This window comes from Scomber japonicus, chromosome 5 (assembly GCF_027409825.1).
Source record: "Scomber japonicus isolate fScoJap1 chromosome 5, fScoJap1.pri, whole genome shotgun sequence".
Lineage (NCBI taxonomy): Eukaryota > Metazoa > Chordata > Actinopteri > Scombriformes > Scombridae > Scomber > Scomber japonicus.
In genome coordinates, this window is record NC_070582.1 from 23,161,528 (window position 1) to 23,384,071 (window position 222,544).

Consider the following 222,544-nt stretch of genomic DNA (forward strand, 5'->3'; position numbering starts at 1 on the left):
TGTGTGTGTGTGTGTGTGTGTGTGTATGTGTGTGCGTGTAGAATTCTCTTTTCTTTTTACCATACTTTCACTGAACATATATGTCTTCTCCCCAACGTTGAGGTGTCTCCACCCATGACCTCCAAAAGTTAATCCTGGAGCAGGAAATGAAACTGATATTTACCATTTCTTCGAGCATGAAATAAAATATATTTCCATAGGCCATCCTAGCTATAATTATTTCAGAGGATTTATGACAGTGTCATTGTTATTTTTCTAAAGACAGTGTATACACTGTGTTCCAAGACTGTGGCAGGTAGCTTCACATTCTTTAACATGTTACTGGAGAAGCTCTGCGAGGCTTCTGTCTCCCAGTCCAGTGACCTTAACACCTGTGATTGATATGGGAGTGGAGATGTGCAAGCATAGTCTATCCCGTGTGTGTGGGTGTGCATGGACACATGTGCGTTTGCGTGCATGAAGGGGTAAGGTTAATTGAAGTTGTTAGAGTGAAAATGATTCCCTCAGGGGGACATAGCAGGTGGAGGCAGTGGGTGGGTTCAGCAGTGGGTGACGGAGAGAAATCAGGGGAGAGGGATGAGACGGAGGGGTAAGCGGGGTAGGGGGGGGGGGCAGAGGGGGTCAAAGGAATTGATCCTCACCCCTAGTGTTCAGAGGCAGTGATACTAGAGGACAGAGAGATGAAATGATTCATCTAAAGGTCAGGTGTGTCTGTCCTTTCCTCCATCCAACCCCTCACCCATCCTTGTGTTTGCCTTTGATCCCTCTGTCTGTCTTTGCTTGTTTTTCCTTCAACTAAATGTGGACTTCATTTTCCACATTATGTCCTATTAATTTACACCATAGCCTTTACTAAACCAATTTGTGTGCCCATCCCTTACTCTCTCTGTCTCATGCATCCATCTCTCTATCTCTGTCTGTCTGTCCCCTCATGTGGCCTTTCCCCTCTCCTTCCATACTAGCCTTCATTTCACAGATGACAGGTTGGCTGACTGTAATCCAACAGATGCTGGGGTGGGGAGGCCTGACCAACTGTTTTAACTCCAATCAGCTTTTATTGCTCTCCGGAGGAACCCTACACAACCCCCTGCCAGCCTGACATTTCAAAGAGCAGGAGAGTGGAGGAGAAAGTAGGAGAGAGAATAGCCGTTATATGTGTATATGTATCTCTGCGTACATGTGCCACTGTGTGAGTGTGTGTATGTATGTGTGTGTGTGTGTGTGTGTGTGTGGCAGGGGGCTGATGGGGAAAGAAGGTGACAGTCATTACCCCCTGTGCCTGGTGAGGGGCCAAACTGCTGGCTTCAATCAACTTAGACGCATGTGTTTGTGCGCGTGTGTATGTGTGTGTGTGTGGCAGAGACAGAGTCCAGTGTCAGTGGGGATGGAGATGTCGCTGGTAATGCATCTGCCACTGTTGTTTGCCTCTGACAGCCTGAGCCACCCCTGCATCGTCCACGTCTGTTGCCTCCTTCCTATTCTCCATCCATCTCTTCTTCTGCACCTCACCTCCACTTCTCCCCCTCGGGCTCTCTCCATCCCTCCCTCTGAGACAAAGACAAAAGCTGCTGCAAGTTACTGCTCTGTGACTTTGAAGCTGCTGTTCAAACAAGATCATGGTATGTTCTTGTCATTTGAACAGTCTCCAGTCTGAACCATTGTACCAGTCTCTCTCTCTCTCTCTAAATGCCACTGTACAAATTGTTATGATCAGAATTGTGGCATGTATAGCACATTACCTGAAGAAGCAGCACAACCTGTTCCTTGAATTGTTAGGTCCTAGAGGATCTTTCAAAGAAAGATTAGCCTAATTTCCATGGAATTATGCGAGCAATTTAAGCTATTATCACACTGCTCCTGTGACAGCTATAATACAGTTACTTTAACTAATGTTTAATGCCAAAGGTGTGGGGATAAGTAATTCAAGCTCTGTAATTTAGTTGTGATTTGTGTTCACATTTATATTCTACTGATTTAATAGAGTCCTTTTGTGGACTGTAAAACGGGATCCCTCATAGTTTGTGAAGAGCTAAACAAAACACCTGATTTCTACTATCATTCTGTCCTCTGACTGTCAGAAATACTTGTTTTGTTCATTTTAAAAGCACAAAAGCAGACATCCAGAAGCCATCAGTCTGTTTATCTGATGATTAATGGGTTTTTACTGCTCTCTGCAGAGCTGCAGGCCACTTGAACTCTGTAGCCTGACCTGCAGACTATTAAGCTAGTGAAGACCATCGAAACATTAATAGAGAGCATGTGAATCTTGTCTCTTCTAATCACTTTTTACTGCTGCTGCCACAAAGAAGTGATGTGACATTGGCCATGGTGGTGTTGTTGAACAGGACGCTGATAGCATACAAGAGTGCTTTAAACAAGACACATACAGACCTCCTCTCAAACATATCCACTTTGTTACATGCCTTTGTTCATCTATAAACCTGCCTTGCAGGCTGACTGGTTTTGTAGAGGAAACACCAACAGCTATAGTTAACAGTAATTGTTCTTCAGTATGAATGTCCTGCTTACACTGACTCTAAAGTCAAGACAAATTATATCTTTAACTGATAATGATAATGAATAAACAAATTCATAAAAGTAGCTGAAATGACTAAATGATAAAAAGATTATGTCTCACAGCCTGTACGCTGTAAAAGTGTTTGTTATACTACACGAATAACAACCATTATGTGTGCCTAGTGCTGCTCAAATATTGCCTAGTAATTTGTTGAGTAACATGTTATAAATTTCTTTTTTTCTTTCTCAGAACTCAGTGTTTGACCTGAGATTCAATGATTGAAGCTGAAATGCTGGGCTGAGTCACAGTGAAACCTGTCCTAGGCTGTCAGCATCAGACTGTCACAGGAACAAATCTGAGTAATTCTTCCACTCTTTATATTAGATATGTGCAAAGATCTTGGAATTTTGATATATATTAATTAAACATCTTTGACACCGGATTATACAACTCCAGTTTAGCATAGAAGAGAAGGTTATACCCTCTAACTCTGTTTCCCATGTGCTTCAGCCACAGACAGACTCCACAGGCTTGCCCGCTCATTTTAACATGTAGGCCTACTAATTCATTCTGGACTTAAAAGAAAAGGATGGCATCAGTCATATTGTAGCAACCATTGCATTCTCCACTCAAGTGGCTGACTTTGCCAGAAATGAAATACAGACAGCATCTGGAGGTGAATTTCCTTGAAGGGCTCATATGCCTCATATGAATGAACCCTAAGCAGCACAGGAAGCTCCCACTGCGAGAAAGAAAGGTACACAATCAGCTTTCATCTCCTTTGTACCTTTTGAAAATAATTTGCTTTTACAGTATTCTACTTTCTGCAATTACAAGACAGGTTTAATGTCCCTAAGGATAATTTCTTTGGATATCTGCAAATGAGGCATTTCATTTCTTCTCAGGTAACTCATTTACCAATTAGAATTGTTACACGTATCATGGAGAGATTCATTTGTGAGCCTCAAAGTGGAGAGCATTGATACAAACCTATGTCATATGTATGAGCTGCTAAATATTTCCAACAAATGTGACATAGAATATGTTTCTGATTGTTGTCAGAAGGCCGAAGATGTGATCAAATCTACTTTTACATGCAACAGACTAAGAGAGAATCAGTATATGATTCTCCACACACCACATACAACCCCTGTTATTTGGCACAAAATGAATCTCTCTCCTCTATACATTAAGTGCCATTCAGAGCTCAGGAGGATTTTTTCAAGCTTCTTGATAAGTTCCATCTGATTGCTCACAAGTGCATTTTACACATTTGGATCACAAGAACCTCAACTATTACCCAGTGGCACAAAGAGATCTTTAATACACCCACTTCTCAAAGAATACAAGAAGACTTTTTTCAAAGTCATTCTTTTTTCTTTTTTTTTTTGGAAGGTTTGGTAAATGTTTTTAGATTGCTATCTATCATACATGATATAGTCTGATCTCTGATAGCTGGTAACGCTGAACTCAGAATCTAGAGGACTAGAGACTTGTTTTGATTGAATTAATTTACTCTTCATTGACAGATTCATTTATTTTGACATTCCTGAGTAAAATATACATATCTTCCACTGCTGATTATGTGGAATGAAGAGAAAAATAAGAGAATGGATATGCAGCAAAAGTGATAAGATAATAGCTGATAGCTCAGGTTTCGTTGAGGTCAGCCATTGCTTTGAAACCATTTACAGTTACTGCTGCCATACATTTGAAGTCTGTCTCCTCCAGGAACAGTATGTGTCCCATCAGATTAGGTCCCCCTATTCTCTCACATCCTTCTGCTTACCCTCAATGCATGAGAGAGATTTGTGTCGTGGGTAAAAACAGGCTCCATGCACCCTAATGTACATGATGTATTTCTCTTTCAAGTAAGTCCAGTAGATCATTTAGTCTGCACACATAGCAGGGTCCTGGAGGCTTGAGTCAATGACATTGCCAGAAGCAGATTTCCAATTGGCTAGAGAGAAAGGCTTGCTTTGTGTGAGTCATTTTCAAGGGTACTCGGCCAGTGTATGACAGATAATAAGGTAAAGGTCACCTATGCAGCCAGACCCACAAGCAACTGCTCTTAATGGTGGCTAAATGGGTATTGGCAAATAGTTGTGATTTTAAAATGGTGTTCTTTTTTGTTTATTCAGGAATCAAAAAAAAAAAAAAAAAAAAGGAATGACTGAGGGCCAGTTGGGGGATTAACTGGCGCTTAAATTGGAAAAGTGTAAAGACATAAATACTGCTTAGTCAAATAGCTAAGATATTTAAAGCTTGTATTCAGCAGTGCCTGCAGTTTACAGCACTGTACACAGCAACAGCAACAACTCCAGTAAATGCACAACAAAGCTTGGAAAATGCAATGACCACCTGTTAAGTAATTCTCATCTGGTGCTCAATATAGCTAATACAAATGTAAACAGCAAAAGATGCCACTGACACATTTTAATGAAGCCCACACAATGGAGTGATGACAGAGGAGGATACTGTTCTATTCTTGCACTCCATATTTGTTGTGTTTCTCAAGGCTCAAGCTGATAATGAGGCAGAGAGACAACAGGGATTGTGCATGCTGAATGAGTGATTAGTGAATTTATTACAGCTAAATGTAGTTGTTTTAGTCCTTCACCCCACGCTGCCATTAAATGTCCCTGTGATTAGTGAGGCGCACGCAGCCAACCTAATTATCCAACGCCAGAGCCAAACCCTCTACATGATTACTAACAGTTTGCTTCTTATACTGCAATTATGTTCTTTGCAATGGTAAAAAGCTATGATTAAAGAGGAAATGCTTGTTTTGTGTCTGTATGTGTGTGTATGTGTACAGGTGTATATGGATGAAAAATAACAAATATGTCTTCGCTGTTTTCTTCTGAAGCTAACCACTTTAGTTACATCTGCATTGTCTGCTCCTTTTCTCGTGTTAAAGGTAGAATATGTAGAATGAGCAGAACAACGCCATCTAATGTCTCGAGATCGTAGTCGCAACAACCAAAAAGTAATTCCAGCAGTCGGGTTGCCAGGTCCGGTGCCGGATTTTAATTTAGCTCTAACTCTGTAAATATACCACTTTATCCACATGTCTAACCTTTTTAGGCGAGAAAGTAGCCCTTTAGATCCACAATGTGACGCTAATTTGTCCAAATAACATCTGCTTAAAGTTTTGTTCCTGCGAATTCGGAGCCGCTCGAGTTAGCCGTAGCGAGTAACGCACTTCCGGTCATTTTCACAAAATAAAACACCCGTTGCCTTTTATTATTAAGAAAACCATAACGATAGAGTTGGTGCTTTTATTTTGAAAACAGGAAGCGAACATATCCTCGCTGTAATTGACTTGAAACCACCGAGGTACATTACATTGTGGGAGTAGCAGCAATGTCTCTGCCATAGACTGTATATAAGAAGGTCTCTGCATGTACTGCCTAATCCTAAGCACTGATTGGCTTGTGTGTGGTGTTGTCAGAAGCAGAAGAGGCTCACGGTCGTAAACATCTAGTCACGTGTACTCTGAGATAAACGCACAGGTCAGGAAATGACGTAAACGGACCGTACATGGTTTGTTATTTGTGTTATTACATTACGTGTTGGACTAAATACATGTTGACATATTGAGGAAAGTATTCCGGTTAGAAGGAAACGGATTTCATATTTCAGCAGAATGGATACTTGGCGAGCTGTACAGAAAGTCCTGAGTCATAAGATGAACGTTGTGGATAAAGGGAAGACTTTGAAGGTATGTAGGCATTATAGCTTTTCTTACTTAGCTCAGGGGCTAGCCGAGCTAATCGCTAATACTATTACGGCTGTGAGCAACCATATAAGTCGTGAGTGGTCTTGAATGAATCAGGACAATCTAAGCTTTCCAACTATGTACGGCATGAATATATATGTTTAAGGGTTGGTGTTTAAAACATTCAGAAGAACGTGTGGCTACTTCCTAACATCTGTCCCGTCCCGTGAACGGAACAGCGTGCGTTAAGAGGTCAATGATCAAATATCAAAATCCGAATAGCGTCAGAAAGTCAACCCACTCTCCACATTTCCATTTCTACCGTTTTGATACTTCATGGTACACAAACAAATAGCATCTCATATGAAAGCTAAGACCCTGGCGAGTTCAACAGTACCACTATTATTGCGCTAAAAACTCAGTGAACCAGCAGCCAAAGAATACAAAGGTAAACAACCACTTATTTACAGCGACTAACAGATATTCTGTCTTACCTTCGAAGTTTTGTGATGAAAAGTTGTACTTGAGAGCAAAAAACGCTGGTTTTAGTAAGTCCAACACGGCTCTGCTTGTTTACAACTCCATTTCACCCAGTGCCAGCCTACAGTAGCTGCACCGGAACAACAGATAACCCTGGCAACCCGCAATTCCGGCCGCTAATTGGCTGGTACAGTGTACACAGAATGTCATTGTCGAACCCGTCAAAATTAAAAAAAAATATTAATTCAGACTAAATTTTTTTTTTTTATGGAAAAACAATACTTTCATTCTGTACCCCTCAAAACGCCCCGTGGCTGTATTATTTAAAAAATATATATAGCTTTTAATAAATATTCTACATATTCAACCGTTAAGTGCTTCAATGTAAGAAAAAAAGTCAGATTTGTTGAAGTGGTTCATTGCTGTGCAGCGCAGGGATCCAATTTTCTGTCTTAAGACTCATAATGGGGTACAGAAATCCATCTTTATTCTAGGCTCCAGCATATTTCACTGTTAACAGAAACTGTGCTGTCTAGAGCTTGAAGGCTGAAGTACCACTGAGAAGAAATAGAAGCAAACTGGGTCAGATGACTGTGGATGTGATTTCATTATGTCAGTAGAGAGAGGTGAGATGTGGGAGACAGTGTGAGATGTCTGTTGCTCTGCAGAGATTATGCCTGACAAAATTTGGATGAAAGTGTGTATTGTCGTAATTGCAGAGGAACAGTCAAGTGTTTCCATATCCATATCCATTATGAAACTGTGGAGAAGGTTGGGGGGATGGAGTGAAAACATTTTTCTAACCAGCAGGGGGCAGTGGAGTTGCAGCTCTCTGTCCAAGTATCTGTGTGTGTGGGGGTGTGTGTGTGTGTGTGTGTGTGAGAGAGAAGCCAGTTTCCACTGGTGAGTATTCACTTCACCGCCTCTCTCATGGGCATGTCACTGTACAGCCAGCATACAGTAGTGACATTTGAAATGAACACCAGCCGACCACTGATCATGATACATGAACATGCTGGCCAGTGAAACATATGTATGTGCATGTGAGAGCTCATCCATTCGCATACAGAAGTGGCAGGGGCTCAAGTGTACCACACTCCAAGTCCTCACACAGCCTTGGAGACATGCACAAGTGTTCTCTTGTGTCTTGATAATTATGAGACTTTATCCCCATGTGCATATGACTACAAGACACATTCATACTCTGCACATGTAGCCATCCTTCTTGTGTTACCCTACCAGCAACGTCTTTGTTGGGTGCATGGATTTGGTTACCTTTTCTATTTCTCCATTTATGTCTATAGGAACATCTCTGTACATGCATTCAGCAGCTGCACTAACATCTACATGAAATGCACGTGAAAGATGGAAATGAGAGCCAACAGACGCCTCACTGTCTGCCATGTGCCTTTTACAGAGATCTTTGAGACACTAACACGTAAGTGGCCTGTACTATTGTCTCCTTTGGGCACGCCCTTCCTACCCCCAACCATAAATCCTTTATGTCCACAATGGGTGTCATAAGAAACTGCGTTACCTGAGCAAAGATACATTATGAATAGATTCTGTCTTTCTTCTGCTGTCACTTTTTTGTCCCTGATACCTTTTTCCTCTCTTCTAATATTTACTACCACCTTTCTCTCATTCCTCTTCCCAAGCTCTGGAAGGTGAACAAGCAAAATGTGACTTTTATATCTAACATGCAGAGGTCATTGCCTTTCATTGCCCTTCCATTCATTCGTCTCCTCTCCAGCTTTCTAAATGTTTGCAGATGAACACTAATAGTCTCTTCTGTATGTGGATGACACGCTAATTAATCAAGCGCACCATGCTGGCCAATCCAGTGGCAGCCAACAGCTTCCAGCACGCGGCTAGTTGGCAATTGCCAGTTTGTACAACCCTGAAGGGCCAAGAGTTCATGTGCATGTGTTTTGTAGTGTTTGTTTCTGGGTGGAAACATTGTAATACTAGCAGAGTGTCAATTTGTGTGTGAGTGAGTTGAATGTGTACACATTTAGTGTAAGGTAATGTGTTTAAGGCCCCCTGTTGAATTGACTGTGAAGCTATTCATTATATGGTAGTGTAGTAGAGATATTATGCAGTGTGGGCTCCCTCTCACATTTGGAGTTCATTGGACTCTTGTCTCTTGTAGATATGTCCCACTTTTTCATAAATGCTTTCCTCTTTTTACCTATCTCTCTCAGGGCTTTTCTCATCTCATTATCATTATTATCCCTCTATCTTAACAGATTTGACTTTTAAAAAAAGGTTTAGTAATATATACTTCCATTCTATGGCTTGATTGATGTCCAGCTCTTCATTACAGCATTGTTTAGTTTGATCAGTTTTTTGGGAGGAGACTATTAGTATTCACATCCTGTGGAGTACTGGAACCTGCAGTTACAGCCAATTGCTATCTGGCCAATGGAAAATTTGTGTCATCTAGCAGAACTCTTTGATAATTCTTGCCTTGCTGAATATTCCACAAACATCCACAAGAAAGGAGCTGTTCTGAATTTTGTTTATCCTGTTGATTGAATTTTGCAGCTTGGTGGCTCTGTGGATAAACGTTTGTAAATATGCACATAAACATGTTCACAAGCACACACTAACACACAAGCTCAAAGACAAACTAAGACGGCTTCTCATTAATTTCTTTGCAGGGAAGTGGGAAAGAGGGATATAGGCTGTGAAGGAGTGGAGACGGATTGATGGGAAGCAGGGAGGTACAGGCAAGGTGATTAAAAACTCAAGCTACAGATGTTTCTGGAACACTTCAAAGTGGTGTGCCTGCCAGTGCCAGAGCTGGGCATGATGCATTATTGAGATGATGCCCACCTGGCACCTGGCGCTGACATCACATGCCCGGTCCACCTGGCACCACGCAGTCACGTGGGTGACACTTTGGGTCACACCTCCCTGCACAACCCAGCTCCCAGTGTGATGAAGGGCATCAGGGGAAATGGCACACATGCTCAACAAACACCTCAAAGGCGCTAAACTGGGGCATGTGTTGTTTGTAAACTTAGCTGCATTAATGAAAAGTGGAGGAGGAGGCAGGAAATGTTCTTGTCAAGCATTGCAGTGCATTTCCTCTTTCGCTTTGTGTTGATATATTATCTCCTACCCACAGGATATATAACTTGAATTAAATTTTATTCCCTAACTCGGCTTGTAGCTGCCCATTTAAGTTTACAGCACAGCACAGTTGTGTAATTTTAAGAAATATTGTGTTTTGTCTTGCATACAGAGGGGATATGAATGCAAATTAGATGATGCACTATGGCAATGTAATGTCTTATTATATAGATTATTGAATTTGAAAAGAGGTTATATTGAGCAATATTAAGGGGAAAAGCTTGGGAATATTTCTGGAATGTCATCAGCTTTGAAGTAGCCTCCACTGGGGTGTTGATGCAATTCTTTCTACTTAATATTTCAGCAGCCCCCTCAACCTTGTACTCTGTTTAAGAATATTTAAAGGTCACAATGTGTGTGTTTGTGTGTGTGAAGAATGTGCATATGTGTGTGTGTGTATTTCTCCAGCATGTGTCCCCTGACACCTGTACTCTCTCAGGGTGTGAGGAGCAGACAGAGGCCAGAGCCACAGTCACAGGTCTCAGACCAGTGGGGTGTGAAATGAATCAGAGGGCCAACACACTCTACCCCTGCTGCACACACACACACACACACACACACAATCACTGTGTGGCTGTGTTTGTGCGTGTGTATACTGCATGTGTGTTTGAGAGAGGGGTAAAAAAAGAGGAGAGCACTGGGAAAGGACATAAAGAAAAAAGAAAGACGAGAGGGGGATGAGACTAGAAACTCTCCTACACTGTGGTACTGATTCTCCTTGGCTGCAATAATAGTACCTCAGTAAATAAAGTCAGTATAAATATTTATGAATGCAGTAACACTTTCTGGTGAGAGATGGTACTTGGAATATTGATGGTTTAGCTTCAACAGTTCTGTTCAGCTGGGTTTTTATTGTCCTCATGACCGGATTACCAACTGCGGAAAGCACCCCTCAGGTCCACTGCATGGCAATTGTTTTTTGTATTTTAATTAATTGAACATTTTCTTGGGAATTTGCACCAACACAATGGATGAAAATGGATGTCACTGAAGTAGGAAGACATCTTATGTTTAGATTTTGAACTTTTGAAACAAATATTTGCCTATTGAGATTTTTAAATAATTTTAAGGTCATTGAACAATTGTTGTGGAAAAACATCAGATAATTTGATCTCATAAATAAATAAATTCATAAAGTTTATGTGGATCTAAAGTCGGGGTTACAACCTGCAACTCTTGTGGAAAAAAGACTAGATCCTCCAGCAACAAGAAAGTGGGCAGCAGCATAGAGGGCGTCCGGCTCTCTGGTTGGCTGACTTCGCTGTCAATCACTTGCGACGGCTCCGCAGCACCTCCCACAGACGCACAGCGGCAGTGCAGCCTCCACCGACAATGATATTCAAGGCACTTGCGGCTCGTCTGCAGCTATAGGAGAAAAAGAGGAGAGATAGAGAGAACCTCACCTCCTCAAACAGCGGGTGAGGTAGGAGCAGAGACCGAAAAAGCTACAGAGGAAGAGTGAGAGGAAGAGAAGAGGCTGTGGAGTAAAAACCGAAAGACAACAGCGGCTTGGACCTCCAGCGAGGAGTGTTTAATTGTCTGCGCTTCATCATAAAGTATTGATTTTCACACAGATTCGACATGTCATCGTCCGGTAAAGACAACAGCGGTGCCCAACATGCCAATTATGTGGGACCTTACCGTTTGGAGAAGACGCTCGGGAAAGGACAGACAGGTTAGTTGGGACAGCTTGCTCGCTGCATCCTCTTAAATGGCACAATTTATTTTCGGAGCGCTCCGCAGCGAGTTGAAATTTGGCCGGCTGGGTGTCTGCAGGTGATAAATAACTAACCGTTTAGTTACAAACACCTGCCCAGCCCGGTGGGGCAATTTTCAGGGGTTGTTATTTTGCCGGTGAGCTGACATAATTATTGTTCACGCAATAGGACAGAGGGGATTTTAGGTGATGTTGCTTTACATTGGTTTGTTGGCTGTGCGTTGGCGTTGGACTGGGTGTGTGTGTGTGTGTTTGTCTGTGTGTGTTTCCAGCACCAGAGCAGCGTGGAGACCATCCAACACCAAAAACGATGACAATGTAATGGGCTATGAAAATGAACTTTTTGTGTACCGACTCTCCTGTGTGTACATGTGTGTGTCCTGTGATTGGAGCACAACGCCGTTAATCCCGATTTGCCTGATACATTGATCTATTCTTAGTTCCGCAGGCAGGCAGGCAAGCAAGCAGGCGTTTCTCTTATAGGCTCTGAGTGTTGGCTCTGCAAAATGGGTTTCCTCAGATATGGAAAAGGTCCCACCTTGACAGATTACAACATGAGCAGAGCTGGGAAATAAGAGCTACACTGATCTACTGTATATTCATATATCCCAAGGGGTGTAATTGGGCTTTCTGAATCAGGAGCACATGCTGTATCTTAGTATAAACAGCAATGACACTGCAGTTTGTTAAAGTTGCATGGTAAACAGGACTCCATTCCATAATATTTGATGCTATTTTAGGTGATGTTTGCATGCTGGTTTGTGTATGAGTGAATGCTGTAGTACTTCAGTCCTGTTGTAACTGGGCAGTGAGAATCTTCTGCAGGCAAATACATGCAGCCAGTGGAGCCATGTGAAAGGGGAGGCAGGCACAGCCCTGTGTAGGCAGAGGTGGCAGGAGTGATGCAGCATGCACTGAGAGCTTGCCACCCTTAAAGAGGGAGAGAGAGAAGAGAGACAGTCAGAGACTTTTCCCCACCTCTCCTCTCCTCTCCTCTCTCCTGTTGAGAGATTTTCCTCCCATCTGTTGTCTAAAACGGCTACAATAGGCGTTACTTCCCCTACCCGGTCCAGCTGGTCATGCTGGGCAGCCGTGTGTGCGTGTAAATGTTTTTGAGTGTTCTCTCAGACAGTATGCTTTCTTGAAATTTTCTCCTGGTCAATTCATTCACCTGGCCAGCCCACTGTGTTCATTAATGGGACATATTTTTGTGTCTTCCCATGGTGTCAGTGTATGAATGCCTTCATAACTGATGCCCCTCTTTGACTGTAGGGCAGTACAACACATTTTAAATGCATATGTTTCCAAACCATGTTGTACCCGTAGGCAATTTAGTTCCACTTGTAATGCAAGATATCTGCCATATCTGCAGTGTGATGAGTGTAGTAATGGGATCTAACAATGGAAATGACTGTTCCAGTTGGTTCTCTTATAACAGATTAATAACAAATGCTACTCATATGTAATCATTTGTGCTTACAGGGGGATCTCTCACTCACAGACAGGCTCAGCTTTCTTTCAGTTTGCTCTTTAGAGTGTCTAATGGCTGTTGGGTACAGACATATAATGATATGGTGTTGCTGAGATCATCCATGGCTCATGATGTATTTATGTGAGTGCTGGGGCAGATTTTCATGCATTTTTTCTCGCTAAGCTTATACACAATGAAGCATACATAAGCTACAGGTCAGATTGATTCATACTTTGTGTCAAGTGTCCTTGGTCCCTCGCTCACATGTCAAACTGCATTGGTATTTCATTTGGAGGACTTTAAAGTGTTTCACTTTGACAGCTCTGATTAAATAACACATATTCATATTGAATTCTGTTGGCCTGGAATTTCAATTACATTTCCACGTTTCCAATGTGCTGAAATAACAGGACCCATCATTATGTGTGTGTTCCGTGTTAGAAAAATCATTTGGTTACTGGCGTCTGCGTAGCTAGTCCATGCCAAACCTATTCAGATTAATGACGTGCATAATATCCCATTCGTCCATTAACCATTCGTTAATCTGTCAGATCTCTTTCCCAGGCCCCACGGAAAGGGTTGGCCTGGCAACTGTGAGGGCCCAATAGGCTAAATCCCCAGTGTGCTCTCCCAGGCCGTGGTTGGTTGGTATTATTAGCGGGGAGAAAGCGGAAGTCCTCTGGTTGATCTGGCTGTCCTGCTCAGAGGGGTGGTGCTGTTCTGTTCATTAAGTGATTAGACTGTGTCCTGACACACACACATGGCCACTACAGTGGTTCTGGTTTGGCTTCCTGATCTAATCCCCTACACAGCCAAAGTCCGCTTGCCTCTCACACACGCACTCACGTGGCCCAAAGGTAGCATGGGCAGGCCAACTCTGGCTTAGCACCTCCATGTTAGTGTGCAAATTCAGATGCATTTCACAGGCTACATGCACTGTTCAGTAGGATGAAATAGGATGCATCAGAACAGTTTGAGAAAAGTATTTGCTCAGTGTACACCAGACTTTTCTGTCTGTCTTTGATATGCCCCATATCTCTCTCCACTTGTTTTCCTTTAGTTTTATCGGTTTTTCCTTCAGTTTCTGCAGACTTTGTCAGGTGTACATTGGGTCCTGATGCCGATTATAGATATGGTGTGTCTGCATGGCTGGTTACTGATTGGGGTTGAAGCCACGGAAGCATGGAGGCCATTTTCAAGCCAGCAATGGAGTTTTTGTGCTTGAGTGACATAATCTGGCCAGTGCATTTTGTCTGTGGGATGGTCCTGTAGTGTATATGGTGTCAATAGCTGAGTCTTTGTATGTGTGTGTGTGACTTCTAGCAGGTTCCTCTTGCACTGGCCTACTTTGAAATTGCCAATCATCCACTTTCCTATTAAAACACTGAATCAGCCCCATGCACACTCAGTTGCATGGGTTGTATTAGGTTGTATAACTTCCAATATTGGCCTTGTTGGAGTACTAATCTATGTCACAATGCTATGGTATGCTGACAACTGAGGTTGCTAAAATTTAGAACTCCCCTCAGATGTCCTTATCACAGCAGGCTTTGGAGTACAGTAACAGCCTTCTTGTATTTCAGATTCTTGAAGCTTTGTTTCACAAAGCTGAAGATTGTGGATTTGTGTTTTTGCCAGTGCACTGACTTAAGACGGGCTGAATCACCACTCTGTTCCCTAATGCATCAGAAAACACTGCCATGCTTTGCCTTTACTTTGTTCCTGAAGGCTGTTGATTAGTGGAATAGAGGCCTATTGTCTGAAAAACACTGCCTGTTAATCCAGTGTAAGTCCCTGTTTTTGCAAGACTTGGATATTGACAGGCTAAGAGTTGTAGGTTGATGTGTAGGCTCCTTGATTCTTTGATTGACGTTTAGAGCGAAATCATCGGTGCTTCAGGGTCTCTCATATTGACTGTTCATCTGACAAAAAGCTGCCTGTGATGTTGTGTCTCGCTCACTCATGCTCTGTTTTTCCCTCTCCGTTTCTGTCTATCTGCTGGAGAGTTCTTGTTCTGGGTTCACCATACTTACAAAGCATTTAAGCGATAACCAGCTGTTTCTGCTGTCTCCATGTCAGTAAAAGGCTGGCCAGTTTCTAACTCTCACTGTGGGTTTCACTGTTGCACCGTATGGTTGTCTTTGGGTATGAGAGAGAGGAAGAAAAGCTCCCATTTGTCTATCTTTTTATTTATTTACACTTACAAACACATGGACACATTAACTAGACCATTCTGGAAATCTGGCCCTTTGCACGGTAATGTAAAACCATTAATTCGACGTTGATTGATAGCTGGTGAGCTGGGGATGCTTGATTCAGATCAATGGGTGCTCCGAAAGATTTCCTGTCTGGTGGAAGAGATCCATACTGTTTCACAGCACATGATATTCCTGATGATGACAAGTGAGGAGGGTATGCCCCGTCAATGCTGTCAATGGAAAAACCACTTGGCAAATCTTCAAAAAACTGCATGTATTTTGTGTGCTGCTTGGGAGCAGTGCAGGTGCTCAAACTCTTGATGACCTGTAGCCTGTGTTCCATTAACATAATCTTGATACCCATGTTGAGCTCAAACACAGGTGTCTATCTCCCCCTGTGTTCATATGATTGCTTAGAAGAAGTTGCAGACTCTGATCTAAAATTGGCGAGTGAGGGAAACAAATGAAAGGCTACGATGATAGACCCCATGTTTCGGTGGACTTCTTCAGAGATTCAGGTCAGAGAAGCCCTGACCCAGCAGCTGTGCTGTGCTGTTCCCAGCTGGGTAATACCCTGTGTTAGCAAGCTGAATCAGAGCTGTGGAGAAGGAAGCCAAGCCTTCATGGTCTCAGCTGTTTGACTGTCTGGTTAAAGCCAAAGCTCTGCTCCCTCAGCCCTGACATGTATCCTAAATGGTGGGAGGCTGGTGTGCGTGTGTGTGTCTGTCTCTGCTGATACATATGTTGTCTATTTGTGAGCTTGTATGAATATGTGCCTTCCTGTGTATATGCATGTGTGTGGCATCAGCGTTACAGTGTTTTCTAGGCAGGGCTAAAGGTACAAACACAGAAACTATTCCTTGAGTAAATCGAACCAGGACTTACCCTGCAGCCTTTTCACTGTCTGTGACTTTGGCTGAGGTTATATAATGATGATTGTCTCTGTCATTTAGTGCGCCTCTCCTCTCAACCGCCTCGTTCCATCACTCCCCCTCTCTGTCCCTCTACCCCTGGCCAGTCAAGATTCATACAGGGATTCAGCCATGTGGTAAATCAGACAAGACCTCGGTGGAATTGCATCGATTGGGAGGAATGTATGTAGCCAACGATTTTCAGAGATTAATGATGAGGAAAGAGGTGGAGAACTGGAGGGGAGGAGAAAGAAGGGTGACGGCAAGGAGGAGGAGGAGTAGAGGAAGAAAAGAAAAACATTTCTGAATGCAAGAGCATGAAGCGGTCTTGAACGTTCTGACTGCAGTGGAGGTTATTAATTAAGGCAAAGTATTGATCATTCTCTTCATTATTCTCCCCTCCTCCCTGATTTTCATCTCTCTATTGCTGACCTCCAGAGGAGAAAAGGGCTCAATCTTTAGATGGGAGGTCAGTGAGCAAGTGAAGGATTGCTGGAGCAGTCTCTGTGGGTGATCATGAATGAGTATGTGTATTTTATGTGTGTGTGTGTGTGGTTTTGTTTTTTGTATGTGTGTTTTTCGACAGGCCCTATCGCATCCTATTTGGGTCTCCCCTTAACTCAGCGCATCCACTGTTAGTGTTTCTCTGCCATGTTATATAGCGTAGAGAATCAGGTTAGGGTGACATGATGTTATGGTCCATTTTCCTTCAGTTATATCAAGACACAGCACACACACACATACACACATCCATGCTCTTACAAACACAATCTCTTTCCCTCACTCTGTCCATTTCTCTCTCTCTATCGCTGAGGTGCCTTGCTCTGCTCTGTCGCCGTTTTCTTGCGTTATGTGTTATTGCCTCATGCTATTTAGAATTTCATGGTGCTTGTTTTCCAGCGCAGCAGAGAGAATACAAGCAGAAACACACAATTTCTCCTTTCAGTGATGCTGTAAACTGTTACAATTATATAAAAATGCTGTACTGTTGCTTCAATAAAATATACATGGTGTTTTGCTACAAGACATCTTTGTCCTGAACCGAGCCTCCTCTGGTCAGAGATGTCAGATGTCATGTCTTTTGGTCTTTGTCAACATGGGGCATTTAAGACACGCAGTATATCATTATACAGTATTCTCTACACACAGAAGTAGGCTCACAGAAGTAGGCTTTATCAGCCTGTTTCGCTCTTCGCTCAGATTAACCCTTGCTGAGCTGCCTGTCTGGCTCTGACTGTGAGAATGCTGGGTTGGTTGCCAAGGTTGGTTGTCTGGTTGTCATGGTTTTCCTGCTTCTTGCTGGTTCCCAGTCTGCCCTCCTGAAGGAAGAAAGGGAATACTTTCTCTCTCTCTCTCCTCTTACTCACTCACACTCTCCTTCTTGCTTTCTGTCTCTGATGCTCTCATTTCTCTGCCTCTCGCTCTCAAAATCTTTAAGTGGCTGCAATCTGAAGTTAGCATCGCAACAGTCAGGCTGTGAAATCCTCTGTCGCTTTCCATGCATGCAAGTTTGTCTCTATCTGACTGGGTGTATTTCTGTTTACCCACCTTGTCTCTTGATGTGGCCCTGGAAATGAGTACGTAAATGAACGTATGACTGTAAGTATGTGCAATTCACATGTACACCGCATGTGTATGTGTGTGCATGCTTGTGCAGCCCATGTGCTTGTGCGTGTGCTCAGACATACGGTCATGGATCAGACAGGCTTGCCCTGCTCTGTGCTCTGCGCTCTGCGCTGTGTGCTGTGTTCCCATTTAAATCTGGGAGATTAGCACATGTGGGGAGCCTCGGCTTTAGTTGCTGTCAGCTCAGCTAGCCTTGGCAGGCTGTCCTTAGATCAGGGGGCAGCTCTGTGTTCATCCCCCCAGTGCTGTCTGTCCCGCTGTACCTTATCCATTAACAAATAGATGGGTGGGCCAGTGACCTTGACTTTGGTAGTTTTTCTAACTGCTGCAGCACACTTAAACAATTCACACAGTCAAGGCCAGTTTCACAGGATATGAATTTAAATGATAAAAAAGGTTGGTTAAATAGTTAAAAGATTTATTCATTTTTAAAATTCTTTGATAATGACATTTCACATGATTCTGAAGGTGTCATATAAAATGACTGTCCTATAGAATACGTGTATAGACATATATTCTAATAGATTTTTGTTGACATTTTCATTCTTCTGTTTTATAACTTTAAGGTTTTTTTTTTTTTTGAATGAATCACTATTGGGGTATATTCAAGTGTTTTAACATACAGAAATGTTGTGTTAACAAATGCCTACTAAAGTTGTTGCACTAGATTAATGCAATTTAAATAATAATATAAAAATAAGTTTAGCTATAGAACTTACTGACAGTAGTGCACAGAAACTAACTCCACTAATACGCTAAATTGCCCTATAGCCAAAGTTAGCATTTTCTCCTTACCAATTATACCAACATATTGTGTACTTACAGACATATATACTGGAGTATTATCGTTTTGCCAGTGTTAATACAGTGAATTAATGACTCTTATATTACATGAAACAGTGCCTTTGCTTCAACAGACCTGCTGGCAACACCTATTGGACTTCTTTTCCAAGAAAAAGTACATGAATGAAAATGCAGCTCATTTTCTGTGTGCAGTGCGCCCCGGATGGCAGGGGCAGGGTAATTGTGATGCATTCAGAGTTTTCACTGCCTTTCACTCTGTTGTCAGCTCTTTAGGCTATGAAGCACAATGTCGACCATGCCTGAAACACCTGAGATGTGGCCTGGCATGTGAAGTGAAGCAGACAGGCCTCAATGAGATTAGGTTAGATGAGCATGACTGGTCACAAAGCAACAACCTGCACTGGCTGCTTGTCTCTGTGGCACTTGCATCTGTCTTGGCCAGACTAAAAAGAATTAGCACTATGTTAGCTAGCTTGACTTAGCTTATCTCAGCTCGGAACATCAAGGAGCCTGTTATTCACAGAGAGAGGAAGGAGGGCAGGTTCAGTTTGCTATTAGGATGATCTCGGGGAGTGTTGTTGCCAGTTCACAGGAACACCACCTGGATCACAGGTGTTATTGCATCAGTGGGCCAGCCAAGACAAACTGTTTCTTCTTTTTTGCTTTTCCTGTGTTCTGTATTGCCACTTCATCAGAGAGTGGGTCAGTTCTTTGAGACTGCTGCCAGGTCAAATCCTCAGTCATGACTATGCATTAGGATGAAATCAGATCAAAGGGAGATGTCGTATGTGATGCAGTGTGTCCCAGTATGAGTCTGCGTTTTTTCCCTTTGGCCTGAATTGTAGGATCAGCATGTGCTACTTTCCTCCAAATCCCCCTGTATTTGGGTGTTACCTCTTTAAATGGGGAACAACAATATACTCTGGGCCAGAGTATATTGTATAAACATCCAAAGATCAGGTGCTTTATGCAAACTGCCCTAATGCTAGTTTCTTTCTTTGCTTTCTTGTAACTTCACCACATATCAGATTTCCTATTAGTGGAACATTTGTATCGCAGGCCTTACAATGCAGAATTTATATTTATGTTGTAAAGAATAAAGAATTGTTTTCTTTTCCCTTCAATAGACTAAAATCTCATCCAGTAAAATAAAGTCTTTTTACAGATTAGGGAGCTAAATGACCTTTTGGTCTTTGACAACCCAGTGAGTGCACTGTTACTCCAAAGAATGTTTTATTCAGCATACGTTTTATATTTGACCTGGTTTTGTCTGTTTTGCCATCTTTCTTTTTGTCTTTAAAAAAATGAAACTATTTTCCTGACTAATGGAACAGTTGATGGAGTGATTAAGCCCCCTCCAAAAAAAGCGATGAAGTGGGGGAAGGTTTCATCTTTAGCCCAGATGGTTGGCTTTTTTTTTTAAATTCATGGTTAAAAAGCTGCTTATGTCTGAGGTGGCTGCTGATGTTGCTGCTGTGTTTTGCAGCCCGGCGTATGTATGTGTGTGTGTGTGTGTGTGTGTGTGTGTGTACACTAGTCACTTGTGTTTTAGTGTGCACTGCATGCTCCTTTTTCACTGGCTCTCTGCTGATACAAAACAGCGTCTGAGAGCTGTAACTCATGGGACACGGATGAACATGAGAGAGACCGAGTCGGAGGGGGTGCAGGCTCACAAAAGGAGACAGTTTCTGAGTGAGAAAAAGAGTCACAGCAGTAAAGCACCTCTCAGGGTCAGTGCCTCCATTATCATTCAAATCTGGTACACACAACAACACAGGCGCACAGTTGCTCACACACATACACGATGCACAAACAGAGGCACGCACATACACATATATACACACGCGCGCACACACACACACACACACACACACACACACACACAGAAATGTGCTGTGCAGCAGTGGTGTGGAAGAGTTTCTAGAGGAATCCCAGCTCTCCCTCTGTCTGCAGCAGAGCTCCAACGTCATCACAGGAGGAAATGCAGCCACAGCAGGAAGGACTGCTTTCAATACTGTGCTTGAGGACACACACACAAACACACACACTTCCCCATGGCTTTAGGACATTTAGGAAGTGTATTTTCTTTACTCTTCAATCATGTCCTCTATTTCACCTGATAAGAGTTTACCTGTCTCTTCAGGCAATTTGCAAAGTTTCTTACGGTATGTATATGGAAAGCTGTATTTATTGAATAGATAGAGTGACGGGCATTTATATGTTTTTTTAGTCTGGCAGACTGGGTTTTGATGTGAAGAGTCAGTAGCCATAGCAACACAAGGACACATTTATATGTGCCATTTCACATGTTGAGGGCATGAGTGTATGTGCTACAACAAGTCCTTATTTTAGTTGGTCAGCTTTGTTTGCTGTCCTCAGTTCGGTTTTGATATATTATGCTTTGTATAATGAGAGTGTGAATGTGAGTCAATAGTGTCAATGTCTATTTGTCTGTGTCAGTGTCCCTGTGCACATGTATCTCTGTGGGTTTTAGAAAAACTGACGACATATGCAGGCCTGTGTTTTGCACTGCATGACTCATGTGAGTGCGTTATCATAATTATTATGACCGTTATCTTTTTCTTTTTGCCTGCTTTGTTGGAGACGTAGCAGCTTCCTCTTGGTTTATAATTAATTTTGGGTTGTAGTCAAACATTTTTGAGCTACATCTGCTCACCACATCCTGTTTTCCTTTTTTGCTTTATTTCACCTAAGCTCTTCTATGGAGACAATTATGTCATGGAAACATTTAGATCACATCATTTAGGTAAGGTAAAGATAAAATGATAAAAATATCACTCAAGCAAATTATAATGACTTCATTTTAAGTGCACGAGTTGAGTATGGAACCCCACTTGACTCTTACAGTAGTTGATGAAATTGACTTCCTGCCTTTTTAAATGAAAAATCTGTTTAAGATATAATCATGACCATTTCAATAGAAAACCTCACAGACCACATACCATATTGACATCGCTCATGTAACAAGGTAACCTGATGTAGCAGCCAAACTACTTTCCCTTTTATACATCCAATCTCAGAAATAGTTACCCCACAAACTACTCCCTCTTTTTTATATTTCTGTATCCATTACCCTCTTTCCCTAGAAATCTTTCCTCCCCCTTCCTTCCTTCTTGACCCTTCCTCCTGCTGCTCCCTCTTTCCCTCGCTTTGTGCCTAATGGAGGTATTCCCTTGTAGCCTCCAGACTTTGCACTGCTATTCTACTCAGGTAGGGCTCATTTCATGCAGGATGATTAGATCTCACTGGCAGCAATTCAGGGCTGGATAAGCCAGAGTGTTGTAGGCCTGAACAATAGCAGGAGAAATTCAATTAAATCTTTACATATACTCCCTTAGAGTATCCTACCAATATGCGGACATATAAGGGCATAACACATACTGTTTGCATGTACACTCCTATTCACATGCACTCCTTCAATTTCACTCACATGCACTTATATTCACACAGACACACAAACGGGGATCAATTTACAAAAATACACATCATCAGACATTCATAAATGTATACAGTAGTGGCTTTAGGTTTATATCCTTTGTTTTTTGTTTTAATACCACAGCTATGATGAGCCCCATGTTGTGAGTGAATTGTTATGAGATTTCCACTTCGTCCCATTAGTTCTTCTATCTCACACTTCACGTCTTTCCCACTGCGATGGAGAAAACACAAACATTTTTAGCATTGAAAATAACAAATGGCACACAAAACCATTTGTGAGTATGTGTGTAAATGGGCTAATTTGATGTGAAGGGAGACTAATGGAAGAAGCATATCCTGTGTTGGTTTTATGGACCAGCGCTGGTAATTACTTGTAAAGACTGATATGAGCAGCGTGTATCATCATACTTCATGTTACAAATCACAGAGGGAAGACAGAAATAGTAACAGGGGGCGCGGTATACTTGTTTTAAAGGCCACAAACGGAGACAGGGAAATACAAAAGAGTATCTTACATGTGCTCCTGAAATGTTCTCATTAGTCATTCTTTTTTTAAGACATGGCAGGTGTGAATAGGGTATTTAGAGTTCAGCTTGTTTTTTGCAAGGAAAAATAAAGAAAGACCCTCTTTAAATGTTTAGTCGAAATGAGGAGATGCATCATGAGGAATATTTAGTGTTGTTCGCTCATGTTTATAATGCCCTTAAGCTTGTGATTGTGTCAGTATGACTTGGGCTGATTAGGCTTGCATGGGACCTGAATTTATTGTCTGTCTCTGGTGTCTGTCTTCACCAGTGTCATTATACTTCAACCTCTTATATTCACTCCTTAATGAGACTTTATGAAATATTCAAACCTTTACCTGGAGGAGCTCACAATGTGTGTGTGTGTGTGTGTGTGTACGTGTGTGTGTGAGGGTATTCTTACATATCCCTGAGAGTGTATCAGCACTTTTTGATCTCTCTCTTAGCACTGACAGATACAGCGAAACAAACAAGAGACAGACAGACACCAGAATAAATTTGAGCACACCTGCAGACAGACATGATTTGAGTCAGCATAATGATTTGTTATTCCAGAATTTACTGTCCCAGCTGATGAGGAGTCCAGGCTAGATCAGGCTCATTAAGCCCGAGAGAGACGTGCTTGTTGGCAGGGTGTGTTAGCCTTGCTCTTGGCCTTCTCTCTTTTTATTTCATTCCTGCGCTCCCTCTCCCAGTGTATATCTCTTTGCAAAGAGAACACTAAATCAAGTGGACCTTTTAATTAAAAGGCACATTTTCTCTGGCCTAAACACACTATAAACCGGCACACAGTACGAGTGTCCTCCCTCTCTAAAACATATACAGTATATCAAATGAATGCATTGAAAGAAGGGATGAACTTTGAGAACATCACCTGATGTCCTTAATTCTCCCACTTGTCCAGGAGAGGTAGATAGTATACGCCCCTTGTCTTTAGGAAAAAACCCTCCCTCTCTGCCCTTGTACCTTTGAAGCACTTGAAGTGCTCTTGTTCCGTGTGAATCATAGTGTAGCAGTTTCTATGTCATGTATGACAAGTGGCATGTATGAGGGCACCAAGGCGAAAGATGAGTACTTAGAGCTCACCGAAGACCCTCCTGGGGCCTGAAATGTGTGTCTGTACTACGGAGTGATTCATTAAGCAAGTCCCAGGACTCACTTCAGGCCTCTCCTGGTTCACACAGACGCTCTCTGCTTGACAAGGCCCTTGTCTTTACATGCGCCTCTCACACGTGGCGTTCTCTGATGTCTTACAGAGAGGCTAAGAGTGATTTGGTAGAGAGGTTGAGAAGGGGTCCTCTGTCTATCTGGCCGTATATAAGTAGTCCTGCAAAAAGTGATTACAGGTCTCCTTATGGGCGCTTTCACAGTTTAATGGCTAAAGTAAATGAATGGTACTCAATTTAAACCAGCTTGTAGGGAGCTTGTTTTTTTTTAATGTTATTTGAATGTGTTTTAAGTGCATTGTAATAATTCAAGAAGGGGGTGGGTGTTTGGATTTAACTGAGTTGTGCTGTTGCGTGGTCCTCCTCAGTGTGTGTATGAGTACAGTGGCAATCCATTTTAACCTCAAACACAGAGGTCACATTTAACTCCTTGGCCCTTTTGAAGATTCACACTCAGTACACAGTACATGCACTCATATACCCCCCTCGTGCGTGCACACACCTACATACATGCAGATGCTTCTTATAGGGATTCATTAGGGGCAGATTATTTAGTGTTTGGGATCTGACAAACTGAATGAAGCTTCTTTGGCTGTGATGGCTATTTACTAATCACCCTCAGATGGGCCTAACACACACACAGACCACTGTGTAATGGCTGCAGTGGAGAGTATGTGTGTGCAGTGCACTATATATGATTATGCACATACCACACATTGTCCATCTCTCTCGCGTGCGTGTGTGGGCATGTGTACCAATTTAAGCCTGTGTGTGTGTGTGTGTGTGTGTGTGTGTGTGTGTGTGTGTGTGTGTGTGTGTGTGTGTGTGTGTGTGTGTGTGTGTGTGTGTGTGTGTGTGTGTGTGTGTGTGTGTGTGTGTGTGTGTTTGTGTGTGTTTGTGTGTGTGTGTGTGATTAATCTCTGAGGGCCAGGGGTGATGGGGTCAGAGTGGAGGTGCCTGTGGAGCTAATGACAGTGATTAAGATAGGGGTTGGTGGGGCTTAACCTTCATCAGGTTCTCCTCCTGGACATGCTGTCCCCCTCAGGACCTCAGTAACCTTATCACTGATGAGAAGAGCAGAGCACTGTTAAGAAGAACCAGTGGACCTGTTCCATCTAAAATGGATTCCTTAATAACTGGACCCAGAAACCAACCAAGACTTATCATTGCAGGGATGAGTGATAGGCTTCATGTTGTCTCTCACACAAGTACATACATGACCTTTTTACTTTCATTAAAAATTGATATGTTCCTTTATATGTGTTAGATTCTGTAGGGATCCATCTAAAGGAAAATGTTTGGTGTAATAGTCTTCTCCCACAAGATAGCTCTTATTCTTATTCTAAACTTGCACAGCTAGTTATTTAAGCAGTTAAATACATGGCTATTAGCAAAAATGATAGCAAGTGACTGATCGCCTCATTTAGCTTTTGCAGGGCAAGTTTAAATGTGCTTTAAAACCTCTATTGGCTATTTCATATTATTTGATACAGCTTTGCTTTCATGTATTTATTTCATATAATATGATATATAAACCTCTGTTGTTTTCAGGGCTGTTATTAAATTCTATAACCTCATACTTCAGCAGTAGTCTCTAGGGACAGTTCCTGAGTTGTCCGTGATAATGAAGGAAATCTCTTGTTTGCCTTATTGGACAAAAGCAATATTTAACTTTTAAAGTCTTCAAGTTAGTCACTTGGATGAGTGAATAGTCCAATTATAATAACACAAATAATGGTCTGCGTTTATATTAGTTCAGCTAGTTAGTAAAAACAAGTTAATTAAGCCAGGCCGCATTAGCATGTGAGATATTATTTTATTTGGACATGTAATAGCTTTTAAATTGCCTGACTGCTCACATATTTCCAATCAAAAATGCCAAATGATCCCCATCATATTATAATCACTTGGAGTGCTGCTTTAATAGGGGTTCCCCAAATTCCCAAAGCCTGCATTGATATATGAGATAAATCAATATCCACAACCTGGCGCAGGGGTGAGACTGAACTAAGAGCTGAGATCCTTTTAATGGGGGAAACCCATTAAAAGGATCTTAGCTCTTAGTTCTCACCTCATTCTTTTCCAAAGGTGCTTTTCTCTGCCTTGCTCACTTTCCTTTTTTCATCAGCTCCTTCCTCGCTCCCTCAACCCTCTTTTATTTCCATCCTCTCCTCCTTTTTCATGCCTCCCTTCTTTCTTTCATCCTCCCTCACCACTTTCCCAGTGCCACCCGTCCCTTTTAGTGTCACCCTGCTATTTCTCTCTCCCTCCATCTCACTGTATTACCCTTTTTCTGCCTAATGGGATCACACGTGAGCATGTCTTCCTCTCTAGCATTGCTCTCTACTACAGTATATCCTCACTTATTGCTATGAAGTTAATGAAATGGAGTACAAGAATGACCCCTTTCTTCCTTCGCTACCTTCCTACCTCCCTACATCCTACCTACCACCTGTAGTTTATTCATCCCTCCATCTTAACCTCCTATCTCTCTAAACATCTTTGTGTCATTGTTGCTCTGACTTTGAGTCTTTATTCTATGTGGTGCACTAAATCAAGGGACTTTCCAAAAGATTATTTAACTCTCCTCTTCCTGTCTCTGACTCCTGATCTTGTTATTTGCACACAATCAATGTAGCTGTAAATGCATTTCTACCTTTTCATCAGAATTGTAATCACCTACAATCTTTTTTAAAATTCTATATTCTGCTGCCTAATGCTGAGATGCGAAGGACGGGATGCACATAATGATGAGTGCTCAGTAAGCACAAACACTGCCTGCCTTCTCTCCTAACCTCATTTAAATGCTGTCTTTTCATTCTCTGGTAATATCAGGCTTTTAACAGTGCAGTTTTGTATAGGTTGTAATGTACAGAGCAAGAGGAAGTGTGTGTGTGTCTGTGTGTGTGTGTGTGTGTGTGTCTGTGTGTCTATGTGTATATGTATTGTGTATGCACCAGTGCTTTCATCTCAAACCTCTCTACCTGTCAGAAATGTCACACATGGTGTCGCCCACACAGATGGCTTTGTTGGTGAGCTGTGCATGCGTATGATGTAGTCACCATGCATGTGTACAGTATGTGTGTGAGTGTGTGTGTTTGGTCTGTCTGGTCTCTTAGTACACAGCCAGTAGCCTGGCTCATGGTTTAGTCAATAAATAAAAATACATTTCTCCTATGGAGAAATTATTTGTATCAAAACCACTTTAGTAATGCTGAGCGTAGTCCCTCACAGTCACACATGCAAGCAGACCACAGTATGCACAGGCACACCTGGTGAGTTCAGACAGCATCTCAGCATCTCACAGCAAGTGGTTCCAATCAAGACAGTGATGCTGAAGTCAGACCCCCTCCACTTGTATTCAGTCACCTTCCAATAACATCACCCACCCATGCAAACACACACTCAAACACACATGCACAATGATATGTAGTCACACCAGACCTGAGTGCAAGAAGATGCTGTTTTTGAGTTGCTTTCTGCAGGAGCACATGCTGGTAGGAGAGTGGGAGTGCCAGTTATTTATATACCCAGTGTGTGTGTGTGTGTGTGTGTGTGTGTGTGTGTGTGTGTCTCTCTCAATGTGTATTACTGCACCTGTTTGCTTCAGTACCTGGTTGCCCTCATTGGTGGACACCACCACTATAGTCACGTATGGTCACCATGGTAACGACCACACTGAATATATCTGTATGCAACTGTGGGTAGATGATTTGACTGGTAATTTCATATAAGCTTGCTCACAGTGTTTCCACTCAAAACACTTTAGTTTTTCATCACTCCTTCTTCTGTTTCTCATTCCACTCCATTAATGGCTTCACACTTCAACTTTTTCCCCAACTGCTGTGATCACACAGAGAAAGACAAAGATAAAAAGCCCTCTATAAGACGGATAGGTGATGCCTTTGCTCTTTGCTTTTACGATGGATCTGATTCACTCATCCACACGGGTCCTTTGAAACTTCAGGCCATGATACACTGGGGGACAGCATCTAGATGAGAGAATAGTATGTCATCAAAGGCCCATAAAAGAACAGTGCTTATTTCACAGAAATTCAGAGAGGTTCAGAGTCAAGGTCTGCAACTAATAATTATTATTGTTTCTATTAAATGATTAATCATGTGTTGGGAAATAGTGAGGAATAGGCATATGATGACAACTTCAGATAGATAGATTTTTCAGACCAACGGTCCAAAACCCAAAGATATTCTGTTTACAATGATTGGACACAGAGAGAATGAAAATATCATAGTAGTGTGAAAGGCAGATATATCACTATACTTTTACTTAGACAAAGAAAGAAAGAGAAAAGACCCCAAATATTTATTGGAATTGAAAGGACTATGACTTCATCAAGATAAGGATGAGAGACTATATATTGGGAACAGCATACCCTTTGGCCTTCTTTCTAATTTGGACTTAGAAAGGGTACCATATATGTAACATGTATACATACATTTTATTTTTCTATTTTTCGAGGTGCCTTCATACACATCTGTATTATTGTATCTGAAGGTGTATTGACACCTGTAACAAAAAAAAAATTACAAAAAAAAGAAAGGCAAGTATATAGGAAGAGACTGAATAGATTAATAGATAACCCATCAGAGAAAAAGAGATGGAGGCTAGCTACAAGGATTAAATCTCACTCTGGCTTGGCCCTGTGAGATTACCAACTTGCCCACTCGAGTGCTATGAAAATGCGGGCAGATTAGGCATACACACACCCGCGTACACACACACACACACACACACACACACACTGTAGTGGATTAGGCCTCGCTGCTGACCTAAGGGCCAGGGTGAAGCAGATGGCTGCCCTTTGTGTTGTTATGTAACCTGAGAACCTCTCTTACACTGTGAAATATTGTGTGTATACTCTCTCCAGTGTAGGATTTCTGAGCCGCAAAGTCAGTTGAAAATAAAGTGTGAGGGATGACTGAAAAAGAGCAGAGTAGCATAGAAGAAATGGAGAAAGACCACAGACTGACCGTCAAGTAGTGGGAGGGCAGTGGTATGTGCCAGGAGGTTTGGAGAAGTGCCAGATACGCACACATGGACGGACACACACACACACACACACACACACACACACGGACGGACACACATAAAAAAAGGAAAAGAAACCCACTCTCAGTTGGGTGCTGTGCCGAGCCAAGGTGACCAGACTAGGTGATGGGAGGGTCACCATGCCAACACTGGGCTGACTGATGTCACCGTGGCAATCTATGTCACAGGCAGCTGAAAGAGAGGGGGTGAGGGGCCAGGGGCTTGTGTGTGTGTGTGTGTGTGTGTGTGTGTGTGTGTGTGTGTGTGACACAGTGGGAGGGTGGCAGGACCCTCCCTGGTGGGTGCTGGGATGTCAGATGGAGTCAGGCCCTCAGAGTACTCACTGACAAGTTGACATTGAGAGAGTCTGTATGGTACAATATGAGGGGGCTGTAGGGCAAGAAACCCATTAACTGTGTTTGGTCTTTGTGCCATTATAAGACAGAGAATACTTATTTTAAAACTATACACCAAGTTGGTTGCACATTTTAGATACTATGTTTCTGGAATTTAGCACTTTTTTTGTTGGGTATTTACATGAAATCTTTTCTATTTAATTCTTGAAATTTGGAAGTATGCAGGCCTTTGGCGAACATAACAATGTGATGGCTCTTCTCAGTTTTCACAACACATTCTTTTTTCTCTTCACTAACCCACTGCTGATTCTGAGCTGCAAGCTGACTTGTCATTGAAAATGGCTGATGTGGGAGACTTTCCTCTTTAATGGAAATGATTTATCAAACTCAACCTTAACGGTCATTTGCTGTGAGTCTACCATGTGTTTTCTCTGCCCTCTTCAGTCTGTCTATATTTGAAACAGTGATTCATTCAGAAAGGTCTCTGCCAGTCTTTGTGGGATTCTTTGTCTTGCTGTCACCCTGCTGTCCCATGTATGTATGCCTCATTATTAGCAGCCAGCTAGGTGGCAAGGGGCTCATAAAGTATTCCCCTCATTGGTCCCCCTATCCCTGCTCCCTTAAGGATGAGACTGCAAACAATACACGAAACTGATTACTCAAAATGATTCACTGCTTTCCATTACACACATTACAAAGATGGACAGATCGACAGCAGGGTGATCTAACCAGCCCCCCTGGGTCTGGATGACATCACACTCATTTATATATTCATACAAACACACATAACACGGAGGATCTCACATGTACTCACGTGTGTGGTAAATCATTTGTCTGTCATTTGTCTGAGCCATCCTATACAGTATGTTCTTAAGAAGTTGCTTACATTTTTTGCATCTGAACTGGGATTTCACATCATGAGGCATTTCTGTAGACTTGAGTACAGCATTTTATTCTGTAGTATATAGTGCCAAGAGGTGCGAGAAGAAATTCAACCATGCTGTGACACAGTGAAGGATCCCAGGGAAAAAACAAGATATGGGGGGATAAAGAAGGCTTAGACGGAATTACTGTCAAAATAAATCAGGGAGTAGTGTTTGAATGTGACCCAGAATTTAGACACCTTCTATTGATTTTTAACTTAGAAGGCCTGTAATAGCTCAGTTGGGAATGCCGTTTTTATATGAAGACGCTCCAAGTGAAAGTTTTAAATATATATATATTTTTATTTATTTATTGACCAGCAGTTTTCTTTAACAGTCGTAGTGTCCCGTAAGTGCCAGATTGAGAGAGTGGCTATCTCTAGTATTACAAAGTACAAAGGGCTGACTAGCGGTACACTGTTTGGCTATTAATGCAGCAAAGGTTACTCTAAGGTTAGCTTATACTCTCTGGCTTGCCTCAGTGTGAGGGTTCTCCTGGGAAACAGGCAGCAGCTCTCTCTATTGCTGTTTCTCTCACTTCGTCTGACACTCAACTGCTATTAGTTTCTGGTTTGATTTCATCTCTTATTTATATGTACATATCTGCACATGCATGCATATTATTCAGGTCACGACCGGTGCTGTGATGATCGGGGCTCACATTACTTACTGTGGAAAGAAAAAGGCGGTGAGTGCACAACCCCAGGCAGTTGGGCCAGCCTGAAATATGGGTGACACACTCACATGGGCAAATGCTATAGTTATATACACACACACATGTGCATTCATACACGCACATTGAAACTCCCTTGCAGACAGAGTGATAATAATAGTCTAGCATCCATTCATTTTTTGTGAGAACAGTCATTACTGTCATCACTGTTCCTCTCTGAATCACTTACTGTCAGAGCGAGCACGCACACACACACGCACACACACACACACACACGCACACACACACACACACGCACACACACACACACACACACGCACACACTCAAACAAAGACACAGTCTCTCACTTTGGCTGCTACCTACCCTTTCAACCTCTGCTTCTGTATTTCTATTTTTCTTCCGCCTCCCTAGCTACTGGTGAATCCCAGACATGACAGAGCCGCCTCGCGTTTGGCCCCCCATGGCTGCCTGTCAGTGAGAAGACAATAGGGACTGGAGTACATTTGCCTTTCTAAAGAGGCAGTGCTACTTCACCCTTCCTTCCTATCACACTTCGACTCTCTCTCACACCTCGTTTTCCTCTTTGCTCTCTCCCCCCTCACTTTCTGTCAGCTGTGATAACTCATTAATATGTCACAGACCTGTGTGTGTCTTCCTGGGTGAGTTACAACAGGCTTATCAGTGTAAGAGAGCCAGTGAGCTATGTGATTGAGTTAAACACAGGGACCTAAGAGAGGTAAAGGCCAGCCATACTTTCAGATGAGCATGCCAGTTGAAAAGGTAAAGGTTAGGAGTCAGTAGCATGAAGAATCACATGTGCAATGTTGATGGGTTTTTTTTTAATCCGCTGCTGAGGAATACAGAAATATCTTTTGTGTTTAAATAAGTATTGCTCTTGATTCAGTAACAGAAAAAGGGCTCATCCTAGCTTTGTGAATTATGTGTTGTATGTATGTAGCATGTAAAGGACCCTAATATAAAAACTGTTTCTTTCTGTGTTCCTATGTACAAAGATTCTACTTTCTTCTTGCAGATATTTGTTTATAACAGAACATGCAACAACTAGTGCTTCAAAATTATTTTTAATAGGGGGAAAGAAAGCAAAAGAGGGAGATAAAGGTTAAAGTGCACAAAGAGACATCAAGATGCTCCTCCAACACCCTTTCCCCTCCCTTGGGAAGATGGATTTATGTTTAAAACATCACTCTGACTGAGCAAGGTTCAGCAAGAGTTAAATGCTTTGATCAGCGTGCTTTTTGTGCCATGCACCTGACCTGTGTGTGTGTGTGTGTGTGTGTGTGTGTGTGTGTGTGTGTGTGTGTGTGTGTGTGTTAACTAGGGATTCTTAACAGTGAATGCTGCTCAGCATGGAGGCTTGGCATTCATACAAACCAAGCTCTGCACCGCTTTAGGCTGGGTCTTGAGTGTGTGCCCCGGGCACTTCTTCTTGAGTGGTCCCCAGGTACTCCTCAAACTGACATTACAGTCATGCACACAGAAACACACTCAAGCAGTTGTATGAGCACACCTGGGGATTGACATATGCATGCACATGCAACACACATATGTAAGCATGCACCTGTAATGTAATGAGAACAGCACACACACACACACACACACACACACACGCGCACACAGACAGACAGACAGGCGGGGATGCACAGTATGGCCCCAGGCAGTAGGGATCAGTGAGGTGCTTAGGAAGGCTGAGGTAAGGGTGAAGATAGGGTGAATACAACTTAGCACAGGAGAGTATCATTTCAGGTCACAGCTTCAAATACTGTAAACTCACCACAGTGGATTGCTGTGGTGTCGGTTGAGTTCAATAATCATGAATTATCCACCTTATCAAACATACAGACTTTTTCCAAGGCAATTGACTTCATTTCTTAGTCTTGTGGCGATTGATTGGCATGTCATCCTCTTAATGCACTTGAACTGATGTTTGTCCATCATTTGACTGCAGTTTGATGGAGGCGAATCCTCTTGTCGCAGATTTGTTTTCTTGGCCTAGATCAGGGCTGCCAGCGCTGGGAGAAGGGCTGGGGAGGAGGTACAGGGGGATTGTGGTGGGTGTGTATGTGTGCACCACACAACTGCAGAGCCCCAGTGAAGTTGATTCCTGTCAAGCCCGCAGCACCACACTCAGACAGGGCTTGACCAAGCGTTTAAACGCTGCTCTCGGGTTTCCTTCTAGTATGGGCTGAGCCGATGTGTACGTCAGTGAGATGTGTGTGTCTGTGTATGTGTGCGTTGCATTTGCAAAATGGAGGGGTGCTGGAAGTTCAGAAAGGCCAAAGAGGTCGGAAGGCTAGCCAAGAGGGAGAGAGAGGTTGGGTTTGATTAGAGGAGTAGAGGAAGAGGTGACCAGGAGAGAGAACATATTACTTATGAGTGGAAGGTTTGGAAAACAGTGACTTATGATAAAGGTGTAATCTCATATGTCCTCATAAGCACCAAACTCTTACATATACTCATAATATAAGGACTTTGCAATGCTAAAATATCACAAACAGCACAGATTGATAGATATTAGAGCTACAGCCCCTTGGTTTTCTATGCTTCAAGGAGTTTTGTTATTGTTGGTTAGTCTCATAAAGCCAGCATAGCTCTTACAAGCTCAATTTTCACTTCAGATATCAGTCTGGAAGAGATCCACTGAGAATCACTAAGACTGGCACACTTACGACAAACCAATCAGTGGTGATAATGATACCAAGCAGGACAGAATTTTTAATTTGTACTGAGTGAGGACACTTTGCGTTTCAACCTCCAAGCCTTAAGAACAATTCAGATTTCACGTTTAAGTTGTTCCTGAAATTTTTCAAAACAGCATGGCCTATTATTGTTATTATTATTATTATTATTATTATTATTATTATTATTATTGTTATTTATTTATTTTTTTTACCAAAATGTATTTTCCCCAGTTTGAAAACGTGAAGCAAAACCCAGGGTCAGTACAGTTTCAGGTGCAGGCAGGTGTTTATGTTGATATTTCAGCACATGAAAGTGCTTATTAATCATCTGCTTGTCATTTGAACTGATTTAGTTTAGATTAGTTTTTTTTAACTTAGATTGGAATTATTTCTAGCACATAAATTCCTCATTTTGCTGGGAAAGCCCTTCAACTAACTCAAGGACCCCTGGGAGCTTCTGGCCTCATTTCACAAACCACTGCTTTAAATGTGCTACCACATACATACAGTATGTACAGAAGGACACACACACATATGCATATTAAAGTGCAGCTTGTGTCCAGTGCTAAGTGATAGACCTGAGATGAATGTTTCAAGAGAAGATGCCAGTGAGCTAATGGGGGAGGCAGAAGGATGATGGGATGAAAGGATTGTGAGGTGGTGAGAGAGTGATTGGACTAGAGGAGGGGGTGTTGCTATGGGTGATGGGCAGGTGGTTGCAAGATGAGCACAGTGGCGAAAATGTGAATGAGTCTGCGTGTGTGTTAGGAAGTCAGCTTGCTCTCTGTGCTTGGACAATCTGCTGGCGTGGGGCTTTGAGATTTGGAGGAAATGTGTGTATGTATATGTGAGTCTTTTGTGCCGCTGCGCTCTTGAAGTCCTATTAAAGCAGCAGAGGGGTGGGGGTGGGGGTGGGTGGACTTGCCACTTCTGAGGGGCGGCTGTGGTGCGGTGGTGGAGAACGGAGGGGATTGACTGTGTGAGTTAGCCTTGAGGGAGCTGAAGCCTTGGGAACATCAGTCATCCAGCGTGACAAAAGAACAGTTTTGTGTGTATGTGTGTGTGACAAAGTTGATGAGAGTCCAAGCATGCAAATGTTTATTTGTTTTGTGTGTGTACTTGTGTGTGTGTGTATGAGTGTGTTAATGTGACTTTTTAAATGAGGCTGCTACTGCAAGATTTAAATGATAATGGATCTATTGACCCTGAGAAATGCTGCATTTGCGAGTATGCAGTTTTGTGATCGAGTTGGGGGGTGGGTACAGGGGGTAGCAACTGAATTCACTCAGTGTGTGTGTGTGTGTGTGTGTGTGTGTGTGTGTGTGTACGTTACTGTGCGTATGCTTTTGCAACAAGTGTGTGTGCTGGCCTGTTTTGTCCTCTTACTAAATGGACTGAATGAGGAGATGGGAGTTGGACCTTTTGTGTGTATGTGTATGTGTATTTATTTTGTTGAAATGTGTTTTTCCTGTTTTGATTGTGTGGATGCTTAAGAAGGGATCAGAAAGACACACACATACACACTCACACTCACACACACACACACACACACACTTGCGCTCACTTGGCTTTTATTGGGGCAGACAAAGCACACAGTCAACCAGCTGGCTGCACGACAGCCACAATAACATTAATGAAACACTTATCTATCCAAACATATTAACCAACATTGTGTGTGTGTGTGTGTGTGTGTGTGTGTGTGTGTGACACAGTGCTGTAGTCCAAGGTCAAAGTATTTTTTCTTAATCCCTCCCATCTTCACTCACACTCTATCTGTCAATGTGCCAATTTCTCTTTCCTTCTCATCTCGTTCCTTCGTTTGGCCTTTTGCTCTCTCTATCTCTTTTCCTCTTTTCTCTTTCTCTCCTTTTTTTCACCCAACCATTTCTCCCAGCATGATTTTCCATATGTCTCTGGCAGCAGGACAGCCACCTCTCTTTTGGACTTGGACTTGGACTTTTTTTATCCATCAATTTTCTTTCATCCTTCTCTCCTTACCCTCTATTTCTCCCACTTCTACCCCTTTTGCCCTCACTCTTTCCATCCGTCTAGGTCCCTCTCGTTTGTTTTTCTCCCTTTCTTTCTCTTTTTTCTAACCCCTCTCCTCTATTGTCCTGGTTAATCTGGCCTGCTCTCTGGCTGTGCCCTTGTGTCCAAATGATGCATTAATCCAGGTTACCCCAACCCATTGTTTATGCTGTACACCCCACGCAATACTCTCTTTCACACACACACACACACGCACACACATACACACACTCACAAAGGCTCCCCTTGTGTTGTCACATCACGCAGGCTCGACACATGACAGACAAACAATAGCCTGATGGTGCTCCTGACATCGCTGAATGTAATCTCAGATCCTTAAACACAGGCGTCACTGACAATAAATGAAGCCATCATTTCAATTCACAGCCAATTGGAATCACCGTGATAAATTCACAGTGTTTTCCTGTGATTTATCACTTTGCTTGTGTGCCCCGGTGACCTGTGCGTTGCTCAATACATGTATCTGGCTGTTATCACACTGAAATACTCATTGTCTCCACAGTGTTTACTGTCCGCATCCTGTGATCAGCTTCCATAGAAATCTGTATATAATTCTTCACAGTCTTGATTCTGATTACAAATGTCTGGTGCGATAAACCTTGATAAAGGTCATATAGATCAGAGACTGCAGGCTTTGCTGTTTGATCAATCATAAATTCCACCTTCTCTAATATTCTCATTTAGTCCCTGGGGTATTTAGAAATGTATTTAACTTATATTATTTGCAACAGTGATTAATTTCCCTGGGAGGTAGATCTTAGACGGTGGATGTTAGTGTGTGTGTGTGTGTGTGTGTGTGTGTGTGTGTGTGTGTATGTATGTGTGTGTAAAAGACACAGTGTCCTTGAACAGGCTTATTGCTGCAGCTGGAACATCATACGCTCTCCCCTCTCCAACAGTTCTCTCTCACTGTTACGCACACACACACTCACACACACACACATATCTACACACATAAATGTGCACACCAACCATCCCCCCCCATTACCACCAACCTTTCTAACCTATTCTCCCTCTTTTCGTCCATTTTTCCCAGCTTAGCAGAGGATGGGGAAGGGTGTGAGATGGAGGACAGCGGAGAAAGAGGGCCCTAAAGCAGCTGGCATTTTTACAGGAAGACGTAAATCAGAGTAGCGCACAAGCCAGAAGTTTATCCTTATCGCTTTTCTCTTTTACACATGGAGGAGAGATGGATGGATAGACTGTACTGGTTTCATTCAGTGAAAGATAAAACATGTTTACAGTTTTGTTTTCAGCATATATAGCATCAAAATCAGTATAAAGTATCAGCATTAAAGGTCAGCAGCTTGATTAGGTTATGAGCAAAGGGATCTTTGTTGTAATATATCTATCTTTTATATTACCAAAAAATTCCAGCTCTGGTTAGACTATAATTAGTGCCCACGTGTGTATTTTTAATGTATGTTTTACTGTATGCCCTCATACACTTGGAATAAGCAAAAACGTTTAGTTTTTACGTGCCCTTACCCTCTGTTTTTTTTTTTACCCTTTTTTCTCTGTCTTTCCATGCCTAGGAAAGGCACAGAAGAAGCTGGAGGCTGGAAGAACAGTGTTCTCATTCTCTCTCTCACACACTCTCCATCATGCACACACACCAGCACATATGTACATACACACAAGAACACACATGCTTGCGCACTTCCTTCGGGCCCCTTTGTGATTTAGCTGCAGGTCAATTCTTACGAAACACTGTGAAATATTTTCTCATCTTGATCCCCTTTTACAATCAGTGCATGGATTTATTATGCAGTAGCATATGACCTAAGAACTTGAGCAAGACTTGGTAAATTCAGCAACTTTTTATACTTGATTTCTGCAGTTAGCCCACTAATACTCCCTCTTTCTCTCCACCGTCTTTAGCACTTGCTGCTATGAAAGTTATCATATAGATGATTGGACTTTAAAACATATTTTCAACATGAACCGCTACACATAAGACCTGGCAATGGCGTGTTTAATGATGGAACTTCACTGTATTTCTATATTTTGTGCACACCAGAGTAAATTTCTCGTCTTCTTCTTTCTTGCAAGATGTTCGTACGATTCCATTTTTCAAGCTGAATCATTTCAGGGGTGTCACTACAAGTTGTGTTTTCTGCTTGAGCAAAGATAATGAAAAAAATCTTCCACTCCATCCATTTGTGGATTATTGTCCAGTCCACTTTGATGTCATTCTCTGATCTAGTCTGTCTCTAGTGCCTCTTTCTTTCACTTTCCCTCTCATGACACCCTCACTTTACTTTTGCTGTTATTATCTCAGCCCTGCATATACAACTCTGTCTCTTTTATTAGCTGAAGGAGAACATCCTTTTTTATTCAAACCTCAATGAGGGGATGAATCAAAGTCATAAAAGGGAAGGAGAAGGGTTCACAGCCTGTGCATCATTCGGTAAAGGAAACTTGAAGGCTTATAATTGTATGTCTATTCTCAACAGCTCTCTGGAGGCACTGTTCTCGGTGTGGGCTGGCATGGCTTGGTTAAGCAGACAATATGAGCATGAGCAGAAAGGGGAAACCCCTTTGCTGCTTGCTTGGGTTGAACTTTGTAAATGTAAAGTAGAAAGAGGTTGGTCGCTTTTATATAGTCTCTTAGCTTAATGGGACGCCTTTCATTTTCCAATTCTGTGCAAGGACTGTTAGAGTAGCAAGTAAAACATTTTTAGAGTAAGACGTAGCTATTTCCTCCTTGCCTATGTCTAAAAATCAATAGGTATATCCCCGAAAAAGCTATGCCGTGTCCCAGAGTAGCTCTCTAACCCTTTGCACTCCAAACCAGCCTTATCTGCCTCTCCCAGCTGGGCCTATGAGCATCAGAAGTGCGTAGTGGTATAAAGCTGGGATAAAAAAAAGCTTTAGCTTCTATGTGCATGTGCCATATGTATGTGCGTGTATTTGAGAGAGTGGATGTCTGGGTGACGTTGGTTTTTGTTTTCATGCTGCATATGTGTTTTTATGTGTGTAGTGTATCTCTGTTTGTTTACTGTATGTGTACAGTTTAAACATGTCAGTGACAATCAGAAATCGAAGGTGTGATGATACCCTGCTGCACACATGCCTTGTTTCCGGACTGTGATGCATTGGGTCTGAGCCGTGTAGTCTTTGACAGCTCCAAATGAAGGATGGAGAAGGGCAATTTGTCACACACAAAAACAGGATGTTCAGTGAAGGTAGAAGCTGCCATTCTCTTTAACCTCAGTTTTAGTCTTTCTTTCTCTCTTGTCCTTGTTTTTTTATTTTTATGTTGTTGCCTGTAAAACGGGCTTCAAATGGCTCTCAAAGAGAATTGACAGAAATAGAGAAAATCCACAGGGACTTGTTATACTCGCAGCAGCATATACATTACAGGCACAATTATGTGAAAAAAGAGCAGGAGTTCTGCTCAGTGTTCGGCTAAACAGGCCTTCAAGTGGGAAATGACTCTGGTTTCAACAGAGGTTCCAGAAACAGCACAGCCAATCCTTATGAGGATGAAGAGCTTCTTTGATCATTACTTAAGAGGCAAAAAGACCTTCTCTCCGTTTTAATTTCTGCCCGTCTTACCTGGGACTGGAGGCTAGAGCACAGCCTGGGAGGCAGCAGAAGAAAGGGCTGTGCACTTTGAAGTTATTGAAATGAGGGGAGGAACAGGCGGGAAATACCAGTGAGAGCTAAGTAAAGAACTTGTTGAGCTGCTGGAGAGGTTCACCCAAACTGTTAGCCTCAGCTCTCCCTCTCTGAAGTTTTTTGTTGTTTTTTTTTTTTACTTGAAAGTGAGAATATTTGATGGATGTTAGCTTTGTGCTTCTTAGTAAATATATTGTGCATTTTTTGCCAATGCTTCAGGTGTATACCTGTGCTGAGAAAAAAACAACAACGATTGCCCCCTCTGTCAAAGCAGCCTTTCTGTGGTGTCCATTCGTTGCCCCTAATGAGACACATCTGCTTGTGTTAACCTGTTTGCCAACTCAATATAGTATATTTATTCAACAGTCAAGTGAAAAGCTGTCAAAATCCATTGATTCCTTGGATGAGAAGTCCCACAATCCATACATCACCCTAGAAGGTGTGTTGCACAGCTCTTAACCCTTTAGAGAACGTCTGTTCCTGACAGGGTCAGACTGATGCCTTCTGCAAGCAGTGAGGACCTGACACTAGTGATAACCATAGAGAAAGCCTCCAAATGGAGCCATGGGTATTGATGATGTTCAGCCTGTCAGGTTGCGTCAGAGCATAGAGCCTTCTCCAGCAGCTTCCTCAAAGGAAAGTCAGGTCAGGGTCATCGTGAGTCAATGGTAACTAAGGCCTGGGAAGACATAAAGAGCATGAGGGGAGGGAGACGTAGAGAAGACAAGATCATGGCTGATCTCCATCAGTCCAAGAGAGCAGAATATTCTTTTTTGTCAAAATAACAGTGTTGGGTTTGCTCATCATTGCTTATTTCTGCTGGCATTTCTGTTATGAAAATATGGACTGAGCCTAAGATGAACTCATATTGTAATAGGTGGGGGATGTGAACACGGGGCACAGGTGGCACAGAGGAAGTAGTCTTGTTCTTCTGCATGCAGCCGGACCTTATGCAATTTGGAGCAGGGGATGTGAATGATAGTTACCATGTCCCACCGTGCAAGCCAAAACCTATTTCCACCTTAATACAGGTAAGGCAGCTTATCATTGACTTTGGTAAGTGTCACATATCTTTTCCCTTTCACCAGGAATGAAAGCAAAGTGGACCAAATGTATTCAGAACTTCAAATTAAATGAGATGTCATTTCTTTTAGTACAGGGTTAAAATACAAATCCTTTTGATCCACCTTCAAAACACAAAAAGAAGAGGAAGACTTTGTTTACCCAAATTAAGCAGTTTTCACACGGACATTCACATGCTAGTATTTTGCACATGCTAGTAGACAAGAAACTGACATGTTAATTTCCTATAAATTGGAAGATGAAGATGTTTTGCACCTCTCCCAGATCACTTAACAGCCTAATGTGAGTATTAGATTTGATAAGTGTTCTCTTTTTATTCTGCTACTTGCTGCTTAATATTTTGTGTGTTTGTGTATGAGCTTATGTGTGTGGAAGGAGGTTATAGTGGCCTACAAGGAGTTGGAATTGTGTGTGTGTGTGTGTGTGTGTGTGTGTGTGTGTGTGTGTGTGTGTGTGTGTGTGTATTTACAAAAGACATAAACATCCCACACACAGAGCCTTTTTTTTATAATCATTATGCAGCAGAATAGCTGCTTTGATGCATGCAGCTCTTGGGCAATTTCTTGTGATTTAGCAATTCTACCACAAATATTGTCTCTGGCCCGCATGATGAAATGCTAACACATTTTTTAACCACTTTGCAGTTTGATTCTGAGACACGCTGACAGGTGCACATCACGCAGCTCTAATATGGAGGGCATCAGCAAAATATTGCAGGCTAGACTTGCAGAACCTGAGGGTGCAGCAAAGAGTTCATGTGCAATGTACATGGTTAATATGCCGTTGAATGCTGCACAGGGTCTCTGTGTTTGTGTGAATGTGTGTGTGCATATATATGAAAGTGGTATTGCTGTGGAACGTTAATTAGTCCTGATATGTTTCCCATTTCATCCACAGCTGAATGTTCCCTTGATCAACGTTAATTCATTTTAGCCTATTACAACTCCATCCCCATCCCCCCTTCTTTCTCTCTCTCTCTCTCTCTCTCTCTCTCTCTCTCCTCTTTTTCTATCTATCTCTCTCTCTCTCTCTCAGCTTGTAGATGTGTTAGCCATTACCCCGCTAATTTACACTGCAATGGGGAGAGGGGGAACTGAGCGGAGGGTGTCAAGGAGGAGGACATGGAACCTCGGTGCTTTCTTTCCTTGTGCCTGTCTGTTTCTCCTAATAGCTAAATGTTTTCCACAGCTTGTTCATGTAACGGCAGCTTGGGAAGCTCTCGTTGACAAAGAGGTTTAAGATGAAATATAGCAAATTAAGTATGCTTAAGCTGCCTTCCTGAGTAAAATAATAGAACTTTTAATGATTTATCATGGGAAGTCTTGGGAGCCTACCACCACATTTGCTGTCAAAATGTGTCGAAGTTAAACAGCCCAGGTGAGCACTGATTGGGACTTATTCAAATAGGCTGACAATTGCTTGTTTCAAGTGTTTCTAATCAGAGTTTGCTCCCATCCTAATTTTTTGATATGGCTGTTTGCTGTCATTTATTTATTCTGGTGTGTGTGTGTGTGTGTGTGTGGGTGGGTGCATATTTTGGCAAACATTACATTAAAATTTGGATAAATTAAAGGCAGTCATGCTGTTTGACAAGTTGAAATGGTCTAAATAAAAAAGGAAGACCATTTAAAAAGAAAGTAGTGCACTGTCCTGTTGAAAATAACATTGTGTGTGCTTCCCTAAATAAGTCTCTGACCTACTTGTATTAAGACCTAATAATGATACTATGGCTTTACAACATGTCTTTGAAATGTAAACGTTTTTTAAAACGTTTTTTTATTTTTTCCCTTTTGTTTGCAATCTCACACCTACTGCACTAGGAAGAAGAAAGTTCAACCCCCATAATATTAATGATAACAAACAATATTGATAAAATAAAGTATAAAAACAACAATTTAATAATAACATTATACAATTGTGGTTGCATATGAACAACTTTTGAAATTATTCTTATTCAAAGACCAAAAGTAGGCCATTGTGATTCTATACAGTCGATGTAATTGTCACATCAGTCTACACACACACACACACACGCACACACACGCACACACACACACACACACACATACACTCTGCTGTCCCAGTCATTCTCAAGGTCACGGTCCTCCCATCCTCCTCTCTGTTTGTCCCCATTTATCCTGTGTATAATGGGAAATGCTGACTGGTTTAGGACATACATTTAACACACCCGTCACATACACCCATACAGGCTTTTGTAATCATGTAAACCTTGCATGGGTACATGCAGGCTTTTGTGTTTAAGGTTTGTATGTGTATCAATTGTTGTCTAACAATAATCAGTAATAGTTGCTACATGTGAACACTATACTTAGCATGCTCCATGTCGTTTCATTATTTTTTTCTTTTATTAAAACCTTCCCTTTGTGCAATGAAAACATCCACAGCAGTAGTGTGATACAGGTCTGATGGAGAACATGGAGGTCAGTAGTAGTGATGCATGCACTTGTGGTTTACCTCCTCCTTCCTCCTTTCTTTATTAGCTGTGTGCAGCTGTATTAGGTTTTCCCTGCAGGAAGAAAGAAATAAATTAAAAATGGGCAGGGGCAGTGAGGCTGACCGACATTCATATTTAGTGTGCCTTCCTGGACTGAAAATGTCTTGCTGTGTGTGTGTGTGTGTGTGTGTGTGTGTGTGTGTGTGTGTGTATTGGGTAAATATAGGGTTAACGACTACCAATGCCTGGGGTCTGAAGCCGCCGTAACCCTATCAGTTAGTGAGGCCAGGTAATTACCTTAGAATGACAGGTCTGGAGGCCTCTCCTCTCCTCTCCTCTCCTCTCCTCTCCCCTCCCTACCTCTCCTCACTGTTTGTTTTAGATGGAGTCACAACACTTAGGCTTGACTGATTTATTGAATGAAGTCTGAAGTGAATACACTGTGTTGTTGCAGTAGTTGCATAATGTTCACATCCAACATATATTTCTCCCTTTTTCAGGTACTTGAGGTAGTTGCAAGGCAATCCAGGTTTCCATAATATCAGCTACTGTTGCAGATCTAAAGGGATGAGACTCAAAGTAGAAGCAGAGGTAGAAGTAGAGTATTGTTGCTATGTCTTTTAATGATCACAGACATTGCCTTAACAACCTCACTACTTATCTCTCCCCAGGCCATTTATTTCTTCTCCAAGCTACACACTCATCCCATTTCTCCCGCCTCCTTGCATTTCTCTGTCCATTTTTTGGTGGCGTGTTTCTGTATGTGTGTGTACTGTACGGGTGGGTGTATACTCTGACATGTTTATTGTATGCGTTTGTGTCCCCGGAGATTTAAGCTACTCAGCTCGTGTCATAGTTCCACTGAGGTGGGATTTATCCAAGTATGTGTTCAAAACGACGCCTCCAGCACAACATATTACAACACCTTAATCCACAGTGGGTTATACAGAGGAGGAGAGGAAGAGGAAAGAGACTGAGGACAGAAAGGACAAGATTAAAGGTGCGGGAACAAAAGCAAAGAGCGGGAGTTCGAGGAAGAGGAGGAGGAAGAACATAGAAGGTTGGAAGATTAGGAATGAATCAGAGGAAATGACTACAGAAGTTAAAACTGGATTACAGGTTGTGTGATGATGCAGTCTTCAGAGGCTCTAATAATGCACACTAGCTGCATCCCTGTAATACTGCTACTCCAGAGGAGGAAGTGTCCATAAAAAGGGGGACAGTTTAAGTGCAGTACGTATGCTCAACTTTGACATAAATGTTGCTGAGCAGGTGCATAAATATTGAGCTGGTTTAGGATCATTAGAGAAACTCTCTAAAATGATGACTACTATTAATTCTCTATTTTATAAATAATTTAGGCCTTTTCATCGTACCTTTGACTTTGACAATACATGATGTTGGATGTTGGGGTCTGACCAAATAGTTTGAATTTGATTCACAAAATAGGAGTGAAAGAATGGAGGACCTTACCAGCTGTTCTTTTCAGTGAAAGCTTTGGGCAGATTTTATATGAATTGCTGTTGTTTTATGGTTTTTAAAAGCTGTCTTGAAGGCCTTTTTACTTAAAACATATAGTGCTGCATTTATTTATAAGATCATTCAAACAAATGGAGGTGTGGGTATGCTGCGAGAGGCTCCAGTTAAATGAAGAATGAGTAACAAATTTCTCAGGGTCAGGGAAATACTTTAGCAGAGATGGAGGAGAGAGCAGGTCTTTGTAAAGTTCAGCATCTGTCCCTTCACTGACCCTCAGGCCTGATCCTATTCTGTCTTTCCTCTCAGTTTTAGACATTTAGTCCTGTATTATTCAACACACTCACCAGACAGAGTGCTTATTTTGAGCAACTGTGCAAAATCTTAGATTACATTTAGTGATGTTTTTCAACATTCAATGCAGAATACTTTATTCCTATCATTGGTGACTGGCATTGAACATAATTTATGTGCTACAGAATAAAAATATGAATGTAATTTCTGGGGCTAGTGGGCTCGTAGTCCTCCTTGACCCTGCTTTCCCCCTTCTCCATCCTTCAACCTCTTATCCCCCAACCTCTCTCCTCTTTTCATCCTATCCTCTTTTCTGCCTGTTGAGTTCTTGAGAAAGATATCTCTCCTGACCACACATCATGCTTTAATCTCATTCATGCTCCCTTTTTCATAGCAGCTTCTGAGTTGGCGGTCACTGGTCTGGAATATTTGCAATTAGCCCCCCTGGGCTTGAACTTTTTTTGAACTCTAACTCTGTGTTTCTGCGCCACCTTTAGTCTCATATTCACAATAACGGAAACTAATTTAAAGGGCTTCCAAGTATAATCTTTTAAGCTACACCCGTACGCCATAATACCTCTCTTTTGATTGTCTGTGAGGGGCCATTTAAGATTGTTCATGGATTTCAGTTTATGTTATGACTGGCAAATGTGTGCAAAATTGCACATAAAATCATCAGATATATGTGACACCACTGTTATGTGTTATATCAAACAAAACTCACATATAAAACTAATTTTGTAGCTTTTTAATTACAGTGGTTGGAATCAGTAACATGCACATTTTCCCATCAAAATTTGTTCGAGAAATTTCGATTGCACAGCAGTAATTTGAAGGCATTTGATTTAATGTCTTCTAAGGCATGTTATGGTTAAGTTTGATTTCCAGCGAGAAAAAGAAAATGTTATTATATTAGTATATTAACTGTTAACCAAGGCACTGTAGGATTTTTGTCATCTTTCGTTATTGGTGACTGTAAATGCAAATGTATTACTCCCACATAATCGTTGGGGGAATATTTAAGCTTTCCGAGGTTAGCCTGCTGCAAAATGAGTCACATGACATCCAATAGTAAATGTTGGGCGGGAGCTAAGGCAAGGGGAGAAAATGAAAAGGGGGTTTTATTTTTGGCAAAAAAAGACTGAGCTATTCTCCCCCCCCCCCCCCCCCCCCTCACTCATTGCTGCTCCCCCAGACAGATTACTGGGCTTTGAAGGCGCCCTCTGCAGAGGCAGATTTTTAAAATGGGGGCCATTGGATGGGATAGAAAGGGTGGTTGTGGTAGAGGAAATGGGATATAACTCAGAGAGGGAGATTAGTATTGCTGCGGTGTGTTTGCGTGTGTTGGGAGGGGCTGTCAGACAGAGAGTGACAGGGTGAATAGTGTGAGTCTTTATCAGTGTATGTTTGTGTACTGTATGTTCCCATATGCAGGTATTTATTCAAAGTGATAAACGTTTGAAAGGTATGACAGTGCAGTTGCTCTCATCCATCCTCCTCAACGTTCCTACCTTCCTCCTCTCTTCCTCTCGTTGCTCCCGTTCCATTCCCCTGTGACGTGGTATAGTTATAATCCACTCAGACATGTTCTGATGTTTTTTTTGTTGTTTTTTGCTTTCTGTTGAGTGTTGGCACTCACCCACACACTCTCTTCCACTCCCTCTAAATAAATCCCTCATTCTGTAGAATATGAGAGAGGGAGAGAGAGGAGAGAGAGAGCGAGAGAGAGCGAGAGAGCGAGAGAGAGAGCGAGAGAGAGAGCGAGAGAGCGAGAGAGAGAGAGAGAGAGAGAGAGAGAGAGAGAGAGGTTTCTGTGGCAGCCATTATATTGTTTATTTGTTGTCTTTGTTTGTTTGTTCATCTGTGTATCTAAGCATGATAATGTGTGTCTGTGTGTTTTTGCTTGTATGCACATGCATCCGAGAACATGTATTTTGTCAGATGGAAAGTAAAATGTGTAAATATTGTGTCACGTGTTCTGTGTAGCGTTGAATACAAGGTCGCTCTTGTGTCTGTGTGTGGCCCGCAGTGGGTGCTCCTTGTTCACTGCAGGCCATGTGTCTCTCCTCTCTGCTTCTTTGCTACCCGGAGCTCTGCAGGCTGTTTGATCTCAGGGTGAGCAGTGAGTGTGTTTATTCTGATGATGTGTGAGTGGCGTCCTTTACCTGTCAGTAAAATCGAACTGCACAGCATCAGGAAGCCAGACTTAATACACTTAATTGATAAACCAGCAGATAGCACATGTGTCCACATCCACATGTGTTGCTCCATTGATCAAAACTAACTAATTTTATAATTACACATTTTGGTATAAATAATGTTTATTTTCCTCAAAGTTAAGTATGAAAAAGTTTTAAATTATTTTGGTATCACAGGTATCATATTGGACCTTGTGTCAAAAACACATGTAAAAATCCTGATACAATGCCATTTGGTGCTAAGAAAGATCTCTAAATGTGTGAGAGTGAGAAATTATAGCACAATTTTACTAGGGTGAAAACAATGATATCAGATACATATGAGCTATTTTTGTGTGCAGCATATTGGTAAAACCTACAATTTTAGATTACTAGAAATATTTTTTGTAACATCTGTGACTTTAAGATGCCTTTTCTGCTATGACATTTCAAGATGTCACAGTAGGATGAGAATACCCACAATGCAACACTCTGACACACTGACAAATCAACATTTGATTGCTCTTACAGTAGGAAAAGCACAGGTGCAAATATATAAATGATGGCTGAATTTCTATTTAGCTACTTCGGTTCCAGGGTCCTGGTGTTGTGCATGCTGGCTCACTGTCACGCTTTAATGGAACAGAGTTGTTGTTGATGTTAATAGCAACACCTGTGCTTTTCCTGCTTTGACCTGTCAACATGTCTGCTGTGAAAAAGGTAGTGGTGACAGGGGACCCGTTAGGGCAAAAGCCTTTGTGCCCAATCACCTGAAATATAAAAGAAATAAAATGTGACATATGATAAAATAAAACACAACAACTATACATAGTATTTGCAGGATGAGCTGCATTATAGAGCTACGGGTGTGTTTCTATGTCTGTTTTCAAACATCTTCAGCCATTAATTTTCAATCTTTCTTTCCTTGCAAAGTTAGATTGATCCTAGAGTCACACAATAGATCAGCCATGCACTGTAAACATTGACATGTATCAGTCCCACTGCAAATGTTTCCCTTTTTATTGCAGTGTGATCTGTGACTGCCAATAAATGGATTAGCAGATTCAGGTCACACTATCCATTCCTGTAATTTTCTTTTCTGTGTTCTTGTTTGTTATCCGTTCATTGTCGCAGAATAGAAGCTAAACACCAATGTCTGCCTTCCAGAGTGAGCCATACCTCCCAGGCGTGAGGATACCCACAATGCAACACTCTGCGTTGCTAATCCTATTGGCTGCTGACGAATCACCGAGATTCTGCAGTACAGTATGCGTCACTGCTGAGCGCAGTGCCGGAACAAGACAAGGCTAAATGCTTAACTACACCTTAAGCTTGTCAGATATGAATGAGCTGGAGGACACAGAGTGGAGCTGGGCCTAGATTAGTGGCTTTTTGTTTGTGTGCAGGAGTGTGTGTGGTTCTCTGCAGTATGTTGGTATCAGAGACAGCGCGGGTGTTGTTTGAGGGGAGAACCTCCCCTCTTCACCAGTGAAGTTGAATTAGCAGAGCTTATGGAACGATTTCATGTTAATGCTGCCAAATACAGTTCCTTAATCTGCCATGATCCCTGTGCAGCATGGTTTTACTGCTTAAGAATACCCTGATTATTCTCCTATCGCATACATTAACTTTTACTTTCCTCTTGAGTAAAGTGCCCAGAAAGCAGGCCAGGCACTATGACTCTCATTTAAGAACAAACACAGCAACATATCTCCACACACATGCAAAAAAAAAGCATTATCTACCTCCATTGACTTGGTTACATGGGTAGCATGGAGGGGGTGAAGAACAAGAAAACGAGGGGTGCAGAGGCGAAGGAGGAGGTTCGGGGGCCCAGGATTTAATTTCCGCTTTGCACTGTGAGATAAGTCAAGCTTAATGAGCTGACAGAGAGAGATGGAGGGAGCAAGGGGAGCTATGAGAGCCAGGGCACACGTTACAGGGGAATGAAGAGTAGAGAGGAAGGGGCAGGAAAGGAGGAGGAGGAGTGTAAGCGATAGTGGAAAGAGGGGGCATCCTGCAGATTCTGTCAGGCGAGATACATGAAGAGAGGGAGAAACGGAGGGAGAGGTGATGAAGGAGAGAGGGGTAAAATTCCTCTGTCAACCCCGTGATCCTTTTATAAGTGTGTGTGTGTGTGTGTGTGTGTTTTGAGTTTGAGTGTGAATGAAAGACTCAGAATTATCATTATTTCAAAAATCCAAAGTGTAGATACCCGATATTCACACATTTCTCTGGGAGGCACTGAACATTTTAAACATTTGGTGATTCCTACAATACAGCAACTTCAGGACTTTTGCTGATAACAGCTTATTTATTGAATATGTTTTGTGTTCTTTTTCATGTGTATGTGTGTCTAGTCTATTCTTAAGGGATTCTATAGTTTATATTGTTATCCCATAGTAATTTAATGCTTGTTGTATTTAAAGAAGAAGTGTGTTATGTAAAAATGTAAGGTGTGAAGTAAGTGATGATACAATGAAACAACAGCTGACTTGAGACACTATATCACTGCTGTCTCCTTTATTAATGTGTCTGTTTCTACTCAACTGGCTGATCCAAACAATCCTGGCTTTCGCTGAATTAGTTGTTTCTCCTCCGCGATTACAACTTGTATGCATAGAAAAAGGCAGCACGGACTAAAATTTGTTACATATGGTATTAACAGGTAAAGATTTGCGGCAAGAGCTTGCTGGCTGCTTGGTTTGAGGGAGTAGTCCCAGCTGAAAGTGGGTGAAAGGTCATTCTTGGAGACTTAAGGAGCTGTCCCAGTGCTGTTTGCATAAGCTGAAACTATGAGCTCTCCATGGTGCTGAAAGAAGCGTGAACGCTCTGCTCCCTTTGCCTCCGCTCCTTCCCTTCTTTAAGACAGTTCCTGAGCTGTATTGACATCGTTTCACATTATTGCAAGGTGCCAATAAATCCTCCCTTTATTAGACCCTGTGTATTGATCCATTTTTCACTCTCTCCTCAGATCTCTAACTCTCTCTGCCCATTGCTGCTAAATCCCTGCTATTTTTTTCACTCCTGCTTTCTCTTTCTCCTTCATTCGGAGGGAAATGTCAAGCTCTATCTCATTCTCTAGTCCACAAGCTCTTTAGAGGGAGAGGGGGACGTTGTTTGGTGGGGGTTAGTACCATGACCCCCTTCTCTGGGGCTTAAAGAGATTTTCCAAAAATGCCATTGAGGCTTTGATGGTGGCATTGATACAATTGAGGTGAAGAGAATGATATTTACATGTTCACTATTATTGCCTCATCACAATCAGACAGAGATGCAGCTAATTATTGCTGGGCCAACAGTGTCAATAATTTGTGAGTTGATGCTGTGTGTCTCTGTGAACGCATACATCTCTGAATGAATGCTTTCCTTTGTGATGCATGATACTGATATGATGTTGCATGAACACACGTATCTGAAAATGCTAAACAGGTGGAAGATAAGCTTGAGTGATTTGCAGTGCGGCTGTGTGCATATGTGTGTGCGTAGCTGTGATAATGTTCCCTGGAGATCTGACTCCCGATGTGTGATGGTGTGTGTGTGTGTGTGTGTGTGTGTGTGTGTGTGTGTGTGTGTGTGTGTGTGTGTGTGTGTGTGGAAGGTGTGGTGGTGATGTTAATCAGGCTGTCATGCTAAGACTGAATCCTGCAGGGAAAAGCCTGTTGTGTCTGGAGTTCTCCACAGGACATCCCTTCACAATACAAATCTCACACAGACACAAACACACACAGACATACACATACACATAGCTGTTTCCTCTTTGTCTTTTGTTGTCCTTTTCTCTGCTCTTGCCTGTGTGCTAAGTTAATGGATGTGCTTGAGGGCTTAGTACACAGGAACTCTGGTCTTGAGAGCTAACAGTATCATCACGTCCTCCTGTATTAACGAAGATTTGTCATTTTCATCAAAAAAGGCTAATAGTGTTGCTCTAGGACTAAGAGACTGAAATATCTTAACTTTTCGATGGATTACCATAAATCTTTTTTACAGACATTAATGATCCCCAGGGGATATATCCTGATGATTGATGATTACCTGATTTTTCATCGAGTGCCATCATTAGGTTAGAATTTCAATTTGTCTGATACTTTATTTATTGACCTATTAGCTGCAAAAATACTAACAATAACAACAACAACAACAACAACTTAACAAATATTAGCCTGCTAACATACTAAACAAAGGTGGTGAATATGGTGAAAAAGTACCTTTGGGAAGATGTTAGTATGCTAATGTTAGCATTTTTCTCCAAATTCCTCCGTGCAGAGCCACTTACATGGCAATAGACTTAGTCTTATAAAAAAAATTGGAACAGATCAGTTTGAACCAATTTTATGTCCCATGATCACACTCACTCTCACTCACTCACACTCAAAATGCTGTATAGTATTTGAAAGTGAGGAGAAATAAGGAGAATAAGAAAACAGTAAGCAATATTTCTGGAGAAGAAATTATTGCAAGGAGTGAAATAAGAGAAAAAGAAAAGGAAAAGGAAGGCAAGTGAGGAAGGCAAGCAGGGATGCACCACAGCCTGCTATGGGGAGTAACAGCTTGTTTCACCACCTATTCTTACACATACCATAGCTGTCTGCGATTTCACGCTGTGCACATCTGTACACACACACACACACACACACACACACACACACACACACACAAAGCCCAGAGGAACTTTTGTCAAGTAGTCACCTCGACTTACACATGTTCTAACTGGTAAAGCCACTCACACACTAACAGTCTTTCTAACACTTACACATCATACATTCGTCTTCATGCTCACACAGGCATGAACGCACGCATATACACACTCACACTGGCCTCAGGGCTATAATTTGTCTTCTATTGTCCATTAGTGCAGGTGGACAGAGCCATCGAGTGAAACAGGAAACCACAAATGAGAAAGAGGAAGTCATACAGAAATATAGTTTGTTGTCTGTAGCTGCAGGATAGAAAAAGTATGACACGGAAGGAAGATATCAATAATATGTCTGTGTGCAGCATGTATTTTCAGCATGTGTTGTATTTTTTTCCATCTCACTCTGTGTGCCTCCCTGTGTAAAAGTGAGCTGAAACAGACAGCATGCCCCAAGGCTGTAAAGGCTAGTGAACCCTCAGCATTTGCATTATTGGATGTCCACTTGTATCTTCTTTACAGCTGTCAGGGTTACGCTGTAGAGGGTAGACATTGGCATTTCTAACTGTCCAGTTAGCCTCAACCTCATCGTTTTTTTTCTGTTGCTGCATCTTTAAATCTACACACACACTAGGGTATTCATGTTCATGTTAGCTGATACAGACAGAGAGAGAGCTCTATTTGATTCATATCTCTAATGTGAATGTTCCATGTAGATATGCAGCATTCTGTGGTGCCAAGAAATATCAGATCACTAAATGAAGTTAATGCATTTATATTTGGTTTTCAAAATTCCCAACAACAAGCAAGGCAACATCATCAGTGACAACTTTGTCATTAAAGCATCTGCTGGGACAGATTCCCACTCCAGAGAGCAATGCATGGTGGGAGAAGGTCACCCTGTTCTGAGAATCGGCTGCTTCATTTCCCAGAGTGCTGCTTGAGTGACTGCTTCAGTGCTGTGCGTATGTGTATGTGTGTATGTGTGTGTGTTAGGAGTAGAGTGAGTGATGTCAGGGCCCTGAGCGGACAGCCTTTTTTCAGCTGCTGTTAATCACACTCAATCTCTGACAGAAGCACAGTGCTCAGGCCTTTACTGTACTCTCTCCCTCCTCCATCCACCACTTTACGCTGCTCTTTGTCTGTTTATCTATTGGTCCACCATTCCTTAGCTGCTTGTTTTTTGTCCCCCACAATCACACAGATCACAGATGGATCCCTCTTTACTCACTGCCTTTCTTCTTACCTCACATGCGATGCTTCATGTGCCTCAAACTGAACCCATCCAACTTCTCTTTCAGAATGAATTTTAATACAATTTTAAAATAAAATAATCTGACCTATGCAATTACTGTATAATTCATTAGAACATGTATACATGTCTTTTCTAAATATGGGAATGCACTCTTACAGCGAGGTAAAGACCACAATTGAAATGTAATTGAATTGTACATTTTTTTATTTAATGATGGATTGTGATTCATTGAAAGATGTATTGTATAGTTGTTTTGTACGGTAATTTGTATTTCTCATGTAAAATCATACAACTGAAGTGATTGACTGACTTCCTTCGGGGGTCTTCGATCTAATGTCCTCAATCTTGTCTGTGAAAAAGTTTAAAAACTTTTCAGAGGGATACCAGGAGGACCAGGGTTGACCAAATCATCAATGGTCTTAGATAAGAACCTAGGCTTGTGCTGTTTGGAGGTGGTGCACTCTAAAAATATTTAAGTTCACTTTATTCTCACATTACTGAGAGCTTTGATTTCTCCCACTGCCTCTCAGTCTCTTCCTACAATTCTCTGTCATGCCAGGGATTGTTTTAGTAAGGTGATAGAATGGATGATTTGGATTTAAATATGTGTTGTAGTGGAGCAACATTATCTAAAGTAGTTGTTCATGTACCAGTGAAGCAATTCACTTCAATAAAGTCATTAGTGTTTTTGACCAGACTTCACAACACAAATGATCAAAGATAAGGATGTCCCTTAAAACCAAACATAATAAAGCCAGATCCAATGTATGGCTACATGTATGAGTTGGGCCTCACACGTACTGAGTGAAATTAAAAGACTGTTAAAAAAATCAGTATTAAAAGTCTGAAATATTGTGTCATCACTGTGTGTAGCCCACCACCCTGATCACAAGTCCTGAGGGAGCTGATAAAATCATAATTAATTCTAAAAACAAGCTGTACTCACCTGGTTTGGACCAGGTCTCAGTAAGAAACAAAAAGTCAAGATTTTCAGATAAAATAAATCACTTATAAATAACTGTCTTATTTTTAAGGGATGTGCATTTAAGAGAGCTCACCTGACATCAGTAGTAGTAGTAGTAGTAGTAGAAGTCGGCACAGCAGTTTTGGCATCAGGAAAAACAGGGCAAAGGTTTCTCTTGGTAAGGTGGGTCTTTCTAAGTGTTTCTAAGTTGAACATTGAAAATATTAGTGATCCTTGATTTTGAGGTGGAGCTTTCAGAATGTCATACTGTAAAGACCTTGCAAGAGTGTAGGGCCAGTTGATATGTAGTAGGAAATAGATTAATAGTGAGGGATTATAGGACTTCATAATATAATTATTGCCCAGTGAGTCTCACACAGCAATGGGCAGCAGAATATGTAAAGCTGATAAAATGTGATGGCTAACCTTTTCAACAGTTAGATACACATTCATCCACACACAGTTAATACGCCCACAGTCCCTGAATAGCTACATGCCCAAATCAAATTTCTCTCATGCACTCATTTGTAACATGAAAATGAACATTGTCTGCTGCTGATATTAAGGAAAGGTCACTGCAGCGTCTTAAAATACTTTTCAGAGGTTTTTTGTTTATTTTTAAACAAAGTTGCGTACAGTACTTCAGTGGCCAACTCCACACTTTCTGTGAACTTCACCATACTCCTCTTCCTCCTCCTTCTCCACCCCCAGCCCTGGGGCCTCTCTTCAGTGCCAGATGGTGCAGCCCATCACTGTTAACAGGCAGAGATTGGGAGAGGGAAGAACAGTGAGATGGGGATAGCCAGGCAGGCAGTCCATGTATTATTAATTGTGAGTAATAGAGGCTTGTATGGCTGTATACATTATTGAGGCCAGGTCCTTCTGAGGACAGTTAAGCTGAAGTGGCGCTTGGTTTAATGGATTGAGACAGAGTCAGGCTGAGAGCACATTTACCAAGCACCAGGTGTAAAGTTAACACCTGTTTATACCATGCTGCAGATGAATCTGAAACTTTATAAGTATTTCAAACCATTGCAGTGCAAAACTGTGGTGATACAAGCTGGCAGAGTGGGAAGATATCCTGACTACAGTTAAAGGGAACCTATTACGCTCATTTCTAGCTCTGTATTTTAATTCTGGGATTCCATTAGAGTAGCTTTGCATGATTCACAATTCAAAATATGTCGTATTTATCATATACTGGCTCTTTATGCAACCCCTCAGTTCAGCCTCTGTCTCTAAAAAACAATTTTAGCTCCTGTCTCTTTAAGGCCCCCCCTCTCTATGAGCCCACTCTGTTCTGATCAGCCTGCTTTCAGGAAGTCTTCAGAGGGGCAGCTGTATCAGAGTATTGTTAAGTTACCACTGATGCAAACCCAAAACTTCCTGCTTTACTGCTTCATATGAAAAGCTTTTATATGACTAAAAAACAGGAGACTTTTATTGTGAAGCATTTACAGGAAATTAAAGGTGTACATCCCTGGAATAGCAGAGCTTCATTAGTGTTGCTAAAAAAACAGTAGACACAACAAGATATGGAGATATTTGAATCTCTTTGTTCAGTGGATGATTTAGAAACAATTCAGGGAGGAATCATACAAGCAGAAATAGCCACAGTGATGATGATGTTTGATGAAGAGCTGCACATGACCAGCACACCTCCAACAGGTAAACTGCTTATTGTACTTGGCACTGCTGTGTAATGGAAAAACACTCACAGTGTAAAAGATCCGCCTGGTGTGACTAGCCCCAAAACAATTTAAAAAAAAAATGTCATAATGTTAGCAGAGTGTGGAGCAGATGACCATCTGAAGAAATCAATCATGAGTCAATGTCAACTTTGGTCTGAAGCTGGTGCTTTTTGCTCTGAGGGAATACTTCTACAATGAATGAATAAATTGAAAATATAAAATTTCTCCAAAAAAGGTGAATGCTCTAAAAAAGTACCTAAATAATGCTTTTCCTGACCTGAATCGAAGCACACTTTTGTGTGTGTGTCAGCTTTTCATGAACACCACCATATTCATCTGCTTCTGAGAGCACAGGCATTGAAGTGATATATATGATAGTGCACATTTAGGGCTGTGCACCTTGTCTGGATAAACCTCTGTCTTTACACAAGACTTAGCACAGTGTTGAGCCGTAACAATAATTTGCATAACTTACAGTCTGATACGATCTATCTACCGTTTACAGTGTGTGGTCTTAATATTGTTGCAGATATCTGCCTACCTTTCATGGCAGAGATCTAATCTGATATTATTAGTGTTGTTTTCTGGCCTGCATTAGCATGCAGTGTCAGCATTCCTCCTGTTTCGTGTGTAGGTGTATAAAAACATGACGCTGATACACAGAATCTGATATGAGGGCTGTTGAGAATCTTAATGTGTTTGCTGTTGCATAAGTAATCTTATACTTTGTCTGTATTGGCTGACTTCACACATGCACGGACACACACACACACACACACACACACACACACACACACACACACACACACACACACTTATAGATACACAGAGCTGTTGGACTGTGCAGCTTGGAGAAGTGTAAATGTTGGTTCGAGTGGGAGGAGTGTCGGGTGATCCTCTCAGCTCGGTGGCAGGTCCTGTCATTCGAAAGAACAGTATCACCCTGCATTTACATTGATCCTTATTAGGCCTGGAGATTAAATCCTCTGCAAGTGTGAGCTAGCTACAGTACAGCTACAGTGCCTTGGAGTTTCACCGCATACCACTCATACACCCGCCTAAACACACACACACATACACCCACTCAGTCACTCACAGTCATTCTGCAGTCATGCTTCAGCGTTAATCTAGGACACAGTCACCAGGAGACATTACTCTGTCTGAACCTTTTTTCATGTGGATTTTCCATTTCACAGTTTCACAGCAAGTCAGTGTTTCTTGTGATATACTTGGCTTGCAGAAATTCCAGCTTTTGCAATTCAGTGTTTAGAATTTTGTTTTTTTTAATCAGCAAAGTTACTATTAGAATAAGTTATTTTTCCAATTAAATCTCCCCCCCCCCCCCCCCCCCCCCCCCTTCAAACCAGGAACAGCATTAATTTTCATTTATTCCCTTTTACTTTCTGAACATTTCATTCACCTTAGCCACCAATCACAATCAGGAGACATGTGCAGCTGAATATGATGGGATGGATGGAGGTCTCTAGGATAATAGGACAGGTCATGCGGTGTTGTCATGTTGTACAGTTTCCAATTATATTATGGGCTGTTTGTTTCCTAACCCTGCGTTGCGGAGTCACCCTGGCAACAAGCCAGGAATGCAGAATGCAGACCTCAACAATTTAAGTCATCTGTGTGTGTGTGTTTGCATGTGAGTCACATAGAAGACAAACATTAGCGTAAAGACAGCAATGGTAGTAAAAGTGAACACTCACACGCACGCATCACACCACACCACAATTCTTTGCCCTTGCAATTTTCAATATCCATTTAAATAGTTATGCACTCTGAGACACACTGTAAGTGGCTCTAAAACCAAAATGACTTTCAATTGACAGTTGTTTAAAAGGGAGCCATACAAACTTGCCTTTAAGCATATTGTATACACCTTTTGCATATCAGCATGTATCGTATTGTCTGTAATGTTTTACTGAGTGTGGATGGACGTGCTTGTGCTGTATAAGCAGATGTGATATGTCCACTCTCCAAATATATTAGAATGTGTGTGTGACTGCTATTATGTGTTATCTGCCCCTCTGAACACCTCTTCTGTGCTGATAATGTGGGGTTTATACATTCTCTTCCCCATAGGGACAAGAGACTGGAATCACAGGGAATATGTATATATGTATATATATGTGTATGTGTGTGTATATATATATATATATATATATATATATATATACACACTTACACTTACACTTTCATCACAGGGACATGGAGAGAAAGAAAGAGGGAGACTGACAGAGAAAGAGAGAGGGTTGCGAGAGAGCGCACAAATATTATTTGCTGGGCATCTCACATTGTGTATTCTACAGAGAGCCAAGAGATAGGAATCGGGGTGTGTTTCTGGTCTGACATGGACGAAGAGCCACAGAGCACAGACCAGAGCACAGATATGAGGAGAGAGGGAAGGAGGGAAAGTGAGGCGAGGGAAAAACGTCTGAGAGATACAGATCAGGACCTGGAAGTTGTTCTCCTGTGTCCTGTCATAGATGAGAGGCGAGGTGATAAGGAGAAAGAGGAAAGGACAGAGAGAGGAGGGCATGAAAATGGAGGGGTGAAGAAAGGGCAACATGAGGCATTTTACAACTTGTTCTCAAATGGAGCAGTGGGTGAAGAGATCAGTGCAACACCAAAATGTCAGGGAGTCACTACAGTATGCCATAAAATGGAGAACAAAGTTCAGTGCAGGCACATTTGGTTCAAATGTTCTTTTTCTGCACTCCAAAATGGTATTCCTGTATCATTATAGCTATTTCAAAGCAAAGTAAATGTAAATGCAGTGTGAAAACACCAACATTTAAATGCAATGATCATCAGAAGATGCCTCATTGACTATAAGCCCATACTGAAATTTTGCAGTTAAGTGCTGAATCCTTTTTCTATAGCTCACTTTAAATGTCAGAACTGACCTGCACAGAGGCTAAGCTGAATACATATGTTGTTTCTGTGACATGTAAAGGTTTAGTACATAGAAATGTGGCATGTGATGTATGTTATCACCAGTCCTTATATATGCATTTAAATATAGATCTTCCTTTAAGGGGTAATCTTTTCTGTAATGCATGATGCGGTCTTGAGTGTATAGCTGAAGTGTGTGACATCTGGCATTACACCTCTCCATAGTGTGAAATTAGCCATGCTGTTGCCCAGTAACGAATGACGCTTGCTTCGTGTTTGCTTTGACAACAATGTTGCTGCGGTTGAGCCGCCCAGTTATAGTCTGGTGGAATTCACCCATCCACCCACGGTCTACCTTTCTCCATCCATTTCATCCACTTACAATAGCATCTCTTTGTGGATCTCCAGGCTGGAAGATGCACCTGACGTGACAACAAAGAACTCGCACAATTCCTCAGATCATGCCCCAGCCCTTTTTTTTCACTCTGCCGGTAACAATATGGTATGGTGTGGTATTCTTGATGTGGGTTTCACTGTTCCCACAACTGGTGAACACATCTCTCTCCTGTTATTTGGAGAGCCTCTGGACAGGATGCACATACTAAGCAGGCACAGTAAGCTTCAGTAATAACCCAAAAAAGCCCAATAGCATGATGCATGTGAAAATGGAAAGTAGGTGTATCATGCTACATGAAAAAAATAGCTACATAGAAAATGTATTGTTATATGGAATGATGAATTACTGTAGATAAAGCTGGATGAAGTCATTATAGGACTATTAAACATAGCTTAAAAGGATAAACCAGTGCTGTTGAATAATGTTTTTAATGTTAGAGAACTTCTTATTGCTTGCCTCTGACACACATTGAACCAGCAGGCTATAAAGTTTATTCAAGTGTAACCTCCTCTTTATTTTGTTTCTATAAAAACCTCTTTAAATCAAGTAAACTTAATAGCCTGCTGTCCATTATTTGGACATTTAGATATTGAGGTTACAGATTACCAATGGCGAGCAAATTATCTTGTTAATGCAGTCCTCATATACAGTAGAAAACATCTCTTGTCACTTTCATAACACACAATGTGTAAAAAAATGTAGAATCACTTAGAAACACTTAGAATCAAACTGAAGTTAAATAGTATTTTCATGATCTGCTATAGCCATACCTGCTTTGTAATTGCTTTTCATTTGCTCTCCTGAAGAAAAAAATCAGAAAAAGGAGAAATGTATATTTTGTATTTTTTGAGACCCCTAGTTTTGTATTAATGCATGGAATGCCATTTTTTCTCTCTATACGTAAATTGAGACCTTGTTTCCATACAGCGATTCAGCAGCATGTACCTGAAAATGTCACTTAAGTCTGTTTAGATGCTGATGTGGTACTTCCTCTTGAATACCACTGCTAACAACACACTGTCTGCCCATGATCTGTAGCTACAGTCCAAGTTTGTCCTTCGGTGATGCCTTCCAGCTGCTGTCACTTACACACAAACAAGATACACCACCCCAGCTGCCTGAGATAGAAAAGAACATTTCTCATATTTCCTCTTTCTTACCCTTGTATTAGAAAAACTATTAATATAGTGTATTTAAAACATGTCAATATTATCTTTGAAGGGATGACTTAATGTGATTTCAGTTAGACTTTAATTATTTTTTCTTATACAGGAAGAAATGGATTTCCTTATATAAGACATATAACAAAAAAGAAAATACTATAAATGAGCCATTGTGAAGGTGCAGGAGAGATATTTGCTTGTTTTTGAAATTATTCCTGGTTTCCTAGCAACCTCACCGTATTAACAAGACTTCAGCAAGTCACTGCTCCCATCCAAGAAATGGCCCAACACATATCTTCCCCTAAAACCGCTGCTTGTTGTTTTTACTATCCACTTTTTGTACAGATGAAACTAACAAGATGTTATGTGTCCATTGGTAAGCTTTAGATTTTGTTACTTGTGGACAGGCCAGCCATTTCCCCTGTTTGCAGTTTTATACAGTATTTATCAGAATCTTCTCATCTAACTCTCACAAAAAAGCAAATAATCTTATTTTTCCAAAATGTCCAACTGTTCATTAAACCCATTGTGCCACTTGAATTACTTTCTAGGAGTTTTTAATTCTGTTCATAGACTGATAGATCTCATTGATGAACTGAAACCTATCATTAAAGAAATTAAAGACAGAGCTTCTTTTAGTGTGTTCAGTTTTAAGTTACTGATGCAGTAGTGTTCCTAATACATCCCAAGATTACAAAGAATGTCTGCTGAGCAGTTAGAATGTGGTTTTAACGATTTCCCCTCCAAACAACGTGGATATGTTTTTATGTGTGTAACTCTAGGACTCCAGTGTTAAAGCTCAAGGTGGCTGTATTTACAGTAGAGTATTCTGACGCAGGATTGCATTTAAAAGAAGATATTTGGGAGCATGGGAGCAAGCTCAAAACACTGCTTTCATTTGCATAGACGCACAGACTCACATGAAGCACCAGCATTGCCGGGTACCACCCTGACACCTCATTGCTGTTATTCTCAGCCTGTTGCCCAGGAGACCAGCGGCATGTAGCTGCAGGTGGGTGCAGAGGTGGGTGTTGATGTCTTCCTGTCTCCCGTTGGAGCTCAAGGTCTGAAGATCACATGCTGATATCAAACAAAGGATTCGTCCACAAGCACAGTCACAGACTCACAAAAAATACACAATACTTTGCAATGTGTCGGCACCTGAAACATAAGCCTCGTCTGACTGTCCCTCGTCGTTTCACTAGTCTCACTCAGCTATTCCTGTTTTTTTTTATTTCTTTTCAGACAGTATCATTCTTTTTCTCCCTCTACTTGTTAGCATCCCCTCACCCTCTCTTTCTGTGTTCAGTATGATTATGTTACTAAGCAGAAGTCTCCTATCAGAATGTTCATTGGTGGAGCTCATCTTTGGCTGGTATTACATAACTGCTCCCTTCTCATTTTAGTGCTGACTTACTTGGATCAAGATAGATAAACACTAGTTAAGTGAAAGCCGAAAACTCAATGAACATTTTCATGGAGTTTCCTTACATCTCCTGCTAAAAAAATCATGTTGTTGGAGATGGCAGTTGATAAAGACGGACGCAAAAAAGACAAATGCACTCACTGTTCTAAGCTGATTATTTTTTTCAAATGGAGTTCAGAGTCATCAAAAAAATGTGCAGAGCTTTCAGCTAATATCTGAGCCATCCCTCTTAATTTGAATGCGTTTGTGTTCATTCTTAATGTTGGATAAATATCTATTTGATAGAGAGAGTAAGTTCACAGAAGGGGAGAAAAGGTGGGAAAGAGAGAAGGCATCACTCATTCTTGGACAGCACCGGTCGTCATGCTTCTCCGGGCTGCCGGAGCTTCACAAGGCTTCCCTCGTCTGCCTCAGATATGGAGGGGACAGTTGCTAAGGCGGAGGCTGTGACCCAGCTGATTCGTAGGTTTTGGTTGCTAAGGCGTAGAAGATGTGATCCATCTGTCAGGTTGTGATCTGGCTCTGCTCTGCTCAGACAGAGCAGGAGAGAGAGGGCGGGGGAGAGAGAAACAGTGAGGAGAATGAAAGGAGTTGGATTGATCTGAACTGAGAGTATTAGTGCTGTTTGGGGATCATTTTTATGTATTTCTATGAGTATCACTATCTCTGTGTTTATGTGTGTGCATCTGGTGTATGTTGTAAAAAGAGGGCAATAGAGTTAAAAGCATCTGGCTCTGAAAAAAGAGGCTTAAGGCAGGAGGTCACATCAAACAGACAGCTTTAAAGCAGCTGTATAGGTTGTGCTTCATAGAGGAGAAAGACTTCAAACATACACCTAAAATACAGGAAGAACAAGACATCAATACAGCCATACTGTATGAATACTACTGGTGTCAACTATGGTGGTACATGGTTTTAGATGAAAGTTTTATCAATGTATTGGCATTTATAGTCTGTATTTGGCTTGGTTATAGATAAGTCTGATTTCATCCTAAATGTGAACAAAGTCGTATTTTTCTCTGATTTTTTATTTTTTTGTGATCTCGTGAATACAGCTTTCGTCCCAATCAGAGCCTTCTCTTACCTGCAAGGCTCATTTTACCAATCTGGCATGTGTCTTCGCCTGTGCTGCAGAAGATGCGTACATCTTTGCGCACCTTCCTCCTCCCTCCTCCCTGCAGGAGCCTTTGAAAAATAATAGGTGTGCACTGGGAGCGCTATTGATTTGGTCTCACTGTGCTCAGGGAAAAAGTGAGCTTTATTTTCTCCAAAATACAGACCAAAGAGGGGAAAAATGGCCATGTTTTAGAAGGCTTTTCACATCAAATTTGTCTGTTTCTTTTTTTCTTCCATTTTCTGCCTGTTTTTTCTCCACTGTGCTCTGTCTGTCTTTACTTATTGCTTGTCAGTCTTCTTTTTGTTTATGTAGTTTCTTTCTCAATACACAGCTTCCTTTGCACACTCTGACCATTTCTCTGTTCCTTTCCTGTCCATGCCTGTCTCTCAGTTGCTGCAGCTGTCTTTCTAGTGTCTGTTTTATGTTCCATTCACAGAGTAACACCCAGCACTGGCCACACACACACCCACGTATACTATTCCTGTATCTGCTGTAGCTGCCTTTGTGACCTAAACCTCACTGTCCTTACTGATTCTCACTTCAGGTGTTCAAATCTTGGCTAGCGTTCATGTTTCATCCTTCACGCAGGTTAGCAAAACCTTGTCACACACTTACCTGTGCACATACAAACGCATACAAAATGTGTCCATGTGTATGCACAGAGTGACAAGCACAGACTTGCACACTTTCACAGAAAAACACACACACACACACACACACACACAAACAGGCAGATGCACAGACATGCATAGACACAGTAGCTGGGCAGTGTTGGTGAATGAGAAGTAGCTGTGTGTTGTGCGCCTCAGGCACTCCTTCTAGCTACTGATGTAAGTTTGAGCCAAGTGGCTACCCTTTCATGTTGCTGAGACAGTATGTGACCACCCATGCTAAATGTTTGGCATAAGGGATGAGCACATGAGCAGGTGAAAGGTGAATGGTTTGATGGATCATTGAATATATGAGATTTAAGTGGAAAGGATAGACTATTTCAAGCAAATGACTCAACAACTTAATGAGTAAATGAATAAGGAGTGACATCCTTACATGGAGTAGTGTCATGGAACTAACCACAATGCCACTGTGTTTAAATAAACAATATTCAGTTAATGTATTATTATATATATATACTCATTTTCAAGGGTGTCACGTCACACATTACTCACTTTTATAGACTTTTGCTTAAGCAAAGCCTTGACAGAAAATGAATGAGCATTTTTGGTGAACAATGATTTAAGTAATTTATTGAGCAAAAAATATTTAAATATTTGCTTCCCTGATTTGAAAATGTGCTGCTTTTATCTTTTGTCAATTGAAGTATTTTTAGATTTGGCTACTAAGACCAAATGAGCAGATGGAGGATGCCACATCATGGTGTGTAACATTTCAAGTGGCAACTTTCTGACAATATATATGAACTGAATGATTAATCCAAACATGAATGAATCAATAATAAAAATCCTCCTTAGATGTGTTTTCTAGTTCATCTCTTGTTTTTTCCTTTCAGCATCAATGTCAAGATGTGTAGAAAGGTTATGACCTCTACTAGATGTTATATTTTGAACTATTCTGGTCACATGAGAGAAGTGGTCATCATAAACCAATCTCATCTCTTTTATCCTTGAATATTAATCAACCAGAAGCTCCTTTGAGTGATGTGTCAGGGATTTGATGCATATTTAACATTACCTTCACGCTGTACTTGTTTAGAAACAGCAGGTAGATGTGTGAGTGTGATATTTGTTGTGTTGTAATCTATAGTGCGAGGCTACAAGAAGGTGCCAGTGTGCCAGACAGTCGATAATGTGTTTATGTGTGCTGCTTGTAGATTTGAACTCATTCTTATTCACATTTGTATGCACATTCCCTGGCTCACTCTGACATGACAGCACCAAACATATTGTGAGTCAGAATGAATGGGAAGATGAAGGAGGATGCAGTCTGTAAGACGATGTTCTTTCTTAAGAATTTCCTCCTGCTCTATAAGCAGCAACCAGCGTCATCGCTCTGATTAAGTTGCATAAGAGAAAAGAGAAAATTTGTCCTCATTTATGTCCCCTGGGATAGAAAAAGTGTGTGCGTGTGCGTGTGCGTGTGCGTGTGTGTGTGTGCGTGTGTGTGGGGGGGTGGCGTGGGGGGGGGGGGGGGTGGCGTGGGGGGGCAGAAAACAAGGTGTCCTTGTGATCACATTGCAGTATTGCAGTACTTTGAAAGTACTTGTCGTTTGATTGCTCAGGGTAGAAAAGCTTTTAGAACATGTGGGAAGCAATGGTCGGGAGGTGGGAAGTGAATGAAGGATGGAGAGAGGGGAGAAGGCAGAGTAACAAAGCTCGAAAAATTGTGTGTGTGTGTGTGTGTGTGTGTGTGTGTGTGTGTGTGTGTGTGTGTGTGTGGTCCATGCAGCCTCATTGTGGCAACTTTGTGGACCTCAGATTACTGCAGAAGGGATTTAACCTGTGGCGTCACTCCAGGCTGCAGCTTACAGCTATGGTGGTTGTCTGTCTGTTTTTGTGTGTTTGTGTTTCTGCGTGACACTGTCATTTTCTCATGCATGAGTGTGTTTGTGCATTCATCTCTACATGCAAACTCTTAATTTAGTGAGGAAAAAACAAGACAATTCCTTCAGTAGATTCATGAGTACAATAGTGATGCTCAGTCACACAGTTTTTAAAACAAAATTGTATATTCACAATTGTGCTCTACTTGAAATGTATTCTTGTCCCATGAGGGGGTGCACACAGTGCCACTTGTCTGCCTCTCCACTGGTATTGTTTTCTCCCCCCTGTGCAGATACATGGGGGGGGGACTTGTGGGCCTGTCACTGTATCCCAGAAGACACCAGCAGGTTGGCTGTCATGGAGGCTGCTTACATCTACATGATGATATGCACTCAGCAGAGATTTGACAGACAAAGGGGTTGACCTGGTAGGGAATCCAAGGAGAGAGCAGCACAAAAGGATGGGATAGAATGTGTAAAGAAATAGGTTCTTACTGGCAAAACTGCACATGTTTCTATTGGTTTAATCTGTACTGGGATTACAAATTTGGTGAATGATAAATGGAACTTTGTGAACCTTAATTTGTATCTGTCATCTGTTGTATTTGCTCTCATTGTTGCACTTTGCCTGATGATAGGATGATATCATATTTTATCATTTGGAAATTTTCTTGCTCTTTTGCTGTTTGACTCCTTTTTACAGATTTTCAATTCATTCCAAACAAACTCCTGTCATTGCTTCAAGAAGAGTAAAATGCATGACCCCTTTTATGTTAATGGGTATTTCCCTGGCCAGACCTACTGGAAAATTGTGGAAGCTTTTATATGCGTGAAGATGAATTGGTATTGTGCTGTATTAATCAACACTACAGAGTAGCATAACTGACTGGTATTACAATTAAAAAGAGGCTTAACCAACAAGACCAGGTGACAGTAAAATGGTCAGTGACCCAATTAACCCTTGGCATTAAAATGTGAGCACGTGAACACGTGAATGCAACATGTAAATGAACACAGAATCATTGTGTGTCCACATAATTAAGAAAGGAATCTGCCCAGCGAGTTGAAAGGTCACCTAAGTCTGCTTCTTCCTGCTAGTTTATGATTATCAAAAATGTCATTGCTTCCCATGACCTGGAATGCACCATGTTTGTTGACCAGTCTGTCAGTTCTGCCTAACTAGTTTTAACTATGTTTAGATCTGATCACAGTGCAGACAGCAAAAGCCTATGGATCCACTATCCATGTAATGTTTTCACATATAAATCACACTTTAAAACCAGTGAAGTGGCTGTGTCCCAAACCATAACCACAGAACTCATCAGTTCTGTCTCGGAACACACAGGGTAAGAGATTTATAAACAAACTAATACTTAAAAAGTGGATCCAACAGCTTCAAGAAACCAGGAAACTGTTGTCCAAATCAAGTTTTCTGTGTATAATCTACCTCCTGCCTTGATTAAACAGAGGTTTCTCACCTTGAGGGAGTCTGGCTTGCAGAGCTCACTTGGCTGGAAGCCAGGCTCCCTGGTTAGACATGAACAAAGCATTTAAAGGAATCAGATATATATGCACAAATGTCTTGGGAATATATAGAAAATTCAAGCAAACCCACAAACTCATATGGGTACACCAGTGTGCATGGACACTGGGGAATTGTATATCCATAGTGAGATACAGTGGATGAAGAGGAAGGTTCTTCTTTGAAAAGTTTAACATTTATAGACATGAATCCCCCCAAGACTTGGATCATCCACAGCTTAAATACCACAACAGCAATGGGGACAGAGAGTCAGCTCGCTATCTAATGAGGTGATGATGGAAGCGGCGTACTGTGCATGATGAGAGACAGCAAGAATTCCAAATAGCGGTTGAATTTTGAGTGGTAAATGAGGGCAGAAGTGTGTTGGCTTTTGCTGGGTTGTCATGCACAGAATAACACAGAATTTTACGTCACTGCTTTGATTAAGAATGGATGACTCTGCTTTGCTTTTTTCTCTCTCTGTCCCTCTTTCATGCTTTATTTTTCTGCCTCCTTTTCCATCCCTCCTACTCTCATTCTCCATTTTTTTCTGAGGAACCCGATGCAAAGATGTAGGAGGAGGGAAGATGGGAGCAGGGGATGGGAGAAGACGAAGAGGGAAAGATGAGGAGAGGGAAAAAGTGGGACGATGAATGAGTGACAGGAGAGATGGTAAAAAGGATTAGAAGGAGTGGAAGCTAGATGAAAGGAGAAACTGGTCCATTTCTTGCTTATATAAATGTTTGAATTTTAAAGGTGCTGCTGTTGATGTGTGACTGTGGATGTGCTGCACTACACCCCCAACCCCTGCTCCTTCTCTTAGCCAATCATCACACCACACTGCTGTATTTGGGTCATAGCAACGTGTTGCTGCTGTCTCCACTGGCAGATGCATTGTGCTGTAATCTCCAAAAAATAGGCTGAGAGGAGGAGAAGAGTGTGGAAAGTGGGAGAAGAGAAGGGGTAGTGACAGAAGCAAGGAGCTTTCTCCTATACAAGAGCAGAACCTTCTCTTCTATGATTTTCTTCCAATACAGCATGTCTTTGCTTCCCTTGCTCTTTTCCTTTCACCTCTCCCTCCACCATCCTTATTTTCCTCTCTGTAAGCTGTAAAGTGGTTTTACATCCTGCTGTAGCCACAGGAGTCCCATCCCCCCATCAACATCCGTGCATGTCACACTTTTATTCATGAGTTGATTTACACTGTGCCCAAATCGTCAATGAAATCTTCTCAAAACTCCTGCACTTTAAGTGGATCTGAAAATCACTGGTCTTTTAAGTGGGAATCTCAGAGCCATTGATTTTCCTATTGCTCAAAAGCCCCGCTGATATTTAATGGATGGTCCATGGGGAGAAAAAAATGAGGTAGAGAGATGGTGAGAGAAGGAATGAGTAGAGAGGAGAAAGGCAAAAGAATGGAAGATGAAATGAGAAGACATTTGGTTTAAGAGAAAGAGAAAGATGATCGGGCAGAAAGAGACATCTGGTTCACTTCTAAAATAGTGGCAAAACACCTGAGGCACATAGATGGGATCATCCTTCTGTGATGAAATTGGCTGAGATTGAGGGCTGTCACTCAGTCTCTGGGTTTGTCCCTCAGTTGACACCAAACGCCTCTCAATCACAGACACACACACAACATAAAGAAGTGTATTCATTCATTTTTAAATTCATTCAGATTCTGTGGTACTCATAATAGAGTGACCTAGTAGTAGACTGTGAGCCAAGTGTTTCACTGCTTCCACGCAGAGCTGTTATGGACCTGCTCCTTCACCTCTCCACTTGCTTTTTGTCAGATGGAAGACTAATGGATTTTCAGTCTGATGCTTGATCTTGCTGAGCTGACCCTAAAACCTTTCACTGTAAACTGTACGTGTTGCGTGTGAGTGCATGGCTCAAATATCCTTCCAAATGACTGACCACTATATTAGAGACAATAGCTGGACATTCAGGGGCATCGTGTGCCTGAAATGCTTGCAATTGATGGCATTTAATAAGAAGATAATGATATTTATATAGTCATTGTCAGCATGCAACGATAGAAAAAAAGAGAAAATGTGTGCTGTCACTACTTCCACAGTCAACTATGTGTAACCAAATGTGAAAATAACTCAGTGACAGTAACCAACTGTGAGAGAGCCTGCCCTTTATCCAACAGACATGATTTGGCACTAAGACTTAAAGTTTTACAGAATGGAAAAACTGATACATATCCACATACTGTACGTAGTGTATATCCACTGTGCATATACACCACATGATGGCTGAATCTTTGTCAGTTATCCTATGAGAACGAGACACATTCAAGGGCAGGCGTCTAAACAATGCAGCAATGCAAACACACAGACACACACACACACACACACACACATACACACACACACACACACACACACACACACACACACACACACACACACACACACACACACAATTGAAAATAAATGAACAAATGTAACAAACTGTTGAACTGTCACACATACTGTCACAGAATAAAGTGACAGGGAAACAGTTTACATGTAAGGCTTACTGTAAGTAAATACTGAAAACTGCTAATGAAGTGCAAAAACTACAAAACTCTCTCTGCTTTTCCCCCTGCTCTAATCTTCTATAAATCTTATCTTATCTCATTTGGATTCATACTATTTTATACAGTATCTGCCCCTCTTTTTGAGCTATGATGGCTGCAAAGCTGCTTAAGGAGCCAAAAATGATGAGGATAAATTATTGTGGCATCACCTTTCACACTACAACACCGTTACACACTACTACAAGTTAGTCATCAAATATTTGAGGCTTCACCTCAGCACAGTTTTTGCTGCACTACCCTAGTTACAAACATGCCACAGAAACCCAGAGTGCATTGCTCCATGTCACCTGACTTTACCCCGTAACTGTCTGCAACCCAGATGTCATCAATCAACCAGAATCACACAACTGGAAGACTTCACCAAAGTTTTGTTTATCAGAGCAGTCTGCTGGTGTACTAAATATGAATATGGTTATGAGTCAGAGTTCAGAGTACTTGTGTGTGTGTCTGCTGTCTAGTGTGTGTGTGTCTGTTCTTCTTGGGGATGGTGCGTGTTGAGCTAGAAAATAATGCTTCCCTGAAGGCTCCTTCTTGCAGTTTATTACACATCAGTCCCATAACGACTGCCATCTCTCTCTCTCTCTCTCTCTCTCTCTCTCTCTCTCTCTCTCTCTCTCTCTCTCTCTCTCTCTCTCTCTCTCTCTCTCTCTCTCTCTCTCTCTCTCCCTCTCTCCCTTCTATTTATTCCTCTTCCTCTTCCCTCCAACTCCTCCTCTTCACCCGTCCGTGCTGTTCCCTCACTCCTAGCACTCAGCACTAACAGCCGGTCCCTTTCCTCTCTGTATGGTGATTTTTCTCTCCTCAACATCTTCCCTCGCTGTCTGTCTCATTTTCTCTCTGGTAGTGGGTGTGGGATGTGGGGACCACTCCATAGTTTTTCCAACATCGTTGCTATCTTGTGGCTACGATAATGATGGCAGAGACGAGGGATGGAAGAATGGGGAGGTGGAGAGAGCAAAGCAGTGAGATGGAGTGCTCTTCCACATTGGCTGCCAGTGACTGCATTAGGCAGCCCTTGTACGCTGCAAAGGGTCTGACGAGGGACGTTGTCATCTAACCTCTGCTGCTTTGTGATTTCTTCCACATGCATACAGAGAGATAATTGATTGTTTGTTTGTGTGTGTGTGTGTGTGTGTGTGTGTGTGTGTGTGTGTGTTCACTTGTATGGAAAATGACTTGTGGCTACTCGCCGCAGACATGATAAGAGATACATCGCAACATGTGAAAACTTGCCAGCTGAGTTTGTCTCAGACATCCACCGGAGCGCCAGTAGAGTGTAACGCCCACTCACACTCTCCTGCTACTACTTAACCTTACCAACTCTGAGGTGAATCTCTCCCATGGATTCTCCACTCGATTCAGGCTCCCCACCCCCACATGCACAACTTTTTCCACCAATATGAGATAGCCCCCGTAGCTCTGGTCAGGTCTATTTTGAGTTAGGTGTTGAAAAAGATGCCAAGTCATTGCAGCTTTCAGGTACACAATTTAGAAATTGTCAGGATTATTTGTATGTTCTCTTTATATTGTCACTGTGTTTCTCTGAACTCATCTTGCTTCTATTCTACCTCTCATAAAAGGTTTTGTTAAAGTAGATACTTGACCCCATTTCCTCCACATGACTTGCACATGTTGCACCTCATGGGGGTGAAATAGCAGAATGGTTAGATGGGTTAGTTATTTATCTCCCTGTGCAGAAATAGGTGTTATATTTTTAGGGTTTGGGCTTTAAAGCTTGTTGAAAATCTTCACTTTGGGAGATCTCATTTGGAGGTGTGATTTTATTAGATCTTTACAAGCTCGCTTCCTATCCTGCTTCCTTCCCCTCTCTCTCCTTTTTCTCTCTGCAGGCATGTGGGTGAGGCGCCGCAGCAGTTTAGGAATGTTAGCAGAGGAATAGAAGATTAAATTATACATCTCAGTGGTCTATTTCTATGTGATCAAATGCCCTTTTCAGTTTTGTTTTGCCTTGGTGACAGGAGAAGGCAAGAGAGGTAACAAAAGAAAACAGTGTGACACAAAGTTGGGACGATGATATCCCAGGTGTTGTGTTACTGTAGTTGTTGCAGCAGAACCAGTGATACTTTTCAGTTAGTCTGCTTTATTTTGTCACATCTGTTTATGGTGTTTTCCTCAGGCTGTGAAGACAAATTTATGTGGATGATATTATAGCACAAACATTACACAACTTAAGGACAGAAAAACATGATTAGAGTAATTAAGTCCACTGTGGTTAAGGATGAGCAAATTTTATCTGCATTCCTTATTGTGTGAGTTTTCCTTCCATCATTTAATAATTGATGGAAGGACATTTTCTTCCATCGTCTACATGTTGTTTCTCTCCTTCCCTCTCTCTCTCTTTCTGAGTCTCTCGGTACCCCATTAGTTGAGCTTTTTGCTTCCTCCTCTACTATACCACTTAGGCTTGTAGCATAAGCACATCTACAAATGCAGAATATGTACACCATATTAAATTGGACTCTAAATATCCTCCAGTCTCCACATTTTTCTTTCCCTTTGAAGGATATGTTGTTTTAGATGACCCGGTATACTCAAGTTTTCTTTGGCATAAATTTCTTTTCATTCTCTCCTCTCCTCTCTTCTCTTCTCCTCTCCTCTCCTCTCCTCTCCTCTCTTGTCACATTAAATATTCTGCAGATCCTTACTTTCCCTCTGTAACCTCCTGCTAGGTAAACCCATTGACCCCAGCCTCCACTGTCTACATCCTACTTGGAGAGCTGGTCCTCTTGCTGGCTGACCTGGCTTCAGCTCTGACAGTGTGGAAGCATTTATAGAGCTGAGACTTTGTTTTGCTTGACCCAGCTTTAGTGTAGCCCAGCATCAGATTGTGTGTGTGTGCACGTGTTGCCATGCATGTCTTCTGCTTCATGTATTTGTGTGTAAGAGCATGACAGTTCTGTTTGCCAGCATAGTTTCACTGCCCCGTTGACTTTCCATTTGACTCAGACTAGTTGAGCCTCCATGAGCTACTGGTCACGGCTGGCCAGAGTGTTTTAAGTTTAGGCAGGGGGACTCAGTGGAGGTTCAGGCTCCCAAGTGGCCTTTTATACTGTGTTCAACAGCTGAACAGGGAAATAAACCAGCATTTTCAAAACTGAATTGAGCTACGAACCCAACAGCGCTCTTTCACGCTCCCTCATTCTCATTACAGTCCCACACTTCACTTTCTACTTTCTATCTCTTCCTCCTATAATATTCTGACCCTTCCAGCCTCTCTGCTCATATCCCTTGGCTATGGGAGTTGAATGGTGCTCATTATTGAGGCCTTTAGACCAATTCTGTTGGAAATGTGGCCCTGTGCAAGCTGTGAACCAGCTAGCTGGCTTGTTCTGACTGTCTCTTTGTGATGCTGCCTTGGAAGGAGGGAACATTCCTCTGCTGTCCTGGGAGGGTGAAGCTAAGATGCAGCAACTTTACAGTCGGGCACAATTAGCACGGTTCACTGAATGATGGTTTGCAAAAAAGAGGAGAGAAAAGAGGTGGAGGGAGTGAGGGAAAGATAGGAATGGGAGAGACGAAAATTGTAGATATGAAGAAATGTTTGAGATAGAATGGTGTTGCCAGTTGATGCTGTTTTAGCCATTACTTTAGATGCAACATAAAGAAGAAAAATAAGGCAGCAAAACACAAGAAATGAATCTGTAATTTGTCACCAAGGTGTCAGCATTGTAACGTGTGATTGCACAGTGAGTAATGAAGATGATTGTTGGGCTGTTTGTTCAACATCAGCTGGGCCTGTACAGATCACATCTGTCTGATGGCTCCATGTTTTTCATGTGGAAAAATGCAAAATTAAGGATGGAAAAGTTAATCAAGTTTAAGATATGGTGTTTGGAGCACATACCCAACATCATACATACTTGCTATTTGATTGTACTATGTAGTAGTGTAGGTGCTGTTTTCTCTGGTGGCATACTCCTGTTTTCTCAGCCCTAGCATCAGAGCTGTATAAAAAAGGTCTTTTACCTTTCCTCTCAGTTTCATAACTGTACAGCCTTAGTGTTGCTGTATCGTTTGATGACACGGCAGATATAAAATCAATAACTTTATTTTCTATGTTCTTTTGTTTGGGTGGCGGTGGTGGGGATGTTTGAAGATGCACTGTGCAGATTTAGAGAGGAAAACAAAAAAAATCTATAATGGATGTTTTCAACAGCATCAAAAATGCCCCTGTGAGTATTTGATACCTTTTTGGTTGATAGTGTTTGCTGACAATTTGCAACAAATGTTGGTTATTAACATAAAAAAGCACTGCATGATAAGTATTTAACATTTTATTTTAACCAGTTGCAGTTCACTACTGAGTGTTTACAGAATGCGTTTACCTTAGCCTAAGACCTTTGGAAATCACCTATGCTCATACCAATTAGACTGGACACTGGTGCCAAATTTTAGTGCTGCAGTTTTTTTGTGTTCACAGTGAACAGAAATAAGACTGAAAAACACAACAATATTGTCATCATTCCACATGCCTCTCAATCCACTGTGTGTTACAAGCACCAGGCAGCACAAACATGTTTATTATGATTAATGATTAATGCAATTGTGCAAAGTTCTCACACAGAGCTTAAACTTGTTTCTTTAAATTTATAGCATTGAAACTCTGAAGAGAAAAGTACCCTGCATTTGTCATCACACACTGCATGCCATTTCAATCCATCATTTACATTCGATCCAATTTTGCAATTACTCTTAGCCTGCAACTAACAGTTAGATCCAATATGTTACTGTAACAGAAGTTTTAATTTATTTAAGAATTTAAGAAACTGAAGGCAGAAAATATTAAAATTGTCTCTCAAATAATTTGACTAATCATTGCAGTACTAGTGTGTCTATAACATTCTTCAACAGACAACATAAAATGGTTCAATTAAAAAAAAAAAAAAAAAAAAAGTAAGTATATGGAAATGATGAGACAACAAAAGTATTCACTATGGCGGGGCAGACATGCTCATGTTGACTCAGGGTTCATGTCTGTCAACTCTGCGTTGAGAATAAAACCATGTCTATTTCAATGTAAATGTTGTCTTTACTATTGATTTTCATTGAAGTATCCTCTTCTTTCAAGACACACTGTTATAAGTTTTCATGAAAGAAGAAGCAGAGGGTTTTGTTTTAGGCTATTGCACAGGCTGAATTATTGCTGAATATAACAGTGGAGGAAAAGTCACAGCTCACAGAGAGACCCTTTTTTTCTTAGACTCTACTTCTACACTCTTCCTCTCTTTTCCTCCTCTAGAGCTCTCTGTAGACAACATGATCCCTCTCTCTCTTTAAAGTAGTGTGTGTGTGTGTGTGTGTGTGTGTGTGGGCATGTGTGTGTATTTACTCTAAGAGCAATCATCTAAGCTGCGGGTTAATGCCAGGAAAGAGAGGTCTATATCTCTATTAGCAAGGGGCAGGATTGTCTGTGAGAACAGCACCTGTGTTACGCTGTGTGTCTTTATGTGTTTGTGTGCACTTGCAAAAGTGTGTTTAGGGGCATTAAGGTGGTTGGTGGCAATCTGAGAGTGATGCACTGATTAGTCCCCCCTGCGGCGATGTGGCTGGAATCACACCGGTTTATGGAGAGCAGGACACACACACACACACACACACACACACACACACACACACACACACACACACACACACACACACACACACACACACACACACACACACACACACATACACACACACACACACACGTATATTCACCTAAAAATACAGATATTTAAACATTTGTAATAAAACCCTCTGTTATATTCACATCCTCAGTGATAAAAGCACTGAAACATTATTCTAACTGTGTGTGCATGTGTGTTTTGTTTTGAGCCTATATCCATTTATTTTTTCTAACTGAAACATCCTCTATTTCCACATGTACCTGATGCTGTGCGAGTTTGCATGCACATATGTGTGTTTGACAATCCCACAAGTGGTCTTCTAATTAACTCCATTGGGTTTGCTGAGCTGCAAGTAGAAGGGTTTTGGACTACATCCCTATGATTCCCTCTTTACTACGACCACTCTCTCGGTTCTGGAAAGTAGTCATAACATCACCAACAGCTCATCAGACTGGAGCTGCCAATGCCAAATGGATGCCCTGGCTTACCGCAGTCTCAAAAATATGGAGGGAGTCAATGAGACAGATCAATTTGGGCTAAATGTCACAGTGTGAAATTTAGTATATTTACACATTTGATAGTTTTGTGTCTTTCTGGTCACTTGGTTTTCATCATCACTGCAACATTTTTTGGAATTCAAACTTTTTTCTGTATTATTATATCTAGCTTTCAATTACATGTAAGACTAGCTAGAGAAATGCTGCACGTTTATGACAACATAACTAATTTTTCCCAAATGTTCCCTGACTCACAACATACTGTGACAATTTTACTTTTTAGTATACAGTATGTGTGGAAGAAGATATGTCTTTGTTCTACTCATGTGACAAATTAGTAATATTAAACATTTATTACTTTATGACTTAAGAAAAAAGCTTTCTCTATAAGGCTGCACAGAAATCCGGCCTGTAGTAGTTGTCTGGTGTAACTGAATTTTCTCACTTTGACTGAGGAGTTGAGAGGAGATGATTTTCTTCTTTCTTTGGACCACTGGGTGACATGCATGGTGTACAGGTTTTTATGGGTCACGCCTAATGGAACCTCCTGATTTATAACCTCAGTACTCTCACGGGAACTGAAAATATGGTTAATCACCTCAATATCACCAGATTACATGATTATTAATACTGGAAATGGCAATATAAAGTTATGTGACTAATTGTGCAGCCCTAATGGCCAAATATCCTTGGAGTGTCACATGAGTAATGGCAAGATTTAGAGTGTAAGACGACCGTAAAGATGAAAAACACAGACTGGTTCCACTTTTAAATCTGTCCACTAGCAAAACATTCTCACCTTTTTTTCCACAGTTCTTAGAGTAATACATCTGAGATAAAAGCACCACTACATTTGGTTTCCTGCAGTGATTCAATCTATGTTTAGCTTTTGTAACAGCTGTACTGCAGGTTGCAGAGCTGGCTGACAGTGAACAAGATTATACATTACATCAATAATTTATATAAGGATATGATTGTATTTTCTGTGTTATTAGATTGGACTCACGCAGAGTACACATGATTAAATAGAGGATTTGTAGAGATACAGATTTGGTTTGCATTGTGTTTGCATGGCTTAGAGTGTGTATGCTTTCGTGCCTTGTCAGTGTATATAGTCATTTGCATTGGACTCTCTTCCTGCCCCTCACCCCCCTCTGTGTATACATAATTCCCCTCATTGATTTCTGGCTGGACTATTTGTCACCCACTTACTCAAGTCAAATTAGAAAGCACTGTTCGTCGTAACCACAATTCAATCGATTAGAATCGGGGAACCACTCCCAAACTAAACGTAATGAATATAATGCTTACTGGGGGAAAAAGCCTTCATGGACTGTGCGTGTTTGCGTGGAATTAATGGGAAATTTCCAGCTTGACAAAGCATGAGTTATCCAGTATGCGTGAGGATGGAAAGGAGCTACTGCACAGGGCTGGTAGGTGTAATTTACATTAGTGCGAGTCACTGCTTCTGTGGCTCTTTGCAACACACCAAACCCCTAGAAACCTAATACATTAAATGCAAACATTCATTTGGAAATAATGCTTAAATATACAGTATTCTCACCTTTCTTTCTCCTCTTCTCTTTCCTTAGCACATGCAGTCATACCAGCCTTGTGTACCGTAACTGAGAAGATATGATAGTTTTCCATTATTCATTCATTCAAAAGACTTGAAATTCCATTTCTCGCTTACCTGCTCATTTGCCTAAAATGCTGCATACTTCACCTGAAAAACAAATGAATGCCTTCCTCAATTAGAGAGATTGACTGAAAATGGGGTTGGCTCAGTGCCTCTCTATGTGTGTAAAAAGGTGAAATGAGCTCTAGGGTCCCCGTGTTGCCACTCCTCTCTCTCATTTGGCTCTCTTCATCACTCGGCTGTCTCTCACAAGGAGAAGGAAAGTTGACATGGAGAGAGAAGTGCAAACAAATTATTTTTCAGCCGTGCATGGTAATAGGTAATATGTGGCAGCTGCACACTCTTAGATCTCCACACACACACACACACACACACACACTCTCTCACACACACACACTTTCTCTCACACACACACACTCTCTCACACACACACACACGCCCCTACGTCTTTCTATGGCGTAGTGAAAAGTAGTATTAATGAAGCCCTTTAGTGGAGTGGTCTTTGGAGAAGCTACCAAACATGAGCCCCATAGCCCCCTTCACCAGCCCCTCCAGCACAAGAACACATTACTGCCAATTAGCCCAGCTCTTAGTGTCCTAATGGACCCCGTCACACATCCACACACACTCACTCACACACACTCAGGTTCACACACAGTTACTGTATGACTGGGAAAATAGCAGCCTAATTTTAGCTTGAGAGCTAGAAGGCTGTGACTCAAGCACAGGCATTGTGCCATTGTGATGTGAATCTAGATTACAGTATAAATGTATTTGGTGGTGGATGAAGCAGCTGACTAAAAAGGGTAACTTTTTCTCTTGTACTTTTTCCCCCCACATACATACTCAGCTCTGTTTTGTTCTTTTACTGTAATTGGTAAAAAAATCCCTCTTCTCATCTTGTGTGTAGTGCATCTCAAGAAAATAGATATGCCTCTGTTGTATTGGAAATCTCCTGTGTTGCAAACAAATACCTTTTTTCAAACATGACTTTACTCCCAGTGAAAACAGAATAAAATAAGAAAACTTCAGTACATGCATTGATTTGTTTTATGTGGTTAAAGTCCCTCAATTTTCTGCCCAGGTTGAGAGACTTTGCACTGGCCAGACTCAAAAATCTGCATTTGCTGTGTGATGTGAACATGTCTGATCAAGCCACTTGATACTGAATTGCTGAAACTCCTATTGCATTAGTTATAGTTGAAGTTAAGTGAAGACTGACATTTTCTGCTCGTCTCCCAAGCAAGATTTATTTCCAAGATTTGCCTCTGTGAGGTTATCTGGGTGTCAGTTTTTCTAATCATGTTTAAGAAAAACTCGTCTCGGCTCACAGAAAACAAGAGAAACTCATTTCGGAGAAGAAAGCGTTGAGCTTGAAGTTACAGAATAAACAGTGAAGATAATGTTGCCTGTACAAATCAATTCAGCATTAGAGCCATTAAGTATTAACACAGTATCTTAGCAGTAAAAACCTGATCATGCATACTATCTGTCCTTTGTGTGTCATGAAGGAAAACTTAAATGAGAGACCGACAGAGATAGCAGGAAGTTGGAAGTTGAGGAGAATGTGAGGGAGAGATGAAGGGAGGTGGAGAGAGAGCAAAAAAAGATAAGCTTTACATGGTCAGTACACTGGAGCCAGAGGAAATTAGCTCAAATCAAAGAAGAAAGGGGTGAAGATTGAAAAAAAAAAATTGTCCTACACAGCAGAAGCACTGTATGAGGTAATAGAAATATGATTGAGGTAATAGAAATATGATTAGCGAAAAGAGATTGTCAAGATTTTTACAGTGTGTCTGTTTTTGTCTGATAAAGTTGAAAATCTGTGCATTGTCTCCATATGACTTTGATTGTTTTGTATGCAAGAAACAGTTATAATAGCGCAATAAAATGCAGACAGGGAGAGATGAGAGAGGTTAAAGCAAGTTTAAAATGATGAAGTGGAGCAGTTGAAAACAGGTCAGTAGGTTTCAGTCCTGGCTCTGCAGATTGTCTGTCCTAACTGTGTGGTCAGACTACCGGCAATTTTCAATGAAAATTGAAAATATTATCAGTTTTCAAGACAACAAATCCTTACATTTGAGAAGTCAAAACGAGGAAAAGTTTGACATATGTGTTTGATAAATGACCTAAATGTTAAATCAGTTGACAAATTGTTAGTTCTCAATTCAAATGAACAGTAGTTTGAGTACTGCTGTTTTTCACAAAAGTGACAAAGGAAAGGTAGGTGGTATATGGAGCCGACTACTGTATGTGACAAATGTGTGTATGTGCGTGTGTGTGTGTGTGCACGTGCGTGCGTGCGCATGTACTACCTGGGGGGAATCGATAGAAAATGGGCAAAAGCTGAGTGGGAGTGTGTTGCTGTTTGTGCAGTTGTACATTTGCCTAGAATTTATTTATGCAGTACAAAGTTTCTGTATGTGCCTGCTTCTGGCTTAAATTCACTTAAAACTTGTGTGTCTCTGTCTGTGCACATCTGTGTGTTTGAATAATTATGTGTGTAGGTGTATTTGTCGGACGAGGGAATCTCAGATCACTGTGGTGTTCATTGTAGTTCAGTGGGATGCACCTGAGCCCCACCTTCAGCCAATCAGTTGTTTGTGATTCAGATCAGGTGCCTCATTTCAGGTGGCACAGCAGTAGAGTTGAACACACACACACACACACATAGACACACACAAATACATACAGCAATCATTGGTCCTCATGTACCCGCACAGAACTTGTAAGATGTCCTGTAGTGCAATCCCCACTCTGTTCTATTTTCTATTATTTGTTTGGTCATAATTTTTGTATCTAGTATTAATTTGATACTGAATTGTCCAAACACTGTTTATCCACATTACCTGATTTTTCCCCTGTAACATTCTTCACATCTGGTCTTTGTGTGAACTAATACACTACCGAGAAATTCCTGCAGAGAAATGGCGAAGAAATTCAAGGTGTCAGTGAGTACAGTTTCCTTCACGATAACAAAACACTCAGAAACTGTGGGAAACTCTGAAAGGAAGAGGTCTGGCAGCCCAAAGCCACAACAGAGTCAGAAGACAAGTTTCTGAGAGTTAACAGTTTGCCTGATAGGTGGTTCACAGGACCACAGCTTCAAGCACAGCTTAATAGTGGTCGTAGTAAGCAAGTCTCAGTCTCAACTGTGAAGAGAAGACTTGGAGTTGCAGCAAGAAAGCCATTGCTAAGAGTCAGAATAAGAAGAAGAGGCTTGCCTGGACCATGAAACACCACCAATGGACTGAAAATATTCTGTTCATCATGCAGGAGTTTTGTACGCCGTTGAGTAGGCAAAGGAGGGTTCCTCAGTGTGTGACATTAACTGTCAAATATGGAGGAGGAAGCATGATGGTCTGAGGCTGTTTTTCTGGATCCAGGGTCAGCTACCACAGCATTCTGTAGTGATGCCATGCACTATCCTCTGGTATGCACGTAGTTGGTCAGGGGTTCATCCTACAGCAAGATAATGACCCAAAACATAAGTCCAAGCTATGCCAGAACTACCTTAGGAAAAAAGACCAAGATGGTAAGCTTTAAAACATTTTTTCAATAAAAAACTGGAAAAATTGGGGTGTTCTAAAACTTTTGACCGGTAGTGTACAATGTCTTCCATGCAAACTATTACAGGCCACTGCTGTCATTTTATTAAACAAAAGAAGAATAAGTAGTCACCAGTCTTTCACTTTTAACAAAGGAGTAATGGCAAAGAAAAGTGTAATGAATAGCTACCATGGAGTAATAAAATAAGTCACTACAATAGTAGTGTTTTATTTGACAGTGAATTCTCAAGGCACTTTCAAGGACATTTCAGAAATAACAATTCCCATTACGTTTTTCTCTCTGTATAGCACACATATAGACAGTGTAAGCCCACACCATGTGGGCCTCTGTGCTATGTGCATGTCAGCAGGTCTGGTCAGGTCAGTGTGAACAACATGTCTGATTGTATGGACTGGACAAGTGCCAGCCGCTGACCTCCTCTCATGACCACACACCACAGCACGCAACACGGCTCAGAGGCAGAAGGACGATCAGATGGTCAGAGAGAGGGAGGGGATGAGGTGATTGAAGGTGATTGGAGGAGAGAGGAAGTGAGGACAAGGAAGAAAGGAAATCGGGGTGAAAGGGGAAATGGACACAGAAAGAGGAATGGGTAGGAGCAGGGTAAGAATGAGGCAACAATGCACTCAGAATCCAAACACACAACAATTTTAGTTTCTGTGAGTGAAGAAGGTTCATTACAGTCTCATGGGTGGCCGGTTGCAGTTTCACTGGGGAGGGAAAGAGAGAGAGTAGACAGAGGAAACAGAGTCAGAGCTGTTATCCACTCTTGTGGTTTCATTAATTCCTGTTATGGTTCCAGATATACAGACAGATTACTCAGTGTGCTGCTGTTGTTATATTAAAGCGTGTTAACCGAAGCTGGCATGAGACTTTCACAGTTTCACATACATGCACATACACACACCTCTCACTCAAACTGGACAGCCTGCAGCTCTGTGTCGTCACTCCATGAAATTTTATGTTTCTGGGGAAATCAGTGCTTTTTTTACACAATGAATGAAAGTGTAATAGTGGTGGCTTACTGTGAAGAAAACAACAACAAATGGAATGCTAACAAAACTCAGGTGACATGTCCTGATTTTTCTGCTTTGTGTATATGTGGGCGTTGACTTTGTATTTTATAAACATACTTTTGTATTCTATAGACTACAAGCCTAGAAGCATGAAAAACTAATATAAAAGAGTGGAGAAACACAAAGAATACTTTTGTTTACGTAATAGAGCTTACTGAATGATGTGGCCTTTGAGTCACCAGATCTCAATTCAGTTAAATGTCCATGGTTTGAACTAATGTTTGGTTTGTGAGATTTTGTGCTGACGTGTTAGTCAGTGCTTTCCACCACCATCAACAATACACCAACAACCCTTTAGAAGAATGTGTCCATGCTTCCAGTAAACATAGAGAGAATCTATGAACCTTACAAGTACTTCTACAAATGCCGTACTGAACATGTAATATTGCTGAACTGCATTCACCCCAGGTGGCCCTTTTCATATAACACAGCTGCTGCAGGTTAAAGTCTTGTTGTCACCATTAGCAGGGTTTAGTTTGCAGTGCAGTTTCATACGCCTCACTAAGCCTTGAAATTACACAGAATTACCTTGAATCAATATCAACTTTTAATTTCACATTTCTCCTTCTGTCCTTATGTTGCTTCCTCTCACTTTTCCATGTGTGTGCTTTGTATATTTCTTTCCGTGTTCAACCCTGGTCAACAATGGATTGGCTGACCAATTGATTTTCCTTTTGTCACTCATCTCTATTTATCAATGGAAGACTAAGATTATAGCATTGTTATCATTTATTATGTATTAAATATCTAATATTGATTGACATTTTTAATGCCATATTGGTATCCTGTCATTTCATCACAGCAACAAACCACACTGTTTTACATCACTGTCAGTTATGACTGCTTGTGGCTTTTTGTCCTATAATGTTCACCTGACCTGACTGTATAAACTATCATCAGATCCTCACTTAGTGGTCGGCTGTGGTCAGAAAGCAGTGGCAGAGCACTACTTTTTTTACCCAGATGGATTAGAGTGTGACGTCTGAAGCCAGCGTTGGATTAATCTCTGAAGATACAAGACTCATTTAGATTATACTCTAACACGAACACACACACACACACACATGCCTGCATGTGTTGCGTGCTTGCTGCAAGCTCACACACCCAAATACAGTACACAGACACCATTAACATTCCACCCACTTCTCCACTCTGTCTCTCTCTGTGCATCTTTTCAGTTTGTTCCTTCCACCCTCAGTGTCTGCCTCTTTGTTTTCTTCACTTCTATTCTATCTCTTTCTTCTTCTACTTTCTCTCTCCTGCTGTTCAATCAGAGAATGCCTCTCTTATTTTAATTAGTAGTGGTGTTGTTCTCCTCTTCTTCCCCTGGCCAGGACCACTAATATTGCAATTAGCTCCTGTAGGAAGCTTTCAACAACAGCCTTTGTTCTTCTCCTCGCTGTACAGCGGCCCACGTTCCTGCATTGCTCCACAGAATATTATGTGTGTGATGCAGAGCTCCATTTTAATAGAGGAGAGAGGCATAATCAAAGCTGGCCTCATTTTACTCTGTCAGAATCATAACACACGTTGTTCTTGTCGGGTGGATGAATGATTCTCTTTTCTCTCTGCTGGGAAGGTTTTTTTTTTTTTTTTTAATTTTCTGCCCCTCTTTTTCTTCCTCTGCTTCTTCCATTCATCCTTTTAGTAATCCTCTCCTTTCCATTCTCTTGCTCTCTACTTTTCTTCACTTCATGCTGCATCTCTCACTCATCTCCCTTCTGTTTCTCCTGATATCTCTCACAGCCCTTCTCCAGCCTGCCCTTGGGGACAGATAGGAGAGCTCGTAAAAAACCAATTGAATTTAACGGTGTGACACTACACTGTTAACCTATGAGTGCGCCGATGTTGTCCGACGGTCCTGAGCGTGACAGCTCAAGAGGCCGATGGTTGTTTAGGTCGTAAACCTTCTGACACAATCGCTCTCGCTGCCCTGCAGTCTGGCTTCTAAAGCCAAACGTGCCCATGTGAAGCAGGTTTTATAGGAAAGGGAAATGTATATCATTGGATGTGGACGGCCTCCACCATAAAGGACAGCTCCAATGTATTACAAAAGCTGTAGCATGATTACAACTAATGTGTTTGTTGGTTTCACGATTACTGACTATACTAAGACTCCAGTGTTTCCATATAAACTCTATGCTGGCTTCCTGTCAAATCTAATTAAAAAAATGTCAATTCTAATGTTATACAATTTACATATATTATTAGTATTAGTGCAAAGGCCTTTCAGGTCATCTGAGCAAAGGCTACAATTTGTGCCTGGTTCAAAGTTCAAGACTCAAGCTTTTCCTGTCCTGGCTTTTTGATTATGGAGCAGTTTCCCTCTGGAGGTCAAGACCATATTCTAAAAACATTTCATTGATGTTTCCTTGCCCCAATTTTTGTTATTCTTCTCCTATTGTTTCTCTTTCATTAAGACATTTATTGAAATGCTTTTATAGTCTTTTTGTAACTGTGAGGCACTTTATTATCCTGCTTTTGAGAAGTATTGAATAGATTATTAAAATGCAGGGTCTTTGTGCTCACTAAGTACATTTCTGAATTCTAGGAGGGTGTTGTGACATTACTAAAATTAAGTTTGATGTGGAAAAAATCACAAGCAGTCAGATGATGAAACCCCAATAAATGATGTCCAAACTGTAAAATTGAGATCCAAGTTGGAATAAACCAGATGTATCCTTTAGTCAACACTGCTCAGGATGCATACAGTTAAGGCCCTGATACCAAGAATTAGATGCTTTGTTCTGTAAAAGGAAAGAGACCTCCTGGTGCTCCTGGATGATCCAGCTCAGACTGAGTTGAATAGAAAATGAAGTGATGGGTAGAATAGTAAGACAGAGTTGTGTTTATGTTTTGTGCAAAGTCCTGCTTATCTCTGAATAACTCATCATCCTTAGACATATATGACACAAGGTCAGAATATCTGGTAATATATAAATGTTACTCTTTTATTCCCCTCGCTTCCTATGTCTCACACAGTTGATATTGGTCTACAAATTCAAACACCTTTGCAATAATTCTGCAAATGTATTGTGTATAATGACGTGGTTCAGTCGAAGCTATAATCACAAACTACAATGCATTGCAGTGGATAAAAGTGACACATAAAGATTGCAGGAAATATGAAGGAGTTGATGGGCCAATAAGGTGTAGCTAAGGGAACTATACATGTTAAGAAAAGTCTGATGTTGCAAAGTAGTGTAGTTGTGGGCAGCTGCTGCAGATTGTTCTTAAGTTTTTGTTATTAGGTTTTTTGTGTGTTATATTATGATAAGTATTTTATCATTTTATATTACATATCATCTATTATCCTGTTCATCAAAATTCAGACATTAGGTGTATATAGTTCCTGTATATCCAAATATACCCAATGTCAGAGGGCAACCATGATAATAGGATATTTTATTGTTATGGCTGTAGAGTAGAGTAATACCTCAGTAGAATATTATGGGGTCGTTTGAAATCATGTCATGGCATATATCGAGGTGCCATAATGTGGCCAAGAGGAAAGAAATAATCACATTGTTAAAACAAAAAAAGAGAGGCTAATACAGCCCCCATTCAAGAATTGCATCGTTATGATGAGGAAGCTGCAAAACTTAAGGAGATCTCTTTATTTTCCAGCTGTCATAATACTGTGAAAAGCTTTGTTTGATGCTATGGCAAGGTTTAATCTATTCTGGTTGTGTGTGTTTGTGTGTGCTTACACATATACAGAGGTTAGCATGATAACTAAACATCTGTCTTTCACATTCAGCATTTGATTCCCTTTCCTCTCCTCTCTACCGAGACTACCCCAACAACTTTTCAAAAGATGCTTCTCTGCCAAATAAAACTTTCTCCCTGTGATCATGGGGACAGAGATGGAGGGATACGGGAAGGTTGAGAGAAAGTGAAAGAGTGTCAGGCTGTGCTGAGCGAGGTGGGGGGAAAGAGCAAGGGGAAAATCTCTTACATGAAATAAAAATTAAAAAAAGAAGACAGCAACATCTGTGCGGGAACTTCAAACAGCCTTTGAAAGGCAAAATGTGATTCTGTTCGGGATTCTCTGGCTTGGTAAACAGCCGGTTTTTATTTTGGAAGTCAGTTGGAGTGTGTGTGTACGTGCATGTTTGTATATGTGTGTTTAGAGGAGGGTTGCTTTGTAGGAGATGAGGGACTGTCAGAGCTGGGATCGAGTAGAGAGGGGAGAACACATTGAGAAAGGATGAGGGCTCCAAGTCCTGGGATTGGCAGGGATGTAATACAGTGTAAATCCACCTAAACCCACTTTACTCACATTTTAAGCCTTACATATATGCCTTTTTTAATCATGTCATTGTCATTTGTGATTGGATGGGATCTGCTTGTTCATAAATTTCAGGATAAGGAAATGTGTGACTACATGCTATTCTGTTCATTTTATCCTAACATTGATTCTCTCTGTCTCTCTCTCTTATGTCTCCTTTCTGCCTCCTGGCTGGATGGAACCACAATACTTCATGTCCTCCTTACTCCTTACTTGTGTACCAGGTAAGACACTTGTTAATAAAACTCCTCCTCCTCCATTTCCTAACACATGCCTGAACCACACATCAAACACTGAGATGTACTTACAGTCTGTTGAAAAGTAGCTAAAAGTCACTCACTTCAGGCTCATTTGTGTGAAACTCAGCCAAGCACTGTGCTGCCAGGAGAACACTTTTGAAATTCAGCAGCAGAATAATAAGTGTTACCCAGTCTTTGGATTATGGAGTTAAGGTGACTTGCATATGTTTTTTTGTCCAAGGACAGAGATAGTGAGAAACCTGTATCAGGCAGGTCAGAGAACCACACATGTATTTCAAACTTGAAATAACTGAAAAGCAAAGGATACAATTATCAGGTCATTTTTCTACTGAGTTGTACCTTTATAGATAAATGAGTAACGATAGAACTCAGAGAAGATAGGATATGCTATGCTTCTTTGTTGGAGAAAGGATAAGAAAGGTTTGGATGAGAGGTTTAAATGTTGTTGACATATTGATGTCACGCTCACAGGTTTACCTTGTGTTACACAGCTTACTCTAGCTGGCTGGTGTGAAATAATGACTCACAGCATTAATAATTACTTGTGGAAACTTTCACCACATCTTTCACTCTAATCACGTAACACTTTAAACTGTGAAAGGGAAATTGGGTGCCATCATTTCTAACTGACTGTTGAGTAGTGTGGTTTTTCAAGTAGGGTGAGCCTTCTATAATGATGAGGTGTTGTTCATGAACTTGTCATTGGGCTTCCTTTGGGGCATTTAGTATGGTTGCCATGACACCAAGACCATCTATTGACAGAAGTATCAATACTACTACAGTAGGTGTTTCTATTACCTCTTCTGCCCCATCCCAGTCTATGAATCTCTCTGTCACTTCTTTTACTTCTTTCATTTCTAATGGCTCTCATCAGCTTCTTTTTTTATTCTATCCCGTTGTTTTCTTACATACACTATTGTCATTCTCATCTCTGCTGCTCCAATCACTTTGTTTCACTGCCTCTCTCTTCTCTGTCATTCTTCTCTCCCTGTTTCTCCTTTGTTCCTCTTTACTGGCTAAGGGTGTGTGTGTGTGTGTGTGTGTGTGTGTGTGTGTGTGTGTGTGTGTGTGTGTGTGTGTGTGTGTGTGACGGAGTGGAGCAGGGCTCCGCAGTGAGGTGATGGTATGTGAAATCACTGACATTACAGAAGGGGGGAGGTGGCGATGTTTCCACTACAATGCTGTCCTCTAATCGGCAGGAGCACCATCCGTGTACCACGTCCCTCCTCACCTCCATCTCCCTCGCTCTCTCTGTCCAACTGTCTCTCCATCAACCCTTCATTTCATCACACTTTCCTCCTTCTCTTCATCCTCATCCTCCTCTTCTCCCCCTCCTCCCATCTCTCTCCTCTCCTAGCAACATGAGTGTCAGCATCCCTGTGACTCTGGATCAGTTGGTTTCTGAAGCATGTGGGTGTGTGTGTTGTATACTTGATGTCCATACATATTATTTTTCAGCATATTGTTTATACTTCACATCCAGAAAAAAAATGTTGTCATTTATCCCTTTCTCTGACTGTCTAGTCCTGTTGGCTCTTCCTCTTTTTTGCATGTCTCTGCAGTAAAACCACAGTGGCTGGACAGCTTTATAATTAAAACCACCAATGGGTAACATTTACACATGGACCTGGCTACTTACTAAAAAAAGAGTACTGTTATTGTAGTAGAACAGTGTTTTCACAAAGGAATGTCTAAAGTCACAAAATTAATTTGTTTAATTATCACTTGTGTTTTGGCCCTCTTGCTCTCTAATTCAAATGTCTTTAAGGACACTAATCACTTTGCATGCCCTTCAGTAGAAATCATTCTAAAAAGACTGAAAATGGGTATTAGAAGGACATATTTGCATATTTGGGCGGTGTGGTAGTATTACAAAATGACATTCATTATATAATGAGTTTACCCATATTATTTAAATGACCAAAGTAGTCTAAATACCCCAAATGGACAACAATGAGCCATAATGATAAATAAACAACCACTGCACTTATTGGTGATTTAATGTAGCAACAAAATCGACATGACAAAGTCAAGTGCACAATTTCACCTAATCAATTATTAATTTAGGCTTTTCAATGTGATGGTAAGAAGAGAACATCACCTTGACGTAACCAAAGTTTTTAAATGTTATTTTATCACATTATAATGGAAAATAGATTTCTCTTTTGATGTTCTATTTATGAAAACAGATTAAGGCAACAGGCAAATTTGGCTTAATGGCCTATAAACAATAAAAGGTAACATTGCAAATCAGTAATTAATGGAGCATCAGTTAACTCAAAATAAGTTTTACACACCATGAATGTTTGTGTGATTCCATTTCAACCCATCTGATTAGGTGTCCCTCAAACATTCTTTCAGCAGACATTCAGTGCCTTCACTGTGAATTTTTTCACAGACATTTTTCCTGCATTTCAGACACTTGGCGGAGGTTATTGCAGGTCAATGTCCTCTACTCTTTTTATAATTTAATTATGAGTTGACATAGTTGTCAGATCACACACTCCAACGAATACTGCTGCCTAGCAACTTAGAGTATTCAAACATAAACTGTGCGGGAATAAATGCATTTCATGTACAGGTAAATTTGACCTGGTGGCGCTTATAGGTATAAATGCCCATTTTCACTATTTTTGACAATAAAAAAAGGCTGCATACAATATTGTTTTAGGGAAAGTCAAAGACTTGAGGAGATGAATATTTTATGACAGCATAATAACGTACAATTGAAAAACCACCACAGGGAAATTTTACCCCATGGCGGTTGTAGTTTTAAAGGTCCAGTATGTAGAATTTAGTGGCATCTAGCAGAATGGACTTGGCATAAATTGAGTAAAATATTCACAAGTATTTGAATTGTTTTAATTAGTGTATAATCACTTTTATATCTACAAAGGGAGCGGGTCCTTTTGCCACAAAGCCCAACATGGAGGACAGTAGTAGCTGGTAGGCATCAAATACAAAGTTACAGGGAAAATGTAAAGGAGCCTTTTAGCAGAGATATAAGGAGATTTGGGAGCAGACAGTGAAAGGAAGCCGGAGGGTGAAAATAAAGTGGACGGGGGATGAGGTAAAAGTGCAGGTGAAAGGGAGCCCCCAACTGGCTGGAGCTGGTACTGGTACCCAACACTCTTCACATCCTCCTTTGCTTTTCCCTTCTTCTTGTTTCCCTTCTCTTTAAGATTTTTTGACTAGATCTGGCTTATCTCTAAGACTGGTACAGACATCACTTTATAGGGTCACGGATGATGCTCATAGATTAGTGGTAATCTCACTTTCCCTGATGACCTGTGCCGCCATGTGTGTATGTATCTGCTTGTGGGACAGTTTGTGTTCCACTTAGAGAAGCAGCTACAACTCCTTAGACTGTAATCTCCACTCTCTTTCCTCCTCTTTTTCTGTTCCCCATCGCTCTCTTCTTCCTGTCCCTCCCTATCTGCACTTGAGCACTGCGCCAAGCCAGAGTTATAAGGCTATTTGCGTCATCAGCTCCGGGCAGAGTGTGTCTTGTGTGGCTCTTGTGTGTGTGTGTGTGTGTGTGTCTTGTGCCATGAGTGTTTGACCTGAACTCTCCACATACAGCATCTGAATGCTAAGCTCTGTGTCTGTTTCCTATTACTGCAGCAGTGCAGAGGCCAGGGGTAGACACACACACACACACACACACACACACACACACACACACACACACACACACACACACACTCACACCACGGAGGACAGACATAATTTGGGCACATCATCTTAGCATGTATGCAAATTGCTTGGAGCACAAACACACACACACACACACACACACACACACACACACACACACCTCTCCTTTTTTCTTTAACCTGGGGTGTGGACCACCCATCAGCGTCCATCATAAACCACTTCTCCCTGCGCCTTGTCTCCATAGCAACGCCATAGCAACCCCCCCGTTGACCCAGCCAGCCACTAGCAGAGCCCTTGACATGAACTCAACCCGCCCTTCTCAACCTCTCCATCTGTCATTAGTGGCTGAAAGGATTGTCCATCAGCACTCCTGACATCTTGATTGGCAGTCTCTGCTCAGACATGCATGGAGAGTGCAGCTCTTCAAAATGAGATTGGCCTGTGAAGGACGAGCACAAGAATACAGGAACTGGTTTAAACAAACTTGAGTCTTTCCTCAATGAGCACAAACCTGAGGAAGGGCGGCTCTTGCCTTTGACAGATAAGTGAAAAGGTGTTTGAGGGGTCTTCAGTCAGATCCGTGTTTCTGTCTTTGATTGTCAAGTGATGTAGCATATCCAAACTGCCTTACGCACATCCATCACAGAAGAGCAACATGTATCATGCCATTGTGACAAACTCATTCATAGCTGTTATGCCAGGACACACAGTGATGTACAACATGTAATAAGCACGTCAGGAATACCTCCCATGTCTGCAAGGCTCCTATGACAGTTTCATGAGCATTAACATGATATATAAAAGCCACCATCAGCCCTGCACACATGACAGATGTTTCAATATTCTCATTGAAACTGTCTGTGTTTGTCATTCGATCACTTACTGGTATAAATTGAATGCACTAGTAGTGTTCAAACGATTCTGGCATTCTTATGTCCAGCAGTAAAGAGCTCTTGTATTATTGACAACACACGCACACAAACATTCAGTCTTACTCATCAGATGGCTGCGTGTCTGTGTAAAGTGTCACGTATGGGGGAGGTGTTGTGCCTGATCAATATGTCATCAGTCGCCCTGACTGTATCATTATCATTTTAATGACTGCAGTATTTTCCCTGCTGATGGCCGCCAAGATGAACACAACAAGGCCAGAGGTCTCTAAAAGTACACTGCTGCTGTAGTCAGCTAGAGACTGCATTCAGGTGTCACATAATGGTTGGTGACATTTTGAAAAAGCCAAGCAGTTAATGAAGACAATACAGAGTTTATTGATCAATACTACAGTTCAATAAAAGGCGCATTTTTATTTTGTTTGTTGAGGCTGTGGCATTTAATCTGTTCTGTACTGTAATTATACTTGACAAACCCTTACTGATATCATTAATTTGGGGTGAGCTGCATATATGCCACATATACTGTATGTGCCTTTATGTGATATCATACACTGAGTGAAATTCTATGTCTTCTGCCACACTGCATGCTAATGATCATAGCTGCAACTAACCATTATCAACTTAATAGTGGTCCAGGAGATATTGTATTTATCACTTATCAAGATTGTTGCTGATTAATTTTTCTGCTGATCGACAGTAACACTACTCTGTATAATCAATATACAACGTAACACAAATGGAGTATCATCTAACCAAAAATGTACACTGCATAAAGCAGATACTAAAATGACTCAATGACAGAAAAAGATAACATTGAAAACAGTAATATTGGATTCTCATGGCAGAGAGAGTGAAGTAGAGATAGGGAAAGGAAACGAAAGTGTATGCTATAGTGTGTGTGTGTGTGTGTACGTTTATGTCTTGTGTGCGTACTCAGGCTCTCTGCATGTATCTACTCCTGTGGTCCTGTGTGTGGTGACAGGCAGACATCAGAGTAAAAGCCCCCTGAAGTCGTGTTGAACAGATGTCGCTCTGCTCTCTGTTTCCCCGGTGGTTGAATACATAGACCTGGCACTCCGCCGTCTCTCTCTCTCACTCTCTCTTCTTTATCAGTCTCTCCCTCTGTTTTTTCAATTTACTCTTCTATTAAAATTCGCTGTCCATTCTTCAGTCAACACACTTTTTAGACTCTCTGTCCTCCTCCCTTATCGGTTTTGTTTTTGCTGGCAGAGTGTTCTCTCAGCTTTGTTAGACATCTCACTCTCAGATCAGTCTTTGTTCTGTTAAAAGGCCAGGTGAAATGGAGTCTTGGTGAAGTGCCCTTGGTGCTCTGCATATTTTTTGTCTAGTAGTGTGTATGTGTACAGTTTGTGTGTATCTGCCCTTTTTGTACAAGGCAATGTTCCAAGGCCTGTGACGTGAGCCCTGTCTCTGAGAAAGCAGGCAATCTGGGCTTTGGCTTTTCTCCAGAACCGTTTTCATTTCCATTCAGCAGTGGGATGTTACTCAGTGAAACACACATGTGCCCAGTTCATACACACACACACACACACACACACACACACACACACACACACACACACACGTACATACAAATACACACATGGACACACATAATCAGTGGTAATTACAGACTAGATGAGTAATATTCAGGCAAGGTCAGGGTCTAGCTTTCTTTTCCTTAGTAAGACTTTCTCTTTTTGCCTTTTGGAACTGGCTACTTTCTTACTAACTCTCACTTATATATGCACAGACACACACACACACACACATACACACAACCCGCTGTTGTTATGGTAGGAACGCATGATGCAAGAGCAGAGCCATCCCTCCTTATGTCCCATGGGGAAAATGGGGGTGGTGGGTTGCAAAAAATAAAGAATTGTATCAGGCCACAACAAAAACAAACTGAGAATGAAAGGGAAGGAAGAGTGACTGATTGACTAAAATGATAGAGGGACTCAAGTTAGGGAGAGAGAGAGAGAGATCTGGCTTTCGGTAGCTAATAGAAATTCCCTTGTTGCCTCATTGAGATGCAGTTGTGGTTTGCGTAATGAGCTAGCTGTCGCTGACGCGGTGATTTAGCCACACGAGTCGCTAAAATTATCCCACTCCTCGAGAGAGAGAGATGTCAACAGCTCCACCAATGGCTGCTGGGCTGATTAGCAATGCATCCTCCCATCACAACACCTTCCACAACTCTCTACTGATCTCATTCTTCAACACTGTCTCCACCTCCTTGCCGCCTTCCTCTGCAGCCCCTCCCCCTAGGATGTCCCACAGCCCAGTACATTTGATTGTTATGGTATGAACAACCATGGCTGGCTAGTGGAAATATACAGTATACTGAGTGGCTTTAGTTGTTTGTGAATTAATGCCTGACTTGAAGAAGAAATTGTGTAGTACTCTAGATGTTGGAATGGCAGGTAAAATAGCAAAGAAAGATTACTGCAACGTCCCTTTTTTAACCCACCTGGAGACCTTTGTTGCCTGTCATACACCCCCCCGTTCCTGTCTGTCTCTCCACTGACAAATGTCAAATAAAGGGAAAAAAAGGCAGATCTTCTTTTTATTTTCATTAAAAAACATGGGGAACTCGCTCTCACTAAAAAAGAATGTCCTTTTAAGATAATATGCAAATGATGCTGTATGACTATGTGTTATCATGCTCTGCAGAATGTGCGTTTAACATGGATTATGCATAGATGTAAAAATAGAGAAAACAGGAAAATGTTCCAAGTAGGATGAGTCATGTTCACTCATCTCAGCACTTGTGGGGATTCTGAAAATGGGTAAAAACAAAAAAGCTTGTTAATTTGGAGATAGATACACAAGAGCTTTTGCAAGATCAAGATTATACAGTATATATTGTACCTCAGTTTTACTCAAATCATGAAGGCACACTGATACATCATTCACCCAGTCCGTTCAATGCAGGGCATCAACCAGATATACCCTTTAGTGTCTTTATAAATGTCATGATAAATTGGTTAAATTAGTTCAAAAATAAATCTACTAATGATTTTATATCTACTGGCAAAGTGCACAAGCATTTTGTACCTCTAAAATATGGAAGAGATCAAAATGATTTCAATCTAATTAGTGTGTTTTTCAGTTAGTTGTAAAGTGGAAAAATCTATCGGCTCACGTCAGTTTCGCCCGAGAGAATGAACAGAACTGGTCAGAAGCTGCATGTGCTATATTACATGCTCATGTAGATCCTGCTGCTAGTGTATAACACTGCTGTTTAGTTGCTAGATGTCTTGTGCATTCTTGTAGGGTATGGTGAAAATCCTCTGTGTCCTCAATGCACACATGCTGTCTTCATTGTTTCCATGCCTTGAGGTGTTTTTGATCAGGCCGTACACTAATGGTGAAGCTTTGACACTTTGACCTTTCTACTGTGCAGTGTTTCTTCTATGTCAGTGAAGATAGACGGTACAAAAACATAGGACGGAGGCAGGAGAGGAAACCACTTGCCTGTACTCTTGAACCTTTTGACTTTTGATCTGGCAGAATTCGTGTATGTATCAATGTCTCACATCGGGAGGCAACCCCTACCCTGGACACATAGGTACACTCCCCCATAGAGGACTGTTCTAAATTCACACACTGTAGGTACATATTGAAACAACCTTGTGCATATTGACCATAATAACAGGGTTTATGCTCACCTTAGACAGTCCTTCCTGCTATTGTTAGCCTTTTTTCACTTATTTTTTAAAGGATTGAATGTCAGACTGTTGTATAACACCAATTTAAAGTTAAGGTCTTTTTTTTTTATAGAAGCATAAGTTAGAGAATAAAAGGAGGATGTCTCAATTTGTCTTCTGTCTATTTTTGTTTTTCTTCTGCTGTGTGAATTGAAGTTTATACCATTGTGTGGCTTTCCCTGTTTCCCTGTCATGTGCTCAAACCATCATCTTCCCTGCCTGCCCCAAAGTGGGAACGCGGCACCCTCACTGCCAATTAAACTCCAATCAACAAACGAAGATGGAGTGAGACATCGAATTACATCCAATATCCTCTCCCATACTCAAGCCTGCCTTTGCCAGCCACAAATTAGCTTACAAATTAAGGCTCTGAAGATGGGAGAAGAGTTGCCAGATAACAACCAAATAACATCCTGCCTCCGTCTTGATGTGTCGTTCCAACTTGGATCTGTCTTCCTGCCTTCTCTTGATGTGCAGGGAGAGTTTAGTTGAGTTTTTCCTGGTTGAGCTTCGTCCATCTATTTCAATCTCCATTCGGAATAAAGCTGGTTATTAAGACAGGTTGATGAGAACTCATCTCACAGAAGTGTGTTCTGGTTTAATCTATGTTTGATAATGAAGATGTTGCATAGACAACCCAAACACAGTTAATTACTGAAAAAACTCAAGCTGAATTACAGATGAGGAAAGTTTGATTAATGGCTTCTTAGAGTTAGATTTGCTCTTCCCCCTCTTTTCCAGCCCACACAGTTGGCCCCTCTATATGGCTCATATGCCAGAAATTGCATGTTTTTCTCTTCTTGTGCATGTTCATGTTTTCGTATATGCATGCAAGTGTACATGTGTGTATGACAAACACACAACGAGTGTGCAGCCACCGCCAGCATGTCTTTTGATGGTTACAGCAAAGTTTTGTAATATTATCCAGTCAGATGTTTAATAATTCATACTTTTATATTGGGGGTTATCTAACACATGACAGGCAGACAGTGTGCAGCTCTTTGAATAGTGTCTAGGGGCTCCGCTCACTATGAAGCCTAGAAGCCTATCAGAGAGTCATCACCACAGCACCAATCCTTAGCACATCATTTCACCTCTTCATTTGACTCCTGTCTCCCTTGAGCATTGTGTAAGTACATGTTTAGCATGCACACACGTGTTAAAAATGTCACACACCAGTAACATCATTTCCATCCTCTCTATTTATGTGTACAAGTATGTATGTACTGTAGATAAGTGTGTGTATGTACATGCACGTGTTTGTCCCGTCTACTTCGGTTGCTGCAGTGGGCCTGGTGTGGCTAATTAAAAGAAGCCTGCTTGCATTATTCATGAGGCTGTAATTATACATTCCTTTTGCTGATCCCCAGTCAGAGGCATTAAAAATAGATCTGAGTCTCCCTGCTCCGCCCTCCTAGGCCCCACTTTCTCTCCATGTTTTGACTAAGTCTCTCTCTGTATCTCTTTATTTATCTATCCTTATCAGTATTTCTCCATCTCCCTGTCACTGGCCTCATTGTCGCAACCTTCTTTTTTTATTTGTTCTTTCCATCTCTCCTCTCATCTCCTCCATATCTGCCCACCGTGTCTTCATTCATGTTTGTTCTGATGTTCCCGTTTGGGATTTGGATAGAACATTCCTCTGACAGTGTCACTCTCACTCGCCTTTGTGGCCCGACCTCCAGTCACTTCAGGCCAAAATTCTGAGTGAAATATTTTGAATTTGCGATGACAACCTCGGCAGAGAGATTCAAAAGAGAAGAGATATCACCGCCTCTGATCAACTTAATGGGGAGACTGTCTACTCACAAAAAGCAAAATCTGTAACAAGGAAGTTCTCCTTGACTTTTTGAGCCATTCTTTGAGCATGACTTGAGGGGTGTCAATGTTTGTTTGATAGTCGGTCTTTCCACCACTTTGGTCCATACTGGTCCATACAACTTCTGTATGGTTTACCTTACATTGTAGTTTAGTGGCTGTTGCCTGAAGCACTCTCACTCATTGCTCATATTCCTTTTTTCTTCTTTTTTTATTGTCAGAACAACATTGGTGGTAAAACAGTGTCTAGGTTGAAAAAATCTTAAGTTTCACTTTTAAATATAGTCTCAAATACCCCTTTTCCACCGAGCTGGAGCCGGTGCTGGTTCGGAGCTGGTACTAGAGCCAGTGCTCAGTTGATGCTACCAACCCTAACCCTAACCCTAACCCTACTAACCTCTTACGAACCTGTTGCTTTTCCACCGGCAAGGAGCCACGCGATTACGTCACTGTATAACGTAGCCAGTGCGCGCCTTTGAAGCACTTCCATGATTCACCAGTGAGAGGCAGCAACATGCTGCAAGGCATTTAGCCTGCAGGAAACGAAGAAGAAGACGACAGTTCTGGCAAAAAATGATAAAAAATAGTACTTTTAATCAACACATATTTAACCCTTGTAAATGACAGTTAGCCACGCTAGTCAGCTCATGAACGTTAACCCCGCTAGTTTGCTAATAAACATTAGCCCTGCTAGCCGGCTAATAAACGTTAGCCCAGCCCGCTGACTTAATCGGTTCTTGCTTTAGACTAGCAAAGAGTTGGTGCTGCTCGCTTTGGCACCCGTTCTGAGGTTCACTATGTGGCAGAAATGAGACATCTTACCAACGGGGGGCAATATTTGACAGAGAAAACGGCTCAGCTACCTACCAGCTGCCGTAGATATCAAACGTAACATGAAGAGGTCAAGGCGAAGTTTGGCGTGGGACCTTTTCAAACTAAAAATGACGGAGTTCATTGTAAACCTGCAGCTTGGCCAGGCTACCCAGGATAGCACCACAATGTCTCTGCATCCTGGCTACTTCTGTCCCATCAGAGCGTTTCAGCTGCTCGACTGACCAGGCTCACCAGGCTGCGCTCACTGATCCATGAGCATGCTAAAATGCTAACATGCTAATCAACAAGAATCAGTAGGCTGGAGTTACTTTACTTACTTAGCAGTGGACAGTCACCACTGTAGCCTTTAGGTGAGTCACTCTTGTTGTTTTATGAGGCTCTAGTTAAATAAGCATAATTGTGAAGTAACACTATCTCTGTCACTCACTCTCTCTCTTTCTCTCTCGGCTCCGCTGGGTGCATTTTGGAGTCCTTTAACGTTATATTTTGCCAAAAACTGACAGTCCGGAGTAATGTTCTGTTTTTTGATTAAGTTATTAGATTTGATTGTTTTTTTTTGCAAGTGTTTCCAAAAGAGGCTCAATTGTGTTTAAGAGCGCTGTATTGATTGATATGTGAAGAGGTTTGGCTCGGAGCTTCGGGCTCTGCTGCTTTTACAAGCGTCCCGTATCATGGCATTTTTAAGATAATTGATAATAATAAATAATAATAATAATTTTAATCGATAATTGATCGTTAATTTTACCGATGATCGATCAAGAAAATGTATTCAAATGCCCATCCCTACGTTTGAAACTCATATGATATGGGTTCAGTGCAGATAAAATGTGTGGATATCTGACACATGATATGGGTACCATATGTTTCCAACACAAAGTGACAGCCTGAACTTTCTGAGCTATTTTCTTCTGTGCACTACAATCATGTACTACTTACTCCTGGCAATGAGGCTTGTTCGCCTTGTTGACAGAAAAAGAGTGTGTGAAGCTTGCTTCTTCTATCGTGCAGGTGATGAGCTTCTGAGGATGTATTTGTGCATATATTTACATGGTGATGAGACTGATGCAGAGAGGGGTGGGGACTTCTAAGATCTGCCAATCAGAGAGTTTGTTAGATAACTAAGTGGATCACTCAGTCGCAGCCCTTGGGCGATGCTCTCAATCGCTCTCATAGTTGTTTCTGAATGTGAAAAATAGATTAGATGCCTTGAAGCTACAGTGCTTCATTCCCTTTTACCACATTTCACTGTATTATGTAAATGTAGTCGTGGATTTGGAATTGGCTTCTCACATCCATGTGCCGCTGTATGCCAAGTGACAAATTCAAACTAAGTAAATTGTTTTTCAGCTGTTTTCACACATAGACTGAGCTTTCAGGTGGAGAAAAAAGGATCATGTCTTAATCATGTCTCGATTCTAAATCTGGTCTATTCTGGACTATTTAATAAAACTAGCCATTTGGGTAACTGTGGTACATTTACAGCAGTGGATATTCACATGTTTTGTCCCAGACAAATAAACTAATAAATACATAAAATGTTTTATTAAGCAGTAATGATGACGAAGAAGTTGACCCTTCTTGGGGCGCCCAGGAAAGGGACACAGAAAAAATACCTGTGTTTGTCATTATTATTGTATTTACCAAGAGATTCATGTTTTGTGCAGGGAGTTAACTTACTGTATAAGGGAGCTGTTGAGCAAATATGCTATTTCACACAGGCCAAATAAACAGTTTCTGTATGCATGCGTCAGTGTGCCTCCTTCCTCACTCCAGCACTCCAGGGCTAAACTGCTCTTCCTGCTTTTGAAGCTGTTTAGTTGGTCTGGGCCTCTGTTGTTACTGAAGTTGTTGCTGCTGCTGCTGTTGCTGCTGCTTTGCCTGGTAGGGTTTAGAGGGTTGCAGGGGAATTCAGGCTGGGTAGACTAACGTCACAGCTGACTGAAAATGCAAAGAGACCGAAAGGAGAGGTGGAGGACTGGAGGAGATAGAGAGAGATTCAATGAATGAAGAAGGAGGAAAGAAGCAGCGAGAGAGAGAGAGCGAGAGCGAGAGAGAGAGAGAGAGAGAGAGAGAGAGAGAGAGAGAGAGAGACAGAAAGAGTGCTTTCACTGAGTGGTGAGTGAGCATTGTTTGATCTTCGACATGCTGTCTCCCTCCTGCACAGTATGACTCAACAGCTTTCTGCTGGTGTATTCCCTCTTTTTCTTTTTTTGTGATGAGATGAGATGATGAATAGAGAGAAGGGGAGATAAATGAGTCAGACACTGATGGGTAGAGAAGGAATGAGGGCAAACTTTGGTGGAAAATGAGAAATGAGGAAAAGACAAAAACATTAAGTAATTGGTAATAACAAAATGGATGGAAGAGAAAGTAGAAACTCATACACAGGGAAATACATGACAAGTCTACAGACTTCAAAGGGGACATAACATGGTTTTTATGATTTTCTGTTATTTTTATACTGTTATGTTGGATGTCTATGTTAACCATCATAAAACTTCCAAAACATTTGGTAAATCTATGTAAAAAGGCTCCCAGAATGTCAAAAATCCAGGCTTTAGTCTGCTCTAAATGCTTGGTTTGCAACATTACCTCTACATCCCATTCAAAGTGATGTCAGATCATTCACACGTACCCACAAGTGGCCTTCCATTCGATAATCTTTATTGCTAAGGTTGTTTATGGGCTACGGTCTGCAGTCCGCATGCATATTTCAGATCAGATTCTGGCTCGAACATGTACAGATATATTTGAGAAAATATTTTGAGTAAAGAATGAAAAAAAAGTGAAATCTGGCCAGTCAGAACAGAGTGGGCTCATTGGAGGAAGCTTTGTTTTTCCCCACCCACATTCAGTGAAGACCCACCCTACTCTGACTATGACTGGCTAGGACTTGCTTCCATTGTTACTTTGATTGGTTAGGTTTAGGCTTAAAGAGTCAGATAATTAGGGTTAGGGTAACAATATCAGGGTCAGAGCTAGTTAGAGGCAGAGTAGCAGCGCGTTCTTGAAATGTGTGTGATACATCAAGACGAAAAACAAGACCTGTTTCACTATGTTCTATAGTATTGGGGTCAGGCCCAACTCTAAAATAAATGGATTAACCAAAAGCAAAACTCCACACAAATGTTTTATTTATTTACATTCTGATTCATTTTGTTTTCATTTAATGGTTTTCTGTCAGAGGCTGAATACAGTTAATACGTTTCCCACTGTGTGACTTTGATGGAAAAATAGGTTGTAATTCTATAACTGTATGTCTGCTACAGTATCCAAAGGCATAGATTTGCCCTAACCATGTGTGTGTTGTACTTTGTTACCACCAGTACATACAAATGCAAATGGTCTATAAACTGCTTTCATACATAGCACTTCACAATTTGCCTCTTTTTTACTCATTTGACATGTGGACAAGAGGAGCCAAGGATCAAACCAATATTTCAGTGGATGAACAACCTGATCTACCTCCTCTGTGGCCTGTGTAAAATAAATACAAATTGTTGTATTATAATGTATGATAATGTATAATATGTAATGTCTGATAATGGAGGATGTCTGTATTTAATGTAGTAATGTTTGTGGAGCTGACAAAACTGTAGCGATCATGCTTCAATTTGATTATTTAACATTACTGCATATTAATTTGGCCTGTGTGTGCTTATGTATTTATGTGAATAAGAGAGTGGGAGAGAATGAATACACAGAGCCATGGTGGCTGATGGTGGGTCTTAAACTCCTGTCCTTTGACCTGGTGGAGGGGATTCCCACGCTCTACAGCAAGGGCTTTTCCATATGGCCAGAAGAAGCTGGAGGAATAAGCCGTAGTAGCACATTGTGTTTCCTTTCAACACTGATTCCAGGGCAGAGCTGTAGCCCCCACGTAGAGCATTCAGGGTTAGAGAGCAGAAGTGGAAAGAAGCTCACAGATCTGTGCCTAAGGGCAACGAGCTTCTCAGAGCCAGCGCCTCAGGGAGAGAAAGCTAAGCCAGCATAAGCTACTACCATCTGCCAGCATTGGCTTACGGCTTCTGAAAGATCAAGTTTGAAAGTGAGAGAGGTGCACAAGTGGAGACATCTTCTTCATCCATCGCTCTCTTCTTCTAGTACTTGCTTCCAGATGGAAATTAAGCTATCCAGTAATGATCTTTAACCACATGGATGCTGGTGCTTTTAGGGGAATGTAGCTGGAAACATTGTGTTATCTCTTTGTATGTGTGTGTAGTTAGCAGGTGGAGAGTCATAAAGGTGGTTTAAAAACAAGCTGGGTGTTCCTGTCCTCTCTCCTGCTCTTTAGTGTTCACTCACAGCCTCTCAGATCGATGGCTGGGGAAATCAAGCTCACAGTCGGAGTCCTTCTCCACTCCTACCTGTTTCTCCCTGGATGTCCCAGCACTATCCAATAATAAATCGACCACTGATTGGCATGCTTTGGAGGCTGGAACAAAAAGAGCTCTCACAAGTTAACACAGGAGGAGATAAGGGCTCTCTCCCTGGGACTGTGAAATTCCTGGCTGGCCTGCCAGGCTGAAACAGCTTCAAGGGAAGGCAAAGGAAGACAAACATAAACATGCCTACAAGGGCACACTATGAACTGCCATAATAACTCAATGGATTTAAATAAAGTGCTTAACACAGGTCTCCCATTGGAGCCCACTGATGTTTATTCAGAAAAACCTTTTCCTCTGCAAAATCATGCACAGTAGTTCACCAGTGTGCTTTCTTTCCACATTATTTTGGGATGGATTATTGACAATTTTTAAATATAATATCTCGACTGACCTACCAAGTGCCTGGGCCCAGACCTTTAAATCCACCCATTCCACTAGGTCGAGTTGACTGATTCTGTTAGAAATGGATTGTAATGAGTTGACTGTCTGATGTCTGATCTCTTTTTCACTTAACTTGTGTGAGCTTGTTATGTTTGTGTGGCTCCCACCCACCGATTATTTTGCCAAAAATATGTTTTTTAATCCCAAGACTCAAAAGTCATTATCATTTCAATTTTTTGCAAAGGCTTTTTGGTTTCTTCAAAAAGTTCAGTTACATGCTGCTATAATTAATACACCCTGACATCTATTAGATATCAGGGCATCAGCTCAGTGATGATATCATGAAAAACATTGCCTTTTGAAGTGAGACAAAAAGCTCATTACTAAATCGGTGCTGGCACATGGCACAATGATGCCAAGCAGGAGACCCACTGCCAGAATGTTCTGTGTTTTTTTGTTGTCTGTAGTTGATTTGTAACATGTTCACTACTCTTCACACTTATTTTATTAATTAACTTTTAATTGATAATATGTTACTTCACAGTCATGGAACTCAGTGGCTCTCCTTTTCTTCTTTCTGTCTTTGTTGCTTTCTTCTTTTTCCTGCTTTGACTCATTCTTTCTGACCCCCGGTTCTTTAGTCTGCTTCTCCTAAATGGCCAGCTCTGAGTATGCAATCAGCTCAGCTTTTATCCAAAAACTTTTATTATTCATGTCTGATTTCTCAAAGCCAGCGGGGCAATGATTGAAACCATGCCTCTGCCACATAGCCGTACAGCAGCTTCCATCACAGTGCTGGAAAATGCTGTACACTTCTGATGCTCACTGAGCCATGGACCAAAGTTCTCATTCTGTGTCTTCCTCTAGCAGTCCCTCCACATTATATCATTAATCACAGAGGCACAGGGAAAGTAAAGAGTGCAAAGCTGGGACGGAGGCCGGGGGTCAGTCGATGGTGGCCTCTCTAGCACATAAGTCCCTGGCTGGTGTCATTATTCTGACATTGTTGTGAAGGCGAGAGCTTTTGATGCTATTGATTTGGGAGTAGGGCGAAGGAGAGGAGAGATCGATGCACTTGCTGATTCACTGGTGTTGCAAACTCAGGTCAGCTTCACAGCCTGCTTTTGTCCATATGTGTGTTAATGAAAAGTATATAAGTACAGTGTGTGACGATACCAATATGCATGATTGTGTCTTGAGACCTGTTAATGTGACATCCAGTCACAACACAGTACTGAATACATCGTTTTACACTTAAATATACATATAAGCTGTACACAAAGGTATATATTTTCATGTGTGTGCAAATATGTGAATAGTTGTTTTTACAGTTTCATTATGAATATCCTATGCAAATGGCAAGAGATGTGAATGAAATGTAATCCATAATATGCTCTCACACACAATAATGCACCCACACTTCCTACTGCAGTGGTAATCTACTCTATATTCCCCTCGTGAGACTCTGATCCTTTGTGCTCTCAGTCAAAGCCTCACGTTTGAAGCTATGTTCAAAGAAAGCCTACCTGCGCAGCCCAGCCAGATCCAGACGAAACCCTGGGTATTCTGGGCATCTCCTAAACACCCCTCCTCCAGCCTCACCACTGCAGTATCAGTTCAGCCAGAGCTGCGGGAGTTTCCTCTGGGGTATTGTCACAGACAGGTGAAAGGGGGGCTGGGAGTATCAGACATATCAGGACATTAAAGGGAGTGTAAAGAGTGAAGAGTGGCTGATTAATTTTGGGTCATGGATGCAGATGTAGATATAAAAACTCAAAACAACTTAAGTCACAATGAAAGTAATGTGAGAAAGTGTTTGATTTTGTGGATTTTAATTTTTAGAAGAGCATATTGGACATGAGTCAGGAAGGGATCATTCACAAGTATAAATCATTAGGATATGTGTTTTTGTTATTTTAGATTTGCTATCAGTGGCTCACAAATGATTTAAATCTATGATAGAGATACACAGAAAAGTAATGTCTGTTGCGGCCACATTTTTGTTTTGCCATGACTGTTTACTGTAGTTCTGGTGTGATTTTTATGCATGTGGCAACGAGGCTTCTGTCTTCTATCTTTGTGTATTATGTACTGAACTTCCTTGTAAGAGTTCATTTCAATTTATACACAAAGTGGTTGTAAAATAGTAATGCGCTGTGTTCCCTTGCACATTTCCCTCTCACTAATGTGCCCTTTACTCACGAAAATACAGGCATTGGAGGAAGATGGATAGTGAGGCAAATAATCCAGTTAACTTTTCATGTGTTTGTAGGCTGATATTTTCTCTTTAATGTGTTTATCGTGACTTATGAGCTTCTCTATAGCAGCCATTAACATATGATTACCATCATAGGCTAATGGGTTTGTCTGTTGTTCCCCCTCCTGCTCAACTGCCTCATCCTTTTTTTCCCCAGATCTTTCTACATCTTCCTCTTTTCACCATTCACTTCTTTCCTGTCTCTCTTTCATTCTCTCCTTTTTTCTTTTCCTCTCTTAGCCTTAACTCCTCCATGTATCTCCATTCTCGGCCCCCGCGGCTAAGCTAGAGCCTCACTCCCACACAATGCTCTCCATTATTGCTTAATTATCTGTGGCCTGTCATTTAAATAATGTGCTGTCGCTGACTCTCAATCTCTTTCACTTTTTCCCTTCCTCTTCCACGGCCTCTTTTCTATTTACTTCTTTCTCTCTTTTTTCTCTCTCCTTTTCTATTTCTCGCTGCTGCTCCCACTTCGTCAGTTGTCTCTCTCCTCCATGTTTCTGTGGTGTCAGAACACTTCATGTTTATGCTTCCCTTCATTTTACTGCCTCCTTAAAGGCCATTGACTCTACTGTTCTCCTGTTTCATATAGAAAACAAACTAGAAGGGAGACAGTGGGAGAGCGCGTTAGAAGCTCACATTAAGTCTGTTCATGTCGGCCAGTCAGTGTGCACCCCTATTCCCTGCCGAGAATAGAGTGGCAAGAAATCAAAGCATTCACATTATTCCACGTTGATGTTTCTGTAAATTCAGTGTACCAGCCATTACAGAGCTCAAACACTGTAGTTTACAAAGTTAAAAAATCATCTTCTGTCATCTCCAAATCCCTGCGGCAGCTCAGGACCATAGGGGAAATCAATAATAGAGAGTCAATATTTGTTTGTGTATGGGTGTGCGTTTGTTTGAGTTTGTAAGTAATCTATCTGATGTAAACATCTTTCTAATGTGTGTGCTGATCTGTGGTACCCTGCAGAAAATGAATTGGTGCTGTCGTCATGGCTGCCCTGTATCAAATACATATAAACGTGCCACTTTGTTCCACTCTAACTGTACACACACTGAGGTTTCTCTGCATGTTTTCTGCATTGCTTGTGGTCTATCATTTAACTAAGGATACCTTGGGACATTATTGAGGCAAGGCACGGAAGATGCATTTGTGATTGTGTGACAAATCACAGGATTTATGATACGCAAGGTTTGATGTTGATACTAATGCCAGTATGAACAAGCTGAACAATGATTCCCAACAGAACTGGCTGGTGTGGAGTATTAGACACTGAAGTCTTTCCACATCCCTGAATGTGTTTGTGTTGTGAAGTAAAGGGTCGTTTTTTACGACCCTTTACTGCAGTTGTTGAAATATAACAGTTGTTAATGTTTCTCTCTAGATGGTGATGTTTGCAGTTTTCAGCCATGGTCAATAATGCTACTCATTCAATGGTTGACCTTTGGCTTTTCATTGCCTGTGTTTGTTACCACTACGTTTTATTGTCTGTTTTAGCTAACTTAACGCGACTGCATTACATCAGTTTAGTACTTTATAGGAATCAATAACACAAATGACCCACTCACTTACTGCCTTTATGACTCAAATAAACCCCAGAGGGCAGTTTATTTAAGGAGCTGTCTACACCACAGAAATCATTATCAGCATTCTCTACATAAAGTCCCAAGCCATTTTACATCAGTCCACTAAATGCACATTAGTGGTTTGCAAAAAAAACAACCTTTATTTTTCTTTACACAATGCATTACTGTATTTCAACAAACACAATGAGAGTACGAGCTCACTAGGAACTCCCATTCAGCATAGTACATAATTATACATCAGTTTCTTTTTTGTTGTCATCTGAACATACATTGTTTTGTTGATAATCCTAAATACAGACATGAATATGCAGTGTTTGATCTATTTGACATAATACAGTGTTTGTGTCCTCTTTGTCTTGCAGGATTGGTCAAGCTCGGAGTTCACTGTGTAACATGCCAGAAAGTCGCCATAAAGATTGTCAACCGTGAGAAACTCAGTGAGTCAGTACTAATGAAGGTAAGTTTACAGTTTTCAGTCCCAGCAGTGGCTTTACTGTTGCAGTCAAGGTTGTTGAAGTAGTTAGTTTTTACTCTACTGACCCCTGTGTCTCTTCCTCTGAGGATATTTCTTTTAACTTTTTTTTTTTACTTATATGGGTATCTATATATGAGAATAAAGTGTAATACTTGTCAAATTCCTAAAAGCTTAAAATGTTGCAAGTTCGAGCATTCTGTTGGTGCATACAGTATATTGGTTTTACATGACCCCAACAGAACCACTTTTCCTTCTTCAAGTCTGGCTCTGGACTTTTATTATTAACATTATTCCTCTCTCTCTCTCTCTCTCTCCAAAATGTATAAATGCAACATGTCCGCTGAATGAAGCAACACTAAGAGTTAGACTATGACTGAGTCACCTCTTTGACACATAACATCTGGGCTGACTGCCAGCTGGCATTTAAAAAATCAAAATTAGGAAGAGTGGACTGCTTGAGTGGCTGATGCTGCAAAAAATGTTTGAATATGAGTGATTTATGTCATAATACACCTCGTTAAGAGTGGAATCATTGGATGAGTTAGTGACAGTTTGTCTTTGAAACAACTGATTTTCATTCTTTTCAAATTGCAAACTGAAGGACTCAGCTGCTGTTTGGCTCATCCGTCATGATTCAGAGCTTCCTGGGTTAAACCTGGGTTAGTGCAACAATAAAGCAATTTTTTGGCAACTGTAATTAATATACCATCACTCTTAGATGCATCAAAATATTCTGAACAAAACATTTTTATTTATAATTTTCACTGTTACACACACAGTCACTTTTTGAAGGATACAATATGGATTTCTCTTCTTATTACATCTCAGGGCTCCTGCTGGGCAGTCTTATTCAGTACCCGCTCAGAACTGGCATGCTGCAAAATTGGCCTTTGTGTTGATGGAATAGTTGTAAAGAAACTGAAGAGAGAAGGAAGATAGAGGACAACGAGATGCTGCAACCTGAAAATTGTCTTTCACAGGACTCACGCAGAGAGAAGCGCCCACTGTAATTGTTTGCTTATGAGCTGGAAAGCAGGAAGCGGATGGGTTTGCTCACAGTGCAGGTTATCAGCAAATGGAAAATCCCTCCGTTTTGCATCACATCTGTGGCAGCGTCATTAGACTTGAGATGAAAAGCTCTCCCTGCTCAGATATTGCTGTTTGATAAACAGTCGGTATTAATCAGCTTCTTGCTGTGTCAGTGTCTCCCGAAGTCTTTCTCACTCACTGCTGTCATGCTCTGGAAGTTGCTCTCCTTCTATCTCTTATTCAGCTCAACATGCAGTCTAATATTTTCATCAGGAAAAGACAGGTCGTTTCTGTCGCTTCAGCACTGACAAAAGTATTATTAGTTGTAGCAGAAGTAGTTGCCGGAACCATTGTAACATGTGACAGCAGAGAGAGAGGTAACAGGATAATGTCCTAACCCAGGTGCTTCACATTGTGCTATCCTGCAGAGGAAAATGATAGTAAAAGTTGCCAAATGCTGACAGGTTTCCGACAGGACCAAGGCTTTTGCTGAAGCTGCAGTTCAGAGCCAATTACCAAACTCAGCCGTTGTCACTCTTCTCTCAACTGCTAGCCCCTGGTGGGTGTGTATATGTGCATATGTGACAGCACATGTGTGTTCATTTATGTGCCAGGTGGGATTAAATTATGAAGGTTCCAGGGGCAAATGAATTACCCTGAGTCATGCCAAAATTTGTTATCAGTTACCAATATTTCATGTTAATAAATCTTTCGAACAAATTGCTATCAGATAAGGATCAGATACAGAAATCTGTGTGTGTGTATAACTGTTTCAGCTGGCACGGATGTAATGAGCATTGCTTTTATGGAAATTATGTGTGTGATAGTGTGTGTGTCATCCACATGTAACAGACAATATTCAGTATTTTGCAGCATTTGGAAAACAAATTTATATACTGTAGACATGCAGATGTTGTGTGTTTGTCAGCATTTCTATCCAATCCTATACACAGTGGGCCTGATTTACTAAGATCCCAAATAAAGGGTACTAAATTGCGTGCACAGTGCAATAGATTGCGCATTTCGTTTGTGTGCGTTTTGCGGGTGATCTACTAAGAATACGCGTACTATCTTACACAGTTGAAAGACGCAAACCTCAGTGTGCAGCGTTGCACATTTATTGCGGGTGATGTTGTGAAGTTTGCACACGTTTTTACACACGCAGACCTTTAGTAAATCAGGCCCAGTGTGTATTGATTTTTTTATTGACTACTGATATACGGTACCTTTGGGCCTCAATTCTAATTCAAAACCTCTGTGGCAATGTACCTTGCACCTGTATACAGTAAATTATTAGTCTGAATCATAGACCACACTTTTTGTGTGGTCACTTGTGAAGTTCCATCTAGTTTTGGATCACACTGGTGTCACACATCAGTTTAAAAAACACTCTTATACTGAGGTTCTTTCAGTGGCTATACAGGTGTTTTTCTAACTGAAATCCAGCAGCCACTTTCCCATATTCCCCGAGTAGTGAACATAACAGTCTATGTGTCTGTTCTCTGGCCCGCCTGTGTGGCTGTCAGCCTGTCAGAGTGATCGGGCTGCACTGTACTGCATGGCTCAGACTGTGAAATGTCACCTTTTAATATGCTAATGTCTTGGGTCCCTACTGTGCCATTAGGGGAGAATTTGACTCTTCTGGATAGGTGTGTGTGTGTGTGTGTGTGTGTGTGCGCGTGTGTGAACACGCAGCACTGACATAGTACACACATATGGATGCTTACACACATCCCAGACACATATTGGGTGCACATACTCACACATGAGTTCATAAAAATGTGTGTACATGTGTCATAGTGACACACACACATATCAATATGTATGCACACAGATACATTCTCTATGACGCATGTCACCCCTCTAAGTCTGTCCTGTCCCTGACTGCCCTTGTGAGTCAGGAGTTTGTGGATATGAGGAGACTGGTTGAATTAATTGTCTCAGAATATCTGGGATCTTTCCTCCACTCTGTGTGTTGAACTTTGTATAACTAATATTGAACTCTATAGGCCACAGCCCCACAGGCTATGACACTACAGACAATGGAGACATTGGATTGTCTTGGAAAATGAATTTGTCTACAAACATTATGTCAGTTTGTTTTTTGCTCTTTTGACTTTAAAGAGCAAGTGCCAGTGTTGTTCTTTTTTAACCACTTCTAAGCAGAAAACCTAACAATGAAGTAAGTTGAATAGTAATAAGAGGCTCCATCTGTGGGAAGTGGCTGTCTGTCATGTTTCACATGATGAGAGAGAAACAGACAGAAAGAGAAAACACAGTATGTGCACATATGACAGTTTGTCTACAGTCGTTGGCACTGAGGCCAAACAGAATGAAGTATGGCGAGCCGATACAAAGTGAAGCCTAGAACCAACACTTTATGTGTGTGTGTGTGTGTGTGTGTGTGTGTGTCTTGAGGAAGTAGTTAATGTTTCTGAAACTCAGCCAGCCCTCTCCCTCTATCGCTGCCATATATTTGTGCCGTGGGGCCGTAGGGTGGAGAGGGAAAGGGAGGAAGGGTGAGAGAGAGCCAGGCTCAGGAGATAGAGATGGACATGCTGTGAGAATCCCTGCTGAGACAAGATAACACAGATGCCTTAGTAAGTACACCACGTCTCTACTCACATTTCCTGTCAAGAGCGCCTGTGTTTTGTTCTTGCTGTATTAATGTGACATTTACACAGAGAAATTGTTAGCGAGAGGATTGTGCAATTCAAATAATGATTATATTAATTATACAGTTGAATGTGATGATGATATGTAGGAAAAAGTCAAAGTGCAGGGCAGGCCAAAGAACATCTCTTCCTAAGATATCACTTTCTATTGTCAGGTAGGGATTTTATTGAGATGGAGCTTCTTCCATTCTCTTAAAGGTAAAAATTCAAATGATCAAATTCTGCTTTCATGAGAATTCTTCAAAATAGGGTCACAAGCCAGAAATGATTGATAATCCCTTTATTAATAGGGTATAATTTAACAGTTTTCATTTTTAGTGCTGATACAGAACCAGGCTTTCAGTAGTAACAGTAAAACAAAATATTTTTCAATGCCTTGCTTTAGAGAAGGTAAACATGTTTTTCTTGAAACCCTTTCTCTATTGAACAAAAGAGGCATGTCGGATTTTAATGCTGGCTAAACACAAGGAACTGTACAAGATTTTTGCTCAAATAATACAGTCTGAAACTGCTAATTATCAAAGAAAACAATCAGTGCCAGCTTTCAGTACTTGACAAGTTACTTTGTAAAGAAGTGTTGAGGTCCAATGTCCAGCCTTACTGATAATGCATTAGGCCTGGGTGCCTCACCTTTGTTGAGCTCTGATAATTTAGTTACTTTCATGAAGTATCATGATACTGTCTTTACCCCTTTTCTGATTATACCTGGGGTAAATGTTGTATATTCTATGTTGGAGTGCAGTTCCCCTATGTATTGAAGAACCATCCACCTGCTATAATAGTGATGGTTATACTGATGACTATGACACGGTGGAGAAAATGGACATAGAGTAGAATCTTGCTGCTGCAGTCAACGACGGTCTGACTAGCTTTCCTTGAGATCAGAGGATTCACTGTACCATATATCATACCATATTACCTATCATTATGCTGAGTGGAGCAACTTCTCTAATCCGCAGTTTAGTCTCGGGGTGAGTTAAATTGTTACTAGCCGCTAGCACTAACAACTAGCTGAGGGAGAAGGGTATCTTTAGCATGCAGCAGTTGGTAGTTTTTCCCTCTGAGCCAGTGAGCTTGTGGCGGCTGCTGCTGTTGGGATAAGGACAACTAATTAGCCGAAGTGACTCTCTCTCCTCCTGAAGCAGTGCAACTTCAAAGTCACTCTACTGTCCCCAAGCCCAGCGAGAGAAAGGAAGAGAGGGAGGGGAGGGATGGAGTGCAGGATGAAGGGAGATAGTGGGAAGAGTGTGTGTGGGGAGGGTTAGAAATGGATAGTGAACATGAAGTTAGAACACTTTGGATGGGTGTCTTGTGAAGTAGATCTCTACATAGCTATGCTGTTTTTTTAGCTCAGTGAGGTTACTTGTGGTTTGCAGACTCCATCCTTGATGTCAGTTATAACATTGCAGATGAGAAATTTGTGTGTGTGTGTATGTAAGAGAGAAAGAGAGTTTGGAAATGGAGACGACGGCAGTATAATTGCCCCCTGAAGCAAATAATTGAAGCGCTACGCTAAGGACACTGCATGTAAGAGCTGAGAATGACAAGGCAGTGCCACAGACAGGGTAGATGGCTGCGTTACCTAAAATGGCCCAAAATATAAGGACAGGGATGAGGATCTGTCCACTTTTTTGCATTCAGTCTTCATTAACAAGATCCATTCTGTTTTAATTTCTGATTTCTTTTCCAAAAAAATAAGCTTCCTGTCTGAAGTTGAAGCAAATTTGTGTAATTTGTCAATTTATACAGTCTCTGCATCTGGGCCTGTAATATAAGTACCAAAATATGAGGGAAAGTTTCATTCATGATGATAGTTTGACACAGTTATATATAAGTTTTGCATACACAGTATCTAAAATAACAATTTAGGACTAAAGAAAGAGAGAAAACAAGTGATAAAGGTTGAGTACATGAACCAGCAGAGATTGTGGTGGGCGGGTGAGGAGCAGAACGCCACAGATGAATCACACAAGGTTTAATCTTGTTATCCCGACACCTCGGTGACAGCACTGCAGCTTTCTTTCTCCGCCATCTCTACTCTTCCCTCCTAATGATTATAGATTGGCCGTTCTCTCCCGCCTCTGTTGTGCCGCGAGTGGGTTGGATATAGAAATGCCTCTAACACTCACCCGTCCTGCTTAACTTTATGTTGTGTGTGTGTGTGTGTGTGTTTGTGTGCATGTGTCTATGAATGCAGACACCCCTTAAAATAAATGGGTTTCATATGTTGTGCCTCTACGCGTTGATCCATCAGCTTTGCATGGTGCTGAGCCAGAAGCCAGGGCTTAGCACACAGTTTGATCTTAACAGGCTGGCTGCACAGAGTGACTGTAAAATTACCCACTCTGTTTCTATGCTGTTTGTCTGCCGCCTCTTTCACTCATTTTCGTCTGTTCATATATATTTTTACATCCATATACATTTTTACTTCTAGCTTCAATCTAGTAAATTTTCTGAATGTAGATTATACCTATGTTATATAACAAATCTTGTCACAGTTTTTCCCTGTCCCTTGTTCTTTCAAAGCATTCTGTAAGAACCTAAATAAAAAGAGGTTTATCCTGAAGCTGTAAGGCCTTACAAAGCACTTTGTCTGTTATCAATCAATATGAAAGTCACTGAACATTCAGCATCCTAATTTGATTTCCAATCACCACTCCAAAATCAATGTATATCTACTATTTCTCCCAATCTGTATTAAGTATCAATGAGGCTCTGGTAAAATGAAAATGGGTAATAGATTTTACCTACAGGGCACCAGATGTTTGGAGATTATGAAGAACTGTTAGCTTTTAGTCATACCTGTGTCACATTGTGCCTCATACTAAATGACATTGACTGAAGACAACAAACATTGAGTTTTACACCATTCTGACTGGTAGCTGGGGATCTAAAACATCCTGGTGAGACGTCTAAAACCGTTAGTGCTGCTGCTCACTGTGGTGACAAAGCTCATCAAACCCACGCAGTGTTGTTTGACTGATTTTATCTCTCATATGTCTTATCGAGATAAAACAGAGATGGAGTGCAGACAAAATAATGAAATGGAGGATAGCAGAGCATAAGATGTAGCGGGATCCCCCATTGAGCTCGACAGGAGACAGACAGACGTCTAAACCGATGGCATTTGTGTTTTTTCTCTTCAAAGGCAACAGCTGCTGTGTTGTCAGATGAGAAAGCTTTGTTTTCTTTTTTATTTGTTGTTTCTTTGGTGTGGCTTTTTTTTTGCTTTTCCTTTGTGAGGAAATGTATCCAATTTTCCACCCTTGAGTGGAGTGATGCATGAGCGATGTTAGGACATCAGGAGGAGAGGCTGACATTGTCACGGAAATAAGAATAGCTGGTCCACCTTAAGTGAACCTAGTCAGGTTGTCACTAACTTTGTAGCTGCGCTTTTCAACTGCTGAACTGCTGACACATGTGTTTTCATTAGTTTAACTTTACCAGTATGCAGTGTGGGGTGCACAATAGCCAGCCAGTAAATGTAGAGCAGGCTTAGCTCTGGAGCGATGCTTTCATGGGGACAATAGCAAGGTTTAGTTTTCTTTTTTATACCTGTTTATTTCTTTGTTTTGCGCTGGGATTTATTATTTCTTGAAATTACCTGTGGGCCTACAGAAGTGTATTTCAGGTGTCTTTTCTTCTCAGCATTGAGTATTGTGGTAATCTTTTATCTATCCTGTTAGGGTAGGGACTGGTAATTGAAAAGGTACATCACATTCCCCTGAGTGAAAATGTGTAGTCAAGCCATCATTTTTCCATCCAAATCCATTGTTGACATCTTTTTTTTCCACTGTGCTGCTGGAATTCATAGACACAAACTTATAATGACTTGTATCTCAGAGTGTTGCCTGTCAGTATGTTTAATACAGTGTGTCTTTGTGGGTGAGTTTACTCAGTGTAGGTCAGTACACTTCCATTCAGGCTTAATGTGAGTTATGAATCTTTAGTGCTTTGTTGTTCTCCTCATCAACCCTAATAAATGCACAAATACATACAGAGGAGCTTTTGAAAAATGTTGTTTTGGGATGGTGAAGAGGATTCTTATTCAGTTTTGGTTATATCATTTGTTGTGTGTGTATGTACGTATGTGTGTGATGGTGTATGTGACAATGACAGAGCTTTGAAATACTATACTGATGGATAACAAAGTATGTCGCAGTTTGTGACAAGTGTCAGTTTATGGCAATGCTGTGATATGTCTATTTATATACAGTAGCATGTCATCATTTTAACCATCACTATATGTATGATTTGTATGTGTGGGTGTGTGGATCTGCTTTGAATGTATTCTTGTGTGCAAGTCACATGGCCATAAATGACACCTGGGTGTGAATGAAAGCTCCCTGACTATCATCTAGTTACTCAGAGTCAACAAGACAGACAGACAGACAGACAGACTTCTCCCCTTAAGGCACATAATGTCCTCTTGATGGAGGATTTGGTGTGTGATAGACTCACAACAGACACGTACTGTAGGGTGAATCACAGCTTGTGGACAAGAATGCCACAAAAAAACTAACACTGCCACTTAAAAAGACACAAACTATGTATACTGTAGTAAATTGTACCCAAGTCTGAAAATGAAGAGCTTATGAGCCAAACACACCCCTGATAATGATGCCCAAAAAATACCTGTTATTTATTAACTACATCCATGGTACAGATGTGCTTATCTCATAGTTTAAACTGGAACTCATAGGGCCTGATTTACTAAGATCCCATATAAAGGGTACTAAATTGCGTGCACAGTGCAATAGATTGGGTAGTTTGTGTGCGTTTTGCCGGTGATCTACTAAGAATAACGTAAATGAAAACAGGTGCAACAGGGTGGAGACAGCAGTATTTAAATGAGGGTTTTGCGTGTCTGAATGGAGAGTTTGGGCGAGCAGAAAGCTGCAAGCGCAAAATGAAATGTGATCAGGTTCTGGTGGAAGAGGTTAACAAATATATTGAGTTATAACAAAAACAAATATAACCAGAAAAACTGAGATATGGGAGATTATTTGTGATGAAGTCAATGCTGTTAATACAACCAAAAATATTCCACTCCAAAACTATAACACAGGTGGAAATCCTGTGTGTATTCTGTCATTGTGCCTCCTTTTCCTCCTCTCCACAGTGACAAAAGTCATCTGAGTGCAGTGCGGTTGGTAAATCACAATGCGCGTGCTAAATAACATATTTGCATTTTCTCCTCCCTGTATTTTGCACACTGGGGTTGAAACGCCTCATATTACATATTCATTAAGGCAAACGTACTAAATGGGCAGTGTGTATTATCTTGCACAGTTGAAAGACGCCAGCCTTAGTGCACTGCGTTAGTAGATCAGCTTGCACATGTTTTGCAGGTGACGTCAAGTTTGCACACATTTTTACACACGCAGACCTTTAGTAAATTAGACCCATAGTGTGAACAGGTATCAAATGCACCTCACAGTATGTTATTACTGTAATATGAAGAAACAGTAAACAGATCAGTGCCATTGCAGATCTGTTTTATAATGCAGCAGTTGTGTGTACAACACAGTCATTAGCTGCTCCATATTGACAACTTACTGTGTATTGATTGTGGTAGAAGTAATAATAATTAAGTGGGTTCAATACTATTAACGCCACTACTAATATCCTGACTTCCTACCTTGAATGTGATCATGGTAGAGGGGAATGCATGTACTCAGAGCCAGAGTTAATCCAGGTAACTCCTCTGTATTCAAGACACTACTTTATCTCTTGATTATGCTGTTAACTTGCTTGCACAAGGCTTGAGCATTATGCACAGGCTACATTAATTTGTGAATCCAGCATAAATTAACCACTTTTAGCTGTTGTGAATAAACAGGGAAATTGGCTCCGTCTTGGCAGTGTTAATGAGCGTGGGACAGATCCTGATGTATATTTGAAAATTTGCGGTCAATATGTTGAACATCTAAAGCAAGACACTTAACTTCATCAGCTCCTTCATCTACAGCCCTGTGGGGATTGTTTGCTAATGACTTTGTTGTGCTACACACTCTCAAGAACACGCTCTCGCTTTCTCCTTTTCTCACTCACTCACACACTACTGTACAAGCCCACCAAGCACTAACACATGCATGTCAATGCATATGGACACTGTTTATTTTTGCACATATAGTTTGCCATTCCTAGGGTAAATGTGCATTCATGCACCATATGATTAGGGCACAAGAGTGTTCCTTTTATGTGTCAAAGATTCTCATTCAGTGTAAGACCTAATTAACAAGTGCAGAAACTAAAAGAACTCCCAGATTACATTATTAGAGCTATTCTGAATTTATTTACAAAGTTTTGAGCTAATTTGGGTTGTTTCAGTTGACCGCTCTTACCCACTGACCTGTTGACTGTCCATTATTGACTCATTTGCCTGGCTAACTATTGACCACTCTCATGTGTCAATGAATAGGCCATGTATTCATATATGGAGGTAATTAGTAAGGCAAGTGAATCACTGTTAGCTCATCACCACTGTCTGCTTGAATTACACTAAATAGTCTTCATTATTCATTCATTGCCCACTTTCTTTGTTTAGGTTGTTTTCCTATTATTTTACATTTACCAACACCAGCACAAGTGTAGTTCACTTTCACTGTCACTTTTACATGACAAAACCATGTCAGTGTTCCCAGAAATTAATGGTTTTCATAATGGACATCTTATTATCATAATTTTCTCCTTAGATCCTTTGTGTATTGAATTATACTTATATAATATTTAATAATAATTTATTTTTAATAGGCATTTTAAAAGATTATCCAGAATCCTCAGAGGATACAAGTTTATCTTTCTGTACAGCACTTTAGAAACAAGTCATCATCCTCACATTCAAATGTAGGTTACTGTAGGTTATTAGATGTACACTTACTATTACTGATATAGATGACCTTCAGATCTAATCAGCTCTGTTCTGTGCTCTCATTCTCTAGCCTGTGAAAACCACTTCATTAATCCACATTTCACATCTCCACTCAATCCAAGGTGACCTTACCAATCTTCTTGTATGAAATATCCCTCTCTTAGGACATGAGTGACTGAACTGGACGAGTTGACAAAAAAACATTTTCGACGACTGACACAAAAACATGGCTGCCAAAGTCATCCGCTGCCTGCCTGTCACTGATAAATCACTCAACCTGCTGATGATTTTTGCACAAACGCATGAACACCAATGCATATATATATACAAATACACATGCACACTCCGTTTATCCTCCCCTGGCCCATCACAGTCAATCCTGCCAATCAGCCCATGCAGTAGCTTCCAAGATGCTCATGATTATACCCTTTGACCTCAGGGTCTGGAAGAACTCTGCCATTACACTCTATTATGACCAAGGTTATCCAGGGACATGTCTGTTAGTGTGAAATGATGTGGCCTGCCACTGGTCTAAGTGGCAGCTTGATGGATCTGTCAGCAGCACGGGTACACATCACAGACATGAGAGAATGAGAGAAAGACAGAAGAAATAAGGAATAGGAGAGGAGGAGGAGTGCCAGAATTGGTCTTGGGTGGGAAGGGGTAATGAGTTAGATTTGAAAGGGTGGGAGATGGATAAAGGATAAGGACTAGGAAGCTAGCAGAGACTATGTCCAGATCGATTTACATGTCTCTGGCATTGATAAAACTCCCCCGTGTGGGGAATTTACCTCCTCACCACAAAGGATGACTGATACAGTGATTATCAGAAAAACCTGCTGCGCAGACTGTGTATCCATGTGTGCTTGCCTGTGTGCATGTGCAGTTGTGTATTTGTGAGGTCCACAGGGTGGAGGGAAGAGTGATAAACAGAGAAAGATGAAAGTAAGAGAGTGATTACTTTTTTCAGTCCAATGACTTTGACTGGAATGGAATCATACAAATATTATTTTATATCATATTTTGTTTTGCTCTCAGTGGGACTGGCTCAGTAGTAGGAGATAAAAAGATCTACCTCATGCACACACACTGCCTCACCAAATACTGTGGCTTTGAGATAATTTATCAAATGCTGCATTCCATTTCTATGCAGATGATACAGTTATCTATTGCTCATCCCCTGCAATATTACAAACCTCTGAATTCCTGCAGGTGGCCTTTGATCTTGTTCAATCCCATTTACTCAGCTTAAGTTGATGCTATTTTGAAATGGCAAAGACTTACCATTTTAATCTTCTTAATATCTCAACTGAAGGTGTTGAAATTTAAATGGTCACAACACTAAGTATTTAGGTATTACAGAACTTGTCATTGAAATCAACCTTGTTTCCAAGCTGAAACTTAAATTAAGGTTCGTTTTTAAAAATGGATCCTTTTTAAAGAATAGATCCTGTAGGAACACTTAATTTCAGTAACTTTTTTACCTTTGTTGATTTGCTCTTTATGAATGCACCTGACCACTGCCAAAAGAAGTTGAGACTATACCAAAGTTGATCACTTCTTATTACTGACTGTTGTAATCTTGCACACCACTAAGTGGCCATTTCTGTATTTCCCATATCTCTTTGAGCTGGCCTGCTTTCTCATGATAGTCTTCATATGTTGGTGCCCAAAGTTAGAAGAGAATTAGGCTAAAAAGCCATAAAAATATACTGTTCCTTTTTCCTGGAAAAATGTTCAGAAGGACCTGAAATTGTCAGAGCAGATTACTGTTGGGGAATTTAATTCAATTTTAAAGGATCATGAAAATAGTTCTCTTTGTCAATGTGATTGCTCCCAATTTTTTACTGAAATAGTTTTAGGAAATTGTACCTGTTTATTCATCATAACTGTTTATTGTTTTAACATTGTTTATGCTGCTGTATTCGTCAGGTCTTGAAAAAAAAATGTAATCTCAGTGAGACTTTAATGTATATATACTGTTAAATCCATAGTCTTGAGCCTGCCTCCGACAATTCCTGAACACATTTTGGTTAAGCAAGAGTGTTCATAATACACACATGAATCCACATCCTGAGACTGCCTTGGTTCATTTCGCCCAATGTTTTTTCTAAGAAGGTGTGAAGAGTAGACTGTGTCTGTCTGTCTGTCTGTCTGTCTGTCTGTCTGTCTCTCTGTCTCTCTGTCTGTCTGTCTGTCTGCGTGCATGCATGTGCGTTTGCCGTTGAAGCTGATGTCCTTTCTGGTTACAAAGACTGACATATAGTACTCTACAGCCACTAAATCCTTGCCATGTACATGCATGTGTAAGCACGTACACACAGATACACACATGCATGCACACACACCAGCTTGGCTACCCTCTGCTCCTGGCAGAAAACACTGATTCTGCCCTACTGGCTCACTGACCGACATATGGATGGATGGATGGATGGATAGATGGAGGTGTGGCTCATAGCTTGCCATGATCAGCGGTGTGTGTGTACAGTGTGTGTGCATCATGCGTTAATGTGTCCACATGTCAAAAGTATGAATGGATGAGAAGCTGACTGGTTTTGTCTGTGAGCCAGTAGCCAAGCTGCACTGTCTCCTCCCCTTCTGCTCACTGACAGTTGGACCCACAACCCTTCTCTCCAGCCACCTCCCCCCCGGCCCCCCCACAGCTTTCTTTGCTTTCACCCATATGTTCTCTTCTATATACATACTACATATCCTTGCCTGCAATTCTAAATTGAGTTTCATTTTATTTTTATTCGTTTGCACAAGTTCAAATCAAATGATGCACATTTGACAATGTATTATGACAAAGGAAAAAATATGTAATAAAACATTCCATAATAAAATATTATTTAATCATTTTCTTTCATTCTAGATTTAAGTGTTTTTACAAAATTACATGTAATGTTTAGACCACTATATCTTATTGAATGTTAACATCTGCTAGTAAGATGTCTAGGAAGATAACAATCAGATGACTGTCTGGTGGAGTAAAGGTAAATCTGTGAATTGGTTGAAAATTAGATAGAAAATGAAAGTAAAGATTTCCCTTTTTGAATTGTATATTTAACATAAGGATATATACAGTACAATAAATTGACAGACACTGATGTTTCTGTAATGAAGAAGTTCATTTGGGTCGAAGGGCTCCTAATGTTTTTGGAGGAAGAAAATGAACTCACCCTTGTTGTTGTATGAAAAGTAACCGCAAGTTAGCAAGAAAACAATGTTTGTCCAGATTATCTTGTCAGATAAATAACTCTTAATACTAACAAAGTCTCCTCTGATGAAAATATAATTTATTAACCATAAAAGCAGTCATAAAACCATATTTCTGGAATGTACTGAATAAAATTAAAGCTTTTGAAATAATATATACAGCACCAATATGGTGCAAATGAATCCATAGTTGTCAAGTGCACTAGATAGAATATCTGTCAGGTGAATTAAAGCCTTGTAGGTGGAATGCTCTCTAATTTCCTTGATTGTCACATGCTTTTAGCATTGATGCCTCATTGCCTTACCTCTTATCATCTCACTCGTCTCGCTGTGCTCTCTTTCTCTCTGTCCTCTACATTTGTCTTTTAGTCTTCTCCATTGCAGAGAATTACATGGTTTATGCTCACACATTCACTCATCCTCCCTCTGTCCCTCTTTTGTTTTTCCATCCATCCAGCAGTCTTGCATGCACTGTAGCTCCCCTGTTAGCATAGCCACCCCTGTTTTTTTATCTGACACACATGGCTGCCCTGTTGACTTTGATCCTCAGATCTCAGTATCAAGGGACCATTCACTCGCTCGCCTGGGGGAGGTGACAGAAATGTCTGTGTTTTCACACAGACGGGAGAAAGGCGGGAGAAAGAGCGCAAGATGCAATAAGTTGAGAGTGAGAGATGACAGAGCCTGTGATCCAATATTTTCCCCTCTGAGATTTTGGGTTGGTTTCTCTGTTCCCTTGCTCTGTGACATATGTGACATGAATATAATCTCTTTACATCTTTGTTGTTGCCTGGCTGTCTCTGATTCTCCATCACTGGACTCCTAGCCACAGTGATGAAACTATTGATGTCACCAGTCATTAGTTTGCTCGTCCATTCAATCCTTTCAGATCCAGGACTGTAATTTAAAGAATCAATAGGAAGCTGATGGAACTATGTTAAACCGGCTCTCATCCTGTGAATTTGAAGTGACACATGGAACCACAAGTGAATACTGTGCCTCATTTGTCCGTGAAGCTGTAGTCTTCCTAGTCATCCTCCTCTCACACAGGCTTGTTTCACTGTGCTATTACAACATACCATCTGCATCTGCAAATTACACCATAATTACAAGTAATAAATCACATTAGACGTACTTTCAAACACAACAATATCAAAATTAAATTACAGGGTGAAGAAAATTGTGCTCTAGCTTTTAATATGGAGCAACAACAAACCGTTCCTTGGAGCCTGGTACTAAGATGTTGTGTGATCATTTTTTCTCTATCAAAGTTTGAGATCTCTTGCTTGCAACATACACCATCATGGTTGTAGTTAACACCCCCACTGTATCAATCCCCACTGTAGTCCCAACCTATTGATCCATTTAGCTTAGCAGGATATGACACTGATAGGAAACCCTGTGGGTCAACGCGTCACCAATCAGCCTGTCCACCAACAGTCTACTCTTCTGGCGTCTTCCGCTAATGATGTGCATTCCACAGCGATAACCACATGGCTTTACAAGGCAAATTATCTTGCTGTCAAGTAAACAATTTGGATTAGTGTCAGTCTCGCGCTCTTGTCTGACCTCCGCTCTCTAATTAGGTGTTTCTTCTCTAACTATTCTTTGTCCTCTAAACCTGTTTGGTTGTCAGAGAATTTAGCAAATTGCCAATGCACTGAACTGACAAACACAAGAAGAGCACAAGTAACAAGAAGTATAAAGAAGGGGAGGTGTGTGTTCTTCTGACCACCTGTCCATCTCTGCTTTTGTGTGTGGCTCGGTGAATGGTGTCCAACCGGCTGCTAATAAAGGCTTAATGAAGTGCCACAGAGATATGGCAATTGGAGAGAACTGTTCACATTCACAGATGTGAAACTTAATGAGAGAGTGCGGAGCCATGTACACGAGCCAGACCAAGAGAGAGGATGGCCACCTGGCATGTAAACTAACATGAAGTTAGGGAGGTGTTGGATCTGTGTGTTTGATGCTTTAAAAAGAAGCATGTGAACAGTTGGCAACAGTCAGTGTGTGTATTTTTGTTATTTTTATTTATTATAACTTTTATTATGCATGTATTGTTTGCAATAATCGATGGAACAGCATACCTTACCCCATTTGCTTGCAAGCAAGGGAGGTGTTCAAACATTTGTCAGATCGGTTCTATTAAATGAAACTGTTGTACTGTATATTGCTGGATAGAGCAAGGGGTGCTCCCAAATTTACATTAGTGTGTTAATCAACAGCTAATCTTGCAATAAGCATGCTGCTGTAAAGTTAAGTCTTCACATTAAGCCTTATTTCTCTTATTTCAATTAACTATAAGGAGGAGCTTAGAGGAAGCTTAGGAAGCCAGCTGCTGGCTCTGTATCATTTCGTTCAACTCTCTCTGAGTCCTGGGTAGCATTAGTCTCTCTGCAGGGAGCCCAGCTGCCAGCTAGCAAGCTAGCCACCACGGGCTCATTTTTAACAACACACCTTAGTCTCAGGTGAGAAAGTGGCACAGTGCAGTGCTGCTGAGTGCAGAATCCAGAGTCATTAGTCTCTGGATTAGCCCTGATTAGCCTAGCTGTTACAAGCTGTGTGCCAAGCGATATACTCTCCCATGACTTTTTTTTATTAGCTGCAGCTTTAACACGGATTGCTCTGTATTGCATTTTTGTCTTTAGTGACTGAATGTACACACACACACACACACACACACACACACATATAAATGCACACACATACACACTTTGCATCAGATGTTGCTCTTGATAAGGAGTGAAAATGGCAGAGTGGAACCATCAAAAATGTGTCAAGAAGATAGGCTATAATAACTGAGCGGGCAGAGATGATTAATAGAAGCTGAAATGAAAAACAATGCATAATTAGGAGGAACCTGATTTTACACCTGGTCACACAAACAGCTTTGTAGGAGTTTAACCAGAATATAGTTTGCTGACAGATCAGAGTTTTACATTCCATATGAGTGTTCATAAAACTAAGCTGCAATGACAGTAAAGCAACGTGAAGGCTGTCACAGGCGAGTGACATAGTGAAATTGACATTGATGAGACTGAGACGAGGCACAGGAGCCTTTAACTCACACTGTCCTTTCATCTCCATCATTGTCAGTTAAAGCTAGACACAGAGGGTGGAGAAGAAGATGGACAAGAAATGTGTAGGAGAAGGACAAACCTATAACTGCGAGGAGAGCAGAAGAGCGCAGGGGGTTGAAGATTAGCTGTGGCTTCTGTCGAAGTAGGATCCATGCTGATTTTCAGTGGCAGCTGTACATGCTGACTACAACCTCCAGAGATGCTGACACAAATCCAAACTGATCTGCACGATTTTGGTTAAACTCAGCTCTCAACAGTCTCACAGTATACTGTAGATGTCTCGCAGCAGCTCCGTAAGCAAAAAAAGGAACTCAGAAACTTGTGTGGACACAGCCGTCTGCTTGTTCTGGTGTTGTGTTCATGTGTGCAGCCACTGTCTCAGACTGACTGGGGAAAAAAGCCTCTTCTGGAAGAAGCTGATGTACCTGAGTGGACATTTTGACCCCTATTTACCTGCAGGCAATACTCTTAGTGGACAGAAATGTTCAAATGTGGGATGTCTGACTCTTGACAGGTTATTCTACTTCAGGTTTCTTATCTAACCAAGCTGATTTATGTTCACCTCGAGCAAACCACTGGCTTATGAAATATGATTGCGAAGGCCTCGTTTTGTTAAAGAGGAAAGGGTGCAATTTTGGGTAAGATAAGACAAACCCAACCTGTTTTTCCTTCAGCTTTTGAAGCAAACCATGTTTTCCACCTGAGATAGCAGTGCTTACTGGCCTGGATGCTGACCACCGTGTGGTCATGGCTTATCTCTGTCCTTTCTGCCAGTAGAAAGTGCCAGTCAGCTCCTTTCATTGGTTTACCTATTCCTCTTAAGCCCTTGTGCTGGTTGTGTAAAATGTTATTACAGATTGCTGCCTCTCAAATTTGTCTCTCTGACAATGACCTTCACAGGTAGCCTCAGAAAAACGATTAGCGAGACCTCATCACGGGCTATTTTGGGGTCAGTTGATTGGTCTCCTTGGTACCTGGTTTTGCCAGCAGTGACAGGAAAGTTGGAATTGAAGAGGACAAATAAGGATGATTACACTTTTCTTAGAATGCTGTTGCACATATAATTATGCTAATAAAGTCTCTTTTTTTCTCCCTTCTCTCTTGTTCCTCCCTTATTCTCTTTACTGTCTTCCTCCTTCCTCTTGTCTCTTTCTCCTTCTTCCTCTTTCCCTACCTGTCCCTCTCTCATACAGGTGGAGCGAGAAATAGCTATTCTGAAGCTCATAGAACACCCGCATGTTTTAAAGCTACATGATGTCTACGAAAATAAAAAATACTTGTAAGTATCATCAGTGAATTGTGGTCCAGTTTTGATTTATGTAAAAAACACTAAATTGTAAATACACTGCGTACAGTAAATGATTGTCATGTTGTATAAAAGGTTTTTTGGCTCACAAAAATCATTAATAACAAGTGCTCTTTTGGACAGCAGAACATCATTTAAAATCCCATAGATCATTTTGTTGGCCTGTGGAGTGGTTTTGACTGGTGTATTATGATTGGAGGGCAACAGTGATACAGTAGCCTTGGAGGGGCGGATGCTCCATTAGTATTGGCACGAGGCATTTAATTTGGTCACACACACTAGGGGAATGCTAATAGGGAGAGGAAGTCTCCGTAATGTAAACACCATGGCATGCTTATCAGTGGCAACACCATTGCATTAAAAAACATTAGCCATGGAGAGTGGCAGTCACATTACTCTGCTGCAGCTGCTGCATGCACATGCACACACACACACACACACACACACACACACACACACACACACACATACACACACAAGCAGACATATAATAAATCTATTAGCTAACTCTTACAGTGGTGAGTGACAAGCCCATCAGTCGTTTATAGCAGCCCCCTTGATCTACAGAGGACTGTTTGTCAACTAAATTCAATTAGCTCTCATCTTGAGCTTACAGGCCAAATGGGATTGGACATGCAATACTGTACATGTCATCCTTTAAGATGATAGGACTAGCAGAATATTATGATTCATCCTATAATTGGATTATTAAAATCACATTTTGTGCCCATTGCTTCATCACTTTTGACAGTTGGTCACTAGTAGCGTCACAGAGGACAAATTGCTTTATGTTTACATCACCAGCGAACTCTGCGCTTCACATCAGTGATGTAACTTTGCAATTAATATTTTTCAGATTCTTCCTCAGATATCTTCACTTGAAAGCCAATAGTTAATAGATACACGGGATGTTAGAGCCAACAGTTTTGCAGCTATAAGATTTATTATGCTGTTGGCACACCACAAGCTGTTTAAAGTGGTGTAGTGAGTGTTTACTCTAGGTGAGGGAGAAGTGGAAGGAGTTTGATACATAGCTGTACAATATTTTATTTATGGCTACTTCATTGCTACAAATGAATGATCACACCATCATGTTGATATAAATTATGCCTATAAGAATGAAAAATGGTAGCTGTAAGAATGAACATAATGCACATGTATATACTAAGAGTGGCAGTGCTGTTACCTCTTTCAATTTAGATTGTTTGCTGCAACATTTCAACAAAATACTGAATTGTTACCCATGCAAGATAATGATTGTGTTCTTTGCCTTTTTGCCACACATAATAGGGCCAGACTTTTTTCATCATTTGATAACGTTAAAAGTAAAGTTTGACTTTGTTAGACTAGAGAAACAGAGAGAGAGTTGAGATCAGCATCAGTGGTCAAGCAAGCTGGAGCGTGAATGAAGAACAAGGGAGTGAATCTATTTCAAATTGATTACATTCTAAAGCACAAATAAACATACCCACACCTCTACAGGACCCAGTGGGAAGGTGCTAATTGCCGGATTTGGTGTGAATGCAGCCTTATATGTAACGTTGTGTAAGAACGCTACTAAAACAAACTCTACTTTGCTTTAACATTGTCATATTACAATTATTAATCTAAGATAGCCACAAATAGATACATTACCTCATCACGTGCTAGTCAATATCTTTACAACACAAATCTGTGGTGCTCTTGGGAAATTCAGTCTTCATTTGGGGAAACACTGCTGCTTTTGTCCACAAGGGCCAAGTATGAAAAGTCCTTGTAAAAACTTTTATTCTCACAAGCGAGAGAGAGCAAAATATGGAGAAGCTAGTTTGAATTTTAATCCTTAAGTACAGCAAAGAAAGTCAGAAAAGAATGGTTCAATAATAATCAGCAGACACCACAATGTCCTCATTCTGGTCAGGTGAAGCTTTAAAAAATGATACAATTTCCATAATCTAATTTGATAGTATGTCTTCATCTTCATCCAGCCTGATAAATGCCCCCATGTTTCAAAACTCTGCATCCCCAGTTTTTAACACAGCCTTTCTATTAAATGTTCGCAGTCTCCACGCCAAGATAATCCTGGTGACATTATTAGGGTTACTTTCACAGCTTTTAGAAAACTCCCTTACTGAGCCACAAAATGTATTATACAACTGTTTTCACTGGCTGAGTTGTACTATGGATGACAACTGATCATGAAGCATAAAATCAGTGAAGTGCTTTAAAAGGAAACCATTATACTAAATAACCAAACAAACTGTAGTACTTGGAGAAATTACATTTAAATCAAGATTATGTTATATAAGAAGCTGTGTTAATGCTGACTGTGTTTTATAAATGTGTTAGTGTATGTGTTCACCCACAGTACTTACTTGTGTCTTTGGTTGTGCCAAAGCTGTTGAGGTTTTTCTGGTGACAGCATTTTTGCTTTTAAGTGTTTACAGTTGTTTAATTACAACATGATCTGTGGCTGACTGCAGTACTTGCAAAATGATAGCATGATCAGTAGAAGTATAGCTGCATGTACACACACATATCCACAGCGAGAGAGAAGAAAGAGAGTATTTAACTGCATGTCTGAGTTTCAATTTGTCCTAGTGAAGATGGAGGGACTTTCAGCACAGGATATACAAGCAGGGCCAGGGCATGGCTGGCTTTGAGCCCACAGATGCAGCTTTAGGTCTGGGTCAGCGGAGATTCATCTCCTTCCTGTCCCCTTGGAGCCCTAGAGCATGGCCGTGCAGTCAGGATGACAGACTGCGCCCTCCTATAAGCCTAGACGCACATGCTCAAACGCCACCCGAAGAGTGGCTGTAAAAATCTGATAGTGGGGAAGATTGTGAGTGTATGAATGTCTGGTAAAGTAAAAGAAGCAGATTCATTAAACAAAATTCTTGCTCCATCGCTAAGATATACAGTCCACAATAGCAACACAAACACTGTACTGTATGTGTTTGCCAGGGAACTTTAGAGGATTTTCCATTCCCTCTTGTCCTTCCTCTGTGTCTCCTTTGCTTGATTAACCGAGTGCTGAGACAAAGACTGTCACAGAAGCTTACATTGTCTGTACCTTAGCAGAATTCGTAAGCCCCTAAATCCTTTATGTCTAAGGGCTTTTCGCACAACTTTTCCAACTTTTCACAGTGTGATACAACTGTATCATTTCTCTGATGCCTCCCACAGGAGGTCAGAGTGTATAGTATATCAGAACCTTTCACATTTATTTGTAATACAGTGTTGGGATGATTCACTATATTACTGTGGGGGCATCTTACAGATGCCAGAATAAAAAATAAACACTCACCATGAAACCGCTTTTGAGAGATCAGAGCATTGATCCTTGGTATTTGTCTGTGTATAATGGCTATGAGGGAACTACATTGCCTACATTGTTCCAGCTCTTACAGACCTCTGGGGTCGGGGTTTTGATTCTGTTTCTCTGTGGGGTCCTTGCAGTGGGAGCTGTGGTATTTATTCCTGTCCCTAAAAGTGAAATGTTGTCCTTTGTGTCCATATGTATGAGACTTTTTTCTGCTGTCCCTTTTGTTATATCTTTTATTCTTCCATTGATTCCCACTTTCTCTCTTACACTTTCTCTTTCAGGTACCTTGTGCTAGAACACGTGTCTGGTGGTGAGCTGTTTGACTACTTGGTGAAGAAAGGCAGGTTAACGCCTAAAGAGGCCAGGAAATTCTTTAGACAGATCATGTCTGCCCTGGATTTTTGCCACAGTCATTCCATATGGTAAGTGATATAATTCATATACTTTTTCAATACTTTTTCTAGCAGCCAGTAATGCAGATATTAGGAATGGTTTGATTGTGTTGGTGAAAATGAACAAATCCCACCTATCCTTCATTGAAAACAGACAAAAATGTATAGATTCTTGATTCATGCTATTAAGGTTGAATTATTTTGACATATTATTTTGGAAGATATTTTAAACATACCTTGATAAAAGTACACAAAACATGTAAATATGTTAACTTGATTTTTAATCATTTACAAAACACAATGCAATAAAGTGAATCTTATCTCAGTTTAGACTTTACCGTAAATTGAAGTCATAATGCAGAACACATAAGTTCTGGTACATACTGGTAATTATATTTCACCACACTGTAGTAGGCAACTGTGAACACTACAGTCTTCATATAATAATATTTGGGGTTAAAGTGTTAAAAGCTGAACTCACTGTCTGCAATCCATAAAACCCTTTACACACATAAATGAAGAACCATAACCGGGGTGTGTAACAAAGTCAATTAGGTTGTCATACAACATTGAACAAATAACGATTTCCCTAAAAATAAATTCCCGAAGTGAAACAATCATCTAAATTTCAATCAGTTTATTCATCAGTGCTGTTCAAACAATGTGATTATTACAGAAGAACTGAAAAAAACTTGATATTGCTTGTTACTAAGGGTATATTTTTCCTCATTCTAAAAATATCCCATTAACATCCAGATTAGACAGCTGACATATTGTAAGAACATGAAATGAGGTGAAACATGGTTATCTGGTAGAGCAGGGAGGTGGGACAGTGGTCGTTGCCAAAATATAAGCAGGTACGAGTAAGGAAAGAGAGATTTTCACAGAAAGCTGCTCACATACCTACAGTATGTTATTTCATTATCATTAGCAGTTATTCTATTATTATTCCCATAATCTTATCATTTTCTGTATTATAATTAGTTAAATTAAATCATGTAATATGTTATATAGTAGTAAATTAAATTACTAGCTGTTGTGTTTATTATACCTACTTGCTCTAATATAAATAAATCAATGTAAATTTAATGTTCTAATGTCTACTGTAAACCAACGCATTGCTTTATTTAGACTTCATTAGAGAGAGAGAGAGAGAGAGAGAGAGAGAGAGAGAGAGAGAGAGAGAGAGAGAGAGAGAGAGAGAGAGAGAGAGAGAGAGAGAGGGAGAGGGAGAGAGAGGGGGGGGGGGGAGACTGTGAAGTATCCTTGAAAGTTTGATGAAGAAACCAAGCTGGTGGAAAACAGTTGTGGTAAGATATTCTGTGTATCCTGGTGCTGAGTACTAAATGCCTGGGAGATAGATTTGCATAATGTTGCACGGGCAATTAAAAGGAAAGAATTAAACTGATTTGTCACAGAATGATTAGGTGCAGTTGAATTTAAGTAATTATATATGCTTTGCATTCTTGCACTGTATAATTTTTTAGAGGAGGCAATTAAATTTTTTGTTGTTGCTATTTAATAATAAAGCCATTGTGGGAGCTGTTATACACCGTACATGCTACTACATCCTGGTGTCAAAATTATTTGACATTTTACTGATTATCTTAAAGTGATGTGCTTGACTTAATTTTATTGTTTGAATCATCAAACAGGTACTTGATTGGGGAAAATACTAGTGTACAGCTTGAAATTAACAAACCTGTTAATTACCTAAGGGAATGAAAGTTAGACGTATTTTATCAATCTATTTAGATAACTGTGGCTGTTAGAAGAACAGATTATTAGGAAATAGCATTTGTCACAGACATTAACTGCATGTGCATACATGTGGTAAGATTCACCAGCAGATTAATCTCTCTTCCTATTTTACTTTGGTGCCTTGTCTCCAGCTTAGCTCTTCACTTCCCCACACTGACACTCTTAGAAAATGATGCCTTGGAAATATATTTTTTTACCAAATACCTTGATACTAATACTACAATAATGTAGAAATGGCTAACAATGCTTTCCTAAAGTATGTGTACAATGAGAGTTTTGATAAATAATCAAAAGTAGTGTGGATATAATGAGTAAATGGGTAAAGGCAAATAACAGAACAGCTAGAACAATCTGATAAGTTCAGAAAATAAATGTATATTATTATATTTATGTATTTATACATAATGCAGCATTTAAAACCAGGAAAAGCAACACAACACATACATTGCCCAGCCCTACATGAGGTGGATTATTTTGGGATGTTGCTGTACCCACTCGCCCTCCTCCCAACCTCAATTAAGGGGCAAAAGACAGGTACATTCAGCCTTTCTCACCTTCCTTCCGTTCCTACTAATCATCCTAGTATCCCCTCAATAAAAAAGCATTCCTGCAATCATTTCATCCATTTCTACTTGTCTGTGCAGGTGACCTACACAGGCCGTTAGAAGTGCTCCCTTTTCTCTGTGACTCACCATGCAGAGGGGGTAAACGCATTCTCCTCAGCCCTGCTTTTCTGCACAACTCCCATTTTCACTTCTTCTCATTGCCTCATGCTTCCATTCTCTGCCCACGTACTATCCCCTAAATATCTCTCTTAAGCCAGATGGATGTAAGAGTGAATATGAATGAAAGAACGTAGAAGGAAACGGCTGTTTATGACTCAGTGTTTCCTTTGCCTGATTCAGATCGCTCTCTGATTTCGACAGAGTTTTCTTCAAACGGGGAGGAAAAGATAGGGACAAAGTGACGCGTGAGGATAGCTTATAAGAGAGATGAGGCAAGGATAGGTAAGCGTAGGATAAAAACAGACGTGGGAAAGGAATTGTCAGTAAAACACATTTATAATGAATACTAAGGCAGTAAAAGAGTATTCTCATTGTATGTTAATATAGAGTTCATCCCAAGTCACATGAATTGCATCCACGTTTCCTTCACTTATGTCGTTTCCTTGTGTCTTAGTCCCTTCCACTGAGGATGCATGAGAGGAAATGTGTTTTACAGAAACAAGACATCTTTTCCTCTGAAGCATCATGAGAAAGTCCATTTCTGATGACCGCAGCTGATGACTTTTGATGAAGTTTGTGTCTGCACATGCGCACTGTGCTAACACTAATAAAGGTGCACAGTTATCACTGTCAGAGCAGATGTTTCCTCTATGCAGCCTGTTACCTGTTTGACAAACACCTGCATATGAATAAAACCTGCCTTCTGTATTGATACTGTGTACTGATGCACTGACGCATTTCTACCAGCACAATGTGTTTATATTAATTATTTGCATCACATGTGACTGAGTCTAAATGATGATAAATTATGTAAAATACAAATGTGTTTAAAGAGTGTTTTAGCTGACAGACAGATTCTCTCGTCCTTCAATTTTATCATAATAAAAGTTAATTGGAGAAACAACAGATCTTGAAAAGAAAAACCTTTCTAATAAATGAAAAAAGTTATTTTGTCTATCAGACCTACAATTAACAGATTATTAAGTAGATGATGAATCAGAAAACAAATTATATATATGGAGTGATACACTTAAATTTAATCTGTAATCTGTCTTTACTCAGTGATGTTGTGATGTGTCAGATCAGTCCTATCAGCTACAGTGTTCGATCAATAACTGATATCCAATAAGGGGGCTTGTCAGTCTATAAAAGAGTTTCATGAAGGCTGTGCATGTATCCTTTTTCATGGCTCCTCAGAAATCCCTCCTTGCTCCTTGTTCCACCCTCCTCAGAGAAGAAATAAGAGCGTCAGGACGGCCTGCAAAATGGTATCAAGGCAGGAGGAAAATTCAAATGAGGGACTTGGGATGTATCCATAGATCCAATGTCAAACTGTATTTTCCCTCCTCAATAAAATGTGTCTTGTGTTTAGATATTATTTGAAGTCTGCCAATGTGAGAATTGCCTGCCAACCTGTGACTCAGAGCAGAAATTGGTTTCAGCAACAGAACATCACTCCTAGTGCTGCTCTGGATTCAGTTTGTCACTCAAAGTCACAATGACAGAGTGGATGTAGTTAAAATGTAGTCAATGTAAATGGGTTTAAAATATTGATAATTCACTTCCACATTTACCTGAGAGGGGATCCCAGTTTCAACATTATGTGCATCAGGCCAGTTTTGACACTCAATAAAATACACACCTTCTACAGTTTATAGACTCTCCTGAAAAGCCCACATGGCAGTCTGCCAAACTTGCAAACACACAACAGAGACGCAGATTGATTGAGAGGAATAAAGAATATTGTCAATCTGCTTGTCCTCTTTTTACCCAGCTTTTTAACCATAGCGGGTAATGAGAGGTTAAATAAAACCAAAGATAAGAATAAGATAATATAATTAGAACAGCATTTGTTTTCCATCTACACATTTGGCTGCCTTTTTACTGCAATGTTAACTTACCTTAGAAAACCCTGTCTGCTGTGATTTCCTGTGATAAATCTAGTGTGCTATATTTCTTTTCTCAGGGGAGCAATAAAGCTATATTGTATTGATTTTTTCCCATTGTTTCTGAAGCTGCAGCGAGATTATACCCAGGATTCAGCCTGAGGTCAAGTGACACCAAACAAACCCTTGTTTCATTCCCCAATCATTTTGTCCACCCACTCTGTCATATGCTAAACAAGCAGAGATTTGCTTCAATGCAATATACATTTTCATGAGCACGAGCACCCAAGCCATTCAGAGGAAAAAGGGCACAGAAATCAATGAGTGATTTTGTCCTAAGTACAAGATGTTCGGTCCTCCCTCTCATCCCTGTTCCGTTTGTTTAATAATGACTCTGGTCTATTCCTCGTAACCCAGTTAACGACCTTGTGTGTGTGTGTGTGTGTGTGTGTGTGTGTGTGTGTGTGTGTGTGTGTGTGTGTGTGTGTGTGTGTGTGTGTGTGTGTGTGTGTGTGTGTGTGTGTGTTTTTAATACAAAATGATTGTGTGTGGGTGTGAGATAGAGACTATTTGTCACATAAAGTGACTGCCAGCATCCCACCAAGTGAGCCAGAAATTGCTAGTACACCTTGGAGGAGAGCCCTAAAGCTCATCATACATGCACACACACACACACACACACACACACACACACACACACACTAAGTTACACATCCGCCTATCCTCGATACTGATGTGCACATTATTGCCGCCACCTACATGCGTTAGAACAAACACCTGGCCTAAAAGTCACATTAAACCCACGCAGAAGTATCATCCTGCACATCATCCATATCCACCTTTCTCTCTTGCTGGGTGTCTCCCACCCTCGCTTTGTCATTAGCTGCTTTATTCCTCTGGGCTTAAAAAGCCACATCTGTGCATGTCTTTGCTGGCTTACAGTTCCACAGAGGGGAATAAAGCCAGCCACAGGTCATTTTTCTTTTATCAACATATTCATGTCATCAACAAAGTTTCTATTACAGCATATATAATTGTACACTGCAACCATAATAAATATCAAGATACATGCTACATGTGTGTATTAAATAACTAAATAATAAAATAACTATTATTTAAATAACAAAATTATTAAATTACTGTTTTAGCTAATCTAGTAAATGAAATAATTGACAAATCAAGGTATTTCATCACCTTGATGTAAAAATCCTTTCTGCAGCATGCAATACAAGTTGGTCTGTTTATTGGCGTCCATCCTCTGTATATCCGTCCCTCTATTAATAGTGGCCCATGCCCTTGTGGCTTTTTGTGGCTGTGTTTGTTGACATTCTTAGGAGAGTTACCCCAGATGACAGTCTGTCTGTCTGTTGGCCTGCCTGTCTGTAGAAAGCCTATCATCATCATTACGGATGATGGCCTCTAACAACACAGAATGGAAATATTTCTTTCTCTCTCTCCCTCTCTCTTGCTCTCTCTCCTTGTCTTTATAGTTTTCTTCATATTTTCTTCTCCTGCAGTGCCAGTTGAAGTGCTGAGGTCTAACTGGGTGAGAGGAGGGAATGATGTAGAGAGGAGGTGGAATAGAGAAATGGAAATGGGATGGCTAAAATGGGTATGGAAAATGAAGCGGTAGGAGGGCAAATGAAAGGAATAGGTTGGTGTATGGTGTTTTATTTCAGGGGAATAAGCAAGTGTTTGTAAGGGCCTTTGTGAGAAATGTGGGGAAGACTTGTTAAATGAGGGATGTGAAGAAATTAAGCATGCATCTTTGTGGAGAATAAAGGTTAAGATAACCACATATGAGGTAATGAAAAGGAGTATTCACCTTTCCAATGTTGAACAAGGCATTATTGACTATTTTAAGAGGATTTACGGTCCATTGTGGCTGTTGTATTAGATGTGTGGTGTTGCTATGGCTTTTTAATATCTATGCCACTACTTCACTCCAATGCACCTCTGACAGCTTGTCTGTTTATTCTGCCTTGAAGGTCCACTGCTCCTCCTATCTCCTCCAGTCAAACTCTTCTGGATTAAGAGCAAACGCCAGGTTGCACACACAGATTTGGCACAACAAAGCAAATAGTTTGTTTATTACAGATCTAGCCATCATTGTAATCCCACTTTTTAGTCACTGCATTACATGCAACAATGCATTACTTCCCCAGTGTTGCTCAAAACCCCAGAGGGATAGATAGGAATGCCCCATATGGCACAAGGAATGCTCTTGTAACCAGTCAGTGGAGAGACAAATCTTGTGTAGAAAAGTACACATCTCCTTCCACTCAATTCTAATCCTGTTTTAATGCAAATTATATGAGAGGTGACTACTGAAATGTGTGGGGCACCAGTGTGAAGAAGCGCTAAGTACTGTAGTTAACCAAGATAACTTCATGTGAGAGATCATGTGAGATCAAATGAGACCAAGGGTAATATGATGGGAGGAAACAAATTCAGCTTTGGCAATTTGGGGGAAAAATGGCTGATTCTGAAATTGTTGTTTCGATGGCTGAGTGCAATTCACTACTATGGGAAATTTACCACTATATAATAATATATTGTTGTCACTTCACACTACACAATCAGACAATATTCTGTGCATGGGCAATGCACAATGGAAGCTGTCACTTGTTTAATGACTATTGCTTGGTTTAATGTTTGCTGTGTGATACTTTTTTAGAATTGTCAGTCCTCGAACAACAATCATTGTCACAATGATTATATAAGACATCACTATAAAATGGTGGATATTGTAGTGGACCTGAGGCTTAGTAAATTTCACAAAGTGCAGTGATTAGTGATTTTAAGGGTTAACTTAGGACAGGCTGCAAATCTGCTAGATAGCATAGATACATTACATAACATTACATTGCATTACATGTTTCCTATACGTTTTCTGTTTTGTTTCTGTTAAGTAAACAAAAAATAAATGCATATAGTAAATAGTGAAAAGTGTAAGAATAGCAATAGTATGTGTGTATTTTCATCATGGTGCTGAACAGTGTAGCTAATACAGTCAGGACAGTGTCATGTAGGACACCTGTAGGCCATTGTTATTAGCTAACTAAAGTAAGTTGACAACTTAGAGAGGATGAGTCGTAACCCTTAAATTTATATTGCTGTGACCACACTTGCGCCTACCTGCCACTAATTTCCTATCTGTACTGGAATAATATTTTAGCAAAATTCCAAACACGTTCAGCAATGACTTGCTTTAAGCTTTAAGCAAAAATGCAAAACACAGACCAATTCCATTTGACCGCAACAAAAGAAAAAGACAACTTTATCATTCTCATCCCTCATTGCTCTTAATACACAATTAACCCCAATGGCTAATGAACGATTGTGCTGAGCACATCCAAGTCAGCAGTCAGAATATTGTCCTCTTTTGCTAATGCGATTGAATATTAGCCTGAAGCATTTCTAGTGTTTGGTCTCTCTCTAATTGGGTCAACAGAATCCTAAAAAAGTTTGAGAGAAAAATGGAAAGATAGAAAGAGGAAGATGACACGTAGGTGTGCTGGAGGCTAACTAGGTGCATTTCATCTTACTATGATGTTAAAAACCCTCTTCAGCTAACAATAATGGTACCAGAATAGCTTTCATGCTTCATGAAAATGCAAAAACAGGTGTGCCATTTTCCAAGCATGTTAATATGTCAAAAAGATGCATTTGAGCCATTAGCATTGGTTTGAAGTGCTCTGGCTTAGCTAATTAGTGCCACATATCTCGGTGTGATGACACAGTTTTTAACAAGAGGCAATATTAAATATGGTGGTATGTCAAAATGTGTCACCATGGGAAAAGTATATTTTACTTGGGCTGGAGAGTGTAGTTACAATACTGCTCATCATCATAAACATGTTTAGGATATTAAGGGGATGTGAGCCCCAAGAGGACAGAGTCATTAAAACCTTCTGTAAAACAAAACATATCAGCATGGTAGGTGCAAATGATCACAGGCAATTAAGAGCTTGGTGTTAGATTGCAAGAATCATGTCTTAACAGCTCCATTGGGGTGTAATGCTTGCTCAGACAGCATGTAGACCCATGTGCACCCTGTAAATTACACTTGACAGCATTGTAAGAGCTTAGATGAAGGTAGAACTGTTAGTCATACTTAAATAGGTGGGTTATTTTCTTTGGTATTTTTTATTTTTCTATTCTATTCATGTCCTATGATATGAGGTGAGCATGGCAATAAAAGTTATGCTGTTTTGTTTTCTGCAGGGCCACCTTTGCAAAAACACATATACCTGTACAGTCTTGACATTTAAGATATTTTGGTAAAAGGCATTTCCCCAACACTCCCAGATTTCTGGAAAGAAAACCTACAGTTACATTCAAGCTCATTGCAGCTGTTGAACTAGTTTAACAGCAGTCCCTCCTGCATGACATATGAGTGCAACATAGAGATATCCCCACCGCAAGGCCTGCTGTGTGAGCAAGATTACAGTAGCAAAGTGCAGCGTAATGTGTCAGAGAGGCAGTTTAATGTCCTATTATGGATACCAGGGTCCTGACAACCAATAAAGCATCCAGATGCAATTTGTCCTCTTGATGCTGTCGGTAGATAAATATGTTGTTGACCTCTTCCTTTTGTGGATCAGTCCCTCAAGCTTTGTCTCTTTGTGTGTTACATGTGATAGGCCTTTTATTACACAGTGTTTATGCAATGTCTTTGTGTCTTATAGATAATGATTTAGCGTGCATTTTTGCATCTAAGGCTGAGAGTACTTAGATATGTGTTATTCTGGTGAGGCTGTTAGCACCAAGAGCATCTTCCATCTCCCTCATGTCATCAATAGTAAATAATGTTTGAACTGTCTTAAACCCCAGCCACAATCAGTGCTGTGGTTGCTGTTGCTTTTGTCTCTTATGTCACACCAAATTATTTAATGTTGTCAAGGGCCTGTCGTCTGGTCCCTGCCTCTACAAAGTTTAAACTTACTCAGTCTTTTGTAGCCTTAATCTGTCTGCAACATTTTGTTCCTGGGAGAAACATTATTTTAATGCATCATTTAATCAGGTGTGTCGTCAGTGGAATTATGGGAGGCTTATAAATACATACCTCGTAAATACCCGGCACAACCAACAGTCTCACACTGGTGTCCACTGAGCAGTTTGGTCAATGTTTGTTCCCTCCTCTTGCGCTTTGACAGTATTAGTTAAAAGACTAACTCTTAGGCTACTGACATCGCTGCCAAATGATGGTTGTGTGAATTGATAAAGGTTTTAGCCTGGGGAGAACTGTTTTAGATGCTATCTGTGTTTTATTTCAATTATAGCAGGGATCACAGAGACTGCCAGTGTGATAACAAACCAGCTGACAGCTAATCCCTCAGGACAGGAAACGAGTTGTACAGCGGCTGATGTCATCTAAGGTTAAACGTCCATTGTGATGAGGCACTCTTCAAAGGCTAACTCATCCAGCTATTGTTCTTCTCCCCTTTCTATCATTATTAGTCTAAAGAGGAGATGAAAGTCTAGTTCATGCCATTCTGACATCCCTGTTGCTCTATAATTTTTTACAAAAAGCACAGAGGGAGATAAGCAAGTATACATATACTACAGTATACAAGAATATAGAAGAGAAAGATGGATGGATATCACTGTATGGACACATACATGTGTTCAATTTTTATGGCAGTTCCCTCAGCCTTAATAGACATCACAAGAGCAGCACAGTATGATGTAAGACTACCCTCGACCCGGGAAGAGATGTTAAATGCACACTAATGCTACTCTGCTTTTGAACAGTCACTCATCAAAATTGAGATTTTAACCCCTGACACAGCAACAGCATATGTGATATGAGAAAGATATTCCTCTCAATCGTCCCTTTTAAGGAGGGAGATGGTGTCCGCTGGATATTATCCCCCTCGCTGAGTTTAGTGGTAATGAATGGCAGCTAATGAACACCACCTCTGCGGCTGGCTCCCCTTGATGCCCTTTGCTCAGCCAGTTTGCTGGTGGCTGTCTGGTAGATGAGAGGAAGGGGATGAGGGGAGAAGAGGGAGGGAAACAGAAGGAGAAAAGGACACAGCAGGGGGCTGTCACACCTCGTACCAGCCCAGCGCTGAGGTGGGAGCCTCTAGTTTCAGCATGGACAGATCAAAGGCAGAGGTGGTGCAGGGAGGAGGAGGACGCACAGCAACAGGTTAAGATGCTGTGTTGCTCACAGTTGTGTGCATGTATTTGGATCCAAGCTTGATCCACAGGTGTTTCATAGACCTTGCGGCACACCTCTCTTTTCACCTCAGTTTCCCTAGTTTATATAACATATCATGAGCTCTTTTATGTTTCATTAACTGCTTTATGTTTCTGTCCCACTATCTTTCAGCCACAGGGATCTGAAGCCAGAGAACCTGTTGCTAGATGAAAAGAACAACATCAGGATAGCAGACTTCGGTATGGCCTCCCTTCAGGTTGGAGACAGTCTGCTGGAAACCAGCTGTGGGTGAGTAATACAGAACCTATTCTAATGTATTCTAGTGTAATAAACATCTGACTCACATCCTATGCAGTTGGAATATAGATGATGTTAAAGGTAAAACAATAAGTCATAGTTGGGGGTACGGGGAGTTGCCAGTGTGCAACAGAGAGAAATGATGAGGAGAGGAAAGCTACACAGATGACGAGTGGAGCTATCAAGCCCTCTGCTAGGTGTCGTACTCTCAAAGCCTCCATTATCAGACAGTGTTGATCTCTTGAGGAGAGACTGTTGGTGTCTCTCACAGAGTGTGCTATCTGGCTGTGAGCATGGCCAGGGCCATGGTCACACATTACTGCTCTCCATCCCCTCATATCTGATGCTGGGTTTTTATGACCTGGTAGTCACGACCACACCAGGCCCATCAATCCCACAACAACTGTAATGAATTTGCTTGCAGGAAAAGTCACTTTCAAAGTGTGAGGGCTACACTCGAATGAAGACTGAAGTTCCAATATTGTGAGAGTGTTTCTATTTAATCCTGAAATCTAGTAAACTGTGTGCAGGGTCAGATTTGTCAATAAAAGAAGCAACCTAGATGACATCTAGGTGCATAAAGTGTCAGCAAGAGGAAGATTTCACAGCTGTACTGGAAGTGGTTCTCCAAATTGTTTTATTTCATCTTTACATGAAATTCACAATAGAATTGAGACTTCAGTATGTAAGCACAACTGGCTAGAGGTATACATTAAGCAACCAGTTTGAATTTTTTCTTTGTTTCTTTCATTTCATTTCTCGATTCACTAAAATTTTATATGCTGACTGAAATAGTAGAAAAGTTCAGTTTAAAAAAGTCTGATAGTATGGATAGCCCATTAGATGTAAACAGTGAGGCCTAGGGCTGTTGTTCAGATTCCTGGTGATCTGGATGCCTTGGGGAGAATCTTTGCTCTGTGGTGGCACATGACACTGCATGCAGGGGCGTCAGATAGAGAGGCCCTGTGACATCTGTCTTAAGCTCAGACCTGATTCTGTCCAGATTATACCACCAAATCAGCCACAACTGAAATTACACACACTTGCATTCGTGCAATACAACAAACACACATGCCCACACAGGCTTAGTTCATCCCTAACCTCTAAGACCCTTTGTCCTCAGCTTTTTTGGTTGTCTCTCAATCTGTCTCTTTCTGTCTCTGACTCCCTCCCTTCCTACAATAGATGCACACACACAAACAACCATTCAGTTGAAACTGTTGCATAATTTTTTGCCAGCAGCATCACAGCGCCTAAGCTCTCAGGACTCATCTGTAGAGTTCAGTCCAACTGAATTCAGTGTGCATATCTATCTGCAAGTAAATTGTAGACGATTGAATCATTCTGTGGCCATGATGACCACACTGAAGTGTTTCCTTTTCCTAGAAAGGCCAAAGAGGGTGACAGTTCTGACTCAGCTGTTCTGAGTAGACCAACTAAATTCTAAAATTGATTGTATTCTGCTTCCAGCATATCTGCTTTCCCATCCAGGTGCAGTGCATCTGCTTAGTCCCCTGTGTACATTTACAAAGTGCTAAAGGTATTTGTTGCAAGGGGGAACACAGAGCTGTCTTACAAAGATGCTCGGACACAAACCACACACCCACACACACATGCACGTACGCACACACGCACACATGCACGCACGCACAGGTAAGCAAACTAGGTCTCTTTTCATTCCACTCTCAGTTCCATCACAATACCTCACAGGAATGTGTTGGCACCATCTATGTTTGTTTCTGTCTGTATGCCGATGCCAAATACATGTGAATGTGCCATTCACTGTATGTGTGGTTATTGATTGTTCATGCTCTTCTGACTGTCCCATCTCTAAGTGTAGATATGACAGTTTTTAATTAAACACATTTATCTGGCCGCCTCTCACCATGCAGCAGTCTGACACAAATGTATTCAATTTGCCACGGGTAATGGAGCTGAGTGAAGATGAGACTAGTCCCAGGTAAAGTGGGGTGGGGGAGCCTCAGAGTACATATATAAATACGTGTAGACATACACACATACAGATGAGCAGAGGCATTGACAAGCACATACAAATATCAATGCAGGAATGCACACATAACATCTCTCTCTCTCTCTCTCTCTCTCTCTCTCTCTCTCTCTCTCTCTCTCTCTCTCTCTCTCTCTCTCTCTCTCTCTCTCTCTCTCTCTCTCTCTCTCTCTCTCTCTCTCTCTCTCTCTCTCTCGCGGTCTGCATTTGCCCAGCTGTGAGTTCATCAGGGTTTGCTGTTTGTTTATTTCTGTTAGACTGATGAAAATAAATTATCTTGTATGATGTGAATAGCCGCAAAAATGTTGGTGGAAAAGACTAAATGAGCTTCATGTCTCTGTTTCTCAGTGTAGCCTGTCCACACTTCACACTTCCCATTCTCCCCTGAACTCACATCTCTTAAGCTCACAATACCCTCTCTTGTATATTGTGTGCAATCTTCTGTAAGGGACATGGTAAGCTTATGGTAAATGTATGAATCTTTGTTTGAAATCGGAATCCAGAGATCTCTCTGCAAACACTCTAACACTGAGAAGCCCTTCAGTGTAGATAAAACAGCTTTCCATCATCTTTATCATTTTTGTTTCCCCACTTTAGCAGTCTGTGCTGCTTGAGTTACAATCTTAGGTCCTTAACAAAATGCATTTTTGTCTTTATGCTATCAAGAAAGCCACTTACAGCAGCAACATATTGTAACACTATACCGCTATTTGTTGCCCTCAAAATGTAGCTAAAGTGCTTCCAAGTCCTGTCAGTTGTTTTTATTGTTATGAATTTGCACTAGGCAGTGTTAGGCTGAGAGAGTAAATGAGCTTTAGCAAATAGCAAGACAAGCCTAATGATATATCAGCCCACGCACAACTGTTCTTCAAAAGACTGGATTTCATATACATGATGACTAACAATTCACTACATCTTTCTGTCAATAAGGTTTTTTTGTGAGAATAAAAAGTGTTATTGAATGTGTTTGGGTTGAGATTATTGTATCACCATACAGTCTGATAGTTGTTTTGAAGTTGAGCCTCTGCTGTCAGCAAGTACACTACAGTTCCAATTGCCGAATGATCATACTGCGCCCTCTCATTCTCTGAAGTATGTACTCCCAAGTCGAACTTTCCAAGTCCAAACTAACAAGTACACACATCTAAACTTAGCGTACTTGCTATTGAGAAAGGCGTCAAATTGGTGTCAGTTAAAGTCTGGCACATTTCTTGGGGGCTTGGTTGCCATTTCCTGTATCTGCCACTTCCTGTATCTGTTGTTTTAAACTTAAAGCCCTCAATACCAGGTTTTGAACTAATCTTGTTCACTTTGGTCAGAGAGAAGTGGCTCTTACAGTTTTCTATTTTTCATTAGTGTTCAATTCATGATGGAAATGGAGTATGGGCTCTCACGTGTGGCCAGAATTTAATCAGTCAGTGAATATACTTTATTTACACCTATAATTAAGTTTGTTTACACCCATAATTAATTTAAGCCATAAAAATGTTGAACAAGATCCATGTTTCATTATGTGTGTGTAGACATTTGTTTCAAAGAGTTTTAGCGAGGAATAGTTAGAAATGCACCATAGCATTATGTTCATTTTGAGTATAAAGTGGAGATCTTTTAAACATACAGGTGACATGACTTTAATTGATTGTCCTAATATTGACAAATAAGAATTCAGCTCAAACAGAAAGCTGACATGCTCATATTCTGGTATTTATCTTCACCCTGTGTTTGCCACCTCAAGCCTCTACAAATAATGAGTTTATGTTCACGCTGGTTCCAGCTGTGACTCGTGTGTTGTGGCACTGATGAGGCATTACTAGTGCAAATATCAGGCTTGCTTAGTTTTTTTTTGTTGTTTTTTAAATTCCTCACTCATCTTCATAATGCACTATGACACTTGCAATCAGGACAGCAGTATTTGCATAGGCCATTGACATGGTGGCAGTGTTTGTTATTGGCCAGTATTTTGACAGCCAGAAGAAGCTAATGGGCACCATGTTTACAGACCTTAGATAGACTCTCATTAGAGACAAATATATTGCTATTAAATAATACTGAAGGCGGTGGAAGATAGGTCACCTGGTCAAGGAGTTTGGAAAGATAGGTTGGCTGATTTGTTTTTGTTTTTTGTATGATACCACATGAGAAAAAGAAACATCCTGAAATGAAAATCTCCTGTTATTACCCTTTTCATTTCACAATGCTGTATTTGGCAGTCTGGCAATGTCTAAGAATGTAAAAGTGCCACTGTGTATGTATAGAATAACAAGTCACTCCACAGCTGCTCCACTCATCTGTAGCCATTGGCTTATGCAGCAGCCGTTGCGGGGTAGCTCCATAAATCTTCATACGATATTGATGTGTCAATCTAGTCATTGGGTTTACTGTCAGCCTATCCAGGTGCTGTAAAGATTAGTAGGTCTGTTCATCGTCTGCTGTGAGAGGATGCCCTTGAGTGAGCAAGCAGGAGGACATCCAAATACCCTCAGGATGTCTAAACTCCTGAAGCACATCTTGATCTATGTTCACTAGAGACATTTATTGTCAACTCACATTGTTCTTTTCACATTTTCATACAGTGGTTTGTGCCAGTTTAATGTTTGCTGTGTCATGATTGTATAACCCTGACTTACTTTGCAGTACGGCTGGCGAAGTTCAGATAGCAGTGACAGTATGAAAAAGCCCTGAAATAACCTAGATTTCTTCCCTCTCTTTCTGTTACTTTCCTTATTCACTCACTGTTTGCGTGTTTCTCTGTCATTCCAACAGATCTCCACACTACGCCTGTCCAGAGGTCATCAGGGTGAGTCATAATGTTAAGATTCCTTCTTCTCTCTTAGCCGTACCTCATATGCTCTTTTATTAGCCCCTTTTTACAGGCCTCCAATCTTTTTTTAAAAAACAATCTTCACACTGTCCAAACCCACTAACAAACTCTCTTTTGTCCTTAGGGAGAGAAGTATGACGGGAGGAAAGCAGACGTCTGGAGCTGTGGGGTCATTCTTTTTGCCCTGTTGGTGGTGAGTGCCAGCTTGTTCTCTACTAACTGCTAGTGATTGGACTGACATTCAGTTTAGAATTCTCCAGAGAAATATGGCATCATATAATTTTACCTAACTCTTCCTTCATAGCCAGCAGTATGTCTAAACTTTGTACCAGCTGTAATGGATTAAAAGCAGAAAGTGAGTGAGCCGTGCGACAGTACAGTCATGACTTTGCACTCTGGTTGTTGACTCGAGGTTGACCTCAGTTGAATGAGAAGATGGAGTAAGCTTGAAGTCGGCAAACACAAACTCAGGATACAAGGAGATAAATCAGAAGTCTTAACATTTAGAAGGTCTTACCATAAAAATGTTACAAAGACTCCCTCGAGCTGATTCTTGTGCAATAGAAGCTCAGAGAATAGAAGTATCTTTTTATTCATTATCCTGTATCCTCACACGATGCTGTATCCATAATCAGGTCTATTCTCTAGCTACATTATGTCTGTGGTTCCCCAGCCGTGCAGCCCTGAAGCTTTGTTTCATCAACAGCTGTACTGTAGTTCCTACACACTCCTGCTCCATGAATAATTCATGCAGTCAAACTGAAAGAAGAGAGCCCAAAATAAATACCAACGCTAACAGGGCGTCTTCGTGGCCACAGGCCCTGTGTATTTGTCTTTGTTTTTGCCTCTTTCTCCCTCACTCCGTGTCTTTCTGTCGCGTGTTTGTTTGTGTCTGTGTACTTGTATTAAGGACAGTCTCCCTTACTCTCATGTTGCGTAAACCTAATGTTGTTTACCGTTGTATCCAACGTGACCGTACTTCTCTCGATATAAACAAAAGCTTTTCCCTGTTGCTGTATGACTGTAGATGAATACTGTCTTTCTCCAGTTCGTCCTGCTGCCTGGCTGCGAGATAACCATTTGTCTGATTGTGGGAGACACTCATACTCCCCAGCAGTTAAGCTTCGTTCAGATCATCTGTTACACAAGCGTGCCCTCTTTTTTTTCTCTACCTCTCTTCATTTCTCAGACTTTCTCACCCTTTTCCTCTTTCTCTGGTTGTGTCTTCTGGTGGAGGTTGTCATTCATCAAACAGCCACATCTGTGAGGTGTCAGCTCACTCTGATAAATGACTCTGATGAGAGAATGCTAAATGAACGAGGTAAATGAGAAAGCTGGGTAATTATTAGAAAAGCCCTGTTTTCAGCTTACCGCTGTTTATTATTTATTTTGCAATGCAGCTGAGGGCAGGATGCTCTAATTGGAGAATTGAACAAGTTGAGAAAGCAAGCTTGTTCTTTAAGTTGTGCAGGATTAAGACTCAAAATGTGTTTTCATTTCTTCTGGCGAGCCGTCGACCTTATTCTTCTTCTTCTTTTCTGCGCTTGATTCGTTGAAGGCTTTTTTGCTGTTCTAATGCTGCCATTAAAACAAGTACAAACAGTTTCTTCTCTACTTTTTTCAACATCAACATCTTTATTATTTCCAATATCCTTCTTCTCACTTTGGATCTTTTCTGTATCTCTTCAGGGCGCCCTGCCGTTCGATGACGACAACCTGAGAAATCTTCTGGAGAAGGTGAAGTTGGGAGTGTTTCACATGCCCCACTTTATCCCTCCAGACTGTCAGAACCTTCTCCGGGGCATGATTGAAGTGGATGCTACCAAAAGACTAACGGTAAGTTCAGTTAAGAGACTGGATGAAGATGAACACACCATTATGATTATGTCCACCTACTTTGTGTACTTCTGCTCTGGGGCTGTTTGTAACGGTTTGCATGATGTGCTTCTTCAGTGCATGTACAGTACCAGTCAAAAGTTTGGACACACTTTGTCATTAAAGCAAATGGCAAGGCGTGTCCAAACTTTTGACTGGTACTGTAGGTACACAGTAAATTTGCATCTTGTTTTTCACAGTTCATACATTCTTAGTGATCTTACTTATATCTGCAGTGGATATTTTATATTCATAGTCTACAACCAGTACTGTTTACTAATCATGTTGTAGAAGCAGCTAAACATGTTTGGATGTTGTTTGAGACAGCATTCACGTGGGGGAAAAAAACACAGACGTATCAGGTCTGGGTTAAGAAAGGAAAATCATTAGTTTGTAGATACGCAGCAAGCTGGGAAATGTTGTAATGCTCCAAGGAGAGCGCAGGATGGCAGAGATACACACACAAACTAAAGTGGCTAATATCAACTCAACGCTGCCAAGTCAACCATTTTCTTTTTGTTTGTTTCTTCTTTCCTCCCTTGTGTTCCGAATGTGTTTTCCTCATCCCTTATTCTATGTGAGTTCTTCCTCAAGTACAGGATGTGAATTCAAGAGAGGACTGCTGTTTGTATTCTCTCCCTCTGCACTGTTTTGGTGTACTCATCACAATGCCCGTCCCTTTCTACGCTGCAACTGTTCACCTTGGTGAGGTGGCAGGAAGGGCAGAGAGTCAGGACGAGAGAAAAAGAGAGGGATGGACAAAGAGAAAATATTCAATATTCAATAAAAAAACAGTGTGTTAGCATTGCAAATATAGTGACACCCCCCTTCACTGGGTAGTAATACATCATTTCCCCACACTCTCACTATCTCTCACAGTGTCAGTATGATGTCAGCTAATATGAAAATGTGAGACACCAGTAAAAAGAAAAGTCAAAAGAAAGAGATGCTTCTTTGCAGTAGAATTCACAAGTTTAAGATGTAGCCCTTCAGATACTGTAAATTAAGTATTGAACCATTAACTTGAGAGACCCCACTTCTTTGGTATGCTGTATGTACACTATATGCTTTATTTTTCTGTCCTCTCCTGCCTGACGAGTACAGGTCACCCTGAGATCCCCTAGCTATGTCAACCAGCCTCCAGCACTGTCCTCGACAAAGGGTTACACACAGGCCAAACTGCTGGGAGAGAATATGCTACCTGTCCACCCCCCTCCTGTGCATGAGAGCTCCAAACAGAGCTCCGGGGATGTGTTGTAACCTCACAGAATGTCAAATAGCCCTGTTAGATTGAGCATTCTTGGTGTTTAGTGTTGACCGCACTGTCCCAGATGAGACAGGGTGGGAATGACATCATAAGGGAACATGTCATTCTTTTTCGAGGGATTATTTTTTCATAATAATGTTGACTTTACTTTGTTGAATCAAATGAATAGGGTAATCAGACCATCACTGCTGGCTGTGTTTCAGTATGTGTCTGTTGTCACCTTCTGTTAATTAGATTTCATCAGTAGATGCACAAATTGCATGCAAGTACATACACAAAGACAAGGTCCCCTCAGAGTCTGACTGGGAGGGCACGTACCTGGGTTTAAGGGGCTAAGCCCAATAAAAGCCTTTTTCTTAATTTCCTGTCTGTATAGTTGGAGCCCCAGAGGCGACTGGGCCAGCCTCCCCAACACAGTCATCTAATTTTTACTATTCAAATGAACGCAGACATCCTGGAAAGATCTGCCTTCTTGTGATCACTGGCTAATGAAGAGGATTGGCTAGCTTATTATATTAAAGAGCGGTTCATCACAGACAGATAATACATTCATGGGGACAGCACAGCTAAAGTACCAAGGTTGCTGGAATGAAAATAAAGGAAGTGTGTGGTTTTTAATAGCATGTTTGTTTTCAAATGTCAATTACCTCATACATAAGGTATTCACTATAGTTACTTTCGACAAACGTACTGAAATCACTTTTTTTTAACCCATTTTGACCTTTGTATGACGCGTTAAATAATTTCTCTGGAGCTCTTTGCCTTTCTTCTTGACATCATTCACTTCAAAGATCCTTCTGTTGTTGCAAAGTTCTTCACCGCTCCTCCCACCCTGATGTCCCTCTCTTCCCTAATGATGCCATACGATTGAGAGATATGCCTGCACACACGTAAACCTGCACACATTTTTTTAAAACTGCTATATTTATGACATTTGAAGTTTAGCAGTGAATTTAGGATACTGGGACTAGGATGAAGGACATTAAATGCAGACAAATACACAGGTATTCATTACACAAGGATTAAGGCACAGTTGACATTTATTATGAAAACAAAATGGTGAAATAAGAAAAAAAGGTATAGTTTCCCAGTGGTGGAAGAAAAAATCCTTTACTTAGCTAAAAATACTTTTATTCCAGTGTAACAATGTTTCGTTGCAAGTCAAGCTCTGTCATTCAAAATATAATAACATTTTAAAGATGTGATCTACCAAATGTACATATGTTCATGTGGCTGGCACATTATTATATGCTATATGCTATATGCTATATTGTTTTAACTACTTTATACATGGTAAGGTCCAGTTGATACTTTTACCTTGTTGTGCCTCAAACTTTTTAAGTTTAAAGGAAACCATTTGAGTTCAAAGGGAAAGTCACATTAAAATGGAGCTGTTAACAGCTTGTACATATCAAAAACATTGCAAGTGATCACAAGTATGCTTTTTGTAGGACGCCACAAGCCAAAAATTCATTATATATTTTTATGTAAAATTCTTAATCCGAAAAGTAACTGGCAATAATAGCTGTCAAATACATTTGCTGGAATAAAAAGTACATCGAGAAAATGAGTCAAAAGTTTCCATGGAGCGTAGACGATGTAAAGTACACACAGTATGTAGGTGGGGTTCTTTGAAGCCAGCATTTGTTAATAGGATTTTCCTGCAGCCAAACCCACACATATTTGTATAAATACAAGCTTGCGTGAGAATTAGTTTACGCAGCACTCAGATAAACACACACCTGGATGCATACTCATACTCCCACCCAGCCAAGCCAGTAGCACAGCATAGATCCCCCCTCTGCCTGAGTGAAAGCAGCTGGAATTGGTGCTGTCACATTTAGAAACTGATTGATGTGATACTGCATTTCAAACCACATCAGTTTCAACCTGCGTGTGATATCGGTCTCTTGCCTCCAGCCCTTCAATGAAAGTGGTAGAGAGTAGGTCACCCACTGGTCTGTATCTGACAGGCAGGGTACCTCTGTCAATACCACGACCTCTGTGAAAGCAGACAGGTCACCTATAGTCAGCAACTGCTCAGCTCTGTGATTGGACTAATATCACATGAAGACATTCAGCGGTGTTGAAGCATACAGGTAGACCCTCTGGGATGGTGGAATCATCGAGACACTAATGGAGACACATACTCGAGAACTACGCCTGTGAATAAGTGACAATAATTAGAGCTGCTATGTGAAGCTCCTGTGGTTCCACAACAACAGCAGGAGCAAATTAAAAAGTCCCAACAGTGACATTGATCCTGTTTTCCACTGTGGGCAGTAGAAACACAGTGGTGTCATTCGAAGAGACATCTTCTTTTGTTGCCCTTTTGCTCATAGTTTCTGTCTCTTTCTGCTTTTTCCTTTCTTGGCAAAAGACCACATCGACAGTGGCCACATTAAAAGCGTGATGACAAGAGTAGTATTAGTGTTTGTGTTTGTGTGAGTGAGAGAGATGGGAAGAGAATGGGAGATTCCCTTTAGACCACAGGACTTGGCAGGGTCAGCATTGTGTGTGTGAGGGAGATAATATTCTCACTTTATAGCTCAATGGTATCACCTTTTTCTCTTTCTACTCCAGCTACCCATCTCTCTGTCTCCCTCTTTGCCTCAATATGGTTTTTTTTCTCATTTGCAAAATAAATATTTGAAGCCCTCATTATTTACTCCTACCTTTCAGCCTGCCTATACTATACAACTGTGTTTCTAGTAAGCCAGTGAGTTCACAGCTTACTGAAGCCATAAAGCATTCACATTTCCCATAATGATACTGCTGTCTTTGATAATTTTCTAAACATCTAAAAGACAATTAAACTGATTTTGTACTGACCTGCTGTCTCTTTTCTAATGTCTTTTACAGTTAGAACAGATCCAGAAGCACACATGGTACATGTAAGTACTCCTCTGTCTTTCTTTCCGTTTTACGCCCTCCACTCCTATCCTCTCTTAGACTATTCTGCTGGGGATGTAGACCCAAGGGGAGCTACCACATGATAAATGACTTTGTGTTTCAGCACTGTACACTAGAGTACATTTGAGCAGGGCATGACTCCACTCTCAGGGATGTAGGGGTAAATTGGTAGTGCATGAAAGAGGATGTGCAGCATATGGTCACCTGAACAGGGAAGAGGGAAGAGAGAACAAGCAGGGATGTAGTGGAGGATGACCATACCTAACCTCATCGTACCACCACCCACCATTTAACTTTTTTTAAACTAACATAAATCTTTTGAGAAAATGTGCAGCACAGGTCATTATAAACTGTATCAGAGTTACGTTGCTGTGTGAGATGTTTTCAAATTGAGGAAAAAAGAATGAACAAAGTTTTTTGTAAAGATAGTTTGTGAAAGCCAATGTATATGAGATCATCACCACGTAGTCATAGTGATTTTCTTTTAGGATTTTAAAAGGGTCTTGCAGCTGAAGAGCAAAGATGAATCATGGTAGGAAGTTTTGAGTCCTGGAAAGGGCTGAGTTATTGTTTCCGTCTGTGTTCTGAAAGATCATGCAAACAGACAGCGTGACTGATAAAAACAAACAAGAGGAGACAAGAGAAGAGCTGGGAGAGAAGACTAATGTGGCTTGAGTGTTGAATGAAAGTATGAATGAATGAATGAAGGCATGAATGAATGAGAGGGGTGTTTTGTCAAACAAATAAAATGCTATACCAGAAGCAACGGGTCAGCATTGTGTAAAAAATGAAGTCACACAAATTACAACTTAAATTTGAAATTTAAATGAGGTCAGCCACTAAAGTCAGGTCAGTTTTTAGTTGTATAGCCCAACACCACAAATGGCAAATTTGCCTCAAGGGGCCACTGTCATCATTGTGTTTGATCAGTAGGTGAATTAATCAGTGAGCTTCCTAAATTCTTTCAGCAGCAGCGGAGTGCAACTGTGGTGCTGAAAGGACAGCGCCAAGCCAGACTGTCTCACCAGGTTATCCAGGCTTACTGATGATGGGTTGTGAAATCACCGTCACATTTTAAATGCAAATAGTGAAACAAGGGAGGGAGGCTGAACAATCTCTGCAGATTCACTTCACTAGTTCACAATATAAAGAAAATGAGAGGTTTGTCTTATTTTAATAGTTACCTATGGGGTGTACGCTTCAATGAGCCCAACAGTGAAAAAAGAATAAGGGGAAGAACTAGAGGGGGTTGCATATTGACACTACCCAGTCAATATAAGAGTCTGTGTGTATTGGCACCTTTGTAGAAACTGAACATGGATATATTCATTGAAACAGATGACTAGAATGTTCCAGAAAATGTTGTCGCTGTAGATTAGCCTTTCATTTTAAATCCCAAAGAATAAAGACAAAACAGAGACAGATAAAAGTGACATAACTGGGAGAGTGCCTGTAAAGAAAGAGATAATTATGAAGTTTGGAAAAGGAAGCCAGGAGGAGAGAGAAGGGTGGACTGCAAAACGTAACATCATGACTCAGTTGTCTGTCTGCATTTTGGTGAGCTGATGATGACCCCTATTCATCCACTGAAGCTTACATGCAGCATGATTAAAGCTGGAGAAAACACAGGATTATGAAAGTTTTAAAATGTGACTCAGGGTCATAATGAGGCCAACATCTTGCTGCAGATGACCAAAAGGCAAACAAACACTCAAAAATACACATACTGCTTTTTCTCCATAATGTATAATATAATCAATAAATGTGGAGAGTGAAATCATTAATGTCTCTATAAACTACATAATAATGTTATTTTACTGTATAGTAATGAAAATTGGCAGGGGTGAAAGTGTGTGACTGTGTCCTTAATCTTGTTGTGATTTTTGCTTTTTCAGAGGGGGGAAGAACGAGCCAGAGCCAGAGCAGCCTGTCCCTAGGAAGGTGACCATCCGCAGCCTGCCCTCTGCAGATGACATCGACCCAGACGTACTGGACAGCATGCACTCCCTGGGCTGCTTCAGAGACAAAAACAAACTACTGAAAGACCTGCTCTCAGATGAGTGAGTGAATTGAGTAACAAAATAGAGGATGGAGGAAAAAAGACGTGGTGTGTAGAAGAAACAGCTGAGTATGAAAGTATGAGTAAGAATGGAGAAGTATTAGAAGAATGGAGATGTGTTTGGTGATCAAGGAGAGAAAAAGTGAATCAGTGTGATGAAACATGAAATGATCAAAAAGAAAGAAGTGGACGGAGCTGTGCTGTGGTTTCAGGAGTGGGAGAGTCAGGACTGCAACGGAAAGATGGGAATGTGGTGTCCGTGTGCACCGACGGCCTTGGCTTCTCCCCATCTCTTATGAAAGCCTGTGAGGCTGTCACTTTAGATGTCAGAAGCTGTACATCACTTAACTGTTATCACACAGCGCTTACATCGCTTGCCACTGGATACATTCCCCCCAAACTGATCCTGGCTAGAACAACAAATGAGCCCCTGGGTCACATTGTTTATGTTCTGCTCATAATGTTTGTGTCTGTGTTTGTGTTTTCAGCTCAAATATGAATTTATGCTGAGGATATTTGCCCCTCAGTCTTTTTATTAACATGAGTGTAAGGATGTTGTAGTTTTTTATAGTTTCTTTTCTATTTCCTTACCGTCTATTTTAGTTGTGCCCAGTCTCTCTCATTTGATACTAAATAGGCTTTTCTCTATCACCTTCCCCGTCTCTTCCGTTTGGCTCCTCTCTCCTGGGAGCATCCAGTAATAATGCTGGACTGAAGGAAAATCTGCTGTTTCTATCTCCCTTCCCCTGACTCATTTTAGCTGAAGTTGCAGGTCCTTGTCTCTTTGCCTCCTACTGCTTTCCAATCTGTCTTTATTATGGTAGGCCAATTCCTGAGCCTTTTGCATAGAGAAGATTGGCCTAGAGGCTAAAAGATATTAGTCTGCTTGACTTACTGAGCAAGAAAAGGACGAGCTTATTATATTTTGATACTTTCATAAACTCGCTAGCATGCTCTGTGTATGGAGATTGGTGCAGCACTAAAAAAGAATATGTGCAGAATATTATATAATGGCTTAATGATCTGTAGAACTAAACTTTTGTTTTAATGATGGAAGCTATTTAGTAGCTCTTTCAAATTCAACCCAAAAGGACATTAATCATAGTGAGAGTTTTTACAGTTTAATGTGTTGGTTTTAAGCACTTGCAGAACTGGTGCACATATGTACATGACTTTTTATACACACTGCATATGTGCATTAAGGTATTTTTTAAAATACTTGAATATATTTTCCAGAAGCCTCATTCTGTTTTTATTGTATCCTTCTCTGCAGTGACAACCAAGAAAAGATGATCTACTTCCTTTTACTGGACCGTAAGGAGAGGTACCCCAGTCAGGAAGACCAGAACCTTCCCCCTCGAAATGAGATTGGTGAGGCTCGGGTATAAAAGTCAAGTGCAGATAAAGAATTTAACATTAAAATATGATTGAACAACAGCACAGTGGGGGAAAATAGAACTAAATCTGTAAACACAATATGGCACACAGTATGTCTGAACAATACCACTATGTGACTATTGGTTTTTATTTGAAATGCTTTTTCATCTTGTCATTGAATATAAAGCTGTATGCACAGACACAACAAGCCAATTTAGACAAGAATAAGTACTGCATGCTCGTAGGTCTTGAATGCATCTGGTGTCTAAACCGTTCTACAATGTTTTCCTCCATTAGAAGAAATTGGACTGGCTCCAGTAGCAGTGGATTGGCTCCCCTGTAGAAGAAGCGTTCTGTTTATTGAAAATAGACAAGCTTCTCAATGACATATAGTAGCAGAAATAGAAGGTGTCAATAGGCCAGAGATTTTTTAAATTCTAAACTGTCAGCTCCAACTGCTTCGGTTCAGATATTAACTCATCAAAAATAGATATTCTCCCATTCATACACCACAACTCTCTGCAGAGTTCCACCCACAGGAATCTGACTACAGACAGTCTGCTTGACTTAGACTTCTGCCAGGGTTATTTTCTGACAACAGCGCTGCGATAGGAGATGTATTATGGGCAAATGTGTGTGTGTGTGTGTTCGCGTACGTGTACGCGTGCTGAAAGATACCGACATTTTGATGAATAGACTCCCTCTTCAGTGAATATGATACAGTCAATACAGTGGCCATTAGTTCAAGGTCTGGGAGGAAACCATTACTTATTCACTATTAATTAAAATGTCAATGTGATCAGCGCTAAACATCACTCAAACATTTACAAATGCTTGTGATGCACAAAACTGCTCAACACATAGAAATGCACACGTCAACGCAAGGTGCACTGTGTTGACTCTGAATCGATCTGTCTCGCTGTTGTGCACAGATCCCCCGAGGAAGAGGGTGGACTCTCCCATGTTGAACCGTCATGGCAAGAGGAGACCAGAGAGGAAGTCCATGGAGGTTCTCAGTGTTACAGACGGAGGCTCGCCTGTACCAGCCAGGAGGGCTATCGACATGACACAGCATGGACAAAGGTACGCATGGAGGTGACACAGGTCTTTTTATTAAAAGTGAAAGTTACATCTAATTTTCAAATGAAAATTATAGAGATACCCATAGCTCTGTGTGAGTGCTTGCGTTTGTGCTGTTAGTGTGTGTTGATTCAGTGTGGAGGATCTCGCAGGCCAGTGGTCTTTCAACAGGTCTGACAATTCTGGTGTCAGCAAGTTAGATTGTGGACAAAGACAAACAGAGACTGACGCTCTGCTTGCTTTGTCTCCTGTCTCACTGTAGTAAATCAGTGTACAGTAAAAGCTTGGATATTCCTGACACCCGTTCAAAATGCAGCAAAGAAGAAAGGTATTCACTTGCCACTCACCCATCATGCTATCCTCTTCCTCCGTGTCTCACTCCCACACAAGAAGACGTCCATGGCAGGAGAAAGATGCAGTGGTGCTTTCTGTGGAAAGGATGCTTTGTTTAAATGTGACACCATCACAAGTTTAGTTTAACGAGTTATAACTCATCTGAAAAAAAAAGCCTGGTCTTACAGAGCCAACAGTGTTGCTGTGGCAGTTCCTAAAGTTTGACTTAACTCGATTAATTAACTTCATTTTTCAACCGAAGAAGACTGCACATTTGCAATTCACATCTTTAATATCTACAACACCCCCCCCCCCCTTTTTCTGGTGTAAGCTCAATTATCTCTTCTTTTCATTATCTGAATGCATTGATAATCAGTTTCTCCCTCCCATACTGTGTCCTACTTTCTTCGGATGCAGAACATTTCTTCTATTTTAGAAATGTTCAAGTCAAGCCAGAACCACAACCCCACAAGGCACAGTGGACTGATTTAAAATTTCCTCATCTTATTTCAACAACCAATATATCATCACACCACACATTTCTGCTCAGAGGCAGTGACATTTGTGACAGCAGGGAAGATTGAATCTGAGGGGGTGATAACCTGATCTGCCTAATGATAGGAAGATTGGCAGAGTGCTGGGAAAAGCTTTCAGAGGTATAGCACATAAATGCAGAGGCAGCGAGTAATGTATCAGATAAAAGATATATAGATATAAAACTGAATATTCATTCAAATGTTGGATGCTTTAAGAACTCCTCACCACAGCAGTTTGGCAACAACAAGAATTTATTTTTCACTTCTTTGAACTTCATGTCAGCGGGGGAAGCCACTTCAGAAGTTTTAAATCCATTTCAAGAGCTCCCACCTCTAAACATTTCTGCTTAATTCCTCCTGTCCTCTGCTGCCTCAGAATTTTAGTTTAAGATTCATCTTCTTGTGTTTCATCGTCTCGGCTCCACTCCTTCATCCCTTCAGGCAATCCAAGTCTTACCTCGTCTTCTTTTTAAAGGTTGCTTGAGTTTAGAAGCTGCCTTCTTCTGCCCTTCGCTCTGACTCATCTGTTTCAGTCAAGTCCAGAATCCCCTAATAGGCCAGTTTTCAATGACTTTATTGAGTATTAATTATACAATAATATATATATATATATATATATATATATAATAAGCAACAACACTGGTTCATATTTCATATGCAGCTGAATGTCGTTCATCATAGAGGGCACTGAGATGAGTGCTTTGCATCTGTATGTTTACACATCCAGCTAGCTAACCCTAACCCTAGCCCAGCAACTAGGTTTGTGTCTGAATCCTACATATAACATAAGCAGTGGCAGTCATTAAAAAAGCTCCCCTGTATCTTTCTTCCATACTACTTTAAATCAGTGTGTTTGTTTATGCCTGCTCTTTCATAATTCCCCTCTCTCTCTCTTCTGTGGTCTCTTGTGTGCAGCTGACCTTCAGTCCCAAACGCCCCCCTCTGTTAGTATGGAATTGCTATGCTAATGTGGAAATGCTGGTAGTTTTTCTCTGTCTGGCTTCCTATCAGCTGTGGTGGGTTGGAGGTGGGGGAGTTTTATACCACAGCCCCTCCGCCTCCAAATCAAATCGAATCTCTCTCTGGCTATACGTCTCTTTCCCCCCACTGCAATTCATAACTCTCCAGCTGATCGGTGGGGGGAAAAAGATGATGGTAACAAAGTCTCTGTGAATCTGGATTTTGTTGTGTTTTTGAACTCTTCTGCCTTTTATCACGTCCTTGTATGCGCTTTGTTTGATCATATGTGCGCTTGTGTGTGTATAGACGCTGGTGTTGGGGATGCACATGCGTAGCAGAATAACGTCCAAAGATTTGACTGACTTTCTCTGAACCTAACCTTATCTTTCCCCGACAGCAAACTTTTGTCGACAGCAAAGAAGATTCATAGAACTTCAGATCAGAGGGCGTCAGAGGGAGGACTGACTTTGAAACATGTGTTTTGACAGGATACATTTCCACCAGCGTAAATGGTGGAAGAGAGGGGAGAAAGGGGTTTTATCTAAAATAACAACAACAAAAATGCCCGAACCTCAATCCTTATCCAGTATTTTGCCTCACATATCTCGTGTAGGCAGTTACAATCTGAGCAACTGGCCAGGCTGCATTTTCATACATGTGATTGGTGATTTGACTGCTCCTGTGAAAAATAATTGAAGAGATTTGGATAAATGCTTCTTTAACCGTGTTGCATAGAAATACACATGGAGACATTCTCACATGAATGCCCATTTCATTCTCTATATACCCAAAAGTATCTTAAAAATATGTTTAAAGCTAAACTCAAAGCATAAGAAATCCCACTGATTTAATTTTATATCTTAACAGCATGCCAAGAGAAATGAAGGGAGGTTAATGATATGTAAATGAAATATGGAAAAGTGCTGCAGTGTGAAGAAGAGAATATCAATTGATTTTTTTCCGTCTTTACAGATCTGCTCTAGTTGCTTGATGCAGTTTGAATGTGTTAGGTTAGTTTGAGCGTTCTTAATAAGTCAGGCTCTCATGCTTATTATTGACTAATTTATTTAAGAGGCTCAAATGAACACAAATAAAGCACCTTTAACACTGATCCTTATAGCAAGAACTGCAGGGGTCTCACTATATTTAGAAATTTGAGCAGCTGAGCTGTGAATATTAATGCACTGAGTCCTCTGGGAGTTTTCAGGGCTCAGAAAAGGAAATGAATTTAAACAGCGTGTTGATTTATATGAATATCTACTCCACGTAGAGGAGCTCCATTGGCAGGCCAAAGTCAATATAGAGGAGGGAGAGGGTAAAAAAGGAACTTTCTCCACTTGCCTTAAATCATCCTAGCAGAGCAATAGCATGGATTTGGCGGTGTTATTTGTTCACTGTTTGACTCCTGGCACCATCCATTTCATTTTGCTTCGGTTTCGTTTTATTTCAGTCCATGTCCTCATCTCAGTACCTCTTGTACTTGCTCCACTCCCCACAGTCCAACATTAGACCCCCATGGGTGCTTTGGATGGATCTCTGACACAGCCGGTGGTCACGCACTGGGGACATGGGGTCTCTTCCAAAACAGGCTTATGGGAAATGTTAGCTTGAGGACTAATGGATAAAAGTAAGACTAGAATAGGTAGCCACACACAGACACACAGACATGTACATAGGCCATTGTATGCACATGCATGGTAAGTCCACTCAAATTACAAAAACAAAAAAACAAAACAAAACAAAAACATTGTTATGTACTTTCGTGGTGTTAAACCATATTGCTTTGTCCAGGTTATGAAAACAGCTTTCTGCCTCCACCCCGAAACAATGGAGGTGAATGGAATTTTATTGTGGCGCTCACAGCAGAGAACAAGTCCATAGCCATGCTATCAGCTCTGTGAGGCTATACTTAAGCACACTGTATACTGTTTACCATGTTTACCAAGTGAGTTTAGTGCGTAAACATACTAACATTTGCTAAATAGCACTAAACACAAAGTACAGTTCAGACCGATAATTAGTTTTGTATGTATTGGTCATGAACCAAAGTATATCACAAATTACAATATTCACCTGAAATGGATCACCAAAGCTGTTACAATAGACCCTTTCCACAGCAGATGTTTTGACCTTTCAAGGCACAGCTGTGAAGGATAACATTAACAATGGCTATATTCCATTAAATGTCCCAGTAAGCCATGCAAGTGAGTGAGCCTGCTGCTTGGTATCAGCCTCTTTGAACTGGCTGTCCTAAATGGAATGCAGCCATCATTAATATTATTAATTCCACCTGTGCATTTCCTGCTATGACTGGTCAAAGTGCCTGCCATGACAAGGGCCTATTCATCTCAATGGGGACATGACATAAAGCCTCTCCGTAGCATGGCTAAAAACACCTACTCTTAGCAACGCTAAAAAATCCCTGTAGCCCTTGCTGTGAACAGTTTTAAATGGAACTACGTAACTATCTGCATGGGTAGATACCTTTTTCGTAATTTGGGTGAACTGGCTCTTTAAAGTATTTTGACAGAACAAATAAAGATACTAGAGTGGCTTCCTGGCTTAAACATCTCATCTCCTACTGATTTACTACATGGCCTCATGTCTCCATATGATGAATGATAAATGATCAGTTGCTTTTGTTTACTGTTAAGTAGCCTATAAATAAAACACTTGTCACAAATAATTCATTGTCTCTGGGAAGCAAGGGTGAGCCTCTGACAATCTATTACTGTACAGCATAACCATCTGTAACATAAGCTTTATAGACCCACTGGTCCAACATTAACGATGCAGATTGCCTCTAACAATATGCTCATTATGGCCCGAGGACGCAGTGTTTTGGCTATGTTTAGATGAAGTGCAGTTGGCTATGTGTGCACCAGCGCTGTAGTGAGCAACTGTGGTCATGTCTCAGTGGACTCTAAGATTTAAATGTAAATGATAGCAACTGTCTGGTCAGCTGCTCACTGAAACCATAATTCCTAGCCAATGTGGTCTCCACATCGCCTACTCATGTGTGCAAGAGTGTGTGCAATAAATACACTCATAGAAGGGCCAGTGAGAGAATTACAGAAATAGCTTAGGAGTGGGTGTTTCTATATTCTCCTCACTCTGATGATAGCTGTTAGTGTTGCTTCTCTTCTGCTCTGTTTGTCTGTGCCTCTCAGGAGAAGATTCCTGCTCCAGTATCAGTTCTCTTTTTAGGTGGTTGTAAATTAAAAGCTGAACACAGGTGGATGACTGAACCCAAATAAATGCTTCTACCTTCAGAAGACACATACTTATCCTGATACAGACTTCTTGTTATGACAGTACCAGTATTATTTTTACGGCTTCTAGCCATAATCACAGTTGTGTGTCCACTTATGGATGCTTCTGTGGTCCTGCAGGACTGCTCCAACATCAAGAAGGAACATCGGTCTCCATTACTTTATCGCTCCCTCCCATCATTCTTCCATCCCTCCCCCCTCGATTACTATTAAACTCCCTCATTCTCCTCTACCATTTGTCCATGAGGTCTTCCTCTTCAACCAAGTAAGGTGGAAAACACAGACTGTACTGTTAACTATCTCTTAATCTTTTAAAAGAAAGACAAAAGATCTCTGGGCTTGGCCACATGTTCATGAATGCATCACTGCTGAAATGTAGAGAAAAAGAAAGGAAGGAGGAGAGGGGGGTATTATTAGATTGAATGACAAAAAGGAACAGTGTTGTGACAGTGAGCAGCTGGTGTTTCCGAGTGTTGACAGGCGCTGTTTTTGTGTGTTTGTGTGTATGTACTTGTGTGCATGCGCGCTTGATGGAGACAGATTGTCCTGTGATTGTTCATTTCTGAGCAGGGCTTTGCTCATAGGGGTTATTGACAGCATCTGCGGGGAAAAGAAACACATGACAAATGGCACTCAACCAAATGTCCCACTTCATTTCCCCCCTCAAGATATTTTGCACTGATCCAGTGCAAAGGCTGAAAAAGTCAACATGTTTCGTTTATTAGCAAACTATAGACAGGATGGAAAGCTAATTTGAATGCTAATCTGTGGCAAGTAACATATAGATTTAAAAGAGAAGCTACAGTCAAACTTTTGAAACTGAAGTTTGAGACTAATTGCTGGGAGTCAATGCTTGTAATGTCTGTTAAAAACTGTGTGCTGTAGTGCTTTCGCCCTGTTTGTGTGATCAGGTGAGGTTTAATAGCAACTCCGTGCTTAATATAGTATGGTACCATATGCTGTAGTGCTTTCTAACCATGTGCAACATGTACAGTAACCTCAGAGCTCTCACTTCCACCTGTGTTTACTGAAACATGTAAAAGGTACACATGTTGATGCCATAAAATTACTTCTGCCCGTGTGTTCTTGCGTGTTTCTGCCACAGGTCGCGGTCTATTAGTGGAGCCTCCTCTGGCCTCTCCACCAGCCCCCTCAGCAGCCCACGGGTAAGTCATGACCCTCAGAACCTTTCCAAATACACACATACACGTATACAACATAAACCTCTTGACCCAGTTCTCAGGTATGTAGTTGTTCAGGGATAACGACCATCCGACTACTACTGATCCCATCTTATTGCTGCCTTATTATTACTGTTTATGTCAGCAAGAGAAAATGAAGCCTATAACTCCATCGCAGGGGCTTCTGACCTTTAACAAAGCAAAGCAACCACAGCATGAAAGCAATATTACTGCATCTCTCTGCAAATGCAATAGAGATGTACTGATCCAGTATATTATTAGTGTGGGACAAGGTATATTTTCCCACTTCTTGTTTTAATCCACTGCTCAGATCTATGTTTGCGTTTTGAAGAAACAGGGATCCACTATGATGAGCTCTTCATATCCGGTGTGAGATCAGACTTTGCATGAAACCTCATTGTGTCCATTTAATTTGAATTGTTCTGTTAACTCCCAGTAAAACATACTGAGGGGCACGTACAGGGGATGTGGCAGCAAAGTTTCTCCTTCTCAAAGCCCAAAGCCTCTTCACTCTCCATCCCTCTTTCTGTTTTGTCTGGCCTGAGCTCTGTTATAAAATCCAGCTCAGGGAATGCTTCAGAAAATCCCACTTTTCTTGCTTAGATCAGGGAAGCTTGTAGTAAACTTTTCCAGCTGACTAACCTGGGAAGGCTTGAGATTAGCCAGGATCCTAAGACGAGCTCCTCGCAACACACAGGTTCTTTAAGGCTGATCTGAAAGGGAAATTGATTTCTCAGACCTACCCAAAGCATGGATTGTGCTTCACAGCAAGAGGCTCCATGTGGAGTTATTTGCCCAAATTTGTTTCAGGAAAATGGGGGAGGTGTCGAGGGGAAATAGTTAATCAATCTACCATTGTGGCCAAAATTTCACCGTTATAAATCAAACAGATCAATAAACATATCAGGAAACTGGACACTCTACAGCAGAACTATCATAACCTTGTCCCTACTGTTATTGAGATGGCCCCAGTCTTCAAAATTGGCCTCATGTCTCTCACACTTGTCTATGGCTGCTTGCCTTTGTGTCTGCTAGGAGAGTCCTGTATGTTTTATTTATTAAGTCGTCCATCTTTTTATGCCTGTTGTTTGGACTCTTTTTAAATGTGTGTATTGCTCGCTGATCTTGTTGTTCCCATTTCATTTTTGCTTTGTTTTCTTTTGTCACTGAATGTTATAACTGCATGTTTTTGTCTTATCTGTCTTCTTCTTTTTTTTTGCAATTTCTCTATCTCTCCCGTGTATGTACACATCTCCCCTGCCTCTGTATTCTTTGGCTGCCTCTACTTCTTTGTTTTTTCCTTGCTTTATCTATGTGCTTGTGTGCCTGCATGTGTCCCCATGTGTTTTTCTTTGTTTTCTTTTCTTCCTCCACCTGCTCTGGCTTTCGGCTGTATTGTGCTGTGTGTCCTCACACCGTGTTCTTGAACTCTAGCCTGTCAGAAAGTTTGGTGTACCACCCCAGTCCCCAGACTTGTTACAGTCCCCCAACACTAGCCCCTGCCCATCCCCTGAGCCCATTCCAAATTGCACAGGCCCGCGTATCTCCACCCCCAACTCACTTGCTCCAAACAGTGAGCCCCTGCCAGCAGCTCTTAACAAGACACAGACACTCCCAGCCAAGCCCAAAGTTGCCCCGAAGCCTCTCCAAGCTACACGATCCAACCCGCTCCCAGAAACCTCCCCAGATCCAGCATCCGACGCCAAAACAGAGCCTTCAATTCCCTGCCAGCTCCCATCACAGTTGTCCTCTACCTCTATTCCCCCAACCCCCACATCCCCATCCTCCCCATCCCCAACCCCCCTTTCTCCCATCCCAAGTAGCCCCCAGGTACGGCGTTCCCATATTGCTGCCAACCCCCAACTCTCTGTGCCCTTCAGCCCTGCGGTGCCCCTGTCACCCATCCGGCTGCACCACTTTCACCCTGTGCCACCGGCGCCTTCTTCATTCACTGACCACCGACCCAAATCTATCCCCCTAATACAGGTTACCCCTCACCCTTCCCCTCGAGGCAGCCCCCTCCCCACCCCAAAGGGCACTCCAGTGCACACTCCCAAGGACAGCCCAGCTGGGACACCCACCCCGACGCCACCCCCCAGCCCATCCATCGGAGGCATGCCATGGAGGACGCGCCTCAACTCCATCAAGAACAGCTTCCTGGGCTCACCACGCTTCCACCGCAGGAAATTACAAGGTACTGACATTATAATAAGGTTTTTTGGTAAATGCTAAATAGTATGTGATCTTTCTTTGAGCCTTTGTCTCACCTTTGGTCCTGCTTCCACAGTTCCCACACAAGAGGAGATGTCCAGTCTCACACCAGAGTCTTCCCCAGAGTGAGTAGATACTGTACTTTTTTTTCTAAGCCACCACTCCCATCATAACTATGCATAACCTGTCAGCGCCTCAGTCACTGGCTCAAACAGGCTCGCACATGATAGCATGATGTTTTGGGGAATATTACATCTATGAATGTTTGATTTATGCCTGCTGAGTTACCTGTATTGACCTCAGGTCTGGTCGGGCTTGGAGAAACAGCATCGTAGCAGTAGGTAGTGGGTTGGTTATAAGGGATGGAAGGTAGCCTGTTTGATGTTGTTGAGCTCCCAGGGGCCTGATAACTCAAGGTTGGCCTAGATATGCCTGTTTGGTGGGTTGGCTGTCTGGCTTGGCCATTTCCACCTGGCTAGGAAGACCCAAACTGGAAGCAGTTGGAGAGTTGGCTGGAAAAGACCTTCTCTTAGCTCAATCTCAGGAATACATAGTCACATCCCCAATCACAGCAAACAGCTTGTTACTATAGAACAATACACCCTCTAATGTCTCAGCAGTCTTTATTCACATTTGAATGAGTATTTAGTTTATTATTATTTAATTTACAGGAGATCTGGGAGTGTAACTCTTGTTGCTGAAGTGCAAGTCTTTGCAATCCATCAACATTTTCAAGAATGTAATGAAATATTTATATGCCAGAAAACAGGAGTCCATATGGCTTATTAGTGGGTTTAGGAACACCTGGGTTGAGGCCAGCAGTGAATTCATCTACCTCTACCCCTTGTGGACCTACAGTTCTGTTTACAGAGAGGCTCAATTATCTCTCTCACACACACACACACATATACACACACATGCACTTAAACATATGCAGTTGCACAGAAGGTGAAATATCAGAAAACTTTCCTTCCCTTTACACTTTTAGTTCATTTCCTCAGGGTACCCTACGTTTGCTTCTTTCCATTTCCCCAGAGCAGCAGAAAGACTGAGAGCTCTCTTTGTCTCTCTGCATTTCACCTGCTCTCAATTTTTCCAGATGGATAGATGGATGTGTAGAGCAAGGAAACAAAAAAAGCTGACAGAAAGAAAAACAGGAGGACAAAAATACAGCTGACCATCTTTTTTCTTCTTCTAATCTTTCCTCACAGACTTGCCAAAAAATCCTGGTTTGGTAACTTCATCAACCTGGAAAAAGAGGAGCAGATCTTCATTGTCATCAAAGACAAGCCTCTCAGCTCCATCAAGGCAGACATCGTTCAAGCCTTTCTCTCGGTACATTTTATTGCTTAATCCCCACCCCCCCTTTCCCCTCTCCCATCTGCTCCCAGCCCCCTGTGCCCCCACTGTTCTCTCTATATCCGGTTATGTATGCATGTAGCAGTATTACCTGTGTACCTGCTGTCTGACGCAGGACATTTCTAACAGCAGTGGTGATTGGCTATACTACAGTACAAGGAAGGCTCTATCTGAGTGTTTGCTAACATGCTTCTGATTTATGTAGCAATTCAGTAAACTGCTTGTGTTCAGCGCTTCTATTTTTCTCTCTGACTGCAGACTCACTTGAGGTCAATAGAAAATCAACAGAGGGCATTGATCATTAGCATATAGATGCTTTGCCCTCAATACTGTGTATTGAGCGTGTGTCTTTGTGTGTGTGTGTGTGTGTGTGTGTGTGTGTGTGTGTGTGTGTGTGTGTGTGTGGATGGATATTTAGATGTGTAGTGAGAGAAATTGAGAAATAGTGTTGATTGTATCTGTCTGTGTGGTGTGTGTATAATAGTGTGGATGTACAAATACATGCAGCAATGCAGGCAACATCAGGGTTTCTCAGTAAGCACTGCACAATCTGTATCAACAAACATTCAACAGTGTTGATATTCAGTGTACATAATTGAACAAAACCTATCCTCACCCCAGTTAGATTTAACAAAGTCTAAGTAAATGCAAACTCTGCCAGTTCAGGTCAATGTCAAATCTGTTTCCCTGTCCCTGGAGGTAGCTATTTTCTCCTCTGGGTTATACTAGCTGGTATTCCAGACAGGAGATTGGCACCTGAATCAGTGGAATTATACCTCTCAGCACACTCACATTAATGGAATGTCAACCCCTCTCCACCACTATGGCGAAACGTGACAATTTTCAGAGCTCTCCTGTTCATTGGGCATACAAATTCATTTTAGGTGGGAGAGTGCAATGTTGTTGGATGATTCAAGATTACATTCGCTTAAGTCTCACTGGCATGCATGGCTACTCTCCGAGGTATTAATCTCCTTAGAGTTTCAACTGTGGCTCGTAGTATGTGGAGAGTATTTTAATGAGGGTTTATTCACCTTGTCATTTGCAAGGTGTGGGAGAAAAATTAAACATCAATGCTCCCTATGTATAATCCTATTACCTGCCTCTTTCTACTACCTATTTTTGTTCCTATCTCTGCCTCTTTGTCGATTTTTCTTTTTTCTTCCTCCTAGATCCCCAGCTTGAGCCACAGTGTGATCTCTCAGACCAGTTTCCGAGCAGAGTACAAATCCACAGCCGGCCCTACAGTCTTCCAGAAGCCGGTCAAATTCCAGGTGGATATCACCTACACGGAGAGCACAGCTGCCACCAAGGAGAATGGCATCTACTCTGTCACCTTCACCCTGCTTTCAGGTCAGGACACACTCACAGAGTTACTATCTATCCAGTAATCCACTTTGCTTATCCACCATACATTGGAAACAAATAGCATGGTGCACCATGAGGTTACTAGTCTATCATAACATACACATAGACAGACCACTTACTACTAATTTAGTGTCTATGGTTCACCAGACATGTACAAAACAGGTGGTCCTGTGCTACAGAGAGTAGCACAGGACCACCAGAGTGGATGCCTTGGATTTTAAGGGGGAAATTACCTCCTTTTCTCTTTGTAGGCAAAGAAAAACGGCGACCATTCTGACTACAATCTACCATGACAGTGCACACATTACATATGGCATTATGATGCCTTAAATAGACATTCTTCTATGCTCACAGAGGTCTGGGGAAATCTAAGCTCTAAAGTCACTTAGTAGTGTGAAAAGGGTTTCCCTTATATCTAGTGAGGGATAATGTGACACTTCAAACTAATAAAATGAAACTACAGAAAATATGTTTGTATCCATCCAACAAATAAACCAGAAATTCTGCTGTCAGAGGTTGGTGTTTTCAAACTCGCCGCAAGAAAAGAAAAAAAGATTTTCAAAGTTCTTGTAATTCTGAATACTTGATAAGATTTTCCTCAAACTCCCTGAGCGCAACAAGATGAGGTCTGGTTATGGAAGATTGCATACTTGACAGTCATGCATGCATGCTTAGTCTCACAGAAACACATGCATGCTCTTTCTCTCTCTTTCTGTCACACACAAAAGCAGTCACGCAGACACACACACACACACACACACACACACACACACACACACACACACACACACACACACTGTGGAGGCACATTTGAGCTGAACGGGGTGTAATAGTGGTTGTTTGGAGCCTGCTGGTTCTTCCATGTCACTGACCATATACTGTACACAACAGGAGCCCAGAGTAACATCCTCTCTGGTCTCCTTTTATCATCTCAGGGTTTCTCTTCTTCTGCAGCTTTCTCAGCATACATGTCAGACCATGCTCTTGTGTCTGTGGATTCCCCATGCCTCACCTTTACTTTTTTCCTCTCATGATTATTCTATCTACATATTTTCTATGCCCTCTGCTTCCTTCCTTCATGCTGCTGCCTGTGTATCCTGATGCAACTGATTATGCCAATAATTCCTCTGTGTTGTTCTTGTGTGCTTGTGTTTAGGACCCAGCCGGCGCTTTAAGCGAGTAGTGGAGACGATTCAAAGTCAGTTGTTAAGCACACATGACCAGCCTGGGGTCCAACAGCTGTCTGGTGAGTAGGAACCCCTCCTTTTCAAAAATGAAGACATTCAAAACCTCTTCACCCTTATCCCAACCACCTCATCAGCCCATCCCACCCCCTGATGAACCACTCCCACTGCTCAACCTAAGCTAAATCCTACCCTCTGTTCAGGTTACTGCCTGATGACTGCTACTAATATGACTACTACTTGAGATGTTTTATTAGGACAACTGATGAACCGGCTAGACAGCTTGACAGACTGGAGCTTGACTGACCATATTCTGCGTGACACAATATGATACCCTCTATGATTGCCCATGCAGACATACACATAAATAGTCTGTGGACAGTCCACTCATGTGACACCCCTCTCTCCCCTGTGCTCAAAACCACTGAGCCAGTCTCTCTCACTTTCTCAAAACAGCTTCCTTTGCATGCATCCACCCACACCTCATTGCTATAAAAGGGTGGGAATTGCTCTGAAGCACTGACTAGGGGTCAGATGTTGTCTCATTGCCCTGGCAGTGATGATTAGAGTGGAGTTGGGATAAGCTGATTCACATTCTGTTACTCCTACTTCCAAGACTGATCGTCGAAGCACATCACCATGGCAACACCACTGCACCTCAAAACAATTCCCACAATGCACTGCACCACATAGCGACACCACACCTGACAAACATTCCCTGTATGCCTGTACAATTGGACCTCTTCCCCCTGTTTCCTTCCATGTACCAGTCAGTCAGTAGGTACAGAACCTCTGACAGGCGACCCTGTCTGATCAAACAGCTAACCATTCACCTGTGAACTTCATGATGTTATTCAGGTCCCCCTGTTGGATTTGTTCTTCCATCTTGTTAATAGTTGATACTGAGTCCCTGAAAATGTATAAAACTGTTCCTTCCCCCACTGAAGCTACATCCTACAGTGTATTCTCTCAACACACAGTCTGAATGATGAAGCGAAAAAGAACTAGGCATCCTACTCCTCCCCCTCTGCTCCAAGTTTGTCCCACCTTGTGAATCACTGGCCTAACTGTGTGCGTCTCACTTGTCATTCTCTTGACAACAGCTCTACCTGCTGGTCAGAAAGGCAAACACCACCAGCACGTCCTGGAATGTATTATGTTTTTTAGCAGGGTGACAATGTGCTGATTTGTCAGATATGAGTTATTGCACAAGTGTTCAGCAGCATCATTATTGCACATATAGTAAAAAGTGAATTGCACATTACAGGCATAGTGTATTATACAAATAGTAAGCAGTACTGTGTATTGCACATATACTAACAGAGTATTGCACATACTCACTGTACATGTTCAGTAAGAGGTTATCTCAGACTGAGGAGATATCAGAGTTCAGGAGGTTTATGGCAGTTGGGAAAAAAGCTATTTTTTAGTCTGTTTGTGTGTGCTTGGATTGATCTGAAGTGTCTGCCTGATGGGAGGAGCTTAAGCACGTTATGTCCAGGATGAGTGATGTCCTTAAGGATGTATACAGTGAGTGTTATTGAGGTGTTCAAGTGATGGCAACTCAGTGCCAACAATGTCCTGTGCTGTTTTTATGACCCGCTGCAGGGCTTTTTTGGCAGCTTTGGTACAGCTGCTGTACCAGGGCTGTCATGCAGTTAGTCATCTGTAAAAGTTGACCAACAGCTTCCCGGGGAGGTTGGCTCTGTTTGTGTTTCTAGATCTGTTTCATTACATCAGTCAAACACACTCTTTGTGTTTGTTAGTTTTTTTCCTTTTATACCCATTTTCAGTCCCATGGCTGACAAAGTTTGTCAGGTGATACTTGGCCTTTATATAGCATGGTACCATACTTAGTTAATATACTGTAAATTAAGTGTGAGTTATATCTTTTCTCATGGCATCTATATAATATTATGTCCAGGTGGTATGATATTTAACAGTCTGTTATTGTCGATGTGCCTCAGTAATTTACCAATTACTTTTTATACTGTCTATACACAGTATATATTGTATTTTTAAATTGTCAAGCTAATTAACAGGATGAGGTAAAACCGGAAGAATTATATTAGACTGAGTTTTAATGATTGCTGCAAACACTTCAGCAGTAGAGATGATATTGTATTATATATTATAACAAATTAAAGCAATAAAAGATGGTTAGGATATTACATAACATAAATAATGAAGCACAGTATTCTACTTTGTACGTCCTATCAGAGCCAGTTGTTTTTGACCACAGTCAGACTAAATTAATTTATGTCTTTTCACTATCAGAGTATCAAATACTCTCACATGAATGTTAAAATAGGTCAATGTGTGCTTAGCAGTAGCTCAAGGCATGGTTAAACTAAATCTCCTCCACCCCCATTTCCTTTGGCCTCCTTACACACCTTTAGTGGTACCTGCCCACAGGCCCTTTAAGAAAAGCTAACGGCTGTAATTAAGAAAAGAACAGGTTTTGCATACCAATGAGTATCAAACAAAGGGCATCATCAAGTCTTGGTGTTCATGTTCCCTAATCACTCAGTAACAGCTAGCATACCTGGGAGCCAATTTAGAGCACAATGATAGAAATAAACAATAACAATAGAAAAAAAATCAATAAGTGCGGATGAATGTTGCAAACATATTGTAGGGCCACAGAAGAGAATCATTAATTTAGAGGACAGTGTCTTTGTTTTATTGAACAGATGAGATCATGAAGTTTAGTTTTTTGAGTTTCCTGACATTTTTCAAAATGTGCAGATTGCAATATTTAGGGAGAAGTTGGATAAAACTGTTTTAACAGCTGGATAATGGAGCAGTTAAAATGAACTGTGGTACACTCACACATGACCACACACACACACACACACACACACACACACACACACACACACACACACACAACACACAACACACACCCCACTCATTCATGCATAGATGAAATTTGCCCTAATCTCTAGACTACTGAAGGCAGCCCTCACTCCTCACACTGGCAGTACATACATATTGTCAGGCCCAAGTTTTGGAATTGAGGCTTTTGAAGGCAAACCAGCCATAAAAGAAATTCTTTCCAACAGCCTTTTAATTGCCAATCCAAAGACACTCTCCATTGTGTGTGTGTGTGTGTGTGTGTGTGTGTGTGTGTGTGTGTGTGTGTGTGTGTGTGTGTGTGTGTGTGTGTGTCTGTGTGTGTGTGTGTGTGTGTGTGTGTGTGTGTGTGTGTTTTGTCGTGTGCAACACCCCTGCCTGTTTTTAGTGATGTTGTCACCATTCATTTGGCAGCCCACAGGACTCTCTTGTACAAATGGCTCTTCCATCTAGAATTCAGAAACTGTGCTGTGTGTGACTGATAGTTCCCAGAGATTTGCTGTGTACAACCATTAAGAAAAAAGAACATTGACTCTTTATTTGCTCCATTTCTCATGTTTGGTGTTCTCACTACTCTGCCTACCTGCAGTGGGGCCATTAAGACCCTGCAGAAAAAAGTCAGTGTGTTTAGCCGGTGGTCATTGGCATTCATACTGTTAGACATGTGCACACACAAACACACACACACACACACACACACACACACACACACGCACACACATTGTTTGCTTATAGCAATTAAGGAGAAATACACTTTTATTGTTTAGCATATACAGCCATATTAGGCAGTATACAGCATTACGTTGTGATAGTATTTATGGCTTAAATTTAACTCAACACAGTTTTGATGCTATTGTAGTGAAATCACCTAGGTTGGACTTAATTCACCTCAAAGAGTAGTGTGAAACTGAACTCCAGTGAAGAAATATCTTGATCAAAGGTTGTCTCTTTAGGCATACTTAGGTCCAAACATTACAGTGTTATATTTGCTTCACTTGGTGCATTAGCCATGGGACAGACAGCCTCCATCAGCAGAGCTTTTGCCAAGGTTCACGCTGTGCTTTTATGGCATCTGCAGAAAACCTCCTCAACAGTTGGTTTGGCAAAGAGAGTGGAGACACTGAGCCTTTATTATCCTCCAAGGGCAACTTTGTCTTGGAACTCAAAACCTTCTCATTGTCCTCCTTCCATCATCTGCCCTGCTTCTGGCTGGCCAGTCTTGCTCGGGCACCACCTCGTACAGACGACACATCACATTTACTCCTTTTGCAGCACAGTTAATGCGTTACAGAAATTTACTGTATCACCTCATAAAAGGAATTATCTTTTTATTGTCCGCTGCTGTCGTTTGCTACCAAGCTTCTAACCATCCAAAATGAGCCTACACTAACACTACGTGTTGTTATTTACGGTTATAGATTGAATGACTACTTGTTTGTTTTCATTGGCTGTGCTGTGATATATGCATGGGTGCTTACATATGACTTAATCCTGACATGGCTGCTCCAGCAGTTTTCATCCTCGCAGTGTCTGTCAGTCCTCCTCCTCCTCGCCTCTGCTTGCTCTGTCTTGCCTGTATCTGCGTCTCTATCCTGTGAACCCCATTGTTCATTAGATTGTTTGTTCTCTTTCTTCTCTTTCCCCCTTTTTTGTCCTCTTTTCTTCCCGTCTGTGTACCTAGGCAGCCCATTGAGTAACTTCTTTGACGTAATTAAACAACTTTTTTCAGACGAGAAGAACGGACAGGTGCCCTACCCCTCTGGCACGCCCTCCAAGCACTGCCCCTCGCCCATGCACGTCCGGAGGCACGAGCCAGAAAGTAATGACACCAAATGCCCCACTGCGGGTCACGACAGAGCCAAGTTGTCGGTGGCATCTTTGGGTACACAAGAGGAGTCTTAGACTGAGACACTCTGTATTTGAGCCAGTGCTAAAAATCCATCCCAGTATCACAATAAGCCAGTGGCACAGAAAGAATACTCTATTTGTACAAAGCTAGATGTACATATTCATTTATGGACATTTTTTGTATAAAATGACTTTATATAGATAGAAATATATTGAGAGAATCTATGTGATATTTTACAAACAGCATACTGCACCTACAAGACAAACACACTCTCCTTTCCTCCCACTCCACTTTTCATTACCCCTCAGTGTCCACCATCACCATCCACCCCTCTACCCCAACCATCGAATAGCCTGTGGCCCTTGCTCTGTTTTTTGCTCCCTTGCTGCTAAACTGTGTGATGACCTGACTTGTTTCTGATACCAGGAATTATCCAGAAAACCTATTAAGTCCCTCCTCCTGCTCCCTGCTCCATTCGCCCTCCCTCGAACCACCCCGCCACCCCCCACCTGAGCGTGCTGAGAGAGAAGGACATTTGTTGACGGAGGACTGCTTTTAGAGGTGCGCTGAGGGGTGGGGGAGTTACCATGGAAACAGACCCTTCTTGCAGACTTCTACCTTCATCTCCCTCTTCGCCCCTTCTCCACCTCTGGCAGCCATCAGTAGAAGTAGATGAAAATACCTTTAGTGTTCCCCATGTTAGACACACAAAAATATACACATGTGCACAAGTCATCCACACACATCCCAATGAAACAAGAATGCACACACGCACACCCTCCCAACTTCCCAACCTCCCAACCTTCCAACCTGCCCCCTTTCCTCTCTCTGAGCTCAAGGAGCTTTCATGAATTGGAAAATAAGCATTTTTGCAAAAAGACACTACATACACAAAACATATACATGCATACATGCACAGGTTCAGTATGCACAGAAAACTCTGGGATGTACTAACAAGAACATGAACAACAACAAAAAGAGGACATGCAGATACAGTGACTGATTCAGAGGAGGAGAGAAGGGGGAGGAGTTTTGTGGAAAGCCCAAACAGCCGACGCGGATGCTTGCTGGATTGTATTGTTTGCTTTTTAATATACTTTCTTTGAGAAGAACTGGGTTTAAAATACTAACTGACTTTATTAGACTTAATACTATTGCTGCAAATGGACTGGAATTGTGATTTCAGAGAGGAGTGGGGTGTGAGCAGAACAGGGCAGGGGGGCAATGAGGGAGATGATATGATAGCAATGGGTTGGGGGGAGGGACGTGGGTGGGTATGTGGGTATTTAAAATGAATGATCTATTCTGTTGTACAGACTGATATCATTTCTTATGTAAAAAAAATGAAATGTCTAGTTGTGACACTATGTTTAGATACCATAGGGACAGGTTGGTAAACCTGCACCTGCCACATACTGTTCTTTTAAATTCCTCTGTGGATTTTTGTTACATGATCATTTATGTCTTTGTTTGATTGACCTAATAATGATCCAAACATTCCTGTTTCCTGTTATCTGCAGCACTTTGTCTTTGGTTTTCCATCTATACCTCTCTCTTAGTCTTACTTACCAGCAGTAGGAGTAGAGGAACAAAAAAATAATAATGACGTGATAAATGCAATTGTGGATATTTTTGTATTTTTGTCCTTATTTATTAATGTTTGTTCATCTCACAGTTTCATTTCCTAATTTATTATAACTTGGCTATTTATATGAACAAAGCTGTTAGGTCAGTTGAATGTTATTTATTACCCTCTTGTGTGTTTGTAAATGGGGCAACATTTGAAGAAAAAATGAACTTTTTTTCTTTTGTTTTGATCTGACTTTAACAGAATTATGTGAACATTGACAAGTCACAAATTCTCTTTTCCCTGACCTCGCTGATGAGGGAAAGAGAACTTGTGGGAACTCTTGGAAAAAATGATTTACCAGTAATTTAAGAATGTAGACTTAGCCTCTTTTTGGAGAGGAAATATGCTCTTCTATTGATATTTGTCAGTTTCATATTATTGTGCGCGTAGGCCAGGCCTGAGGAGAAGGACACCACAGATCCCAATCTACTTCTTCTCGTTGTAAATAGACAGACAAACCGTGGGGGTTGATTGTCTTCTCAACCATGCTGAGGATTCCTGCTCTATGCTTTTAGCTTGTATTGCTGTGTGCATGTCAAACATGAGCTTTTCTTTGCATGGCTTTAGTGTTAATGTTCCATGCCAAACTCACTCCTTTTCTCAGCCTTCATCAATTCTCTCTCCATAAAACTACCTTTTAATGTTTAAATTCCCCCTCTGTCCCTAACTTTTCACCCTCTCTACTTTTATTTCTGGCCTTCTTTTTTTATTGTCCCCTTGCTTCTGCTGATCTTTTCCCTTCCTCCTCCTCTTATCTTGTGCACAAAGTTTTTGAACGATGCTTCCTTTACTCTGTACCTCTCTCTGGAAGGCTCGGAGGTCTGGGCTGTCTCTACCTGTAGGTAGAAGAGGCACAGGGAGGGGATATCAGTACTACAAACACAAAGCAATACCCTATTGTTCATCCTCCTTTCTGTTTTCTACAATGGGAAGCTAGCAGCACTAAGGACATCTGATGATTCTGAGGCCCAGAGCGGTCTTTTTGACAGAGCAGGAACAAAACTGACTGATGTAATCCCCATATAACATAACTGTGAGCATCTTCAGTGCTGAAACAAATAAACTCATTCAGTTATGGTGTGTTTGTTTTTGTTCTCTGTTCCTGTACACGTAATGGTAAGTGCCAACCCAAAGTAAATACTCATGTGTTTTATCATGCATAACAGCCTTATGGTTTGGGATTTGTAAATACTTGAAGAATAATACGTGCAAATATTTATCAAGTTTAATTATAATCTTGCCTACCATTATTTTACTTTTCCTCATTTTAATTTTACATATTTCTTTATTAGATGTAATGGCTGTCATGGTTGTAGGTTTGCACATTTGCAAGTGTGATTTGTCTTCCAGCATTTCAGGTAAGTCCATACAAACCCACATACACCGATGGTAGTTAAATAGTTTGGACAACTAAAAAAAGGAAAGGACTTGTTTACCAGGTTTGTATATTTATTAAAATATTCAGCAATAAAACAGACTTTTAGTCAGAATCCCATGTTGAATTCTGCTGTTGTACCTGTGTAGAAGCATTCAACCTCAGCATACATGAGCTTAATTAACTGTTATTTGTGTAACAGCAGCTACCTGTACACAGAAGCAAATTTAAAACAATAATATTAATAATTTGCTTGGATTAAAAACAAAATAAAAAGGGAACACCCTATTAAATACTCTCACATCTTTTTCTTCTCATTAAATAGAAAATGTCCATCCCACTCTTCAGTAAGTGTTTCTCTGCTCATACTTTTAAAAAAATAGAAAATAAAAACATACAGTTACATAAAAGGTACGTTGGAGGCACTGAGTCTACCTCCTTCTTCCCACTCTACATCATTAGTTGGAATGGAACAAAGCCAAAAGTCCAGCATGGCCACCTCATGTGATTTGAACAGATGCTTCAGTCTATTGTCACTTTACATAATAGCTTCAGTTAGAACCCAGGAGGGTGCCATTGATCCCAATCTTCCCAGGCAATTGTTTATTTTTGCCAGTTTTGTCCATTAGAGGGCAGCAGTGTTTAACAATTCAGAGCTCCCACCTGTTGCATCCATCTGTTGCTTCTCCACTTAAGCTTCCCGAGCCTTGGAGAAAAAGCATCACATTGTCCAATTTTCTTCTTCATAGACATGGTGTACACTGCAGTAATGTCAGGATTGAGTGCTTCCAAAAAATGGAACACTTAATTGTTCACAGAGTAAACTAACTGCTGGCAAACAACTCACTGATCTGTGTCCCAGTGTCAAAGCACTGCAGAAGTTGCTAGTAACCAAAGGATAGGATCAGATTTTACTAAGAAGACATCTGTTCTCCAACTTCTAAATATCTGATCCTGTATCAGTGATAACATGAAACTTCTGCTCAAACTGTCACATTCCACTTATTTCTGTCCTCTCTCCTCAGCATCTGTCCTGTTGTCCTCAAACTCGAGAGGATACGTAAAGAGAGCGTAGTCGTTGAGCCAGGGTGGCCTCTAGCTCCACCAGAGGTGAGTCTCCCCGGCTGTGGACCAGCGTAGAAGTGGAGCTATTCCCTTGTCGGACCCCAGGGGGTCCCAAAAGCAGGCTCCTGAAACCCTCTCTCTCCAGCAGAGCAGGCATCTGCTGCAGGAAGTAGCCTTCACAGAATGAGCTCAGCTCCACCGAACCATGGACCTGGGATAAGAGGACAATATATGGTCATATATGTTTGCCTCATTAAAAGTACAGATGTAAAGTGTCAGTGTCAAGACAACTGCTTTTCAATGTAGAATGCAGGCCACCTCATCATGTAAGATATTTTGTGCATTCACCTCTTTTGAGTTACCATAGTTACACTGACATATAGAGCACAGCTCTGCTATAAAATAAAGCTATATTTATGTTTCTGGTGTACATAATTTTACCATTTGAACTAGGCCTCTCAGTGTGTTACCTTAGCTGTCTTGAAGATGCTAACTGCATTATCCAGGTTGATGTGCTGAGAACAGATGAGTTCACAGTGTCTTTGTAACGCCCCCAGCTGGAACAGACTAGCTGCTGACAACAACTGCAGGAGAAAACACAGGCAAAAGTTAACACTAGAGAAACATTGTGTTATATTTTATAAAATATATATATATATATATAATATATTTTATTTGTTAAAATAATCTTTGCTGACTAGCTCAACTGTTAAGAAAAGGGACACATTGACACTGATAGAGAAGTCCCTGGCTTAGCCACATCACCTAAACCCCAATTCTTCACACTTTAATCCAATTTATTTTTTTTCAATCAGCAAGTAGTATTGCTAGGTGGAAGGCTGGGCAGGGAGTTGCCCATGCTTAATCTCAATTCAAAACATGCTTATCTGCTAATTTGAATGGTGTAATAGTATTACTGAAGCATGTAACAGAGTTGAGATGTGATAATGTGAACATGCACAGCTAATATCCCCTGGAATTTCTACGGTGTAAAAGATTACACACAACTACTTGTTCAGTAATTCTCACCTCCAGTAAGTCAGACACATTAGTTTTCAGTGACTCCGTCCCTCCACAGTACAGGTATGACATCATCATCTGCAGAGAGGTCATATGGTCAGTACAGAAGAAGTGTGGGTTTTGTCATACACAACAGATCTGTCTCCAGTTTTTTTCCCCATCAATCTCACTATTACTCTAAAATAGCGATTGTATTAGTATTTTTTTTTAAATCAGGAAATATTAGTTACCTGAAAAATGTTGTACTTGACATCACTGATCTCAATCTTCTTGTGGGGGCTTCCATCTGATCCAGAGGATGCCAGCAAAGACTTGAATCTACAGGAAAACAATTTTTGTTAAAACCCATATAAGATTTTTAAAATTTTATTACAACTATATGTAAGTAGGTTAAAATATGTTTTCTGTCTAGTGTGAGCATGTGTCACCTGTCAGAAGCTGTTATCAGCAGGACTCTGTGGCCGTAGAACGGTTTCCCTTCCACCACAAATGTCACATCTGACATCTCCTGGTTATTTAGAAAGTGTGGGTCTGGAAAACACATCAACACCTCCTTACAACTCTTTATTAAATTTATTATTTACAACAGATTCCCTGTAACAAGCAAGTCTATCTGGACACCAGGCCTCTATTAGATGACATATTGATGAGTCAGAAAGACAGAAAAATGATTAATCATTTGAGCCATTTGTCAAGCAAGAATGCAAAACACTTCAGCCCCAGCTTCTCAAGTGTAAGAATTTGCCTCCGATATTTGTCCTATGTGATTGTAGAATAATCAAGGCCATTTTCACCCAATTTGATGACATCAGTAATTCTAATGGGCATTTTTCAGTATGAATCATGAAAATAATTGTATATACACAGAGAAATAATAGAATCCTTACCCAACTGTGCTGAGAGAGTTGCCCTCATCTCAGGGACAACTGGAAGTGGTGCTGGGCCAAAGCAGTGACTAAAAATATTCCCCAGCTGCTGTACAATGGCATCATTCTAGGAGAAAGTGAAAGGGGAGGAGGGCATTAAATCACAATAAAGCTATTTCCTCGCTTTTATGTTTTATGCTGAAAATATGAAGAGACAAATGAAAGATGGAGCTAGATGTATACCTTGGTGGTACGCAAGATATTGAACATAAGGGGCAGGCCTATGGTGACCAACTCCTCGCAGTAGTCCTCTTCTCTGATTGTGGTGAACTCTCTGAGGAGGGAGAGGGTAACTCCTGCCCTGGACTGCTGCTGGGCACAACGCAGAGATTCAAGCCACACATGCAGTTTCCAAGGTACACCTGGATAGAAAGAAGGATTTATACTTTAGTTAGGACTATAAACAGAAAACAGAAAAAGAAACATTGGGTAGAAGAAAACAGTAAAAAGTCTGATAGGTACCCATAGCTCGCAGCTCCATGGTGACATCCAGGTAACCATGTTCAGCACTGTAATAACTGGCCTCTTGCAGGGCCTTCATCCTGGCCTTGCAGAGTCTGGGTATTCCCCCTTCAGGCACGGCCCCAGGGCCAGAAGAAGGGTTAGAGAGTGGGGAGAGAGGGAGGAAAGGGCAGATCCCGGCCTCCTCACCCTCCACCCCCTCAGCTAAGATCTCCTCCAGAGACAGGACATCCTCTTTGACTTGCTGAGGCTGAGTCAGGAGCTTTCTCAGCACGTTCCTGACAAGATAAATGGGAGGAAGAGGTCATGGAAGGAAGCAGAGAAAGAATGAAAGAAAGCATGAAAACACTTCTATATGCTCAAATTGCAGTACATCCATTCTTTTTTGTGACCCTGTACGCTCCTCTCTGATTACATAATCTGTCACCCTCACTGTGGAATGTGAAGTGTTGAGTCTATATTGTGTTCACACAAACACAGAGTGAACAGGTGGAGAGGTTTAGGCTACAAGTTGGTGTTAAGAGATAAATGGACTCTGTATGGAAAGAGGTCTTCTCTTTCACGGCATGATAAAGGGGACGAATGTCTCCTCAAAACTCAAATGTAGATTTAGGTCAACTATGATAAAGTGCAGACGTTATCTCTGTATTACTCTCCTCTCTGTAGCTAGCAGGCAGTTTTTCAGTGTGCTCCAGCAGCATCTGTTGTACTATTTTTAGTGCTTTCTAGGTCACAGTGAAGGACACATACCTGTGTCCATGTGCAGCAGCATGACTGAAGCAGTTCATGTCTTCATATAAGGATGATGTGAGGGCATTTCCATCATGGGTCTTTGATAATGGATCAGCACCTCGTGCCAGGAGCAGACTCACCATCTCATAGTTGCCTGGGAAACACATTAATAGTCAATTACACACAATTACAGCTCTTAAACAGTCTTATATCTGTTATGTTAAATTTTACCTGTATAAAATAATTTAACCGTATCCACAGCCATGTTTGTTAATGATCCTTTCTTGTGTTTTTATCACTCTACAACTGTTAACATTTTATCACTTCATTTTCAATGCTTTCAGTGTTTTTAGTGCTTATTTTGTAATTCACTGCATTATACTCAGGATGTCTTCTTTCTGCTTTATTACACTTACTGCTGCAATGATCGAATCTGACCACAGGGACCAATTAAGTTTTATCATGCTTGATTTTACACTTTCAAACAAGCAAATGCATTCATAGTAGACACTATTTTTACACTGTCATTGCTGCTATGTAGAGCATTTGTCTCTTTTACTACAGCTATGTGTGGATTTCAAATGATCCCTCAGAGGAATGCTGCCCAAGGGTTCTAAACAACCACAGGCAGCACTCCTCTCCTCTCACTATGTCTTCATTCACCCTCTAATTTCTTCATTCCTCCATCTAGTTTTATATTTACAACCCAATCCTGCACTGTGAAAAGACAGCTCACTAATGTAAGTGTGACTCATAATGTGACAATTATGATTAGGTGTTTTACTGAAAGTTACAACAGTAGCTCTTGTTCATTCACCTCTCATCTTGCCTGACCCTCCTACAGACTCCGCCTGCATCATTTAAAAGTAGTAATTTAGCTGTGATAAATCAGATCAGAACATAGATCTACTCTAAGTCAGATAGTTCTCTTGCATCAGCTGTGCCTTTTTTTGTTTGGTTTTTTTTTTACTTGTATGTGCATGTGTTTGCCCACCTGCTGCTGAAGCCAGCTGCAATGGGGTGTCTGCCGTGCTCTCCTGACCATTGCGGACTGCAGCCCCCTCCACATTGGCCCCTGCATCCAACAGGAGCTGGAGAGACACACCACATCTGTTATATTCAGCAATGTTTGACATCCTGTGACTCATTTATGGCCTGACCTCTGACCTCACATTTGTCAATCCACTTTAGAAAGACTTTGAATTATATCAACAGTTAACTTGGGAATATGTACAACAGCCTGCATTCAGTGTGGATATGCAGCATGACATTTGTCCTGAAAGAAAACTTACAACATGCATACGGCATATCCATGGAAGGCTTTCTACACTAGCTACATCTAGTGACTACTGCATGTCTGTGTAGGCGTACCTGTACCACGGAGATGTGCCCATGCAGCACAGCAAAGGTGAGGGCTGCCCAGTGTCGACTATCAGGATGCACAGAGGGGTGCTTTGGGGAGCATGGCGGAACCTGACAGCACAGAACAAATCATTGTTTTTCAATGAGATCACACTCTCAATAAAACACTAAAAAAATAACTCAGTCCAGCATCTGTGAATTCAAATGGTTCAAATGTGATGTACATTATCAACTATAGGTAGATGTAGAGGTATGCATTATGTGCATCATTTCAATCTGTTCATCTGCTTTAACTGTTTAACATTTACCGCCACGTCAAGGTTTGCCCCGGCATCAATCAACATCTGGACAAGGGCCTCATCTCCAGCTGCACAGGCATACATCAGAGGTGTCATTCCCTGAAAGATGAAAAGAGAGGAGTGGAATCAACAGATGAAAGAGGAGAACCAAATACATGAAGTGGTGCTTGAAAATGATGTTTGTTCTCATGCAGATTGCATATACACAAACAGTCCGATCTTCCGTACCTGGTCATCCATGCTGTTTACCCCGTCTGGCCCCAGCAGATCAATGGCTTGGCCAATGAGATCTGTGCGTCCGCAGTTGAGCATCCGGAAACCCAAGTCAAGGTGGAATTTGTCTGTTGCAGCTTTGGAGTCCAGACGTTTGAAGGAGCTAAAGCAACACTCAGGCCTAATTCAGACAAACAGAGAGACAGAGAGACTAAATAACCAAGTCACTATCAGTTTTTGAGAGTTCTCTTGCTACTGGCTGTTTACTCAGTCCAGTCTGTTGGTCTAAACACACACTTTTCTTTGCCACTAAGAAAACTGCAAGAGTTTGTTTCAAACATGTCATTCTTTGTGGCTCACTTCATGAAGTGAGTCACATTATAGTCACTGAACAGTCATTGCTCTACTAATGCCTTTACTAGGGCTCATATCACTGTTTGTAATTTTATGGGGCCAGGACAGTGTGTTCTCATTTACTTCAACTGTCTTGGTTCACAGTCCAGTCCTGGGAGGAGAAGCCTGGCAGTCTGTCTGACATCATCACTGTCCACCAATAGGCTCTTGCGATGCTCAGCGTGAACTATGGCCACTCTCATCCACTCCATCAGAGGCGGCAGCAACAGGAAAGGCCTGTGAAGAGAAAAGATAATGAATTCCACTTCAGTCGAATTATGTGCTTAGGACAATTTGTATGAATACTGAAAATCTGTAATACTTCAGCTAGGTAACAAACATTTGCATCCAGCTGTTATGTAAGAAATTTGAACCAGTGAGATCACATAAGCTCTCTCGAATAAACTATCAGGCTCTGTGTAGGAGACTTCTCTCACTGTGGCGTAGCAGATTTGTTCAACACTTATGATTCACTTATTATTATGATGTTGAAATCGACCTCATAAACTGTCTTCAACCAGATGATGACTTATGCGTGTCTGGCAGTACTTCCCCTGACCCTGGCCAGTGCACAGTGAGTCACCTTGAAACACACTCCCACATAAACAACTACAGAGAGCACTTCATCTCTACTAATAACACACTTTCCAGCTTTTAAATATCACCTGCAGTTAGAATTCTCGTTTTAAGTAACCACACATTTATAACAGATACATTTATGACTCAGTATTTGTGTATATGTTGCCAGGTCATGACATTAAACTTTATTTGCTAGTGACTGTAAGAACTGTGACTTAATGTAAGCTGTGCTTTCTATGAAAAAACACTACAGTGGCTTCTGAATAATCAGCCTATTTTTAAACCAGCAGTAGCAGAATCAACTATCTATAGCGAGGGAGCTAAACAAAGGTGCAGTGCACTGACATTGTTATCAATGGTTTCCAATATCTTCAGTAAAAAAGCAAGACAAAGAAAAGAGAATCAACTGAAACTAAAAAGGAGATAAAAATAGGAGTGACAGACAAATTGACCTGAACCTGAGGGGACAATAGAAAATGTCATTAATCGTGGAGACACATGAGAGCAAACATCAGCAGAGGAATAAAAGAGCAGAAAACAAGTGTACTGTGGTATTTGTGAATGTGGCATTCTAAAAGTCATTTAGTGACAGTTCTCTTTACCTCTCTCCACTCTGTGTTGTTCTTTTCTTACTTCATTGTCCTCCCCTCACACTTATTCTTCTAAATCCCCGGTGATACAGTTATCTGTAATGCCACATCTAGTGGGTTATCTAGTATCAATCCCTTGTTTATATGCCTTTCTCTCGCCATATGTGCATAGAATGTGCCTGTGAACAATGACACATTATGGGGAGTGTTATTGTTGTTTGCTTTTGATCCTGACGAGTTTCAGTTGGAGCATGCTAATGATTGTTTCAACACTGTGTCTGTGTTATCGTGAGTTACTAAGCCGCCTTTCTCCTACTGTGATGTTATTCTTAGCAGTGGCTTCACCTTTGTTCTGAGGAGATGCAACTGCTCCAGTGCATATCATGAATACAGATGGAGCTGAAAGCATGAGCAGTATACACCACATTTAACTGTAGTGAGCATGCTATAGGGGTCCCTGCTACTGCTAATGAGCATCGGGACCCCTGTAGTGCCATTTACTCTCCTCGCTGTGTTTACCTCAAGCAGCGAGTTTCCTATAGACCAGCTCCCTCTGTACAACAACACTCTCATTTATTATGTCTTTGTTGATATAATGTATAATGTAAAGCACCTTTTATTTGAAGGTTTCAGAAAATAAATGTCAAAAATGTTTTTTTAACTAGACAGTATAAAAAAGTAAAAGGAAGAAAGCTGTTGAATCTAATTGCTGTGAGTAAAGCAAAAAATAAAACATTTCTCTAATATTTGGTTACTGAGACTATTCTTTATTGGCCTTAGATAGCTTCAAATTACTACATTTCAGAATGTTTCCTGAGAATTTATAAACTATGCCCTGCTGTTCTCTGATTGTATTTTATCCTCTATTCTCTCAGATGTTGCTTCAACACTTTATCAGTCAGTGATCAGTCTGGAGGAGGGACCCTGCTGTCACCCATGCGTGACAGTTAACAAGCAGACAAGGGGCTGATGGGCTAGAGGAGGAGTAAGGGGAGGGGGTTGTTAAATGGGGTTGAAAGGTGCATATAAGGAGGGTGCTGGGTACACGGCTGGGAGGCAGGTGTGGTATGCCAAAAACGAAGAAGGGGGTTGGGTGGCAGCTTTTGGCAGTTTGGGGGTAGTGTCAGGGGTGTAGAGTGATAAGAAAGCGGTGTTTCTGAGGAGAGGAGGAGCAGGAGGCTTGGGAATCAATGTTATGCCCTTCTTAATGAGCTCCACTCAACACAAATTGGGCTGTGTGTGTCTGTGCATTTGTGCATGTATCTGTGTCTGTCTTCCAGAATGCCCCCAGGCATCCGCCCTGATGCTTTACTGCATGCTTGCCTCCAGGCATGCACGCTGCACTGGCACTAATCCAGAACTAATACAGCTCCAATCGACTGTATCCAGCTTTTAACACTTAACGCTCATTGATCCATCAGAAAGATTTCCTCCATCCTTCAACCTTGTCAATCAGCAATTCACACCCGGGGTTTAGCATGTAAAAAAATCATTAAAATTCCAATTTCTGCATAATAACCGAAGTATTGTTTTTCCTTTCATGGCCTGAAATACGCTCAGCGGTGGTGTTATACCCATTAATATTTTATGTTATTTTAAGTATATGTGTGTGTGCAATTGTGAATCTTCACAAATCAAGTGAGGCCATGTGTGTTTACACACCTTTGCCAGTGGCCCACAACTACAAACAGATGGAGCATGTCTGTACCATCACCCATGCTGTTCAGGCCCTTATCCCACAATTCATTTTTCTCCTCCTCCTTCTATCTGGACTGCCTCCCCTATACATGTCCCATCTGACCCCTGTGTCTGGGTTATGCCCTTCAGCCTGAAACACAAACTTCAGCTTTGTCAGAGAGTCAGTGAAACATCAAAGCCAGGGTGCCTGTTAACACTGAAACTAGATAGCACTTCTGGCTAGCCTACTGACCCAACATGTTAAGGCTACACACTGAGAACAGCAGGATGTAGACACACACACACGGACAAACTCTCCCACACATGTGTACACACAGACACACATGAACATATAAATGATAGCTCTGATTCATGGCACCTTTCTCAAAAACACCTGGCTGATCATAAAATGACAGCACGTTCAAATCGTGGTCAGGTGTGCTGGGACTCTAACTTGTCTAACATGAAAAGCACAAGGTTTTCTCCACAGGACCATACACCACACACCAGCCCCATATGTCCTGTGTTTCCTTTATCTGATGTTATTGACTTCACATGGAACAAACTTCAATTAGGTCTTAAAGCAGACCCCAACATGGGCTGCAACGGGTCAAGGTTAACCACTGATCTAGAGTCAGATTACCCTCATAAAGGCTCCACAAGGGTGGGTGTAACCATATCTGATGTATCTGAGGTTAGAAGTAAGCTCCATCAGCTACTTCTTATCACTATAACACATCTATCCACTAGTGCTCCTTTCCATCTCCTACAGGAAACAGGGGGACTGGGGTGGTCTGTTCAGAGCAGTGCTTCTTTAGATTGAGAGTGATTTTCACTATTAAAATTTCTGGTTAATAACTTTCATTACTGTGAAAGCAAAAGTATTTAGTCACACAGAAATTTGTACCTCCAAACTGACCACAGTCCAATACCCCAATACAACATCATCACTCTCAGCTACAACTAAGCAGTAGGTTTAAAGGATCATAACAAAAAAAGGGCGTCTCTCATATTCTAGAGGATTCTGCAATAAGGCACTCACAAAGCTCCATATTATGTTTGATGATGTGGCCCACACAGATTTGGTGGTTTTGGGTTTCCACCAAAAGATTTTTTATAAAGCTTTCAAAAGAGGGTGAGCCAGAGAGATGGAGAGGCCCATTGAAGGAGAGAAGCCTGTATCATTACAAGGCACTAGCGTTGTAATCACAACCAGGTTTGCACTGTTCTGCTCTAGCACCTGAGTGTGTCCCGTATGCTAACATTCATAGACCCTACATATAATCATACAGAAAAACATGCACCAAAAATAAAGAGACAGCAAGGTAAACTGACACATTTCTAGAAAGAACATAAAATGTTGCAGATGTAACAAAATATACGGTATAACAGGATGCTAAATCATTTCATCCTGTATGCCTAAACCAGGCTGATATACACCCAACATTAAAAACATCTGAAGAGTCTGGAAGAAAGGCTGAGATGAGAAAAAAGAGGGGTGTATATTTGCTGTTCTGTTCTCTTTGATGCTAATGAGGAGCCCACCTTTGCTCACTCACACTGTGTCTGTTCATTATTATATGAATGGGAGCCAGCTGGCTCTGCACGCACAAGTATGTGTGTGTGCACATGTATAGTGTGTTTGGATGAGAGAAGATGCTGCTTTGATTGATTTCATCACAAAAACGTTCACATAACTGATCATCTCACAGATGTCATGCCCTCATCACCTATAAATCGCAAACACAAGAAACTAGAGGATACAATTTTAAGTAAGAAAAACAAACATTAAGCTCAGTTAACATTGCAAACTGAACACACACTTCATGTGGAGCTGCATCCCATTTATATGCTTGAGTGCTACCTTTAGACTGGACTCAATACATCAATTCAAAAAGTGCAATTAACCTTTACACATACGAGAGCACTTTCCACTGACATTTTAAACAGTTACTCTGGGACACACACGCACGCATGCACACACACACACACACACACACACACACACACACGTGTCTGAGTGTGTCACACAGATGTGCAGATGTGATTCTCTTCCATTCGGTCACACACTCAAATTGTAAACAATGTTACCTTAACTGACTGCACATAATGTATCTAACATTTAATTGGACTGCTGAACATCACAACATAAGTTATGCAACTCAGTGTTTTAATCAGTTCACTTTGGAAGAAAAGAGACATTGTTCAGTTAAGAGTTAAGAAGCCACGATACTACATCAGAAGTGATTTTTGGATGGCCAAACAGCTTCAGACAAAGTCAAAAATGATAAGAATTATTCTACAAAGGAAAACCAAGGAGGATCTGAAGAGTCCACAACAGAATTACAGGCTATTAGCACCACTTAGAATTCCCTTAAACCACCAGTCTTAAGCCTAATTCACACTCTAAAGGTGCAATTCACCCTTTTATCAGATGTACATTAACACCTGGAAGCTCTTAGTTGCCTGTAATTTACCTAAAGAAAATTAACACCTATTGGAGTGTTAATTTCACCAGAGGGCAATTAGATTAGGAATGGCTGAGAAAGAAAGGTGGTCTGCAAAAGAGCAGTTCTCATGATTAGCACCTATTTGTTAATTTCTGGTGGTGGATGTTGGTGTATTTGAGTTTGTGTATTGGCATGCTGGCATTAATTACATTTCTGTCAACCTCATGAGCCAAATCAAATATTTTCTAATAAGGAATGTAATCAAGAAAATTGGACAAAGCATACAATTAAAAGAGAATCAGTAATACTAAGAAATACATTTCCTGATGGTGGCTCCACCAAGAATAGCAGAAAAAAAAACATATCATTGTCAAATTATTTCACTGTGCCTGTGATACACTTATGGACAGCATCTAAAGCACTCTTAGCCAGTCATGCATGACTCCCACCTCTCTTTGCTAAGTGCCATGCGTGGGGGATCTAAGTTGGGATTCTCCATGGACTCCATTTGTGGGCAGCGCAGGAAGTAGTAAAGGGTGTGGAGGGCATCAGGCGACCAGGACACGGGCTGCTGGGGACGGGCGTGGCGGGCTGGGCTCAGCCCTGGGCGCACTGAGCTCAGACGTTGCATGTGGTGCATTGCGCGGGACACCAAGTCACCTGGAACAAAGGAAATACCGTGTATCAGTGTTAGATGGTTTAGAAGATATCTGTTATTATAAACAAGTTAGATACGCTTGCTCAATTTATTTGTCCAGTTCTCCAACAGAATATCGTAATTTAAAAGTTCCCTAGGGAGGTATACAGTCCCTACACTAATGCCAAGTGGCACTTAAAAAAACAAAACCGTAACGAGAATTCTCAGTGCTTAGAGAAAAAACAAAACCCTGTGGGCTTCCAGTCAAACCGGATTTCCCCTTTTCCTAAACCCTCCTTCACTCATTACTCTGCCTCCATGTCTCTGGTGGTATTTGCCATTAGCAGTGCCATTATCAGTAAGCGCAGCCAGACGTCCAGTCTAAATAGTCATTCATCTTTAATCACTGAAGGAGTTAATAGACTGACCGACAGTAAAGCAGGCTCTAATGAACTGTTCAACTGTTTCTGTATTGGTGTCGTTTGATCATGGCACTCAGCCATGCCATACTTAACAAAAGCAAGTTATCTATACTTAAGTGTTGTAAAACATTGTCTAGACTACAAGCTGTGTGGAAATATGCAGCTTATTCCAGGATTCATCCTCCTACACTGTGAGCTAAACAAACAACCACATTATTGTGCATTGTCATGTGTTAACAGCATAATAGTTTTTAAACAGCACACAGGTATATACACAGGAGAAATAAGATGGTGTAACAAGTAGAGCATGTGGATAACTATTGCGTGACCATGCGTGCCAGAGCAGAAGAAGAGAAGACAAAATATCAGTCATCCCAGATAGGGGATGTGGAGGAGGGGCAGTAAGACAGCATGAGGGAGGGAGGCCAGGTTGAATTTAGGATCGTGTAACGCTCATTTAGCATAATTACCCCTGGGTTAATTTCTAACCAGATTACTGTGAGTGGAAGGCTGCAGAGAGGCCACGGCTGGGGAGTTCAGCAGTGTGTATGTGTATGCATATGTGTGTGTCTATATTAAGGGGTTTCTTCGAGGGGGGTTCGATTTGGGTAGCACTTCCAAAACAGACCCCACTTATAGCTGAAGGGCCTCCTTTGTGTTAACCACCATCAGCAATCCCTCCAGGAGGTCTCCTAGGAATTCTTGCCCAAGATGGAGAGCCTCTCCCTGGCTTTCCAGCACATATTGTGCCCTGAGGCTAAACTAAGCTCCAGGGGTCAAGAGGATATGAAATAGTTCATTCTTAGATTACAGCTTATATTGGAGTCCTTGTGGAAGCCTAGAAGTCAATAAACTGTGACCATTCTGCTTTTTGTATACATTTTGACTAAAGTGCCAAATTACAGGAAAGTTGAAAGATAAAAAATGTTTCAGTGATCAAACACACACTTTACGTAGTAATTAGAAGATGTAAATGTGAATGATCAGTTAATTTAATTTACACATGTTTTTCTAGATTTGGTGTGACCCTAGAATGCTAATTGGCTTTACAGGCTTTAGAACAAAGCTCATTTTATTTTGGATCAATCCAATCCTGATCTTTAATATTTCCCTTCAGTGAACAGCATGGTCATGTACTCACAGTTTCCCATAGCTGGTGGAAGACTACTGCAAAGCTGCAAATCAAACATTCAAATGTGTCTGAAGAGAACTTTCAGAGCCAGGTTATTGGTTAGACTATATTTCCAACAATTCAGGATATTAAGTTGAAATGTCCAGTATTCTGCCATCCATTATCCATCATGTTTATGCATGCTGTGTGTTCGTATGTCTGGCCAAGTCCAGCCTAGAGATCCAGATCCAGGACGGAGCAGCTTAGTACAGATGCTCCTGTGTCTGCCTGGTCTCCTGGGCTCAGATCACGGTGCCAAGCCCTCTCTGTTTTTGTTGTGTGTACGCGTATCGGTGAACACATGCCTGTGTGTGCATGTGTTTGTAGGCGCGAATGAGTGTAAAGCATGCCAGCCCTGCCCAGAACAGCCCAGCTCCACACCACCAGAGAGATGTGGCACAAAGAGACTACTGAGCAAGTGAGAGAAAGAGTGTGTCTGTGTTTCAGAGTGTGTGTACACTTTCTTAATGCCTCACTAACGACGGTAGTATATGAACGTGGCCTTGTGCAGGAGGAACAAATGGCAGAGTGTTAGTTCATTTGGAGACGGAAACCTATCCGCGCTCTCACCAACACTAATCTCCATCCCTCCTCCTCTCTCAGTGCCCTGACAACCTTCACTCTTCACCTCTCTACCTTTCCATAATTTCCCCTGAACCCCCCCCACCCCTGTTTTACCCACTATGTACTCTAAACTTAAACATAACCCCTTAGCTTTCCTAACTCCTTCCCTCACTACCCCCTCTCATGCAGACCTGACTCTTTTTCACTTTTTTACCGACTCTGATTCCATCAAGGCCAACTCCATCACAGTCTCCAGTTAAAATAGACTACATGTACAGCAGACAGTATGATTGAGCAAGTGTCTGTCTGTGTTTACCAATGTAAATCCATGTGTGAGACATTCATATCAAGCACTGGTGATATTTTCATTCCATATGAAAGGGAAGCTTTCCAATGTTTCAAATCTAATGGTGAGAAAAAAGCCCCAAGGAGGCTCTCACTACTTAATAGCTTTGAACATTCCGTCAATGTAAAAGGACAATTAAATATAACAACCGTTAACCCAATTCTTACAGGGGACTGAAACGTGAACTTTGGCCAAGAAGTGTTCAAAGCTGTTATAAATATCCACTAAGCACATCAGCACATCATGAGTATGCATTACTGTCTATAAATAAAGCAGGCCCCTTAATGGCATTTTAAATATATTATGTATACACAATTTAACGTTGTCAGAGGGATCATTTTAAAATGTGTTTCAAATCTTTACAGGCACCAAAGGTCCTTAAACACACCACTCTTCACTTTTAGTGGCCAAGTAACTATTAAGCGGACATGGGAATGAGGGCCAGCTTTCTTTCTTTTTTTTTTTGATAAAACATGCAGACAACCAGAAAACCAAAACATCATCCAAAGACTGAAATCAGGCTTCAAAGAGAAGAGGTACAGCTACATCCTGACTGACAGCTGACAGAATAAAGTCTGAGACTGTCCACATCTTTATTTTTGACTAAAGAAAAAAACAATCAGAAGCATTCTCTAGAGCTTCTTGTGTAAATAAACTACCCCCTGCTTATTTATAGCATAGTGGACACTAGACAGCGTTCACTTAAAAGGCTGATAAAGTCATTATATTTTCTCTATATTATTTCTGCTAGGCTCTTAACTACACCTGGCTGTCTAAAAATAAGTATTTTTGGCAGATAAAAGTTTTCCTGTCATCTAGACCACAGTGGGAATAACAAGGTGGAAGAGTTCAGTATGTGACAAGTGGTTTATCATTTCTGGGATTTTTTAAAAAGATTTTTAGCTTCACTGGTGTTCCCTAATGGTAGTTAAAAAAAGCTCTGAGGGATTGAATAAATTAAACACACAATGTGAAGATGTGTGCTAGCCTAAAGGACCACACACACTATCCTAAATTGTGTGTTCACTCACTGAGTTCAGAGATGCTGCCCACACAGGTAGCCAATAAGGACTGTTCCAGCGTCCTCAGCTCCAGCTGGGCATAGGCATCCTCTCTGCAGTCCACAGACGTCTGCTGGTTCTCTGTGTAAGGGCTGAAATGAGCCGGGAGAGACAAAACACCTATGGAGACAAAAAACAGAGAGAGAGAGAGGAATTTAGGATTAATACGAAATGATTGTGAGGATTGCAAACAAACCTCCAAAACTTCTACAAACGCTGCTTTCCATACTGCTAACAGAAGTCCAAAAACAATTGCTGCTGATATTTACATAGTGTTTTTGTAATCCTGCCAACATGTAACCCACACTGCTGAGGGCAAACAAATACACAAGGGAACGTGAGCCTTGCTCTCAACACATTCAGAAAAATAAACAGAGCACATAGTGAAATCAGGCTAATGCAAACAGAGCAAACGCACACTGAAGCAAAGAAAGGAATACCAACACAGAGATGAAAATGAGAGTTAGTGTAAGTGTCAGTGTTACTAATTCCTTTCCATATCATGAACATTACACAACACTTACTACACATACTGCCTGATGTCCACACTGCAGATACTTTGCAGAAGTTTTAAGAAGCTACAAACATATAGTTACAGTAGATATATGATAGTCAATGCAGATACAATACAATATCTATGAATAGTCAGTAAGATGAAAGGTTGCTATGGGGATCATTAATCAACTGTGTTAAAAGGCTCAGAGACCACCAGCTGCCCAGCACACTGACCCAACAACCCCTCTGACCTTTTACCCCCACTAACATACACACAGAAGAAGAAACAAACATAATCAGGTTACAGAATAAGGAGGAACTGCAATGTGTTCCACATCATTCACAAACAAATAGGAGGTGGTGAGGATGATTTTAAAAAGGAAGTGACAGGACACAGGATCCATTGGTAATACCTTGTCATACTTGTAATGAAATAAAATCTGCCACTGTAAATAAAGGTCCAGCTCAACATTTATTGCTATAAGCCAATAATGTGAAGTTGTTTTTAAAAACCCTGCAATAATAAGTTTTCATGGTAGGAGTGTGAGATAAAATCACTCATTAAAATACTATGTCTACTGTGATGGCTACGGGGTAACTAGGGTCAATTTAGGACATGTGTGGTATTTCCTCATCAGATAGATCCCCTGGAGATCCAGTTAGCCCAACCCAGCCATCTCTGACAAACTCAGTGTATGAAGTTTTGTTATTAGTCAAATTCAACTAAAATGAAGGAGCACCTATTTTTATAAAATCAGAAAATAGTCAAATTATGATGATTTATGGAACACTTCGCTCTTTTATTCGACATGACATCTGGTTGTCAGAATAATGCTAGTGAGGAGATAGCATCATTCTTACATAACCCAGAGACGTTATCCTGTTCTTTCACTGCTGTGCCCCTTGTGATTGCTGTTCTCCAACTAAAATAGATAGATGTTGGACATGAGTGCTGTTTCTGTGCTTGCTGGTACTTCTCCTCTGCCTGTTAGCTCTTAAACCTTCACTTTGGCAATTTTAACTAATAACTAATACATTGTATTAGGTCCAGATTGTGCTGTTCGCTACTGTGCTGCTAGTTGACCTGGGCGGACATGGTTAGCTGCCCAGAAGTTAACCTTTATTTTGGCTTCTGAATCTGAGGTGAGCTTTCTGCCAAGCCAGAGGAAATGAGTGGGGAATGGCTATGGATAGAAAGAAGAAATGGAAAGAGGATTGGCGCTGGTTTGTGATTTATTTACAAAGCCCGAGGAAAAAAAAAAACCTCCTCATCTCCCCTCTCTCCCAAAAGGGAAAAGATGGGCTACCATCCCTAAAATGACATTCCCATGTGCTTCCGGCAAGCTGTGTCCTCTCATTGGAATCTATGAGGGATGCTGAAAAGAAAAAAATGCTGATGTGTGCGTAAAAGAAAAAATCCCATCATCCAAACATCATCATCTGAGGTCTTTTCTTGTTTAGCAGCACATGATATAAGGATATTGAAAGGTGTATATATAATACACCATTCAATTAACACTTCCTGCCAACAAACATATTTCTGCATCATATGATTCAGCCATATCTCAGCAGGAGATGAGATTAAATTTGGTTACTGCAAATGCAATTTCCAAAGGTCAGCAACCTTTAAAACCAAATTTAAAACACTTATATTCTCTACTGGGTTTGACGGAACCCCAAACATCCTCCATAAATATCCAATTTGGCTTCATTCCTTTTATATACTTTTTATTTTATACTCAAAGTGTATGAAATGTGCTACATAAATAAAGTTGCCTTTAAATTTCTGTCCATTGATTCACATGGAATCAATGTTTTGTTATATGAATGCAAAGTAAGGATATAATTGTGCTCAGTGAAGGTGATATTTAAGTGACAGTTATTACTTATCTGATGCGAGGATGGTGACTTGGCTGGCAGATTTATACCTTTTTTCATGCAGGGTTTATGATGAAGAGTAAATCATCACCTAATTTGCAACACAGTGTCAACTGTTTACTATCACAAGCACTCACAACATTTATTTTGCGATAAAGAAACGATTATCTATAGACAGGTAAAGTGTTATATTGCATGTGCTGGATGTACTCATCATTCAGTTTATACAGGCTGTATAAAAACTACTCTATACATTTTACAGACAGGGAAATATTATTGATGAACTCAAGTGAGAGATACATGGCACATTATATAATGATTTCCTCAAAGCAAAGCTTTCGGTCTAGAGCAGTGCATTAAAGATATGTTTGGCATACTGCTATATAAGGGAATCCACTGTGATACAAAAGTCTCTCTCTCTCTCCCTCTCTCTCTCTCTCTCGTACTTTCTCTGCACCATCTGACTTGTAATATGTGCTGACTCCCCATTCCAATACAATGGAAACGGCTGCCTCTAGCAGAGCACCGCTACTACAAAGAACCCCCACGTCAGTCAAACAAACAAACTGTACGCAAGCTTAAACACATCCCTGTGCACTCACTCAAGCATAGACATACACAGACACTAGCCGCTGTGTATGTTATATTCTTACATACACTTCTTTGATGTGTCACTTCAGGTGTTATAGTCATTAAAACGAGGGCCTTGCTTTTATAACTTGATAATCATTCATTCAAATGACATTGAGCACAAAGCAAATACATGTTGGTGAAGCATCTGGAGCTCTAACACACAAGATCTTGTGCACATTTCCCCATCATTATTCTCTAAAGGCCTCAATCTATCCTTTCATAGCCATAGCTGCATACTCCAGAGACTTCTCACTTTATTGTGATTACTTTTATGCTCTGTATATGTTCTTTAACTGCCTTCTGGTGTATACTGTATACTACTGTAATTTATGGCCACTGTGACGGGGTAGAGGGTGTTAATGTATGTGGAAATAAGCCACATAGGCTTTATTCTGTTTTCCTGACTTTTCTTTGTATATAAGCACTCAATACCATGGCAAAGCTGATGTTTTTAAAATGAAATAGTCAAATAAAATCAATCAATCAGTGTTACAAGTAAATAGCTCCTCCTGAGGTATAAGAGCCATTATAACATAGCATAGTTATAGTCATTCTGACTCCTAGTGTGATTCAGCAAGAACATCACAATGATGTTATTCCAGTCTTTAAACTACCTGTCTGGGTAAAATATATTTAATGGCTCAAAACAGAAATCAATAATACCCCTAAGACTAATTCAATCAGAGTAATGAACCAGTCTAAACAGTTCATAATGTGAGTAAAGCCACTGTTGAAGCACTATTAAGGCCTGCTGAGAGCCATTCTGGAGAAAACAGCAGGAATATTTCCAGCTCACAACACTCTTCATAAAACCACACATATCACACAAGCACTCATTTGATGTTTTCTTTTTTATTACTTTTACAAAACAATCTTTAGTCTATATTTAGTATGCTTAAAATAGTTGTTTTTGACTCGAGAGGACGAGTTGAAATCTTTGGAAATGTTAATATAGTTTCATTTGATTCTGACATATTCTTTCAAAGCTGCAGCAAATGTTCACACACCACCACACGGTCAGTAGTTCCCACAGTCCCACCCCGCTTCTCACTTCACCACTGAACCCCAGCCTGCGTCATTTGGGCCCGATGTAGGTCCACAAGACAACCAATGCCTGTCCCCACGTCCACCACTAATATCACGTGCAGCAGCAGCTCCGCCACTACATGCATCATTTTTCTCTGGCACTGGGAGAGGCTTAGGATAAGAGGGAGAGAAGGAGGGGATGAGAGTAAAAGCTGTGAGGAGGGTTTTGGAGCCCTGGTAGAAGATGAATGAGTCATGCAGAGGAGGGATAGGAGCGAGGAGGAATATCTGAGACTGTGAAGGGGGTGAGGCAGGGAAAGATGAGTGGCACAAGGGATTCATTCTTTTGCGGTCATTTTGGTTCCATTTCTGAGGTTGACCCTGCAAATGTCATGTGGGAATCCCAGCTACAAATCACAGCTGAAACTTACCACAAAGCCTGTGGCAGTCCCCAGCCCATCCAAACTATCTCTCAAAACCATTACAACCCGTCCTAGCTCAGCCAAGCTATCACTCACAATAATGTTGGACAAACTGCTGTGAGACAGTCAGAAACATTCAACAAATACTTTTTGTTTTGCTAAAAGTTTAACCCAGCCAAGCTGTCACTTTGAATTAGCAGCATTTATGAGCCATATCACATTATTAATAATGTCATCAAAGCGAATTTTAACATTCAAACATTTCCATCAGGAATTGTAACCAATTCCAACTGTGGCCAGGCATCAAATGTTCCAAAAAAACCCACTTTTTTGTTACAGCTGATAGAATTGAACACATGACCGTCTTTTCCACATGCCTTGACTTTGATTCTTTGTTGCTCTCATGATATCTCACGTTATCACACAATTTGCTCTACATGCCTCCAAGTTAGTGTATCTAAGCACATATTTTTGCTTGTAGCACCATAACATCAAATACAGTATGTACACTTTGAAGGACACAGTTGCTCCACATAACAACATATTCAGATAATTCTTGGAGGATATTTGGGTTTTACCTTCAGTGAAGGCCTTCGGTGCCTGCTTAAGCCAAAAAAAAACAAAAACACCACCAAGCCTAAAATTTCTGAGATGTGGCACAACCACACATTGTTCAATAAAGATTTCAACCATTAACACCTTAGTGCTAACTTCTCTTTGAATGCATTTTTGTTAAATGTCAGCTGACTTTATAGTTAGCAGAAAATGGCAGTTCTATCCGACGAGGTCAGAAAAAACTGAAGTGAATTACTTTGAGATGCATCAGAGAATTTCTCTGCAAGTTATGTTATGCAACTAGCACATACGGACACAGTTTCCTTTTGAAGGGAACCAGACCTTGAAAACTGCTTTGTGTGTTTCCATATTCTTTCACAGCTTTGGTTCCATTTCTGTTCCCACCGGCTCAGCTCTGATAAAACTACATTCTTGGACCATAATTGGTCTGCGTGTGCTGATTTGTTTTGTCTACAGCAGAGAGTGTGTGGAAGACAGAAGGGCATGATCGGCTTTGCTCCTGCTATATGGCTTCAGTAAGCTGACAGAAACAGACTCAGGAGAGTGTGTGTGCCCATACACACAAAAAACACACGAAAGCAAACACCTGCCTTCCCTCCTTTAACAGCCTCTTCATTCATTACAGGGTGGATGGATCAGAGAGCAAGGGAAAAGGGGGCTTCAAAGCCACTTCCCCTGCCCAAAATGGAGCTCTGATTTAAGGCCAGCAGGCTATAGGCTTGTCCCTGTGTGGAGGTTGGACAATCACACAATAGTACTGTGTTTGACAGAGCAGGGCCTGGTTGTGCATCACCCCCTCAGTGTCCTGATCTCCTCTGTCTTTCATAGTGTGTGTCTTTCACACAACAAAAGACAAAACACATGTTCTCACTTCTTTTCATGTCAGTGGAATCTATAGGCCAGATGTGATCCTTCACTCGCAGCCTTCTTGTTTTCCATCAGTAAAGGCTCCAAAACACCTGTTTTTCACACATCCAGCCTCACCCACACACAAGCACACACACCACATTCTTCTCCCTGATATTAGGCATTAAGTACCACACACACACACAGGTATTTCATTAGAGGCACAGTAAGACAGATGAATGAACGTCATTGTGTGTATGTGCCTATGTGTCTATAAGTGCTTGTTCTGTCAGAGGGATTAGCTTTATTTCACTACATTACAGTAACTGGAGCCTTTCAGCATTCAGGGTTAAAAATATCCATGTGTTTGCTTGCTCTGGCGGACCCTCCTCACGATCCTTATCTAAACAGAATTCAAATGGGACAGAGGGGCATTTAGAAAGTTGAAGTGGTCTATTAGTATTTGGGCTAAAAATAATCATTCATTTGACAAGTTAGCGTCTGTCTTTCAAAGCACAAAATTTAGATGTGAAGTTGCGACGGACAGAGAAACATTCAGAAGCTGAGGTACCTTGAACAGGTTAGACTGAAGTGACCGTTTACTGGAATATGTGTCTAAACGGAGAGGTTCCTGATTTAAAAAGGCAACAAAAGTTACTGTCAGAGCCTGATAAATCACAGACCATGATAGACAAGTGACGTGGGGTCCTTTGACACCTCTGGTAACCCCTGGCTGCATGGGGTCATGGGTCAAAGGTGGTGCTCAGCTGAGGCTAAAAGAGGAAGTAACCTTATCAGCTGTGTAAAAAGGAGCTTCCCTATGAGCCACTGAGTATGAACACCCACACACACACCATTAATCACAGCAAGACACAAGCTGGAGGGGAAGCTGGAAAGAGAAGAAAGTTCCTATTTTGGTGAATGTGAAGGAATCACACATGGGTTTAAAACGGAAGGATTTCATGTGTCTCATCTGTCTGCAGATGTCACAGCTGCTGCTATGCAACTGTAAACATTTGGCTTATAAATATGTTTTCTAGCAAGTACAATTAAAAGTGAGATTAAAGCAAGATTTTAATGTTGACACAAAGATTTAAAAGTGTAAAATCTGGTTCCTGTCCACAGGCTCAAAGAAAGATATGTGGATCTTTCCGCTGTTACACATCTGCCAGGAATCCCAGGGTGCAAAGCTGCAAAGATAAAATCTGAATCTCTACACAGGGTAGCTTATACTGAATCTTTGAAAGGAGACTCCTGGGTGTGTTCAGAAACTTTGATGTGAAGCTTTTATACCACTCAAATATTACACTGCAAATGTTAAGGAATATAAAGCTGATGCTACAACTATGAGCTACTGGCCTGGCAGAACATCCTGCTCATATGGAAAATCTAGCAAGGCGGATAAAACACTTAAATCTGAGGTGCCCAAACTCATGCAAGCAGGTCGCATTAAGTGGTTCCATCAGTGTGACAATATGACTGTTGAGCTGTAAATGTGGTCTGCAGTAACATACCTACAAATACCCCTCGAGCAAACACACACACACACACACACACACACACACACGAATTAGGAGTGGTAGGATTCGAGAGGGCTGGCTTTGGTTTCCCACAGCCCTGAAAAATATCACCATAAGCTCTTCTACACAACTAACCCTAATCCTAAACATGACTTCAGCTTTCTCCCCCTTCTCCCCTCCCCTCCTTTACACTCCCCCGTTCCTTTCACTTTCTTTCAGGCTTTCCTCTTTCTCTCTCTAATCATGTTTTATATTTTACATTCCAGGCCAACTGTGGTGCCTGTGGCTATCTAGTCTCAGTCAACATTACCTGTTTCCATATGTGACACCACTTCACATAGTATGCAGCAAAGGGACAGTATAGCTACATTATTGGATGACATAGTTTTATAGGTTTGACTGGTGTATTGTACAGTACTGGCGCTGGAAATGTGCTGTGTGTGGAGGAGGCTGGTTTTGTTTTCTCTAATGACACAGGATGGCGGATATTACACACACTCTGCAATAACAGACGCACATAAATGTCTAACCTCAAGCCTGCCCTCTTATAATCGAATCCACTTTTACTATTGAGATGATGTCACCATCCGTGACCCTGCTAGGAGGTGTTTGACAAAGAAAAACACAGGAAAAGTCAGGAGGGCTAAATATAATGGTGCAAGTGGAGGACAATTCTCGTTAGTATCATTTTTAGAAGTCAACAGCTCCATCAGCTCATTATGATCACAGTAAAGAATGGATCCTATTGGCTACGACTGATCAAGGGACGGCTGTTTTATTTACCCGCTTTAAAAGAGAGATAAACCTCCCTTTTAAGAACAAGCTGTCCTCTATTCAGCTCTCCGGCAAATAACACTACAGGCAGCAGGCAGGGCACAAAGTGTGTATGTGAGTGTGTGTTTGCACTAATTGCTCTCATTCTGTCTGTGTGATCAGCTCATTTCGTCTCAGCTGGAGATGAGAACAGAGAGTCCATCAGTTTGGATAGCAGACAGCATGGTCACTGAGCATATTGTTTCTAGGGGAGGAAAATCCAGTAAAATTAAAGCTTTATTGGCCAATTGTCTTATGTTAATCTCTCGCTTTCTTAATGGGCCAAATACCTAAAACACTTCTGGTGTGTTCTGTGTATTGTATTGGCTGTTTCACACCACGTACACAAAACACCTGCAAGCATTAATCATAAGATGTGTAGGCCGCACTTCTTTTTCAACAGTTTTGATATGGAAATTAATTAACAACAACAAAAACAAAACTGAGCAACCCATTTGAACACTGAAATGTACAGGAACGTTGCATAACCGCAGAAGAAGAGAGGTGCACGAAAATGCAGAATTGTGCTTGGTTATACTTGTTTTGAACATACAGGGCAAATTCATTAGATTCTCAATTCATTTGCTCTGATTTGCTCATCATTTTCACTCAGTTTTGTCTTTTTTTTGTATCCCTTGCATGCAAAATCCAGGAAGGTGGGTAAAATGAGACCTACATGACTCAAGCATTGATAAGGGGCGGCTGTGGCTCAGGAGGTAGAGTGGTTATCCTCTAAGTGGAAATTTGGTGGTTCAATTCCCGGCTCCTCCTCCACCTCTTGCTCGATGTGTCCTTAGGCAAGACACTTAACCCCAAATTGCTCCAATGAATGAGAATGAATGGGATGAGCAGGTTGGCACTCTGCGTGGTAGCCCCTGCCATCAGTGTATGAATGTGTGTGAATGGTGAAGACCAGATATATAAGTACAGTCCATTTACCATAAATGACATCAGGCCCATTAGCTTTTTTTTTTTTTTTTTCCTGAAAGTCTTGACTTACAGATTGATTACAGCTTGCACAGACAAATTGTTTGTTCATTATTTTTTGTCACTCTCTTCACACTACAAAACTTTTATAATTAACATGAGGACTGAAATAACGTCAACATGAGACATTTCTGTGTCTGAGCGTCACACGCAGACGGATGTGGCACTGTTTCATTATCACTTCAACCTCTGCTTAATAACTTAATAAAAATAACTTTGTGACTAATCAATTCAATTAAGCTTCTAATTCTATTTCTACCCCTTTCATTCTTTCTCTCCTCCCTAATTAATCTCTTACACACTAAATCAAGCATTCACACATTAACCCAGACATAAACGCATGATGTGCCATTCCCACCAGAATGACATCTGCAGACACTCACAGGTACTTGGCTTTGAAAAGTTCAAGGAGATAAAACCACAGCACCAACTCCTTCCCAACTTTCACATTAAGAAATAAACTCTGTCTACTGCATGCAGCGCAGTTCTCACAGCCCAACAAGCGGTTTTGATAGAGGGACTTAAGTTCGACGTTTCAAAGAACTGGATCCAAATTCCCCCTTGTAAATCTAAAGCAGCTTTCTGCTGATTAACATTCCGCATTGGGCTGGGTAGAGAGCAAAATCATGACGCAGAACGGAGTGAGTCAAATGGGGGGAAAATAAAACAAGGGTGGGGGGATGGTGGATGGATTACGATTAGGAGTGGAGGTTCACTCACTCTCTCAATCACTCTCTTCCTCCTTTTTCTCAAGCTCTCAAACTAAATCTTTGGACTCTGTTTCACAGCAGAGTGGAAAAGAAACTCAGGAAAGGAAAAGCAAACCACTTTCTGGGCAGCCACTGACTGTTGTTCACTCACACAAACATACAAGTGTGTTGTAAAATATTTTGTGTGTGTCCGTGTGTGTGTAATACAAGGTGTGGCCAATACTTACATCAGCCACAGACAGTGGTGGAAGAAGAAGTTACAAGCTTTACCACAACTTAAAATTACTCCATTATAAGTAAAAGTCATGAGTGCATAATTATACTGAATAAAAGTGCAACATTATTTTGAGAAAACATTAAAAGAAAGATTACTCATGATACAGAACAGCTACTGTCAGTGGCATATTGTTGCATAGTTTGCCACTGGATGATTATTACTGATGCATGCATGCATGTAGGTACTGTTTTATTGAAGATGTCTTTCAAGGTGAGGCTCACCTCATTTTTTTGGGTAGTTCCATATCTTGCATTAAATGTTATGTGATGATTATATACAAACACTTGATCCTCAGAGCTGCAACAAATAATCAATTAGTGGTCTTTATTGTAGTCATTCTAAGAAAAAAAAAACTAAACATTTGTTGGCTGCAGCTTCTCAAACGTAAAGGATATGAAGCTTTTATGTGTCATCCATAACAGTAAACTGAACATTTTTGGATTCTGGAGTGCTAATCTGACAAAATGAGAGATGTGATGATGACTCCTCTACTATTTTCTGATATTTTACAGACAAAACAATGAATTGATTAATTGGAACTGCATAGATTGATCAATAATGGCAATAATAGTTAGTTGCAGTTCTTCTTGTATTAAATGGAAATGTCTTAAATAAGGTATGAGTGCCTTAGCAGCTGAGTAAATGTTCTTATTTGTGCAGGTACAGTCAGTTCAATAGAAAGAGAAATGTGTCTATTGACAGAAATCTATTTGTAGATCATTAACATTCCTACTGCTCTAGCTCTCCAACTAAAACTGCATTAAGAAGCAACTAACCATAGACTCAGAGCATCCATTTATAACCTGCCATGGATACGATAAATAGAGAGGATGAGTATGCATTATTTCATGGGCATCACAGCTCAGCAACATTTCACAGCAGTGGACCATGAACGGAGCAGAGCTTTTGTTCAAAAGGCCCAAAGTTCTTTGTCTGCAGTAATGAGTGGGGCTGGTCCATTTACATCTGCCTGACTCCACTGTTGTCCACACCATTGTTGACAACAACTGTGCTCGCTGTGAAAGACACAAGAGAGGTGAGAGTTCGATGATGGGAGGGGACTCATAATATCGGACGGTTAGAGTGGGCAGAGCACCTCATACAATTAGTCAGGAAATCAATGGCAGTGATGGAACAAGTGTAAGAGTGACATACTGGTTATAAATCAACAGACCACCCAACCTCAGACATGCATGTTGATGTTTGATAAGTGCAGTGTGAACACACACACACAAGCACACACACACACACACACACACACAGAAATAAATATGCACCAGGCATCAACGCGTCATCAGCTGCACAAATCAAATGACAGCGGAGCACAGAAAGCAGCTCTAAATATTCTGGGTGTGACCTGGGTGTGTTGGGGACCTTTAGGGCGTGTCAGGGTGTCCACCTCTTTAGTGGGAGGCAGTAAACTACCTTTAACCAGACCAGTCCCCTCATTCAACTGGCTGTATGACCCACCTGACACCCTTGGGGGTTTATAGCTCCCCCCTGACCCTCACACACTCAAATTGAATAGAGTGGGAGTGTGCATACCTCGAAAAAAGGACCATCCTCTAATGCAGATATGTCCCCTCTTGACCCTCAGCTCTTTAACCTCACAAAGCAACACTTAAACACACTCGCATTCATGCCATCCACTTCTGTGTCCACAAGCTAATAGGTGCCCATGTGGTGGTCAGTACTGCAGGATGCACTAAAAGTTAAACAAAGACTCGTGTCTGTGTCAACACACAAACACAAGCACTCAGACACCTACAGTACACTAATGGAAGCAGACTTGGGGGGGAGGGGGGTCGAGAACTCCTGAATGCATCACAAGATTAATCTAAAAGGATCTCCAAAATTTCTTCTGCACAAAATTTTTCTTTTTACTAAATTGTTCAGGTTTGGGTCTTGTGCACAATGCCAACACACACATGCACTCTCCATGTAGGATGTTCGACTGAGGGTTACAGAACCATTTATCTTGTCTTTCTGTACCCAGACTGATATAATGATCACCCTCGCCTCTTTCCTCTTCCTAAGAAAAAGATGATTGTGCTTATGTGATCGTCTCTGTGTTTGATTTCACAGTGGAGAGGCAGGCGCACACACAAAGAATGAATAAACAAACCACAATGAGAAAAAGAAGGAATAAGGAAAAGAAATAATAAAAACTGGGCACAACAAAAGAAACAAAAGCAAAGAGAACTGCCAACCTGTGAAAACGTATCAGATCATGAGTGTGTTTTCTTGGCACTCCAGTTTATCTTTGGCCAAACCCAGAATATAAAAAGAGGAATGAAGCATCATGAGCCTCCAATTCTGTCAATCACTTTTATTGCTTAGTGTGTATTTATTGCCTCAACATGCACCGACTTACTGTGAGCTGGCCAAATCTGCTTCATCGGCTTTGCCCTTCAGGTGAAAAGGAATCAAGAGAGAGTTTACTGCAATGACTCTCAGCTTGAGTCATCACATCACTGTTGCAATCCTGTCCTTCAAACACAAAGCAGACAGTCCCACAACCGCAATACAAACATGTAAACAAACTCAGTGCAATAAGTGTTTGCTGCTACTTCTCCACAGGGGGCACCTGCTCACACATTCCTCTGCCTGAGCGAGGCGGCAACACAAATAAAGTTGTGGGAGGTGAGTGCATGTGTGCGTGTGCGTGTGCGTACATGTAAGAGGAGTGTGTTTGTTGCTCTGTGTGTTCCCAGCTGTTGCCTCTGCAGGTGCTACAGGCAAGCTTGACTCAGTGTGTGTCACTGAATTACTTTATAAGGTCATCTCAACAACTTCACACAGGTTTAATTTCCACAGTCTGTTTTAATTTGCCTGTTGGAGTGTGTGTGTTTGTGTGTTTGTGTGGATGAGTGTGTGCATGTCATGAGAGGATACTGTTCCAGGGGTCTCTGTGGACCACCCACTGTATACTCCAGCAGCAGATGGAAAAAGAGAAGGATCGCAGATGAAAAGAGATATCACCTCAAGAGAGATGGAAAAAGGTAACAAGCTTTCTCGATCTCTGCTTCCTTCCGTTCCTTCATGTTTCTTCTAACTATAAAACCAGAGCACTCTAACAAACAGAGCACTTTAAGAAGTAAGAAGTTGAGAGCAATGTCAAAGCCAAAGGCCATTTGCCTGTTAACTGCTTAGGAAGCCGGGCAATTCTCAGCGGTGTAAGTGTGTGTGTGTGTGTGTGTGTGTGTTAATGCATTTCTTTCTGGGTATCAGAGATGCTCCAGTGAATTTACTTCGACTGACGTTCCCACAATGCTTCCCAAAACCACAATGGCAAAATAATAGCTGACTGACTTTTTAGTCCTTCCTAAGACACAGAAACTCACACCCTGGCAAACACACATATCAATTTTAGGCTGGCCACATTATATATTACCAGCTACGCCCTTTGCAGAAATTAATAAAAACCTTGCTTGGCAGGAAACAACCGATAAATCATCACATACGACACACACACACTGCTTGAGTGAGACTCGGTTACAATGTGAGCAAAATCAGGGAACGGGAAACTATGGAAAAGTTTGCAGATTGTTGTACGGTAGACCCACTCAGCCTTGTAATATGTGCTGAGTGTCAGGCTCTAACCACCATGGGTATTGTTAGTAAATCATGACTAGTGAGAGGTGCTAGCCACATCCTGACCACACACACTAAAACACACAAACCCCTCTACCCTTCCCAGAGAGACCAGACTACCTAGCAGAGACCCTTTAAAAGGAGCGGTGAGTACGTGGGTGTGTGAGCTTTTTAGAGGAATGTTTGTGTGTAACAGGCTGGGGGAAGAGGACTATTCTTGCAAATGCTCACACAGCTCCTGTACAAACAGCAGACTGTGTGACAAATCTGTTTTCATTCTTCTTTTCCCACTGTAGGGTCTGTCGAGAGTGTGATAATGATGGCTGAGCATGTGTGCAGGACCTGCTGTTCTTCATCAACTACCCCCCGCCTACTGTTGTGCCATGTCTGACAGGGCAAGATCTCTTTTTTTGTGCCTAACATTTGACCTTTTTTCCCCTTTTTGCTCCAACTTTTAGCGCTTATACTTTCTGTCCCTATCCAAAATAAACAACAACCCTTGCTTTGCCCAAGTCTTGGTCATGGGAAACCCCGTGACCACGAATGGCTAGACAGACAGAAGGGGAGGCTCATGGGATATTTCATTCAACTGCTTGCCAAGTGTTCAGAGTTGGGGTTTTGACAACCCAAAGCCTTAAGCAAGGATCTCTTTCTCTCTCTCTCTCTTACACACACACACACACACACACACACACACACACACACACACACTGGGACAACTCCCATTCTCCAATTTCAGCCTGTGAAGTCTCAGAAGGGTTTAAAAAAACTGCAGGGTGATAATTAGCGATGTCTTACCTTATGCCACTTGAGGGGAACATGGGAGGACAGTAACACACTCCATCATGAGGATGGGAATAAACTGCGGAGCACTTGTGTAAAGAAATAACGGCGTGGAGAACAGTGAAGTTATTTTAAGAAGGAAATTGAGAAAAGGAGAAAAAGAAGAAGACCTCTTTGGTCCCCTGCTGAAGGCTCGAGTGAGCCCAGCAGCCATCCTTCCAATAATTTGATACCTAGGGATTAGTGTGCATATTTAAAATTGGGAAAATTGGGCTTTTCACTTCCTGTGTGTGTGTGTGTGTGTGTGCGCGTGTGTGTAATGATGCCTTCCCCAGCCGCTGTCTCAGAGCTACAGGTTCCCAAGAGTTTGACTCCAGCAGCAGCCCTGTGCGGGAAGTCTTTGGCTAACCTTCGGCCAGAGGAGGCCTGGCAGAATTCAGAGAGAGAGACGACCACTGAGAAAGCACAAAAGGAGGTGAAGCAAGAAAAGGAAGGATTAAGTTTGGAAGACAGGAAAATGAGGGGAGGCCAGTCTTTCCTCTGATTCGATTTTCAGACTGTGGTGACACACAGGACAGCTTGCAGACATGCAAGCACTCATACATGACAAAGATAGCACACAAAACATGGAGCCAGAAAGTGCTGATGGAGAACAGCATAAGAAATGCACAAGGCACGGCATGAATAGTACTTAACCTCATTGTGCTAGCCAGCTAACGGCTGACCTCACCACTCTCCAGCTACCAACACGAGTCGGTCAGAGGGTAATTATGGCCTTCAGAGCAGAAGTGCGCTAGAGCCAAGAACCACAAGGCAGGTTCATCTCTTGCTCTGTGCTTTTTTTTCTCAATGTGCTTGTCATCGTCCCTTAATCCTGCCTTTCTTTTTCCACTTTGCTCTGCTCCCCGTGTGTTGTGATGCATTTTAGTCACTTTTGACACCTATGAGAGATAATGAATCTACAGATGTTCAACCATTTAAACACATAAAAACTTACCATCCCACACACACACACACACACACACACACACACACACACACACACACACAGTACTATGTTATTGGCTTCTTCGTGCTCTCCTCTGCAGGAGATGATGATGGCATTTCAAGACTTGCGTGCAGAACACAGGGAGCTCGACAAGAGACGGACAGCGGGATGAAAAGTGAATAGAGGGAGAGAGTAGAGAGAGATGCAGCTCTTGGGAGGTTTCCAGGGGTCAGGATATGAGGAGAGGCCCCCACTAAAGTTTGTCTCCACCAGCATGAGGCTGCATGATGATAAGTATCCATCCAGACATGATGGCTGTCAGGAATCTCTGTTTTTCTTTCCACTTTTTCTCCCCCTCCTCTCTCTCTCTCTCTCTCTCTGTCTCACACACACAGCAGGTATCACACATCCTAATGAGGTTAAGAAACACAAGTTGTCAAACCTGCATCCAGAGAGAAACCCACCACATGCTGATACTACACTGATAGTGTAAATTCCTTTCCATCTTTGTCTGTCTGTTTGCTACTTATCAGTCTGTGTCCCTATCTCCAGTGATTTTTTTTCAATTGTGTGTGCATGTTATCTTTGTCTATTCAGACACTGGGATAGAGCCACAATGTTATCAGAGTCACAGAGACGCATCAAGTCATCCCCTCTCTATGTTTTTGCATGCTTCTCTTTTAACTACTCTTCTCTTTTAACTGCTCCTTTGTTCTCCTGCGTTCAGACTACTCCTTGGATCCTGTCTGCAGAGACGGTGTCAAAACAAAAGCTTGTTGGCTGAAAAACATGAACTCACACAATATTGTTGAAATGTTTATATAAAACCACCTTGATGAACACAAGCTGGGTGCACTCCACAGTTTGGCTTGGGCTCAGCTGCCCGGCTGGGTGGGTGTTTCAGTATTTATGACTAAGGACCTCCAGGGTGACTCCCTCCCCCTCTGCCTCACTCCTGATACATCTGCCCCCTTCAACCCCATCATGCAGACACACACACACGCACACACAGACCCTTTCTTCGCACCTGACGGGACTGTTGACAGTCTCCTTCTGTTGCTGGAAGTTTCCAAAAGCAGACTGTTAACTGTGGACAAAGCATGGAATTGGTGTTGGGGTTTCTTAATGGCAGAAAGGTGTGCCAACCTCTCTAGCTCCACATCCTCCTTCATCTTGCCCTCTGTTTGAGTGAAAACTTGACTGGGTCTTACATTATATATTTAACTACTGTCAAGCTGCCTTTGAGAATGCCTTTAAAACACCTTTTAACAGAAGCATAACTGAAAGGCCAGGCCACTGACACATAGCCACATGTACCGTTTATGCACTATATGGAGTGTTACCTAATGTGAAGCATAGGCTAAGAACATAATGAGAATGCTTGTTCAATAGAGTTGAATTTAGTCACACTTGAGTCTAGAGGCCATGTGGGTGGAACAAATGTCTAATCCTAACATGTTTAATAATCCCATTGGGTTTACATAGAGTTAAACAGAATCAGATTTGATGAGCAGATGAACATGTTGGCATTGTGACTGTTTTTAGAGGTGGAGAAGAGGGGGAAAGTGTTGAGGGGTGCTGTAGGCATGCTCTGTTTAACTGCTGTCTGACTGACTTCCTCTGCAGCTAGACACCAGAGTGTCGACACAAAGACGCACTCCCGGCACCAAGTCACTCAAGATACTAATAGTCCAATTTATATTTTTCACATTTTGTACTCACAGACACAAGGCACACTGAAGAATTAATCAGTTCAAACAGGACAAAGAATAAGAAACAGTGTGTGCCCATCTCCTGAAGAGAAGCAGCATCTTCACAAGGACTTAGCTGTTTGATACAAGTTAAACCAGAGAGCAACACCATTTCTCTAAACACCATCTAAACAAGGCGTCCTTTCATTTGTGTGAGATTCCAGCACATATTCCCTCTCCTATCTTCTCCCTCCACCCCTCTAATGCTCAATGGGCAGATTATCTCAGTGTTGGAGAGGAAACTTGGCCACCATCTCTGGGACTGAGTGTATTATGTCCAGCACTGTCTGTGACCCTGTAGTGACACACAGATGGCCAACACAACACAGATAGACAGAGACATAGAGAGGCAGGCCGCAGAGACACTGCAGATGTGGCTCAATAGTCAGCAATTCAAAAGGCAAACATTCAAATAGAAAGTTGAACACATACTCGCATGGACATGGGCCCACACATGCACGCAGTTATATACAGATGTAACCCAAATTAGTGGGAACATAACCAAAGACACATATCCTGTACAGACAAAGTAACACAAACAAAGTGTCAGGTCAGAGTCTTCTTATCACAGCAGCCATACGCGTGGGCAGTCAAGCCATCCAAGTTTTCCCCCGCCACACAAACACAACGCAGACTGAAACCCAAACTCCTCAGCAGTTTCAAAGGAAACACATAGACATGGTGATTATGCGTAATAAGGAGCCTCTTATGTCTGCAGCAGAAATACAGGTCAACCTAATGATGACTCTGATGTTTCTGTTCTGTATGTGTTCCCTGAACATGATCTAAACCTTCATGATGTTTTTACGCACAAATCAGTGTGTAGTGGGTATTCTTAAAGCCACACCTCCAGCTTGCCATATATAGGTTCTGTGACTAACTTTCCCCATTAGTAGATCTTATTTTGGTTACCTCTGGGATCTGAACTGTTTATTTTGGTTCCAGGATGGAGTCCACATGTGGTGGATGTGCTGTGCAGATCTTATCGACAAACAGAGACTAAAGGCTACGGCCGAGGGTGTCCTGTCTTGACAGAGTCTGTTTTCCTGTGCCCACATGTGTTCCCCATATGGCCATGCACTAAATGTGCTCCTTCCCTCCACTAACCACAAGGGAATTCCAGGAAGCCTTACTGTACATGGTTTGGGTCTAAATATGCTGTGTGCGTCGCTGTGGCTCTTTTAATCACCACGTGCGTATCTGGTGACCTTGACCCAACAGGTGATGTTTTTAGGAGATGGCACGGGTTGCAGATGGAAAAGTCAATGTTTTGGAAAATAAAATTGCAATGTGCGCCCGAGTGCCACTGAGGTTAGCTAGCGGGAAGTAGAACACGAAGACACGGTAAGACACAGGGGGAAAAAAACAGGAGAGATGAACAGACAAAGTTCTAATTGCGAATGCCAGAAGCAGAGATTGCAATCAATGTGGGCTGAGAGCAACCGCCAACAAAGGTGGAAAGAAGCAGATAAAAAAAACAAAACAACAACAACAACTGAGAGTCAAACAGAAGTTGGAGGAGCCTGGCATGGTGTTTGAAGTCGAAAAAGAAATAGATGACCAGGTTTGATAGAGCACAAATAGGAGAAACACTCATAATGACTTCAACCGACAGTGGTCGGGCTATTCTCACAACTTTCGGGAGGGGCGACCTATGAAGTGGGCAAAGAAAAGAAAAAAAAGCTGCTCTGCCTCAATGTTTATGTACATGTTGTTGCTGACAGAGCTGCAGGCTCGACGAACAAACACATTCCAGTGTCTGACGGTTAATAACGAGACAGTGGTGAGAGAGAGAGGAAAATAAAGGAAAGAGACAGAGAGAGAATATGCCTTAAATCTCCTACTTATAGTAGCAATGAAAACTGATGGGATATCACTGGTTTGGCTTAGGAAAGGGAAGTTACAATCCTCTGATCTCCCTCAGTAGCTATTATTAATGTGCCCTTGAGCAGGACACTGATCTTCTAACTTGTAACCAGTGAAAGTGTGTAGCTCCCAGGCATGAAGGCGAAAAAGAAGCTTGACATCATTGTGAAAGTTTAAGTAGGTACTGTACTGTCAATTTCTCAAAATAAGCAAGAGGATCATTCTTACTTATACTCTTTATTTTAGGTGCTCTGGAAACATCCTGACAGTAAGTCAATCAAGATTATGCAGATCTGAACACCCTCTCTTACTTTCATCTCACTAAGAGCTGAGTTTCATCAGTCTGTGACTTGATAGCTGCATTAATGCAAAGGCAAATCTAGGCTGACACAAACACATCATACATTCTCTCATCCTGCTTTCCTCCTCTTCCTTTTCTTCATTTCTTTCTTTGTTCTGTCTCTCTTTCCTCGTAATCCTTCACCTTTTCATGGTTAGTAAAGATCTATGATGATAAGTCTCTCTCTCTCTCTCTCTCTCTCTCTCTCTCTCTCGCTCTCTCTCTCTCTCTCGCTCTCACACACACACACACACAGATTAAAATCCCTTTCAAAGTCACAGATACCATCAGTGTCAGAGGAGATGATACAGCACAACATCAAAGCAAAAGCAAGCTCAAGAAATGTCAAAGGCTGTGGTGGCCTACTTATTACTGAAGGACATCACACCACACCACACCACACATATACACACGCCCACACCTCAGCTAACCTGTCATGAAGGGCACTTTGCCTATTGAACCTGGCACATTCGAAAACAACTCGTAATAAAAGCTGCTGCTATTTTTCCATTCTCCTTCTTGCTCTTTTAAAGTTCCTCCATCTCACTCTTTTTATCCAACTGCTCCTTCTGGAAAATTGGCCAGCTGCTTAGGATGATGGAGAAACTGCTTCAAGTCATCATGTAAGCTATAAACTACCACTCAACCTGTAGGAGATTAATTGTGAGGCTTGTCTTCAGGTATATAGCAGTTAAATATATATAGTCCACAGCTTTAGATTCTAAAAAGGAAGGTAGTCAGCAGTAACAAGACAGGAATGGAAGTCTTTTGCAGAGTATCTTTATACACTGACACAATGTTTGCTTACTCCACCCTCTGTCCACACACGCAACCCAAGTTTTCACACAAGTCAGAAAGAAATGTATCTTATTCTTTTTGCATCTTTGCAACGCATCCGCTCCTCAGAGGTATGGAGGAGGTGCAGCTTTAGTCTATTTTTATATACACATGCGTATTTGCATCAATGAATGTTACTGTATGTTCCTATGCCTGAAAAGAGAACCAGAGAAAGGAGTCATGTGCACAACAGAGTCTACAGACGAGTGTGTTTGCTTTTCCACTGCAATATATCTGAGCTTCGCCATTCAGCCTCCACACACTGCCGCTCTGACTCCGCTGGACAAAGAGGTCACTGACAGCATCACAAAAAGCTCCCTCTTTCAGCCCCGTTTACAAAAACAGCAGTTACGACTTGAAAGGAATAAGAAAAAAAGCATCACTTTCTGAGTTTGGCTGACAAACATCCAAAAGAAACTACGTCCTACACACACACACACACACACACACACACAAACACACACGTACACAATGGTTGTCCACAAAAGTACCCTGTGACACACACCACACACATACAAACACACACACTCTGGCCAACCTGGATTCATAGATCCCAATCAGAGATGATGTGTGGGATTGCAACTCCATCTCTCCCTAAAACACTCTCTATCTCTCCGTGGCTCCATCCAGCCAAGGCAGTATGACTCCAACAGATTTCACCAGAGAACACAGCAAGGGGTTATTATATCCAATCCCTGGTCAGACAAATCTGTTTCCACTTAAACTACACACTCCCTGATCCCCCCCATGCTCTCTCTCTCTCTCTCTCTCCCCCCTTACCACCCCCCTTCCCCCCACCCCCCACCGGCTTGCCCATTTGATCTGTTAGTGTGTAATTAGATATTACAACCAAATCACCCACAAAATGGTTCTGTATCGGCTACAGTAACTGGCTTCAGTTTTGCTGGAGCACACATGGGGAGTAATAGCTGTGTGCCAGGTAATGCTTATTAGCAATTAGAACTGTGAGGGTTGGCACTGATTTTTCAGGGGTGAGGAGTGGGACAACTGATGATTTTTGTGGGGTTTTGTGGTTTGACACAGAAAGTTATTTAAAGTTTACTTTTTGTGAGAACTGTGTGAAGTGTATATTTAAAAGCGAGGCGGAACGGATCTTCACCACAGAAACAACCAGACGAAATGGTGTGCTGTACATATCTTCTTCTATGCAAACCATATTCGTTAACAATTAATCAAGCTGTACCTAAGTGAGGTAACGGAGTGAGAGGGTGGTGTAGCTGTAAGATGGATGGTCTTTTAGTAGCAATAACAGTTTTATGACTGACTGCACTTGGTTTATGTCTTGGAAGTGTACAGTAAAGGTTAGTTCTTCTCACTGTAATTGAGTAGCTTATACACATGGTATGTCTTGCCTTTTTCTAAGATGGGAAGTACAGAACATTTTGAAGAACCTGCAAAAGGTCACAATCTGACATTTAGTATTTTGAAAGACCATAAATAAAAAATGTGTTTCCCTTAAGCCACTGTTAAGGTTTTACATTAGTAGTTGTATTTCTGCTCCAGGACAAATTCAGAACAATATCAGGGAACACATAGTTAACCTGGGCATTTGGTGCCATTTCCACATTTACATAACGGTCACAGAGGCTTGACTTCTCTTGCAGCATGTCAGGTTATGGAAGAAAATGCTAATGTAATGCATGAGCTGAATGTTGTGATGTAAAAGGCCTCAATACATCTCCTTCCCTTTGCCCTGATCCCCACCTACTCTCTTCGTCTGGGCCGTTGAGTTATAGAGATAGCACCTTAGCCTCACATTAAACCCAGTGGTGTCATGATTGGTTGTGTTCCCACAACTACTGATTAAGCAGACAAGATGGACAAAAAACAAGATAACCTACGGCAACCAAGGAGAATGTGATCCGAAGAAGCATCGGCCTGTAAAGTATTTACTGTCAATCATCCTTAAAAACAAAGTTATCTCCTCTACCCCAGTCAAAGGTTCTCAAAGCTTATGTTTATGAGCCGTCCTTTCAGCAAACAGCACCACCAAACAAGCAATTTGTCCTAGGCTTCATGGGCATTTTTTTTAAACAAGCGTGAAACCTGTTCAGTCCCACAGCAAATGTGTGTGGCTTATACAGCAAAATGTACTTGTGTAGGCTTCTTTTCATCTGTGCATAAAAAGCAAATGAATAAAAAATTGGAAAACAGAAAACTGCTGTGATGTTGACACAATGTCTATGTGCCTACAAAAAAAAGATGAGTTAGAGAGAATACATGATAAATATCCACTTTATCACCCAGCCCTAGGTGGTATAACAGATGGTATTATACTGAATAAAAGCAAGTAGTTACTCTACATAGCATCTTTGAAGATCATCCACATAGCACCGCTCAGCAAATGAGTGTGATATATTGTATTGATATATTATATTTGGCCACAGGCTACATCAGGGCCAAAAAAGAAACACTTCCTCTAAGTCCTCAGCGTTGCATATTTTTCCTATTAAGTAAGAAACGCCTACCCACACTAGTATGACTATGACTGACCACTTAACCCCTAACCTTTAACACAACCTTAAACACTCAGATTTCAGTATCATTATGATCAACCCAGACTCCAACACAGGTGCATGTGGCACTGCAGTCTCTAAGCCAGACTTCACACTGGGACTGTGTGATGCACACTGCTTCCTTTCAACAAAAACTATTGCCACTTGGTCAAAGATTCCAGCCAGTCTTCCTGCTTTCCTCATTAGCTACTCGGCCTGCAAACCCCAATCCAACATGCAGGACAGATTCCCTTCGATAATCATAGCCAGGACTCTGTGGTAAAGCATGTGACACACTGGCTGCACATTTTCCAATTTAAACAAGCCGAGGAAGCTCAATACCAATCTGAAGTCTCCTGTTCTCTCTGGACAGAACAAAGACTCAACTCTCCAAGAATTTGATTAGAAAGACTAAATCAAGACACAAAAGCACAAACGCTTTCAGGATTGCTGTCACTGTTTCTGTGTCTCTATTTGTGTCCATTTCCCTAGAGTATCTGTCAGACATATCTTTCATAGCTTCCTCTCATCAGTGCTTTACTGTAAACAGTTTTAAAGAAGATCATGACTCATCCTGTTGTAATGTAATGGGAGGAGTGTGGCTTGCATCAGTTTACAAGGCTATTTGACATTGATTTGTATTAATTTTAAACCAAATGACCTGCATCAAAGGATATGAAATCACTTTCAAGTTCCTGAATCTGTGTCATTGATTTTGTAATAGCTGAAATAAATCATTTGTGGTGTCATATCTGTGAAAACCTTATTCATGGACTTCCAAGAAAAGTCTATACTCACACAAGTACATTTACACATCCACAGATGAGCACATTCAACACACATGTGCATTCCAGCTCTCTGATGGGTCAGTGTTTTTACAGCTGGGCGCAGACAAGAAGCCAGTGCAAACAGTGACATGGACCATCAATGTGTTTGTGTGCGTCTGTTGCCTGAGGTGGTGTGTGCACCCACACGAAACACTCGCACACACTCACACACGCTCACACACACACACACACATGAACTGTAGTGTTTTCTGAAGGATTAACCCTTATTATCCACTAAAGCTATATGACTTATGGTCTTAACTCTACACACACTGACCTGCTGACAGTACTCACTAGGTTACCCTAAATTCATCAGTACAGTTATTCGGGCCAAATACAGGCTTGTTGTTAATGCCATGGTGAATTTGAAGCGTGTCTAACACACATTCATCACACAAGGATGAACTTAAGTCTTTTTCACCATAATATTAATGTCCTGATATGTTTTCCAAAACTGTATTTGATCCTACTCCAGATTTGTGGAGCAGGGAGTGTATTTTCAGAGTGCTGGTTTCCCCATCTGTGTGACCACAGTGCTGGGCCGCTCTCCCTGCATCTTTCTGCCCACTGTTCCCACGCCTCTTTCTGAGCTAAATACATATTTAGGGAAATACTGAGCAGCAAATCATATACCCTGCTCTCTTAGTGCACCCCAAGACCATTACTCACAGCCTGTTTTACTACCTTTATAAAGCTGGAGCAGAGAAACTGAACCTTGCTTTATATTAGTACTGGACCAAATCAAAGTTTATTTATCCAGGTAAATTCTGTGTAGCATGAATGTTCTCTTTCAGCTACTTCACAGAGCAGCCCCTTACAACCACAATCTCCCACTATTGGCTACTGCAAAGTTTAAACTGAGATGTTAAGAGTTGATATTCTCGCTCAAGTCACTCATTTGCATAGCTAACTATTGGACTACTGTTTCAACAGATTTGTCCTACATATACAGACCCAACAGAATCTCAGAACACTGTAAAAGTCCTACAACCATCCAAACAGTCCTGACAGATGCATACATCTATGTGCCAGTCATAAAGATCAATGTTTTCATATAGCCACTTTGATTGTCCATTAGTAAAGCTACTACTCTGCACTTTATAATGCTCCACAGTACTATCAGCACATATTACACCATTATACCAGGAAGAACTCACTCATGCTATTTCCTTGTGAATAGAAATGAAGGACAAATGGATCCCTCCGTATATTAGTACTGTGAATTGAGTTCAACCAGTGCTGTGGAGCCACTGGAACACATGCAAAGTGGGTTTGAGGGTATATGTGTGTCTGTGTGTACGTGAAAGCACTCTTGCAAGTGCATGCATGAGTAATGAATAAGATCCTGGCACATCACAACCAAGTTCCTCTAATGCACTCCCTGCAGACCAGAAGAAATAAACAGATAAAGATGAAGTGGACGTGAAAGAAAATGGCAAAGAAGAAGTGAGAGTGAGCAAGAGAGGGCAGGAGGGGAGGAGGGAGGGAGGGAGTTTTCAGAATTGTTATTGGAGCCGTAGAAGTCATTTCTGTCTTAAAGAGTTCCAGATGTGAGCCAGCCTCTGAGAAAGAGAACGAGTCTGAGAGAAATCAAGAGAGAGAGGGAGGAGTATTTATCTGAACGTGCCCTTCCAAATGATCAGTAGGCTACCCTCCCATTCTGAGATTATCTGATTTGAGAGCGGGAAGTGGATATTTGCTATACGACGGCTGGGACAGAGGGATAGAAGACTTCAGCAGAAGAGGGGGAGGGTTGTTCTTGTGAAAGAAACGTTTAGGGTGTGGGGTGTCAGGTGGTAAGGTGGTAGAGGGGCATGTGGCTTGAGTAAAAAGCCTTTGGGCCTATAAAAAAGCTAGGGTGGTCAGAATAATGGTCTGTTGTTATTACACACACACGCACACGCACACACACACACACACACACACACACACACACACACACACACGGGTCTTTCTCAAACCCGATGACTGAACTCACCAAAATAGTCCAGGCCTGTCCAAACCCAACCAAAAGACATCTGGTTAACTACTGGGACAAAGACTGCTCTTTAACTTATTTTGCAGTGAAAAAGCTCCAATTTGAGCATACATAATAAGTCCAATGCACTGCACTCAATAGTTTTATACACTTGCAAGGATAAAAAGGGAGAAAATGATGACCGATAATGAAACCAGGGGAGGATGCATGCAGAATATGAAGTGTATGGTGTATGTGTGTAGGTGTGTTAATTCTTTGAGAAAGTTGGCAGTGTTACAGCATTAACTCTCCCTCTACTCCTTCACATGCATGGCATGCCTGCACTGGAAGGTGCTCCTGCATGATAACGTCTACACTTAGATCAATAGCGAGCCTACTTATCGTAGCTCTGTAATAATGGCCATGTCAAGTTATTTTCTCTCTCCTGCTGCATGGATGTGAGTGCTCGTGTGCCCAGCTTCCCCGGCATTTGTTTTCACTCCCTCTGCGTTGGGCTAAGCTGCACGATCACACAACAAAAGGCCATTGTGCTGCAGTAAAAAGCTCTGCTCCAGGGAGCTGGTAGTGGGCCACAAACAAAGGCTGTCTACATTGTCCCAACACAAGCTTATGAATCAACTCAACACTGGGCTGCCAAAACAGCCATGGAAAGAGAGCAAAGAGTCTCTACTAGGGTGTGACAAAGAGGGAAGAGAAAGAGAGTTGATAGAGGAGGGATGTGAGCATGGAGGAAACAAATGGACAGGGAGCAGGACGCACAGCTGGACCTGGAAGAAAGGGTAGGGAGAGAGATGTAAGATTTGTGGAGGTGGTGGTGGGTGAAAGGGATTTGTACAGCAGGAGGAGAGAGGGATGAGGAAATGGAAGAAGGGGAGTTTTTTTTAAAAGGAGTGTAGCCAACAGAGCAGGAGGATGAGAGGTGAAGTCAGTGTAAACAGAGAGCTGTGTCAACAGACAAGCCTCCTGCCTGGACTCTAAAGGTTCCCTGCGCCCCAAATCACAACACTGGTGGTTGAACAGCAGAGCAGGAGTGACATGTGAGGACTCAATCTTGCAGCTGACAGAGGAGAGTGAAGTAGTTAAAATCAAATGTGCCTGTTCAACACAGAATGCAGTCATCGGAGAGAAAATACTTTCTTTGTCCCTATCAGAAGCCTCTGCACTGTTATTTTCCTCCTCTGTCAAGTCAAATTTGTAACGAATCTATCAAACACTCATGCACAAAGAGGTGCTATTGTATCCAGCAGCAGGCCACATTTCACCTTTTCCACACACGTGGACTGTGAGGGAGTGGAAAGTGGTGACCAGGACTCTGAAGGGAGTGTGTGACAGAGGGAAAAAAAATTGACTTCCATCCTCAGATAGAAAATCAAACCTGTAACATTTACAACTGCACATTTACACACACAACTTCAGTGCACTAAAGGGGATTTCAAAAATATTTACCATTGGCGTTCTTCCCGCAGATCAGGTGCTCATAGTGCTGCAGGACCCCCCACAACTCCGCGTCATTGTTCACAACCCCTTCGAGGGCTTCTGCATTCACAGGGGTGTATGCTGACCCTGAATCCGGCCCCGAATGACCCCTTTCGGCCATAAGCACCCGGGCTCCTATCTCCTCCACCAGAGCTTCCATGCACGCAGTCATGCATATAGCAGCATACTCATGGATGCGCACTGAGATGCGGGTGTCCACCATCCAGCGGAAGAACCGTCCCACGGAGAAGGAGAGGCCGCAGCGGGCAGATTTACCTTTCCTCAGCAGCTCCCCGGCGCTCATACTGTACATGGAGATAGCCTTGACCGTAGCAGAGACGCAGTGGTCAGCCAGGGCCCAGCTGAGCACCAGCCTCATGGCGCTCTGCACCTCGAAGCGTGTGCAACGGCAATGCATGACACTCAGCCGCTGAGCCTCTCTTGAGATACGGATCAGAGCCCTGCGGAGGAGAGCACACAGCCGCCTCACGGCCTCCGGAGCGAACACAGGTGTAGGTCCCCCTTTAGAGCACCCACTCTCAGCCACCTTACGCAGTATCTTGGCCACCTCCTCTTCGGTCCAGGGGAACTCCTCCAGCTCTGGTAAGCGGGGACACTTAGAGAAGATGTCCTCCGGGTCTTCAGGCAGGACAGTGTTGACTGTGTCCCAACTGTTGTTCCTGCTGTTCATGGAGCCAGAGTAGTACCACCAGTTGCCCCGGTGAGGGGCCGTCATGAAGGCCTGGGAGTTTGACTTGGAGGAGGACAGGCTGAGGGATTTGCAGGAGTCCCCTGCCCCGTAGCCCGAGTCCAGAGTCAGGTCCTCCAAGGTTTTCATGTGGACATTGCTCAGACCAGCCATTATTATTATTATTATGGTGAAACGGCGTTGACAGACGTGCTTTGTTAACCCGAGCAGCGGTTTACCTGGAAGTCAATCAAGCAGCAGTCGATACTCCCCGCCGAGCTGGATGAACTGGTTACACAGCGCAACACTTGTCTGGCATGCTGCTAAACACAGTTCAGTACACGTACACATACACACGCAGATACAGTCCTGGTGTGTAGTTTAGTTTTTTTAAATCAAAACCAACCTGTAGCCTCTGTCAATTACAAACGGAGAAGTCAGGGGTATAACAGTCACAGTCGCACCCGCCTCACGTTTCCTCAGAGCAGCGCAGGGGTTTAAACTTTCCTCCGGAGTCCACAGTCTTTTAAAATGCGACGAAATGTCTCCCCGCTGTCTGAATGCAGCCAGACTCGAGTTCATTTGTCACAAAAAAAACTTTCATGTAGTCACCGAGAAACTGAAACTGGTTCGGTTTTTTTGTCGGATACCCGTTGGAAACACCGAGTTTACCTCATCGCTTACCCCCGTCCAGGTCGACTACTCAGGAGCTCTCTGCCGGAGAGACTCAGCTACTGATGTGCGAGAGGAGGGACTACTGCTGAATGACAACAGGGAAGCGGCTCAAGCACTAATCAGCAGAGGGCCGAGTTTGGTGGCAGCCAATAAGAGCGCACGCCACATTTTTGCTAAGTTTGGGAGAAAACCCAAACTTTGTTTTGCCTCAAATGTGTATCTAATAAATGCCCCTTAATGTGTTTGACCTACATATGGCTGTATTTGCTAATATACACATTTTCATACATTCAAACAGCGTCCTTTTGATTTAACAGTTGTGTTTTTATATGATTTTTATTATTTTACCATAAAGTAGCAGTAGTAGTAGTAAATTAAACATATCATAGACTATAATCAAATCAACAAATACCTTTCCCCTGCTAACCTAAAACGGAATAAATGCGAGGCTATGTGTCCCTCATGAGGTTTATATTACCGTCATGAGTCTTGGGGGATTTTTCTGTGTAGGAACCAAAATGCACACCAAGCAGATTACAGTTTATCTTGTCATGTTGACTCTGATGCACTTGTCTTGCGGTCTGCACATTATGTAATCTCCCACCTGCAGCCCATGAAGAAAAACTGAATCTGTAAAGCTCTTGGTAGTGGTGCAAGTGGAGTAGTGTTTACTTTGATTTGATGAAGCCTAGGAGTGGCTCTAAAAGTTCATTTTGAAAGCTTATGTAGGATTGCAAAGCAAACAGTTTTAGTAAGTAGTGCCTGTATTTTTTTATTATTTTTTGTAGTGTTCAACCAAGAAACTGTGTGCTTGCTTGTATATCCACTAGTTTGTGTTCTGTCTTACAGTATTTGTCCATCCTGTACAAGATCAACAGAAGTAATGGCTGTAAATCCTGTCATGAAACGTGAATGTTTTGATCATAGTGTGTTTGTTGTTTCTGGTAAAGTGATGTAACATGCTTGAGGTGAAATAAAGGCAACATGTTGAGGAGGCTTGTGACTACCTGTTCTCATCACTCTGCACTCACATAGACAGGGAGGGTGTGTCTCCACTGGGACAAAATCCAACATTATTATAAAATGGGTTTAGGGCTGAACACTTACCATGCATGCCTGTAAGATTGCAACATGATGTCAAAGTGACTGTAATTTGTGTTTTCTTGCACATGCAGACCCGAGTGTTACAGAACATACAGTGTATGTACTTTAAGGGGAAAAACTGACTCTCTCAGACACAGACAGGCACTCATATCATGGTGTATGAATCAGTCAGGGAGAGTCAACCTTCCAATGAAGTCAACCTCCCCAGTTTTGCTCTATTAGTCAAAGCTGCTCCAGTGAGATCAGAAGAAGCGCAGGGCGTAGAGGACATCACAGGAGGTTAGCACTTGCCTCATCCAGACCTCATGTAGCTGTGGTGGGGACAGCACTTACCTCATGTTTCTCTGTGTGTGCGTGCATGCTTGGAACAGAACATCATGTAAGACCACCACCCAGAGCGAAGTGAAACACAGGAGGGGGGGGGGGGGGTCAATGACGAAAAAGAAGAAGAAAAAAAACTCTGCAAATGATTAAATGTGGTCTGAAAATAAATACGTGAGCTCTGTTGGAAATGTTAGTTTCATAATGTTTAATTTTCTCTCAGCGTTGGTCATAAAACACAATGAATGTGATCAGTTTAACCGAGGTCAGGGCTGCATTATATAATATCTACATTTCATTTCAAGTACAAAAAAGTACAGTCAGGCTTGAGTCTTAGCAAATATTTAGTCAGAATAATTCAGAATCTAGCAGAATATACAGTACGTCTACTGTATATAGGACTGAAGAACAGGTTTGACAGGTCAATCTGGTTTTTGAGTCAAATTCCATTCATTTAGATTTGATAAGATTTTTCACACCCTGAGCTTGATATAACTCATTGTGGGGGCAGTAAACCTCACCTAACTGATGTCATCATGTGGTCACGTACAGTTCAGAGCTGTTTGATTGTTTATGTAAACAAAGTCGTTGGAAACAGTGTGGGTGTATGCTCACGCGTGTGACAGTGTGTAGGAGGGGAATTTTTCATTTTATTTCAAATGTCTTGTCACACATCATGTCTTTTCTCTTACATAGAGGCCCCCTGACCCTGCTCTAGATACTGTATGCGTTTACTTTCTTCATGTTCATATACTTCAAGCCATTCAAACACTGTACTGGTGCAGGTACATGAGTCTATGTGTGTAGAGCACCACCATGTGGCCAGACCCAGAATGGAGGAATAAATGTAATATTTATATTAATTACAAAGAGCAGAGTAAAACAAACCAAAATTTAGAATAATACAAAAAATAAAAACACATTTGAAAGATGAGTTGGACGTAAGCATAAAATTTTATTTGCAAAAAACCAACAAATCAAAATAAAAGTACAATACATTCTTAAAACCTTTTTCTCTACAAAACAATTTCACAGAAATTACCTTGGAATGTATATTCCTATTTTTCATTTTTCTGCATCTTATATATATCATCTTATATTTAATGTGTTTCATTTGCTCCTAAAATAGTCCCATGTCAATGTTAAATGACGTACAGTATAGACCTTTTTCCTGTAGAGGCAACAATAGGGTCTTGGAGGGCATTTTAACAATCATATAGTCAATAACAGATCATTAACTCCCATCCATATATGTCCAGCCTGGTGCCCTCCAGTCGCTCCCTGTCAATATGAGTACCATGTTGCATAAACAGAGGCATTAGGAGCCCAGCCTCCAGCCAAACTAATGGGAGCAGGTGGGGCCCTGCTGGACTGCAGCTGCCAGTGAGTCTCCATCACACCCTCTTGTGCCCACTCAGTAGTCATTCTTAAAATCTCTCCCCCTCTCTCACCCACCTTAAATCATCAAAAGTTACAACCCCTCTATGCCACTCTTCCTTGCTTCTAAGGTGAGGTACAGCAAACACACTGACACATCTGTAATCCATTGAAGAGAACCACATTTCCTTCTTCTACAGTGTATTTGAATTTACAGTGACGTTACAGCCTGCTGATAAATAACGGTATATTTTCTGTCTGTCCCTGTCCTCTTCGGTCATTTAAAAACTGCCTGCAGCCAAACCTTGAAAAAGGCACACGTTTGTGAAACAGCCATGCCTTGCCACATCGTGTCCGACACATTAACTGGTCTCACTTCAGTTTGAGCTTTGTGTAAGCTTTAAAGAATAGTGTCGATGTTTTCAACAGCTAAGCATTCTCTGTCTCTGTGGTATTTTAATGAGAGCTAAAGTTTTTAATCCCGCTAATCCAATATTTAAAAATGAAATACTGAGCTCAGAAAATGCTTAAAAACAATGGTGGGACAACATTAAATCAAATATCCGCCTCTTCTTCCCTCCTGTTAAGAGTTATATGTTCCAGTTGATGAGGTTAGAGATCTGGAGGGAATGGAGGATAGTGTCAGTGGGATTAAAATGTGTAAACTGTTGACAAATTCAGTGTTTCAGAAATGAAAGTAGCACCCCAACAATCCATTCTCGGCTATGACAAATGAAAACCCTGTTTTAAAAATGTAACAGCAGAACCTGCAGTTTTGGAAATAAACTGATCAAGTCCTAAACAATAGGGAGTATGAATGTGGAGCATGTAAAACTCCATATAGAACGTTTCGACAGATACACCTATGCAAACTAGCATGACATTGAAGAAAGGCTGACAGAGATAGAGGCAGAAATAAGTTTAAGATAAAGAGAAAAGAGATACAGAAGGCAAGAGGGGGACAGAAAGAGATGATGTATCTGTCAGAATTTGTTTCAAAAAGGGCCTTCCTGATTCAAAAATGCTGTGGTTCATAATATCAGGAGAACTTCAGCACCTCACACTGGTTAATGATATCCGGCGGGTAGTAGTCGATTTAATAAGAAATACGTTTACGCCACCATGTTTGAATCTATTTGAATAACATGTTGACACACATTCTATTAGGCTCCCATGTGAGAGCATGTTAGAAAAAAGATCTTAGGTTGTCTTCACATCTCCTTGTTAGAAAAAAGGTGCTTGCTGTCATCTTAAGCACACACAAGCGGCGACACACCCACGCACACTTATATATA

The 222,544-nt window shown here is 41.3% G+C and overlaps 2 protein-coding genes across 2 annotated transcripts; one reads left to right on the top strand and one right to left on the bottom strand.

Annotated features, from left to right (window-relative positions):
• The first annotated feature begins 11,438 nt into the window (after nt 1–11,438).
• brsk2a (BR serine/threonine kinase 2a) lies at nt 11,439–171,024 on the top strand. The gene is made up of 19 exons (XM_053318772.1): nt 11,439–11,532; nt 105,612–105,706; nt 123,795–123,880; nt 127,493–127,633; nt 138,316–138,432; nt 143,213–143,246; nt 143,395–143,463; nt 144,960–145,106; nt 149,275–149,306; nt 151,221–151,385; nt 152,658–152,755; nt 153,694–153,844; nt 160,048–160,108; nt 162,131–162,338; nt 162,432–162,480; nt 163,567–163,690; nt 164,887–165,067; nt 166,239–166,328; nt 170,804–171,024. Exons 1-19 carry the CDS (start codon nt 11,439–11,441, stop codon nt 171,022–171,024), a joined length of 2,163 nt encoding a protein of 720 aa, XP_053174747.1.
• A 3,072-nt stretch (nt 171,025–174,096) lies between these two features.
• abtb2b (ankyrin repeat and BTB (POZ) domain containing 2b) lies at nt 174,097–218,433 on the bottom strand. Its single transcript, XM_053318605.1, has 17 exons — nt 217,055–218,433; nt 189,916–190,065; nt 186,194–186,404; nt 180,533–180,685; nt 180,071–180,236; nt 179,852–179,941; nt 179,553–179,654; nt 179,176–179,272; nt 178,200–178,335; nt 177,450–177,727; nt 177,171–177,349; nt 176,949–177,054; nt 176,490–176,592; nt 176,292–176,379; nt 176,071–176,139; nt 175,512–175,625; nt 174,097–175,252 (listed from the first exon to the last, which is right to left on the bottom strand). The coding sequence occupies exons 1-17, from the start codon at nt 217,944–217,946 to the stop codon at nt 175,019–175,021; spliced, it is 3,168 nt and encodes a 1,055-aa protein (XP_053174580.1). The 5' UTR covers nt 217,947–218,433; the 3' UTR covers nt 174,097–175,018.
• Between the last annotated feature and the right edge of the window lie 4,111 nt (nt 218,434–222,544).

What these genes read in the sequence shown, in the direction of transcription:
- brsk2a (XM_053318772.1), top strand. Translation starts at nt 11,439, where the DNA reads ATGTCATCGTCCGGTAAAGACAACAGCGGTGCCCAACATGCCAATTAT. An exon ending in TGCCACAGTCATTCCATATG is followed by an intron (nt 127,634 to 138,315) that starts GTAAGTGATATA and finishes ACTATCTTTCAG; the next exon opens with CCACAGGGATCTGAAGCCAG. An exon ending in CCTGTCCAGAGGTCATCAGG is followed by an intron (nt 143,247 to 143,394) that starts GTGAGTCATAAT and finishes TTTTGTCCTTAG; the next exon opens with GGAGAGAAGTATGACGGGAG.
- abtb2b (XM_053318605.1), bottom strand. Translation starts at nt 217,946, where the DNA reads ATGGCTGGTCTGAGCAATGTCCACATGAAAACCTTGGAGGACCTGACT. An exon ending in GCTGCTGCACATGGACACAG is followed by an intron (nt 177,728 to 178,199) that starts GTATGTGTCCTT and finishes TTATCTTGTCAG; the next exon opens with GAACGTGCTGAGAAAGCTCC. An exon ending in TCAAGTACAACATTTTTCAG is followed by an intron (nt 176,140 to 176,291) that starts GTAACTAATATT and finishes ACCTCTCTGCAG; the next exon opens with ATGATGATGTCATACCTGTA.